This window comes from Ciona robusta, chromosome 2 (assembly GCF_009617815.1).
Source record: "Ciona robusta chromosome 2, ASM961781v2".
Lineage (NCBI taxonomy): Eukaryota > Metazoa > Chordata > Ascidiacea > Phlebobranchia > Cionidae > Ciona > Ciona robusta.
In genome coordinates, this window is record NC_143236.1 from 7,504,140 (window position 1) to 7,747,932 (window position 243,793).

General features: G+C 36.6%; 31 protein-coding genes, 3 long non-coding RNA genes and 1 pseudogene across 51 annotated transcripts in view; 18 read left to right on the top strand and 17 right to left on the bottom strand.

Annotated features, from left to right (window-relative positions):
* Nucleotides 1–2,241, top strand: part of LOC149740768 (peptidyl-prolyl cis-trans isomerase-like 4) — a 4,315-nt gene extending 2,074 nt beyond the window's left edge. The window contains exons 6-9 of the mRNA XM_089871541.1: nucleotides 184–302; nucleotides 779–986; nucleotides 1,237–1,690; nucleotides 1,914–2,241. Of these exons, the coding sequence (XP_089727667.1) occupies nucleotides 184–302; nucleotides 779–986; nucleotides 1,237–1,690; nucleotides 1,914–2,035 (903 nt within the window). The 3' untranslated portion in view covers nucleotides 2,036–2,241. The remainder of the gene's footprint in view (nucleotides 1–183; nucleotides 303–778; nucleotides 987–1,236; nucleotides 1,691–1,913) is intronic.
* LOC149740769 (CCN family member 2-like) lies at nucleotides 2,109–11,873 on the bottom strand. Its single transcript, XM_089871546.1, has 6 exons — nucleotides 11,087–11,873; nucleotides 7,522–7,720; nucleotides 6,917–7,079; nucleotides 5,880–5,971; nucleotides 3,091–3,290; nucleotides 2,109–2,958 (listed from the first exon to the last, which is right to left on the bottom strand). The coding sequence occupies exons 1-6, from the start codon at nucleotides 11,339–11,341 to the stop codon at nucleotides 2,662–2,664; spliced, it is 1,206 nt and encodes a 401-aa protein (XP_089727672.1). The 5' UTR covers nucleotides 11,342–11,873; the 3' UTR covers nucleotides 2,109–2,661.
* Nucleotides 11,874–18,694: 6,821 nt separating this feature from the next.
* LOC149740770 (uncharacterized) lies at nucleotides 18,695–20,131 on the top strand. 3 transcript variants are annotated; one of them, XM_089871547.1, is made up of 3 exons: nucleotides 18,695–19,067; nucleotides 19,268–19,335; nucleotides 19,716–20,131. In XM_089871547.1, exons 1-3 carry the CDS (start codon nucleotides 18,863–18,865, stop codon nucleotides 19,872–19,874), a joined length of 432 nt encoding a protein of 143 aa, XP_089727673.1. In that variant the 5' UTR covers nucleotides 18,695–18,862; the 3' UTR covers nucleotides 19,875–20,131. The 3 variants fall into 3 exon arrangements, with proteins under 3 accessions (XP_089727673.1, XP_089727674.1, XP_089727675.1); XM_089871548.1 differs by having other exon boundaries at nucleotides 18,696–19,067; nucleotides 19,268–19,341; nucleotides 19,728–20,131; XM_089871549.1 differs by having other exon boundaries at nucleotides 18,708–19,067; nucleotides 19,728–20,131.
* Nucleotides 20,132–21,110: 979 nt separating this feature from the next.
* LOC149740771 (protein O-mannosyl-transferase TMTC2-like) lies at nucleotides 21,111–44,806 on the top strand. Its single transcript, XM_089871538.1, has 14 exons — nucleotides 21,111–22,045; nucleotides 26,698–26,835; nucleotides 26,893–27,032; nucleotides 27,112–27,204; nucleotides 27,605–28,287; nucleotides 29,236–29,701; nucleotides 29,781–29,991; nucleotides 30,264–30,371; nucleotides 30,552–30,695; nucleotides 32,275–32,422; nucleotides 42,717–42,918; nucleotides 43,284–43,487; nucleotides 43,696–43,880; nucleotides 44,298–44,806. The coding sequence occupies exons 1-14, from the start codon at nucleotides 21,957–21,959 to the stop codon at nucleotides 44,460–44,462; spliced, it is 2,976 nt and encodes a 991-aa protein (XP_089727664.1). The 5' UTR covers nucleotides 21,111–21,956; the 3' UTR covers nucleotides 44,463–44,806.
* Nucleotides 32,616–40,523, bottom strand: LOC149740772 (uncharacterized). 2 transcript variants are annotated; one of them, XM_089871537.1, is made up of 8 exons: nucleotides 40,239–40,521; nucleotides 40,003–40,181; nucleotides 39,470–39,633; nucleotides 38,350–38,441; nucleotides 36,913–37,057; nucleotides 35,367–35,644; nucleotides 35,028–35,171; nucleotides 32,617–34,797 (listed from the first exon to the last, which is right to left on the bottom strand). In XM_089871537.1, the coding sequence occupies exons 1-8, from the start codon at nucleotides 40,345–40,347 to the stop codon at nucleotides 32,810–32,812; spliced, it is 3,099 nt and encodes a 1,032-aa protein (XP_089727663.1). In that variant the 5' UTR covers nucleotides 40,348–40,521; the 3' UTR covers nucleotides 32,617–32,809. The 2 variants fall into 2 exon arrangements, with proteins under 2 accessions (XP_089727662.1, XP_089727663.1); XM_089871536.1 differs by having other exon boundaries at nucleotides 32,616–34,797; nucleotides 40,003–40,523.
* A 13,872-nt stretch (nucleotides 44,807–58,678) lies between the features above and the next one.
* On the top strand, nucleotides 58,679–65,335 carry LOC149740773 (EF-hand domain-containing protein 1-like). Its single transcript, XM_089872723.1, has 11 exons — nucleotides 58,679–58,864; nucleotides 59,730–59,951; nucleotides 60,455–60,604; nucleotides 61,084–61,221; nucleotides 61,643–61,792; nucleotides 61,997–62,189; nucleotides 62,537–62,678; nucleotides 63,028–63,106; nucleotides 63,589–63,729; nucleotides 64,291–64,504; nucleotides 65,006–65,335. Exons 1-11 carry the CDS (start codon nucleotides 58,802–58,804, stop codon nucleotides 65,149–65,151), a joined length of 1,638 nt encoding a protein of 545 aa, XP_089728849.1. The 5' UTR covers nucleotides 58,679–58,801; the 3' UTR covers nucleotides 65,152–65,335.
* On the bottom strand, nucleotides 60,511–64,410 carry LOC149740774 (uncharacterized). 5 transcript variants are annotated; one of them, XR_016384432.1, is made up of 7 exons: nucleotides 64,271–64,410; nucleotides 63,565–63,664; nucleotides 62,761–62,897; nucleotides 62,507–62,671; nucleotides 61,640–62,187; nucleotides 60,895–60,987; nucleotides 60,511–60,651 (listed from the first exon to the last, which is right to left on the bottom strand). It is a non-coding gene; the product is annotated as an uncharacterized LOC149740774 (long non-coding RNA). The 5 variants fall into 5 exon arrangements; XR_016384431.1 differs by having other exon boundaries at nucleotides 61,618–62,187; XR_016384430.1 differs by lacking the exon at nucleotides 60,511–60,651 and having other exon boundaries at nucleotides 60,756–60,987.
* A 2,908-nt stretch (nucleotides 65,336–68,243) lies between the features above and the next one.
* On the top strand, nucleotides 68,244–75,747 carry LOC149740775 (sodium- and chloride-dependent GABA transporter 2-like). The gene is made up of 14 exons (XM_089872722.1): nucleotides 68,244–68,437; nucleotides 68,665–68,771; nucleotides 68,963–69,093; nucleotides 69,920–70,046; nucleotides 70,746–70,854; nucleotides 71,292–71,427; nucleotides 71,752–71,886; nucleotides 72,885–72,988; nucleotides 73,396–73,520; nucleotides 73,752–73,864; nucleotides 74,075–74,203; nucleotides 74,521–74,724; nucleotides 74,936–75,103; nucleotides 75,493–75,747. Exons 1-14 carry the CDS (start codon nucleotides 68,319–68,321, stop codon nucleotides 75,598–75,600), a joined length of 1,815 nt encoding a protein of 604 aa, XP_089728848.1. The 5' UTR covers nucleotides 68,244–68,318; the 3' UTR covers nucleotides 75,601–75,747.
* On the bottom strand, nucleotides 75,613–82,590 carry LOC149740776 (kelch-like protein 9). Its single transcript, XM_089872721.1, has 12 exons — nucleotides 82,432–82,590; nucleotides 81,876–82,099; nucleotides 81,639–81,811; nucleotides 80,498–80,637; nucleotides 80,003–80,149; nucleotides 79,485–79,608; nucleotides 78,936–79,071; nucleotides 78,337–78,493; nucleotides 77,554–77,746; nucleotides 77,136–77,317; nucleotides 76,610–76,748; nucleotides 75,613–76,416 (listed from the first exon to the last, which is right to left on the bottom strand). The coding sequence occupies exons 1-12, from the start codon at nucleotides 82,494–82,496 to the stop codon at nucleotides 76,240–76,242; spliced, it is 1,857 nt and encodes a 618-aa protein (XP_089728847.1). The 5' UTR covers nucleotides 82,497–82,590; the 3' UTR covers nucleotides 75,613–76,239.
* Nucleotides 82,591–83,170: 580 nt separating this feature from the next.
* LOC149740777 (uncharacterized) lies at nucleotides 83,171–85,828 on the bottom strand. Its single transcript, XM_089872739.1, has 4 exons — nucleotides 84,995–85,828; nucleotides 84,858–84,920; nucleotides 84,662–84,796; nucleotides 83,171–84,439 (listed from the first exon to the last, which is right to left on the bottom strand). The coding sequence occupies exons 1-4, from the start codon at nucleotides 85,371–85,373 to the stop codon at nucleotides 84,003–84,005; spliced, it is 1,014 nt and encodes a 337-aa protein (XP_089728865.1). The 5' UTR covers nucleotides 85,374–85,828; the 3' UTR covers nucleotides 83,171–84,002.
* Nucleotides 85,829–86,117: 289 nt separating this feature from the next.
* On the bottom strand, nucleotides 86,118–96,566 carry LOC149740778 (phosphatidylinositol 3,4,5-trisphosphate-dependent Rac exchanger 1 protein-like). Its single transcript, XM_089872738.1, has 9 exons — nucleotides 96,428–96,566; nucleotides 91,756–91,990; nucleotides 91,153–91,359; nucleotides 90,270–90,374; nucleotides 90,023–90,133; nucleotides 89,667–89,885; nucleotides 89,465–89,527; nucleotides 88,332–88,417; nucleotides 86,118–86,854 (listed from the first exon to the last, which is right to left on the bottom strand). The coding sequence occupies exons 2-9, from the start codon at nucleotides 91,909–91,911 to the stop codon at nucleotides 86,665–86,667; spliced, it is 1,137 nt and encodes a 378-aa protein (XP_089728864.1). The 5' UTR covers nucleotides 91,912–91,990; nucleotides 96,428–96,566; the 3' UTR covers nucleotides 86,118–86,664.
* On the top strand, nucleotides 93,976–111,233 carry LOC149740779 (large ribosomal subunit protein uL3-like). The gene is made up of 9 exons (XM_089872735.1): nucleotides 93,976–93,984; nucleotides 108,171–108,194; nucleotides 108,368–108,560; nucleotides 108,972–109,140; nucleotides 109,552–109,687; nucleotides 109,872–110,058; nucleotides 110,255–110,374; nucleotides 110,572–110,714; nucleotides 110,890–111,233. The coding sequence occupies exons 2-9, from the start codon at nucleotides 108,192–108,194 to the stop codon at nucleotides 111,166–111,168; spliced, it is 1,230 nt and encodes a 409-aa protein (XP_089728861.1). The 5' UTR covers nucleotides 93,976–93,984; nucleotides 108,171–108,191; the 3' UTR covers nucleotides 111,169–111,233.
* LOC149740780 (uncharacterized) lies at nucleotides 94,781–97,728 on the top strand. Its single transcript, XM_089872740.1, has 4 exons — nucleotides 94,781–95,314; nucleotides 96,029–96,105; nucleotides 96,453–96,585; nucleotides 97,075–97,728. The coding sequence occupies exons 1-4, from the start codon at nucleotides 95,078–95,080 to the stop codon at nucleotides 97,264–97,266; spliced, it is 639 nt and encodes a 212-aa protein (XP_089728866.1). The 5' UTR covers nucleotides 94,781–95,077; the 3' UTR covers nucleotides 97,267–97,728.
* LOC149740781 (solute carrier family 22 member 15-like) lies at nucleotides 102,469–107,876 on the top strand. Its single transcript, XM_089872728.1, has 12 exons — nucleotides 102,469–102,680; nucleotides 103,082–103,192; nucleotides 103,506–103,635; nucleotides 103,698–103,862; nucleotides 104,122–104,251; nucleotides 104,458–104,564; nucleotides 104,900–105,023; nucleotides 105,085–105,225; nucleotides 105,655–105,743; nucleotides 105,958–106,139; nucleotides 106,488–106,667; nucleotides 107,052–107,876. The coding sequence occupies exons 1-12, from the start codon at nucleotides 102,597–102,599 to the stop codon at nucleotides 107,085–107,087; spliced, it is 1,479 nt and encodes a 492-aa protein (XP_089728854.1). The 5' UTR covers nucleotides 102,469–102,596; the 3' UTR covers nucleotides 107,088–107,876.
* Nucleotides 111,234–111,385: 152 nt separating the features above from the next.
* LOC149740782 (uncharacterized) lies at nucleotides 111,386–119,850 on the top strand. Of its 2 annotated transcripts, XM_089872736.1 has the most exons (10): nucleotides 111,386–112,132; nucleotides 112,187–112,282; nucleotides 114,414–114,504; nucleotides 114,804–114,871; nucleotides 115,309–115,453; nucleotides 115,931–116,093; nucleotides 116,791–116,890; nucleotides 117,394–117,566; nucleotides 118,128–118,299; nucleotides 118,723–119,850. In XM_089872736.1, the coding sequence occupies exons 1-10, from the start codon at nucleotides 111,998–112,000 to the stop codon at nucleotides 118,768–118,770; spliced, it is 1,191 nt and encodes a 396-aa protein (XP_089728862.1). In that variant the 5' UTR covers nucleotides 111,386–111,997; the 3' UTR covers nucleotides 118,771–119,850. The 2 variants fall into 2 exon arrangements, with proteins under 2 accessions (XP_089728862.1, XP_089728863.1); XM_089872737.1 differs by lacking the exon at nucleotides 118,723–119,850 and having other exon boundaries at nucleotides 117,394–117,620; nucleotides 118,128–118,265.
* Nucleotides 117,170–118,250, bottom strand: LOC149740783 (uncharacterized). The gene is made up of 2 exons (XR_016384434.1): nucleotides 118,125–118,250; nucleotides 117,170–117,584 (listed from the first exon to the last, which is right to left on the bottom strand). It is a non-coding gene; the product is annotated as an uncharacterized LOC149740783 (long non-coding RNA).
* A 1,624-nt stretch (nucleotides 119,851–121,474) lies between the features above and the next one.
* On the top strand, nucleotides 121,475–127,846 carry LOC149740784 (uncharacterized). 2 transcript variants are annotated; one of them, XM_089872720.1, is made up of 4 exons: nucleotides 121,475–123,161; nucleotides 125,757–125,856; nucleotides 126,391–126,499; nucleotides 126,971–127,151. In XM_089872720.1, coding segments are annotated over exons 1-4 (1,686 nt in total). In that variant the 5' UTR covers nucleotides 121,475–121,686; the 3' UTR covers nucleotides 126,973–127,151. The 2 variants fall into 2 exon arrangements, with proteins under 2 accessions (XP_089728846.1, XP_089728845.1); XM_089872719.1 differs by having other exon boundaries at nucleotides 121,476–123,161; nucleotides 126,391–126,503; nucleotides 126,971–127,846.
* Nucleotides 127,847–136,784: 8,938 nt separating this feature from the next.
* Nucleotides 136,785–142,198, top strand: LOC149740785 (sphingosine 1-phosphate receptor 3-like). Its single transcript, XM_089872726.1, has 5 exons — nucleotides 136,785–137,400; nucleotides 137,771–137,934; nucleotides 138,731–138,913; nucleotides 139,673–140,281; nucleotides 140,678–142,198. The coding sequence occupies exons 1-5, from the start codon at nucleotides 137,299–137,301 to the stop codon at nucleotides 141,207–141,209; spliced, it is 1,590 nt and encodes a 529-aa protein (XP_089728852.1). The 5' UTR covers nucleotides 136,785–137,298; the 3' UTR covers nucleotides 141,210–142,198.
* LOC149740786 (uncharacterized) lies at nucleotides 141,832–148,916 on the bottom strand. Its single transcript, XM_089872717.1, has 12 exons — nucleotides 148,604–148,916; nucleotides 147,648–148,145; nucleotides 147,345–147,595; nucleotides 146,907–147,077; nucleotides 146,416–146,445; nucleotides 146,050–146,127; nucleotides 145,860–145,960; nucleotides 145,445–145,637; nucleotides 144,740–144,889; nucleotides 144,179–144,343; nucleotides 143,196–143,364; nucleotides 141,832–142,878 (listed from the first exon to the last, which is right to left on the bottom strand). Exons 1-12 carry the CDS (start codon nucleotides 148,765–148,767, stop codon nucleotides 142,749–142,751), a joined length of 2,100 nt encoding a protein of 699 aa, XP_089728843.1. The 5' UTR covers nucleotides 148,768–148,916; the 3' UTR covers nucleotides 141,832–142,748.
* A 1,243-nt stretch (nucleotides 148,917–150,159) lies between these two features.
* On the top strand, nucleotides 150,160–158,350 carry LOC149740787 (hexokinase-2-like). 4 transcript variants are annotated; one of them, XM_089872729.1, is made up of 12 exons: nucleotides 150,160–150,318; nucleotides 150,546–150,708; nucleotides 151,025–151,185; nucleotides 151,389–151,508; nucleotides 152,077–152,172; nucleotides 152,623–152,722; nucleotides 153,268–153,451; nucleotides 153,858–154,013; nucleotides 154,399–154,440; nucleotides 154,672–154,808; nucleotides 157,280–157,530; nucleotides 157,659–158,350. In XM_089872729.1, the coding sequence occupies exons 1-11, from the start codon at nucleotides 150,268–150,270 to the stop codon at nucleotides 157,528–157,530; spliced, it is 1,461 nt and encodes a 486-aa protein (XP_089728855.1). In that variant the 5' UTR covers nucleotides 150,160–150,267; the 3' UTR covers nucleotides 157,659–158,350. The 4 variants fall into 4 exon arrangements, with proteins under 4 accessions (XP_089728855.1, XP_089728856.1, XP_089728857.1 ...); XM_089872730.1 differs by lacking the exon at nucleotides 152,623–152,722 and adding an exon at nucleotides 152,947–153,046; XM_089872731.1 differs by lacking the exon at nucleotides 154,399–154,440.
* A 1,060-nt stretch (nucleotides 158,351–159,410) lies between these two features.
* On the bottom strand, nucleotides 159,411–177,732 carry LOC149740788 (arf-GAP with SH3 domain, ANK repeat and PH domain-containing protein 1-like). Of its 3 annotated transcripts, none has more exons than XM_089872714.1 (27): nucleotides 177,321–177,732; nucleotides 177,070–177,142; nucleotides 176,520–176,674; nucleotides 175,427–175,501; nucleotides 175,229–175,278; nucleotides 174,162–174,237; nucleotides 173,570–173,623; nucleotides 173,038–173,123; nucleotides 169,803–169,878; nucleotides 169,143–169,277; nucleotides 168,558–168,683; nucleotides 167,855–167,942; nucleotides 167,473–167,521; nucleotides 166,855–167,033; nucleotides 166,386–166,519; nucleotides 166,115–166,203; nucleotides 165,412–165,595; nucleotides 164,730–164,946; nucleotides 164,343–164,482; nucleotides 163,824–163,913; nucleotides 163,351–163,588; nucleotides 162,963–163,050; nucleotides 162,629–162,660; nucleotides 161,675–162,217; nucleotides 161,438–161,555; nucleotides 160,936–161,077; nucleotides 159,411–160,035 (listed from the first exon to the last, which is right to left on the bottom strand). In XM_089872714.1, exons 1-27 carry the CDS (start codon nucleotides 177,444–177,446, stop codon nucleotides 159,952–159,954), a joined length of 3,447 nt encoding a protein of 1,148 aa, XP_089728840.1. In that variant the 5' UTR covers nucleotides 177,447–177,732; the 3' UTR covers nucleotides 159,411–159,951. The 3 variants fall into 3 exon arrangements, with proteins under 3 accessions (XP_089728840.1, XP_089728841.1, XP_089728842.1); XM_089872715.1 differs by lacking the exon at nucleotides 161,675–162,217 and adding an exon at nucleotides 162,347–162,415 and having other exon boundaries at nucleotides 177,321–177,726; XM_089872716.1 differs by lacking the exon at nucleotides 161,675–162,217 and having other exon boundaries at nucleotides 177,321–177,725.
* LOC149740789 (uncharacterized) lies at nucleotides 169,818–172,423 on the top strand. Of its 2 annotated transcripts, none has more exons than XM_089872741.1 (5): nucleotides 169,818–169,905; nucleotides 170,060–170,334; nucleotides 170,834–170,981; nucleotides 171,560–171,716; nucleotides 172,296–172,423. In XM_089872741.1, exons 2-5 carry the CDS (start codon nucleotides 170,088–170,090, stop codon nucleotides 172,344–172,346), a joined length of 603 nt encoding a protein of 200 aa, XP_089728867.1. In that variant the 5' UTR covers nucleotides 169,818–169,905; nucleotides 170,060–170,087; the 3' UTR covers nucleotides 172,347–172,423. The 2 variants fall into 2 exon arrangements, with proteins under 2 accessions (XP_089728867.1, XP_089728869.1); XM_089872743.1 differs by having other exon boundaries at nucleotides 170,070–170,334.
* Nucleotides 177,733–178,094: 362 nt separating the features above from the next.
* LOC149740790 (UBX domain-containing protein 11-like) lies at nucleotides 178,095–182,711 on the bottom strand. The gene is made up of 11 exons (XM_089872724.1): nucleotides 182,503–182,711; nucleotides 182,107–182,333; nucleotides 181,563–181,684; nucleotides 181,114–181,236; nucleotides 180,604–180,730; nucleotides 180,271–180,395; nucleotides 179,791–179,958; nucleotides 179,385–179,556; nucleotides 178,820–179,018; nucleotides 178,426–178,575; nucleotides 178,095–178,372 (listed from the first exon to the last, which is right to left on the bottom strand). The coding sequence occupies exons 1-11, from the start codon at nucleotides 182,568–182,570 to the stop codon at nucleotides 178,246–178,248; spliced, it is 1,608 nt and encodes a 535-aa protein (XP_089728850.1). The 5' UTR covers nucleotides 182,571–182,711; the 3' UTR covers nucleotides 178,095–178,245.
* Nucleotides 182,712–182,753: 42 nt separating this feature from the next.
* Nucleotides 182,754–185,196, top strand: LOC149740791 (cytochrome P450 4V2-like). The gene is made up of 4 exons (XM_089872727.1): nucleotides 182,754–182,973; nucleotides 183,267–183,924; nucleotides 184,068–184,239; nucleotides 184,299–185,196. Exons 2-4 carry the CDS (start codon nucleotides 183,278–183,280, stop codon nucleotides 184,989–184,991), a joined length of 1,512 nt encoding a protein of 503 aa, XP_089728853.1. The 5' UTR covers nucleotides 182,754–182,973; nucleotides 183,267–183,277; the 3' UTR covers nucleotides 184,992–185,196.
* On the bottom strand, nucleotides 185,150–189,964 carry LOC149740792 (KICSTOR complex protein ITFG2-like). Its single transcript, XM_089872733.1, has 9 exons — nucleotides 189,750–189,964; nucleotides 188,779–188,947; nucleotides 188,323–188,454; nucleotides 188,046–188,202; nucleotides 187,621–187,691; nucleotides 187,201–187,351; nucleotides 186,634–186,780; nucleotides 185,988–186,185; nucleotides 185,150–185,537 (listed from the first exon to the last, which is right to left on the bottom strand). Exons 1-9 carry the CDS (start codon nucleotides 189,871–189,873, stop codon nucleotides 185,424–185,426), a joined length of 1,263 nt encoding a protein of 420 aa, XP_089728859.1. The 5' UTR covers nucleotides 189,874–189,964; the 3' UTR covers nucleotides 185,150–185,423.
* Nucleotides 189,965–190,853: 889 nt separating this feature from the next.
* LOC149740793 (uncharacterized) lies at nucleotides 190,854–198,610 on the bottom strand. Its single transcript, XM_089872718.1, has 13 exons — nucleotides 198,310–198,610; nucleotides 197,574–197,803; nucleotides 196,929–197,044; nucleotides 196,248–196,432; nucleotides 194,980–195,133; nucleotides 194,450–194,592; nucleotides 193,862–194,046; nucleotides 193,206–193,463; nucleotides 192,100–192,336; nucleotides 191,817–191,982; nucleotides 191,319–191,424; nucleotides 191,177–191,262; nucleotides 190,854–191,106 (listed from the first exon to the last, which is right to left on the bottom strand). Exons 1-13 carry the CDS (start codon nucleotides 198,371–198,373, stop codon nucleotides 191,045–191,047), a joined length of 1,992 nt encoding a protein of 663 aa, XP_089728844.1. The 5' UTR covers nucleotides 198,374–198,610; the 3' UTR covers nucleotides 190,854–191,044.
* A 682-nt stretch (nucleotides 198,611–199,292) lies between these two features.
* On the bottom strand, nucleotides 199,293–207,614 carry LOC149740794 (cyclic nucleotide-binding domain-containing protein 2-like). 2 transcript variants are annotated; one of them, XM_089871846.1, is made up of 14 exons: nucleotides 207,388–207,518; nucleotides 206,257–206,441; nucleotides 205,120–205,301; nucleotides 204,770–204,840; nucleotides 204,287–204,390; nucleotides 203,603–203,745; nucleotides 203,186–203,348; nucleotides 202,725–202,879; nucleotides 202,152–202,296; nucleotides 201,476–201,673; nucleotides 201,095–201,201; nucleotides 200,450–200,575; nucleotides 199,950–200,090; nucleotides 199,293–199,574 (listed from the first exon to the last, which is right to left on the bottom strand). In XM_089871846.1, exons 2-14 carry the CDS (start codon nucleotides 206,411–206,413, stop codon nucleotides 199,446–199,448), a joined length of 1,821 nt encoding a protein of 606 aa, XP_089727972.1. In that variant the 5' UTR covers nucleotides 206,414–206,441; nucleotides 207,388–207,518; the 3' UTR covers nucleotides 199,293–199,445. The 2 variants fall into 2 exon arrangements, with proteins under 2 accessions (XP_089727972.1, XP_089727973.1); XM_089871847.1 differs by lacking the exon at nucleotides 206,257–206,441 and having other exon boundaries at nucleotides 207,388–207,614.
* A 3,499-nt stretch (nucleotides 207,615–211,113) lies between these two features.
* Nucleotides 211,114–214,308, bottom strand: LOC149740795 (peroxiredoxin-like 2C). Its single transcript, XM_089873349.1, has 5 exons — nucleotides 213,696–214,308; nucleotides 213,168–213,236; nucleotides 212,733–212,892; nucleotides 212,297–212,425; nucleotides 211,114–211,977 (listed from the first exon to the last, which is right to left on the bottom strand). The coding sequence occupies exons 1-5, from the start codon at nucleotides 213,849–213,851 to the stop codon at nucleotides 211,847–211,849; spliced, it is 645 nt and encodes a 214-aa protein (XP_089729475.1). The 5' UTR covers nucleotides 213,852–214,308; the 3' UTR covers nucleotides 211,114–211,846.
* Nucleotides 214,309–214,491: 183 nt separating this feature from the next.
* Nucleotides 214,492–216,245, top strand: LOC149740796 (uncharacterized). Its single transcript, XR_016384466.1, has 4 exons — nucleotides 214,492–215,674; nucleotides 215,804–215,866; nucleotides 215,924–215,957; nucleotides 216,201–216,245. It is a non-coding gene; the product is annotated as an uncharacterized LOC149740796 (long non-coding RNA).
* Nucleotides 216,246–217,883: 1,638 nt separating this feature from the next.
* LOC149740797 (sodium/potassium-transporting ATPase subunit beta-1-interacting protein 3-like) lies at nucleotides 217,884–220,878 on the bottom strand. Its single transcript, XM_089873350.1, has 7 exons — nucleotides 220,682–220,878; nucleotides 220,323–220,460; nucleotides 219,866–219,946; nucleotides 219,289–219,453; nucleotides 218,974–219,034; nucleotides 218,626–218,719; nucleotides 217,884–218,372 (listed from the first exon to the last, which is right to left on the bottom strand). The coding sequence occupies exons 1-7, from the start codon at nucleotides 220,736–220,738 to the stop codon at nucleotides 218,342–218,344; spliced, it is 627 nt and encodes a 208-aa protein (XP_089729476.1). The 5' UTR covers nucleotides 220,739–220,878; the 3' UTR covers nucleotides 217,884–218,341.
* Nucleotides 220,879–221,754: 876 nt separating this feature from the next.
* Nucleotides 221,755–227,220, top strand: LOC149740798 (uncharacterized). Of its 2 annotated transcripts, none has more exons than XM_089873346.1 (7): nucleotides 221,755–221,938; nucleotides 223,504–223,588; nucleotides 223,891–224,544; nucleotides 224,915–225,038; nucleotides 225,345–225,468; nucleotides 225,880–226,064; nucleotides 226,649–227,220. In XM_089873346.1, the coding sequence occupies exons 1-7, from the start codon at nucleotides 221,838–221,840 to the stop codon at nucleotides 226,822–226,824; spliced, it is 1,449 nt and encodes a 482-aa protein (XP_089729472.1). In that variant the 5' UTR covers nucleotides 221,755–221,837; the 3' UTR covers nucleotides 226,825–227,220. The 2 variants fall into 2 exon arrangements, with proteins under 2 accessions (XP_089729472.1, XP_089729473.1); XM_089873347.1 differs by having other exon boundaries at nucleotides 224,918–225,038.
* On the bottom strand, nucleotides 226,195–232,110 carry LOC149740799 (uncharacterized). Its single transcript, XM_089873348.1, has 7 exons — nucleotides 231,006–232,110; nucleotides 230,497–230,669; nucleotides 229,472–229,642; nucleotides 228,518–228,646; nucleotides 228,180–228,300; nucleotides 227,484–227,644; nucleotides 226,195–227,169 (listed from the first exon to the last, which is right to left on the bottom strand). Exons 1-7 carry the CDS (start codon nucleotides 231,096–231,098, stop codon nucleotides 227,016–227,018), a joined length of 1,002 nt encoding a protein of 333 aa, XP_089729474.1. The 5' UTR covers nucleotides 231,099–232,110; the 3' UTR covers nucleotides 226,195–227,015.
* A 2,104-nt stretch (nucleotides 232,111–234,214) lies between these two features.
* On the top strand, nucleotides 234,215–234,336 carry LOC149740800 (U4 spliceosomal RNA; annotated as a pseudogene).
* A 234-nt stretch (nucleotides 234,337–234,570) lies between these two features.
* On the bottom strand, nucleotides 234,571–238,238 carry LOC149740801 (cGMP-dependent protein kinase 1-like). The gene is made up of 7 exons (XM_089871623.1): nucleotides 237,840–238,238; nucleotides 237,343–237,468; nucleotides 236,334–236,566; nucleotides 236,057–236,141; nucleotides 235,638–235,795; nucleotides 234,931–235,022; nucleotides 234,571–234,817 (listed from the first exon to the last, which is right to left on the bottom strand). Exons 1-7 carry the CDS (start codon nucleotides 238,121–238,123, stop codon nucleotides 234,725–234,727), a joined length of 1,071 nt encoding a protein of 356 aa, XP_089727749.1. The 5' UTR covers nucleotides 238,124–238,238; the 3' UTR covers nucleotides 234,571–234,724.
* A 2,608-nt stretch (nucleotides 238,239–240,846) lies between these two features.
* On the top strand, nucleotides 240,847–243,396 carry LOC149740802 (uncharacterized). Its single transcript, XM_089872068.1, has 4 exons — nucleotides 240,847–241,129; nucleotides 241,613–241,715; nucleotides 242,539–242,668; nucleotides 243,011–243,396. Exons 1-4 carry the CDS (start codon nucleotides 240,974–240,976, stop codon nucleotides 243,249–243,251), a joined length of 630 nt encoding a protein of 209 aa, XP_089728194.1. The 5' UTR covers nucleotides 240,847–240,973; the 3' UTR covers nucleotides 243,252–243,396.
* Nucleotides 243,397–243,793: the final 397 nt, after the last annotated feature.

Here is a 243,793-nt window from a genome sequence, read left to right on the forward strand (position 1 = left end):
ATTTTTGGGGAATTAGGTTAATCTGCATATTAACAAGCAAAAAAACTGCTTATAGACTAGTTGTGAGGATACAGTTTTATAATTCTTTCAATGTTATTTGTTTACTACCAAATGGGACCGGGTAATAGAATGAAAAGGTGTCCTATCTTCCCCCACCATCCTTTATGAACTTTGTACACACAGGTTCTTGAAATCATTGGAGACATTCCAGACAAGGATGTTAAACCACCAGATAATGTTTTGTTCGTTTGTAAACTAAATGCAGTCACCACAGATGAAGATTTGGAAATTATTTTCTCCAGGTGAGTCCCAGTTACCAGAAGTTTCTTAACATTTGAAGTTTTTTTTGTTGGTATTTTAAGCATTTCTCGAGTATTATTTTTTTTTTTCTGAGGTTAATATTGCGTTACTTTCTGTTCTAACTTTTTACTTTCTTTTTCCGAATCAGCTAAATGTCTGGTTATAAATTATCACACATGTAACTTTGTGAGTGATTTTTGTTCTGTTTCATATTGCTCATTCCCACTTACAAGCTTCCATGTTGACATCGTTCAGTTATGATATGAGCGCATTTTTTATAAGCTACGGCCTTAAGATTACCATTATATTGAGCGTGCCAGAATTGTTATGTTACATTTTCATCACAAATACTAATTACAGGTTCGGATTTTGGCATAGTTTAGTTATGATATGAGCACCTTTTTACTAAGCCACGATTACTATTTTATTGAGCGGTGAGAATTTTAACGTTACATTTCCTTACAAATACTAATTACAGGTTTGGCACCATCATATCATGTGAGATCATACGAGATTACAAGACTGGTGATTCACTACAGTATGCTTTTGTTGAGTTTGAGACACCTGACATGTGTGAGAAAGCTTACCAGAAGATGGATAACGTTCTAATTGATGACAGGAGAATACATGTCGACTTCAGTCAGTCGGTTTCAAAACTTAACTTTCCCAGATTTAATGCCACCAAAGTAAGTAGATTGTTCTTTTGTGATAAAGCTCATTTTTCCAGGGTGTTCTCAGGAATAATTAGGCTAATGTAAAAAGTAAAACTGACTTGTACACCACCTTTTGGGTATAGTTGCCATGCTTTTTATTTAATAACTTGTTGAGTAGTTTTACCCTCATCGTATATTAACGAATGTCACTTTATTGTTAGTTTAATCTTTCCGCTATATTTGAAGAGCTGAATAAAGTTACGTTTTTTTTTTGTTTTTTTAGAAATCAAACGAAGAAATTTCCAACAAAAGCATTCGAAGACAGAAGACGCCAGATTCCCCCGACCAAAAGTACAAGCGACGTCATCGTGACGTCACGCCGCCAGTACGTCATAATCAAAACCGTCGTGACGTCCCGCCAAGAAATCGACCAAACGACCATTCGTTAAGAAGACGTCATCGTGAAGAAAGTTCTGTTTCACGTGACCGTGACGTGTCGCATCGACGTCACCGTGATGTAGAAGACAGACGTCATCAAAGGCCAGACTCACACAGTAACTCACGCGGCCGATATCCGAGTTCCAATAATTCCCGATCAGAACCAAATAGAAACACGCGGCGTTCGCGAACACCTGTCTCCTCCTCCTCCGAGAGCGAGGAGAAGGGGAGAAAAAAACGGGCAGAGAAGAAAAGAGTGAAAGAACAAAAGAGACGCAAACGTTACTCCACTTCTTCAGGTTGGTTTAATCTTCGTCTTTATTTAATCATTACTATTGCTCAACTCTAAAGAATTATAAAACTGTATCCTCACGACTCCAATAGATAGTTGGTAATCGTTAAAACACGACATTTGAATATTATGTGCTGAAGATGTCCGGTCTTCCCCCACCTTACTATATATCCAGGCTAGGCGTGTTTATATCCGAGGTTCTGTGTAATTCACCCTTGTTATCCTTACAGCTTCCGAGGCCGAGGATTTGTCCTCGGATAAAGAAGTAAGATGTGGGAAGCACCGGAAAAGGTCTGTTTCCAACCATAAAGACGAGAAAGCAAAAAAGAAGAAAAAGAAGCATAGGACATGACCAGGTGTTACACCAGTGGTTGCTTATTCCATTTTACCAACACTGAGTTGTTTTATTTTCATTGAAAACACAGTTTGAGACACTCGTTTTATTGGTTCGTTTTTTACCGTTAAACTGGCGAGCACTTCATCGAAAAATAGAGATAAATACGTTTCTATAAAAATAACCGCAACGACAATAAATGTTCGCTCAGACCGCGAAGTTCAGTCCACAGAGCACAACGCGTCGTATATACAAAGCAAGGATGCTACAATACAAATGTGTCGAGCGACGAAATTCAGTGAACGCTTTTTGGCGCAACTGTAATATAGCGGTTGAAGTGACGATACAATTCATGAATTTTGTGACACAGGCGTGTAAAAATGTGGAACCGTTTTAACTAAAGATCGTTTGTGTGCCTTTTATCGGCATACGAAGGTTTTTAGTGCAGATATACGTGTACAGATAACCAGTTTCCGTAACAAAACATGAAAAATATCAAGCGTTTATAGCAAAACCCGAGACTTACTGCAAGCACTGCATTATAATGGCAGCCATCCGTGTGCACAGTGTTTTGCAGTTGGTGCGCTTCAGCTGCGATATCAGTTTCTTACAGTGGTGAGAAATAGGTTTGGTTCAAAGTCGTTTCACGTCGAACGCACCATATCACCAACCATTGCTCTGTTGTATGTTGATAAGTTTAAGAAGTCATTAGGACAGCTGGAACACGAGCACTTCTTGATCATCATCATGTTTCGAGTGAAGTTCGTTCCACTTTCGCAGTTGAATTGAACCTTGATTGTTTTGCTCACTTTGGGTCCGCAACATTTACCGGTGCAGAATCCGCAATACTTTTGTCGGTAGGTGTCTCTGCTGAGGCAACCGCTCAGTGAGAACCGAACTCGACTGCTGTGGCGAATAGTCTTTCTGCACGATCGTCGTCTCTGTGAGATAAAGACAACAATCGTTATGAAACGTTTAAAACACAAAATATTATTGTATACGGACGTTATTACAAACTATTGCAGCTGGAAATACACTTTATTATGCAGCATTCAAACAGATGGCCTACTTACCGTTATAACGGTCGATTCCGTCATCGAGCAAGGACGAATGTTGCAAAGTCTCATCTCTTTCTTTAATTTGCAATCAGCGTTGTCGTTAGAGACTCGGTTCGAAACACCAAACCCGCATGACTTTGAACAATCGCTCCACTCTGTTGTCTGAACCATGCAATTCTCGCGGAAGACGACTGGTTGGACCGGTCTTTCTTTCACTGTAAAGGAACGAGGATTTTAAAGAGTGGAAATTACAAACGTTATCTAATACAGATATTAATATGAAACAGTACAACATAGATAACGTAATGTTGCCCTATCGTTATAATCTTAAGGATGTGGTTTATCATTCGGTTTGCCTGATGTGTTTCGCCTTAGAGAAAATTGCTGAACGTACCAATGTGAACAGTAACGTCATGGAAAAGTTGATATCCCTCGCGAGTAACTCGTGTCTATGCGAGTGTATTACGTCATTATTGCCCCGAGCCAAATGCTGCTTTTTGTTTACGAAATGTCGAGGAGCGAACCCAGATATATGCTCAATATAGATAAAAACCAAAGCAATCACACGACAAAGCATTGAATTTTAATAAAGCCACCACACAATTTTAATGCGGTTCACACAAGCAAATTAAGTCTCGGCAGTCGCATTTATGAACTATAGGGGGACTGACGCAATGTTTACTAAGCCTCGAAAACCGCACAACACCTATTGCTGGCTTCCTTCACCTGAATCAACATTATTCAAAGTATGTCCCGAGATGACCCGACTTTGTATTCCGTTATAACGTGCGTTTTGTCGAAAACTACTTGTGTACCAGTTCATATTTCAACACCTAACAGGTGTAAAGAGAACTTCGCATTCTTAACTTTAACTTTCTGCCAAAAAATCCGTTTAATTCACACTAAAGCACGTTTCGTCGAAGCATGATTATTAGAAAGCGCTTACAACCCAGCATGCCTTGTTTGAGCTATGTGCATGTAAGAATGCACTCAAATAAGATCTCGATCTTACCGTGTGCACATAGAACGAATATCATTTAGTATCTCGTAACAAATCTGTGACATGTACAAAACAATATATACGCTGTCACAGATAAGGCGTTGGCGCTTCGCCAGAATCGAAACTTTAATGCTGGCTTATTATAGCTTTGTGTCGGATCACAGGACCAACGTTAAGGTCACTTAAAATTATTGTTTTCGAAAATTCCACTTTCTCCAGATAGAATATTGGAGACAACAACATTTCCGCGTGTTTACGTGACCGGGGCACATCATCGTCGTGATGTATGTTGGCAAGTTTGGTGTATTATTGCGAATCGTTGACGCTCAAACCGCAACGTTTCGTTGCCGTATAATGCTATTGAGCAGTAAGTGCAATTACTGTGTTTAGCGCCACCGTTGAATGGTCCGGTATTAGAATGGCTGTTTCAAGCTGCTATTACTATCCGAATATACCTTAAACATGTTGTTTTGTGACACGGTGCCATTCGGCGCAGACTCCAGAACTGATATGTACGACCACATACCATCCGTCTAATCACCAGTCTGTGCTACGAACATTGCAAGGATACAAATGCGCTCGTGGCGGCAACAACTCATGAATTTCATGTTTATCATTTCGCGGGTTAAAGTGCTTTAAATAATCCACCTAAAAGACAGTGGTCCTCTCGAGACGTCACGCTGCGATGTCATAACGTTGCTGGATGATAAAATTAGATTCACTTCGCGCTTGGAACAAATACAGCTGTGTGACGAAGTAATCGCCATTCAAGTGTAATAACGGAAGATTTCGATCCAACCACGTGTTGGGGAAATCTTAACTTCTCCTTTAGTTTTGACAGCTTTGAATTTGGCCTCAAAATTGCGCGGTCGGGTGTGAGTCATATTTTAATTACAAAACTCGTTTGCGCCTTTCATTCTCCACAAGAGGAACAGCGGTATGAATCATCTATATTGAAATCTGCCTCCTAGTTACAGCTGATGCGAAATTTGTAATCCCCAGAAATAAATTAGGCGTGACATCTTGTTTAGGAACGGTGTGTGCAGGTTAAATATGGTTCAAGTGGCCGGCACCGGTATTGCTATTTTAATTTAATATTCACTGCTGCCACGCCTTTTTTTCTGACGTGTTCGGTGTAACCAGTCACCCTTCCGTGCCGGAAACCTGAATCACTTCGCGATAATGTTGTAGATTACCACCTTACCGCATGCTGAGAATCGTCAGCCATTTTCCTAACAACAGCGCCTACCTTTACGTATGGTACAGATTGCTGGAATGTCCCGAAATTTTCGGCATATTTAAATACGAGTTTAGTCTTATCGTTGGTTTAGCTTAGGTTTCATGCGTTACATCTACAAGCCGCCACTCTTTGCTTCGTTTCTATCCGTCACGGCCGATTAAAAGTTGCGAACTGCAAATAACCGGTTCAAACAGGAACAACAATACGGGTTATATAACCGTTGTCAGAATACCGCGGCTGCATTTCTTTAAAGTAACTGGAAACTGCCGAGTTTCCTTTCTTTTCCCGTGTTGGCTGTTACGCTACATCAACATTGTATAATCTATTAAGCGAAGTTTGTGGTTCACGGTTCATTTTCATTGGCTCGTTGATCCTTTCCTAATTACACAAGGCAAAGTCCTAATTACACAAGGCAACCGGATGTTTTAAAGTATTTCTAATAATGATGGACCGATATATCCACAGCGTAGTACCACAGCGCACCAGAAGTTCTTGCGTTCGTTAAACGCGTCAAAGAACAGTTTCAACAAAGATTAAAATAAAGAAAAAGTAAAACAGCTTTACCTTCGTGTTCTTGAAGTTCAATACCAGGATCCAGTCTTCCGTTTCTGGTGCAAACCCATTCCTCGCAGCATTCGCCTCTACGATGGATCAACCTACGGAAGCGTTATGTGGTTGTTAATAGCAATATTTAAACCCAATGTCCTGGCACCATGGTTACGACGACAAAGTATGACGTAACGGCAGTTTTGGGAAAGAGGTTTTAAGAACAATAGCGTTACCACAAATCGCCATTGTCTTTTACCACTGATCAAATTCTATTTTTAACTATTCGCCACAGAAGCCTTTGTTTCATTTACATGAAGCGTTGAAATGTCAAGTGCCTACAGGTGTCCGCACGGCGCGCTAGAGTGCCCGGTTAGGCTGAATAGAGAATTTCAGCATGGGAACCGATCATCTTATTTGCGCAATCTCAAATTTAAACTTAAACTACTTAGTTCGTCAAGTGTGTGTATATTATAATTTCCACATTCACCGACGTCTGCCGCAATACGATCGCATGGAAATGCCAGAAATTCCATTAAATTTTGATCGATATGAGACAGACGTGTCAACCCACTCGCAATAAACACGTCTCGTAAAAACACCAAACACCGCGCGACACTTTAGCTTGGGTTCACTACCAATGAATATTACACACTATGTGTTGTATATTTGTTTTGTGTCTTTATTTTAATTTCGCACAGTTGACAAAACAAAGTTGTTTCCGGCGTAATATTTCACACATGTGGTTAATCAATTGCGATATTTTAAACTATTTTATTTTATGTGGTTAATCAGTTGCGATATTTTAAACTATTTTACTTTGTGAACAACGTTGGACATATTTGAACAAATACGCTGAGAAGTTAGTTGGATAACGTTAGCACATAATTTCCCATATTTTCTAATCGTTTTAAAACCAACAATTTTAACACCCTTTTATAGGGTGGTGTAACGGTTATATATTTTTGAAAATATTTTTAAAAAAGGGGACGATAAAAACGATAAAAGAGAATGAAAGCATGTACCATCGTACCCCAACCCACTATATATCTCACCTTGGGTGTCGACATTCCCGTATGGATGGTTTATGCGGCAAGCAAGTCGGCATGCAGGCAATATCACCATCTATACATGAGCAAGTGACTTTACAGCTAAGTTGAAACGTATGTCCATTATCGTACCATGAACCTCCTACATAACATGCGACTCCAGGGCTTGCTGAAATGAAAACGCAAGTGTGATTTCATATTCTAAATAAGGCTATTTATGTGTAGGATGAATCAAAGAGAACCGTTTATTTTTGTAGGTTATCCGCAAATATTAAGCACATATTTACATCATATCGAGCGTATGATATGTAATCAGCGTTTTTCTCGCTCCACTTTTTCTACGGTATATATATAGTAGGATGGAAAAGACGAGACAAATCGCATTCTATTTTCTCGTCGCACTTGCTAGTAAATAAAAAACGCTCAAAGAATATAATTTGGTAGTAAACAAAGAACATTCAAATAAATATAAAACTGCATCCTCACGACTCCCATATACCGTTGTTAATTGTTTAAAACACGATCCCGATATTTGGATATTATGTGCCAAAGCTGTCCCGTTTTACCCCGCAGTACTTTATGAAATTTAACCGAAAGGGGCTATAAGATACCTTTGCATAAACCGGTGTTCATGTCGCAGTAAAGTCCTTTATGGTGGTCGCATCGCATACGAACATCACAAGGTTCATTCAATTGCTTGGCGCACATCTTACAACAGTCGCAGCCATCCATGATTCGACTTACACCTGGGGGGCAAGTTCCTGGGGTATCCGGGCAGGTACAATCTTGGCATTCCCGTGCCTCGCTTCTCTGTGTGAAAATGCATTGGTTAAACTTAAACCGTATGAAAGTGCCAGTCGGCAGATTATTAAGAATTGGTTAAACAAAAACAGATTATAATGAGAAAGATTATTGTTACAAATTGCTTGCTTTGGTGGAATAACAAATTAATATAAACCATTCAATGTTACTGGAAATGGTTACGTAATGTTTTATTTTGAAGCCGTGTTGTTGCAGGCGTGACCCGGCTGTATACCGGTTAAGCTGGTGCGTTATGACGACACCGGTGTGTCAACTTAAATCCTGCTTTGAGTACATGGTGTGATGTCATAAGCGCTACATGCATGGCAAAACAAGACGAACAATGGGTGCTTTGTGACGTATATGCAGCTTCCCACACCGCAAATGCTAACCGGGTTTTAGACGGGACTAGATCGGAGTTACTCTAATTTATCTGCGGCCCTATCTCCGACAGTAAAACACTCGCGTTATTCGACTGCAAAAATGCTGCCGCTCTTCCTATGACGTCACGAATGCTTGCGTCAATGTAGCAAACTCACGTGACCAATTTTCCCGCTTATCAAATCTCCGCATGTTTCTAGAGGCTTTACCGAGCATCGGATCAGAGTATCTAGATTATGTTCTGACGTCATAATCTTCGAAAATCCGTCATTTCAAGTACGCGATACGTTTGTAATCGAACACCGACGATATCAGACACGCAAAATTATTTTCGCCCGTTTGTGAGAAGCGTGCGAAGACGACTAAAACCAATTGAGAAATGCGTGCGCCATTTCGGACCGAGTGTTTAACGTGGAAAAATATTCGGTTTATCTTTTTGCGGTGGAGAGACATTGTTGGCTCTGCTGATAATCGGGTCTAAGTTCAAGAGTATTAGTTTACATCACGTAGCTACATATGGTGAATGAAATAAGATCGTGTATTGATCCACCATGTTCATGGGTGTGATGCCCATTCGACTATCCTACGTCAGTGTAAAATGATACCCTGAGCCCAGAAATCTTCCTCGTGCCGCGAACATTCTAAATGTATGTTGTAGCGTGTTATCTGATAAAGTAAAACCACAGAGACGCGCCAAACTCATACGCTCTGGCTTTAGTACAGCGAAGGCGCTCGAATTCTGATCCGTTAAAAGCCTACCATGGGCTGCGGAAACCAGCAGTAGACCTGGATTTTACTTGGTAGAAATACGACGCAGGTGTCGCTTAAGTCTTTCTGGATTGGGGGTAAATCGTGTGTGGTTTACATGTGGACCTCCGCGAATAATGTACTTAGCACTCTACACCAACGCAATCTCTGGTTCCCAGTCTCAACTGTGAAAATGCAGTGCGCGCAATCTTGTTCAAAAATTTTAAGCGGCAAGGAGAAAAACTTTATTCGGATTGTAAAATATAAACCATCTGCAATTTTGTTGTTAAACTGCAACGCAAGGCGCCGTCTGTAAAATTTGTTCATTGCTCAATTGAGCGCCCCACCCATCTATTTTGCGCAAGAGTAACTTCTCGTAGGAAAACGGCATTATTTGTGGCGGTACCGAAGCCGGCGCCTCGTCACCCCATTTAATCTCGCGCCTACACTTTCTAGTATTGACAGAGCGATGTTATGGAATTTTGCCGGGTTCGTCAGTGCGCTGCAGAACGGCGCAGTTATCAGTGTGATAATGTGCGCACAGACTAAGTACATATTTATAGACGTGTGACCCGCCAAGGCACGAGCGCATTCCGCCGTCAACGGATTGGACTCTTTGACCTATCGAAATTAAAGTTATATAGCAATCATCTTTAATCGCGACATAGCTTGAAATAATTACGTTTCGGAAATGTAACTGGCAGAATTAAAATCCGAATATATAATTGGAGACGAGAAGATAAATGAAACGGTTTAGAAAAATATCGTTTCCGCGTCGGTTATTTTCAGCGACATTCCACCGTTTATACAAAGATATATTCATGCAGTTTACACTGTTATTACGTTCCGCTAGCGGATAGTTCATTTCCTTTACCAGCGATAACAAGAACTATAATACGGTAACAGCACGTAACATCACGAAGTGTAAATACGCGACACATGATCCTAATTGGAAACGATGTTTGCGTAAAAAATGCACCAACTTTGCTACAAACCTAGTTGATAGATTATTTTGCGCAATTCTTGAAATTTGTTTATGAAACGTCATTGATTATGACGTAATTAAGTAACGTTAAAAAAAAACACGAAAAGTCCACGATCCGAAGTCGATAGGTTCGGCGGCGTTACAGTGATATCTAATTACAAATGAAGAATGGAAAGTAGCTTGTGGTAATCGCCCAAAACAGATCGCGCGAATTCCTTCGACTACTGTGACGTCATAAAGTCTTTATTTCGCCACAGAACAAGTGTTCGACAATGTTCTACAGTAAACGACACACTGCTTTTAGAAAATGATAATTATCTTCGTTTCCGAAAACCCTTTGTTTTCGAAAACGACCTTAGTCTAATTTTAACTTCGCTTCGGCTGGTACAGTGTTGTATTACACCTCTGACGTCACGCTTACGTCATACCAAAGATTATCGCCATGGTAATGGCGTTGGGTGGTCCTGAAAAACAACCTTCACCTAACATAATGTTTTGTTTGATCGCAACATATCTAAAAAAGGGAAATTCTTTCATCTGTTTTGTTTGAGACCAAAGCCAGTCTGGAATTTTCAAAATTGCTCACCCGTTTAAAATAACGTTGTGTGGGTTGGAGATTGAATTCTTTAAAAATACCGATTTGGCATATTCAATAGCAGCGGTTACCATTCCTGAGTCAATTTTCATTTTCCCAGGACACGAAATAACCCAGGCAGTGTACGATGGTGACTCGTGTACATTTCTCCCATCCGTCAAGTTCTATCATTCTGCTTATATCTATTCCCGCACGAACCGGCGTGAAAATGCAACGCATTGGCAACGATATTGCTGCAAGATATGTTTATTGTCTCCACCGAGTTCCAAAAAATGGTTTATCTGGCCTTAACGGGTTATTGGGCGCGTTACAGGGAAACTGCACACATTGCGGTTGCACGTTCAATTAGATAATTCGCAACGGTGGGAACCTCGTGTCGCCACTTAATACTTTTAGTGTTTGTATATCGTTTTTTCGTGGCTTCGCTTCTCGCTAGCTTGGGTGGTGTGAGTTAACTGTGCGGCAAGGATATGCGCAATTGTTTATCGTCAGTCGCATAATACGCCAAGACTTATTGCATTGAAATATTAGGGCGATATTCCAAGTTTCGTGTCTTCGCTTTTACCTAAATCGCAACATGCGGTCTGGTGCAAAGTGACTGAGCTCGTTTTGTATGGGTTTGTGGCGTAATAAACCTGTGATTCATACGTCATAATCAATCGCTTACCGCTGGATAGAAATCTCCTTCCGTCGATTGATTTGATCTTCTCAAATCAGAATTCGGCGTTGCCATGGAGAGATAGAATTGTGAAGTCACAATCATCATAACAATATACACGGAAAACAGCATTTTAATATTTTCAACAAAAAAAACAATTATCCACTTTTTAATTTCTGAGAAAGGAAAAACAACATAATTTGACGTAAAGCAAAATATATAAATAGTAGGATGGGACACCTTTAGCACAGAATATCCAAACATTCTAATCGTGTTTTAAACATTTAACAACGGTCCATGGGAAACGTGCGAGGATACAGTTTTATAACTATTTGAATTTTCTTTGTTTACTACCAAATGTGACGAGAAAATAGAATAATAAAGTGTCCCATTTCCCCCATCCTACTATATGATTTTTAGTTTTCGAAATAAATGCGATTGCACGCATCAGTTATTATTACCGACAGGAAAACTCGTACATTGTTATGGATGATTCATATCACCATAAAATTTCTATCTCTTATTGGAAGCCGGTTTATAAGTTTCACTACCTTTTGCGAAACCACTTCAAACTTTAACGACGGCTACATGATGTTATAAAAGAATTCAAAATCAACTTTGCCTTATTTTAAACTTTAGAATTTCGCCTTGGCTCTGGGTGATCTTAAAGTTTTCCTAGTCCTTTTACATCCGTGAAATCAGGAACTTAACCAAGATGTACCCACCGTAGAGCAATCCCAATCGTTGCGATAGTTAAACCTTAAGACCAACCAAAAGGTACACCTGTCACAATCGACTAACACCGTCGGCTGCGTCGGCTTATGTAGCCATCTCTGTCTTCTTCGCATTGGAAGAAGGGGTTCAGTTCAAGCAACCAGCACGCTCTCCCGGGTATCGTGTTGCCTTTTTCGTCATGATGAAAACATGTTTATCAAGTCTGAGGCAAGCAGATGGCGAAAGATCTTAAATTTGTTTTGCAAAACGTGCAGGAAAATGTGAAAAGTTTATTTGTTCCTAACTTTATTAAAATAAATTTGTTCGAGTATCTGAAAAACGATTAAATGCTTTTGAATCGCTCTCTGTTACGAGCAAGCGAACACTTTTTTCTACTGTGCGTGATAGTTGCAAAAAGCAGTTATATTTCATGCAACTTGTATTTACCTACCTCTATAATTTAACAAAGCATACCGACAAAATAATAAACCAAACTCTTTATTCATCGGTAAACTGAACGCTCTGTACGTGCTTAGTTGTCAAACGGAAGCTTAGGAGAAATTCCTTGCTTTAGTTGAGGAGTGTTGTTAATCTACATCTAATCCCTTAGGAGGTTTGGCTTGTTTGAACTACTGGTTCGAATTCTCCTAAACCTTCTGCTCTCCAGGGTCGAATTCAGACTTCGATATTGCTCGGCTCTGGATTACTGCGAGGCATTGTGACGTTGGTGTCGAATTGTGACATCAGAAGTCAATCGAAACCGTCTCAGGCCCGGTTTCCACAGATTACGTCACTAAGTACCGGAAGACGCAGATAAACAATTGTTTTTCATGGCTTTAATGCATTAAGACACGTAGATAAATCGGTGGAACCTTCATCTGCAGCAACTTTAGCAGCCACCACCTATCCGTGATCAGAGATTGCATTATGTGATTAAACTTTGCAAGGTATTGCGTGTAAGTTTCAAGGAACTCAACAGGTGATTCGAGTTATTGGATTAATGTTCTTTAGCAACACCACGCGGCAAATAATGCAGCTGTTTGCGACGTATATTCGTTCCTTTGAATTTTGTCACGCCTTTTGATTCTTGATTCTTTATATCAGTTTGTTAAAGTTTAATATAAAAAACTGAAGTCACTGAAGATTTATGATTAGTGTACAGATACAACTATATCCCAGATTTATCTACATTTTAATTTTTTTATTTAAAACGGTACTGTTTATTTTAGTTATCATCATGCAGTTATACTGGCACCGGTAACGTTAAGAAATTCTTCTCGCTTGTTTTATTTTACATATTCATATTACAAAACCGTATACAAACTATGAATGAAATGTATAAAAAGCACAATGGAATCACATACATAAACACAAAGGATTTTGTGGCAAAGTGGCCAAAGGGGATTTGGTTCAAGGCTCATCGCTGCTATTGTTGTGAGCATATGCGTTTGTGGGCAAGACACTTAACGGCAATTGGTCCAGCCCAGAGCCATAGAAATACAGAGTAGTCCAACCCATTGTTACGTAAAACACAAATTGAACGGCAATTTGGTTCCAAAATAACACAGTAGGTATAGGGAAAATGTATGTTTTTCGGTAAATTACAGAAAAACTTGGGCCTAAAAACAAATTTAAAGGTTGAAAAATGTAAAAAACATGTGTTATTTGTTTTCTGTGTCCAAAAAGTCAAAAATTAGAATTAGAAGCGGTTGATTTGCGACATTTTAGTCATCTAATGCGGCTAAATTTATACATTTTTTTAAAAAAATGTTTGGTAAGGTAAATAGAAGCTGTTTTACACCTTCCCACAAAAGGAAAACACAAACAAAACTTAACAAGTTCGTTTAAACCCATTGTTAAAGTCACCACTTTTGCTCTATTTTGGACACACATAGACGGCAGTTGGACTACTCGGTGTTTATACGACTCTGGTCCAGCCCAATGGCCACTAATGGGTTGTCCAAATTGTCAGCCATAAATAAAAACATGAAAAAATCTCCAAAAAACAAATACTCACAAAGTTAAGTTTGGGGTAACTCGTAAACTGGCAGAATGAGGTGCATGAAAAGGTACAACCGTGTTATACCATAGATACCTTACATGGATAGTCAACTCTTTAATTGTTTTAATATGACGTCATATTTTTGTTTCGGTTCAGTGAATCTGTTTGTTTGTAAACACAAATTTGAGTTATACGCGCCGTATCTGTATCTGTATTGTTATATTTTTTGTTAAAATCTAGAATGGCTCCGTCAAATTGCTCCGTTCCTGGCTGCCTCAATAGTTACTTAAAATCTAAAAGTAGTGGAAATGATAGTGTCTCCTTATTTACGGTTCGACGTCCGGATCTGGCAAAAACTGCAGATGAACGTTCACATCGAGAGTCGCTGACGAATTTTTTGTTGTCAGTTCGAGATGTGAAAAAAGGAGATGTTATAAAACAAATGTTATTGAAAGAGACGTAAGTTTGCTTTTTTCGTTTACTTTTTATTTAACTGTATCTATTAAAAAGTTGAATTTTAGCGCAGCTATATGTGAGAGGCACTTTTCGACCAAGGATGTAGTAATGAAAGGTTCTAGAAAACAGCTGAAGCTTGGTGCTAAACCATACAAAAATTTGCCAAAGTCCACAGTTCGCAGTCACTCACCCAGGAAAGAACCAGCCATTAGACAAGCAGTTTTAAAAATCAGGCATCAGTGCATACAGGATTTGCAGAAGTCACAAATGAAATTGTCAGAGAACATTAAAGGTAGTTTTTCAATTGTAATTAATTTTAAATTGTCTTGGCCACTCACTCAGTGTGTTATTATTATTTTTAGATTTGTTGCTTTATGCTTATTTGTGTTTGCTAGTTATACAAATAGCACATTACGTAAAGTTTCACAAATTTACTCCAATGAGCATACTATTATTGCATTTTAGATTCATGGATATTTTATACCTGGCGGTCCAAGTTTATAGCCGAATTCAAAGAACCAGATTTTTTGTTGCCCCGTATCAGGTTAGTTACTGTTAGTCTGTTACTGATGATTTATATGTTCGATATGGTCTGAATAAAGAAGATGCTTAAAACATTTTTGAAAGAATATTTCTATATAATGTACTTTCAGAATTGAATTTAATGCTGATGCTGCAGTATCCTCGCTAGCCCTCTGTGGATGGACTGTCCCTACAACTAAGTTTAGTATTGGAAATGGACAATATGACACACTGTGCAGCTTACTCCGTTAGTAGTTCTTGTATTCCTTAAACATGCTGCTAAAGACACAATTTAATACATTTAACCTAATTAGGTGAAGCAGAAAAACTTATTCTATGTTGTGGAATAAAAGAAGCCGATGAAAAATCCAAAATTCATCCTTACTTAAAATGGAATGGAAAAAAGATTGTTACCACCAATATTATACGATCACCTAACTGCAATATTATTGGTAGGCTACTCTGTGCTATTTTATTAATACTAAACTGCTTTTACATTTCGTTATATTAATATCAAACTCCTTTTTACATATCACAGTTGACCAACACTGTAATGAAGTTCCTGTCTGTCAGGGGTGTTTAAATTACAGTGGCTTCAGCAGAAACGATGCTGTGGAAGTAAACAAGGAAGTGCATGACACCATTAAAGTGGGTTTCATATTTGTTTGTTTCTAGACAATCTCCATAATTTACAATATCCCCTTTTTTTTTGCAGGTTGTTTTTGATAAAGAATTACACAATCTCGGTGAATGGCAAAAAATGTTTTACCAAAACCAAATTCAAAATGCCTCAGCTTCAGTCTATGCAAGGAGATATCATCCTGATGTGATTAGGTGGGCAATTGAACTGTTTTGTCGTTCACCAGCTGCTTATGAACACATCAGACAAAGCAATGTTTTAACTCTTCCTTCAGTGTCAACTATTAAAAGTTACAGGTATGAATGGCTGTATCGTATGAACATATGTAATTTGTTTGTATATGTATTTTGTTGTTCACAAGATATTTTCAAAATATTGCAGAAATTGTATTCCTGCTAAGACAGGTTTAAACCAAATGGCTATCACCGAAATAGAGCGTGTAGCAAAAGAATCTGATCAATTAATTGGGTTCATGACATTGGATGAAATGAAAAGTAAGTTCGTAACTAAATTATGGTGATTTTAAATTTAAAATAACGTTATATTATATTGTATACAGTTCGTGAGAATGTGGTCATACGAGATGGGAGATTGTTTGGGTTCGCTGAGCTTCAAAATATTGACAACTCTACGAATTCTAACCTTGCAACACACATTTTAGGTTAGTTTTGTTAACACTTTTTTATGTTGAAAAAGGGCCTTTTACTTTGAAGTAACATTAAATTTGTTATGTTCAGTCTTTTACATCAGGACGGTAAAGCGAGAAATTTCTCTACCCCTTGCTTGGTATCCGACGAAATGTGCCGCACCGTTCCAAATGGCATTAGTTTTTTGGGAACTGCTCTGCGAGTGTGAAAGCAGGGGATTGCAAATTCATGCTGTGATTGCTGATGGGCTGTCACTTAATCGAAGATTTTTTAAATTGATAAGTGGCCGTAATCAGGTTCCGTTGGATGGAACATTTACTGCTCCAAATCCAAATGCACCGCATCGGCCAATCTATTTATGTTCAGACCCATGTCATTTGTTAAAGGTAAACTATACTATTATCATATAGACAAGAAACTATGGCAACTAATATGACAAAATTACAGACTGTGCGCAACTCGCTGTTGTCATCGAAGCCTGGTGGCACAAGATACATGAATATGAATAACAAGGATATACTGTGGACAGACATTATTAAATTATACGAAATGGATGCAAAATCACCCATTCTTAATTCTTCAGGACTCACTGTGGATCATATAAATCTTACACCATATAGCAAAGTAACTACTGACTAACAAAAATAACTTCAACCTTATATTTCATGTAATCAAAATTTATACAGATGAAAGTTAATTTAGCGAAAGATGTTTTAAGTTGGCGTGTTGGACAATGTTTGAGCCGTATACCTGGAGCAAACGGAACATCTGACTTTGTTTTAATGTTTTCAAAGTAAGTGATTACACTTAGATTTTTGTTTTAGCATAGATGCGCTTTAATTTATTTTGGCGTGCAGATGGTTTGAAATTATTAACTGCAGCACAAGCTCTCCCATACGCGACTGCTCAGACACCAGGTTGAAATGGTTGGAGGAGATGTTTATCAACAAGTTGCTTGAGTGGAAGGTTTATTTTTTGTATAAAATATGTATTTTTTCCTTTATTTAAAAACTTCACTTTCAGAGTTATGTTGAATTAAATCACCCGGGAGAACATAAAAGATTATTGGCTAGACCAACACTAGAAGGATTACTGTTTACTACATGCAATTTCATTGGTTTATCTAAGAGATTGTTACAGCACCTTGATTATGTTTGTCTTCATTCCTTTAATCAAGACATTTTAGAAGCCTTTTTTGGAAATCTGGTAAGTTGAAAAACTTGGCAAAAGTGGAATAAATATCATTCATGAATAAGTGCTATGTAACAAATATTTTTATAGCGTCAGCTTGGAAGACGGTCCGAGAACCCTGATGCAGCTCAAGCTGCGTATGGTATACAACACCTTACTGTACGCAAAGTCATCAAAAAGATTAAAGGCTCAAATGCAAGCACAACTTATGGGAAAAATAATGCTTGGACCAATGTCTGTGATGTGCCAATGCCAAAACGAAAAAGAAAATAAACTTTGCTCAAAATGTTATTTTTTATTTTGCAATAGCGTAAACTAAAAACATATTAAAGGGTTTTAAGATTTTTTCTTAAACTATAACGTGATGTTTTCAATTGGATAGATAACTTCAAAAATAACTTTTTTGCAAAAGCATAACTCAGAGCTTTGACAAAAACTGTTACAGCATGTGTAAGAATATTCTCAACAGCATCACTATTGTCTGCCTCATTACTCACATGGTCTACTAAGTGTAAAAATGAGGAATCATTCAACACCTGATGCCGAAAGGCTGTGAAATCAATGCTGGCAGGACTCTTATTACACTCAATCGTCATTTTAGTGTAAATATGCTGTAGTAAAAACATGTAATTTTCAGATGGATACTCCAATTTAAAATCTTTTTCCAATAATTTAATTAGGCAACCAGAAGGTTTGTTCGAACATATTAAATTAACAACAGATAAATGGGAGGGAAATTTTATACGCACTTTTCTGATAGTGAAGCCAGCTATGTACTCCACAATGTCTAACTCAAATGAGGTTATTGGACTGCTTTCTGAAACCATTGTTTTATTAACAACAGGTGTAACTATTTTTTTCACTAACTGCAATAAAATTGTCGCTGCTGCTGCGTTATTAACAGCAGGCAAAATAAGAGAATCTGCCTTCAGACACAAATGAGGATACTGGCTCACTATATAGTCGGCTTTCCTATGTTTTCCATAGTGCTGCATTAGTTCTGTCACTGCCTTAAGTCCCTTTTCTGTAAAGGAATGCTCTTTGGAAATATCGTTCAGCATTTTATCCGGTTGCATGTTGTCACTATAGGGTTGCTCTTCCATTGAATATTCGTATTCGTTTAAATCATTTAAATCATTTAAAATTATTCCTTCCATCATATTCCGGGCGATATTTTGCCAATCCTCTGGTTGTTCCATTGCGTTTTTGTTGATTCTGAAAGCTAACTGACTAAACAAAACAAACAGATTCACTGAAGCGTAACGGAAACAATGGTATGCGGCAAGTTGACTATCCATGTAAGGTATCTATGGTTATACTGTCGTTTTCCGGCCACGCAAGAATAAAACAAGTTTCATTAATTCAATCATGATTTCTATGGCATTGTTCTAGAAATCTTCAATCAGGGAAATCCCCAACAACAAATTTTAATTTTTTTAAATTAATTCAGAAATTGTAACTTTCAATAGCTTTGCCTGTTATTAAAATAGCATGATTTATAGGTTGTGGTGACGTAACATCTCTTTGTTAGGCATCAGAGTGTAAACATTTATTTAGAAACTGTTAAATGTATATTCGTACCTTTAAAGGTGTTAACATTTATCATTACTAAAATGGAATCAACAAAACGTTTATTCAATCATCAACCTGCCATTAACGCGGAAGTTAAATTCATCGTAGGCGAATTTGAAAAGCTACCAGACAAACATTTACGGATTTTGGCCGAAATGGAAAGAAAATCAAAGCATCTAGCTGACGAAAGCTTACCGTCTGCAATTAACGTTATGAAAAACAACTTGGTGAAACTCCAAACACAAGGTACCAGACAATGCTTTATATATTTAGATTAAGTTTGATTGTAGTATAAAATCTTCTCAATAAACGAAGTATTTTACTTTACAACTGTTTAGCCTCAGTCCTTTACATTCAGATTCAGGTAGCACCAGATTTATAAGATTTAGTAATTTTGTTCCTGGTTATATATTTGTAAATTTAAAAAAAATGTGTTACTTTTTTAGTGCAAACAAGTTTTCAAATGAGTGAAAGAATCTTATCTTTAGAACAGGGACTAACACCTCAAGCGGAGGTACTGGTACATATAAATATTTCTTTGTATTTTTTGCATTAATATTTGTCTGACAGCTTATTTGACAGTACCATTATTATACCAGTTTATCTGTTCATGGTAATTTTACAAATACTTTTATTGTTGCGATACCTTTTAATTACACATTAAACTAAATAATTTGTTACAAAAAACACTTTTGTACTTTTAAGTTATCTTTCTGGCTTTTTGGTGGTAATATTGTAATTTGGTTGTACAAGTACAATATTTTAGATTAGCACGCCAAGTTTGTAAATTGGGCTATTTAAATGGATTAGTAGTTCATTATATTTCAATAACTGAGTAGGATAGTAAAAAAGTGGCATAAAATCAGATTTAAAATGCAGAAAATCTTAATCCAGTTACTACCACAGATGGAAAGAGATACTTCTTCTTTCTGGAAGTTATTTGAGCATCAGAAAGAAGAGATAATTACTGAGCATGAGGAAGAGAAAAGAATATTGGAGGAGGAATACAGAAACCTCTCAGAACAAATTGAAAGGGAAAACTCGATCTCATAAGTTTTAGATTTGAGATAAACGACAATATACTGCGATAAGTCATTAAATTGCAGTTAAATTTGTGTTAAATAGCGAATAATAAGGAAGTTTAATTTCACTCCATCCTTTTGTCTAAACTTTATGTAATATTAGCATAGCATTTCACCGCAGTGTTCGATTTCTATTCCATACTGGAATAAAACCAGAATGTAACTTGCTTTATACTCAGGTGGCTGGAAAATGACAGTCGTTATAGCATGGGTGTTCTGTTTCATACACCTCGTGCCAGCTTACGAGTTACCATGTATTTTTTTAAAGGGGGGAGAAACAATTTTCTATTTTTATTTAATTGTTTATTACCAAAAGCAAATCAGTGTTTGACATATATTATGATGTATCTAAACTGTTTTAATTACCTGTAATTGTTGTTACTATATAACTGTGATGAGAGTAAACCATAACAAACTTAAATCAGATATGTGTGCCTATAAATGCGGTATCAAGATCTGCATTTATCTTGTATGTAGGTTTCATATGTAAAAAATGAGCTTTAAAAGCTGCTATTGTGTCTTATTTCTAATTTATTTAACTTTTGACTACCAAATTTAAGATTGTGACAGTTAAAACAAATCTAGATATGTTGTTAATTCAAAATTACTCAATTGTATAGTAAGCACGTTACCTAATTCAGTGGCTTAGTTTTTCTATATTTTAAAACCGCACGGTGGCGATAGGGAGTAAATAGTTATGTCGAGAAAGACGTCCTATCGCACGATGGACTATTATATCGGTTTATGTAGAGTGGGGCGGGGGTAAACAGGACACCTTTAGCACATAATATCTAAATAAATAACTCGATCGTATTTTAGACAATTAACAACGGTCTATATGGTATTCGTGAGGATACGGTTTTATAATTCTTTAAATGTTCTTTGTTTAATACCAAATGAGACAAGAAAATAGAATGAAAAGGTGTCCCATTTCTTCATACCCTGCTATATATACCATACATTAGAAATCATGTCGCTTTTAGTTGAAAAGTATTGTATAAGGAAGTTAAGGAACAGTGAGGTGACGAAGGAAGCAGCGTTTCTCCCAGACGAAGTGATTATAGGATTCCCACTGGGACGATTTCCATTTCGCCCCTTGCGCCTTTTCGTGAGAAATGGTCAACGATAGCGACCGTAATGTGTTTATATAAATTGAAGGAGTCAGAAAACCTAAACGAATGCATAGAGAAGGTTTTAAAACCTTATTTTCGTATTTTAAATGAATAAAATTTATTTCGTCTCTACGGTCACGATAACGATAAACGGGAGAGTTTATAAACGCGAAAAGACGCGTAGTAATAGTAAAGCAACAGTTGTTAAAACACAACATGCTTATTAATAAAACATAAAAAGAAATATCTTGAACGTTATGTACGATCTTAGGTGATTAGACTTCAATTAGATAGGTATCTAGGTCTCGATTTGATTGATGGTCGAATATAAGTATGCATATTATATCGATTACTCGCGTTATTGTAAAATACGACGAAACAAAAGCACGGACGTCGATAAATCGAAAACCTCCTGCTACGCTTTTTCTTGAAACTTTACAAAGCAAGAAAGTGAGTAGTGCCCATCAAAGTGGGTGTCTCGAGCTTTCTTATCCATCAACGAATAATGTGCGTCCGGCCAGACGGGCAGCGAGCGAGCGTAGAAAAAATCATACAGTGACTGCCTCGAATGATTGAGGCGCTTCAAATGTGAGAGACGTAATCGTTTGCGTGCAGGAAATTATGATGTTGTCTCTTTTGAGTTTTCCCTTCTGTAGTTGATATGTAGGAGTTTAAATAATTGTAGTTGCTGGCGGCAGTGTATAAGTTGCTCTAAATTTTCAGCGATATTTCTTCTAGAGGCTAAAATAGTGTTCAGTAGAAAAGTCAACGTTTTATTAAAAACAAGCGTGACTTCAAGATAAGTTGTTGTTCAAGCTGTATCTAGCTAACTGGTCACGGCGCTCCCGTGATCAGTAATAATCACGCTTGAGAATTCCTTGAAGCAAGTTTCTTGCCTCGTATCTCAGCAGTCACTATTGCATCGATCGCCAGGATCAGCCATGATTCCTACTGAAGTAGTTGTTTGTGGACTTAGCGCCGTTTTGGTGTATTGGAACACTTTTCAAGCCGACTTTGTCTACGATGATCTGTAAGTGTTGTTGTTATGTATACTTTAACGTTTAGTACAATAAAACCTTTACCACATATCATTCAAATAATCTGATCGTGTTTTAAATAATTAACAACGGTCTATATGAGAATCGTGAGGATACGGTTTTATGATTCTTTGAATATTCTTTGCCTACTACCAACTGGAACGGGAAATAGAATGATTCAATGTCTCATCTTCCTCACCCTACTATATGTAGTTTATAGCCTATACATATATGTAAACTGTTTGTCCATTTTCCGTATCTCAGCTGCTTAGATGTCAAGTTGTGTAGATAGGATTAACCGTTTTTGTTTTAAAAGGAATCCTGGTAACCGAACGTTATGTTTGTTTTGGCTCACTTTCCATTAAAGCCGCGATCTGTGTTGTAACCGCCGCAACAACAAAGCTTGGTATTGAGTTACTTATAGTTGCGAACGACACTTGTAATGTTACGCTCGTGTTGAACTGAAAGCGAGGTTTCAGATCAAACTACTTTTAGGACAACTCGATATAAAATGTTATCTCGCGGTTAGAATTCGCAATTTCATCCGTGAAGATTGTGAAATCGAATCGTTGATCGTTTAACCATAACCTAAAAACGGTGTCAAAGCGTTAAAAAGTTTGATGTAAAATATCTGCGTTTTTTTGTGGCAACGGTGGCTTATACCAATGATCTAATCATGCGTATTAATCTCAAGAATTCACACCTATAGGCATATACTGTACAAAGTGATCGCTGTGTACAAGTAAACACGCTCAAAATCAATTACTGCTTCAGTATAGCATTGTTATCGACTGCGAGCATCTCATCTGTTCAATTTTAGGCGTAAAGGATTGAACCCAGCCTGTCAAAATGTAAAAACCGTATCGTCTGTGTTGACTTTTTATCATATAAATCTTTTGACAGGTGCGAGCGACAAACAGTTTTTATTTTGTAAAAACACAGTAACACGCATGGCTAAGCTTAGAACACTTTAAAACTATTGGTTTAGAATTAAGGGCACACTGTGGAAATTAGCATATGTATTACAATACACACGGTTTTAATACGGGTCGCTGCACAATGCTCGACAATCCCAGTAAAGTGGAATATAGTTTTGATCCCCGCTCGTCGTCGAAAGCCGCTCGTCGATCCCCTGGGACACAAGTTCGAAATCGATTCTCGAGGTTTCTTACGTCATAATGACGAAATAAAAACTAAGATTCAAGAAAGCGATGAAAGTTTTCTAATTGGAAGGAAAATAATTTTAAAACTTTGTACAACTGCGTCTCGTATTTAAAAACTCGGTTGGAACAAAATTAACTCAGTCACAAAAAATAACCCCCACTTACAGTAAAGATAAAAAGAATATCCTACTATTTTATCGATTCACGTATTTTAAATATGTCCCATCGTGTGCTGCTTGCCGTGCATTATAATTTGGTGACGCAAACGGTGACGTCATCGTATACCGGAATATCATTCACTTGGACATTTAGGTTTTTAGGTTCCTTAATTTTAAAAATGCTTAAATATTACTGAATCACATATTCCTATCGACGTAGTGTAAAAGTTATATGTGCATTTTTGTCTTGTCCTTTAGTTTTGCTGCGATTCTAATATAACTCGAATATAGTGGTCTCGAATATAATATAGTAGGGTAGGGGAAGTTGGGACACATTTTAACTCAATTTTCTCGTCCAATGTGGTAGTAAACAAGCAACTTTCAAAGAATTATAAAACTATATGCTCAAGACTCCCATAGACCGTTGTTAACTGTTTAAAACACGATCAGGATATTGGGATATTATGCGCCAAAGGCGTCCCGTCTTCCCCCATCCTACTATATAATAGTCCAAGTTTGAACCAAATATTTTAAAAGACAATATTTTTATCGAACTGGTTTTTTACGGCTATGATTGCAACCTATTTTATTAACATCTTGTTTTTTTATGTCATTGTTAAAACGAACCATGTTCTATCCACGGTATTAGACAAGCCTTTCTAAATGTAACTTTTCTTTTCAAAACCAACATAGCGTAGTCGCAGTTCAATCCTTTACACACCCACCTTAGTGGTCTGAAGTTAATCGTATCAGCATAATAGGAACACCCATGATTGTTACATGACATCGCTAAAAATTAACATCCGGTTCGGCGTGCTCAAACAAATAAGGCGTGTCACGAAGCGGACAGAGTGACAAGCTGGTCTCAAAGATCCACTGTCACGGTGTCGCACCTAAAAAATCCGGTGGGACGGTTAAACGATTCTGAAAGCATACGCGGCAGTGATTAGAGCTTTTTAGAGAAAGCAGCTTGCGTAACGTGATATGCTACGTGCTATGTTATACATACGGCAATCGATACAATAAAAACGCAAATTGGTTTATAATTTACTATAAAGGGTATAAAATTTTAACGCCGACATTAATGGAACGCAACAGATGCTCCTATTTTCGGCTTCTTTATTTGGGCTCGTCTATAAACCTATTGTACCGCACGGCAAAAGTGGCGCTCAGTTTCGGGCAAGATTTATAATGATTTAAATCCCAAGAGAGTCCGGCCGCGGCCTACAACGCAGCAAACCACGATAATCCACTCACGCATCGGAACCGAACGCTATTTTCGTATTAAGTTACCTTCTTATCAAACCCATCTCAAATATGTTATGCAGTAACAAAAGACGCCATTTACTCGAATCATACACGCGAAGGTAGTACTTTTCGCCAAATGGTATGCGGTCTTTTCCCGCTTAGAGATTGATTCGTAAATTGCCTTCTAACTCGCCGCAACACGCGCTTTATCCAACGTAATTTGCAATATCTTTGGCAGCAAAATGGAAAACACAGTGTGCGGGTGCTTTGATGTCATCCACATTAGCATTGTCTGCCATCCGTGTCAAAGGATCCGCTTTTAAGCCGCCCCGTTTCAAAACAACTTTCAATTTCTGCGCTCGCCTTTCAAATCGAGCAGTTGCCACAATCGATATTTTCTGAGACAGCGACAAGACAGAAATATGATTACAGTTGATTGTAAATGCGCGTCAAAACCCTAAGCAAAACCTTTTTTACCAATCTTGCATTATGTCTTGATTTTTACCCAAATATTGTGTATACTGTTAAATGAAAACGGACGTTTTCTGTTTTTAGGGATTTGTTCTGAGATTAACCTTGTAAATTTTACCACGGTCTCATACGTCATCACGTCATACGTCATTGGCGCATACATCATCACTTGATGTTCCCAGGCCGTATATTCGCCGATGCGTGTCGGGGTGCTGAATGAAGCCCCATTCACAAATGACATTGTGACGTACATAATTGATAGATGGGAGCTCGGATAATGACCATGGCGTTCTGCTTCACCAACGTTTAAAAACACGGGTCATGCCCGACAAATAAATCTCATAATTTCTCAAAAAAAACGATAGAATCACAGCATGAACTGATTTTCTAGCATTGTTTAGAACCTCGGAATTTAAGCCCCCTTTCTGTTACTTTTTTAATATTTTTGCTCGGAACCGTTTTAAATAATTTCGGACCATTTAAAATGTTGGATGGCTACGATTTCAGACCATTTTCACTTAGCCACGTCACATATCTGTGACGTAATAATCCCTTCGCGTAGCACTGTTGACACAACGATGCATTGAAGAAGACAGGCACCCGATCGCTAACACTGACTGAGCGAGGAATAAGGCGCCTCTCGAAGCACTTGTGTTCACTTCCCTACTCACGAGGGGTTTGATATCACCTGCTATTTCAACTTACCAGTATTGCCGAATAGTTCACGATTTGAAAGTACCTGGACCATATTATCGGCGCTGTGAAATATTGGTTCGGCAACACTGCTTATACCTCAAGATAACAATCTAAAACGACTGGATTTTAATAACTGCCACCTAAGTACACGACCGGTATCTCAAGACGTTTTGGTTGTTCCGAGGGTCCCATACGAGACCATTGTCGTTGAACGAAGTTGGAAATATTCGTTTATTTAGCTGGCCATTTACCCACGAGAGGGAATCTTTTTTGTTAACTTTTTGTTCGGAGTTACTTTTATAGTCAAAAAATTGGGTTAGAGCGCCTCAAAGTATAACTCGGTCGGTGGTCGCTTTACGTTCAAGTTTCTTCCACGTGGAGTTTGTTTATTTGTTCAAAAACCTTCAGTCTACACCCTCAAATCGATGGATGAATTTAAAAACGCGAATTCGGTTGTTTTTGCTACGCAACGCCAGCTTGAGTTTCGTAATTACTTCTGCCAGTCGACGGCCCGATTCAAAACAAGCCGTTCCCACCCTAGACTAGCTAATGTGCTCCAAGCCTTAAGTAAAATCCAGGATCTACCGTCGCAAACCGAGTGCTAAGTTGTTTGTACTTGGGCTTAGGTTTATGTGAGAAATGTATCAACCGAAGAAACTCTCCGGCAAAATGGCGCTATAGATTTAAGCTTGATCTACGCGTTAAAGTGTTTATCTACAGTATTACGTTCTAACCACCAATGTGATGTGACCACTAGTTAAAACTTCATTATTTACCTGGGTATACGTGTATGTCATGTTGCTATGTTATTATATAGTCTCTTATGATAACAATTTCTCTGATTGTGTATTTTTCTCCTATAACTGTATGTGGATGATAAAACTCCTTATTATTTTTTTTTTATTTCAGAAAAGCGATCGTAAACAATCCAGATGTTACCCAAGCCTCGCCGATCGCGAATATCTTCAAAAACGATTTCTGGGGAACCCCCTTAACACATACCGGTAGCCATAGATCGTATCGTCCAATAACCACTTTAACGTTTCGGTAAGTTGCACCGTATGGTGTTGTACCGTTGCCTTTCCTAATATCCTTTTTTTGTAGATTGAATCACTGTCTTTTTGGATTGAGTCCCGGACCCTACCACGTGACCAACGTCCTTCTTCACTGTGTCGTCACAATGCTGTTTTGTCACGTTATTAAAATCGTCCTAAATTTTACTTCACAAATGTCAATGCTGGCAGGTAGGCAAGACCCAATTTAAGTAACTGTGTACCAAAAATTTTGCAAATCGTAAATAACATACTAAATGATTTTCTGCAGGTCTTATGTTTTCGCTCCATCCTGTCCACACGGAGGCGGTAGCAGGAGTTGTCGGACGAGCTGACGTTCTTGCAACTTTGTTAACTTTATCAGGTATTCATTTTTACAAAACTTTTATTTTGTAGTGAAGCATATAACGTCGCATTAAATAAGGTAAGGTCAAACGAGAAAACACTCTGGACGATAACATACTTCAACTTTGTACAAATATTATACGTTTAACTTTATAGTAGGGTGGGGTAGACGGGACATCTTTTCATTCTGTTTTCTCGTCCCATTTAGTGGTAAACAAAGAATATTTAAAGAATTTTAAAACCATTTGCTCACGACTCCCATAGACCGCTGTTAATTGTTTAAACACGATCAGATCATTCAGATACTATGTGCCAAAAGTGTCCCATTTTACCCCACAAAATTATACATTCAACTTTATAAATATACAAAATACGTTTAACTTTATACATCACATAAGCTTTTAACCTTGTTTTTGTAGCACTGTGGATATACGCATGTGTAGTTGAGTCTCACGAAAGAAGCAACACTTTAGTTATTCATCAAAAAGTTTCATACACTCCGGGAACTTTGGTAAAGGAAGGTCGAGAACCCAAGAAGAAATCAAGAAGCAAACGTCGAAAATCAACTGCGTATAAAGGACAAGAGAAGTTTGAAACTTTTGTTGATAATTACTATGTCGAAGAATTTAAGTTTACGGGGTTAAAAAACGACGCATGTTCCAACAAAATATATACAATGGACAAGTCTGTGGATCCTGGATACGTCACCGATTCCTCCAGCGCAAGCTGCAGTGTTGCCAGCTCAGAAACGAGCAGTGTTACCGCAGCAGAACTTAACTCGGGGGGTATTTCGAACATGGGATTGCCTACGGTGTCATGCAGTTTACGCAGAAGACGAAAACTGTCAGCGGACAGTGGTATAAACCTTCCCTTGCAGCGACAGCATGCAGAGAACTCAGATATCCATTATCCTCCCATTGTTCCGCTTCAAACCAGTTTCAAGAAATTTTGCTTTTTATATTCGGCTTTAATTTTCCTCTCCGCGTGTGCCCTTCTATCTAAAGAGCAAGGCTACGTCACTCTCCCACTGTGTATCGCATTTGACGTATGGATTCGTCATCGTCTCGGAATTACCAGTGCGCTTTCGGCTTTATTTGGGCGGGTAAGAAGTTTCCAATTTTTTGTACTGTGGGCTAAGATGGGACACCTTAGCACATATTATCCAAACATCGCGATCGCGTCTTTAACAATTAACAACGCTTTATGGGAGTCGTGAGGTTATGGTTTTATAATTCTTTGAATGTTTACTACCAAATGGGACGAGTAAATAGAATGAAGTGGTGTCCCAGCTTACCAACCCTTTACCCTACTATATTTAAACCCTACTATAATATAAAATCGAGACTTATCACTTTAGCTTAGCAAAATCTACATAAACAGTGTAAATCGTATTTTACTGCCTTCTACAATGCTGATTGAATCTAACGGTCCAAGAGGTTTATAAAAATCTCAGCGGGTTGTCTATGAATCACCACGTTTCATTCTCAGTTTACGGCTTTTTAAATGAGAACTAAGTCAACTGTATAGGTCGTTAGTGACATTGATCATTTAGGCATGAAAATCGTATAGTTTCAACGCTTTGTTTTAGGATTGTGTTTTTTTTGTACGCTGAGATGACAGATCACTTATAGAATGCAGCGAAATCACGCAATATACAAAGATTGTCCCATTCTCGGTACAATTGTCCCTTCACTAAAACATTTTAACCCAATTGAGTTTCTGTAAATTGGATGTTTGCTAGATCAAACAAAATTGCAAGAAAAACTATATGCTTCTTTAAATCACTCGCACTCATGCTCCGGCCAATGCTTTATAAATGATCAGTGGTGGAATCATTGTGAAATTTGTATCGCACATTCTCTTTGATTTCGGGTGACTGCCCTATAGCGCATTGACGCGTTTAGCGAATTGAAACAAATGCATCTCTTTCAATACGATTAACATACCTTATTGTTGAGTAAATTGATAAACTTTTCCACGTTTCATATATAGTTTGATTTTTCCCTTTAAACTATATTTTTTTACTTTTTTGCATTCATTTTGCAATCAGGATCCGATGTATAAAACACTTCGACGTCGCGTGTGGAGCTTGGCATTCATCTTTCTTGTCTCGATGATTCTGCGACTTTCGCTACCCGTTTGGTTATCGGGCGATGGCGACATTTCTCCCGGGTTTTCGGCAAGTGATAACCCCGCGGCGGCAAGCGAGAGTTTCCGATGTCGTGCGCTCACATTTTCCTATCTGATGTTTTTCAATGTAAGAATGTTGCTTGTACCAACCACGCTTAGCTTTGATTGGAGCATGGGATCAATACAGCTTATAGAAGACTGGCTGGACCAGAGAAACCTTCAGACTGCTACATTTTATGCAATTTTGATAACATTGAGTTATCGGCTATGGACAAAACTTCGTCATCGAGATTTAAACCACAAAGTTTTCCCAAGTTCATCAAATGAACATGAATCTCAGGACTATTTCTACTCACAGTCGTATGAAACGAAACCTTACCATCGAGGTAATATTTATTTGCCAAAATATGATTCTGTATTCGTTTACTATTACGTAACTTACTACAATTTTTTATCCAATCACAGATCGCCTTTCGTCTCTCCTCCTGGGGTTTCTCCTACTCTTCCTCTCACTCCTCCCGGCATCTAACCTCTTCTTCTATGTGGGATTTGTGGTGGCGGAACGAGTCCTCTACCTCCCGAGCATCGGGATTTGCATCCTCATCACAGAAGGAGCGTTTTTTCTTTTATCTCTCTCCAGTCACTGTCGTTCCATTTACAAATCAAAACTTTCCAGGTATAACTTAACACTAACAAATAAATATATTGTAAAATGGGGGAAGATGGGACACCTTTGCATTATATTTGCTTGTCCTATTTGGTAGTAAACAAAGAAAACTTAAGGAATTATAAAACCATATCCTCATCATATACCGTTAATAACTGTTTGAAACACATTAAGGATATTTGTATTCTATCTGCTAGAGGTGTCCCGTCTTTCCACACCCTACTTTATATTTTTACATAACAAGTAGATCCGTTTGGACTTACCTTATTTGTTTTTACCAGGAACAGATCAATTGTGTTTTGGTCAATAGCTTGTTGTTTGCTTGTAAGTTACGCATTGAAAACATTCACCAGAAACGAAGATTGGAGAAACGAGTTTAATCTTTACAGGTATATTTATGTCTTTTCAAATAATTAACTTACTTCTTGTTTCTTTAAACATTGATGTACGACATAATCAGCGTTTTGTCTTTTACCACAAATATATTTTCGTGGTTCTATAAGTATTGTGATTTTCTGCCGTTATTTAAAATTTTGTGTTTCGTTTCTAACGTAAACTTCCCTACACAGCTCCGGAGTTTCAACAAATCCAGCAAAGGCCTATGGTAACCTTGGTAACGTGTTACGTAACCAGCAGAAGCTCGACCAAGCAGAGGTTGCTTACGTCACTGCATTACGTCATAGATCAAATATGGCGGACGTTCATTATAATCTGTAAGTATTGTGAACTTTAGCAAATATCATGTGTTATAGGTGTCCCGTCTTCCCTCCCCCTACTGTATATGTACGTTTTTGTTAAATGCAATGCCACCATTGGTAGATTGCGTGCCTTCTGTTTCATTTAGTGTAAAGAAAAAGTGTTACTGGGGATTGTAGTGGACGGAATTATATTAATTTAGATCGATCTAAACTAAAGCCTTTAAAGTTCATACAGATCATTTTGTGTTTGGTAAGAAAAGTGAGTCTGGAAAATGTTATATCAAAACTGCTTTCTTAGTTTAAACCGGGAGTTCGGTTAGCGTTTGATCTCAAACTTTCCAGATGCGCCGTTTAAAAGGTTCATAAAGCGTCTGCCTTGTGTCCCCACATAAAAGAGAAATCTGGCATGTGTCGAGGGCGTTGGGAAATGCGGTCGACAGTTATGGAAAGGTAGTAGCGGATCTTACGTACATGCTGGTTGCGAACGGTGAGGTTATAAAGATCCGACGAATTGGCAGCGATGTGGTTTTTAATGGAGCAGATAATTTTAAACTAATTTGAAAATAGAGCCCTGGCATAGTGGTTAGCGCGCCTGCCTGTAACCCAGAGGTAATGGGTTCAAGGCTTGTCGCTGCTACCATTGTGGGCGTATGTGTCCTTGGGCAAGACACTTAACGGCAATTGCTCCAACCCAGTGGTCACTAACGGGTTGTCCAAATTATCAGCCATACATAAAAAAATAATAAAAAAAAATCCAAAAAAAAAATAATAATCACCCACAAAGTAACAAACATGGTAACTCGTAAGCTGGCACGAGGTGTTAAACCCGTGTTATAACGACTGTCGTTTTCCGGCCACGCGAGGATAAAGTAAGATTCATTCATTCATTCATTCAAATACAATCCACGCATGATCTTTCGCGACATCTAGCGATGAAGGGTAGCACAATTAGAAAACCAATAAAAATAGGTTTTTGTTTAAACTCAACATAACATGCTGGGTTTCGTATAAATCAACTTGGAAACCGGAACGAACATTGCGAGCCCTATGACTGATGTTTACATCACAATCAACCCTTGTTACGTCACCACGGGAACGAAGTTCTTGAATGGGTAAACAATTCGAACTCGTAGAGGGTTTCAGCTTGAGCGAATAACTGTGTTGTCGGTTGTATCGGATTTCTACAGATCCCCAAACACTGCGCGTTCCAATCTAGTTTATACTTTATACTTCCCGCTTTTGGTTCTCAGCGTCCTAACGCATAGAATCAACAGGGTTCGGCAGTTCGTATATTGAGCTTGTGTTTTTTACATTTTGTAAGTTGTTAATGGTGCTACAATGCAGTGGTGTTTTACTTTTTTAACGAAGATGAATATCGGATTTACCCCAATATATAAAATGGTTCTTATTTATTAAAAAAACGAGAGTAACAAATTACAGCGTGTATTTAATGTGACTTGATTATGACAACTAGTTAATAGCATATTTGCCCCGGAAGACGAGGAAATTTATCCTAAGTTATGAAAGGCTGTTACATTGCAATGTTTATTCCTATAACTTACACACTTGCAACAAATTCCAATCTCTTATTTAGGGCGTTGCTGTACCAAGACACTGGCCGACTCCTACAAGCAGAACGAAGTTATAGAGATGCTATTTCTTATCGTCCACAGCTGGCGCTAGCGAGACTAAATCTTGGTGTCGTATTGTCCCAGCTTGGCAGAAACCAAGAAGCGAAAAGAGTGAGTAAATTGTTATATTGTAGTTCGATTAATTAAATTGTATGTTGGTATTCCACCTTGTATAGTTATTTTGAACTGGTTATGTGATATTAATTGAAGAAGGTAAAACGCGCGTTATTTAGAAAACTTTCTTCTAGTTAGGGGAGTTTATAGAGAACCAACACGAAAAGTCTAACAATAAAATTGACCTTTTCATTACTGTAAGACAAGTTTAATAAATAGGTACATAATAAATAAACAATAAAATAGTTAAACAAACACTGACAGTAAATAGTTTGGCGCAAATCTCAACGATAAGGAATGTCAACATACGCAGGAACGATGACAAAGTTTACACCCTAATTAAAAAATCAAAAAGAAACGAAAACTTTAAGCAGCGGATGTTTGTTATAAAATGTCACTTTGTCTGCTGCTACGACGCTCCCACCACGAAGCAGGGTGCCAAGATTTACTGGATTTGTTTACCGAGATTAAAGATCTTGCCACGTGACGTTTCCTCCCTCTACATGTGACGTCACGGAACATCCGCCGGAACTCGACCCGGTACTGTGGGTTCAGGAACCCGTACAACAACGGGTTCAAAATACAATGTATCCAAGATAGAACTGCAACACCGAACTTAATAGTGGCTGAGACTCGAATGCCGAAGCTTGACTGAATGACACCGATTATGGACGTTGGGAGAACACATACAGCGAACCCTAAGCAAATGACGATACCGCTGTACGCTAGATGGCGCTCTGCATCTCTCCGTCTGCGCCGACGTCGACTTTCGTTTGAGCAGTTGCTGTGAATGGACGAAAGCAGCGATTTCTTTCGACTGAAATACAGGGTTCTATTACGTTGAAGACCTCGACCCTTTCCGCCATCTTTCCCATTCGACCCGTTCATCAGTTCCCTTGAAGCAACTCTTTCCAATCCCATTCTTCTTGTAGTGTGGCCTTGTACGCAGCTTGAAAACGAACCCTGCCTTGACAAACAAGACTCTTCTGCTGCATATGAATACCTGTACAGCCGGCTATGCACGGATGAGAAACGATCTTCAGTAAACACCTCACTTGTTTCGGGCACGACTTCACTTTCAGCAAGTCGCGGAAAACCGGACTTGTAACCGCCAGTGGGCGACGTTGGGCTTTCTACCTTTAAGAAATCAGTCGTATCTACTCTTTGTGTGTTGTTACTGTCTCGTTTCATAGGTTCAGGCGTGTCTGGAAAGTTGTCTGTTTCCTTAACATTCTTTGGTGATATATTTGCTTCCACAAACTGTTCGTCGGCATCTTTACTTTTCCTTCTCTTACTGTTTCGAAGTATTTTATTCAGCAAACATTTGCAGCAATCTTGTTTCTTTACCGCATCCGAAACGTTAATTTCTTCTATTTTCTTTGGTGATGCGGTATTATTATTTGCATTAGGTTCCGAACAGTACTGTGGGTTAGCATCATCAGTTGTTACATGTTCAATAACAATCTCAATGTCTTGTTTAACTTTATGCTGAGAGCAATACCTCTTCCACGACTGTCTTGGATTCAACCAAGTATCAGATTTCGCCCTTCGTTTCTGGAACTCTACCCTGCTGGTCTTATTCCTTTCTACATTGCTTACCGTCCGAGTGGCTTTTCGTTTAGAGACGGGTATTACAATTCTTTTGATATTGGTGGCCCGTTTTTGTGGTGATGTAACGTTGTTTCCAATGGCGACACCACTCTTTAGGGTGCATGTTTCACATTTCGCACCTGCTTCATCTTTTTTTCTCTCTTCTTCAAGTATTTTGCCTTCAGTTGCTTCCAGATTATTATCATTGTTTGTTTCCAGTGATAAAATATCAGGTTTGGCTAGTTCGTCCTCTTCAGGCACCTCAAGTGTTGTTTCAATACATCTCACATCCTTTGAGGTACTAACGTTGCACTCGGAGTTGTTACATTCCTTTTTTATTACTGAAACTTGCCTTACGAGTCTCCTCTTCTCCGCTTTTTCTTCTTGCTCTTCCCTCTCCTCCTCTTCCGGGGACTCTTGTATTATGGATGGCTGCCTCCGGACCTGATTATTTGAACAAGCCAACTTTAGCTTCGGAATGAGTTGGGAAAGATTCACCTTCGTGTTTTCATCCATCTCGTTCATATTCTCATGTGCCACTTCTTTATTTGATGACTCCGATGTTTTTGATCCGTCTTTCTCCGACGATCCTTGCCGGGAAGTCTTTCGTTTCATGACGTCACGAGCGATTTCAAGTGTGACGTCATCGGTCGGTTCTGACTTGGAGTTTGGTTCCGATTCAATCGTGGATAAAATGGTAATTCCTCTGGAGGACCGAAATGATAATCTTCTTGCTTCGCTAGAGTAACTGAAGTTTTCGTCCTGACCCGAGTGTGGTTCGTCTGTTAAAACAATAACATGTTGTTGCCTTGGAATCAATAAACCAAAACAAATTCTTTTTGTATTTTTTTTTCTGGTAGACAAAACATACCTATATATTACTTCTGCTACCAGGCATAATGTAAAACATCTTTTAACGGCTCATCTGGTATCAAAATCTAACGTTTTTCGACGTTTCGTCTTCCACCCATACTTCAGACATTTGTTTGGTTCAAATGTTTCATTTTCTCACCTCCCCAGCTTTTACGTCGAATAGTTTCCGTTTCGCTTCGTATGCTACCCATGCTGTGCTTGCTTTCGTCATCTGATAAAAGATCGGGAGACGACTGGGTCACAATGGGGACCTTTGAGGAGGGCGATGACAAACGCCGTCCACCTATGTACAGCAATTGAGATTTAATTAGCCTTGTGAACTCTGTTGAATTCATTTATCTTTAAACAGAATGATTCAGTCAAATTGTCTTTAGTCTGGCAAAAAGAAAGTTATACTTTTTTGTCGACTTTTACAAAAAAAAAACTGCAAAAAGAAATTTACCAAGTTGGCAGTGGAAACTTATACGTTCTTGCTTACCTCGATCAAAGTTTAGACTGTTCCGTCGACCACTCAGCGAACCTTGTTGACTCAAAGGCACTTGCAGGTAGTTCATGCAAACTGCGTTATTCTGTTCCACTGGACTACTGCAGATTTGGCTGTGACTGCCATAAACGGGGGCGTGTGTCATACTGCCACGACGACGCATAGCGGCTCTGGTATTTTCGTCTTTTTCCACGCAAGAGGGCGATGCAGATACTGGTGCCGGGTACTTTTCCACTGTTCTTCGGCATTTCTTCACCTTACATAAAATCGCCCTTCAGAAATAAATATAAAGTTACATATACTATGCTCGTGACAAGTACATGTTCAAACCTCCTAAGGATCTTATGTTGTCTGCAAACTTACCCGGACCTCCTAAACTCATCGTTCTTCACTATTATCAATTATTAATATAGCCAGGGACAGGCAACGTCAGCGGAAAATAACTTGGCATAGAATTTTACACGAAACATGCCAACCTGATTTTCAATATGTTATTAAAAACCAACAGCGCTTGCCTACGTTGTCCTTTCAACGCCAGCATTACGTACAAAATGTTCCTTTTACGCCAGCAAATTTCTAAACCTACTACACATGCAAAGTAAAATTCAATAACGTTCTATTTCGAGCGAAAAATTAAAGTCGCTGTCAGAATTTGCGAATATTTAATTTATTCTTCCATTAAATTCAATGAGGGAAATGAAAAATTGATTCAAATCGAATTTTAATTCAAACTGCATTGGAATATTTTGAGTCATGCCAAAAAGGGGGCACTTAAGAAATACGTGTATGGATATAAAAGGCGAATGACCACTTGCTACGTAGACAAGCGGTAACCTTTAAACAGCATGGTTTTAAAACAAGGTACAATAGGGTGGGGGGGAAAGAACATTTTTTTTCATTATATTATTCCGCCTATTTGGTAGCAAACTAAGAACATTTTAAGAATTATAAAACCGTATCCTCACGACTCTCGTATAGACCATTGTTAATTATTTAAAACGCGTTCAAGATATTTGGATAATGTGTGCTCAAGTTGTCCCATCTCACCCCACAGTACTATATAGTGTTTCTTTTTCTAGGGTCGATACTTTATGAATTAAGTTTTGAAATCATTATCGATTTTTGTCAAAGAATATTGGGTAAGGTCGGTCAACCATTGTGCGCATGTGGCAGTTTCTATGTACATTAATACATATATTGATAATAAATATGATCATATAATGCAATGGATGCTTTCATCGTGTCAATGCAAGGGGTAAACATGACATTTAATCATTACATGAAATATATCAATATATGTCACCCGCCAACTCCAAACATATAAGCATCAACATATAGATTTAAAGTTGAAGTATAAAGTTAGGTGGCGAAAGATGGGACAGCTTTTCATTTTATTTTTCTTTAAATTTGGTAGGTAAAAATAAAGAGCATTTAAAGAATTATACAACCATACATCCTCACGACTGCCACAGACCGTTGTTAATTGTTTTTTATATATCAAGCAGGGCTTTTTGTTTTTCTCTAAAGTTTTATTACGTACCTGTAAAGTCCAATAAGGGCAACTGTGGGCACGAACTGTAGAACAACGTTGATGACTATTTGATAAAGTTTGAGCACTTTGGAGCCGAAGTGGCTTGTTGATAACGCGCATCTGTAGCTGGAAGACCTCCAGACGAACGTATCGGCTGAAAATCAGACGAGCAATTTACTAGATGCTACTGATTGCTTCCGCAAACTATATTCGTTGACGCTGCGGGTTCTAAAATCTACTTGTTGGGGTGGTGGCTTTTCCTTAAGGAAGTAAGCGGTCGCTGTGTCAAGATAACGCGCGAATATCACCGAGGTTGCTTGCTATTACCACATAGGGAACAATTTTGTATTATCTTGGTTATGAAAAAAACTCCGATCTAACACCTTTGTGGATTATTGAACATGGATGGTGTATAATGCAAATGATTCCAGATAATCCCCGAATAACGGAAAATGAATTTTATCTGTTTCGATTTATTCCTTTCAATTAAAAAATCGATCCCCATGCCATAACCACGCATGGTGGTTCAAAATGACGTATAACACGGATTTGCATACGTGCTTCAGTTGCCGCCAACACCTGTTTGCGTGGCATAAAATCCATCGCATTTTCGGATTGTTTTTTGTAATCAACGCCGGGCTGTTTTTCGTTTTCCAATTTCAAACGCTTCGCCATGCCAAATGTTTTTCCAATTTCAAACGCTTCGCCATGCCAGGTCTCTAAACACCAATCGATTCAGGTTTTGTTAAAAAAAGAACCAAATGGAATTTCAGATAATTTTGCAGCGCATTCTTCCAAATCGTTTAACGTGTTGTTGTTAAGTCTTGATTAGGAGAAATTGTCTGACCTTTGTGCATGTCATTTGCTTCTTTTACGTCATGAGGCGGATCTAGTAAATGCCCTAGACCGTGGGAGAACTTTATTGTCCAATTTTAAAACAAATTGAAGTCAGGGGTACCAAGGAAACTGAAACCGCAGATTAGGCTTAAATTTGTCGTTTTACTTCAACAAACGACTCGCATGGCGATAAAAATATCCACAACCGAACACAACATTTATCCAACTATAGCTTTAAGTACTTTACCCTAGACTTTAGCTTAAAGTTAATTGTAAGTCATTTTTGCCAAGAAAAATTACTAGTTTCCGTAAATTGCTGCGTCGCGGTTATGACACTGTATTTATGCCTTTACATTATTCATTACTTTATGCATCGCAAACTTCTGGTAACTTATAGTGGGGTGAGGGAAGATGGGACACCTTTGCATTCTTTTTCCCGACCCATTTGATAGCAAACAAAGAACATTGAAAGAATTATAAACCGTATCCTCACGACTCCCATATACCATTGTTAATTGTTTAAAACACGATCAGGATGTTTGAATATTATATGCTTAAGGTGTTCATCTTACCCCACCCTACTATATCACCAATATATGTCATACTTACTTAATACGAAGGGAAGATACAACGCCGGCGCTGAAAGCCAGATCCCAAGCAGCCACCATTTAATCATGTCTTTAGCGAATAGGACTCTGTATCTGTAACATTAAAATATGATCCAATGATCATAGGTTAAAAGTCTTGAAACAGCTAATTAGTAACATTTTTTAGTTAGCTAGTTATGCGATTCAGTTTGCGCATGACCTGTAAAATTGTGTTTTATACCTATAAAGAATTATTATTTTTTGCCCTTTTTCGCCGGCTATTCATGTGTCGGGTTTCTGGCAATTTTTTTTACTCCCAGAACTCGCTCAAAATTTTGCGGTTGTCAAAACGAATCGCAAACCCCAATGTTTACGATGCTCACTATCGTATCAAATCGCTGATAAAAGTGCCGACTTGCGCGTATGAATTATGTATTTTGCTTTTACTCGTATCCAAAGCTAAATTGCATGTTCCCCTCGGTTAATGGACATCTCGAGCGAAAAAAAGAACAGGTTTTGCTACCCGGGTTGCGACGTGCTTATCAGGGTAAATATTTAATGTGTGGCAGGCATCAATACTTCTACGTCTCTTACTTTCTTTCGGTATGTCAACAGTTTCGTATAAAGAACTGTTGACATTCGCGCGTGGAAATGTATATTCCTAACTTGACACAATACGCTTAAACGTTATAAATAATTCAAGCGATTACATCTAATTGCTAATTGTTTTTTTATAAAACATCAATTAAGAAAAAACTAAGTAGTTACAGTACGGTGGGGAAAACGGGACACATTTAGCACATAATAATCAAATATTCTGATCGTGTTTTAAATATAGTTGTCTATGAAAGGCGTTAGAATACGTTTTTTCGTTCTTTAAATGCTCTTTGTTTACTACCAAATAGGTTGGGAAAATAGAATGAAAAGGGTGTCCCATCTTCACCCACTCTACTGTATCATTTAAAACAACTGGGTTTTTATAACATAGGGAAAATAAAGGGCGCTATTTACGAACACTCTAGTATAAATTTCAGCCAAATGCAGCAAGTTTTATCTTATATACCCTAACCCCTATGGGCCTGCTGCCAAATTTGGTACAAATATAGAACTCATGGTTTTGATGAAAATGTTCCAAACCTCACCTGGACGAATGAACTATACCAATATATCGGTTGATGGCAATGCACACCAGGTTGATTACTGATGACGACATTAAGCTGTAGTAAATGAACGCCACAAAAGTGCAAACCTCCCGTGGGTATATGTCCCTGTGCGCCGAAATCAGAGGCAAAATCAGCGGGAGGGCCTACAAAAGAATTCAATATTATGTTGGTAAAATCGCATTTATTATTCGGTTGCTATAAAATATTTGTTTCGGTTCGGTATTTTGTAAAACAACTTCAGTCAACAATCAGATAATGTTGTGTACGTGTAAACACAGTTGCTTCACAATTACGTGAATATAGATTGTATAACCTCTGGTGACCTGTGTTACCACTGGTATATTATAAACTATGGCTTATGATATAACCTGGTGGGATCGTGCGAAAGCGCGCGGCTTCTGTGACGTCACGTTAGAGTGATTAAACAAACCGCGCACGAATCGTTATCCAAGCGCTAATTAAGAGCGGTTAGTCGTTCAAAACAATACTTATTTTAATTATTTTTTTCATACCACGACTGAGAATGTGAGATCCACTGCGCATAGATTTGTAATGAGATGATTAAACGAAGTTTGTAGTTTTCTGTTTCTGTGATAAGCTGCGATTGTTACGCCATTCCCGAAAAACCCCAACACTACTATAAAGACGCCCACCACCAAACCGAGCAGGACCATCCATTCCCCGGGGATATCTGCGATGAAAGACGCGTTAACAGATATTATAAACAACACCCCGCATGATGACAAACCTTCTATTTCGGATTCTGTGCCATTTTGCCAGTTAGATAAGTTCGTTGCCGCTTCTGCATTGCGGCCAGTTGCCGAAACGTCTGACTGGTTTCCATTTACGTCCATCATCGGGTTCAGGTTAAGCGCAACTGGCTACTTACGTTTGTCATCGTATTTTTCAAGAGCGTGCTTGAATATTTGAAAGAGTTTCGATGTCTCAGGTGCGTCCTTAAAACGAGAAAATCATTTTTTCTAGTGCACCTAATATAGCAATTCCTATAACTAACAAGGGGACAAGGGATTATTATTACAACTTCAAGTATCTTATCTGAAACACTTCTTCTGCCTTTGTAAAGCCCAAACCTCGAACTTTTCAAGTTCATCGCTCGTCCGAGTTTCCAAAATCCATATATGATTTCCAAATTAAATATTAATTATCGAATGTTACGTTACGCCGAGTGGCTACGACTTTTTTCTTGGCACGAGACCTCGGGACGCAAGATGTCTAATAACTACCGACAAATGAACTTGGATTCTCTGTCAATATATGTTATTACCACGAAGACGCCACACGTAAGAAAAAAAAAACTTCACCCAGCGTCAACCATGCTTGCTGTGTGTTGCTGCATGTCCAGCCACTAATAGACTTTAAATAAACATTGGTAATTTAAACTGACCGAAACAAAGAAACGTAAACCCTCCGTCCACCTGTCCCCCACGTGGGTATTGACAGACCCGTATTTCACTGTAACATGTCCTGTTTATAAGTTAAACACGACCACGAGCCCACTCATAAATTTTTTATTCCTTTTCCGAGCCGGGAAACGCAATTATCTGCGGGTCACCAGAAACTTTCGCTTCAGAGGATTAACGTTCCTTCAATTTCAACTCTAAGTCTTTCTAACAACACCATTTTACGGACACTGCTAAATTTCCACACGCACACGGTATACCAGTAATACAGCCAATATTCAACGGTAAGTACGGTACGAGCGCACCGTACATTGAGACTCGCATCTCGGTTTCTGCAAGAAAACAGCGACTTCTGTATTTTTTCCTCCCGCCGTATACTGACGTTCGTATACCCATTGAATCGATTACTTTTGAATGACTTGAATTATTAGTGTGGTTTAATCTATGTATGCGCAACGATAAAGAGGGACCACAGAGCCCTTGACTCAACCTTATATATTAATGTTAATCCCTCAATTGTAACATAAAGGAATTTAGACTTATGCACTTAATTCTTAATTTTCTTAATTATTTTTTCATTATTAAGCTGGCAGTTCAATCTTCCTACATTGCAAGCCTTAATCATCTCCGCTCACCTATGTAACAATATGGTCAAACAGAGATCGTATTTGACCACTTTGACTAATGTCTTGTGTGACGTTCTGTTTGCGCGCAAGAAAACTTTATCTCTAGTTTAAAAGTTACCTGTGATGCGTACACTACGAATGACGTAACCAAATTTTTACTTCTTCTTTAAAATAACGCTGATTAACGTTTGGCCACCAACCGTAAACTACCTCAGTACAAACAATGACCAAGGTCAACCTTGTTAAAAATCGCTCATTTGTGATGAATGTACGTCATTAATTAGTTCTCACACAATTTAAATACCTTCTTTTGTTTGTCCTTATTTTCTGCCTGCTCTAATCTGTTCGCTTAATGTGATCCATTGTCCAACCGCATGCAATAATAACATGCTTTAATAACAAGTATAGAGGCACCTTTTCATGTGTCCATAATGAACTCGACGCTGAGGGTTACGCGACCCGCTTCAATAATTCACGTGTTCTAATAACCGGCGTACCTTACTGTAATAAGCTGCAGCCGTGTTTAGCATTAGACTTTAAAAAGAAGCTAGAACTGTAGCAACCCTTGCGTTCGCACCCATTTTAAATATTTAGCGGGGTTAATGTAGTACGCGCGCGTTTGGAAGTCTAATTAGAATAAAGTAGCACACTGGCGTGTTTGTTTATCAACCCGCAGAATGCCTTGTTTAGTAAAGGTCACCATTAAGTGCTGGGAATGAAATTGATTTTAACAACAACAAAATTCCAATATTTCTTTTCATACATTAGGCTTCATTGTTTAGTTTTATTTAACTAACCGCCTTTAGTCAATACAACTCAGAATACTTATTTCGACGTCTTTTTGTAAGACATGATGTCAACAGTCTTTCTGTTTTAGGTTGAATAATAAGGCGTATTGGGAGATTTGCGCTGAAAACAACAGTTTGTTTTAAACTCACGAGTCATATTTGTATATTTTAGTGTTTTTGTTTTATAATAACACAAGGTACTGATCTCCAGTTCTTTACATTAAAACTGTTTTTAAGGGATTTTATTCAATTATTTATGCGTAAAGTGCGGTTGCGACGTTTCAATATGATTACATGTCACTAGATATATGCAAGTGCAGCTAATCCCTTGCAGCATATCGACGGCTGCATTGTACTTTACATTAGTGAATTACCCTTACTATGTATGCAGGTATACAGAGAAACTGCAAAGTTGGACGACCGGGGCCTCAAGGACCCGCGAAGTCATGCGCATGCGCAGATTTCTGCTTTGTACAACCTTGGATGCTTATTGGCGGAAGAAGGGAACCACGTGGCGGCAGTTTCAGCCTATCAGAAAGCAATCGGGAGGAAAGCAACCCACTATAAATACCATAGCGTTCTAAACATGTTAGGTAATCAGATTTTTCCCTGCAACTGTATTATTTAACATTGTTTTCACTTATCCTACAAATGGTCACTTTACCCCAATTGCCATTGAATGTCTTACGCTTGATATTTAGTAGGGTGGGGAAGATAGGAGACCTCTTTATTCTATTTTCTCGTCCCATTTGGTAATAATAAAATACCTTTAAAGGATTATTAATACTGTATCCTTATGACTCTCATCGACCGTTGTTAATTGTTTAAAACTCGATCAAAATAATTGGATATTTGGTGCTAAATATGTCCCATCTCCCCCAGCCTATACTATAAGTACCATATAATGTTTAAAAAATGTCAAGATAAACTGTCAATCAATTTGATCTATGATCTTCAGGTCAGTCGCTGTACCAGTTGGGTAGAATCGAAGAAGCGGAACGAAGTTTTAAGCTCTCATTGGCTGAGAAACCAGATCACGTGCCGTCACATTTAACTTACGCCCGACTTCTAGAAAAAGTTGGAAAAATCTCTCACGCCGAGAAATTGTACAAGAACGCAATTCAAATGGAGCCAAGTAACCCAGTGTCATATCAACATTACAGTAAGTTTGTTTTTACGTTTCACATGTTTTAGTCAGCTTAGTTTATCCCAATAGTCTATATTTAAAATACCGGTCAATAAAGACGTCGGTGGTAAACGGAATTTCGATTTTTAATCAATAGCTATGGCATATTTTTAGATCTCGATTAGGAGACCTAAAAAGGGTTGTACCTAAATAACGCAACACTCTATTTTTGCACCGTTTCCAGGTCGGCTACATATAAATAGAGGAATGTATACAGAAGCCAGTAAGCTACTTGATAAAGCCATTGAGGTCACTGAAGGCACACCGGATTACGAGCTGCTCTTTGCCGCCGCAAGCGCCCACAGGCACGCAAAATCTTACAGCACGTCTGAGAGATATTACAGATTGGCCGTGAAAGTAAAACCGAAGGTAATTGATATTCATTAGATTTAAATAAGTAGCAACCAGCAAATGCAATAAACAGTTTTACATCTAGAAATATGTAATTGATCTTAAATTGACGCGCTTCTTCTGAAAAGCAATAAAAACTAGGGATTTGGAAAGTATTTTTGCATTTGATAAGTTCACATATAATTTCTATGCTTATAATAATTTAAGTTTGTAAAATAAAAATAATAAAAAAACACTTCTCTCCTGGTAAACATAAACACACATCATTTATATGTGGGTTTTAAGTTTTACACAAATGTTATAATAAACCTGCAGAAAGCTACTTAGTGTCAAAAATTCAGAATAATCACTTCATAAGTATAATCTATTTTCGAACGTCATCAAATCTTAAATTTCAATTTTTTTAACTCTAATTTTTTTCTCCTTTTTTTGCAGCTGGCGTCCTCTCACATGAATCTCGGTGCCATTCTACATCTACAAGGAAAGCTCTCTGAAGCCAGGAAGTCTTACACGCAAGCCCTGAGTTTAAAACCTATGGATCCACTTGTGCTCGAAAACCTTGAAAAATTAGACGCAAGTTTAAATACCAAGAAGCGATGAAAACAAGCGTTTATAAATTAGTCCAATTTAATCAATTAAAGTTCATGGTGCTGTTGTTACCAATCTTGGATTGGTTAAGTAATTATGTATCAATTGTTTTTCACTGTAGTCGACACCCATGCTATATTCTATTGTTTGCTTTAAATTGAGCAAATAATTTCCAATTCTATGACGAACTTCAAACGTACAAATTTACAAATATAACATGAATTCGCAGTTTTCAATTATGTTGATAAAGTTTTGTCTTTTTAATTTTGTTTCTCGTTTCTTCTCTAAATCTTATCAGACCTGATTGTATACAAAGTGCAATAGTGAAATAAAACGTATATTCTCCGTTAAAAGTGTTTGCTGTGTGGATCTTTTTTCGTCTGACAGTATCTGCTTCCACCCAATGGTCACTGATGGGATGTCTAATACAGGCTTTCTTACATTAATATTCACACAGTCTGAAAGTATTAGCAAAGTTAAAGATCGTGATTTGAATACGAATTGAATAAGAATTCGTTTCAAATGGGCGATAAGCCATAGTTAGCGTACTACCTGCGGTATTTTGAGTATAATACAATACATAGTAAGGTATATAGGGGGGAGATGGGACACCATTCGCACATAAACATCTGATCGTGTTTTAAACAATTAACAACGGTCTATGGAAGTCATGAGCGCTACGGTTTTATAATTCGTTAAATGTTCCTTGTTTACTACCAAATGGGACGAGAAAATAGAATGAAAAGGTGTCCCAACTTCCCCCATCCTACTATACGTGTATTTAAGACTTGGTATACATACCCTATATCAGTTATTCTATTGTTCAACGGAGATACTATACAGTGCATGATGATACATTAAAGTGACATGAAGTATATTTGTTAACAAGTTTATGACTCAAGTTTACGTTATTAATAAAGTGACGTTAAATAAAAGTTTGGTAACATCATAGAATACGTTTCGTAGAGTCTGTAACGCGAATAACTACAACTGTATTATATTGTAACTTAAATGTTTACTACGTGTTCACACACGTCGCAGGAATTCCGTCAATTTAACTATTGCTGCAATCTTCACAAAACGCTGTTACTATAAATAGATTTCAGTGTTACTTAATACTACGTTACTGCTTATCAAATCTTATCTGGAAACTAAAAAACTCATATTTTTAAAGGCATCACTGGCCCTAGGAACTCGCGCGAATTACAATTTAGCATTGTTACATCGCGAATTTTTGACGTCACTCCTAGAAATTAACCAATCAGCTACCAGTTTTCCAAGTAAACACGTTTTTTTTTTTTGGTCGCGGCCATTCATTTAGTTTGCCATTTTGGAACAAGGTTTAAGATAATGGAAGTTATAATGTGGTTAAGTGAGGGCAGCTATAGATGATGATAATGGATTGCTTTAGTGTTTGCTATATATATGAGCATTATGTTTTGTTAAATTAATAATTAACATCTGTTTACAGCCAACTAATATCGAAATAATTTTTTTAAATGTTCGAACTATTTGAATTTGCACGAACAATACAGACCAAAGTCATGTGTTCAAATCACATCCATGCTATCTCGCTCACATATCAAGATGCCTGGAGTGGCAGCCGTCGATGCAACTTTGGGTTGGCAACGTTAAAAGTGAGTTTGCATTTCATTATAGAACCGAGTCCTATCTTATCACTGCTTGCAAAATATAGGCATTAAATTGCTCGTAGCTCGTATTATATTAAACATTTCGTTCGTTATGTAATATAGATGACGCGACTCAAAGTCAAAGCATAATACAGTAATGTTTTATATATGTTTGTATCTATATATTTTAAACTACGCTTTTTAAATGTTTTTCACTTTTTTAGTTTTCACTTTTTTGATGTTACACTTCAATCCACTATACACGGAGAAAGATATACTAACTTCGAAACGACATACCTACAAGTTCGTTACCGCACAGTTGACCTGCGTAACCGGTAAGTGCAAATATATATTAACATTCGTATATAATTTGTGTGTGTATTATTATAGTAGGATGTGGTAGGAAGAGACACGTTTTGCATTCTCCTTTTACGACTCTCGCTTACCGAAGAGTTACCTCATATTTAACTCTGTTTTTAATTAAAACATGATGGAAACATTGGGTTATGTTAACGTTACTTTTACTATTACAGAATTATGTTCAAAGCAGGAACAACTATGAAGTGCTTCATAGAACCAACGCATGTGAACCATGATGAGTGGGTGAGTAATTTTAGCTGCCATTTTAAGATCCGCGAATAAAATGATTTATTCCATTGATACCTGTAGCTCCTAATATTCCATATTTCCAATCCGGTTTTTGTAAGAAAAAAATGAATTAAAAATCGCATTAATATGCAGTTATTTAATTCTGTAAATATTCTTTGAGAATGAAAACCTGGGCCATTTTACACCAACATACTAATGTAGAATGTGCTTACAATACAAAATCTTTCAACTTTAAATTTTATGTCACAGATATGACGTCACACTTTACATGACGTAACTTGGCTGGTTCTATGAGCAAATAATGATGGAAGAATATTACGCGAAACGAAAGAACTGCGCGGAAGGAATCGACGAAGGTATAAACCACGTTTCACTATAGGCTTAATTTTATTTCACAAGTTACTGAATCTTTGAACGATTTAAAAGCAAAATACGTTTTTGTGTTCACACTTATGCATTTATTGTGTTAAATATGCGCTTACAATATTGAAATACAAAAATCACATTATACATATGTTTACACTTAAAGATATTAATAATCTTATATTAAGACAAGATTGCGCAAATATACAAATTCTTACGTTCATGTGGTAATTAACTTTATTTTTGTACTTGTTATAAAACAGCGGAATATAGGCAACAAATCTTACGTTTTATTATTCCTACAGAAAAGAGACATGAACGAAAAGCTCAAGAACGAAGATGGAGCCACAGCATACCAAGACTAAGATTTATTCTTAGTCGATGTAAATACTAACTTATGTGAGCTGTAGCATAAAAAGTCCCTTATATTTATTGAATGCTTGTTTAAAATTGAGCGTGCATGTGGTACACTGTGTGTGGTGGGGGGTGGGGAAGTATACGGAGATCAAATGATTAAAGTCCACCTTTGTACACGTTAGTAATGTAACGTGGTTGGGAATCTTGGGTTTTATTTCTTTATGTGTGTATGTGTGTGTAAACAACCTGCATAAGAACGGTGCGCGCAGGTCAGATTTCCCCAACTTTAACCCATACTCCTGGTGTCACTTACCAGCAAGGCCGGACAGTCGGCATCAGATAGATAGAAGTGACATCGCTATAACTAGGGATCGCTGTTAGGAAGTTTAAGTTAGACAGAACTGGGACACTGCACCGGGCCGACACAACACGTGTCATTGCACCCAGGCCTATACAGCAGACCGTCCTGGTTTGCGTAAACCCTTACACGCCGGTTGGTTAAAAGTCCGGTCAGCGAAAGCTGGTGGGTTCCAACTGCAAAACAATTAGGCGCCAAACCTGCGACTAGGGTGGGAATAAAAATTACAAAAAATGTAGCCCCCTGTTAGGCCCCCTAAAATACTAACCAATTAATTATTTTTTAAGGTGTCAATTTACGTTGTCATTCCTTTTTTGAATCGACATACAAGCGCGAATACGCGATGCTGTTGCGGCAGAAAGTGATACCTAAGATCACTCGGTTCACTCAATCTTGCGTTAAGCAAGATGTATCTCCCTAAATCCGTTCTTATGCAGTTTCCCCATTTGATAAACAAACTATAGTCTTGGCGACGCGAGGCGACGCGACGCGACGGTTGGCGGCGGCGAAATAAAAGCGGTTATTTATTATTATATTGGCCCATAGAGAATGCTGTGTTGCTGTGCTTATTGTATGGGGTGGGGTATGGTGGTGTTGGGGGATTGTGTTATGTTGTATGTATATGACACACACTACACTACACACGAAATGAACTGTCATATTCTGATAAATCCAAGGTGTGAACATTCTATATCTTTGGGAGCACAGTACGTCACAATGATTAAAAGATGACTGGATTTCAATATAGCTCTATATTGTTTAAATTGCTGGTGTTTGGGTCCTTTGAATGGGGTTGTCATTGCGGCGGATAAGAGGCTTGCATGGGATGTCGGGCGTTTTGTATACATTATATGTGCGTATTAATTCTCAATCATTGGCAATTTTGCGACCGGTACCGAATTTCACATTTATTGTCTTTCTTCACCCGCTGGCGCTTTTTGCTTTTAATACGTTGCGCGGAGCTCCTTTTTGTGTTTCCGTTTTTAATCTTTTTACTTGCAAAAATGCCAATGGGGAATTGATTTCGTACAGATGTTATGCGTGTTCGTAATCCCTATGCAACCTCTAATCCTATGATGTGGCAGTAACCCCGGGAGCCTGTACTATTTGTGCCCCCACTGGCAGCTTATCTATAAATATTGGGGCTCTTTACTGGTAGCCCATCTTACTATTGGGGCTCTTTAAAAATCTAACTTACGATAGGGCTCCCTGATGTCCAACCATGGTGACTCAGAATTTACAGTTCTACACTTCATTATACACAAATATGCACCCACAAACATTAAATTAACAAATGTGGTGTGAATGGTTAGGTGCTACAGCTCACCCCTTTTATATTTTATATCTAAAATCATTGGATCAGCCAATACCAGGTCAGAAGTGTGTGTCGTGTTCAATTTCTTGTGTCCTGTGTCAAATTTCTCAGTACACCCCTAACTCGATAAGCCACGTATAACGATGGTGTGTTGGGAGGTGTAAGTTCAGTTTATGAGACGGTCAGTCCAGGTTGCAGTTCTTGGTTGTGTGTGTATTGTGCGTTCTCGATCGCTACGCGCTTCCAAAACCGTTGGGTGGCGTCGATCGCTGCCTAGCGTGCCTTGATCAACTTGTTTCAGGAAGATCAAGGCCCAGGTATAACTAGGGCTACTGGCGAGAGGTCCTGGTAAAAAAAACCTCAACGACCACAAGCGAAGCAGCCTCCTGGGCGTGGTTGGAATCTTCGCTGTAAAATAGGAAACCAAATATTTAATGCACATCCCGGTAAAAACTTTATTGTACTGAGGTTTTCTTCCGTTAGACAGCAATATCATACCTTGATGTCTCGGCCTATGGAAGACGAAATGTTAGTACAATAAACTTTTTTATCACGATGTCGGTTTTTGGGGGGGATGCAACAACAGTTTATTATAAGGTTTGTTATAAGACGCAATGTAATGAGACACAGCAATGTAATGTATCAGTTGACCCCTCTTTAATACACAAACACTTTTGGAAAACACTGTGACTATATTTCATAAGCCTTATCGTCAGTTTACCTTTCTCCAAAAGTTCACATGTGTATATAGTCAATTGCACTATTATTTCGAAATACCTTCTATTGGGTTATTTTCCGTATTTATGAATGGCAATTTCGACTGGATTGGAGCAAATGCGATGAGTGTATTGCCGATTTATAGCCTACCTGCCCAAAATACAGTGACGTAAGCCCGTAGTGCCTAAATTCGAGACGAAACGGTGGACACCATACCTATTGTAATACAACTTTAATACCATTTAGTACTTTTGTACACATTGAAATTAAAAATCGCTCTAGGTGATAAGTTATCTGAATTATTAAAACAAGGGTGACAGAGGGTTTAAACATTTTAATTACACGCAAAAATCCCTGCTGTTAGATGTGTATACAAGCATGCAGAGCCGCAATATATTTGCATTTGGCACCATTTTCAGTAAGAATTACTTCACTAGGACTTTTGTATGACGACTAGTAGTATATAGCATTATAGTGGAACTTGCAACATCATTTTTGATAAAACAAAACAATCGCACATATATGATTTCTAGAATTAGGTTTGTAACTTATTAAATAAGGACCAAATATAAAAAGTTTACGATCTTAATATTGAAACAATTTCTGTGGAAAGTGAAAAACATCCTCTCACGTCAAGATAACAGACCCAAAAGTAAGTGAATGCTTTCCATTAATGTTTGGGTGAAATATGCCCGGTAGTTCTATGAATGGTGGAATTTTGTATGTTTGTGGTCGTGAGGTTTAGGCCCGTTGGGACACATTTTATGTCCGCTGGAGCATTTCTGCAAAATGTTTCTGATTTTAAAGCTGAGAATCTTTTTATGTCTGTTGGTAAAAAAAATTATGGATTAAATACGTTTCTTTTCCATTTTTGTCAATTTTTTTGTTTCTTTAACTTTATCACGGCCGAGGTGTACCGAAAATTTTTATTACAGTCGTGGTATAAAAATTTTAATTTTTTTTATCACGCTCGTGGTGTATCGATTTTTTTTAAAACAGTCGTGGTGTATCAAAATTTTTATCACAGTCGTGGTATAAAAATTTTAATTTTTTTTATCACGGTCGTGGTGTATCGATTTTTTTTTTATCACAGTCGTGGTGTATCAAACTTTTTTTCACAGTCGTGGTATGAAATTTTAATTTTTTTTTATCACGGTCGTGGTTTATCAAAATTTATTACAGTGGTGGTATAACAAATTATCTTTTTTTTATCACCGTCGTAGTATAATTTTTTTTTGACACTGTCGTGGTGTACCGACTTTTTTATCACAGTCGTGGTATAAATTTTTTTACCGCGGTCGTGGTATAATTTCTTTTTATTTTTTTATTACAGTCGTGGTATAATTTCTTTTTATTTTTTTATTACAGTCGTGGTATAAATTTTTTTATTTTTTTTATCACAGACGTGATGTACCGAATTTTTTATCACAGTCGTGGTATAAATTTTTTATCACAGTCGTGGTATAAATTTTTTTATCTATTTTTTATTACGGTCGTGGGGTATCAAAATTTTTATTACAGTCGTGGTATAAAAATTTTAATTTTTTTTATTACGGTCGTGGTGTACCGATTTTTTATCACAGTCGTGGTATAAATTTTTTTATCTTTTTTTTATTACGGTCGTGGTGTATCAAAATTTTTATTACAGTCGTGGTATAAAAATTTTAATTTTTTTATCACGGTCGTGGTGTATCAACATTTTTATCACAGTCGTGGTATAAAAATTTTAATTTTTTTTATTACGGTCGTGGTGTACCGATTTTTTATTACAGTCGTGGTATAATTTTTTTTTATCTTTTTTTTATTACGGTCGTGGTGTATCAAAATTTTTATAACAGTCGTGGTATAAAAATTTTAATTTTTTTTATTACGGTCGTGGTGTACCGATTTTTTATCACAGTCGTAGTATAAATTTTTTTAATTTTTTTATTACGGTCGTGGTAAACCGAAATTTTTATAACAGTCATGGTATAAAAATTTTAATTCTTTTATCACGGTCGTAGTGTATCAAAATTTTTATCACAGTCGTGGTGTACCAAAATTTTTATCACAGCCGTGGTATAAAAATTTTAATTTTTTTATTACGGTCGTAGTGTATCAAAATTTTTATCACGGTCGTGGTGTATTAAAATTTTTATCACAGTCGTGGTATAATTTTTTCTTATTACGGTTGTGGTGAACCGAATTTTTTTTAACAGTCATGGTAAAAAAATTTAAATTTTTTTATCACAGTCGTGGTGTAAATTTTTTTTTTATTACGGTCGTGGTGTATCAAAATTTTTATTACAGTCGTGGTATAAATTTTTTTTATTTTTTATTATTACGGTCGTGGTGTATCAAAATTTTTATTACAATCGTGGTATAAATTTTGTTATTTTTTTTATTACGGTCGTGGTGAACCGAAATTTTTATCACAGTCGTGGTATAAAAATTTTAATTTTTTTATTACAGTTATGGTGTATCAAAATTTTTATCACAGTCGTGGTATAAAAATTTTAATTTTTTTATCACGGTCGTGGTGTACTGATTTTTTATCACAGTCGTGGTATAAATGTTTATATTTTTATTTTTTATTACGGTCGTGGTGTATCGATTTTTTATCACAGTCGTGGATTACCAACATTTTTATCACAGTCGTGGTATAAAAATTTTAATTTTTTTATCACGGTCGTGGTGTATCAACATTTTTATCACAGTCGTGGTATAAAATTTTATTTTTTTTTATTACGGTCGTGGTGTACCGATTTTTATCACAGTCGTGGTATAAATTTTTTTATCTTTTTTGTTTTTTTATCACCAAAATTTTTATCACAGTCGTAGTATAAAAATTGTAATTTTTTTATCACGGTCGTGGTGTATCGATTTTTTATCACGGTCGTGGTGTACCGATTTTTTATCACAGTCGTAGTATAAATTTTTTTAATTTTATTTTATTACGGTCGTGTTGTATCAAAATTTTTATCACAGTCGTGATAAATTTTTTTATTTTTTTTTATTACGGTCGTGGTGTATCAAAATTTTTATTACAGTCGTGGTATAAAAATTTTAATTTTTTTTTATCACGGTCGTGGTGTACCAAAATTTTATCACGGTCGTGGTGTATCAAAATTTTTATCACAGTCGTGGTGTACCAAAATTTTTATCACAGCCGTGGTATAAAAATTTTAATTTTTTTATTACGGTCGTAGTGTATCAAAATTTTTATCACGGTCGTGGTGTATCAAAATTTTTATCTCAGTCGTGGTGTACCAAAATTTTTATCACAGCCGTGGTATAAAAATTTTAATTCTTTTATCACAGTCGTAGTGTATCAAAATTTTTATCACAGTCGTGGTGTACCAAAATTTTTATCACAGCCGTGGTATAAAAATTTTAATTTTTTTATTACGGTCGTAGTGTATCAAAATTTTTATCACGGTCGTGGTGTATTAAAATTTTTATCACAGTCGTGGTATAATTTTTTTTTTATTACGGTTGTGGTGAACCGAATTTTTTATAACAGTCATGGTAAAAAATTTTTAATTTTTATTATCACAGTCGTGGTATAAAAATTTTAATTTTTTTATCACGGTCGTGGTGTAAATTTTTTTTTTATTACGGTCGTGGTGTATCAAAATTTTTATTACAGTCGTGGTATAAATTTTTTTTATTTTTTATTATTACGGTCGTGGTGTATCAAAATTTTTATTACAATCGTGGTATAAATTTTTTTATTTTTTTTTATTACGGTCGTGGTGAACCGAAATTTTTATCACAGTCGTGGTATAAAAAATTTAATTTTTTTATCACAGTTGTGGTGTATCAAAATTTTTATCACAGTCGTGGTATAAAAATTTTAATTTTTTTATCACGGTCGTGGTGTAAATTTTTTTTTTATTACAGTCGTGGTGTATCAAAATTTTTATTACAGTCGTGGTATAAATTTTTTTTATTTTTTATTATTACGGTCGTGGTGGACCGAAATTTTTATCACAGTCGTGGTATAAAAATTTTAATTTTTTTATCACGGTCGTGGTGTAAATTTTTTTATTATTACGGTCGTGGTGTATCAAAATTTTTATCACAGTCGTGGTATAAAAAATTTAATTTTCTTATCACGGTCGTGGTGTAAATTTTTTTTTTATTACGGTCGTGGTGTTTCAAAATTTTTATTACAATCGTGGTATAAATTTTTTTATTTTTTTTATTACGGTCGTGGTGAACCGAAATTTTTATCACAGTCGTGGTATAAAAATTTTAATTTTTTTATTACAGTTGTGGTGTATCAACATTTTTATCACAGTCGTGGTATAAAAATTTTAATTTTTTTTATTACGGTCGTGGTGTACCGATTTTTTATCACAGTCGTGGTATAAATTTTTTTATCTTTTTTGTATTACGGTCGTGGTGTATCAACATTTTTATTACAGTCGTGGTATAAAAATTTTAATTTTTTTTATTACGGTCGTGGTGAACCAAAATTTTTATCACAGTCGTAGTATAAAAATTGTAATTTTTTTATCACGGTCGTGGTGTATCGATTTTTTATCACGGTCGTGGTGTACCGATTTTTTATCACAGTCGTAGTATAAATTTTTTTAATTTTATTTTATTACGGTCGTGTTGTATCAAAATTTTTATCACAGTCGTGATAAATTTTTTTAATTTTTTTTTATTACGGTCGTGGTGTATCAAAATTTTTATTACAGTCGTGGTATAAAAATTTTAATTTTTTTTATCACGGTCGTGGTGTACCAAAATTTTATCACGGTCGTGGTGTATCGATTTTTTTATCACAGTCGTGGTATAATTTTTTTTATTTATTTTTTTATTACGGTCGTGGTGTATCAAAATTTTTATTACAGTCGTGGTATAAATTTTTTTATTTTTTTTTATTACGGTCGTGGTGTATCAAAATTTTTATTACAATCGTGGTATAAAAATTGTATTTTTTTTATTACGGTCGTGGTGTACCGATTTTTTATTACAGTCGTGGTGTACCAAATTTTTTATTACAGTCGTGGTATAAATTTTTTTATTTTTTTTTATTACGGTCGTGGTGTATCAAAATTTTTATTACAATCGTGGTATAAATTTTTTTTATTTTTTTTATTACGGTCGTGGTGAACCGAATTTTTTATAACAGTCAGGGTGTAAAAATTTTAATTTTTTTATCACAGTTGTGGTGTATCAAAATTTTTATCACAGTCGTGGTATAAAAAACTTAATTTTTTTTGTTACAGTCGTAGTATAGAAATTTAAATTTTTTTATTACGGTCGTGGTGTATTAATTTTTATCACAGTCGTGGTATAAAAATTCTAATTTTTTTTATCACGGTCGTGGTGTATTCATTTTTATCACAGTCGTGGTATAAATTTTTTAATTTTTTTTTATTACGGTCGTGGTGAACCGAAATTTTCATAACAGTCATGGTATAAATTTTTTAATTTTTTTTTTATTACGGTTGTGGTGTATTAATTTTTATCACAGTCGTGGTATAAAAATTTTAATTTTTTTTATCACGGTCGTGGTGTATTAATTTTTATCACAGTCGTGGTATAAGAATTTTAAGTTTTTTTCTATCACGGTCGTGGTGTATTAAAATTTTTATCACAGTCGTAGTATAAAAATTTTAATTTTTTTATCGCAGTCGTGTAATTTTTTTTTATCACAGTCGTGGTGTACCGATCAATTTTTTTCACAGTCGTGATGTACCGATTTTTTTATCACGGTCGTGGTATACCAAAATTTTTATCACAGTCTTGATGTACCAATTTTTTTATTACAGTCGTAGTATAAAAAACTTAATTTTTTTTGTTACAGTCGTAGTATAAAAATTTTAATTTTTTTTATCACAGTCGTGGTGTATTAATTTTTATCACAGTCGTGGTATAAAAATTTTAAGTTTTTTTTATCACGGTCGTAGTGTATCAAAATTTTTATCACAGTCGTGGTGTACCAAAATTTTTATCACAGTCGTGGTATAAAAATTGTATTTTTTTTATCACGGTCGTGGTGTATCGATTTTTTATCACAGTCGTGGTATCAATTTTTTTATCTTTTTTATTACGGTCGTGGTGTATCAAAATTTTTATTACAGTCGTGGTATAAATTTTTTTATTTTTTTTTTATTACGGTCGTGGTGTATCAAAATTTTTATCACAGTCGTGGTGTACCAAATTTTTAATAACAGACGTGGTATAAAAATTGTAATTTTTTTATTACAGTCGTGGTGAACCAAAATTTTAATAACAGACGTGGTATAAAAATTGTAATTTTTTTATTACGGTCGTGGTGGATCGATTTTTTATCACAGTCGTGGTATAAATTTTTTTATTTTTTTTTATTACGGTCGTGGTGTACTGATTTTTTTATTACGGTCGTGGTGTATCAAAATTTTTATCACAGTCGTGGTGTACCAAAATTTTTATCACAGTCGTGGGATAAAAATTGTAATTTTTTTATTACGGTCGTGGTGTACCGATTTTTTATCACGGTCGTGGTGCAATTTTTTTATATTTTTATTACGGTCGTGGTGTATCAAAATTGTTATCACAGTCGTGATATAAATTTTTTTAATTTTTTTTATTACAGTCGTGGTGTACCAAAATTTTTATCACAATCGTGTTATAAAAAAATTTAACTTTTTTTATCACAGTCGTAATATAATTTTTTTAAATTTTTTTTATCACAGTCGTGGTATAAATTTTTTTTTATTGCAGTCGTGGTATAAATTTTTTTTATCACAGCATGGTGTACCAAAATTTTTATCGCAGTCGTGTTATAAAAAAATGTAACTTTTTTTATCACAGTCGTGGTATAAAAATTTTAATTTTATTATCACATTCGTGGTGTACCAAAATTTTCATCACAGTCGTGGTATAAATTTTTATATTTTTTTATTTTGGTCGTGGTGTACCAAAATTGTATCACAGTCGTGGTGTACCAAAAATTTTTTTTTCACAGTTGTAGTATAAAAAAAAATTTTTTTATCACGATCGTGGTGTTTCAAAATTTTTATCACAGTCGTGGTGTACTGATTTTTTTATCACAGACGTAGTATAACAGTTTTTTAATTTTTTTTATCACAGTCGTGGTGTACCAAAATTTTTTTTAACAGTCATGGTATAAAAATTTTAATTTTTTTATCACAGTCGTGGTGTACTGTTTTTTTTATCACAGTCGTAGTATAATTTTTTTTATTTTTTTTTATTACAGTCGTGGTATCATTTTTTTTATCACGGTCGTGGTGTACTGATTTTTTATCCCTGTCGTAGTACACATTTTTTTATTTTTTTTTTATCACGGTCGTAGTGTATGAATTTTTTATCACGGTCGTGGTGTACTGATTTTTTTTATCACAGTCGTGGTATATATATATATTTTTTTACAGTCATGGTGTACCAAAATTAAAGCAAGATCTAGTCAGCTCCCATATCCGTTCTTGTACAGTTTCCCCACTTCGTAAACAAATCGCTTAATGCGACACGATATTAATTCCTGACTAACCTTAAATTAAAACTAATCTTAAATTAAAAAAAAACACACACAAAAACAAATTTAAAAAAACACACACAAAAAAACAGCACTTTTTATCTTTGTTGCTGGTGTCATCTCTGGACCTGAAGATTCAACTTGCACAAATTGTGTATTCGTGGTAAAGATTGCTCATGCAAATGAGTTCAGAAGTAAGACGGTTGCCAGGTAAGCGTAAATTAATAATTTAAAATGTTTCGATAATTTTAAATTTGTACCTTCTGATAATTTTAATTGGGCAATAAGAGGCTTCTACTAGAATGTCCACCGACTAGTCTGTTGTGTCCCATGTTTTTTTACTGCTTTGCATTTTGTTCCTGTATTTGATTATGAATAAATGTAACTTATACTTTATCCTAAACGACTGTCGGCCGCAAAATGACATTCGTTATAACACCGGTGTTTAAACACCTCGTGTCAGCCTATACGAGTTACCATGTATGTTACTCTATAGGTGGTTATTTAAATATATATATATATATATTTTTAGTTTTTTAATGCATGACTAATAATTTTGGACAACCCATTAGTGACCACTGGGCTGGAGCAATTGCTGTTAACTTTGAATAAATGTAACTTACTTTATCCTAAACGACTGTCGGCCGCAAAACGACATTCGGTATAACACCGGTGTTCATACACTTGTGCCAGCCATGGCCTACTAAAAATTTTTTTGGCATGACTTATTTTTTAGTTTTTTATGCATGACTAATAATTTTAGACAACACATTAGTGACCACTGGGTTGGAGCAATTGCCAATAAGTGTTTTGTACAAGGACACAAACGCCCACATTATAGCAGCGACGAGTCTGGAACCCGTTACCTCTGGGTTACAAACAGGCGCACTTAACCACTTTGCCACGACGCCATAGCATTTTACTGGAATCTGAAATCGTATCTGTTTTTAAATTTCCATTAAGGTAAGATTATTTACGCACTATTTTTGAGTAAAAGAATATTTACATATCATATAACGGAATCTTTATAACGTTTAAACTGATACGAATGGTTAGGTGCTACAGCTCATTTCCATTAATAAAGTCTTAAACTATTGGAACAGCGACTGCCAATGCCATATCAAAAGTGTGTGTCGTGTCTATTTCTTTTGTCGCCTGTCCGATTTCTTGCACTACGCCTCTAGGACAAGTTTTACGTCTGTTATTTTCATCCGAATTGACATTTTTAATGGCCAAGTTGACAATTTTGACGTCTATATGGAAATTTGTTACTTAAAACATTTTGAACAGAACATGGTTAAATCTTGTACAAAACATGGAAAAAACATAGACTTTTGTTCAGAAGAAAATCAATAAGCCCCTAAAGTTTGTTTTAAAAATCCGCTAGACGACAACAAGAGTCATAGCAACGGTTGCCAAGGCAGCTCATTGTTGCTTTCTTGAAACCATCGCTTTTACCTTCTGGTTTTTGTGTTGGGTATTTTAATTAAATTTGTTTTGCTGGAATAGTTTGACTAGTTCTAAAGCATGGCAACGACAAGAGCGGAAGGTTTACCATTCCTTCCAGGAAATACTTTTGAAGATCCCACCGTAGGTTTTATACATACATACTGTCGTAACTAATAACTAATATGCCTGTGTTAAAATATTTTATGTTAAAATATACTGTTAAAATATTTTTAAATAGGTAAAATACCCTAATTACATGGGCAATCTGGGTAATCCTTTAGCTGGTGGCCACCTGAAATTTTTGTTTCAAAATGTTCCTTAGGTCTCCCTGATACCCACTGTATAATTTTGTTTTGAAAAAACTCGGGCGTTCGTGTCGAAAATTAACTTTGAAAGTGCACGAAATCGTGCTGCGTCACCGTATTTTCCACACCAGCAGTTATGAATTAAACCAAGGTTAGATTATTACGTCATAGAATGCGTATTGTTACGTTTGATTCCTACGTTAAAACAGTGGGAAAAAACAAGGCTGTAACGTATGTAATATACCACTATTGTGACGTAACAGACCGCGATTGTGACGTAATAAATCGTTAACCTTACGCAAATCAGACGAATTACGGTGACGAAGCATGTTTTCGCGCATTTTTAAAGTTAATTTTCGACACGAACGCCCGACTTTTTTGAAAAAAAAATTAGACAGCAGGTATCAGTGAGGGCTATGGAACATTTTGAAACCAAAATTTCAGGTGGCCACCAGCTAAAGGATTACCGGCAATCTGTTTTTTTTCTTGCTACTGAATAATTTCCTCTACATTATCTACTAACCACTCACCGTAACAACCAACTACTAACCAGTTAGCCCCTACCCCAAACCATTAACTCCTATCACCAACCTATAACACTTTCCACCAGCCTAATCTACAACGTGCTGAAGGATTCTTCACTAGTGCCTTTATTTTTCTTTTTATTGTGATGCACTGATTTCAGTGATTTGTTTTTGCAGAAATCACGTTTCCATGTGACCAACACTCTAAAGTTTAAGAATGGATACGCACAACAACATTCACCAAGTGTTGGTCTTGGAGGTGAGAGACTCACTTACAATCAACTCTCGGAGTCAGAACTCGATGAACTTGCAAATAAAATGCCGACTTTAACTTATGGCCAAGCTAAGCAAGCACCGCCTGAAACTTTCGTTCCAGCCCATCTTGCTTTTGACAAAAAGGTATTTGGCTTGTTGTGTTTTTACTGTTTTGCATTTTTCTAAGTTCTGTAAGATCTTTGAAAAAATCCTATATGTATATATGGTCTAACATCCACGTTCTTATTTTGACACTTTTACCCAGTAGTTTTTACCTGCAAATCTCGATGCGTGTGTATTACAACTGTCATTTTGTTGATAATTTCTTTCTCTTCTTGCATTAATTACCCTGATTTTCTGTACCCGAAGAGATAAATAATAGGTATATATATATATATATATGTTATAAATAACTGTAATAATTTAAGAGAATCTGACCCTGATCTGGTGCTTACAGAGTTGAACGATGCTTGTGTAAAGAAATACAGTCAGGATCAGATTTTGTAGCACCAGATCCTTACCCAAATATACACTACATATATATAGGGTATAAAATGAATGCTTTTAGGCCTCATATAATATGTTATGTTATCATACTAATCTTTTAATTAGTCAATGTCGTTGCTTTACATTACATTTCTGTATAGGTGTTAAAATTCACGGGCTACTTTAAAGAAACTGTCCACGAGTCACCACAGGAGTTCTACAGAGTACGTCCGGTAGAAATCTTCTATTATCTCGAAGACGACAGCATCTCTGTTGTGGAACCTCATGTTGAGAATTCGGGGATGCCCCAGGTATGAGAATAGTTTTGATGCTAACCGGATCCAGTTTGTCCTGGTTTCTGTTATTTAATGGTTACTATTACTGGAGTTTTGCTAAAACAAGTGCTTTGTATAATTTTTATTCAAGCATTTATACATGAATTTTTACGAATCTGTAGCAAAATGCAGCTGTAGAAGTCCTTTTATTTACTAGTAAGCATCAACAGTAAAGTTTGAAATAATAAAGTGAAGTTATTCTGGAAATACAATTAAATCAGATAACAAAGCGATTAAAATAGAAGCCTGTGTTCACAGTGTCTCACAATTACAATAAATGTTTGTTGAGCTCATGGAACAGCTTTGTGGTAAGTTCTGGTTGAAATTCAACTCTGATTGAAAGTTTTCCTTTGCGAGTTCTGCAATAAAATGCAAATATTCTAAATTGCAGTGAAAACCATTCTTCCTGCATCTGCAAAGTCTTGTTTTAAATAAAACAAACACTTTTTTTCCAGGGCAAGCTTATTAAGAGGCAACGTTTGCCAAAAGATGATCAGGGCAACCACTGGCATTGGAAAGACCTTAACCTTGGGATGAATGTTGTTTTCTATGGCAAGGCATTCCGTATCACCAACTGCGATCAATTTACCGCAGTAAGTCCCATTGACTTAGTTGAGGGAAGCATTTATTAAAGAGGATTTAACTAAAAAATAATACTAAGTTTCTGAAATTAAAAAAAATACATATATTATTTATTTTTTTACTAAAATGAAACTTTTTTGCACCTATTTTTACCCTTGTGCGCTTCAACTTTGTGTGTGATTTTTGTTTTTCACTTAAACTAAGCTGGGGTTCAATATACACATACACAAGCAATAGTAATGGACCTATACAAATTTACTACTGCAAGAAATATCAGGTTTCATATTTTGGATCTACTGGCACAAAGTTTTGCTAACCAACGTTTCAACATCCTATTCAGGTTATTTTCATCAGGGTAGATTCTACTTAATAAAAAGTGAAAAATGTTGACACTAAATAAACTTTACCGAACTTTTAACTTTCTATTACCAGAACTTCATGGAGAGTGAAGGTCTAATATTGAATCAACCAGAATCCGTCCCACAAGATCCTTACACTGAAAGTAGAAAGCAACCACTGCGTTCTTACACAACTAGGTCGGACTTCGACAAACTTAAGAAGTTTCTGGAACTTGATAGAAAGGTATGGGATAATGTCTTTACCTAACTACACCCCATATTTGTTGCTGTTTATATACATGTTAAATTGTGGTATGGCAGCACTTTTAGAAGATCCCTTTTTTTAATAAAAAAAATATTTTGTTACTTTTTCTAAATTAATAAACTTTGTTTAAAAAATGGGGATCGCCCTAAACTCCCTGGCTGAGCCACAACTTACACTTGACAGGTTCTCCGATTTTACTGTGTATGGGACGACCGTGACTCCATGTTTGGTGAGATGAGGCCGTACGTCCTCCATTATTTCCTCGTGGACGACACAGTTGAGATCAGGGAGGTTCACAAACCAAATGACGGACACGACCCATTTCCAGTCCTGCTAAGAAGACAAAGACTCCCGAAAAATCGAAATGATGTTCACTGTAAGGATAAATAAAACTTGGTTTTTCTCACTTGGTCAGAAAACGACAGTCGTTATGACACGGGTGTTTTGCTTCATACACCTTATACCAGCTTACGAGTTACCAAGTATGTTACTTTGTGGAGAATATGAATCATCACCCCTGTTATATCTGATATTAACCTGCCATGTATGGATAAAGAAGTTCCATTCAATCATTTAATACATTTATTGCTTTGTTATAAAAAAAATCAAATACAATAATTTTTTTAGCCCACAGTATAACTTTTTTTGCAACACTCAACACTTTCCTATGACTATATTTTCAACAGAAAATACTTTTTTCGTTCACTCCAATATTTTGTTTAGCATCTTTTCCAATGATTGTAATGGAGCTGACTGACCATGAAGTGAAGCAATGGTTCACTCCTCAAGATTTCGAACTTGGGAAAACCATCTTCATCAACGGGAGGCGTCTACTCATCTATGATTGTGATGATTTCACTAAGAAGTAAGAATAAATAATGTTTCAATAAAAAAACTAGCCATTTTTAGTACTCCTATGCATTACTGTAAAATTCCCTGTCGCCTACCTTTTGGAAAGCGGCAGGATTTAACTGATGAGGTGCAACCATGAAGTAGTACCCTAGGTGTCCACTGTCGGGATAATGGGTCAACTCAGGTTCCACAGTATTTAGGACCTCATTGTCGTAGAATGTCTTCTTTTAAGCTATGTGGTAAATTCACTTAAGGCAATCATAATATAAATGTTAAATTGAAACTATGACACCGGAGAAACAAAAGTGGTTTATAAAAGACAATAAATACTTGCTTAAACTTTAACTTCATCTTCTTTACAGCTACTACAGAGTAATGACGGGCCAGCAAACATTTCAACCAATACCAGTCACAGGGATGGCAAATGATCTTCCAAAAATGGTAAGTATCTCTAACATTCAATTTAGCAGTTCGAATCATGTTCCAAAATTTTTGTGTGACTTGTTTAAGGTAACTGAGAGTCTATTATATATAAAAAACAAACACTCTCCATAAAGCAGCCAGCAAAAATTAAGTTAAGTTTTTATCCTAAAAAAAGAGTCGTGACAATCAATACTTTTCCCCTGGACGAGTGACTGCATTTTTCCTGATCCATTTAAGGGGTCAGTTCTATACACTCTAGATTTAATCGAGTTATTTCTGCCTTTCAACAGCAAATCTGGTATGAAAAACGTAGTGTATTTCCAATGTTTCGCCTACCATCTGGCAAGACTTCATCAGGAAATGAAAGTCAAAAAAAGGGAAATACAGTACAATCTGTTTTTCATACCAGATGAGCCATTAAAAGACTAATTACATTATGCCTGGTAGCAAAAGTAACAGAATATTTCTCTACCCACCTATGATACACAAACTATCCATAGGAACTGCCACCCTACAATGGCTTTGGTTCATTGGAAGATTCCCTTCAAAACTGCTTGAGTTTGGTCCCCCAACCACCTAAGAAAGATTTCATTAAAATGTTGGAGAATGATCACAAGATACTGCGATACGAAGCAGCCATGGTAAAATTAAGATGATTCATTAAGTTCCTTTATACAATAACATAACATATATAATTTTTATTTATTTTCTAAAAAACGACACCGAAGGTCATATTATTTAAAGAACGAAGAGAAGGGAATTAATAGCAAAACAGGAGTGTTTTGCTGTTAAAGCACGCCATGGATAAAGAGTGTGGAAAAAATGTTATTAAAAAGTGTGGTTGCGACCCAAAATAATAATAATAATATCTTTTATTTACCTTCCATTATGGTAGCGAAGATTGTAAAATATTTAAAATTGAAAGACAGGATATAGGGATAAAACAACAGTTGTTAAAACATGTCTATTTTTTTGTCTCAACATAATACCTTTTACTCTGTCCCCATAAATTTCAACTTTGCATAATGTAACTTTAAAAAGTAGAGTCTATGAAAAACTTACATGTTAAAATATATATCTTAAAACTCACATATTAAAAATATGTTATATATACATGTAAAAAAAACATTTTAATGCATTTTAAAATATATATATGTTATATGTACTTGTCAAAAGTCATACCTAAATCGCCTCTATTCTAGGATTCTGTTCGACAAGAAGACAGGAACAGACGTTTCATCATCTCGTACCGTCTTTCAGATGACATGATCAGCATCTTTGAACCTCCGCAGAGAAACTCCGGAATAATTGGCGGAAAGTTTCTGGAGGCAACGAGGATATCTAAGCCCGGATCGGACGTGGAGAACCCGGAGTTTTATGGGCCTGGAGATTTTGCGATCGGTGCAACCATCCAAGGTAGTCAGAAATGCAGTGATAAATGTGAATGTGATTTGTTTTATAATAGGGGGGCGGACACTTGTTATAACATGGGTGTTCTGTTTCACACATCTCGTACTAGCTTATAAATTATCATATATCTGGCGCCGTGGCATATTGGTTAGCGCGCCTGCCTGTAACCAAGAGGTAATGAGTTCAAGGCTCGACGCTGCTACCATTGTGGGCGTATGTGTCCTCGGGCAAGACACTTAACGACAATTGCTCCAACCCAGTGGTCACTACTGGGTTGTCCAAATTATCAGCCATACATAAAAAATGAAAAAAATCCCCCAAAAAATGATCACCCTCAAAGTAACATACATGGTAATTCGTAAGCTGGCACGAGGTGTTAAACCCGTGTGATAACGACTGTCGTTTTCCGGCCACGTCAGGATAAATAAGTTACTGTTTTACTTAGCCGAATATACAAATGCTTACCATAGTAGCAACAATATGTAACTAACATGAAACCATCCTCAGTGTTCAAGCACCGTTTTGTGATCACTAACTGCGACGAGTATGTCCTCAAAGTATTGCAGCAGGACGCCGACCAATATCCAGTATCTACAATACAAAGTATACGAACCATCCATAATAAGACACCCCAAGAACCAAACAAAGAGTAACTCATCTAAAGTCTTATATTTGACCTAATTTTTCAGCACGGTTTGGCCCGATGTCGTTCGTTGCATTATTTTTTCGCCACCTATGTAATAATATATTATATATTTGCGTTCTTGATTTCGCGATTGTAAATTTAAATGAAATCTGTTGTAGCGCACGATGTCTATAAATGTAACCGTTTTAAAATAGATGCGTGTTTATGTTATATTGTTGCAGCAGAAAGTAGGTTGAACGAATGGATAGCATAGTACTGTGGGGTAAGATGGGTCACCTTTTTTTTCCAAATTCCGTAATCGTTTAAACAAAAGTTTTGAAGAAAGGTGTCCCATCTTCCCCGACCCTACTATATGTACTCTGCGAGACTCAATGTAGTGTCTTACTTACTGTAATATAAACTCAAGGGACACCGCGCGCGTACAAACATTAAAACAGCACAACAAAAAATACTCCTAAGTATAGCCTAGTCAGCGACTAGCGAACTAAACCGCAGCTTAGCCCTTTTATAGCACATTAACAGGACTTGTGGGCATGATATGGCCCATGCACGTCAAGCAAATATGTTAAAACAACTCAGCGCATTGTTACAAAGCTCGGTCTATGATCTAGTTTTACCAGCTGCCACCCCACGAGATTTCGGCCTGCCAGTTTGCTACCTTGGGTATCGTGATGGTCTAGTATGTATCTATACACGGAATTGGAGCCAAGAAATTTGGGTTTATACGCATTACACAGCATGCATCTATAAGCATATGTGTTTGAGTGTTTCTAGAATTTTTTACCTGCCACGCAAATTTTAAACCCAAAGCATCTAACTTTGGAGGGTTGAGAAGCAAAGCAGAAAGATTTGTAGCATATTCGTTACCTTAAGATAGGCGTGACCGTTAAACTATGATATTGCACCCCCAACAATAGTAAGGTGGGTGAAGACGGGACACCTTTAGTACAGAAAATCTGATTAATTAACAACGGAAATTTTGAGGATACACTTTTAAAATTATTTACTACCATTAAAAGAATCGAGGACAAAAAGGGACAAAAATAGAACGAAAAAGTGTCCAATCTTCCCCCGCCCTATTATATAGAATTTTAGATATCGGTTTTGTCGGTTTGATACGCGTATGGTATTGTTATAAGTGATACTTCATAACCACTTAATGTACCGGTCGGTAGACCTCATTTGCACGCGTAGTGCATATGACTTCTCCGACCATATGGTATAGGCATAGTATACTGAAGTAATAGTACGCTAACGAGACCACGTGACCACTTTTCACGCATGAGTGCACAGTTGCACTTCGCCCGACAGTTCAGTCAGACAGTGCAGTATAACAGTGCAAGGTCCGTATATAAGCATTTTTATATATATGTTTATATACGGAAAAAGATCGCGAAAATTAGTGTATAGTGTACAGTGACACATTTTTAGTAGTTTAGCGAATTTGACTGATCGTTTGCGTAAAGAAATTACATTTGTAGCCAGGTTGGAAATAATCACCATAGAGTAGCATATATACAATGGCCTCTGCTTAAACGAAAGTTTTCTGGACGACCTATTTGCTGATTCACTGACCACAGGTAGCACGAGATATGAAAGTCCGGCGCCGTGGCGTAGTGGTTAGCGCGCCTGCCTGTAACCATTAGGTAATGGGTTCAAGGCCTGTCGCTGCTACCATTGTGGGCGCATGTGTCCTTGGGCAAGGCACTTAACGACAATTGCTCCAACCCAGTGGTCACTAATGGGTTGTCCAAGTTATCAGCCAAAACATAAAAAAAAATAATAATAATCACTCACAAAGTAACATACATGGTAACTCGTAAGCTGGACTCGTAACATGGTAACTCGTAAGCTGGCACGAGGTGTTAAACCCGTGTGATAACGACTGTCGTTTTCCGAAAAGGGGTCACGTGGTCTCGTTAGCGTACATGTGTCTGCTACTGAATGAATGGTCACGGTAACGAAAACTCTTCGGTCACGGTAACGATAACCGAGAACAGGAGAGTTCACAGAAGCGAAAAGGCAGGTAGTAACGGTAAAACAACAGTTGTTAAAACACGCTTATTCGGATAAAAAGCGTGACCGTATAACTGAAAATGGTATCCCGCTAGTAATAATGCAAGTCTGTAGTTTATAGATCTCTTTTAAACCGTCATACGTATATATATATATATTGCAATTACTTCAGCATACTATGGTTAAACATAATCTTCGTTAAGTTAAATTTTATGTACGAAAGTATTTTGAACATCAGGTTAACAATTAAGTCATGGCGATGTTTTGGACTGAAAGAGAATGATATGATAGATCTATTTGAGAAAAAAACAGGGTTAAAACTATTTTTGTCGGCAGGCATACAACACGTTTATTTACTAGCAAGAGATGCATGGCCGACTAAGCAGGCCATGATGTGTCAGTTACCTAGGACACACAGAAAATAATGATACAGTTAAAAAGGTTTAGCAGCAAGCACGTATAGTAACTATAAGATGGGTTATGGGAATAATTCGAGATGCATGGCCTGCTAAATAGGTCGTGCATAAGTTTATGTATAACAGATAGAAAATAATGATAAATTTTGATTCAAGTAAAAAACATTTAGCAGAAATATATGCGATAGCACAGTATCTTTTTTTCCCTTAATGGGTGAGGTCCTTTCTTGAACACATATTGGTTATAGAGTTTGCCCCATTACCCCTGTTTCACGGTTTACGGTTTATTTCAATATTTACTCATCGCTTGTTTTTACGATGCGCAATAGAATCGCGATGAAAGACGTTTTGGAATGTTGTACAAAGTAAAAAACAAGGTTAACTAGGTTTAACATATCGTTTCATGCTTTGTCAGCGGTTATACAGGTCACGCGACTTTTAGTAGCGCCGTTCGGAAAGGTTGATCATGTGTTTGCAGTATATATGCAGCATTTGTAAGATGCATAGCCTGCAGGAGGTTTATCTTTTTCGATAATAAATCTTATTCCACTTACATATTATAGTACTGTGGTGTAAGATGGGATATCGTTAACACCAAAAATATTTCCGAATCGTGTTTGAAACAATTAATAACACTTCCTATTGTCGTTGGCTACAAATGTCCCATGCTACCCCACTCTACTATGCATTATGTTCTTTGCAGTTTATTAAGACTAACTTGAACAACGCAAAGTGAATTACCATGGCGAAAGAGCCAACCCAGAAGCCAGGTTACGAATTGAACGACGAATGCAACGCACAAGCCGAGAAGATGCCGCTGGCCGTGGAAGAGATACAAAATGGGGAAAAGAAAACTAAACGGTGAGGGACTTTTGACGTTTTTTAATGTACTATTTGGTCGTCGCATTTGGTATTAAAAATACTTACATAATTATATAACCGCATCCTCACGACTTAAAAAAGCATCGTTAATTGTTAATTGTTGTTGTGACATTTTAGGTGCTAACGTTATCGATTGCTACCCTAAAGTATTCAAATACTGTTAGTTTTAACAGCGTACACAAACAAACGATCTTGTTTCATTGCAGTGAGACATGGAGTAGCACGACAGAGTCTTTCTTATCGCATCTAGGAGCAGTGATTGGACTCGGGAACATTTGGAGATTCCCTTACATTACTTACACCTATGGTGGCGGTAAGAAAATGTGACGCACTTTCTTTCTGTTTTCTTGTCTCATTTAGTAGTAAAAAAATAATAGCCTACTAATGAATTATATAACAGTATCCCTGCGATAGACTGTTGTTAATTGTTTAAAGCACGCTCAAGATATTTAGATATTATGTGCTAAAGGTGTCCCGTCTTACCCCACAGTACTTTATTAACAGGGGCGTTTCTCATACCGTACATTATGTTCGCTGTGCTGTGCGGGTTTCCGATGCTTTTTCTTGAAGTGGCTTTGGGTCAATACACCCGAGAGGGAGCAGTTAATGCTTGGAACCTATCACCGTTAATGAAGGTGAGGAAATGAAACACCGTTGGTGTAACGAACTCGCAAAATATAGTTCAACAACCGATTTATGTTTAACTTGATATTGGTTTTTGCTTGTAAAGCGGTTCGATCAAACAGTTATGATAAAAGTAAGACCACACACCGGTATTGATTGCGTTGGTCGCTCTTTTTGGCCTTAAACGGTAAAGGATTGACCAAACTTTGTCCCCTTGCTATCTCTTAGTCGACAAAAACACGTAATAAGATACAGGCAGTACGCAACGAAGCATCGCAAAGGTGCAAAGGTGCGGCTTGTAAATCCTTTTTCCAAGAAATTAATCAACCGGAAGACTTTTAAAATAAAAGTTAAAATTAACAACACCTACACGTACAATCCGGAGTAACCGGTATTGTACTAATGTTATAGTAATTATCGCAAAGGTGCATGATCTTGTAAATCCCCTTTCCAAGAAATTAGTCAACCGAAGGATTTTTAAAATAAAAGCTAAATCTAACAACACCTACACGTAATCAAGAGTAATCAGTATTGTAGTAATATTATGGTGATTGAAATTTCTCGTTACGCAAGGATAATTAAATGGCATTAAAATGCCATATACCAACGAAAAATCAAATTTGTTTATAGATTGAAATGCTAAAATGTTATCTAAAAGTAACACACACAAAACAACCTATCAGTTTAAATAATCGCGAGAAATTGAACCGTTTGAAGTAAAAAGTATTGGCCGTGCGACAATGTACGAATTTCTACAAGTTAAAATGTCTCTCAATTTGACCGTTCCTAATTTATGGTTTGCCATTATAATTAATATTTTTTCTTATCTGTTTCTAGGGAATCGGTTTCGGCTGTGCAGCTATATGTCTCTACTCGTGTACCTACTACATTACAGTCATGGCTTGGGGAATCTTCTATTTGGTACATACTTTCACCACTCGCCCTCTACCTTGGATGCATTGCGGTAAGTCTAAAAGCGCGGCGTAACTGACTACTGTGTTGTTGTGTGCAGCAAAAGTTCGGCGAAGATCGCATCTCATCAGCCAATCAATCGCATGTACAGTAATTCAACCATATGGGTAACATTATGCTTAATTTATTATATTTATACGACTGGACCTCAACGTTGGTGCGAAAGGTACATAAAGATAAATAACTAACTGTTGCATATATTGTTGTCAATAGGTGTATACGTTAATTAAATCTGAAAGAGATCTTCTGACGTTTATTTTGTGACCTTTTTGTATTTCAAGATCACAAAACATTCGCCAGAAAATATTTTTCCCATTTAAAAAGCAATAAATATATGTAAAACATAACATTGAGAAAAAAGAAAACAAATTTTAGACTGATATATATTCGACTATATGCATAAAAGCAAAGACTTGTAATGAAACTCATATTGAAGCACGAAATCAAAATAAAAATTTCGTTCGTAACAATTCTTCATATCATTTTACACACTATATATTATGTAGTAGGGCTCAATATATTTTCTCCAATAAGATATCGAAATTGACAAATTATATCCAATATCGATTTTCTATAACTCATGAATAAAATTCACAATACTTTAATCTGAAGCAGAATTATATTATATAAAAAAAATGAAGCAGAATTATATTAAAAAAACAAGTTTTATTATTACGAACATACTATGCAGACAATTGGTGGAACACGAACTCGTGTATAACTTACGACACTCTTCTAAACGGTACAATGTCGGCGAACATAAGTTTACATAAAGAACTGCCTATCATTGAGTTTTGGGAGTAAGAATATTAATCATATTTGTATGTTGTTTTACGTTATCGTTGAAGGCCAGATTTTTAAGAATTTTTTCAACTGAAGCTGATAAAACAAATAACAATGTTCTGATAACAAAGCAAAACATGTTGAGTGCGAACTGAGTTAAAACTTTCCACAGCTTCTGGCCAAATTAAATATAGTAGGGTGGGAAAAGGTGGGACGCCGTTTTATTCTATTTTCTCGTCGCGTTTGGTAGTAAACAAAAAGTACTTAAAGAACTTTAAAACCGTATCCTCCCGAGACCGTTGTTAATCAGTTAAAACACGATCAGGGTATTTGAATATTATGTGCTACAGATGTCCCGTCTTGCCCCACCGTACTATATAGATCAAACGAAACGGTGTCCTGATGAAATCCAGCCAAAACCAAAGCCTGAGGTAATGCTTTATATTAATTGCAGTCGTTACGTCTTACGAAAGTCAGTTGGTTTGGAAACCATGGGCTCTATTGACAATTGGCAAATGGTGCTATCTTTAATTGCGGCATGGGTGCTCATCTATTTCTGCATCTTTAAAGGAGTAAAGTCGACTGGCAAGGTAAGACGAGTTATCGGCCACAGTGGGGCAGGTAAATACTAACTTGTATAAACGTGCGTGCTTGGGTAAAATACAGCACGCAAACCACAATACTAAATTCTCCCACTCAGTGACCAATATGTATTAGGTCGTATAGTGCGGTGATCACACAGAAAAAGCAACGACCTAAAACGTTTCAAAAGTAACTTGCATTGGCTCGTATATATGGTTATGCAAACTACGATAAAAGTTGCCACATGTTTGCCGCGACATTTAAACCCTGTTATAACTCCATGTGTGTATGAATAAGCGTCGTTATCAACTTACAAATAAATATCAACTAAGGTGGTCTACTTTTCTGCAACTTTTCCCTATGTTGTCCTGGCCATATTGTTAGTTCGTGGATGTACACTACCGGGCGCAGCAGAAGGTATTCGTTACTACCTCCAACCGAATCTAACCAAGCTTCAAGACCCAAACGTAAGAAAGACAAATCCCGTTTGTAATATATATATAGCACTTTGGGGAAAATGAGACACTTTTATATGACATAATGTTCAAATAGAATATCCTGATCGTGTTTTAAACAATAATATTCTTTGTTTACTAGTAAATGGTATGAGAAAACAGAATGAAAATGTGTCCCATGTTTCCCCATCCTAATATACGTTACAGTAAGAACTGCATTTAATGGCAACCAGCTTACCACCGCGAGGGAATCACTACATGGTTATCGTGTTCCCTATAAACATCGCAATCATTTTACGCATATATGTTACGTTACATTGGTCCGTTACAGTGCTTGCGGTAATCTTAGCGGTTTCTAACTGAAAGGGTAACTAAAACGCACGCATGCATGGTTTAATTAAATTGTTGCAAAACGACACACATATTTAAATAATAATAAAGATAAATCTAAACGTATGTACTCACGTGTTAGAACTTGACAAGGACTGTCCATAATCCCAATCTATACACCTCAGAATTAAAAAAATAACCAGTCAGCTGAAACAGGTACAGTATTGCAGTGAACTGTAAGTGCTTACTTAGATTCAAAACTGCATCCAAATGGTAAAGTTAAACAGAAAGCGCCGACGCCTCGATTGGGCCTGCGGCTCATGTCTATCAACGCGATGGTGATTATTGGATAGCGGCGAAAATAGTTTGTGCAGTAATAGTATAGTAGGGTGGGGAAAGATGGGACACTTTTTCATTCTATTTTCTCGTCTTATTTGGAAGCAAAAAAAGAACATTTAAAGAATATAAACCTTATCCCCACGGCTCCAATAAACCGTTGTTTCAAACACAATCAGGACATTTATATATTACGTGATACAGTTGTCCCACCTTACCCCACAGTACTATATAGCTCAAAACAACCAATAAAAACCTGCTTAACACTAAATACCACTTTCTATATATTAGAAATAAAGATGTAGATTTAAAACTCATTTGCTGTAACGATAAATGTTGTTTAGGTTTGGGTGCAAGCTGGGAGCCAGGTTTGTTACTCCTACGCTATTTGTTTCACCGTTCTTGTGGCGTTTGGAAGTTATAATGATTTTCACATCGACTGTTACAAGTAATTTACTGTATATAAATTTATAAACAAGTAGTCTTGGTATAACCATAGTATACTGCTTTGCAGTAGGACATTTCTTCTATTTCTTCTAATTACGTCTTACCTTGGTTTAATTATAAATACGACTCGCTATGAGTTAACTTACACTTTGATGCGGGTTTAATCAGCCACACTTTTATCTCATACTTTTATTCAAGTAGTTTTTACCTGCGGCGTGTGTATAACGACTGTCGTTTTGCTGCTAATTCCATTCTCTTTGCTGTTTTAATTTATCTGATATACTGTATCCGAAGAGATAAGTAAAAACTACGTTATGTTATTAGAGAACATCATGCTTATTATAATCCCCACAAATCTCTATGCTCAACGTTTCTCTCGACCTCTATATACTTAACTTTTCCATCCAGGCACACCATCATACTGACAACGTCATGCTCAATGACGTCATTCATAGCGGGATTCGCCATATTCAGCGTCTTAGGCAATTTAGCAGAGGTGACACACAAAAACGTATCGGATGTTGTTGCCTCAGGTATTTAACACAATTCGTATATATACTGTTACTTCTGCTGCCAGGCATAATATGAAAAAAATTTTTCAACGGCTCATCTGGTATGAAAAAAACGTAGTGTATTTCCGACAGTTCGATTGCCATCTATAGCAAGACCTATTATTTCTTGGTTAGATTAACTACATACTCCTAAACCTATGTATACATACTAATATTAGTAGCCTAGTTCTTGTTAATATTTTATACCTACAGGTCCCGGTTTGGCATTTCAAATTTATCCTTCTGGTTTATCATTGCTACCCCTACCTCACCTCTGGAATGCTTTGTTCTTCCTTATGATTATAACAGTAGCGATTGACAGTCAGGTAAGTTCAACTGCATACATGGGCTCGGAATCATTACCTTTTTATAAAACCCAAAGCCTATTTTCAATTTGTGGTTGGTATATATACCCAAAGTGGTGGTCCCAGTATTTTATAAGAGAGAATAAATAACACTTTAACGGCTTCTTGTTTTGTCGGAAGCCAGAAAATATATCCCATCTTACCCCACCCTACTACTCTATATTTCTTTAGTTCTGCTGCCTGGAAGGATTTGTTACCATAATATGCGGGTCGTGGAAGTGGGCAAACCGAAACAGAGAATTATTCAATGCTTGCCTTTGCTCTGTTCTCTTGGTATTTGGCTTGGTTTTCATGACAGAGGTAAAGTTGTATACTAAACTTGTAAATAATCTTTCAACGGCTCATCTGGTGTTAAAATATGTTGTGTATTTCCGACGTTTTGTCTTTTTTTGTCAGCTTGCAGGATTGTATGGTAGACGCAACTATATGGAAATACACTACTTTTTTTCATGGCGAACTAAAGATATCTAGGCCGTGTTTTTTTATACTATAGTTAAGCCGTTGAAGGATTATTTTCATTATGCCTGGTAGGAGAAATAACAGTACATTTGTACATGTCAATTCTGTACTGTATAAAACTAAAGCTAGGTAGAATATTTACTCTCGTTCTTTTGCAGGGCGGAATTTACGTTTTCGAGATATTTAACAACTACGCAGTCAGTGGCATTGCATTGTTGTTTCTAGCGACCATGCAATCCATCGCTATAGGTTGGATTTACGGAGCCGATAAGTTTTACGAGCACATAAAAGAAATGATCGGATATTATCCATCTGCGTTCTTAAAGTTTTGTTGGGTCATTGCCACTCCTACTTTAACAACGGTACAGTATATACAATGTAACTATTTAAACGTTTTTTTTTAGCAACAACGCCTTTTGTTTTTAACGTCTGTCGTTTTGCTGCTAATTCCTTTCTCTTCGTTGTTTCAATTAATTTGATCTCCACTATCTTATTCGAGGAGATAAATAAAAATTTCTGTCGTGTTTTCAATAGAAGTAGTTTTGTGACTTAATTTTCTATTTTCATTTTTAGGGAGTTTTTCTGTTCTTCCTCATAAAGTACAAACCGTTAAAAATTGGAGAATACGAGTACCCAGGCTGGGCGAATGCGATTGGTTGGTGCATGTGTTTATCCTCGTGTATCTGTGTGCCGGCATACGCGGTTTACCAGCTGTTACTTTACCCAGGCTCTTTGAGAGAGGTAAGCGCCATTGGGACTTTAACTTGGAACGGGTTCTTAACTTTTATCATATATTTCATCGCCTAGCTTGGTATGTTACAGCACGAACGGCATATATTGCGCAATATACGATGTAATACGTACATCAGAAAACTTGTTTGCGAGTCAACAAGTATGCAACTTGTTTGTTAACAATATACCTCCAGTGGTATAAGCATAAACAATAGTATACTGAAGTGATACTATGTCTAAACCATATAAAGTTTAAATACTAATCGTGACACTGGGCTGTAAAAAAGCGTAGACCAAAGTAACAGCTCAGTTTAAGCCGGTTAAAGTAGCTATATTATTAAGTTGAACAGTAAGTATACTGTTTTATCTAAATATTTTTACATAAACTTTATCGACAGAGATATAGAAAAGCTACGGCTTCGATTGGAAAATTTGAAAAACGTAACAGCATCCAGAAAGACACTCCTTCACTCATGGAAGAAGAGTATATTGTACAAAGTATTTAAAACAATGGGCGCTGCTGTTTTTTTGTGAAATGTATTATTCTAATAGTAAGCTTTGCTATAGGCACGATGCTGTTGTAAATATAAAAATCTAAAACACGAAGTTTGCGTAAAACAAATTTAACCAATAAAGTTCTGTCAGCTCCTTGATACTTAAGTGCACATTTTTTCAAGCTGTCGCATATGAAATAATAATCGCGGAGAACGCGCAAAACTCTAGATATAGTAGGTTTGGGGAAGATGGGACACCTTAAGCACATAATATCCCAATATCCTGATCGTGTTTTAAACACTTAACAACGGTCCATGGGAGTCGTGAGGATATGGTTTAATAATTCTTTGAATATTCTTTGTTTACTACCAAATGGGACGAGAAAATAGAATGTAAAGATGTCCCATCTTCTCCCACCCTACTATAGTACGGGGGGTAAGATGGGATACCGTTATCGCCTGTATATCCCATATTTATGGACTGTATTAACAACGGTATTTCCGAGTCGTGAGGATGCGAGTGTATTTTTCAGTAAAAATTCTTTATATACTACCGAATGGAAAGAGAAAAGTTGAATGAAAAGGTGTCCCATCTTTCCCCACCCTTTTATAGTAACTGCAGAAAACGCTATATACTATAAAAGTGGACCTCTAGCGCACCAAGTGGTGTGGCAACGTGAGAGTGCAGAGTCGAAGCCCAGCCAAGCCACGAGGAAGGTTACCAACCCTTTCCCATTCATCCTTTTCAGGGTCGTAGGTCTGAATCACCTTTATGCATCGTCGAGCTGACCAGCAATATCCACCAACCACAAAGATTTTGTTGTCAAGCTGTTACAATGAATAATGGGTTGTCTATAGAATGGCATGCTAAAGGTCCTGGGATTCGGGCCACGATTGACCCATTACCTTAGGTTTAAAAGGCATAAAAACACATGAGGTGTTCTAGCGGCTGTCCATTTCTGGCCATGCAAGGCCAAGGACAAAGGAAGTTACAAGTTACATTTAAGGGCCTCTTACTCACCAGGCATGCCCCTGCTTCACTTTGTCCCATAGAAATCGGTGTCACAGTTGTCCACTGGTCGAAATCTGGGCTGTAAACCTCAGTGTCAAGCACGTCAACTCGTTTGTTGATGCCTGTGTTTCCACCAATGATGTAAATCCTGAAGTATTGGTAAAATCTTATTAGTAAAACAAAACAGTAGCGATGAGTTTACACTTCACGTTGATCGGTTAAAAAAAGTTCTTGAATGATGTTAAAATATACTAAGAGTGCATTAAGTCAGTATACAGAAAATTTTAGACTTACTTAATACTTATCTTTCCCTGTTGCTCGACATTCTTTATTAAATAAATTTCTTAACAATTTCAAACTTATATAAAAAAATATAATTGCCCAGAAATACGTCAACTTTATTTCCTATTCTATATGGGTGAGGCTCTTGTCAGTTTGGGAAACATAAAAAATCATTTTATTTTGTTATACACAGGTGTCTTATGACACAACACACTAAGGTACATACAATATATCACATATATTCATTACTTACTTATCTTTTACTGTTATTTGACTGTGCCAGCCACGTGGAAACTGCAGAGGTGATCTACGCTCCCATATGTCATGTTTGGGGTTGTAACATAACATGGCATCGCTGAAGTGACCGTCACTGAAACCGCCACTTACATACAACTTGTCCCGATGTACGGAGCCATTGTGATCACACAAAGCATTCTGTGAAAGTTGGATAATAATTTTGACCTTTAAATTAAAATATGGATCCATAACTATGTAAGTGCCATTGACTAAACTGTTTTATCCTTACAGAACCAAAAACTGACAATCGTTATAACACAGGTGTTTTTTTAATACACCTTGTACCAGCTTACGAGTTACCACGTATGTAACTTTGTAATTATGTTCTTCCTGTATGGTCCTTTTATACAAACCTATTAGTGACCACTTCTTACCTGTGTTGATGCCACGTACTTCCATCTATCTTCTTCCACACAGTAACATTCCACTGAAGATAATCGACCAACTGAGTTAACTCCTCCCACAGCATACAGTCTGTTATAAGCAGGTATGGCACTTACATGGAATCCTGCTCTCTGCTCGTTCATGTTCGCTATTTTCATCCAGGTGTTAAACCGAGGGTCATACCTGCGATAAGGATGGTTGATTATAATAATATTAACTTTAATTGTCTCTACGATTACTGTAGCCAAAATTGAAACATATATAGATCGAAAAGACAGAATATAGCAACTAAACAACAGTCATTAAATCATTGCTTATGGTTAAAATATATTTACAAATAATTGGAAAATAAGCCTGCTCAGTACACCTAGCAGAAAAACAATCTGTGTGGGCCCACAACCCACAAAGAACCACTGGGATGGAACAACAGCCATAAACACATGAGTGTCTTGCCCAATTGGTAGCAGCATTGAGTATTAACCGGAGTGCCTCTGTGCCACTGGCTACCATCCACACGTTACCAAACTTACAATTTTGTTGATGTGTTTAAACTGCTTTTTAAAACAGTCGGCACAGTGGAAAATTGGTTAAGGCGGCAGACTTTAACCCAGAAGTAATGGGTTCTGGGGTTTGCTTGGTAATGAGGTTGCTGGCACCACGTGTATGAGCACGAGGTGTATGAGCACCAGTGTTATGACGACTGTTGTTTTCCGGCCACATGAAGATAGAGCAAGCTACATTCATTCATTTAAATAAACCAGATAAAAAGCAACCTTGTAACAGTAGGCACTGATGTTTTTCCTCTTTCTTCAAAATGATTCTGACCACCAAGAATGTAAAGAAAGTTGTTGAGAACAGCAACAGAATGAGAATGCACCCCAGTGTCCATGCTTGGTAGAAGCGTATATGCCGTCAACTCACGATTGAATACTGAAACATATTTAAGTTATTTTTATACTTTTGATTGATAAATTAAAAAATTATTAGTGCCATAGTTAGTTAAGACAATATGGATTCCATGCTGCTACTATTGTGGGTATATATATGTGTTCTTGTGCGTCTCTTAACAACTTTTGTTTTATCGTTATCATGATCAAAGAGAATAAAATAAATTTCTTAATTTATTCAAAATGCCCTAACAATAAACTTAGTACCCATTACAGTATTACAACCAATGTGAATAAATGATTCAAATCTATTTTTTCTCTTTGGTCACAATAACGAAGAACAGGAAAGCGACATAAGCTAAAAGACGCTTTGTAACGGTAAAACAACAGTTGGTTGGTAAAACATGCTTATTGATAATAAAGGAAAACAATAACATTTTGGGTAAAAGACATGACTGTTATGCCCAATATGTTGACCATTTTACCTTTCAGTTGGTTTGAGACTTCATCTGTATTGTCAGCTCCACCCAGTACAACAAGTCTCGTATCGCTTGATCTTATCTTTGTTCGTGATGACGGGACAATAGGTTGGGAATGAGGGAGCATGTGGTAACTGCTTGCCTGAACATGAAAAGGGTATTTGACTACATGATGCGGAATAATGTAAATTCAGGTGGATTCTATTTAAATAACAGACTAAGTCACTAAGTGATCATATCTCAACCGGTGTTTAAAAAAACTTGTACTAAATGTTACAACAGAATAAATATGATCGTGATAACTATTACATGATTATTTAACTAAAATTTTATTAATGCAATATTCCCCATTTAATCGTCATGTTTAATCTGTCCACCCATTTAATCGGACCAGTTTAGCTTGGTTGTGATGTGGTACAATTGACCTAGGTTGACTGTATTATTAAAACATATTGAAGTATTTTCAACTTCAAATTCTTCAGCATAGTAACATAGATAAACATGAAGTAGGAGATCCAGTTTAAACTAATGAAGATTTATATTAATAAAATTTACCTCAAGTAGAAGGTCATTGCATTTAGTTCTCATGAAGTCAACCACGTTAACATGAACCATTAAGTCACGTGGGGGCATCAAAGGAAAGCGAATTTTCTCCATCAGTTTGCGAATAAATGCTTGTCTAAAACATAGGACTGCTACTAAAATATATCTTCACCGTCATATGTGTGCTGTTGGGCAACTGGGAGTTGTATAGTTAATCCGTGATATATCATATTATACACATTATGTCATTTTATAATGTCTTTTTCTACCTGTCTAACAGTTTATACAAGTCAAGTGCCTACAAGATTAGACCAATTTCCATTTTCTGCTTTGCGTAATGATAGCAGCATTGAGTTAGTATTCTACAGTTACAAGGGAGGTATCCAATCAGGGGCACATCCAAAAAAATTAAAAAAGATTTATTTTCTTTTTAATCTTGTTTTGGGAGTAGGGGTTACAGCCTTCAAACCCCTTGGCAGAACCACTGGCTTCTATAATAATCTGCGTCTCTTGAACATTAGACAACATACCTTGAATGGTCGTACATAATCCACTTCAGTGTTGCAGCAAACACATCAAGTTCCGACATAACTTTCAAGTCATTGCTGTCAAGAAGATAACTCATGTTCTCAAAGGTGAGTTTTTGCAGTTGATTTGATTTTATGAAATCAGGAAACCTGCAAAGGAACAGAATGAATGAATGTAACTTGTTTTACCTAGGCATGGCCAGGAAATAACAATTATTATAACACGGATGTTCTGTTTCATACACCTTGAGCCAGCTTATGAGTTACCATAAATGTAACTTTGACTTTTTTCCGTATGGCTAACAGTTTGAATAACACAGTAGTGGCCACTGAGTTTGAGAAATTTTCGCTAAGTGTCTTGTCTAAAGACACATACGCCCACAATAGTACCGGCGACAATCCTTGAACCCACTACCTCTGGAGTAGAGGTAGGAACGCTATTCACTATGTTCTGGCCCCGGTGTATGAGAGCAATCACAGTAGCACAACAAGACCTACCTTTCCAGCATATATTTATAGGCATTTTCCTCCAATTGAGCCATACTAAACACCTCAGCAATATGAATAATGTCCACACATGTGTTAACATCGATTGCAGAAATCAGAAACTCCATGCAGAAGTCTAGCACAGGTTGAATCTGAAATTAAAAATGACACATATTATGCTTGGGGGTAAATCATGTCATTTATAACTTATTTCTAAAGTTTAAAAAACTCAATTTATTGAGCACAGTAGTGGTCATATAGATCCTTTTTCGTCGAACAGTTGTTCTTGGCTTTGTTGTTGTTGTTGCTGATAGGACGATTTTTTTCCGCACTTATCCTAATTCTCCATTCTAGCATTTTCTTTAATCCTTTATTGAAATCAAACCGTAATATATATTTATAATTTTTAGACTAAATTTTCAGATTTAAAACCGCACAATTAGCGTGTGTGCACCGAAGCATAGACGAGTGCCTTTTTTTATCGTTATCTTCGGTATAAACACCGCGTCTCTCGTTTCTTCGCTCTTTTAGTTTACTGCTCGCGATAAATCATTATGCAGGCGCCACATTATGAATAATATTAACTTCTAACATCACCTATAATACTGCGTGATTACGGTTTATCCAAATTCACAAAAGCAAACGTCTTTAAGCGACGACAAGGTTAACTAGTGTAAGTTTACATGTCAACATATGGTACAGGAGTTGTACAAAGCGAATTTACACATATTCTTTACCAAACTTTCATTCCTTATACGTCTTAAGTTTAATGAGTTTTAATACACGACTAAATGCATTCTATCTACTGCTCCACAGTCACCAATGGCGACTGAAACTCGCTTTGTTGGTTACTTTTGATTTGTTTTTGATCGATCTCAGTCGACCATTGTAGTGATAGGGGTAATTAATACTATGCTAATTAGTTTATACCGTGCTCATGCATTAGATCTATGTGATCTCTTGTAGTTTATCTTTTGCCAAACAATAGCGAAGGTTATGTTATTTAAAGAACGATAAAAAGGAAATTAACAGCAAAATAACAGTCGTTAAAACACGCTACGGATAAAAAGTGTTGAAAAATCTCAATTAAAAAGTGTGGATATTGTACTAAAAGTTAACAATGTTCCATAGTCTCTGTACATGTTAATCGTACCTGCATATGTCGTCCCACTGCAAGAATATTCTGCACTGATTTCATACTGATGGGCAGTTTACCAGTGTACATGAATTCCACAATATGTTTAAGGCCATCGCTGCTAATTCCGCGCAGTTCGATTGATTCTGAGAACCAGGTGTACTTTGTTCCTTCATTTCTACCGATCTGGGCTGTACATTTTGACCGATTTACAACATACCATAATCGGCGATATTGCTTTTAAGAGTAACATACCATTTTGGCTGTCTTTTGTAAACATGCTTTTGAAATACGGACTGCATGCTGCCAGCAAAGCACGGTGTACCGGGAAACGGGTATTCCCCGCGATGAGCGTGACGTCACACAGCAGGTTGTCAAACCTTAGGGCGTTGAAACCGCTCAAGAGAATGTTGTTATACGAGTTTGAGGTGTATACCGTCTCGGGGTATTCTCCTTTACGAACCGCCGGTTGAAGAAAGCTGTAAAGTGTGACGAGTTAGTTGTGCCAAATATTGGATCGAATAAATAAATGTAAACTGTTTATATATTCGCGTGTTGGGGCAACGGTAGTCGTTACAACACGGGTGTTCTTTTTTATACACCTTGTTTCCGCTTGATGAGTTAACCCACATACTTAACGTGTAGGTTATATTTTCTTCTTTTTTTGTAATGTATGTATGACACTTAAGACAACCCATAAGGAACAATAGAATTTGAGCAATCGCCGTTTAAGTGTCTTGCCCAGAGCCACATACGCATACTCATACAGTGCATCAATTCTTGCACCAGTAACATTTGAGCCTATATTTACCTGTCAGTTGACGTTTGAAAGCTTGAGACGGACAACGAGTCGACAGACGTCAGTTTGGCAGACATATTAAAATCCAAAATTAAAACACAAATTGATCCTTAAAAATTATAATCTCATTATTACGAAAAAAAAGGAACACAAAATAAAACACTGTACAAAACTTGCCGTAACTTAAAATACGCTATAGCGTCCACCTACACCTGTACGTAATGTGCTCGTCTAGATGGAAGAGCGGAGACGAACCACGTACTCCATATACTGCCCGAGGCGTACGACACAGACCAGATGACGTGTGATGTGCGTTGTACGAATGACAACATTTTCCCAACTTCAGTGCCAGTTTCTTAAAACCACGAGTTCAATGACGTAATGGATCAGCGTACCCTGCCCCGCAAGGTTGTGCAGTTTCGTGCAAACAGATCCAACATGTTGACACAAATTCTCTCAGTACCGCCATAAACAATTTTATGCAGTAATCAGTTTGTCACCTCGTACCGGGACCATCATGCCGGACCTGTCGGGTACAGAATGTAAAACTGGTTCGAGTTCCGGTACAGGAGCGAACGACATTAAACGCCAATAAATTCTTGCCTCCTGCAAAGTCGTGCTGTTACGCGCCGAGTAATCTTATTTTAGATACGAGTACGTTTCACCGCATCTCACTAAACGGGTTCGCAGCTTTCAGACTGTTTTCTCTTTCACAAAGGTGGTCATTACGTTTTACGTTAAACACTTATCGTTTCTGGTTTGTAGTAATTTATTATATTTTCCGCTGAAAGTTACAAAATTGCGTCAACAAATACGTCATCATATGACGCAATATATCGGAATAATCGAATGGCAACAGTTACGTAAGTACAGTGTAGGCGTAAACGGATGTGTATATACATGATTGAAAATTATGTACAAAAAAAATAAAAACAAACATTGTGTAAACAATACATGTGGGCAAAGTTACAGCGATGTCGATGACATTACCTTTAATGGAAACAAAAGTAAACCAAATGTTTGTGGCTATCGAAAATGCAGTTAAGCAAAATATATAAAGGAACCAGCGTGACTATAATACCGTGTTATTACATAGGCGCGTGGGGGTAATTGAAAACAGTGGATTATGTGAAACTTTACGTCAGAAGCTGAAATGACAAAAGCCGGCGATATGGAAGACAAACAATAGACGGAAGTGGGAAACTGACGTCATCAGAATATGCAATGCACGCATCGCGATATAGATCAATTAGAATGTTTCCTAACTTGGGTGAAATTTATATGGAAAAAAAATAGAGTAGGGTGGGGAAGACGGTACGTCTTTAGCTCAAATTATCCTGATTGTGTTTTACACAATTAACAAAGGTCTATAAGAGTCGTGAAGATACGGTTTTATAATACTTAGAGTGCTCCTTTAACTACCAAATGAGACGAAAAAATAGACTAAAAAGTTGTCCCATCTTCCTCAACCCTGCTTTACAACACACTGTCTCTTGCTGAAGCCAATACTGGTACATGAAGACGACTGGAGGAAGCAAGAAGACTTCAATAATATATTCGCAAAGTCGTATTGAGTTCCTTGATTAAGCGGTGGTGCTGGTGTTGGCAACTGTGGTTTGGTTGCTTGTCATTGGGAGAGTAGTGGGTCTTGTTGTTGATTGTGTAGCAGAAGGGAATGTTGTAAATGATGTGGCTCCGTTGGTATAACTGGCAGTGATATTTGGCATTGAAACAGTGCCATTTGGCTGCCGTGTTGGGATTACATTGCTGGTTGTTGTTGTCACAACACTGGCGTTCGTAGTTGCCGATGGCTGTGTTACTTGTACTGTAGTTGCTTGCTGGGTGGTCATAGATGGTGTGGTTGGTGTGGCTGCTATAGGAGTGGTGGCTGATACAACTGGTGCTGGTGTTGTTGTTGGTACAACTGCTGTTGTTGCTGGAGACTGTGTCGGTATCATTGGAACTTGAGTAGTAACCGAATCTGTGTTACCAGCGCTATTAGAGTTTCCTGCAGGCGTGGCTAAAATTGAGGGAAAACAGGAATGTTTAAAGTCACATTTTACCCACACCGATACCTGCCTCATTATAAAGCAATGATAAACAATTTTAATGACTTCCAAGGTAAAATAAATCAATTTTAACATTAAGAAAATGAATGAAACTTTCTTTATCCTTTCGTGACCGAATAACGACAGTTGCCTTTACACTGGTGTTCTTTTATACAAAAAAATAATCCACACACCTGCCAAAGTGCCAATCAGCACAAAAACGACGATCAGTAAAATAATTATGACGGTTCCTATGATCATCTCCAATTTGTAGCGTCGCCAGAGGTGTAAGAACCTATCCCAGCACGACTCGTGTACTTCTGAATCACCTGGGTTTAAATAACATTTGTTTTTACTAACATCTTGTGAAACATTTTCGAAATAACTTACAATCGTCTCTTGGTTCGACCAATACCTCACAGCTTTGGGCGTTATTCATGTTCGAGGATTGCTCTGAAATAGATGAAACAGATTTTAGTCCCCACAACACAGTTATATTAATTTAAAGTTTAACTTTTGCTCCCCACCCTTTTGATTGCTTTCTTCGTCATCTTTTTCTTCTTCGTCTTCCTCTTGTTCCTCATCATCGTCATCTTCTCCCTCCTCGTCTTCTTCCTCTTTGTCCTCTTCCTCTTCGTCTTCGTCTTCGTCTTTCTCTTTTTTCTTATCCCCTTCTCCATTTTTCTCTTCTCCATCCCTACCATCATCTTTATCATCTCCCGCATCCGAACCTTCTCCCTTCTTATCTTCAACGTCATCTTTTGCACCGCCTTCATCACTTTTCTGATTCATTTCTTCCTCCTTGCTCTCCTCTTTATTCTCGCCCCCACCATCCGCATTCATGTCAATCATCTCAATCTGAGTAACTTTCTGTTCGTTACTGTCGTCTCCTTTTTGTTCCGACATTTTAACTGAAGGTATTCAAACAACAAAACACTTAATTTAGCTCAATGAATATTAAAAGCGTCGCTACTTTTGCTGTGTCTAACGACGGCACCAAATAGCAAACAAAACAACGGCTTTAAAACGTTTAAGCTGTACCTATAGCCGAAAAAAAATAAATTTCTGATAAACAGACTCCCTAATTATGTTCAATCCCGAACTAAATCCTAACGGTTGCAAGTGATAGGGAGTAGTGACTAGCGCGACTAGAACAATAGACATGCCATCGCGGAAGTTACGTGCCTACGCTTTTTACAAGGAAGCATAGCCTAACAATGCTGCCAACGAGTTAAAAGAATATCACAACTAAATGTACTGCTTTCCGCCGTTATAGCTATGAACGCTATTGTCGTCTGGTGTGCAGATCAATTCAAATATAATTAGTCACATCTGTATTACTATTGTTTTGCAAGATACAAGTTTGTTTTAAAACAGCAAAGGCGTTTTAAAGAATATTTAATGAAATCTAGTTTCATTTTTATAATTTCTAAAAAACAGTATTAAATTAAAGGATTCTAAAAAAGTACCTTAAAATGCACTACGTTGTTAAATTAAGTACGTGATAACCGTTGTCTGCATCATCTCGCATGACTCAAATGTCTGACATGGTCATTATACTTAACACACGCCCAAAATACCCAGATACTACCTGTACATCTATTACACCACTTTGCCTTGCCTTTAATAAAACAACAAAACGAAACTAGGTTTGTTTAACTCGGACACCTTTATATTTGCACAAATACGCTTGCTAATCGTCATTAAGGTTACAGTAACATTAAGACTTTTCGTTTTTCCTTTTTCCTCAGTTTCGATTCCGATAAGTAATGTCAACAGAAACGGAAAGACGACAATTAAAACATAAAACAGTGCTTCGCAATATTGGCCGAATTAGGCCTCGATTTTATTTGGTACATAGAGCGCCACTACCGTTGTGTGACATTTCTTACTTATTAAAGTTTTATGTTATGGAGTTAAGAGTGCGTTGTAAAAAAGCCTTATTAAGGTCAACTTAATTCTAAAATATTTGGGGGCGATAATACACTTGAGAAGCACTGTTGTACAGATTGGAGAAACATTATTGCAGGCCTACAGCAGATTCAACGCAGTAAAAGATTTACAGTGTTAAAATACCACGAAAAGAAGGCGTATAAAATGGAACATACATAAATGTTATTGAAACAATACTAAGCTATATACACAATACAAATATTGCAAACTTGGACATAAAACTGCGACTTGAGGGAATGGAATGTCATGACGTTGATGTTTTGATAAGGTCAGATGATGATTTGATCACAGTAGCAGGAGCAGATAAAGCTAAGCGCGCCCTTTCAGCTGGTTGCACAAGTAAATACAACTTCCATGAAATAAGGTTCTTCCATTCCGACTTTTCTTCTGCAGTTACAGCATACATGTAGTATACACGATCCGAAAAGGCCAGTCTGTATAAAATGAACATACTAACACGTGGAAAATCATTACGATATTAGTGTTATATACGTAAACATTGCACGAATTCAGCAGTCCGGGGTAAGATGGTGCATATTGTAATACTTATTTCTCGTCCTATTTTGTAATAAACAAAAAAAAACATTGAAAGAACTAAAACTGTATCCTTACGACTTTAAAATAGGCTAATGTGTTAGAGGTAGTTATCTTACCCCACAGTACTATTGGGGTGGGGTAAAACGGGACACCTTTAGCACATAATATCTTAATTATGTTTTAAACAATTAACAATGGTCTATGGGAGCCGTGAGAATACGGCTATACAATTTTTCCAATGTTGTTTGTTCACTACCGAATGGGACGAAAAAAAAGAATGAAAATGTGTCCCATCTCCCCCCACCATACTATATAGAACACGTAGGAACCAAGTACTTCCTTTAACAATACTGACATGTTTCCGTGACCGCTAAACATAATTACATTGAAATACGTATGTTTAGAATGAAAATCCCGTTGCAGAATGTGATTTCTATGACTATGACTTAGTTACAAAGTGTGTATATGGGGACATATATACTATTACCTTTTTACGTTTAAATGCGGGTTTTGTAAAAATAATATGCGCAAATACGGTATTACAAATCTAGGATAATTTATTGGTGAAGGATCATGGGTGTGGACTGTTGGGAGTCATAAAAGGTTGACTTGGAATACTGGTATACTATGTGCTGTGATTTTACCACGCACGGTAATCATAGAAACGAAGGCGTGTTATTCCTGTTGATTTCTCAGCATTCAATCGACTAAAATCTCACACTGTTACAACCTTTCTATTTTGCAATACATTCTAACGCATATACCTGCATATGTTTTACCGCTGATACTTTCCAATGTAATTAAGGCTTCCAGTCGTGATGTACGTATGACAGACCGTAAACTCTCTCTCCCTCTTTCATCAAAACCACCGTTTAAAGCCGACAAAGAGGTTAACACCTCCCCCATACCGTACTATATTGCTGTCGTCACTTGCTCGTTTTTAATACTGCTTATTATTGCATTGAAGTTTAAAATCGTATAGACGGAGCTGTGTCTCATAAATGCCTTTGCAAATATTTGGCTGTGGTAAAATGGGACATGCTTGCTTTCATTCTGTTTTCTTGGCCCATTTGGTAGTAAACATAGCATTTTTTAAAAGAATAGCGCACATGGGTTTAACACCTCGTGTCAGCTTACGAGTTACCATGTATGTTACTTTGTAGGAGATTATTTTTTTGGATTTTTTTCATTTTTTATGTATGGCTGATAATTTGGACAACTTATTAGTGGCCATTGGGTTGAAGGAATTCCCGTTAAGTGTGTCTTGCCCAAGGACACATACGCCACAATACCCATTACTGATTGGTTACAAGCAGGCGCGCTAACCACTATGCCACGGCACCGGATTTGTATTATACATATTATGCCACTTACCCAAAACAGTGTGGTTTTGCCGGAAGGTCGTTTTCAAGAACTGACTTGCAATGACGTAGGTCGAGCGTAGTCAAGGCTTTTTCGTCCTAAAATTAAATGTTAACATTTAAATAAACGCATCTTGTAGCATATTTTAGCACAATGGTTCTTAATATTCAGTTTTCTTTTTGGTTCAAAAGCTAATCAATTAAAAGGGGAGAAAAATGAAGACCTTTCCATTTTACTATCTTATTCCAAATTACATAGTGTTTTGTAAGTGCAATCAAAATGCAAAGTGAAAAAAGTGTAAAACTTAAAATGTTTCAGGAAAGATGTCCTCGTGTATATTGGTTGTGGTAAAATAACATAATTTCATTCTTTTTTACCGTCTTCTTTGGTATATGGTAAACAATTTATATTTACAGAATACTATGCTAGCAAAATAAGTAATAAGAGAGTTGTTAATTCAAAAAAAAACAAGATTTGGAAATATTAGGAATTTCATCTAGATATCCCATATTACCCCACAGTATAGCATCCCATCTTACCCCACAGCTTGGTATCCCATTTTACCCCACAGTATGGTAGATATCCACTCTTACCCCACAGTTTAGTATCCCATCTTACCCCACAGTATGGTATCCCATATTACCCCACAGCTTGGTATCCCATTTTACCCCACAGTTTGGCATCCCATCTTACCCCACAGCTTGGTATCCCATTTTACCCCACAGTATGGTAGATATCCACTCTTACCCCACAGTTTAGTATCCCATCTTACCCCACAGTATGGTATCCCATATTACCCCACAGCTTGGTATCCCATTTTACCCCACAGTTTGGCATCCCATCTTACCCAACAGCATGGTATTCCATATTACCCCACAGCACAGTAAGATATCCCATCTTACCCCACAGTTTAGTATCCCATCTTACCCCCTACAGCATGGTATCCCATATTACCCCACAGCGTGGTATCCCATACTACCCCATAGTTTGGTATCCCATATTACCCCACAGTACGGTATTCTATCTTACCCCACAGTAAAGTAGCTCATCTTACCCCACAGTTTGGTATCCCATATTACCCCACAGTAAAGTATCTCATCTTACCCGACAGTATGATATCCCATATTACCCTCACTAACACTTACCACGGGTTCGTCAAAATATTTTAGTTCATATCCTCTCAAAGTGAACCACCGTATCTTCCAACTCTGAAAGGTAGGTGAGTCAATATATGAACTGGCGATTACCGATTATAATACATGGGACAGGTGTCTGGTATGTTTCTTATAAAGATCAATAACAAGATAACAATAATCGACCGGGATCATCTGATAAAGGATGAATCACCTTAACGCTTCCACCTCTTTTAGTAAGGAATCCCATTTTATTGCAAAGGGAACGGTCATCCCAAGTTTTCTGAAGAGTATCACATAATGCATAGGCTGCTTTAAGTGCAGATGATCGACGTCCTGCTTCAATCGACGTCAACGCTGCGTGCGCGATCTGATAAGCCGCTATGACGTCACAGAGGTCTTTGTGCGAGGGAGCAGTGAAAACAGCCAGTACCTGGAAATAATATCACGTAAAATTTAAAGAATCGTGTAACATGCCATACAGCATATTACTAGTAATCCTTCGTATTTAAGACCATAAAGACGTATACGCCAAGATAACGTTTTAAGAAGTCCAACTATGCTGTTCACCTTTAGCAATACGCTGAATCGGCAGATCTGCTGCAGAGGTTCTTTCAGAGAAAATTCCAGCACGCTACAGGTAATGGCAGTTTCAAGCTTCGGTATCTCTGCAAGCCAGTTCTGAAAAACAAAACGCGCGTCGGTCTGTTTATACTTATTATAGCGGGGGCGATATTCATATACGTGGGTATATAGGCACAAGGCGTAAGCATATATAGCTGTGTGATCTTATACATCGATTTCCTTATTTTCTTACCTCAAATGTTTTCTTTAGGCTTGCCATCTTCAAGACATTCGCAGCGACCTTTTCTGCTCGTTCGTAATTTGAACAGTAAATGTCATAAACTTGAAAATTGTCTTTCTGTTGAAATTGTCATTCAATAAAATTCGACTTTAATATATAGTAGAATGGGTAAAAATGGGACACCTTTTCATTATGTTTTCTCGACCCAATTGGTAGTAAACAAAGTTCATTCAAAGATTTATAAAACCGTATTCGCACGACTCCCATAGCCTGTTGTTAATTGTTTAAAACACGATCAGGATGTTTGGATCTTATGTGCTATAAAGGTGTCCCATCTCCCCCTACAATATGAATAAATAAGCTTATCGTTCTATGTTGTTATCAGTCATAAAATACATATTTTTAAGAAACCGTGTTTTGTGAAATATTACGTAGGTAACGTTTCGTGCAAGTCGACATGTAAAAACATTAGCAGAAGAGAAAATAGTTTATTTACGTTTTATTGGAAGAGCTATTAGTTATATATTACGTTTTGCCTGGGGGCAACCAGAGCAGATTTATATCGTCATCGGTTCGGTGGCGTGTTACATTCTACATGCAGCACATGACTGTAAACAATCTATAGAATACATGACAAGGCATTTTTCATATAGAGGCTAAACTTTCCCTATATTGGGGAAATGGGTACATCCTAACCTAAATCCTATAGGCCCGATAGCGTGCTACGTTGCGCAAGACCAAACTCACATAATTGACAATATTGACAATATAAACCACAACAACGGAGTAATGAACCGATTCTGGCATACATTCTGGAAAAATCATAGCGTTTCAAGGTACGGGTCCTCACCCACATAGAATAGAATAATCACTTGTACACTAAGACACAACTTACCAACTGTACAACAATATTTCCAATGCTGAAATCACTTTGCGGTTTCGTCAAATCAGCAGCGCTTTCGACATTGATTTTTAACTTTTCCAGAAGCATCTCATGAAGTTTCAGCAGGTCTGGCATGTTACCAAATAAAGCCCTGACATGACCGTCGTCGATTTCATATTCAATGTGATCTGCACATTTTTCGAGGTCTGTTTTCATTTTCTATAAAGGAAATGAACGTGTCTTAATCAAAGGGTTATAACGTAGAAAACAGCAACATAAAATATTTTATTATTCTACTTTTGATATAAATAAGCATTCGAACGTTTTATTTTGAAAAAGTAGTACATATAGTGGGGTTGGGGTAAAGTGGGACACCCCTTCAGCAGATCCACGTACCCTAAACGTGTTTTAAACAATTAACAGCGGTTCATGCGAGTCGTGAGCATACAGTTTTACAGCTCCTTGAATGTTTTTGTTTAGTACCAAATGAGAAAAATAGAACAAAAAGGTGTCCCATCTTCCCCACACGACTATATACACATAAGCCAGGTCATATTAAATTCCTTTTTATAATTTACAATAACTTAAAAAAATATGGGATTCAACATGTCTTACATCGACTGCGAATTTCAAAATCTTGACGTAATTTGTCTCTCTTTTCAGGATTTCCTCCATTATTCCAGCTCTGACTATTTTGATCTTATTTTCAGCAGTTAATTCTATTTCATCGTTCGTGATTGACGGCGAGCTTTGTCCATTGTTGTTTGACATACTTTTGGATCGATATACTTCAGCTTAGATTGTTTATATTGTGATATTACCAGCAGTCTCTATTTAAGCCTTCGAGATTCTATTATTAAACAATAAATGCAATAAAAAGAGTTAAAATTTATAAGTTAAGATGAAGAGCATATAATATTCTATAATATCTAATCTTATTTACAATCATTATTAGCGCCGTTTTAGACGAGGATGCGATTACGTAATTCTGTAAATATTCTTTGTTTACTACCGAATGGGACGAATAAGAAAATGAAAACATAAACCATCGTCCTCCAACCTATATAGCATGCATGCGAAAACAGTATTGTTAATCAGCCATACATCAAAACAAAGCCAAACGTAAAACGCCTTGGTAATTTAAACAAAAACTTTTCTTAACACTAACTGATTCAAACATAAACCGCAACCACATTGTAGCTCAACTGTGGTATACTTGACCACATAAGCGCTTGCGCTAAATCTATGAAGATATCATTTGCGTAAAGCATATTCAGTTCACAGCAACAAAGAGATCACGATATTACGTCATGAATATTTCCACTTAAAACGCTGTATGTATGACGTAACATATCGGCTTCTGTAAAACGAAAATTACGTAACTACTTTTCAGGTTTCGATCAGTACGTTTAACAATACGCTCGCATTTCCATTCAATCTATGTTCTCACTTCTATACCTCTATATTGTACTCAACTATACGCAAAATTTGATGAAACGGGCTGAATGAATGCGTGCTCTGCGAGAGTAAATAAACTGCAGCAGTGACTCATATTTTAAACAGTACCTGTGCGACACGGAACTAAGCATTGTTGTTATGGTATTATACAATATTGAATCGGCAAGCTTTCGAATTTGCGTGGACAAACATTGTGGCGATAAACCCGGTATATAAACATAATGGTCATATATTCCTAGATCCCATCTACCACTGAAATCTTTTGCTCGCAACAATTAAAGTAATTTCACTGATACTTGAAACTGTTGGCTGTAAACTGTTGTGCTGTAGTTTGACTGCTGTCACAACCGTTTCCCGCAAAGCGTAAACGCGCCGCCGGTCATGTTACTAATCATTGTAGGCGTGTTTGTAATCGATAAGCATGCTTACTTGCTGGTTTAGCCTGTAATGTGATGCATTTTAATGCAAGCGAAGCAGTCCACTTAGCATACGGAAGATCCAATCTAATGAAGTTGTTTATTGGCGTTTTCGCGTAACTACAAATAATACAGTAACGTAGATGATATCGGCACGACGATTGTGTGTTTCTTACTAACAAGAGCATATGAGTGTTAAAGAATTCTTGTACACGAACGACGGGCGTATCCACGTATAATATATAGCCAATAAGCTGACATTCTTTTGGCAGGAAGGTTTTGAAATAAACCCCATTTTTGGAAAAAGAGATTGGTGCGACGAAACGTATTATATACTACATGACCTGCATAATCATGCAACTATAGACAGGAGCCATTTTTCAATTCTTCCGATAGGAAAGGTCATTCCTTATTTGAAGTTGGAAGCCAAATGTTACCACAGATGGAAATGTTTATTTTAAGAATCTGCAACGGCCGTGGATGGTTCGATTTTATATTACTCGACCTTCTACCCGCATTTTCCTCCAGCGTGCCAACCTTCATGACTTTCTATGCCGCAGCAGACGATTTTTATCATTGGTCAAATTTAACGCGAAAATTCAGTTATAGCCAAGGCGCCGTTCTCCTTATCTGTATATCTAGATTTCGGGTGTATAAGAAGTGTGGATTTGAAAGAAATCACTGCATAAGGATACGAAAGCAGCTGTAGACGCCCGGCGAGTTCCAGTAGGGTTTTTAAAAAGGTAATTAATTCGCAAAGCCAGTTTATGCCGCGGTTGTAAACATTTTAAATTATTACGGTAGCTTCTATGTTGCTGGTCAAGTCGGTTCCGGGAGAAGTCGTAACAGTTAGTGGCGCTTGGTTCCTGCCGGTGTCGATAGGTGCCGCCGGTAAGAGATACAGACATCTGCTGACCCTTACCGGTCTTTCTCGTTACGAAACCGGTACCGCGATACCCAGAGTACGGGCAGGCACAAGAAGGCGGGTTGAACTAGTGCAGCAAATACGTAAATACAGGCGGAATCAAAGCTGTACGAAAACTAACTGCAAAACAGTCTTTAACTATATAGTAGTTTGGGGGAAGATGGGACACACTTATATTCTATTTTCTGGTCTTTTTTGGTAGTAAACAAAGAACATTTTAAAAAATTATAAAACCGTATCCCCACGACTCCCATATATTAATTGTTAAAAACGTAACAGGATGTTTGGATATTGTATGCGAAAAGGGTGTCCCATCTTACCCCAACCTACTATATCGAATCATATTAACTTCTTTCCGCTTTGTAATCTACCTTCTGGACGTAGTTCCATCATACGCTTGTAATTGGGTAAGCGCAGGTGATTAGCATCAAAACATAATCGTGCGTCACCCGTGGTTCATCTTACCCCCGGGTGGTTTTACGAATGCGACGACATGCGTGTTATTAATTAATACCAAACCTGCAGGCGATACATTTATGATGCAAAATCTGCATTTTTGGATTTTTGACGAAAAAACATTGCAACCGGTTAACCGAATAATTTGCGATTATATAAAGCAATAAAGCAAACCCTTTCAAAATAACTGTTGTTTTTGTCTCTGCTGTCCCGTAATTAGGTAATAATTTACAGATAGACCTCAATCTAAACGACCTAAATGCGACCTAGCAACAAAATATTGCTTCTGTTTAAGAGGGGAAGCCAGTTTTAAACTAACCGAACCGGCTGTCGAACCACATTCATCTAATTTTATCAGATTAAAAGTCACTATAACTTTTTTCGCGCTTCAAATTTGCGGCTATAAAGATGAGGCAATGAACGCCCATTCTGAGAAGTGCAGACAAGGACGCAACGGAACAGTATTTGTAAACTTTGGCGAGCAAAGTTTACAATATAATATATCGCCGCTTTGTTGTTTATGCGATGATAGGTCAGAGTCGCAGCGTACAGGCATAGTGCAGTAAGGCATATTTGCCACGGTGCCAAAACTGAACGGTTTTGTTTATTGCTCGGTTACATTTTCACGCAATTATTCTCCAGGTAAAAAACGTTTTAAACTTAATTATTAATCACCGCCGAGATGCAATTATCCGTTCTGCCTTCGGATCTCATGGTGCTGGTATACACCATTCTCGGACTCGTTTTGACCTACGAAGACGGGGGACGAGTCTCTGCGAATCCAACTATGGGGCATCATAGAACAAAGGGGCGGAACGACCACGGCCTACTAGGAGAACTGGCTTCATTTTCCAACGTATTGCGGTTAAGGAAAATCGGGAACATCTCAAACCGTCTTAACATAGTTACAAGCGTTCCGGTAAGTTCTCAAGTATTTCAAATATGTATTTTAGAAACCTACAATCACTTGTTTAATTAGCGGGTTGGAAAGTCTTTTTATGGGCAAAAATAAAATTGAGATCCCTTTAGCATGAGATATACTGACTGAGCCGCCAAATTAATACTGAATAAAATGACAAACAATTAAGAGTCGGCGGAGGAAGACGGTCAGTGTTTTTAATTTCTCATTTTTCATGGTAGTAAACAAAGAATATTATAATAGTACATATAACTGTGGCCCCAGCACGACTTTAACAACATGTTGGTAATTGTTAAAAATATACGACTAGTAAGTATGGGAATTTATGTGCTAACAGTGCTGTCTATCTTATCCCGCAGTGTTATAACATTTTTATTTAGTTACATTGCGTGTAATTTATACTTTGCTATTTTGCCCAATGCAAGCGTTAACGTGGACGTGCTTTTGAATATATTTTAACGCTCGCTTTGACACGAGTTTGCCCTATATATAAACATTTTGTCTGGATTACAATATCACGATTTTGACCTTTATTAAACGGAATCCGTCTGGTACAAGAATATTCCCGAATCGGGCGGCTCCGGTTGATACGTGAATCACCTTACAATGCGATGCATAGTTTTGGTTAGTTCTGTTTTTAAGAGTGGTTTCCCACGCCCCACTTTTCTAAGCTGCAAAATGTTTTCGCCATTTTGATAAGGATTATATTTGCAGACGAGAATGCCAACGCTTAAACGCCAACGCTGCATCGAAAGAAGGGACAACACTGAGAGTCTTATGGATTATTTACGGTGAGAAATACAGAAGAAAATTTTTACCCGCACCTTAAACTCGGTTTCCAAAAACGAAAGTTTTGGAGAGGTCAACGACTAAAATTAAAATTTGGAACTTTTGCGAGCCGTGCGACCCGTATATATGCTTTAAACGAGTAAAGGTGACTGTACACAGTATCCGGAATTCGTGAGTTTTTTTCGGTTTTGTCCGGATTTCGCTGCCGCATGCGGAACTCGGAAATGGGTTTGCATACGACTTAGCAAACAAATTCGCATGCCGGATACTGTGTACAGCCACCTTAGCGACTCTAAAACGTCATCATGTTTTCTTGATTCGTACCTTATAGTTCATGTTCTTTGCCCAGGGTGGCACAGGCGTTGATGAGCAACCATTTGGTGAGTAACACAGCGGATGCTTCCCGCAACAGTGTAACCGGAGTTGCCCATTCACTTTTTCTTGAAATGAGGAGCTTGACCAAACACATAAACCACCATCAGGTGAATATTACTGCAAAAACACGCGTTTAATATCATTTTTTAAATGGTATACCACAATAAATGCACAGGAACCAAATTTTTAACTGTCCCCATAAATTTACCGCCTAAATGCGGAAAATATTTGATTACAATACACTTTAAAATCCGGTTAGATAAGTTATTTTAAAGGACTAGAATATTTCTGATGCTACTTTTAAAGAAATAAATTTTTATGTTTATTATTTAAAGTTTAAGTTGGTTTAGCAAAACACTTTTCTTAAGTTTTCCCTTAAAATATTATCTAATTTCCACAGTAAATATATACACTGATTTTACTCCGATGCACAAGTTGTAGTTTTTGACTGAACATTTTTAAATCGCTTTAAGATACATATGTTATATAAAACATATATTTGTGTGAATCAAAAATGAGTTTTTGTCATTATTATTAAATTATTTAAACTCTAGCCATTCTACCGTTTTATTGTTAACCTGTTAATTCCTTTTTAGTCAAAGAAATATGAAGTGACAACAGCGAGTCGTTCACAGACTGGAACTTGTCTTAACGAACTTTCAGCTCATCTATATCGGTTGACGAAAGCCATGTTAGCATCGAGAAAAACTAAATGTCATTTCTACCCCATACAACATACGTGTAAAAAATTCCTACGGTCTTGCAACTGCACTGTACGACGCATTTAACGAAACTTAAAACTTGCAAAATAATCTTAAACCTGCAATTTTATTACTGTTGTCACGTATAGAGAATTTTATTGCGCAATTATATTAAAAAACGATGTGATTACAAAAGGGGTGGATTAGCAGACTGAAACCGGATGAGAATTTAGAAACATATATTTCAACTTATTATTTTGAACTCACTTTTGTGATTGCACCGGGCCACCCCCGGTAAAGTTCAGTACCCCATTTTTCTGTGAGTAAATCCCCTCGTAATTATCAGCTGTTCATGAGTTCATTATATTGCGAACGAATCTGTACAGTATTCTACATGTTATTTTATTCGTAAATTTAGTGAACTGTACATTTACTATATTCCTTATTTTTTGCCGTCTAGCTACATCGTATCACTGCCATCATCTTTGTTGTCGCGCGTTCCTATATTTATTTCAATATCCTGCTATTTTAATACATCTATTTCATTTATATGTTTTCATAATTAGTAGAAAAAATGAGATGCTTTTTCTGTAACAAACACATCAAAAGACGTACATATAAGTTTACTATACCCCAAAATATTGCACCCTTTTTGTTGTTCATTGCGCTCTGGGATAAAGTAACCAGAGTCATAAAAACACCGTATTTTCTGGGGATTTGGTCCAAACAGTCTATACACGTGAGCACATGATATATAGTAGGGTGGGGAAAGATGGGACAAATTTTCAATCTATTTGCACTTCCAATTTGGTATACTAAACAAACATTTAACGATTTCTAGTAAAACCATAGTATACTGAAGTGGTAAAACCGTATCCTTACGATTCCCATATGCCGTTTAACCTGTAAAAACACGATCAGAATATTTGGATATTATTGCCAGTATTAGTAGTTTGGGGTAAGATGGTCCCAGTTTTTATTCTATCGTTTAAATTGGCAGTAAACAATACTTTTATGGTTATAACCGTATTTTCACAATTCTATAAAGCGTTGTAATTATCAAAAACACGATTAGGAAATATAGGATAACGATCTTACGTCACCATCATCATAATTAATAATACACTTGATCACTTATGGGTTGTATTATACCAAACTATAAACGGAAATTTGGACGCGGTTATTCCATATTTGCGTTTAGAATGGTGCGACTTTTGTGTTAAACCCAAAATAATTAAAGGAGTCCGTATGTTAGTGCGTAAATCGCTGGTGAAAATAGGCCCCAAAATTTATCTGTACGGTCGAACGAAGTTCTTAAAATAAACCTTTAAAAGTGAAATCCATTTTTAACCTTTTATATAACTATGTATGAAATCGAATTTAAACTTCCTAAGTTGCACCCGGTGTGGAGGTGCGTAAAAATAGACCATCGACCCGCTGGTAATGCGTAACCATACGTTTGGTCCGATTCTCTCCTTACCCAGTAGCTTTGTCGTAGGTGGTGTCACTATTTTCACGCCCGTGTGCGCTAACTGTTTTTATAATTTAAAGTTCATGTAACTGCTTGACTCAAAGAAGTTTTTTCGCGTTTTGCAATTGAATCAGTGTTAACTAGTACTACACTAATTGCGCTAAAATATTTAAATCGCAGGTTCATAAAAACACCAAGAAATCAAATAGATTGTTTTGAAGGAAAATGGCGGAGTAATATTGCACGCACAAAAACCTGCTGAGCAAGTTCGAATAGTTTTGCACGCGAAAGCTTAAAGGATGTCAATCTCGCGGGCGGTATAGCACGCAGTTCTTATAATAAGACAAAGCTTTCTTAAAATACATGGTAGATTCGACGTCCGCGATTTTTCGATTATTCTGTAATCAGCGGATCGGTTCCGCCACAAAATTCTTAATCCAGTGTTGCTCAATGAATTTCCGTCCCGTTTGGTGGAAAAAAAGGGTGGGGGAACATGGTACACCTTTAGCTCGTAATATCCAAATATCTTAATCGTGTTTTGAACAATTAACGATCTATAGGAGTTGTGAGAATATAGTTTTATATTTGTTTGAATGTTATTTGTTTACTACTAAATGGAACGCGAAAATAGAGTTAAAAGGTGCCTCATCTTCCCACATTGTATAACAGTTTCCCCGCGATTCCGTTGTTAATTGTTCAAAACACAATCAGGGAACACGGGATATTATGTGCTATAATGGTATCCTATCTTAAACCACAGAAGTATATTCTACTTCGGTTTCCAGATCAATTTGACTAACATTGTAAAATTCCAGTAGATATTGAATCGCCAAAGCTTCGCTGTTAATATTGTTTTTTTTTGGAAACACTGTTTTAAACATTTTTTTATTTTTTTATAGCTTCACGTTGCCACGTAGGTGGCAGGAGGCCGCGTAACTATTTCACGGGTCCAGCGGAAAATTATGATTTCGTCGTAACAACACCAATATGGGGTGTTCAGATTTTAGCTTTTATAAACAGACAAAAAATTGAACTCTTTTTGTATTAATGTGGTATAGTAACTGTCACGCAGGTCGTTTTAGATCATGTGTCATGTAACTTAATGTTTATGCTACATAATAGTAAGGTGGGAAGACGGGACACCTTTAGCACAAAATACCCAATAAGTTGACCGTGTTTTAAACAATTAACAAAGGTCTATATGGGTGTCTTTTATGACCTTTCTTTGTTTGCTACCAAATGAGACATAAAAATAGAAAAAAAGGTGTCCCATTTTCCCACCCTTTTATACTAAAACTCACTTTTTTTCACCTGCGATATATTATGTCCTGCTGTATGAAGTTATGTCCTGCTGTATGACGTTTGTGTTCACTGTTTCCCTCCTCACAGCGAATCATAATTCCAATGTTTTTATATATTCCAATGAATTCAATAAATATTTTTGTTAGCATTTCTTTCCTGCAAACCAATTTTGTATAATTTTTAGCCCAAGAAACTTGTTCTGGTAAGGACCTGGGGGCATAAAAATACAAAAAATAAGATAATTCTGCGAATAACTGTTCAGAATGCAACTATAAATAAATAGCGTCATGCCGCCAAAGCGCTGTAATTTAAACAATATGTGTGAACTAGTTAATCTGGTGAACACGTTCATATTTTGTAGCAGCACTCAACTATTTGCGCATGTAAAAAAAAACAGTTTATTGCGCACGTTTTTTTGCGCATAAACCCCCCGTTTTATGCGCGTTTCTTCCTCATGTTTAAAAAACAGTTTCTTGTTCATGTGTTTTGCTCATGTAAAATACTCATTTTTGCGCATGTAAAATGCCCAGTTTTTTGCGCTAGTAAAATGCCCAGTTTTTGCGCAGATAAAACACCAGTTTATTTTGCGCAGGTAAAATACTTAGGTTTTGCGTATAAGTAAAACGAATAATTATAAAAAAAAACAATGAATGAATGTAACTTATACGCTTTATCCTCGCGTGGTCGGAAAACGACAGTCGTTATAACACGGGTGTTGATATACACCTCGTGCCAGCTTTATAGCTATGTTCAATTGAAAATTAAAACATAATAAAGTCTATATTTTACATTTTTTTATATAAGAAGAAGCATATATTATACTAAATCGGAAAGGAACTTTGAACTTTCTTTAGTATTTTAGAAACTAGAAACGATTGAAGTTGAGTGACTTTTTCTAATGGGAAGTCCCATGCATTGCGCCACGGCCCTTTTTACTCCAGCGGTCGAACTTGCGGTTTTGAAACTTATTTTTTTCAAAAGCTGTTTTGTACTTTAAAACTTTGATGGTACCTTAGAACACATTTAAGCCTATTTATCAAGACACAAATTCTGATTTTTCGTTGGAATGCCCCTTTTAACCCGACGCAATATAGTATGTTGTATAGCCTGCTAGGCCTTAACGGATGCATTTGTATAGCCTACAGCAAATTGGGATACGTAAATCTGTAATCGAATCAGTAGCAGCTGATGTTACATAACTACTGAAAATGCAATGCCTTTCTACAGTGAGGTATTTTAAAATCTGCGCTGGTGGGGAAACCTCACATTTGTGGTGAAGATATATACTCATGGTCGAAGTATATTTATTGCATTGGTCTCCCTGTAGACTTTTGTCAACTATCAGCTTATCTACACTACAGATATATAGCACGGTCGGTTAAGATGGAATACCTTCAGCACAAAACATCCAAATATCCTGATCGTGTTTTAAACAATCAACAAAGGCCTAGAAGAGTCGTGAAGATACGGTTTTATAATTCCTTGAATTCTCTTTGTTTACTGCCAAATATAGGACGTGAAAGTAGAATGAAAAGCTATCTTCCCCACCTAACTATTATACCACTCATATAAGAAGTAATATAAGATTTTAAAAAATGCTAATTCTACATATTTATTTTACAAGGGTTCTTTATAAAAGAAAAATCGACTGCGTCTCAACGTAAGCATAACTTTTTCACACTAATTTGATCGTTATATGCCTCTATAAAACTTTGCAGTTAACTGAACTTCAGCAAATGCGATTCATGGCCAATATACGCGCTGGACTCGACTTTATATATTTAAAGCAAAACCGGGAAATTCCACGCCTGATGCATTAAAATACTAAATCTTTAGAAATGACTAACCCCGAAAACCTTTTCAATTCTTGTGGTTCACGTTTTACAAGTCCAAAAAGTGAACCGACAAGTGTCTATTAATTGTTTCGGTTGTTTGGCATTAAATAATGCTGCATCTTGCGATTATGACGCAATGATCGAGTCACGCGCGTACCTTTCGCCGTCAGTTGATGTCATTATTTAAAATACCATAATCTCGGCAGTTGGCCAAAGGCTCCGATTTATAATGACGTTTTTACGATGAATCCTAACCAGTAAGACAGGATGTTACAGCCTATATTTAAGGATAAATGTAGGTATGTGTATATAATGATTATATAACGCATCATCGCTAAAACTATCATAAAGTTAAGATGGCAAGACAAAAAAGTCTTTATTTAACGAGCTGGAACTTGGAAAACCAGCTAGGTTGTTTACCCAGCTGTAATCTAACGCAGAGTTCGTATATAAACATGTTTATATATTCATATACGGACTCTGATCTAACGTTATACAGAAATATGTTAAAAAGACATAAAATATCGGTTATTGATTCAAGTTTTATAGTCTTTGCAACAAAACTATACTCCGAGAAACTTATATTATACCAGATTTTGAAAAATAAAACTTATTGTTCGTAAATATAGTAAAGTAAATTTTAAATTGTGTAACACGCAAGCCGCTCCCCATTAAAAATCGAAACTGATTTCGTGGCTACAACGGTCACGCATGAGCGGATGCAAATGTAAATTTTAGAAGCTGGAGCAAAAATAAATAGAAACAAATTCTGTTGGTATTGCTTTTTGTGCGTTATAAAGATTTGAACCATGGACGTTGAACAATCTTTTAGGGCTGTGGGAGCTTTTGGGAGATATCAAATCTTATGTTACACTTTACTTGCCTCCATGCACGTAAGTTACATTCTGCGACTTAGTAGCAATGCTTTTATCTGATACTCTATTCGAGTAGTGTATACCTACAGCGTGTGTGAACGACTGTCGTTTCCTTCCCATTTCCATTTCTTTGCTGTAATGTTAGTAGTGAAGAATCTCCCATTATCCCCAACTACTAACCACTACCCACCACTCTAATCTGTGATGCACCAAAGGATTCTTTACTAGTGCCGAAATTTCATATTTAAGGTGGCTGTACTGCCTGTACATAGTATCCGGCATGCAAATTCCCTTGCGAAGTCGTATGCAAACCCATTACCGAGTTCCGCATGCGGCAACGAAATTCGGACAAAACAGACAAAACGGACGAATGCCGGATACTGTGTACAGCCACCTTTATAAAATGCTTTGTTGTTTAGATTTACCTCGGCTTACAAATGTTTCTGATGGAATTTATTGCTCTTGCCCCAGAAAAGCTGGTAAATGGACAGAAAATACCAACAGATAAAGCTACAACTATTGTGGATCAAGTAAATAAGTTTTCGGAATCTCTTTTGTTAATGACCTGTGAAAATTTGGTTTCAAAATGTTTCTTATGTCTCACTGATTATTTTAAAGAAGGTTAACAAGCACAAGCTAAAGGTTTATCATATCTAATTTTCACCTTAAATATGATATGTTTTGTTTATTTATATAATAAATGCTTTACTTGGCTGCTTTTTCAACTGCTATTTTTTATGGAATGGTTAGACAAAACCAACAACCAACTTTGTAAAGAGTGCAATGTGTGAAATAACTTTATATTTTAATATAAAAAATTAAAATTGATTTGTGTTTTCACAGTGGAAGTTACAAGACCGCATGTGGATAGTAGGACTTATCAAATCTATTTATTTCTTGGGTGTTTTGCTAGGAAATCTGTTCATTGGTCAACTCTCTGACAAATTTGGCCGAAAAGCAGTTTTATATAAAGGTTAGATTCCTGTAGCATCTGTAACTAATAAACTATACGTTAATATTGTTCCCTTCATTCAGTGTACATTCTGCTCATCTGCTTCTCATTCTTCACATTATTTGCAAACAACTATCAGACTCTCGCAGTTATTCGGTTCTTTGTTGGCGTGTTTGTTGGTGGAACTGTTCTAGTTTCATTCGTTCTCATACAGGAACTGCTGGGTTCTTCAGTATGGACCATATCAGGTAATTTAAGTTAACTGCAACATTTCTTTACAAGCAAAATATCCAAGGGAGACCAGCTTCGATGCTAGATACGATAACCATATTTACCCTTGTGCAAATGATTGCTTCAGCCTATGGGTAACTAATTGGGTATAGCACCCTTGGTGTTAGGCCAGCAATCTAGCCCAAATCTCAGCCCATAGGTTTTATAACGTGTCATGCTGTAGGACCTTGCCCACATAGTAAGACTTATTATTCTTAATTCACTCTACCTTTCCAGGAAATATCTTGCCAGCATTATTTGCACTTGGTCTTGCTTTACTAGCAGGACTCGCTAGTGTCTTCAAAAACTGGCGTGATCTTTGTATTGTGACATCTCTACCTGGGATTATTTTGTGCATTGGTTCATTGTAAGTGATTACTTTTACTACTTATGTCAATCAGTTTGGCATCAGTGAAGAATTCTTCAATGGTAGTTCATATGGTAAAAGCAAATGACAATACATTTTGGCTTACCAGATAAAATAGCAGGATTCTTTACTGGCACCTAGTTTTTATATATCATATTCAACGACAGAATAAATAAATTGAAAACTATTAATTTCAATCTCAACAGCATTATACCAGAATCTCCACGATGGCTTTACTCTCAAGGAAGAATTGCAGAAGCTGAACAAACCATGCGTTACATGGCACAGAAGAATGGGGTTTCTTTCAAAGAATGTATGTAATGTATAAACATAGGTTTTGACAAGTTTGATGGTGTCTAGTATGTCAACCTAGTGGTCACGGTCACTAATGGACATAAAATCTAAAAAATAAGTAACATACTTGGTAACTCATAAGCTAGTACGATGTGAAACAAAACACCCTTGTTACAACAATTATCGTTTTCGTCCATGCGAAGGTACTGTTTACATATACTATTTTAATAACTATACCAGAAGGGTATATCACCTAAAATAAACTTGTTTCAAAAAATTTGGCATGCCGTAATTATTTGAAAAAAGAAAATATGAGCTTGTAATCTTGATGAATACAAACTTTTAAATACACAGGTAATAACATCATTTTAAAACCAAAAGCATCATCTGGAAAAACTAAATCTCAATCATACACAATAAAAGACCTCTTCATTACAAAACGGATGGTGGTTAGAACATTAGTTATGGGATATCTATGGTAGGATACGCATGTGTAATACTCTGACAATGTAACTTGTAGATATCAATGTCTTTTTCAGGTTTGTATGCAGTTTTTCATACTATGGGCTAACCATGAGTTCCGGGCATTTATCATCCAGTGTTTACACAAGTTTTGCTCTCTCTGGTTTGGTTGAATTGCCTTCTTATGTTATAGGGGCAATACTGATCAACAGACACTGGTAAGTAACTAAGTGTATAATATATACTAGTTTGCATCACCCCAAACATACAAGGTGTTCGTAAAGTGACTGTGCACTTACATATTTATTAACAGACATTTCGGTATAGTGTCCAGGACTCCATAACCCATAAGGTAAATAAATATGAGTGACAATTATAAATGATGTTGAAGTGACCCTGTTTGCATTATTACAGACTTCAACCCTTCTCATTTTGTTTCTAAACACCTTAATCAACTGCTGCCTTGGAATAAACTTAACTTTATTAAAACAGTCCACAGTGACTTTTCAAACACCCTGTATAATGGCATCTTGGAAAATGCAACGAAATGAAATAAAAGTCTGACTCTGTGGGATTTTCTAGCTGCTACTAGTATTTTATACATATATAAATCCATCTGGTTCTATAATATATGAATTTTTCTACAGGGCTGGTAGAAAGAGAACTTTGGTTGGAATGCTTCTTCTTGGTGGAATATTCTGTCTTTGTATCATGTTTATGCCTCCAACTACAAATGGTGATACCTATTTTCTACCATACCATAGCTCAAATGTTTCTAATACACTTAAACAAAAAAGTTCATAAATTGAAATTGAGTTAATAAAGTATTTTATATATTGGATACTTAGTTGGCTACCAATGTGGTACAAAAAAAGGTTAATAGCTACTACTATATTTAGTAGCAACAAACCACAACCACTGTTTAAAAAAACATTTTTTTGTGTTTTTAGGTTCATTTTCTGTTCGTATGGGTTTTGCATTGGGTGGCAAACTAGCAATGTCAGCAGCTTTTTCCATTGTTTACATCTATGCTACTGAGCTTTTTCCCACTGTTGTGCGTAATGTTGGAATGGGAACATCATCTGTATGTGCGAGGGTGGGGGGTATGTTGGCACCCCTGGTTATTTCACTGGTAAGTTTCTATTCTATGTGGGTGAGGCACCCAGCGCGGCACGCCATAGGTCTTATTTTGGTCAGAATTGGATTTCTTAAAAAATAAAAATGACTTCTTCTCCACCAGTAAAACTGTGTGCAATGCAAAATAGATGCAAAAAGGGCTTCCAGGCAATATGTAACTGACTGTTGCAACATGTTTAAACAATGCACTTATAAACACAGTAAGGATCTATTACTACAAAAATGTAACAGACAAAAATCGAGTACAACGCAAGTGTTTAATAAAATAGATACATTTCACCTAAATGGCATCGCCAGTCTCCTATTCAAATACAATGTAAACACTTACGTTTTCCCACAATAGACTCAGTTTGGAGCATCTTTGCCTTACATTGTGTTTGGTGTTGTAGCTGTGGTGGCCGGATTCATGACGTTACTTCTACCCGAAACTTTGAACCAACCAATTCCAGACAACCTGCAAGATGTAGAAGTAAACATGTCAAAAGCCGGAAGATATCAACATAATGATGTGCCTGAAGATAAGGTTTGTATGGATAACATTAATAAGACCAAAACGTTTTTCTGGTAAAAGTTCTATTTATACATTGTTTTGCAAAGTTCACAAGTATAAATAATTATACTTTAGGAAACATTTGTCTGTTGTGCATTATATATATATTATTTTTCCAAGTTGCAGTATTTTGATTTTTTAGTTGCATATTTTTCTTTTAGGTAGGTGTATAGGAACCTTTTTTCCCCAAAAATAAAAATTGTGCAAGAGCCAAACATTCTAGTGTTTTTACAAGTGGCAGTATTTTAATTTGTTGGTTGCATATTTTTAGGCAAATAGGGATCTTTTTAACATTAAAATCTTGCCTAATAGATTTTGGAGTTTTAGCGGTATAACTATAAGTTTGTTTTCCTCTAGATTCAATTGTTACAGCATGATGAAGAAACTGTGTAATGGGTGGACCAAACTTCAGCACAAGACAATTAAAATAGACAAATCATTTTTTATAAATTACAATTCCTATTAGTGTTGCAACGCAACACTAATATGCCTTTACATTTATAGTTTATACACACTTCTATTAATCATTTTAAAGTTTTTATTACCATTTGTTTCATTTGCACTGTATATTATTGTGCCTTACCTTATTCTTAAACCAAAGTGTTTCAGATATATACAAAGACTAAATATTTATGCACTTTTGTACAAGTTAGCACTAAATCCAAACCATTCCAATAACAAAGTAATATATTTTCATTTTTTTCATCAATTAACAACTCGTTTAAAACTTCTACCTTTAACACAAACCGTGCCTTAACCCGTTATTGAAACTCCTACTTTCACACAAATCGTTTTAAATATTGGTGTGTTTTGTTTGTCGAGGTGGGTGAAGAGGATTTTTTGAAGATGTAATTTGCTCGCATTATTTCTAACAGTAATTCCTAAACTTTTGGCAGTGGAACCATCCGACCCTACAATAAAACTTGTAATCGTTTTCTGTTGGTTATCAAGGCCGCACTAGCAAGGGTTTATAAAACCTATTGTAGTAAAAATAACCGTCGCCTATATAAGCATGCTTATATACTAACTCTTTATAACTTGTTGACTAAGGTTACACAATACATTATTTTATGTTGTTCGTTAATGCACATTTATTAATTAAATTGAGAAAGTTGCAATTATATATCTTTTTTGGCTTAATGATGTGGTAAAGAATAAATAAACTAATTATAAGCAAGCAAACAGGTTTGGCCGCCTTTTATCAAAAATAAGGGGATCCCAACTAAGAGAAAATGAAGGTTATATTTTGTAAACATTATTTAATTTTTTAACAAAATTCCCTAAAGGAATTTTATAAAGTTAACTTACACACCTTAAAAGTCCAATACCCTACGTACTTCCTCTATAGCCCAGGAAATTACATAAATGGTGCAACAAATGCACGATTTGTCCCCTAAGATCGTCTGAACGTCACGCATGAATATTGGTCACGTGGTTCGTAGATGTAATATAACGTGCGAGATTTTAGAAATCTTTCCTTTTCTCAGCGCTGTTGAAATGGTAGGTTGGTGTGTTTTTATCTACAGGAATCGGCTTGTATACATGCTGCATTTTGTTTAAATATTTGACTAGACATATTCGGAGCATGGTGCTTTAAGTTGGTTAGGTTAATATGGAGAACAAGTGCAATTACTGGTGTAATTACTAGCTTTTGAAAATGTTCTTACTTGCAGTCTCATCGAAAGTTTTCTGCGCCACGTCACGGCTCTTTGGGGTTCTTACCTCGTAAGCGGTCGTCCCGTCATCGTGGAAAAGTTAAGGCTTTTCCCAGAGATGACCCATCTAAACCATGCCATTTAACGGCTTTCATCAGCTACAAAGCTGGCATGACCCACGTTGTTCGTGAAGTTGACCGACCAGGGTCAAGTAAGTAGATTATCCATATTTTGTCTCCACTATAGTGAAAAACAATGCTGTTATATCGGTACTGTGGATATGCCTAATAACTTTAAGCAATACGTCCCGAAAAATATACTAAAATATTTTATCCTGAAAACCAATTGAATATTTTCCTTTGGCTGTGATTATGAAAAGTTATCCCTGTCTGATGACTATTGAGTCATGACGATAACAACCGCATCGCTATGAGCCAAACACTAATAAAATTTAATAAAAACAACTTGATTAAGATTACTTTTAATTGGTTTCGTTCTAAAGAGACATAAAAGTGAATTTTATTAAGAATTTAAAGGAAAAACTGTACCGTTTAAAGCTTTTTTATATTATAGTAAAGAATTTATGGTAATTAATAGTCCTAAAATGCTAATTCTCCTGCAGAGGTTAACAAGAAAGAAGTTGTGGATGCTGTAACCATCTTGGAAGCGCCACCCATGATAGTGGTTGGTGTGATCGGTTACATCGAAACCCCTCGTGGTCTACGAACTTTGAAAACCTTGTTCGCCGAACATCTGAGCGACGAATGCAAACGGCGATTCTACAAAAACTGGTGCGTTGTTTTTTCAGCTTAGGATTTAAAATGTGATGAAAACTTAGACGGGCGGTCTGATATAAAGTGCTGATTCGTCTTTTTTCTGATTTTACATTAGTTTACCAAAAGTTCTTTAAATTCTATGATATTTTGGAACTCGTCTGGTCTGTGGTTAATCATGTGTATACCATGTAGTTTTCGATCATGATTTCTAACCAAACTTTCCCATTCTGCTCCTCTCAGTAATTTATCTGATGAGCTTCCAATGCCTGGATGCGATAAGTGGATGTGCCATAGACAACCATGTCTGGTCGCGTAACCACTTCCATCCTCTCCCACTAGTCTCCTCTCAGTGTTAACTGATGAGCCGGTGTGGTTTCCCATCTCATCTGTCTTTTGTCTCCCTCCCTACCCCCCACCCCACCATAGGTACGCATGCAAAAAGAAGGCCTTCACCAAATCGTGCCGAAAATGGCAAGACGAAGAAGGCAAGCGTCAAATCGACCGCGATTTCAACCAGATGAAGAAATACTGCAAAGTGATCCGTGTTATCGCACACACCCAGGTTGGTGTGGTAATCTAAATGTCGCTTCTCAGCTACTGCAGTTGATGATTTGCTGGCACCTCTTGTATGAGAGTTCTTAAGAACCCATTGAACGGATTAAGCAAGCGTCTGATGTATAACATACACACAGCTAAATCCACTGTAATAAATCCTTCATTTTCTCTAAACTGAAGTATTTCCACAGATGAAACTTCTCCCAATCACCCAGAAGAAGTCCCACATCATGGAGATCCAAGTGAATGGTGGAACCATTCCAGAGAAGGTTGACTACGCACGAGACTTGCTGGAGAAACCAGTCCCAGTCTCAAACATTTTCGCCAAGGATGAAATGATTGATATCATTGGTGTGAACAAGGGGCATGGAGAGAAAGGTATATTTTCATTACAGACCCATTATTCCTTCATTACACCAAAGGTTTATGATGAAAGCATTGCTTTGCCCTTGCCGGGGCAACCTGAATAATACTGTAGATAACAACAATGCTGCCTTCCTTCTGAAACAGTTTTCTGCCACCCTTCATTTACAATAAAGTTTTAGACCCCTTTTTAAACTCATTCTTTACACAGGTGTTACTTCTCGTTGGCATACAAAGAAACTTCCACGAAAAACCCACAAGGGTTTGAGAAAGGTTGCTTGTATTGGTGCGTGGCATCCAGCCAGAGTTGCTTATTCTGTTGCAAGATCAGGTCAGTATATGTTACTTAAACATTATGCAAATGATGATTCTCTGGAAGTGCCGTCTGACCGATAGAATGACGTCTGATTCCTAATCTGATGCGAAAAAAATACTATTTTCAAATAAAATCAACAGAAAAAACATAATTTTCAAATCTGCGGAGTGCCAAAATTATCAAAAAATTAACCTCATTTTATTACCTTCTAGGTCAAAAGGGTTACCATCACCGAACTGAGGTGAACAAGAAGATCTACAGATTAGGAGCTGGTATCCATAAAGAGGGTGGCAAGCTCATTAAGAACAATGCTGCTACTGAGACTGATATCACAGATAAGAGCATCACCCCTATGGTAAGATTTCGTATCTTGGAATTATTAATTTAGTTCTTAATGGGTAACCACTTTGTATAAAGTTTGCAATGAAATCTGTATAAAGTTTGCAATGAAATCAATTAAGTTTCGCATCCTGGAATTCTCTACTCTTGGCTTGGTATTTGGTTTTACAATGTGAAGCTTATTTTTTCAGGGAGGTTTCCCCCATTATGGTGAGGTAAAGAACGACTTTGTGATGATCAAAGGTTGTTGTATTGGACCTAAAAAGCGAGTGCTTACCCTTCGGAAGTCACTGATCACACACACCAAACGTGCAGCTCTGGAGAAAATCAATTTGAAATGGATCGACACGTCATCAAAGTTCGGGCATGGTCGTTTCCAAACACACGAGGAGAAACGTGCCTTCATGGGACCGCTCAAGAAGGATCGTCTCGCCGCCGCTGCTGCTGCCGCTACCACAACCACCGCTTAAATTATTTTGCGGTCGAATGGTTTATCGTGCATTGCTCGACAATAAAATAAATATGAAAACCTTGAGTTCGCCCAGATTTATTTTTTTGTAGCCGTCGCACGAGGAGACCTATACCTGTGAACCAGAAGCACGTGTATCCAAATATCGGGGTCCCTCTGAAATGCGCGCGAAATATCTACACGTGTATCCAGAAGGGAAGCACGTGTATATCCAAATCCAAATATCGGGGTCCCTCTGAAATGCGCGCGAAATATCTACACGTGTATATCCAAATATTGGAGCAGAAGAAGCACTTTTATATCTATATCTCGAAAAGGCGCTTTTATATATTTAAATGTAAATATAATCGTGTCTCTAAAATGCGCGCGAAAAACTACACGCGGACAGCGCAAGGTTTTTACGGAAATTCATAGAGACGGATGCTGTTAGAAAATTCTAGCAGGTTGCCTCTTCTGCATTCCAGTTAGTTAAAAGTACCCAGCGTAAAGCCACGTTCGGCCTTTGAAATATTGCTCGCAAAGTAAGCGTCCCTCGTAGTCTTTACGTGTATTAAATACAGTAGACGAGAATTTGACTAAATGAATTAACAGTCGTGTAAACCTTACATAATATTTACTCATCCGCATATTTAAATAACACGTCCAAAAGCAATTTAAATCGTGTTACGCCAGTATATGTCAATTCCCATTCAAAAGTGATTGATAACTATATAGGTAGGGAAATCCCCAAATGAAAATCCCATTATGCGGTAATAATTATGTGTATTTAATACCCAAAATTCATCATTTTTAATTTTAAACTGAACATGGTGTTTAAATTTTATTAAAATATGGAAACCAATCGCGCTGTGAGCAAGCGCAAACAGTCTCTTTCTTGGGCCTCTCTTAACCCGGAGCAGAGGAACATTTTTACAGCTAACCAACTGAGCGTACAGAATCAAAAAGTAATTAAAGATCTTAACGTGGTAAGTACCATTATTCGTTTATTTTGCAACAAAAAGTAAGATTTCTGTTTTCAGATTAAAAAAGGAATCGAAGATGAAAAACGCTGCGAAAATGCGGCGCATGCTAAAGAAGAAATCATGTTACAGAATCGCTACAACCGTATTTCAAAGGTTTGAATTTACCCAGGCACTAGACTACACCACACGTGTTAAAAATGCTGTTTAAATTATCAGTGATACATTACTAAATAACAAAATATTTCTCCAAATTATTTAGCCATAAAGTTACATGCGTACTTATGGGGGCCCAACCTGGTCAAAATACAACACGAATTATGGCATTTTTTACATTAAGTTGTATTATTTTTATATCACAAGTTGTATTATTTTTAGATCTTAGTCTCACAAAAAAGTAATTTTAACCTACAACTTGAATTATTTTTACGCTACAACTTAAATTAATTTTATGTTACGACTTGAATTATTTTTACGTTACGAATTAAATTAATTTAACGTTACGACTTGAATTAATTTTATGTTACAACTTGAATTAATTTTACGTTACGACTTGAATTAATTTAACGTTACTACTTGAATTAATTTTACGCTACGACTTGAATTATTTTTACGTTACAACTTGAATTAATTTTACGTTACGACTTGAATTACTTTTACGCTACGACTTGAATTACTTTTACGTTACAACTTGAATCACGGCCTACTAGAGATATCTCTAGTAGGCCGTGCTTGAATTAATTTTACGCAACGACCTGAATTAATTTTACGTTACAACTTGAATTAATTTTACGCTACGACTTAAATTATTTTTACGTTACGACTTGAATTACTTTTACGTTACAACTTGAATTAGTTTTACGTTACGACTTGAATTACTTTTACGTTACAACTTGAATTAATTTTACGTTACAACTTGAATTACTTTTACGTTACAACTTGAATCACGGCCTATACTAGAGATATCTCTAGTAGGCCGTGCTTGAATTAATTTTACGCTACTACTTGAATTATTTTTACGCTACGACCTGAATTAATTTTACGCTACGACCTGAATTAATTTTACGTTACGACTTGAATTAATTTTATATCCGGTAAAATCGCTCATGTGTTTCAAAACTCCGAGCGTAAACTAAAAAAAACTACAGTTGTTTTTAAATCAAGGAGAGGACAAAATATAGTGGCTGAGTATTGTTTTCTCAATGTTACTTCGATATTAGGTAAATTTTTACAAAGATGTGGCCTACCGTATATGTTTCGTTGCCAGGAATACTTGCTAAGTTAAAGAGATAAAAAGTAAAATCACGCAATTTGCAAGCAAAACTGCAGCTAGCTATATATGTTATGCACCATATTTTAATGTTATGCATTTTTGTTTGTATTTTTATAGTTTAAACATGTTCCGTCTTGTTTTTGGTTGGTATACTTGATAGTTTCTGTTTTTTTATTCTTTTATCGGTCGAATGTTTAATAAAAGTTGATTATTTATGAAAGGTTTATTATTGTGCTAACATATAACGTAAGCAGAAAACCATTTTTAGGCGCAAAAGTGCTTAATTGGTTCCTGAAAAAATGCAATATTTTTAGACAAATGAACAGCATCCAGAATCAGATATGATAAAATTGTATTCATTGTGATCCGTAATAGCGGCGAATATGACGTCATTGATACGAGACAATGGAGTTTTTTAACGCATGAGTGATTTTACCCGATATAAAATTAATTTAAGTCGTAACGTAAAATTAATTCAAGTCGTAACGTAAAAATAATTCAAGTCGCAACGTAAAATTAATTCAAGTCGTTGCGTAAAATTAATTCAAGTCGTAAAGTAAAAATAGTTTAAGTCCTAGCCTAAAATTAATTCAATTCGTAACGTAAAAATAATTCAGGTCGTAGCGTAAAAATAATTCAAGTCGTAGCGTAAAATTAATTCAAGTCGTAGCGTAAAATTAATTCAAGTCGTAACGTAAAAATAATTCAAGTCGTAGCGTAAAAATAAGTCAAGTCGTATAAGGTAAAATTAATTCAAGTCGTAGCGTAAAATTAATTCAAGTTGTAACGTAAAAATATATTTTTGTGAGACTAAGATTTAAAAATAATACAACTTATTACATTAAATGCGATTTGTTCGTGTTGTATTTTGACCAGGTTGGGCCCCCATACGTACTGGTAACTTTTAAACGAGTAGGATGTGTATGAAACAGAGTACCCGTGTTATAACGACCGCCATTGCCCCACCGTGTGAAGACGAATAAATTACATTTATTAATTCTTAAATGGTTGCAGGCATCAGAAAGAATTGAACGCCGAACTAGAGCTTCTCTTACTTACCTGAACTCTAGCGAATCGCCTCTTTATAGAAGAGATTCAATCAACGGTAAAAGTTGAATTAAAGAGTATTTATACAGAATTATATAACCATATCTTTACGACCGTAAAATAATGTTAATATTTGTTAAAAACAGGGTAGGAGATATTGGACATTATGTCCTAACGGTATCCAGTTCACGACTTTAAAATAATGTCGTTAAGTATTAAAAAATAATATATTGGGTAGGAAATATAGGATGTTTATGCCCTAACGGTATAAATCTTATATGTCATGAAAAAGAAACTAAATTAAAACCTTCATGCTTGTGCTTACCAATATTTGATTTAAATTTCACGAATTTACAGATAATGTTCAAAACCGGAGCATTTCTGGTCGGAAATTTAGGTCGGAAACTTTCGAACCAAACTCGTCGGTAGGTGGTGCTGTAGAGAAAGAACGTATATATATTACTGCGCATAGTTAAAACATCTAACGTAAATGTTATTTTATCTTTGCTGCCACGTGACAGTTTAATGTTATAACACGATTTACTAACATTGCGTATAGTAGGATGAGTAAAAAATGGGACATCTTTAGCACATAATATTCAAATATTCTGATCGTGTTTTAAACAATTAACAACGGTCCATGGGAGTCGTGAGCACATGGTTTTATTATTCTTTGAATTTTCTTTGTTTACTACCAAATGGGACGAGAAAATAGAATTAAAAGGTGTCCCTTCTTCCCCCACCCTCTGCTGTTTAGGGGTTACAATCGTAATCATTTCGCGCATGGTGCCTTCCTGTTTAATACAACTTTGTTTGTTTTTTTTTCTTTATTTATTGTTTTAGCTTTGTTTTTTTGATATAGAACAAATCGTTGAATGAAAACAGCAGTCAACAGCGCCGCATGTCGGCCGCCAAATCTGAGACCGGGAGCCGAAAATCTGCTGACAAGAAAAAAGTTCGTTTCGACCAAAGCGAAGTGGATGGACCAGCCGATCGACCAACGGAAGGTTTTATCTAGGCCTACATTTATACAGAGTACATATACATATATATTATAGTAAACAGCAGGCTTTAAAATATGATTTAGTATTTCTTCTCTCTTATTGGTTGAAAAACATGTCAGCTATATTTGAACGATCGTAGAAATGACATGACACAAAGGGATCAATATTTTTTTCTATTTTACTGTATTGGTTTGGAAGTTTTACCAGTAATAATCTATATCTTACTCGGGTACCAAAAGAATGGGCAAGTTAGATTAAAGTTAAAGGGACAGATTAACGAAAAATCAAAACTTGTGTATTGAGAAACACTTTTTACGCTATTTTTTGTTTCGTATTTTAAGTTCGGCGGTACCTTAAGTTGTTTCGTATTTTAGGTTTGGCAGTACCTTTAAATGTAGATTCAGCATCTTTATCTAGATACATTTTTATTTTTCTCTGTTAGTGTAAGTTTCTTTAATATTAAAATGCACCCATTTCCAGGAAAGGATTTTACGAAATCTCGCAAATTGCTGGATTCCCCTGGAAGACAATCATCTACATTTAGCAACGAACAAATAATGGATCGCTCACTTAACAGCACAAGAGGGTCAACCGAGGATGGGGTGAATAAAATCGGCAAAGCGCCGTCTGCTCTTGATTACTAGTAAGAGTTGGACTGTTATTAACGAAAAAAACGAAAATTTAATCAGAGTTCAAAATGGAAGAGTGCAACTGTATCACATTTTATCATTTGATTAAAACGTCCTGGACTGTACATTTTGAGATTTAATCATGTTTTGCAGTTTTTATGTAAAATATTTGTTTAGCTCTATTTAAACTATGATTAGTTTTTCCTTTATTTTTTTGTTATCTGTTTAACTTTCCGAATAAATAAGTGCAATTTGCTTTATCCTCGTGTGGCCGAAAAACGACAGTCGCGACGAGCCTTAAACCCATTACCTCTGGGTTGTGTATACAACACGTTGGCTGGAATATAGCCATGCTTTACCAGTAAACTTGATTGTGTGCCTGCATTTTGTTGAACGTCTTTTACGGCATTTCTACGAATGAGTCTGGTTTCTAATTTTTAGCGGATACTCAAGTTTACTCCACCATTTTTTAGTTATAGCTTGTTTGAAATTGAACGACTCTCGTTTATTCTAAGTTCCGTTTCTTAATGTTTATATGATTAATTTGAATAAGTTTGATGTTACGTTAGGACATGTCTTATTTTATAAAACCCCCACTTTGTAAATGCATTAAATATTTAGAAAATATTTAAACTCAAAAGACAAAATATAGCGACCAAAATTGTAGTTAAAACACGCTTACGGGTAAAAAAAACTATTTACATTTACCAGCAATATGCCGCTAGTGGCGAAGTTGAATCGGAAATCTTCTATTGGTTTTTCCCACAACGCTGCAAGTTTCGCCACTCCCCAGCAAAGGAACCATCTGAACGTAAACCCTTAATTTAAATAGAGTTATTAATTATGTTGCTGAATATCCAAAAACGATCTGGTGTTTCGAAAATGTAACAGACACAAATCTGGTCTAACTAAATGTTGTATAAGAAATATATATTTCGCCTAAATGCCATCTTTAGTCTCTGCAAAAGAAATATCAAATACTACACAGAAACAATTGGTTGGATCTGATTTTCGTCTGTTACGTTTTCATAGGTCCAGATCCTTACTATATTTCTTTGCACAAGAATGGTTTAACTACATGGGCACCAAATCAGGTTTAGATTTAGGAATTTTATTACAAGTAAAGCCATAAAACATATAAAAAAACTACAAATAGTAAACAATTAGTATATTTTTATTATTGGTCGTGATATGGTCGATTTCTAACAAAATTTTCTACTCTTGTTTTCAATGCTGGCAACAGTGTATTAGTGAAAAGACAGGAATATGAACACTTAGGCGATGTATGAGTAATTTTAATTACTTTTTGGTCAGCATGCCTCTGGTCTTGAAGAGGAAATGCATCGTTGGCGTAAATTTCATCACAATAGAGCTCTGAATGCTAGACTCAAAGCAGTCCGGCTGCCTGGTCGACGTCATCACTCGACCTTCACATTACGTGAAGCGATGGATTTTGCTGCCCGCATTCGTAAAGATACGGCCTTCAGGTTAGAGCAGAAGGTTACCTGTAATGAGATGTAAATTATAACAAGTATAAGAAGGTATGTTAGTGAACACAAGTTGTATAGGCCCAAACCTATAAAGCAATGGGTTGTTTTATTTTGATGGATTTACAAAACAAAAACGGAATACGTCTAAAAAGAACACCACGCAATACGCATAATGTTGTATTTACAGTGTAAATACCTACGTTGTAACTCTTTACGCAGTGGTACACTGTTGTTTTCCAACGTTTTAACAGGTATAGTAGGTTGGGGTTAGATGACACATGTTTCCACTCTCATTTACCGTTCCATTTGGTAGTATACAAAGAACAATTATCTGTTAACCGTATACTCCCGACTATTGTACAGCGTTCTTAATTGTTAAAAACATAATAAAAAATGTGGGACTTTATGTTAACGGTATCTATATTACCCTACCGCAGTATACTATGTGCCATGAAACGTTAGGTTCTCAGTTCAAGTAAAATGGCGTCTCCTTTGGCTCTGGTATTTCCCCAATGCTTAACCAGTACAAAAAACTTTAACTATGTAAACAATTACCAGAACTCAGTCTTTTACATCGGATCGAGCATGGGAGTTGTTGAACTGTAGATATCTTCGGTTGACACAAAACAACGTGAAGACTTTGGAAGACGTTTGCCAGGAGGGCGGGTATGATGTGGACTTCCATCCTCATGTGAACGACCAAACCATGGAACTACAGGCTGTGTTTAAAGTAAGCGTTATATTAGAAATACACATATTAGGAAATGTTTATAAAGTATAGTACTTTTGGGTAAGATGGAATATCGTTACAAAACTATATACAATATTTTCTGATCGTGTTTTTAACAATTAACAAAGGTGTTTTAGAGTCGTGAGAAAAAGTTCTATAGTTTGTAATTTTTTTGTTGTTTCTTACCAGTTAGGGTGGTAAAGGGAATAAAAACATGTACTATCTTACCCTTACCTATTGTGGGATACAGTTTAACAAATGTGAAATATGTAAATAACACAAAAATAGGTAACAAGAAATTCAAGTTGCCTTTTTAGGTAAACTTCGCCTTGTGATATGTTTCGCCCCTAAACAAACATAAATTAGGTAGCAATGTAGAACTGCTGGAAATCGTGATTTAAACAACACCACTCTTTATTTCAGGATACCAGGAGACCGCTGGACGCTTTACAGCATCGATCTATTAACTGAAACGTGCTTTGTGTAATAGAGATCATATACAGAAAACTAAACATTTTGCTAATATTGTCCAATATCGTGTTTCGCAAACGTAAAACAAATTCCAAGCTGCTTGTGCAAAACACGGATCCGTGTGCGAGATACGATCACTAAGATGCGACCCTTGAAACGTTGCTGTGTAAATGAACACGATTGTGGGGGAAACATTATCGCGGCATTTTGTTTATTGCGTCTCCCGTTTCTCAATAAATTCAACAGTTCAAAACATTCACACTTGCGGTAGAAGCGGGACTATAGTGAATTACAAATCCGTATATTGTTTAATTTCATATTTTTTCTATTTCTTTATAAAATTATTTTTAAAAAGTCTTTTAAAAGAACGACAAATCGAAACATTTATTTTCCTTTTTGTTTTAAATTCGGAGATATACAATCGGAAGCTATGGCATTAATTATTGTTTTAAATAAGCTAACAAAACGTCTTAATACGAATATTTTATGATTTTATTTATTAAAGACCAATTGCTAATAAAAGAAGATATTTGTGAAAATTATCGTCACATATTTTTATATTACTTCCCCCCAAAAATGTCGTATACTTTATTTGTTTATATATGATATTTCTATCAGTATGAAAACAATACATCATAATATTAAAATATTATTGCCCCTAGATGGCGGAAAAGAGCAGACGAATTAAGCTGGGCAGAGCTACGTCGAACCAGAGTCGCTGTCAACATACCGTGAAATAAAAACATTGTCTACATAATTTCAAGGGTTCTGTTTCAAGACTTTCTTCGCGTTCTCTCCTATTTTAGTCGAGCCTACGAGCAGCGTAATAATATAACACCATCATTCTCGAGGCGAAAGCGACCGGTCACAATGTTGGACGGGAGACAATGATATAGCTGTGGGGGAATGTAAATGATGGCCCTTGATGTTGAAAGTAGTTTAACATTTGACGCTAACAGCCATGACTGATGCTTTCGTTTTACAGCTTCGGTCTGCGCGTTAGTCTGGTTGTAAAGGCAGAAGTGATATCAATATAAATAATTAATGATAATGCAAATTGTGGCATGACTGGCGAGTCCGGAGCAGCGGAGGTTTAGGTCAATTTAAGGATGATAAACCCTTGCTGGAGCAGAAGCGTATACTGCGGGCGGAATCCAATACGGTAAAGTAGCAATACACGAATTGCTACCGAATTCGATACCCACGCGGTGAACGTAAGAAGCTTTTGAGATTACATATGTCGCAGATGAACGTCGCTTCTTATAGATCGAAGTGTCTGATTTCATCACATGCTCTTCTTGAGTTGCAACCAACTGCGCTTAGACGCATTGCTATTGGGCCGAGGTACCGCTGCAAATCGCGTAAGTGCGCATTTGGACTAGCGCCCGCTGTTCACAATTGGTAGTGTTTTCGCAATTTAATACGACACGCCGACAGAACTGTTGCGATTATGGCCTACCCTCCACCGCAAACTAGACTCTCGAACCGTCTCCCGATCGCCGCATTTTTACACTTAACCTCCGTGAGTGCCAATTGCGAATGTCACTTCAATATATCTTGATGCCGAATCGAACCCATCGCTACCGATCAAGGTTACGTGTTTTACCCTTACCTAGCTGTCAATCAACCTCATTTGCCGAGACTGAGAAGTGGTTGGCTGTCGCACAACTTTCGTCCCGCCTCCGCTACATTTCGAAACCGATCGCAACGCAAAGGTGATTAGCCACGTGATAAGCCTTAAGTTTGCATTAAAAATCCACAACCAACGCCCCAATTCAGTTGTTTTGATTTAAATTTATATGTCCACACGTCTGAACCTTTCGCATGCAGACATACAACATTACACGGCGTGTCTTGCACACATGTATATTTGCTATTCCGTCGTAACGGGCGTTGTTGGATGCTTGGTCGCACGATGCACACACCGCACTGAGGATGACTGCAATTTTCATGGGATGACGCCCACACCATTATAGGGTCATATACTGCAGCTTATTGTTGCGACTGCGTGATGTTTGCTTAAATCGACGGCGACGGTGGGCGGCACGCATTCGGTATTAATCGAAATCATGTGGGTTCGACGTGACCGAGGACTGGGCGAGATTCTCCGGGCCCTGCCTCTTCGTGCTGCTATTATCAGTGGCGGGCGAAGGCGTCTTGGACTCCGACGACCTTCCGGCAAATTGTTAGCAGTGACTTAATCTCAATTCCGTGTTTGGCATCGTCGGTTGCCAGCCGCATTTCGTGTGGACGACAAATAGGATGCTAGTAAATACGCCTCTTGTTCAAAACAAGCCGGATTCGTGAAGTCCAATCGCAACCATATATGTCCTCGTGTTGAGCGTTTCTCGTATACGAGGACCGAGGTCGTCAACATCTACGGAATACGAAACCTCCAGTATCAGTTTAGCTTTGACCACCAGTAGTTGTGTCGCAGAAGACGAAGGTATAGCGATAAACGGAACTTTTATACAGTGTATTATATTTTGTAATAAAAGTTTTTTTTTTGCACAGGTATATAAATAGAGGCATAAGCATCTGCAATATTATTTTTCGTTGTATTTAAATTCACATTCGCGGATTAAGCTTTCGTGAGAAATTAAGAGTTTAATGTCTCACGCTAAGAAATTAACCACAGGGCGGTTTAAGTATACACGGCTGACGGAATTTCAAAGGGCGTTGTAACTTGAATGTCAAGGCATAAGGTGAAATATCTGCGCGTCCGAGAGAAGCGCTACCGGTAAGCACTTTAAGTTTAGGTGGCCCGCGAGAAAAAGGGCGAAAAAAGGCGTGAAGGTGAACCAAAAGGCGCAACCTGTCGCAATATTAAGCCTGTAGACGGCTACTGCACTACAAGACAACACTCCTATTTGGCTTCTGCGGTTTTGCAAGGGATTATTAAGCCAGTTACACCAAATGCGAATGTTATTCAGCAATCGAGCTATCGGTGAAACAGTGGCCATTAAGGCGCATGGGCATGTAGCACTGGACGAGTATACGAGACCTTGGATTGACTTAGATGAATCGAATAGCAGCGACAGTGAAGCAAAGATGGACCTAACAATAAGGAAGAGCGAAGTCGAAGGCAACAAGTTGAGGAGAGAGATAAGTGAAGAGTCGGGCAACGGCAGCGGCCCGCCAAGTTCTGCCTGGGAGGACCACAAAGTACCGGAGAAGACAGAAGATGTTCGTTACGAGATGAAACTTAGTTCGCCGGCTTCCCACCGAAGATCTAAATCGCCAAGTCAACAGAAGCAAGAAATTAAAAAGTCGTTTAGATCGGCGAAGATTTTTCCGACACGTCGGCAAACCATAGACGCATGTCAAGCCGTGCCGTGTAATTCATTGTCCGTACCTACAACGCCAATGCTTGACTTTCAGCAACAGAAGTTTTACAAATCGTTGAGCGCTCCGCCGTGGCCGAAAGTACAAAGAGCATCGCCTTATTTTCGTCCCACAACAGTTCCGAGAACACATACGACGACAAACCCTCTGGCGATACCAATGCCAATGTATTCGGGTTTTAATCCTTGGCTACCTTTCGACTCGAGCCGTATCGCAACACAGAACTACCAGTTTCATCCATTTGCACAACCGTGGAATTTCGACACTCACGCGGATCCTACACAGCATACACCACTGATGAGTATGAACCAACTAACTGCGTACTGCAACGCATACAACGGTGTAATACGCGAGCTCGTAACCACCATGAACAAACTGAGCGCCTCTGTAAAAATGGCGGACGCTCGGGTCCCAGACTTTCCGCTACGCAGGGACGAGGCGGGCGATGTCTCGTGCTCGGATTCTGTGCCACGTTTCTCGGCTTCGTTGCCCAACGTGAACCAAAAGCTTGAGAGCCAAAGAAAACGTTCCGTGCAATATTCAGACGTACCATCGTCATCGTATATGTTCCCCAGCACCTCTTATCAACACGAACAACTCGCAGAAAACTTTCCGAACATGAGAGAAGACAGGTTCGTGAGTCTAATGGAAACTTACTTGAAAAACGAACAATCAAACAAAACAAACCAAGAGCGTCGCAGCGATCACTTCTTTACCGCTTTCCCCAACCAAAAACAAATTACAAAATTACCGCAGCTTGAAAAACATCTTGACAAATCGGACGCTAACTTTGTACCCGAACAGCACAAGCCTCGAGCCTCGGTCCAGGTACCAATTGCACCGATTCCTGTGCCAACAATACCGGTGAAAACAGCAGGTCGTTCTTCTCGTCCAAAGAAGCGCTATATTTGCAAGTATTGTGGCCGAGAGTTCACTAAATCTTACAACCTTCTGATTCATGAGAGAACCCACACGGATGAACGTCCTTACACATGCGAGGTTTGCAACAAGGCATTCAGGAGGCAGGACCACCTCAGAGACCACAGGTATTAACCAAAAACTTATTTTTACAGAAAAAATCAAGAATATTTTTTATGTTTAGTGTTTTTTATCGTTACTGCCAAGTATGTGTTTCGGACTAAGGCGGGGCTCTTTGTCACTAATATAAACTATGTAGTTTTGAAATAAAACTACAAAGTGTAGTAATGTTTAAACAACATTGCGGCAATGGACCTTTCATAAAATATTTATTACATAATTAATGGATAAGTTTTGCTTAATCAAAAACCAGTTTGCCCCATTTACAAAATGTTATATTTTCACAATTTACAAAATGGGACATATCTTTTTGTAAATTAACACATATACAAGTCTTTCGGTGTTTAATGGATGTGCAATTTATAAAAAGCGACGCATAGAAATTGACATCAACACCCGGGATTTGGAATTTGCAGGGTGGGATAAGACGGGACATGTATACCTTCTCTTATCTCGCCCCATTTGGTAGTAATTAAAAAATATTTATACACAATTATAAAAACCGTAGCCTCGTCACCCTAAAAATCGTTGGTAGTTGTTCAAACAACGATCAGAGAAAATAGGATTTAGGTGCTAACGATACCCCATCTTACCCCACGCTACTATATTATAAAAAATAAAACAGACTTATTATAAAATGTTCTACAATGCCAAACTTGGCCTCGGGGAAAATTCTAAAGATTGATATTATGATTGTAATCAATTAGACTGTCATTCGTAAACTTATGGAACTCAACATTTTGCAATATGTTGCCTGTCTGCAAATTATTCAATCATAGCAGTGACACACCGAAACGCATCTATGCATGTTAAAAAGCTAATGATATTGTTATAAGCTATTTAGCCTGCAATTTATGCATACGCGTGACATTTGCGGTGCATGAATGTCATAATTCTAAGCGGGCAACTGATTAAGGTTTAATTATGAATTTTTCGGCATGCGTTCTATAGCTTTTTTATTTTAATGGCGCGAAGTTGTAAGAAAATAAAAATGGTACGCGGATTAGAACAGTTGGAAAATTACTGATAATGTTTTTTTGTGAGTAAAATTCGTATTCTATGTTGCGCTTTATAAATAATGACTTCAATTAAAAAGAAAATCAATATCAACATGCTGGAGTCGCTATGGTATATTTTGCACGTCATATACAATGCATTAATTGCATCAAGCATATAAGGACTTATTTTTTGTTCGTGCTATGAAATGCGCATTAGTCGCATCTTGAGTTTTTAATATAAACTTAATTATAATTAACACACGAAAGAAACAATATTAGTAGTCTTGATTCATAAACTTACACGCAAATACACCACTATACTGAGGTAACGTTTTGCTGTCACGAGTTTCTGCTATCTTTGATTGCAGAAGTCATTAAATAATATAAAACATAACAACTAACGGCGTGATTAAAATTGTTTTTTTTGTGAACAAATACTAAAAACAGTTTGGTTTATAGTAGTTATTGTGTCTGCTTGGGAAAGATGTGTACACAGCTTAATCGTATTCTATATTATAAAAAAAATATTACAGGCCTAAGAATAATAGTGCCGGTGTGGGGAAAGACGGGACACGTTTGGGACATAATATCCCAATATCCGGATCATGTTTTAAACAATTAACAGCGGTCTATAGAAGTTTTATAATCCTTTAATTTTCTTTGCTTTCTGCCAAATGGGGAGAGAAAATAAAATGATAAGGTGTTGTGTCCGGGTCGAGTATAAAGTAAGTTACATTCATTCACTGTATTGGCACTCGCTGAATGTTTGCCAAACACAGACAGCATATACAGTGATAAACGCAACATGCGCTTTACCTCATATATATGCTAATTTAAAACATGCCGCGCGTGTAATTAGGAATACAGAAGTCATATAGTACTGCGGGGTGAGATGAATGCCGCGTTGACACCTAATCACATATTATTTAATCGTGTTTAAACAATTAACAACGCTTTTTTATAGTCGCAAGGATTTTATATTTAAGTAAACATTTTTTTGTTAATTATCAAAGAGAACGAGAAAAGAGAAACCTGTCCCACCTTCCCCTCACCTACTATTTATCGACAGCACGCGCGACATTTTCTAGAAACGCTATACTGTGGAGCCTATTTATATTACTATATAGTCCGGCGTGCGGTATATTTTTACTAAATTATTACCAGTATACATTTAAATAACTGAATTAATTAATTCACATATATTATTTATTTATGGCTTTGAATTGGGGATTGCAATAAATGTATAAAAAGTATTTCTGTTCACCGAATATACGAAAATCTAGTATTTACATTTCTGTAGGAGACTTCTTATTAAATGCAAAAATATAAGAATATATACAAAATATAAAATTACAAATTACAAGAAGAATAGAAAAAGGCGGAAAATGTTACAGCTGTTGTGTCGTCATCACGCGTACACCAAGCGCCATTTTGACTGGGCGCGTATAGCGACATTGCATTATGTACATATACATAAAACAGTATACAGTCTTTCAGTCTTCTATATTCTGGCAGTTATTTTGTGGGTGATTTTTTTTTATATTTCACATTTATTACATATATTTAACTTTAAAAAACTTAGTAAATAATCGGTTTATTTTGCAGGTATATTCACAGCAAAGAGAAACCGTTTCGCTGCGGCCACTGCGGTAAAGGTTTTTGCCAGTCGAGGACACTAGCTGTGCATAAGACCCTGCATTTAAAGGTAACAGGTGTACATTATAACATAAGTAAACGTTATACCCTAAAATTATACCCAGTTGGCGGTACTATATAGTACTGTGGGGGAAGATGGGACACTTTAGCTCGTAATATCGAAATATCCTGATTGTGTTTTAAACAATTAACAACGGTCTATGGAAGTCGTGAGGTGACGGTTTTAGAATTCTTTGTTTACTACCAAATGGGACGAAAAAATGAAATAAAAAGGTGTCCCATCCCCCCCAACCCTACTGTATATGAACTTATGCGACTGAATACTTATGTTCAATATTTTAAATGGTGCAAATGTTTTATTTGTGATTGTGGATGGGGCAATTATGACAAAATCATATTACAGTCTATTTAAAATATGTTGCAAATAGTTTTACCGAAAGTTATATAAAAACTGACGATTGCAAGATCTTACAAACTATTTTAAATATTTTAAACATTTAACAAAAGTTTTATTAGGAGTTAAACGTGGTTACAACACCTTACAGTGTATATTTAAATATTTTAATTAAATTTGTTTTATTAGGAGTCACCCTTTCAATGTACAACATGTGGCCGAAGTTTCAACCAACGCAGTAATCTGAAAACGCATTCGATGACCCACACGACGATCAAGCCGTTTAACTGCACTCAATGTAGGTATGTAATCGGCTACTTAAACGTACTGTGCATAATGTGACCGAAATCTTACCGGTATTATTGAATGTTTACCGTCGAACAGTTCGCAGATGTACCTATGCGATAGCAATCGGCCTTGCCACTGGCTTTAGGCTATATGTGCGCTTTTATAAGCGTTTTGATATTTAAATGAGTTGGATAAGCCGAACTGACGAGCTATGGTTACGTTCATAAAGAGCAGATAAAGCGGCCGCCACTCATTAAATCGACGCTCATGTTTATTTACACAGAGTATATAAGCTTTTCTGACATTTTATATTCACCAGTTTCGACTAAGGATGATCATGCATCCGCTCTGAACATACTTGGCCTTTGAAAATATTCTACCTTTGCAGTCCCATAAGTGCAACTTTTTTCAAAACCCCATTTCGTTTACGAATGCCGCATATGATATATTTGCACATTTTATAATTTGCTTTATTATATAGGAAAGTGTTCAGAAGGAACTGCGACCTGAAGCGGCATATGGCCACACATTGCCAGCAGGATTTCATTCCCCAAGAGGTCGAAAGCGACCCTAAAATTGCGACTTCGCCGGTTCAAGATAACGCCAGTAGTTCACAGCAGCAACTCAGTAAAACACTGCCTTCATCAGAGCAAGCATGTTGCTCTGCAGATAACGAAGTTCACTCTGCTACCGAGAGCGACGGAAAAAGTATTGCAGCCACGCCTAACTTGCTCTCGCCGAATCCGGTTTCCGAAACGGAATGTGAAGATTAGACTCCTGGGTCAAATACAAGGACATACATAATCCTTATACACCAGAATGCATAAAACGTCCTTACATACAATAATATACAAGTCCCTATATACAAGGACATTATATAGCTTTTATATACGAGGACCCTCACATTTCTTATATACAAGAACCTACACCTCATAGAGTAGTCATAAACTTGGCTGTTAAAATAAATTAAACCGCTAAGAAACCAACATTGTTCGCATGCATAACAGTGGGGCCGTGTTATTTTAGTTTTCGTTATGTATATATTTATTTGAAAATACACATGTGGTTTTCAAACCCGGTAATAACATTTAGTTTGCTGCTTCTATATAACCGCGGCAACACATATTTATACGAGTTGTTTATTAGAATATTATATAAGGCGTATGTATACAACAAAGTATAGTATTAAAATTGTTGTTTCATTGTTACTTTTTATTTTATTGGTGCGCAAATTTGCTTTATAAAATACACTACTTTCACGTTTACAAAGTTGTCAGAAAAAGATTGAATGTAACTTGTTTTATCCTGGCGTGCACGGAAAACGACGGTCGGTATAACATGGATGTTCTGTTTCATAAACCTCGTGATTAAACAAGTGTAGCGATTTTGATCGAATTCTATTCTGTTCTAAATGAACAGGTATAAAGCCAACACTGGCCGCATTGCAAGGAAGACATAGGAAACTTGCCATAATGCTGTCTTATAACCAGCACAGCTAATTTTATTATGCTTTTTCTAGACACAATTTGACTTCTTCTTAAGGGCGTTAACACTGTTACTTGTTAATGTGACACATAACTAAAATATATATAGTAGGGTGGGGGAAGATGGGACACCTTTTCATTCTATTTTCTAAACAAAGAAAATTCAAAGAATTATGAAACCGTATCTTCACGACTCCCATAGGCCATTGTTAATTGTTTAAAACACAATCAGGATATTTAGATATTCTGTGCTAAAGGTGTCCCATCTTCCCTCATCCTACTATACTATATAATTCGTCAAACATTATAACTAATAAATATGACACATAACTTAAACATGTGCTAGATCCAATATTACCAATTACTGCAATAAGACATACCAGACATAATGTAACACAGCAGAAACAACAGAATGTCTTACACAAACATTGGATACTAAACTTTAAAACTTGTTAAAAACTGTAACTTGTAACTATGACACATAGTTTAAAAATATAATGCTGTTCCATTACCCCCGCTAATTTTGCTCTGTCTCTTATACAAACATTACATACATTAAAAAGCGACAAATAATCTTACAGCATGTTAATGTGACACATAACTAAAAATGTGTTTTAAGCTTGGGTTTTGTTTTGCGGTCTGGTTTAACCAATACTCATATACAGTCGAAGCGGTTTTTCAGGTTTGTGTAATAAATCATATACAAGTGTTTCGGTTTACCATTTGTTTCAACGACATTAGCCGACGGTTATTCATCATATGTTAACACAATGTTTAACTTACATAACGATTCATACCGAACAAGCATGAATCAGCAAAAACATGTCGTGTAGTCTGGTTTACACATTATAATATCGCTAAAAACTAAATATCAAAACTTTTAAACAATATTCTAAATTTAACACGCGAAAATGAGTAAATCTAAAATCATCACAATTGACTATAATTTTTTACAGGAGTTCAAATTTTAAAACAAGTTTTTCAGCAAATTGCGCGTACGCTGTGTGCAACGAGGCGCAACGAAACATAAACACTCATAAGACAAACGTCTTGAAATTCGGTTCAACTGTGAACATTAGGAACTAAGTTTGTCAGCTGTTTAATATGGTGAAATGTCAAAAAGAAAATACATTTTTTCTGTGTTGCATAATATTTATTGTTGCTGTACTTTTTGGGCGTTGGTTTCGACAACAACGTTTACATAAGTTTAGATTTAACATTTAACATAAATAAATAGTAATTTGGTTATTCACATTCTTACCTGCAATGTATGCAGCATCTTTATGTTAATCTTTATGTTAATGTAATATTTCAACATTTGAAACATTTGCTATACGTAATCCTACATCACTGTCTTCTTTCATTGCTTTCAAACCGCTGACATTCAGATCTCACAACTGACTGTACAGTTTGCACTTTATTACAGTAAGCTTAGTAATAGAGTAATCAACGCAGGGCATGGGAAGGGGAATGCAAGAGAGGCAATTCCCGTACAGGCACACACTTAACGTAGAAATGTATCACCTAATGCACAGTTCTTGTAATACAGCTAATATTATTAAACTATAATCATTTTTATTGCAGAGATTTGACATAAAGTTATAGCCAATAAATATTATATTTATGGGGGAAGATGAGACAACTTTTAATTAATTTTCTCGTCCCATTTGGTAGTAAACAAAGAACATTCAAAGAATAATAAAACCGTGTGCTCACGACTCCCATGGACCGTTGACCAGGATATTTGGATATTATGTGCTAAAGGTGTCCCATCTTCCCCCACTCTACTATATATATCAACTGACTTTCGGTCGTTAAACTCGTCCAAGTTCAAACATGAACATTATAACAGCTGGCGTGATTTAACTGCGATAAGAGGGGATTATAAAACACCAAAATGTATAAACGTCGTGAATGGTAATAGGGGTTCAGTGGTTACGGGTTGCTCATAGCAATGGAAGCAACGTGGCATATACGTATTCTGCTTGATTGCAGCGGATTGACAGCAACTTAAATTTGGCTCACCTTGCAAAAGTCCTCGGTGTTCGCAAGCTTGATATAAACTGATCTATAAACACATCGTTATCAGTGCTAAATATAGAACGGATTTAAGCGACCGTCTGTCAAATCAGAACGGAACAGAGAGTTCGTGGTTTATGCAGTTCAAACTTTCGATGTTTATCATTTCGAAAGCGCTTGGCTGCAGCAGAATAAGTGAAAGTCTTTCGATCTTAAACCGGTTATGGGACTCGAAACAGCAATCGTACCACCTATAGGTGAATGTCTTATTGTCAAGACACTCTACCTTGTATGTTTAAAAATTTTGGTTTTCCGGTTTTTCTCAGAAATCTAATTTTAAATCCTTCGTGAACAGGTTCACTTGCATAGAAAGCATATTTGGTGCGTGTTAATGCGAACCGGCATTTTACCACATTGGATAAACAATGTATAGCAATACACCATCAGAGCTTATTGCTGTTAAGCTTATAATATACGGAACTATTTGAACTGAGAACTTGAATTATAGACATTATATAGTACTGTGGGGTAAGATGGGATAAGTACAAAATGTCCCATATTTCCTATTCGTGTTTTAACAATTAACAACGGTCTTTCAGAGTCGTAAGGTTACGGTTATATATTTATTTTAATTTTTCTTGTTTACTCCGATGGAACTTATGAGGCGAGAAAAGAGAATAAAACGTGTCCAATCTGACCCCATCTCACTGCATACATAGTAGGGTGGGGGGTGATTAGACGCCTTTTCATTCTATTTTCTCGTCCTGTTTAGTAGTAAACGAAGAACATTCAAAGAATTCTAAAATCGTGTCCTTACCACTCCCATAGACCGTTGTTAATTGTTTAAAACATGATCATGGTATTTGGATATTATATGTGATAAAAGTGACCCATGTTACCCCACCCTACTATATAAAACTATCACACTGAATATTAATTATGATTTATAAATTTACTTCTGAGCAACTCTCTATGCACGTTTAGGGTAAATTTGCCGCCAAGTGCCGACTCTAACTCCATACGCCCCTGTCTTGTGGGTGTCCTTTACAATCACCGTCTGCAAGATATTCCCGGCTTGACTTTTATATTAAGGTTAAGCATTATATAACGTGTTGTTGGGTGGGTCGTTACGCAACCGCTCGCTGCGTTACGCAAGTATTGAGTTGCGTAACAGCTAGAGATTAGTGCAGGTTTACATGGAGATAACCTTTGGCCATCTATAATATTAAGCGTAGCATCGGGCAACCGTTGAAAAGTTTAATTTAAACTTGAAGTGACGTGCAATGTCACCTACGTCTTAGGCTTACATAATCGACTTTATCGCAAATCTTTTAGCCCCTATGTTTAGAAGAAAATTTGGTTTTCCAAGTTCTTGCGTTTCGTGTTATTTTCATATTTGCAGCCAGGTTCGGTTGACCTAAAAACGATAAACCTAACACGTACATGTAGTTCCTGGCAGTGGTATGTTTGATATTTTGAAACTAACCGTGGTATAATGCCAGTTAAACCTCAAGTTTAACACACTACCGTTGGTTGTATAACCAGTGACGCTCATCGCTCGCTTATCGTTCAATCGCTTTTTCTGCAAACACTAATCGACGTGGAGGCGAAAAAAGATTTCAGACATGCGGTTGCCTTAGTCGCTAAAACTGGGACTTCGAGTCTGGATCAGATTTCTCTCTCATGATCGATAACACAGGGCGCAAGAGCGACGTTAATTAGACGATATGTTCACACCTTCAAAGTCCCCACCTGCAACAATATTGACCAGTCCGTTGGATCTTAAAACCCGGTGTTTGGTTGGGCTTTAACCTATCAAGCGAGCATGCGCATGTGCGTGGCCACAGTAGCATAAAATCCCGGTGGCAAGTCGGTATGTGAACAATTTTAAACCGAGGTAAACTGGCAAAGTAATCCCCACATTCGTTCACGAATGGCTTTGATCACACGTGTGAAGATCCGCTTGAAAGGGTATTCAAGACAGGGGCGTGGAAAGAGATTTGGCCAATAAAACTTCGCGGTATTATCGCAAATGGTGGTCACAGTGGCAAACTGTAAAATTTCCCGGTTTTATTTCTGGCAGGTGATCCAAGGGGAAATTGTGCGATTCGAGGTTATGTACTTTTCCATAGTGACGTTTCCGAACATTTTGTTCTCCCAAAATAAATAGTTTGACGTTAAGCGATTATAACCTCGCGTGTTTTTATTTTTGCATCGGTTGTAATGTCGTACGTTGTTTACACGTTCACGTATATGATTCGCTGCACTAAAATACGCATGACGCCGCCTCGGTTAAGTATAGGTCACATATAGAGCTCTCTGTAGAGCATTAGTGAAGGATTTGTCCTCTAAACAGGAGCATTTGCGCTGCTGTACGTTAAGAACTATTTTATCTCACTTAAGCTCTTCCAGGCTAAGTTTATCCCATCGCGGCAACTGCGCGCCTTGACGTACGTCCTACGTCAATAGCATTTCGTGCGTGGGACAGACGCCGCGCAAGCGATAAACAAATATGTGACTGATCGTAAATCCGTTTATGTTCGTCAGTGAGTTTCTATTTTAATCAGTGGTTGCAGCGAACAACGAGACATTTTAAAACCGGTTTTCGGACCAAGATTAGTTGACGTCGCGTTTTTTCGGAATGCTTTTTTTTGCCAAAAACGCAACCGCTGTATATACGTAACAGACGCTGGCGCATCTGCGTTGGCCCATTTTTAACTTTGGAGTTTTTTTATGAGCTGTAAACGCTTTGTATATCCGTCTGAAGGTCAAATGAGTTTCTGAACTGATATAAAATGAAACTTGTTCTGGCGCATGCATGACCTCAGCATTAAACCTTCATACAATACGTTTGTATAGATAGGCGCAATAGCCATGCATTTTAACTTTTTATCCATAACGTGTTTTAACAACTGCCGTTTCGCTGTTAACTTCACTCTCCTCGTTTTAAATAAATCCCTTTTCTTAGTCGGGAAGACGGGACACTATTAGCACAAACATCCAAATATCTTGATCGTGTTTTAAACAATTAACGGTCTGTGGAAATCGTGAGGATACAGCTTTATATTTATTTAAATGTTCTTTGTTTGCTACCAAATGGAACGTGAGAATATCCCGAAAATATGTCTCATTTCGCCACTCTATATAAAAATAGGTTATTTTATATTTAAGGAACTTATATTTACAACATGAAAACGGGGGGCTATGGCGACTTGAAAAAATAATGTTGTTAACTTTCGTAACATAGAATTCGTTTCACATAATACGATTTATATGCTGCATTGTATGCAATGCACTCTGCAAAACATCAGCAGCTTGAGAGGTAGCAATGTCCGGTTTTATGCCGCAGGCTGTTGCTTCGCTGTGTCCCTTATGACAATACAACAAACGTAAGCCATCCGACCGAAGCATCATTTGCCAAAGTTGAATATAAACAATACTTTTCACGAGAATTCGTTATAGAGTAAGGCCTCTTTTTAAAAGGTAGAGGTGAATCGCAACAATGGGCTTTATTAACACTGTTAGAATTTTTAACCCAAAATTCAGTGGTAGCACATTTACGTAAAACAAAACAGTAAAACTGACTGTTAAATTTATCGAATAATGAAAGTGTCGATCATAATTACCACAGAACTCACTACTCAGTTTCAAAGGTAAACATCTAAACCAATATGAAACTTTACCAATGACGATGTTATATAGTAGGATGGAGGAAGATGGAATATCTTTTCATTCTATTTTCTTGCCCCATTTTGTGGTGAACAAAAGTATTCAATGAATTATAAAACCGTACCCTCACGACACCCATAGACCGTTGCTAATTGTTGAAAACAAGATCAGAACATTTGGACATAATGTGCTAATGTGTCCCATCTTCTCCCACTCTACTACATCGGGCATGTTACATGGCTTAAGCTCTATAATAGACAATCACAGTACACAGTTGGGTATATATATAGTTAAAGTCGAAGTTAATGGGCCTTTTGTTACTTTGATTCGCACTGCTAACGCTGCCCCGGTAAAACAGTAACGAGTTCTAATGTGTTTTCGTTACAACATACCGTGCGTGTAAGGTCGCCCTGGTAGTTGAACCTGAAGCTGAGTGTTTGTTTGCGGAAGAAACACACATCCTAGCTATCTATTGAGGTCATTGTACCGGGTTGGAGCATCCGCGCTGGTATATAAGGTACCATCGGCCCGACTTTCTTGCTTTATAAATTGGGATGAGAAAGTGAAAACAAAACCTAGCGAAATACGATCGCGTGAGTGGCAAGCATGTTTATTTTGTGCGAAATCACTTAGCCACGTACGTCAGTTTCGATCGAGACGCAACAACGAAGATGAAGGCGTATTTTGCCGAACACTGGGGCGCAGTCCGTGTCGTGTAATCGCAGGCAGTTACACATCGCGCCACCCACCCCGCAGCAGCTTCTGCCCCCGCCGTATTTACATTAACCGGTCTAATCACCCGTATGACGTAACAGTACAACAGCCCCCCTTTAAGTATGGAAGCGGCGGGTTATTTTTGAAACGTCGACGCTTTTAACGGCGTGTTGTCATTCGGTGGGAATCAAAGCGTATCATGTCATTCCGTCGCTTCAAAGACTAAAAACATCGACTAAGGTCTGTTTACTTGCTACCGCTGGTAAGCTCTAGTCGAAAGTGACGCCTTGGCACGAAGAGGCTAAACAAAACTCGAGCACTTGGCTACTATGCGGCCGCAGTAAGTGTGGGGCATACCAGTCGAGCAGAAATGGCAACCTACGTAAAGGTCCTGCGCATTTTTAGACTCTCGCGCGGGACGTGACGCAAAAGAAAGTGTTTGTAACCAAACAGAAAGCAGTAAATCAAGTATTGAAAACAAGCAGCAACTAATCATTGTCCGACTGGCAGCAAAACGCCATAACTTGTACCACGGGTCCATCTCACTCACTTAAGAGTCCATTACACACCGATTTCTGGCCGAACCAAACCTTTATATCGCCGCTAACGATTATTTTGATCGCACTTTGACGGTTGTAATTTGTTGTCAATGACAACGCAGTCACGTGAGAGACGACCAGAAAAATCCAATTAATTCACTTAAACGACCTCCCGTTCATAAGTGCTGGTTTCACTTGTTATAAAAAAGCTTTAACAATGGTGTAGACCCGCAAAGGTGTTTGCCACGTACGCGAGTTCTATATCTTCACTTCGCTATTCGCTACGAAGATATTCGACAAATGCGATTATAGGAGTTGATTAAATAATTATGTTTATACTTCTTCGAATCGGAATGTACCACACCGCGGACATTGACATATTAGGGCTCGGGGAATTCAGTGAACCGCCGCCGGAGTTCGGGATCCTTAATCCCCGGAAGAAAATTTGATAACCCGAAGGTTTACCTTACGCTCCAACATATTTGAGTAATGGCTGCAACATAACCCCAATGATCATGGTTTGCAAACAAAAATAAAACAACGCTGTTTTGCGGCGGGAAAAAGCGGTCGGTACTTGACATTATGATTTGTGTATTGAAAGCAAACCACCGAGCGCTCGAGGCAGCTCTAATTGAAAGAGACAACAGTAAAAACCATTAGCTCCTGTCGGCCTGCAGTCTCGACAGCACTTTCAACGGAGTGGCGACAAAAGATTACTTCAATTCACAGTCGGAGCGGCTGCCCGCCAACTCTTGAAGTGTAACACACGGGGTTCGGTAATTGATAGATATAACTTAACTTGGGCCGAGTAGTCTGCCACCCTGGGCAGTCATCAGTGAAGCGATATGTGTGGTAGATCTTCTGTGCTCAGTTGAAGATTCCATACCGTTCATATAATTGTCGCAATATGGGAATTGAGCTCCAATGGCGCCGCACGGCCAAATACACTGTTTGCATTTAGGATAAATACACATTGGAGAGGCTGTTCCCGAAACCCGCGCTTATTCGATATAATTCGATACCTCTTGGCAGGGATCGGTTTTAAATGTTAAGACGTAAGCAGGAGTAAACAGCAGGCATTGCGTTGGTTTCGTTATGTTATTTCACCTGTTCACGTTTAAAACCTACGGAGTCTGGTTTCGAACACTGGCTTCCTATGTGTTATGAGACGCTTAAGCGGAAAAGATTAGTCTGGAATTTCAAACTGCGATACACAGAGGGTTATATTTCGTTAGATCATTTAAAAAGAAGCGAGTTCATTGTTGAATAAACATATATCGAAGCAATAATATTTTGCCATAATTGTTTATGTTTACTATATCGACAAAGTGCTTCTCCGTTTATAAAATACAACTCTATTATAAAGTAATATGTCTCAGCAGCGTCGTCTAGCGGTTGTAAACATTTTGTTCTTTCGCACAGAAACCAACTTCCGCTAAAAAACTATTTAAACACATATAGACAACGTAAACAAAACACAAACAGGTAATTAACAGTATTTAATAAGCGTTTAGTTTTCTTCACATGCGGCTCCACAACGCCGTCTAGCGGGTGCAAACTCAGTTTCGTCTTGACAGGCTTTTATGAAGAACTCAACGCACAAAGAATAGACGGGCGATTTCGACAAAAAAATCAGAAGCAATATGGTAACTTACAAAACACAACGATTTAGCAACCATCAAAAAATCAACAGATCTGTGGCAGCCGAGTTGTTTTCGCGGTGACGGTGTGCTTTGCAGCTTTTAGCATGACAGGATGCAAGGGTGTCGCGATATCCGGCCACAGTGCGTACGCAAGTGCGCGCAAAGTAAGACGACACTGCAGGAGCAGGAGCGAAGCCTTTTTCTATATACATTGAGCAACAGCAGCGCCGGAGTTGGTTCGAGAGTTGACGCTGTGTTTATGTTATTGCCATCACCTGTTATATGGCTCGTATGTTAAAGTAGAGTGACGGTCAGCGGTTCCTGGCAAAAGTGGCGAAGTAAAGTAGTTCTAGAAAAACAAGACTTGTTTTGCTTGTGATGTCAAGTGAAACAAGGCCGTTGTAGATTAAACCAGAAGTCTTTAAAAGCCTGTACATCATCAGAGAGCGCTTTATCTTATTTATGACAAGAGAAATTGAAGCAAACCACCCGTGCGGTGGCCGATTTGCATTTGGTGTCAACTGACTTTAAAACCGGTTCATTCTTTAGGGAGATTGTCAATAGTATTACGTTGATTGCGGGTTTGAGTGGTGAAGAAAATCCAGGAATTTGTAAATTGAAACATAATTATAAACAAATCATTACCACAGCGACGACCAAATACCTAATGCTGTTGTTCGTCGTTATATTTAGTGATAAACCACCGTGTGTTGCAGATGCAATAAACAATAGAGTTGCGCAATGTCTATACAGGGTGTACAGGACGTGTTAAATCAAAGCGGATATACATTGGAAAGGATATATGCAACCGACGATGTTTCTACTACCAGCCAAATACACCAGGTATGTTTACTCAGTATATAAAGTATCGAAAACCGTACTATCTTTAATAATTAAATGTAACTTATTTTAGTTTTTTTTTTTGTAAAACAGGTATTGTACATCTCGTGCCCACTTTGATCTTAAATCGTCTAATATAGCAGTTTCTTTCGTAAACTATTTTATAGTACTGTGGGGTAAGGTGGGACACCTTTAGCACGAAATATTACATATGTTGTTCTTGTTTTAAACAATTAACAACTGTATATGGGATCGTGAGGTTACGGTGCTATATTTCTTTAAATGTTCTGTGTTTACTACCAAATAGAACGAGAAATTTGATTAAAAGTGCACCATTTCCGCACCCTACTAAACTTAGTATCTATACACACAGGTAGTCAACCAGAGTGCATCAAACATGGAGAACGCCACATTCATCGGTTTAGAACCAAGATCAACCTCTCCCGTTGAAATTGCGACATCAATCGCTTGTATATTGGCAATATTCGTCAATTTCTGCGTGTTGTTGGTAATTTATATCGGCCCACGAGCTTTTAGGTCAGTGGCGTTATCATATTGTTTGTTTTTGTTTACTGTTGGCGTCATTTTTTGACGTTCATATAACTAGAGATCGGCCCTGTGTACATAATAGTACTGTGGGGAAAGATAGGACACCTTTAGCACATAATATCCAAATATCCTGATTGTGTTTTAAACAACAATGGTATATGGGAGCCGTGAGAGTACGGTTTTACAATTCTTTGAATGTTATTCGTTTACTACCAAATAGGACGAAAAAAGTTAAATGAACAGGTGTCCCATCTTTCCTACACTACTATATTATGTAAGGCATATCTGTAGTTGTGTTGCGAAGAGTAAAAATGTTGTCATACAAAACATAAAAACAAAACGTAAATGGATGTTCATACTACAGCCTAGTTGTCAAATTTGTTTAGTAATCCGAAAGTCAAAGGGAAGCGAAGGCTTTGCTTTAATAAGCGGAAGTAGGCATATATGTACGTGACATGTATATTTGCAACAATTTTCCTGTGTAAAGTGACCAGTAAAATTATTAAACATAAATTTTAACTTTTGATGAATCGTTTCCCATAAGCTTTAAAAGGTATAGTAGGGTGGGGGAAGATTGGATACATTTTCATTCTATTTTCTCGTTTCGTTTTGTAGTAAACAAAGAATCATAAAACTGTATTCTCACGACTCCCATAGACCGTTGTTGATTGTTTAAAACACGATCAAGATATTTGTATACTATGTGCTAAAGATGTCCCGCCTCCCCCCACTCTACTATAAGTGGCAACACACTAACAAATAACACCCTTTCATTTTCATCCAGGACACCAACATTCTTCTTCATAAGTAGTTTAGCAACGGCTGATCTTCTGACTGGCATCACAATCTTACTGGCGATATTTCTGCCAGTGAGTGACCACTCATGGGAAAGAATTGTCTTGAAAGGTTTAGCAGTAGTGTGTTTCAGCGCTTCGGTCAATAATCTTATGGTTATAGCGGGAGACAGGTAATTTTCCGAACTCTAAGCTTATAACCGATTAGTTTTTATTGAAACATGACGCCTATATTTATAATACGATTTTATTACAAACGTGTCATATACATGTAAAGCTGTCGCAATTATATTAAAACTGACCGTTAAACCAGTGTTTTAAAAATCGAATCGATTAAATTTAGATTTAAAATTAGATTAATGCCATTATGGATACTCTTTGATCATTAAAATTAATGTTCGTTACCAAGTACAGCGTCGGTTTTATTCCGTGTATTACCTGGAATAGAGTAGGAAGGCAAAAAAAACCCGGATTTAACTTGCATTACGCGGTCTATTCTTTGTTTGAGGAACTTTCGTACGTCATAGCGGTGCGCGGACTTCCATATCCGTTAAGCATAGTATATAGTAGGCTACTCTTGCCATTCAACGTGCAATGAATCAATGGTAGAGTAACAGTTCACGGTATGATCTGACCGTGACGAAACTCATGTTGATTTCGGTTACATTTAACGGCCTTTTGGGGTCATGGGCCAATTCTTCAGCTTTTTTCCCCTTCCATGCCTCGCTCTAGGATAAAGCTATTTTATAGATATGTATTACCATCACGCAGAAAGTTATATACATGATAAGCTGGCACGAGTTGTATGAAACAGAACACCCGTGTTTTAACGACTGTCGTTGCCCCACCAACCAAAGATAAAGCCAGTTATATACATTCAGTCATTTGTTCTTTCAATTCTACGTTTATACTAAATGTGTCCCGTTTTGCAGATACTTAAAAATTAACGACGATCGACGATATGGAACGGTATTCACCAATCGGTCGGCGGCGATACTCATAGTTCTAACTTGGATTTGCGCAATTTCCTTGTTCCTAGTTGCCCCCTTAGTGGGCTGGTCATGCGGTGAGGATTTCTGCACATGCCCACGTGATGCGATGTGTGTGTGTGACAAAAACTATTGTTCGCAAAGCTTCACACCGTTCAGCAAGAGCTATTTGATCGTTGGCGTCTCCTACTTCGTAGTCAGCCTTATCGCAATGGTTGGACTCTACTGGGCGATTTTCGCCTCTGTGCGGCGTCGAGCAGGATCTAAGCGGCATCGAAACGGGAGCGTGGTGGGCCCTGTTGCGAGTCGCGGCCCCTTCGTTATGATACATAGGCGACGAGAAATCCGTCTTGCCAAGACCCTTGTTATCGTGATGGGAGTTTTCTTCATTTGCTGGTTGCCGGTGGTAACGCTGTTCGTGTATGACGTCATAGTGGATGACAAACGACTCATTGTTTGGTTCGATTATTGTCTCGCTTCCGCTGTGATCCACCCGCTCGCAAACCCGATTATATATTCACTTCGACTTCCGCGGATGTGGTGTACTTTTAAGTAAGTAAGCTTTCAACCTACGGATTATCATATATAGTAGGGTGGGGGAGATGGGACACATTTTCTTTCTATTTTCTCGTCCCATTTGGTAATAAACAAAGAATATTCAAAGAAATATAAAACCGTATCCTTACGACTCCCATGGACCGTTGTTAATTGTTTAAAACACCCATCTTCCCCACTCTACTATAGCAACAATATTAACGTTTTGCTTGGCTTTTCGACCACGGTAGCGAAGATAAAAGAATAGCTAAAACGTTACTGCAAGATACAGCGACAAACTGAATCATCAAGCCTGACATTTAAATATAGAATTCAAATCTATGGAGTGATACGTTTTGCATACGTGCATATTCAAATCCACAGCTGTGTATTTAACTATATGACCTTCTACAGGTACCTTGCTTACGCCGTATGGCGTCGTTTAATCATGAAATCGTCTCCGCCGCGCCCTCACCCGGGCAAACTTTATCGCTGCTCGTCGTCTTCTGTTCGCAGGCAAGGCAGTGGGGCGGCCTCGCTATCCTCGCAGTACAGTATACGACACCGTGCAGAAAAAGCTAGAAGAACGCCGAATTTGTCAGTTGCAACTCAGATGTCAAACACAGGCCCAGAAAGAACATCGTCAGACGGAAGTGATGTGTTCTTACACGGTAGCGAGCCACGCGTGTGCTCGACCGTGCATCGCAGCTCGTCAGCTAAAGTGGTCACGAAACGAGACGACGTAGAACCTCCAGCGAAACGAAGTCTCACCTTGTGCGGGAGAGAGGCGAAAAAACGGGAAGGTTTCGGCTGGAATTATAGAAGAGACCGAAGCAAGAGAGGAACCAGTAAAACTGTGCTGCTGTCAGATGGTAGCGTGGTTCCTCGGGACAGCGTTAGTATATCACCCCCACTACAACCGGAGTACAAGCTTGCATGGAACTAGAACTAATACAACACCGAACTTTTATCTTTCACTTCGAAAACGATAGCCATGGTCATGTTATTTAAAGAACGAAGAGAAGGGAATCATCAACAAAACACCAGTTGTTAAAACACGCTATGGATAAAAGGTGTGGAAAGGGTGTCAGTTAATAAGCGTGGCTATTGCACCCAACTAATGTATACCTGGACCGCTACCGTTAACAATACATGGTGTGGTGATTATCGTTGCGGCATCTGTACTGAGCGTAGTAGGCCTATAGCTTATTTTGTGCCGAAACGAATCTTATACTGAATTTCCTACACAAATTTGTAAGCATTTTTCGAGCCGAATACGAATCAAACTTTTAATTCAGTCAATATGTGAAATTAGAGCGGCGGTTTTCAATGGGTTGTAACGCACGCATATTTTTTACGCGTCTGAGTGTGATGCGGTGTCGCGGCACCGGTCGCACAAAGGACTTAATGGGTTTTCCGGGTGTTGGGGTAATGGACCAAATCTGGCCTAAATCCCAGGTCCTTGTCAAAGACCTCACCCATAAAGAATAAAAAAATAATAAAGTCACGCATAGCTGATTTGTTGCTTACCGTTTGTACAGTTCATTCCGTGGCAATATGTTACAATATAAAGTTGATATATATTTTATTATACAGTAAAAGTTAGCTACAACATAATACAGTCACTTTAAATCTACTACAAAAGTATTTAAGTGTTTAAAACTGGATTTTTTCAAAACTTTATTCGTTTTAGTTTCGATTTTGAAGAAAAATAGCTTGGAACTTGGCGAACACGACAAAATGCAAAACTAAAAAAGACTGCATCTAGCTTTACTATTAAAAACGAGGGAGCCATAAACATGCTACAGAAATAAGGATCTATAAATTTTCACATACTGGTCAAATATGTACAGATATATTCGTTTTGTGTGTGAGATGCGTTGTGAAAAATCACGTTTTGATATAAAAATAAATAACAATTTTGAACTGTAAAAATTTTGAACAGATTTTAAAAATCATTCAATTTTGAAGCAAATTGTTTTGTTTGGAACTTACAGTGATATATAACTACAAATTGCAGCTACTTTGAATAAAACGAAAAAAAAATGAAACCGCTTCTAAATAATGTTGAGAAATAGTCAGATATAGAAATTAGTGTTAGCAGTTATGCCCAAAAGATTTTGGAGCGTTTAACAGCAAACAGCAAGGGTGACCAACAATATTTGTTGGTGTGTGTATCCTTGGGTACTTAATGGACATTGCCCATTAATGGACATTGATCCAACCCATTGGTAACTAATAGCTTATCGAAATTGTCACCCATGCAGCAAAAAAGCAGTTACCAACAAAGTTATATATACGTGGTAACTCCTAAGCTTGTATGAAATAGACTCCTACGTTATAAGGACTTTCGTTGCCCCGCTATGTGAGAATAACTAAGTGTCATTGATTGGAAAGTACAATCCAGTTATATAAAAGTGCATGCAGATTATAATCATGGTTTATGTTTTATGCATAATCATGATTAGATTAATCCAAGATAGCTTTAAGCAACAACTGTATGACCAGATAAGTTGTAATCTACCATCATATCTACTTCCCACTTGACCTTGTTTTTACTCAAGTCCAATTTTTCAATTGAACGCAGTGAACTTCGCTGCGTGTTTTCTCCAAAACTAAACACAGTGTATTGTGTGAGGCAGGTATACATGAACTTCAGTGTAGCAAAGAAAAATATGGAAAGGTTTTTCACATTTTAAAGTTTTTTTTTTTGAACAATTTTGAACGGTGTATTATTTTTTATTATATATTTATCAAATTATTACTTTTATCGCATTGAGTTGTTTTCTGTTTATTTAGGCCTACACATTGTATGTTAGATTTTTATTAATCGGTTGCTTTTAATTAATTCTATTGTAATTTTTGGTAGAATATTCATTTTGTGCGTATTTTAACCAACAGTTACATAAAAAAATAAAACATTTCTACTCACCCCCCAATTGCATATACAGTGTTATCAATAACACCAGCAGAAAATGAACATCTTTGGTATTCCATTGAGCTGTGGGTGTCCCATTTCTGTTCTTTTAAGTTAAACGATAAAACTGTGTTCGTAATCTTCATCACTTTTAACTTTCCTTCACCAGTGGATACAATACCCCCTGTGGTATATATACATATGAATGAATGAATGAAACTTACTTTATCCTCGCGTGGCTGGAAAACGACAGTCGTTATCACACGGGTTTAACACCTCGTGCCAGCTTACGAGTTACCATGTATGTTACTTTGTGGGTGATTATTTTTTGGGGGGATTTTTTCATTTTTTTTATGTATGGCTGATAATTTGGACAACCCATTAGTGACCACTGGGTTGGAGCAATTGCCGTTAAGTGTCTTGCCCAAGGACACATACGCCCACAATGGTAGCAGCGACGAGCCTTGAACCCATTACCTAATGGTTACAGGCAGGCGCGCTAACCACTACGCCACGGCGCGGGGTGAATATTCTGTTACTACTGCTACCAGGCATAATGTAAATAATCTTTTAACGGCTCATCTGGTATGAAAAAGCGCAGTGTATTTTAAGACGCTTGTCATTCCCTGACAAAGTCTTGCCGGATGACATTTTTTCATACCAGATGAGCCGTTGAAGATTATTTAAATGTACCTATTTTTTTGGCCTTATTACCTGAATGGATACAAGACTTGTTAAGGTGGTTAGAGGGTATTGGGTTAAAAACCAGAGGTCAGAAGATACTGGGTTCACATTTAATTGCTTCTACTACGTTTAGGTGAATAAGACTTGGTTATTACTTCAACCCAGTGGTTCACTAATGGCCTAATGGGTTATACAAATTGGGTATTATTGGAAAAAAATCCTACAAAACTGTATGATGATGTAGAGTCCTTTGAATTGCCTACTGTGTGAGTAAAATGATACAACAACTAATCATATTGTTTAAAACTACTAACCTAAAAGTAGGACATGTTCATCTAAACAGACCAAAGCCATTTCACTGCGTTTTTCTGGCATAGGTTTGTCATAAGGTGTCACAGTTTTGTTTCCAGGATGGAAGAGGTCTGCAGTGTCTAGTGGTTCTCCTTTGTAGTTTTTGCCACCAAAGCAAGCAATGAATTCTGTTTCAAGAATTATAATAAGCAATTAAACAAAATTATCCATTTCATCATTTAAAAAATTATCCATTTAATCATTTAAGAAATTATCCAGGAATGTGCAACTTTGGTTAGAGTGCACAACTCTGACCAGAAGATACAGGTTCAAGGCTTGAAACAACCACCATTGTGTGCGTGTATGTTCTTTGGCAAAACAACAATTGCTCCAACGCAGAAGCCCATAATGGGTTGTCTTAATCCCCATACATAAAAATTACCCACAAAGTTGCATACATGGTAACTCATGATTGGGCACGAGGTGTATGAAACAGAACACCTGTGTTATAACCACTGTCCGTACAATTTCATGTGCGCAAAATAATCTATAGTATTCATTCAATCCCGTAATAGTGTAAGCCCCTTCATGAAGAGAAAACACAACATGTCCATATCTTCTTTCAGTCAACTTTTGTTTCAACATCGTCCACTCGTTGGTGAGTACATCGTAAACCTCAATTGAGTTCAATATTTCATCTTTTTCATTCTTTCCACCAAACATGTAAACTTTTCCTGTAAAAAAAAACATGGAAAATTAGATTCAAACTAACATGTTTGGCAACGGCAGTCATTGTAACACTGTGTTATACTTTATACACCTTGTGCCCTCTTACGAGTTACCACAGATGTATTTTACCTTAAATGTGATGAGTTTTGGCCTATAAAGTGTCTTGCCCGACCACACATCCACAACATGGTAGCAGTATTCAGCATTGAATGTGTGCCATTAGGGCAAGCACTCTCAGCACCATAAATAAAATAAAAGAGGGGCCAGAAATAAAATAAAACATAAAATAACATGAATTTATTTGAGAGTATTAGGGGTTAGGGTTTTCGAATATAAAGTGTCTGTTCCAAGCATACTCATACATCCATAAATAGTAGCAGCATTGGGCATTAAACATGGTACCTTGTAGTTAAGATGCAAACACTCTAACTAAGCACCTTACCATGATGCCAATCTGTATCATGGTCCAGGTATGGTGCAAAAAATAAAATAAAAAAGATAAAACATAATATATAAAAAGATAAATATCAAAAATAAAATAAATATAAAAGATAGATCACCCTTCAATACAGTTGCAGCTGCCTGATATCTGCACTCAAGCATGGGAGCAAGACTTTCCCAAGAAGAATTGCTCACACTAAGATCAAGACACTCGACTGTGTTAAGTGCGTGAGCACCCATCACACCACCAAACACACACAGTTTACTTCCAAGTTGCAGGGCAACACACTCACATCGTTTCTGTGTTAATTTCTGACAACAAGAAATTTAGACTTTATATTATGAATGAACGTATCTTACTTTATGCTTGCAGGGTAGGAAACGACAGTTGTTATAACAAGGGTGTTATGACAGTCGTTATAACAAGGGGGCTGTTAAACTAAGTTGGTCACCACATCCTATCCATACCCACTATAGCTTGGTGTGTTACCAACTGTAATATGAAACCAACTTTATTAAAGTCTTATGCTTCACCGTAAATTCTTTCAGCCGCCTGAGGTTAGGTGTAAATTTGAACACTTGTTTTATCACATTAGATGCGTGACCACCAACCATGAAAAGTGAGCTCTTTAGTTCTGCACAAAAAAATAAAATTCTAAAGTACACAAGGAGTAGGCTATTGATATAAATACAAAAAAAAACAGAAAACAACTGCTGTAAATACCTGATATTTGTGAGTCTGTAAGTTTTCTCTGTGGTCCAGAGCTGGCTGTGGTTGGCGTTGGTGGTACAAACGGCGCATCTAAGAATGCTTTAATTATTACTTTAAACATGTTTATAATTTATTGGTGGCCTTAAAAAGGATTGTTAGGTTTTCGAATAAGGTTAACTCATTTTTGAACTAAACTGCAACAGATTTATGTTCCACGCAATTAAAAATTACCGAAGCACTTTTCTATTTTCTAATAATAAAAATCTAAAAACAAAACATATAATTTGACACTTCTTTGTTCCTAACTTATGCATTTATATGAAAACAAACAGATAAAAATTAACATGAAACACAAAATAACAAACAACAAAAACAAACCTTCTTGGTATCTGGGCGGAAGGTTATCATCTATAAAAAGAAACATAGTTTTTAGAATAATAAAAATACTAAAATTTGAAACATAACGCCAAGTTGTCGGTAACAGTTTGCTACAAATATTTGTAATTGCAGTTCTGGTTATAGTACAAAAATTGTAATTTATTTTACCAGATTACTTTTTTACATCATATTCATAACATTATGTTTTGTTTATCTTTTCTATTAGAAGAACAAGAATTAAATTTATTCAAGAGAGCAAAGTGATTAGAATTAACAGCAGCAAAACAACAGTCATTATAACACTTTATGGAAAATAATGGAAAAGCATTGGTTAAAAAGCATAGGTGTTACATAGCAATTCGTTTTATTTAAATATTTGTTAAAAAGCACGGCTGTTGGGTTTACGGCTGTGCAAATATTTATTTATTTGGGAAAAAAATAATTGAGACTATGCAGCAACATTAGTGTTAATGCTTAAAATTTAACCTTACCAATAACAGTATCATAAGGATAGCTGAACAACTTTAATGGTATTTGATGTGCTTTCTTCGTAGGAACAGACATAGATTTTTTTTTCTCTTCAATTATTTCTTTAACGTGGCAAGCAATATCAACCTCATTTTCACCACTAAGTTGAATAAGGTTTTCCACAGCTGCTAATGCTAAACAGTAAAGTATGTTAGACATTATATGGTATAGGCTACTCATTGAAATAAAAACGTATTTTAAAATGTTCAAACTTGTTCTTTTCTATTTGCAAACTGTTAAATGTATGACCTTGTTAGCAAAAAAGTGATCAACTTTCTAGATAACACACATTTGTTAATGTTATTAAACAACTGCAGTTTACACTGTCTTCAAATACCATTTTACAAAATGACTAAACTTGGAATTTGATCAAGCATCAAATGTTAATAATGTTAATATACCTTGCTTGGAAGTGATTCTATCTTTGGGTTTCTGATAACAACACTTCTCCAACACTTTCGTTAATTCCTCTAAAATTTCTGGTTCCTTGGCTGTAAAGTCTTCTTCATGGTCTTCTAGGTAATTTTTGAATTTATCCATTGGTGTGTAGTGTGCTCCATCTCGGATAAGTTGAGTTATTATTTTAGGATCCACATTAGAGCCTTCCCAAGGATTTTCACGAGTTGCAACTTCATAAGCTAGACTTCCAAAGCTAAAATTGATATAAATTAATGACAGCAACTTGGCAAGACTTGTAAAAATACCTGAACATGTCATGGGATGGTTTTATCTTGAAGCCTCGTACTGCTTCTGGTGCAGCATATGCAAGAGTGTATGCAAAACCTTGGCCTTGTGGATTACTGTTGGAGGTCGAATGACAACTTGCTTGAGTAGACAGTATAAACCGTGCTGTGCCAAAATCAGCAATCTTGGCATGAAGTTGTTCATCCAGAAGAATATTTTCAGGCTTGATGTCTCCATGACAACAACCCTTTCCATAACCGTGCAAATAAACAAGGCCCTTGCATATCTCATGCAAGATTCTTAGCCTTAAGCCCCACTTCAATTCCCTTTTCTCTATTTCTTCTGCAGCATTAGTCCTGAGTTCACTTTCCAACAAACCTTGTAGGTTACCATGCTCCATGTACTCGACCACCAAACCCAAATTAATTTTTTCCTCTGTAGGCCAGCGAACTAACTCAAGAAACTTGATAATATTCTTATGATCAAATTTTTTTAGGAAATCAGCTTCTCTTTCAATTCTGTTTGTTTAAAAAGGATATTAATTTATATTTTCGAATGTATAAATAAAAGTTATGATATACCCTCATGGGTGGGAATATGTAATACGGTGGATACTCTGTTTCATACACCTTGTGTCCGCTTAAGGGCTATAACTTTGCTAGTAATTGTTTTTCAATATGGCTGACAATGTAGACAACTCATAAGTGACCACTGGTTTAGAGCAATTGTGTTAAGTATCTTGTTGAAGGACACAGACAGCAATAATGGCAGCGACGAGCATTAAACCGCTTAACCCTTGGGGCTATTTCTTAGAGGTCAGGCGTGGTTATTGAATATAGAGGTTAGTAGTTGTTTCCTGTTGGCTAGTGGTTAGCAGACAACGTAGGGGGGATTTTTACTGGCAGTAGTACTCATGCTAAAAGTATAATATTTAGAAACTAAAGTAAACCAATTTATGCGCATGCTGAACACCTACCTTTTAAGCGAATCTTGAGAAGGGCGGATCTTAACATCGACCAATGTACATTTCACGGCAACCTTGCCACGAGTTTTATGATGACAAAGTCGAACGACTCCGTATCCACCGCTGCCGATTCTGCTCTCATGACGGTTTGAAGTATATTTATCAATAGCATCCATACCGCGCTATTTTTTAACAGGTAATCTTGATGTAGTATCACTAGCTTGCTAGATCATCCAAGCTTTTAAACAACACCCACAAGTTAAATCAAATACCGGAAACTCCTAGTCTCCTACGAATACGAAACTCGACTTTTCAGCAAGGGTACTTCCCTTATTTAAATCGAATATTAATTTGATAGGGGTCGCTAGAGCATGTTGAAGTTTATACCTTTTTTTGGAAACAAAATAGGTAAAAATTGTAATGCATGTATGGGTATAATTCTTAAAACTTTCTATGTACACATCATTATATCGATTAATAAATGACGTATGTGAACTGTGAAGGCTTTTAAATTATGATTAGTACAGTAGCAAAGATTGCATTTATGTGCCTATACCTATTTTAATAGCTTATACAATTGTACATAAAATTTTAAGAAATCATAGATCTTACACTTTTCGTTTGCCTGCGATTTTGAAGGCATTATTTGTTAACCGTGAGGTGGGGTTAAAGAGCCACGCAAATAAAACAGCTATTTCGTGTAATATGAAGCAGCCAAAGAGATAAAATGGTTTTAATCTCTTTGGAAGCAGCGGTACATACATCTATATCAGAGCCATAGATGTGTTTCTAGGACTCTGATTTATACTACTAACACAATACTATTTAAACGTTGCCATATAAATAAAAACAATAGGAAAACGACATATCTAAATTATTGTCGTAACGTGTTTTATAACGATTTCCGTTTGGTTGCAAATTTCTTTATTGTTTTTGTTATTTTATGGGTACCTTTAAACACCACGGTTTCTAATCATATTGGTATTCTACTTTTTACAAAGCAATAATCAAGTACGCCTTCGTACTTTGCTGTGTATAACGCGGTTACTTACGCCGGAAATTAGGATGTAGTTATTGCATGTCTCGATAACGGGTATAATGTTTTACCGTGCAGAACGGGTAGTATAGTAATGACGTAACTGTATCGCTTGCTATGGCCTCTTACAGAGGTCATTTTCTGAATTAAAATGTATGTTACTACGTCAGAGGCATATACCCTCGGGGATACACTTTGGTCTTGTTATATAAAGTAACAGGGAGAAAGATATAGAAAGAGAAAAGCAAGAGGAGGCGGGGCCGTACAAGTTGCTGATTGGTTGAATTACTCAACACACCCACAGTGACGTTACACATATATAAAGGCCCGGGTATACGCCTACCATGTCATAGTAGTTTTACTGTCACGTAGTTTGTAGTTTAATTTGTTTGCGAGTTCGAGGTGTACTATGCTGTTAACGCACGTACTTTGTTTCAGTAATCAGTATGTTTGCTTTCGGCAAGTTATAGTATTTTTCAATTAGCGTATGTCGAAGTCTGTGTAATATTAGTAAATGGCTCGGCGAATTTCTTCAGTTAAAATATTATTTTAATGTATTTCGGCAGTATAAGATATATAAGCGAACGTAAACTAAGTACTTGCGACTTTACTATTTATTATTACCAAGACAACAACAAAAATGCCTTGCTCAAGCACACTCGATCTTTCTACGGCCACCGTTGACCAAAAGGTGAGAATTAAAACTTCACAAATAATAAACCTTTAAAGTTTTCCTAACAAAATAATGTACATTTCAACGTTTTGATGTTGGCGTTGGTACTCAAATTTGCCTGATGGGTTTCATACATATAAAATATGCCTGGCAACAACAGTAGGTATTAAAACTTACTTTTGTTAAAACTATATAATGAACTTATAGTTTCTACTTGTATTCATTTGAAAACAAAAAACTTTCAGGTCAAACTCACACTTGATGAACTCAACCTGTCTAATCAACAACTGACCAAGATCATGGAAAAAATGATCAAAGAAATGGTGAAGGGGTTGGGCAAAGACACAAATGAGGATGCCACAGTTAAAATGATCCCATCCTATGTTAAATCATTGCCAGATGGAACAGGTTGGTAGATTGAATTAAACTGTTTATTAGGTTGAATCAGATGCTGCTCAAGGATGGAGTTACAAATGAAGCCATATAACTATAAGTACAAGAATCATATGAGAAACTATTGGTTGAATAAATGAATGTAACTTGCTTTATCCTCGTGTGGCTGGAAAACTACAGTTGTTTTTCCCACGGGTGTTCTGTTTCATACACCTCGTAATAGCTTACAAGTTACCAAATAGTTTGGATTTTAGTTGAGCTAAATGGATTTAAATGCTTTCTTTTTTCTTATTGCTCTTGTGGTTTCCACTAAACATTTATGTTTTGACAGAACGTGGTCAATTTTTGGCTCTCGATCTTGGAGGAACCAACTTTCGTGTCCTCCTGGTAAAAATCAGAGAAGCCGATGAAATTAACGGCCAACCCAAAATAGAAATGGACAGCCAGATCTACCGCATGCCTGAGAATGTTATCACTGGGAAAGGAGATGAGGTATGCACAGTTTAGTTTATTTTTCAATCAACTTGATTTATTTACTCAAATAACACAAAAGTATTGGAATAATAGCCCTGGCCTAAAATCCTAGGACCCACGTTTACCGGTATAGAGAACAAAACACAAATATATTCTAAAGAGTGGACGCTGTCTTATTAATATAAACCTTATAAAAACTAATAACAATTTTTGTGCTTCAGCTTTTTGACCACATTGCGTTATGTATGGCTGACTTCTTGAAGAAACTTGACCTCCTGGACCACAAACTACCTGTTGGTTTCACATTTTCATTTCCTTGCAAGCAAGATGGTCTTGACCATGTAAGTGCCTCTACCTAAATATCTAACAGTTATATCTCAAATTTAAGACATTATTACAGTACATAATGTCTTAAAAAATTATCAAGTAACATCATAGGCGCCGAGTTCAAAAAAATCGTCGAGGTGCGGATCGAAAACTATGACGTCACGGCCCGTTTACGTCATTCGAATAGTAAATTTTATGCGCAGTAAAACGCGTTATTTTTATTCTTCACCAATTGATTCTTACATAAGTTTCGCGGGAGGAATATTATTTCGTAATTCTATGCAGTTTATACGCAATCAAAGACGCTTTCTCTTCCGTTTAATTTACTGTCCAACAAAAGAACTTTTTAGTGCGTACTCATGTCTGGCTTCTTGTTTATACATTTATTTAACTTCTACACAACGGTGCAAACAAAAAGATAAAAGAAAATAACAGGAACTATGTTACTGTAACATACATGGTTACTTGTGGCACGTTTTCCGGCCACGCAAGGAGAAAGCAATTTGCATTCATTCATACTTTTTATTTAACTCTTCCAAAACATTATCGAAGATGGTGTATAATGGAAATATTCTTTTCCAGGCAACACTTATAACTTGGACAAAAGGTTTTAGTGCATCTAATGTTGTTGGAAAAGACATTGTCAAAATGTTGAAGACTGCTATCGATAAAAGAGGGGTAAGATTTTGAACTGTTTTGGGTTGTTTTAAGGCTGATAATTGTTTTTAGTGTATACTATGGGCTATATCAATAATAATTTTGTTATCTGTATTTTAGTTTCAACTATATATACATTGTAAAACTAGCCATAATAATGTATATGTTACCACAACAATTAAGTATGTTTAGTATATGTTTTAACCCCATGTTTCCCAGGGTTCATTGCCTTTACAAAATTTAAATTTCAAAATACCCAAGCACTCAATGGAATGCATGTGTGTATTTGTATAGAGTACAACACAGTAATATTAATCATACAACTGTGGTCAGTTAAATATGAAACCACTCGTATTCATGTGATTTGTCGTCTATGTTATTGTGAATGCATGTAAATACATGCAATACATAGCTTGACATACAGGTTTAGTGTAGTAAACAGCAAAGTCACCACCTTTCACACCTTTGTAGGATTTCAAATGCAACCTTGTGGCTGTTGTAAATGACACTGTTGGAACATTGATGTCTTGTGCACACGCACATAAAGATACACAGATTGGACTAATTGTTGGTACGGCATAGTTGCGGCTTATGTGCATGTTGTAGCTTGTGGATTTTTTCATCCTTTCTAATCACTAACATACTAAACCTGCATGACAAATCATTTGCATGTTAGCAATGTTAACATGGGAGTAAACAGGAAAATTTTAAATGAAAGGGGGGGGGGCAAGAACGCTGGGAAACATGGGTTGTAGATTTTTATTGAAAACTTAATTTTGGTTTTCGGGTTTAAAGGATTTGGATGTGGACATCATTGCTGTAGTAAATGATACAGTTGGGACAATGACTTCATGTGCTTTTGATGACCAAGAGTGTATGATTGGCCTCATTGTTGGTAATAATCTATTCTAACTGCTAATTCTGTTTCTGCATGCGTTTTATTTTTGGTGATTTAGTTTTTTTCTTAGGTATGTAGCCAAGTGTTTTTTGTTTTTTTTTGTTTTAAAGTGTACGGTACTACGCATGAATACGTTTCTTTTCATTGGTGTAGAATTTAAGAAAAATGAGCACAAGTTTATTGTCTTCATGTTTGTAGTTACACTCTGCTTTCTATAGGAACTGGTTCCAATGCTTGTTACATGGAGAAGATGTCTAACATTGAAAGGTTGGACAGTAACAAAGGGGATATGTGCATTAACATGGAATGGGGGGCATTTGGGGACGATGGCGCACTTTCAGATTATAGAAACGAATACGATGTCCATGTTGATGAAAACTCACTCAACAGTGGAAAACAACTGTAAGTATCTGTTGTTGAAGCGGTAATGTGCCAATCCTGGCATAAATCCTAGGACGCATTGTATGCCAAGCTGCGTTTTCTTACCCACAAGGATTAGATTGTGTTGTTAAAATAATGCTATTAATGTATGCGCACAAAGCCAGCCGAATGAAGCATTGAACCCGACATCTCTTATAATGCACCTAGCCACTTAGGCACTTGGTCTAGACATGCACAGGCAGACCTTACTCAAAAACATGACTGATTAACTTTAGCACAAACAGCCAGACTCTGGTCACGACATAATTATAAAACCGCCCATCTTTGTTTTTAATTAAATAAAAAAAATTATATAGTGTTAACAACTTTTACTTTGTACCCTTTGAATTATATTTTGTGAATTAATATTTTAATGTTTTTGTTGCAGGTATGAGAAAATGATCAGCGGAATGTACATGGGTGAAATAGTGAGACTTGTGTTAGTTAAATTAACTGAAGACGGCCTTCTGTTTGGCGGTGAAACATCAGAAGCTTTAAAAACACCCGGAACCTTCCAAACTTCTTATGTTTCCCAAATTGAAAGGTGAATTTTAAATCTAATACTAAAGTTTAAATTTTATTTTGTTTAAATTTGATAAGTTGCACTTATATCTAAATTTTAAGGTTAAATTATAAGATTTATGAAAGTAGCAATCAGTGTTGATTGTTGCATGAAATTACTTACTGTAGTTGTTTGAATACATATTTAACTTATCTAACTTCACCTGGTCAAAAGTAACTGTGACAGTTTGCATGCGTGTTTAAGTTGTAGTTGTATCTATTTCATTTGTTATGCTTGTCACGGCAAAGCTACCTAGGTTGCTTAAGTGGCTGTCAGTGTGCTCTTGTAGGCTGCACAGTTGCATATAACGTGGAACATATGTTTATATCTCTTTCTAATTTGTTTATGTTGTATGTTTTTCATAAAGTGTCTCAAAGAATGCTTTTCCCAAAAAGGAGCACATATTAGAGTAAGTGGCATGCCTTTCTGGGTGACATCAATTAATAAAGCATGCTGTATAATGGTGTATTTATGTATCATCATGCATTTAATTACATAACGCCGTCCACCAGCGTTTTGCTGGCAATATGCTCTAATATTAACCTCACTGCATTCAATTTCGCCACCCATTTATTGCATGGTTAGACGTAACCGGATAATAAAGCGTGTAAAGTGTTTCTAATCCTTACTGTTTCACCAGTGCAATACCAAGCGGCATGACAGCAGTTCAAAACATTCTTGCCAACCTTGGCATTGGAGCCATGAGAGCCGACTGTGAAGTTGTCATTCAAGTTTGTAAAGCTGTCTCACGGAGAGCGGCGCACCTTTGTGCGGCAGGTAAACAATTATTTCTGCTTTACATATAATAGGTTGGGGTGAGATGGGACATGTATTCATTCTCTTGTATCGTTTTATTTGGTAGTAAACAAATATTATTTATTATTTAAAATTATATACTCGTGACTCTAAAAGAGTGTTGTGAACTGTTTAAAACACGATATAAAAATATGGGGTGTTACGTGCTAACTGTACGCTACCATCTCGCCTCACAGTACTATATCAATTTTCAGCCAATAGTGTAGGTCTTTCGCTTATTACGGCACATTACACGTAACGCATATAACCACGTATCTACTCGTCATAAAATGAACGAACCGTTCTACGAAAAAGAGTATTTAATTACACCTGCATAGTGCATACCTGGGACTGCTTATGAACACGTCACCCTGCGCGTCAAGTTTTGCATTAAACCAGTTGCGTGTAAGTTAATTAGGCGACCTTCATCAAAATAGTATAAGGTTTCGCGAAAGAAATCCTTTTCATAGAAGATTTGTAAGGCTTTTAACTTTAAACGAATTGTACAATTAAAATACAAAAGAGTGGAAATGGAAAAATCCGATGGTTTTTAATTTTACAATAAAACGTAGAAGTTAAAAACGGAAAGGAAACCAAGTTGAAACTTCCTGTAACTGCTAATGTTGCCCACCGCCCGAGGTAAAAAGTATGCAACCAGTCAAACCACTACGTTTCTTAATATTGGCATGTTAAACAGCTATTCGCCACAGCCTAAATCTTTTATAAACTGAAAACACCCAAGAACCACTCCCATGAATTCAGCCAATCGGGTCGCAGCCCGAACTCGCATCCGCTTTGCCACGCCCCTTTTTTCTCGGGAACTAAATGGAAAAGGCGGGCACTTATCGAAACACGCTTCTTTTATCTATTTTCGCTGTAGCAGCCGCGCGGTCGATTAACATTCTCACGTTCGATGTTTGCGACGCGGTTTGAACCGACACACTGCTGCAGTTTTCGCTGAAACGATACGTTGTCTTTATCCCGAGGGCAAAGTATGAACTTCGACTTGATAAGAAAACTTTACCGTACTAATTACAAGCCTCTGCCGGAGGAATGATCTCTGCTTTAAAAGATCAAAGTCTTATCTAATATTTGCCAAGCAATAGCTTATAACGACAAAGCATCGTGGTTTGACAATATGGGCGCCACCAATGGCAAACGCATGCCAAAGTTTCCCGTAACTTTCCACTTCGTCAAACGTCATCGCTCGCTTCACTGAACACGCGCCATCTTTAGCAAAGTCTCCCAAAACCACCAAATTCGACCAAACGCCAATCAGGCCAACCCCTTACTATTGTGTCATGCTTCTACGAAGTACTGCTCCGGCTGTTAGTTCACCGCTATCTTCCTATTGGCTAGCGGCAGGAGTCGCCCTCCTAATCTCGCTCTACGATTGGTCCACGCAGGTCCGCCCATTTTCGTTAACACAACTCTCGCAAAGCGACCGGAGGCGCTTTAAACAAGTCTGTTTCACCGGTTTTTCCGGTATGTTCGTATCGGAATTAGTCACCACGTATCCACTGAGACTGCGGTTCGTCATCCGTATTTAATTTGTTGTCTCGCAAGCCTAAATATATTGTTATGATGTTTTTCGTTCAGATTTAAGCTGATTTTAATTGCACCATCCAATTATACGTCATATTCGCATCGTCATAGTTACGTCACGATTCCATCACGTTTTCTATTGTGACGTCACCAAAGTCACCTTGCTTACGTGCGCGATTGAAATTCACCGCGTGACCGTCCCATTGTGACGTCAAAAATAGCGAACGCGAATAGATCGTTTTTGCCTTTCTCTTTACGTCCAGTTAGACAGCAGTGTTTCCAAATGCAAAAAATATCGCCGTCTATCGCGCATGGTCTATGTAGACGGTTTAAAATTCGGTAACACTGCAAACGAACTCCGATACATCACGCGTCCGTTTTACGTGACTTAGGTGACTACAAACAGTTATAGTAATTGTGACGTAACAGTTACATCATAAACCCGGGACCGTCGTAACAAACAAATTATAAATACTGTTCGTCCTTCGAACCTTATCCTGCCGTAATGGAAAGGCCCATTTACAAATCGCTTCCTGTTTTTGTACTTTGGAATTTCCCACGCTATTGGATGCTATAGTCTCACCACAATACTTATAAAGCAAACAACATTAATACTTGAGACACATAAGCAAATATGTGCAGTACGATAACGGTTGGACTTGAATGCAAAATATTTGCTACGAATAATACATACCGTTGTATCGTAATTCGTGGAATGTGTTTTGTGACGTGGCGATTTTAATTGTTAGACAATATTGATTCATGTGAAAGTAAAACAGTAAACAGATTAATCATTAAACAGTTCTCGTTATTTTTTAAATAAGCCCATACTGTTACCTTTAATGCAGTTCCGTATTTAAATAAATGTATTTCGTATGCGCAGTACGGTGACCATTTTTGTTTTGTAGGAATTGCAGCGGTTGCACGAAAAATCAAGGCGAATCATCCTGACAGGGAAACCCTTAGAATGACTGTGGGTGTGGACGGTACAGTGTATAAGAAGCATCCGACTTTTAGTCAAATGATGTCCGAAAAAGTGGACGAACTCTGCGCCGGCGCTGGAGTCGATGTACATTTTGCTCTGTCTTATGACGGTAGTGGCAAAGGTGCCGCGCTTATTACCGCTGTTGCGCAACGAAAGATTGGATCAGACGAATAGGTGAGCTCATAAAATTATCACTTTGCTTGTAAAATTACTGCTAGGCAATAAATATTTAAGCACGTGCACTTGTGGCATAAAGATAGAACCTTCATTTCTTATTTATAACAAAATCTCTTGTTCTACAGGTTATTATTTTTGCAAGGAGAACCGGCGTACGTCGCGTTCCAAGTTTAATTGCGACGATTTCGCGTTTTGAGGGCCTTCTATACAATAACGATCATAAAACAGCACGAAGTTCCAACTCGAATAAACAATTCCGTCACCTAAGTTATTATTCTTAAAAATCTTTGCAGTTATCTCTTCTTACCTTAACTGCACTTCTTTTAAAACAGGTTCAAATCACCTAAATTAACCAATCTGTACCAGAGCAATGGTACCACCCGTTTCACTGTCAAGATAAAATGTTGTACTTTAAAAATTGTTCGTGTCTTCGGTATCGACTGTGTTGCTATAAATGTGTCTCACTTGTGCACCAAAACACTTTATTTATTTATTATTATTACACATATGTACACACCGTTTACGCGTGACATACTAACTTTATTTTTTGTATATATAAAATTTTAATAAATCTTATCAAACAGCAACTTTTCCTAGCCCACTTTATTCTTCTTCTTATAATGTTTTATACGCTTGGCCTACTCCCCTATAACATGTGTTATAGTTTTTAACTTACAGTTTTTAACTGGTAGTTCAATTAATTATAAATCTGTATACACACGATAATACCACGACAAGTTTTACATTTCTACATGCTGTGCTTCTTTTTACGTGTTGTGTGTATTAATAAAGCAATACAACAGTACAATAATGTAAATGCTGATCGTGACTTCGTTCATAAACAATTCAGTTACCTTCAACAATATAAATGACTTTTAACGAAAGTCTTTTGAAAGCAAACTGATTGAAGTTTAGAAGATATGAAATGACGATGTATAGCCTACGTGATATTGTACATTGTCGGTGACGCACATTATATAGGTGAGAGACACAAAGTAGCACGTACACATTATATTGTTACTCCAAGAAACTAAGCCATAAGAGAGATAATAGATACATAGTAGGGTGGGGTGAGATGGGACACATTTTCACTTATTTTCTCGTTCAATTTGGTAAAAAACAAAGAATTATAAAACAAATGTTTAAAACACGATTTTTGTTTATGTGCTAAAGTTGTCTCGTCTTTCTCCATCCTACTATATCAAACAAAGGCAAATTACAATCACAACAAATATTCCACGCCATAAGGAATGACAACAATGGGCGTTGCCTCTTATGATTCACGCCTACAAACTTCACAAGCACAACAATCTTGAATTACCATGTACAAAAATACCGGACCATGCACGGTTACTCGTATATCATACAATCAGACTGTTTACATCTATTTTTTACCACAGAACCTTCATGATTATTGTAAAAGTGCCCCCCGCCAAGTGTTATGTAACTTATAGTCTATTGTTCAAGGTATACATTACTATTGTATGCGCATTCCAGGTCGTTGCCGTGCAAATCACACTAACCGCCACGCACATACACAATATCCAGTTACGTTAATTTTAGACTCGGCTTTGTGTCCCAACGTATTATTTACACGCACTACAAAGTTACTGCCGTTTTTGAGAGCCAAAACACAGATTTAAGCAGAAACTGCTCCATTCCGCCACCCAGCGGAAAGGGAATACCAGTTAGCGTATGTGTGCATCGGGCTTCGCTACTTTCTGTTATTCTAAAATTGTTCTACTTTCTGTAAAACCATGTTTTTGAACAACAGATGTGAGAATTGAGATGTTTAAAAATAATATCCGAAAAAGTACAAGAACAACTGTTTGGCCGAAAAGGGTCTATAAGAGCTCACACGTGTCAAAAAATAAAAATTCTTTTTTTTTTGCATTTATTTCTTCTGGTTGTTAATAAAGGTTATTTGCACTTGACAGCGACATGGTTTGGCCGGTAGAGCGCGCCAGAGAGAAAATGAGTTTATGTTGCCTTCGGGTGTGTTTGGCACAATGCTTCTCATATGAACGTGGCTGGCGCTTGGTCTTCCTTTTTTCACAATACAAGAGATATGCAGGTTGACGGTTAAACACGAATACAAGTTGACGGTTAAACACGGATACAAAGATACGGTATCAGTAAAATGTGAACGAGGGGGAGTGTCTTGGCGCAAGAACTGGTTACGGGAACTCATAACATACAAGCGTTGGTCAGATTCACTTTAAACGCGGGGTCTTCAACAAGAGTGCAGCAAAAGTATGAACACGTGGTATATACGGGTAAATATGATATATACGAGCATATATGGGGAATATACAGGTTAAGTGTGACGTCACAGAGACGGGCTTTCGTGAAGTCATTTTCTATAAATTGCAAAATTATTTTGTTCACTTGAAAAGTAACTCATAGAAGCTGTTTTCGCTAGGGGGCGCCGTCACTAAGAATATGAACGAAACTGACGGGGAATACCCCGACCCGGTGGGGCTGATGCTCCACGTGACCAACCTTGAAATAAAATATGGTTAACATATTTATTTAAAATCCTTTATTACTAGTATCGTGCATCACGGTAATGCAAATTAGGAAATCATCAACAAAATATTGAGGAAATAATATAATAATAATAAAAACTTCTTTCTGTCTCTCCTATTACGTTAAATACATTTTTTGCTACATTCTGTCATCTCGTATTTCCGTTTCCTAATCTTTGCTATTGTAATCGAATAGACTTAATAAAGTTATTACTAATATATAAAAATATCTCCGGAAATTGCTTTGGATAATCTATTAGAATTGGTTGGGTAATGTAAATAAATCAAATAATACCCATAAAGGTTCCTGAATTAACACCCTTAATAGTTTAGATGTTATTGGATGATATAATTAAATGTAACTTGTTTTATCCTCGCGTGACAGGGCAACGACAGTTTTTATAACAAGAGTGTTTCAAACACCTCTTACACGAGTTACCACGTAACTTTGTGGGTAATTATTTTTTGTTGTATGGCTGATAACGCCCACAATAATAGCTGCGACAAGCCTTAAACCCGCCACCTTTGGGTTGGATGCAGACGTGCTAACCATGGCGCTAACGAATAAAGAGCGTTATCACTAACACTGTGATGATACTCAAAATAGTTTGACACCCACGAAGTTACATACGCGGTAACTCGTAAAGATGTAAGAGCGAGGTATATAAAACAGAACATACGTTTCATAACGACTGTAGGTTTCCCGCCCCGCGAGCGTAAGATAATTACATTCACTTATATTACCCAATAACATATAAAGAACTATTAAAGCTGCTAATTCACGTGGGGGTAAAACAAGATACATTAATTGACATTCAATCTAATTTCCTTGGTTACATATTCCCTAGTCGTTTCATCCTGGAACGACACTCACCCACCAATCCTGGTCCTCCACCCCAGTAACTACAATTATCTCGTTTTCCACGAATGTTAGCTCGTCTTGGTTGTCAGCCTCGCAGTCATAAATGGCGCGCACACGTTTAGGTCTTGGTGTTGGTGGTGGGATTTGTGAAGATCTAAAACAATGAAGGGATTATACAGCTTTACATTGAGAATACTGGTATTGTCCTTTAGTATTGCTGGCAGATGTGCAACGTTTGTACTCGCATGGTGGGGACACAGTAGTCGTTATGTTTCATACACCCCGTGTCTGCCTTACAGTAACCACATGTGTAACTTTGTGGGTAAAATTTGTTTTTTTATTCATATATTTTATGTAGACAAACCATTAGTGACCAGTGGAGCAATTTGTGTTAAGTTTCTTACACAAGTACACATATGCCCACAATGGTAGCAGAAATGAGCATACACACTATCTGTTACATTAGAATGCTGCCCCATACATCAAAACATTTGCAAATTTCTAATGTTGTAACCTTGGCAACGGTACTGGGGCATCGCTTCTATTTGGATCTGGACGTAAATCTGAAGGGCTCGAGTTTCGTGGGAGAGACCGAGATTTCTCTATAGAACCTGGCTGTCCCGGCTTTAAACCTATATAACAATGCGTTATTATGACGTGTATGCGTGACGTAGTGGACGCACCGACACCATGCATGCAGATTACCATGCAGGAAAATTAGGTGAACAAAGAAAATGAAATCAAAGCATGCCTGGTGTTTCTAAAGTGAATTGCTGGCTATTGGATGGTACTCGTGGCTGCTCTTGGCGATCGCCCCTGTAACCGTTGTTGGTGCAGTTGGGAGGGGAAGAGAAGGTCAAATTTTGCCGAGAGTGAGGGGTGATTTCGTGGTTGATATTTTGGTGGTTCGTCTTTGGAAGTGGGGCAGTTGTGTTGAGGTTAGTGGAGGTTCGGCCACTTAAGCGGTCAACGGAAGGGTTGGGTTTTAGAATTGACCTTGGTTGAGTAGAAGCGTTGGTCGGTGAAGGTTTGGATTTTCCACTGACAACTTGAAAGGTTCGGAAAGTTGTTTGTGTTCGTGAGGAAGGTGACAGAAGAGGTGGCTGGGTGGAGCGTTTCGTGGACAGGGAATGCTTGAGGGCGAATGAAGGCCGGGATTTGACGACTTTCCGCGGGCTTACAAGGTCCGAAAGCTGGCTGATAATGTCGATGTGGCTCGGGGTGTTGAAGTTTGGGTATGGAGTGGTACGGTTGGGGGTGTAGTGTATTGGCTGAGATTTTCTGCACGGTGATTCTGAAAGCAAAGTGTCATGCAGATTGCCATGCAATATAAAGATCATGCATTTGAACATAAAAAATCGGGCGTTGGCTGATGCTTCGAAATTATGATTTTAAATGAAAATTCGTGAAATAAAAACTTTACCCGAGATCTGTTTCGATTTGCGCCGTTTGCCGCCAAAGGAGGCAAATCTAGTGTTTCGCAGACTAGTGACTGTAAATAGATGGTAGTGCCACAAAGTTAGTGAGAAGTTACTTCTGTTAGTAGAGGTTGAATGTATATATGTGAATTACAATGGTGGATTACAAGGTGCTTATCATGCCATAGTGTTGTTAACGTCGTGTATTAGGATACCATGCAAGGATAGACAACTAGGATCTTGTATAATAAACATACAATGGTGTATTTAATGGTTAAAGTACTAACCTGATTTTAAGGGGATTTCAGGAGTGCTTTCCCTGAAATAAATATTATTTAACATAATTTTTCGTTATTTGTTCGAATCTGACGGCAAACACCAAAACGACAGTCGTTAAAACACGGTTTGGGGAAAAAGTAAATGTTAAAAACGTGATTGTTAATGCCAAATTTTTGATGGGGAACTTTACTTTTTAATAATACAACGAGGAAGTCAGTGTGTCTCTCTCTATATGTGTATATATATAGGTAATAAAAATAACGTTTCAAACAAAAAATATGTCCTTTATTATACTAGTAACTTAGTAAGCCTATAGTTTACATCAAAGAACTTGAAAATTACCTTCTTATATCATTAGTAGGAACTTGTAGTGGGTAAACATTAGCAGTAACCAACGATGATGAACGAGGTGTGGATTTTAATGGAAGGTCTGGGTAATGGTAAGAGTTAATATGAAGTGTTATTTGACAGCCTCCAAAAACTGGTGAAGTCTATGGGGTGACAGGGAGTTGGGGTAATAGGCCAATCCTGGCCTAAGCCCTAGGACTCCCGGCATGCTACGCTGTTGTTAAAGAAAAACTATCTCTAACTATTTAATAATTTGTTGGTATAGTGGTGCTTCTGAACAGATATCCCCAAAATGTGGGGTATTTATAAATTTATGACGATACTGTCCACTCGAGTTACGATACAGTACACACATCTACCCATCCATAGCGTTTATACACACCTGGTTTGTTTGGTATGGCTGGTGCGGGCGGCCGACCCTCGATCCCTGATTTCCTGGGGTCTATGCTCCCTGGTGCAGCCGTGTGGCTCCGAGCGCGTGGCACAGCAGCTGATGCGTGTTGTGGCACGGCGGGCGGAGGGCCACGTGGCGGCGGGGGTGGCACGTCAGGTAAAGGCCTTGTTCGCTCTTTAAATGAAGTAGGACGGTGTCGATGCGAGTCACCGCTATTGTTGTTTGTCTGTATGGATTGAATGAATGCAACCTATTTACTCCCAGGTGGTGCGAAACGTCAGTCGTTATAAAACGGGTGTTTTATTTTATAAAACTCGTGCCACCACATATGTAACTTTGTGGGTCATTGTTTTTTTTTTGGGGGGGGGTCCGATATCTGCTTTTTTCAGACCTAGTACATCTATACTCTCTATGAAAAGCAAACTATAGGTATTTCAAGTATATTTGATTCGAAACATCACCTTGGCAGGAGACATTCCTATAAATTGTTGAGGCAATGATAGCAATGCCTTGTCGTCCAAATCATCGTCGCTTATAAAGTCGTCCTCATCCTTAATAACAGTGAGTGTATTATGAAACATATGTAAGCTCCAATTAGTTGCTGCCGCCCATATAAGTTGGAAAAACGTCAATCAGTTACCACATTTGCCACATTAATAGTGGGTAAGCTGCTATAACTATCGTTCAGCATAAAGTATTGGAATGGGCTAACGCGATACTTTAATCAAAGAAACGCCAAACTTACGGCATTTGCGGTCTGCAAACCACCACTTACATTAAATTTAAGTTAAATTAAAGCATACCTTATGGAAGAACTGCTTTACCATTGGGATATACAAGATAAACCACACAAAACGTTGCAAACCACGACTTACATTAAAAGTGAGGTTCCAATCTATATTAATATCTATTTCTGCTCAAGAACACATAAGTCCACAGTGGTAGCAGCGACAAGCCTTTAACCCAGAACCACGACTTACATTAAAAGTGAGATTCCAATCTATATTAATATGTACGATGGATCTAAACTTTCCGGATGCTGCTTGCTCCAAGATCTCCTCGCATCCGGGATGATCCATTCTCCTAGTGATCTGGAGAGCTGTTTCACCTCGAGCGTTTTCTGTTATGATGTCATAAATGCGAAATTTTAGAACAAAGGTAGCATGAAATGATGCGCCAACTCGGTACTCTCGGCTATTTTTAAATGCAAAAATAAACGTTTGATACACAAAAAAATTACATGTATTTAAAACTGTGTACAATCCAAGCACATAATAATCCTTGAGCATGTAATAAACATTGGGCACTAAGTTTGGGGTCAGAGTTGGCTCAACACCTGAAATATTATACCACTTACGGTGACTTACCAATATCTGGGCTCGCTTTGCTTCTAAGCAGCAGCTTCATGCATTCTGTCTGGTTCATCTCTGCACAGATGTGCAGTGCAGTGTTGCCAGATATAGTTTTCTTGTTCATGCCACTCCCTATGTTCTGTGCAAGGAAATCGACCAGCGGCAACACTGTACCAGAGCAATCATGGTTGGGCATCGAGACAGCAACATGTAGGGCAGTTTCAGCGTCATCCTAAACCCAAAAACCCAAAATTAAAATTAAACCCAAAATTAAATTAAACCAAAGTTCATTGTACGTATAAAAAAATGTTATCGTAATGTGAGATTTCAACAAATAACTTACCATAAAAAATGTTATCATTCATGAAAAATATTTGACATCCTGTTTCAATGTGAGATTATAACCAAAAAGTTTACCATAGTTAATGTTATCATTATTAAAACATTTATTTTATGTTTCTGCCAAAATATACTGAATTTTTTAAATTTTCTACAATGAAGAAACTACAAGTAAAAATGAAACAGAACATTTCAAACTTCATCTGTAAATGAACCTTCCAAACAAATCAAATGATCAATACACAAACTTAAAACAAGTTGGAAAATAAAATAAGAAAATCTCACTGTATCAACTTAAACTGTAAATTTTAGGCAAACAAACTGATAAAAAAAAACAGATAAAAAATGATAAGCTTACATATCCAGGTAATGGAGCACACATGTCTGCTCCTTCTGCCCACAGTTGTAGCAATGAGAATACATCACATGATCGAATAGCTTGTCCCAATTCATCAGTAAGAGCATCTGGATCATCAGCACATGTATGGACAACGTATTTACGAGAGATGTATTTCCCACGAATGAAAGACTTTCGCTCCTCCCTAAACAACAGTTGAATTTAGCATTTTGTGGTAATTTTTTGTTTTTTGTGGCTTATCCATTAATATATAAATTTGCCACGAATGAAAGACTTTCGCTCCTGCCTAAATAACAGTTGAATTTAGCATTTTGTGGTAATTTTTGTTTTTTGTGGCTTATCCATTAATATATAAATTTCCCCAGAATGAAAGACTTTTGCTCCTGCCTAAATAAATATACCAGTCATTGCAACAAGTTTACCCCAACCAGGAGCAGTATTGCACTCGCATGAGACATTTGAACAAATATTTTTATATCAGCGCTATGGAAACACTGTGTAGTCCAATGCAGATAAGCAGGTACAATTAGTTCACTATCCCACCAGTAGTAGTATTGCAGACTATATGCCGTACTGCCCCAACTGGTACCTAATTAACAGACTACTTGCACTGCTGTTTCAAACTTCCAAATATACAGCTATGAAATAGTCTTAACTAATTGCAACTAGTTTACTTTCTAACCAGTGGTAGTATTGCACTTACATGTTACTGCTTGGTGTCGGTTTCATCTCGCTTTCAAGTTTGTCCTCCATGATGTCATTGAAGTTATCATTGCCAACAGAACGAGCAAGCTGGAATAGAGGCAGATGTAAAAAAATAGTAGTATAGAAATAGTATATTACTGATTAATTTGTTAGTGTGTATACAGGTTGGACTGTAGTTTGACCAAAGTTTTGTAAAAAAAAACTTGCTTAAAAAAATCTCCCCAAACTTTGGTAAAAAGTTTTTATCCAACCATGAACCAATATATTACCAGCAATTCTGATGTTCCTAAATCATCCAATGTAATAGATTGAATACGAGATACATGAACTCCCATGTCCCTATGAATGCCACTGCATTCAATGCAAAGTAAAACTCCAAGGTTTGTAGATAGCCATGTTGGTTCTAAAGGTAAATAACACAAAGTAATAATACTCATGTAAGTTTTAATGCTATTAAATAGTTTCAGTTTTTAAATCGAAAGGTTTAAAAAGGAAGAGTATTGTTGGGTATATACAGCATAGGCTGTTACGTTGGTTCATATTGTATTTAAAGAACTATATAATGTGTGTTTGCTAACTTGAAACTTTCACAGAACTTTTGTAAACTTCTTTTTAACAGAATTTTAAAGGTGTATTTAAACAGTCTTAATTTTATAGTATGTGATACAGAATGCGATATAAACAACTGAAAATACAAAAATTAATCAGTTGGATATAAGAAAACACATCAGTCAATACCTGGTGCATTGCAGTCACAGCACCTGTCATTACCGGGTAGTCTCCTAACTTCATCAATAACTGACTGTGTGAGTTCACGTAAGCCAGGGTTTTGTTCGTTTCCATCTTTCCCCGCAGCAGCATCACCAAATACTCGGTTCAATGCATCTTCCTTGCTGTTTGTAATCACTGATACCCACCTGTGTTTGTGTTGTATAACTGGTGTTATTTTATTATGCACAAATATCCGTTCAACCTGCCGTGGCGTGGCACAGGGGGGGTTCCCTCTGTAGGCACAGTGGAAGATCGTCTTATAAACAGGCTGCAGGCACTTACTTACCCAGTACCTCTGGGTACGGGGGGCTGGTTTTCAGCACACTGTACATGTTGGCCAATTTTATTTATTATATTTTATCCGCGTCTTGGTGTTTGCGTGGATGCATTAATAAAAGATGTATTTATTTTTTTCTGAGGGTTAAATATCTTTTTCATATTTCATATTATATATGATGCCTCCCTCCTCTTTAAAATGAGACTAAATTAGGAAAGAGTAATGAGAAACGACCACCCAGCTGCTATTTAAGTAACGTATGGCAAGAAGGTCTACCACTAACGTATAAAATATGAAAATCAACTTACGCAACAGCATCATTATCATCTTCTGCCATGAACCTGTACGTGCGGTTGTCTAAAATGGAAATGGTTTGTGTAAGAGTAAGGTTTAAGAAGCAATGCTCAGGTTCCAAAAATTATTGTTGGATCAATTTGTTATGTATAATGTCTCTCTCCACCTGGACATAAATATTATATTTCTATATTTTAATTTTTTTATTGAACAAAGAATTATAAGCTAATGATTGTATTTGCAAAAAAAAGCGTTAATAACTATCTAAGGATGAAGTTATTGATTAGATATGGAACTTACTAATTACTCTGTTAGAAAAAGTTACTTAGTGTTAGTTACATACTATATAATAATGTATCTGTCTATCTGAAAATTTTCTTAGAAAATGTAACTTACGAGCCACTAAGTCAAATTGTTTCTTGTCCTCTGACACCAACTTGAGTTGACTTGTCAATAAATTTAACTTCACTGGAGCTTTGTTCATCTGTGGTGAATATATCAATATAACAATAAACAATAACAACTGATATACAATATTGCTGCCAGGCATATTACACTATTATTTCGCTCTTCAAGGATTTTGCTAACCAAAGTTCAAAACGCCCTATTCAGGTTGTCTTTATTAGGGTGAACCTTTTTATCTGACGTCAACTTTGGTTAGCAAAATTTTTGCTGGAAGGGCCAAAGTATAAGAACACCAATATTATAAATATTATTTTAATTTAACATGAGTTTTGCTTCTTTGTAATAAATGATAAATATATCAATAATTGAATATACAAAATAATTAGTTTTCACCCAACAAATATTATAATATTATTTAATTTCAGCACTCCAAAGTCAACTACATAATATTCGTGGTAAGGATTTAATGGAATAAGTAGAGTTGGTGAACTGACATAGAGGTCAAACTGTTTATAATGTAGAGGAGGCAGGGATAGTTATACACGCAGTTCAGTGAACAGAAACTAACTTTATATTTAATGTTATTGGTTAATGAATTGCAAAAACTTCCAGGGTTGGCCTGCCTACCCTGCCACCCCAGGTTCGGCGCCTATTAGCACCAACTACAAATCCACACACATTCTCATTCACTTACATTATTATGCGATATAGTTAGAAATCCACCAGCTACAATACACTTTCGTTTCTGCCAAGCTTTTCTCAAGCCCTCACTCCTTTTCATTAAATATCCAGCCTTCTCTGTGCCAAGCTCTTTGTTGCCCTGTGTTATGTCATGATGGTTATTATGACAATTCAAAAAAAAAGGAAACGAAAAAACTGGACAATACATTGTCACATTTAAGTGGACACTATGGTTCTAAGCCTTGGGTTATGAACACCTCTTTATTTGGGTCATCAGGAAAAAGGTCAAAGAGGCACTGCCAAAGTCATATACTGTACATATACCTATTACCATAACTGTTGAAAACTAATACCAATTACATATAGTAGGGTGGGGGAAGATGAGGAGCGTTTTTTATTTTATTTTCTTGTCCCATTTGGTAGTAAAAAAATTCTTGTCCTTTTTGGTAATAAACAGTTATTTGTTTAAAACAAGATTGGGATATTTAGATATTATGTACTACAGGTGTCCCGTCTTATCCCACAGGACCTAAAAGCCACATATTACGGAACAATGACTTGTGTGACATCACAATAAGCATTGTTAACACACACGCACCTGCAGTTGATGTAAGTTGTAAACATTTGCTTGACTTTTTCCACCGGGTGTATTATCAGGATCACTCACAGAAGTTTTTAAAATTGTTTTTAATTCAACCAATTGCCTTCTTTCTTCATCCTGGGCTTGACGCAGCTGATGGTAGAAAAATTATTGGATGAGAATTTGGCTTTGTTTAAATATGAAAAATATTTTTTAGCGGCTTATCTGGTATAAAATCGTAGTGTAATACTTGACAATTGATCTGCCCTTTTCCTAATTCCTATTAAAGTCTTGCCAAACGAGAATACACCTTGTTTTGAAGATACACCAGTCGGAAAGACAGGTTTTTATTCGGACAAGCCACTAAAATATTATTTACATTATGCTTGGTAGAAGGAGACAAAATATTAATTTTTTTGCTGGTATATAAATTTCTATGGAAACTGATGGCATTTGGATTTTATGTTAAATTTTATAAAAAGAAAACTTTGCTACAAATACAAGAGGCTAAAGCAGATTTTCATCAATTGCTCTTGTTGTAAAAATTTTTAGAAATAGTGGATAACCTATATCTTATAATGGTACAGTTTAATATTAACTCAGACTTATTACAAAACTATGCCCATTGTTACGTAATAGTAACAATTGAAATTACTAAAAAGATTATTTTTGTCTTACTGAATGCAAATTTGAGGTCAAATCTTCTGCATAGGCACGGAAATGCTCAATCACTTTGTATCCATCAGTGAAAAAGCTGGAAAAATGAAATAAATAACTTTAGGTAAGATTTGTATGGATTTAAAAAAATATAGTAAAATAGTAACTAGTTAAACACGTTTGTTGTTTTTTTAAGTAGGAGATTTGCATTGTTATTTTAGAAGTAATATAATATAATCTAATGTAAAAAGAAAGAAACTGCAAACGATATTTGTTAGAGCATTTTAGAAAGAAAAAAAAGAAAAAATGGGAAGATACAGAAAAGTGTTGCATCCCAGAGCTGGTCAGCCTAATGAGGAAACGGAAAAATATGAGAGAAAAAAGAAGAAAAAAAGGGAAGATGCTGGAGGAGTAGATGATGGGAAGAAGGAAGAGAAAAAGAAAGAAGGGAGTAAGAAGAAAAAGGAAAAAGTTATATCTTCCAAGAAAAGTGGCACGAAATTGAGCGAGAACAGAAGCAAAAGGAAGATGAGGTCAAAAGAAGAATACAGAGGTTAGGATCTGGTATATTAAATATAACTATGACCTACAACCAAAAATCTCCTGGCAAACCATAAGACACCATTCATATAAAACAGTATTTGGTATATTTTAACCCATTATAGGGCAGATTGGTAGAAACGGATAATTTTTAAAGAAATATTTAAATGCTATGGAAGTCAAATGTGCAACCGACATAACAATTTTTAGTATAGGCTTGTTTTATCTGCATCTTTATTTTGCTGACATGAATAAAAATACATTGGTCCACTTTTATCTAAATGTCCTGATCCTGTTTTAAACAACTAACAATTGTCTGAGAGTCACGAGGATACAGTTTTATAATTCATAGAATTTTTCTTGTCAAAATGGACGGGAAATTTACTGTTAAAATGGGACGGGAAAATAAAATGTCACCAAATTAATTTGTATCCAATTTTAATCATTTTTTATTAAATGTTGTTGACATATTTCAAGTGACATCCATTAAAAAGAAACATTACTTTTTCCAGTGGAGTCAGGAGATAGCATTAATTTATATGGAGACAACAAACAACCTGCAACAACAAGTCAATCTGACTCTCAACGAAGATTGTCACGTGACCCGCAACAAACCTCAAGTGTGTTCGGACACATTCAACAATCTTATTTCAGAAACAAGTAAATTGCCATTACTTTACATACAAATGAAGAGATTATTATTAAAGTAAAGTCCTTAAAAATGTTGCTTTACCTACAATTAGGCTTGTGGAAAATGTTGGGGTTTGGTAAATAGGGGCTATTAGTTAGGGGTAATAGTGGGTTAGGAGTTAGTAGTTAGGGGTTTGTAGTTGGAGGTCGTCAATGGTTAATTAGGTTAGTGGCCAGCAGATAACACAGGGGGGGTTCACCAAATTTTGCTCTTATTATTTTTATAAAATGATCAACTCTAAGCGTGTTCGGACATATTCAACAATCCTATTTCAGAAACAAGTGAATACCCAATTATTGCAGAAGAACTGATTTAAAGCCTTTGCAATAGGCAATCAAGCAAATGTTGCTCAAATTATTTTATATAACAGCATAGGCGCCAAACCCGGGGGTGGAAAGTTGCGCAAGTCTGCCCTAGATTTTTTTGCGATGTATTATTAAGTAAACATTAAAACCAATAAAATAGATTCTATTTTATGGAAATATACATCTAACATTTATTCCAAATAACCCTGCCACCCCTGCATTAACTGCCATATTTCCTTCAGAAATATAAACCTTGAGCAAGATGAGGGTTACAGAGTGGTGTTGATACCGGGAGATAACCCCGGAGTTAAATGGGTGACTGCAGTCGGGTTACTGGGAGCCACCATACTTCTGTTCACAGTATGGGGACTAGCTTTGAATTACATTCTAACACCAGTGGTAAGTCTAAGTATTATATATATATATATATGTAAATAATAGGGTGGGAAAAGATGGAACACCTTTTATTCTATTTACTCATTCCAATTGGTAGTAAATAAAGAATATTTAAAAATTATAAAACCATATGCTCAGACTGCTGTTTAAAAACACGATCAGGATATTTTGATATGTGCTAAAGGTGTCACGTCTACCCCATCCTAATATACTTAAAAATGAATGATCAATAAAGTTACTGGTAGGCTAACACTTTTCTGCACTATGTGTTGAATTAGATCATGTACAAATATACATTGATTCTACTAATCCTATTAGTATTCTACATATGGAGCTTCCAGACTTGGAATTTACGCCAGATTTAGCCTTTTACCCCTGACACTATTAATATAAATACTAATAGGCGCCTAAGTTTTGATTATCTGGGTTAAGCAAACTCTTAGTACAAATATCAACGACTTATTATATGTTAACATACTGCTTTAAATATATACTGCATACATTAGGTTTTGCTCTCTGATAACTGTCTGATATATATTTTCATTGTACATAGCATAAGTTTACAAAATATACCCTTTATAGGCACCAGATGATACTAACACAGAAACAATGAGCACCACAGCAGGATACTGAGAGCTACATGTCATTAACAATAGTCAAGCAAACACCAATATGTGTTTAAAACATATCAAAATTTTAAAAGCATGAATTTACTGTCATACAGTTATAAAATTAAATACATACATATCTAAAAATTCAATTTTAGGTAACGGAAAGTCAAATTTGCTTGACTATAGTTTTATCATAAGGGTTTAAAACACAGGATTCACCTTAAATATATTACACAATGATAAGTTATATAAGTAAAATTTATATAGTAGGGTGAGGGAAGTTGGGACACCTTTGTCACGTAATAGCCAAATATACTGATCTTGTTTTTTAACAACGGTCTATGGAAGCTTTAAACAATTAACAACGGTCTATGGAAGTCGTAAGTATACAGTTTTATAATTCTTTGAATGTTCTTTGTTTATCACCAAACGCGACGAGAAAATAAAATGAAAGTGCGTCCCATTTTCCTTGACCCTTCTATATTTACAAAAGCGGACACAATTTATTTACTTCCAGTCTATAATACTTTCATAAAATCGTGAAGAAAAAAAATATCTAAGAATTTTAGTTTTAGAATTCGGGTTATTATTGATTCAGCTTATTTATAACTTGGTTATAAGTGTATAAAACAGGATTTCTCACATAGAATATAATGCACAATATACGGCAGGATATGTGCTTAAGTGACTATTGTGTTTAATGATAAACTCACGTGTTTTGTGCGTGGTAAAACTCAACCAAATGCTGCAGCAGGTCAACTCCTTTCTTTGTTTTTATTTCATTTGCTTTAATCAGGTACTGAAAAAAAATTACTGATTAAATTCATAAATAACAGAATTTCAGACATTTAAGTGTTTTCTATTAGAATAAGAGACGGATGATGCAATTTAAGGGAAATATATTATGGAATTAATTGGACTTGATTTTTGTCTTTAATGTTTTCGTATTAACATATCATTACTGTATCTCTTTATAAAAAAGATCAGGGTTAAAGTTTCAATGTTTTAAATTTAAATCTGTGTTTTTTTTACCCTTTTGTAATTGTCAGATGAGTAAAAAAAAAACAATGAACGGAATTAGGTAAAAAAATACTTAAAGAGCTCAGACTTACAAAAAAGACATAATTATTTCCAAATTAGACAATAATGATTAAGCCGTAAATATGCCCCCCAAAAACGATGAAAAAAGTAGAATTTTAGAGCAAACTGAAAAAATGCAGCTAACTTTTATTTGAAAGGACTTACATCACACATTTGCAGCTGAAACATTCTCCTTTCCTTTTCCATTTCCTCCGCAATCTGTGATGTCATAAAGGGAATTATTAAACAGGCCTCATTTCAAGCAGGGTAGGGACAAAGTTAATTGTGATGTAAAGCAAACTTAATGAACACAGCAGTGGGGATACGAACAAATGAAACAATCAATGAAAGAAACAACATTTAAAATAGGGAGCAATATCCACTTGTGGTTTCTGAGGGCAAAGAAATCAATACCCAATCAACATACAGTTCCAGCTGGAGAATTTAAAAATGGATTTATTTGAAACACAACTATATGCACTTATTGGCAGACTAAACGAATTTAAATAAAATAATAATTATTTTAAAGCTGTGTGTTGGCAACTGAGATTTTGTATTTGTGCAGAGCCCTACAGCAAATCTGCGACAGATGCGTAGAAAATATAACCTGATCAAATTAGCATTGAATTCATTTTGCATTGAAACTAAAACATTGTTTAAGATTCAATGGTGAGGTAACAATAGAAATTCATGACAATGAATGCATGAGTGTGTGTAAACAAGCAATGAACAATATGTTGGATAAGGATAAACAAACCTCCGCCCCCGTTATTTCGTTACGAATCATCCCCGCATCTTTAGCAAGCTGTCTCTTCTCTCTTTCCACTTGTTTCCTGCATATATTAGAACCACAGTGAAATGTGAAAGGTAATCAATTGTTGTGCGATTGAAGGGGACAAGGAAACGTTTGCACTGAATTGGCGGCACGCAAGACACGTGCTAAAAAACGAATAAATTGATCGAGTTTTCACAAAATGGTCGAGACAGGAAATGTGACGTCACTGTGCAACCAACCACTCATATCCTATAACTCTAGATACTGTATTTCATTCAACAAGGAAATAAGCAATGGTACAGATCCGAAACATGCATTGCTTCGTTTGTGGGATATAAATGTAACACAAATAACTTGATAATAAAGTAAAAGAGATTAGAAACTTTATAAGGTTTATTCGACAAAGCAATGTTTTCATAGTTCCTATTTTTGTTTATCAAGTAATGCATTTTAATTTAATAGGGTTTCAACATTTTTTTCCTTAAGTGTATGTGATATATAGCGCATAAACCAATGTACACATTAAGAAATATCAAATTTACTTGCTTGATTAGGCTATTTATATATGATTTACAGTATTCAAACAATTATCATGTTAACAAATGTATTTTACACCTAAGCATATTATAGTTCATACTAGTGTGGTAGATACATGATACATAAGGAAGATACAATGTGGTAATATTTATGTGACTAATCGCATGTAATGCTTCACCATCATTAAACTAATACAGGAATTGAGAACCAGGTTTGTTTTTCTTTACTCACAACAAAGTAATACACTGGATAAGAACTAGATTAAAACATGAAGAAATTTGCACTCATTTCATAACTAATATTTCAGCACAGATTTGTTAAGCACTATAAGAGGCAAGACACAACTCACTCAATGCATCTGTAAAACTTTATTTTAAAGTAAATAATAAAAATTTGTAAGACACACTTTGTATGAGAGCAATTAGCTGTTCATACACATTTTTAAATTGGTTCAAGTTGCCTATATATTAACAGATGTGGAGATATGAAATAAAACAAACGAGCATGCTTACACTTTTGTGTCGTAATCCTTCCAAGATTTATCAAAGGGTCGTTTCATATCCTGAAAAGATCAAAATGTTTAAAATATTGTACCAACCACTATACCTTCCTATATTACCCTAATTAACTATTATGATGTAATAAGTGAGTTACATGCCCCGCTTGAGAATTAAGAATACAAGAACATTGTAGCAGAACACACTACCTACCCCCTTTATGCCTTTCAAGTCACCCTTGAGAAGCGATTCCAATGGAAACATAATGATGTTACTGATGTTGGATACCTGGATAAAACATATGTTTGACATTGTTTAAACAACTAAATTACTGTATTTTTAGCTGCATATGTTTGCAGTATACACTATTATACAGCTCTGGTGTTTTCCTCTATTGTATAGAGGCAACAAATTACACACGAATTATAATTACATTTAATACAGGTTAATACAAATACTAAATTAAACATCGGTTTGAGATTATTGTTTAAACAACTAAATTACTGTGTTTTTAGCAGCATGTCTTTGCAGTATACATAATACATTTTATGTTTTTTTCCTCTATTGTGAAGATGCAACGCATTACACACCAAATATAATTACATTTAATACTTTAATAAAAGTTTCTGACACATACTGAATTTAACATCAGTTTGAGATCATTGTTCATCCAAGTTAAGTAAAATACTCTATTTGTAGCAGATGTGATTGCAGTATTTATATACATTCTATGGTGTTTTCCTCTAGTGTATAGATTCAACACAGTAAACGCCAATTATAACTAAATTTATTACAAGTTTGGGAGACATACTGAATTAAACATCCTTTGACATCATTGTTTGAACAACTTAAGTATATTTATTTTGCTTGCGCAATTAATGCTCAAACATCAGGATTGTCATGAATGATACATTTAATAGCCTACTCTACTGACTATAGTTAAAACATTAAAGCAAGCATAGTGACCACAAGTTAGACCTACTCTGGAATTGTCTACATTGCATAAATCAGTAAACATTACAACTAGTATATGACAATTGTTTTTCAGGAATGTTTTACTATCACTATCCAAGCCTTCCTTGTATTTAAAAGTTTGGCACTAACCACCACATGCATTGATAGATTTACTAAAGTATCTCAAGATAACTCAGCAAAAATGACATAGAATTGAAATGATTTAATATAGAAATTAACACTAAATAACTGATTTAAACAAAACACACTGAAAAAAACACACAGCAAAATCTAATGACATAGAATTAATATGAATAAAGACCACATTACTAAATAATTTAAACAAACAAACCAGATTTTTGAACAAGGAACTCAATTCTTTAGTGAACACTGCAAGTTTTAGAAATGCTGATCCAATGTCAGGTTCCGGTTCCTTTGCATTGTACAACGCACCAGCTCCTAGTTTCTCAAGGTTTTCAATGAAGTTTGCCTCATTGCTTACTTGCGCTGTAAAGTAGAAACACCAACTAAGTTTTCGTTTCAATACTAACATGACAGCCCATATGTAATGTGTATGATTCGATTTTCAAATTAAACAATTCAGATATTAAAACCATATTAAGAGATGTCAGTAATCAAAAATCATGTTTGTATTAAAACTGACCAGAAAATCCCTGTTTCATGCGCACAATGATGGTAATTATATAGGCAACACAATATAAGTTTCTACATTTTACGATACAATCGTCCAGTATTGTATATTTAAATTTTGCGCAGGGCGCTAAGTAGGCTACTATTCAATGAATGAATTAAATTGGTTAGAGCATAACCAATTCTTCTTTTTCCACAAATGTGTTTTTATTCCTCTGTATAACTAAGAAATTGCAAGATAATCTCCTCACCAAGTCCAGAGTTATACATAGCTTTGGTGCTGTTCTTCATTTTCTTTAGTGCAGATCTGTCGGCATCCAAGCTCTGTAACATATTACGTATATAAGTATTTTTAAAAACTTTAATATATTACCTATGACTTCAAAATATGACCCATGAAAAGGTAGTAACTTTTATTTAAATGAAATTACAGATTTTCATGTATTTTTTCCATTTTTTTTTTTTAATTTCAGAGTTTAGAGAAAAAGAAAATATGACTTGCCTCTTCCAATGCTGCTATAGTAGCACGACATAGTGACATCTTTGACGTAAAAGTTGAGGTGGTTGGTGAATTAACATCATCTTTTGTTTCTGCAAGGAACTCTATAACAGAGATTCTATCCGACATTTTGGCAATTATTTGGCAACCTACACCACAAGTGTGCCTAGATTAAGGTTGCAATTGCTGTAAAAAGTTATTAGTACAGCGAAATCCAATCGAAAATCCTGCTGCACGTTTTTAGACCTTCCCGTTTTCTGTTTTGCCTGCTGTGTTAAAATGTTACGGCTAGTGTTTTTACTGTCTTGCAAAGAAAACTAACGTAACTGATTATGCAACATGATCTGCCTTTAGTTGTCGAAATCTAGGTGAAACGACACGGAAAGTATTTAGGTTAAAGTACATTCACTACAAAACCAGACGAACGTCAAATATCCGGAAAGTGGCAACCCAAACCGCCGGTGACGTCACCGGTAGGTAACGTCTGGTTGATTTCTATGGAAGAATGCGTTTTGTTCACGTGCAGTATTGGGTTGCAATGAAAAAACACAGTTTCAGCACACTGTAAACTATTCTTCTTATAGACATTTTAAATCGACCCTCAAACATACATACATACTTTGATGGAAGTACAAGTTCTAAGCTACCTATTAATTATAGCTTGCTTCAGTTCACCCACTTTAAAAGGGTTTATTTTACCCTTGTAACAATAGGAAATCATAGAATATACCCTTTGAAAAAAATTCCTTGTTTGTACTTTTGTGCAAGCCCTCTACATTTGTTATACAGTGATTGCACCTTTTATTACAGAATGTGACAATACTACGAAAGTACCAGGTAAACCATCATAAATGAATACGTAAAAATAACAAAATAGTTGGTAGTAATTTCCCCAAAACACATGGGATAACCAACTTAAAAAGAGATGCTACTTTCGTTTTAAAAACAGGGTTGCATTTGGAACAAGACCAGAGTCTTGCATTGTCTTCTTCAAGTCAGAGTGCTTTTTGTTCGGAAAAGTTGATAATATATCATAGGGTTCTCTGTGTCGAGGTCTGTAAAAAAACAAGTGTTACACAAATAAAAAAAAAAACTTTTTAATTCAAACCTCTGCTTTTTTATGTAGTTTCGCAGGTCTTGAATTGTGTCCGAAAATTTCAGTTTTAAAATGAATATTTTTGAACCATCTTCTGATTTTACACGGATGGTGGTGACGTCTCTAGCACTAACTGGCCTTTCTTGCTGTGGAATCTCCATTCTGAAATAAATATTTAATATCAATACTTACTTATGGCGTGCTTTGATAGTAAATTACACAGAGAGATTTATATTCATTGTTAACTATTAAGCTTTTACCAATGCCATTTGCAACAATTCTTAGAGTTGATTTTCATAAAAAAGGGACGATAGGACCATAAGTCTACAACTTGAAAAACAGGAAAACTGATTAGCAGGTATATTTTAGGCAGCACATTCAAATATACTTAAGTGAAAAACCCAACCTGTGCTGCATGTTTTTAACAGCTTCTGTTTCCACTATCTCAGTAGTTACTTTTCCCTTTGTACTGTCAGTCAAACTCTCCTTCAGTGAGGACCTTATATCCACTACCTTACCACCACGAATAACACTTTTGGGAACTTTATCAAGAAATTGTTCAACGGACATTCTTAAACCAGGTAGTTCACTTGATTCTTCTAGATCTGTGTTAATATACATTATATTAATAAAATACTTATCTTTATATTGTAAACTAAATACATTCTTAAATACATTATATTTAAATGATAATAATTTATATATCCTAATATTAACTAATATTATCCGTGCAAGTATATACTAATATTAATTATTATAGATCTGTAATATACATTATATTTACACGTTAATGGGCATATGCTAATCTGCTAATATTAACTATTATCATCACTGTTATTCAACTAAAAAAATAGGGTAATAGGCATTTAGGCAACATAATGTATCACTTGGTTCGAATATTTTTCAAAAAAAATGTTCTTTTTTAGTTTTTTATTAATATTATTATTTTTTATTAAATATTCATGTCTAACCATCAGGTGAGGACGTTCCAGTATTAGTTTGTTTAGAAACCAAATCTTCTTTATGAAGAATTTGTGTTGATGTCTTTGCAATGTTATCCTTGTCCAATAAAGATCGACCGATGCCAGGAAATATCTGAGCTTTTCTTGCATCTTTGAATTTTATATGACGTTTATCAGTAACCTGAAGGAGAACATGTTTTGAATAATTTTTAATGGCACATCTGGTATAAAAAACAGAATGTATTTTGGACATTTTGTCCGCCATCCAGGAAGATGTCATCCCATTCCCTGATGAATTTATATACAGTCAGCCCGCTAATCAGACCACCTGGTTAAACCAACAATTTTTTTTCACCAGACCTTAAGCTAAATTGTATTCTTTTCAATTAAATGCAACACAACAACAGTGGTTCACCTGTATAGGAACTCCATCAGGATATCTTTCCTGTAGTTCACTTGGGAAATACCCATCTGTGATGTCACATAAGCACCTTTGTGTTGTAACATCAGACAGTGGGCGAAATGGCCCATTAAACAACATGATACCATTCGCGTAAAGTATAAGTGGTACAGTCTTCTGGGCCTACAATATATCTCAATTTATTCTGTGACTTAACAATTAAAAAAATTATATCAAATAACAGGTACAATTTTAAATAGGTATAAATAAAAAATTATTAGGATATTTAAACCTGTAGTTTTACCAGTTTATTATTTTGCAGCACAATTCTTTAAAATTTCTTAATTTATTCCATGACCTAAAAAATTATTTATAATAGATACCATTTTGAACATGTCTAAAAAATCATTATAGAATTTAAACCTGTAGTTTTACCTATATTGTAATTTTGCAGCACTAGGTCCAATAATTTAAATTTCAATAGTGGAAACAAACCTGCAGTTTTGCACCACCTTTTGTTTTAACAATATCAGCTTGACCATCTCCAGCAATGATGTTTAATTCTTGTATATTTCTTAAAACTAAATCGTACTCCACTTTAAAGTTTTCAGGAGGTGGGTCTACAAAGAAAGATATATCTACAGTATAGCTTAACAGACATTTTTTCTGTTTTTACAAATTTGATATTTAAATCATATTCATCAAAAATGGATAAAGGACATAAAATAGGCAAAAACGGAGGTCAATACAAAGAATGAATGAATGAATGTAACCACAAGATGCAAACAGGAAAAACTATGTATTCAAACAACCTAAAAATAGTTTTACCTTGTGCCCATGAACCATCAGTCACCGTGGCAACAGGAACGCTATCGTCATCATTTTCTAAATATTCCTTGGAATTTGGATTTGATTTTTCACCAACCCAGATCATTCCATAGTCCGCCAAAAATGCCTAAATTATAACATAAGAATTATTTATAAAGCATGAAAAGCTAGGGAAGTGCAAAGCTAGTAAGCTACAAGTCACTGTGCCAAAAACAAATTCCACTTCATTAGGTTTAAAATCTCATTATCCCAACTAGCACAGGCTAATTGAAATAAAACTTGAAACACAACATGTTACTCAATAAGTTGTACCATGGATGACAATAGATGACATATTATTACATCTCTTGCACTGTGCAACTTTGTAGGTGATTGTTTTGTATTTTTCCTGTATGGCAGACAATTTGCACAACTCAGTAGTTACTGTTAAGTGCCAAGCCGAAAAACACATGCCCTTAATGATCATATTAAGAAAGCAATACAGTAAGAAATTGAGACAAATAAAAAAACCTCCATCTCATAGATTTCCTGTTGCAGTTGAAGGCACTTCATCTCTAGTTGTGCAACTTTGCCAGGTTCATCACTTTCCTTTGATTCTTTGTTTTTAAACAGAGCTAGTTTATCTTCAAGTATCTACCAAACAACAACTGTTAATTTAAGGGAATTTTTGCCGGTGATGTGAAAACAATGGTAGTTCTTAATCTATATTTTGCACTAGGCCAGACTGAAAAGAAACAGATTTTTTTCTGCCATTACTTCCACACCTTTGTTTACATGCAGATAATGTAAAAAGTTATCCTAACCCTTAGTAGTACAGAATCACAGCGTAAACTAACATTCTACTTTTTATTATTGTCCAGATTTAAACATTCTATTTTTTGTTGTCCAATTATGCTGTGAGAAATCACAGCCTAGGTATTTTTAGTGTTCTCATTTTCCATTATTGTTTAGGTAGTTACCTTAATTCTTGTGTCTTTTTCCACAACCTCCTTGCTGTAGAAAGCCACTTGTTTTTCCAGCTGTGTGATTCGTTTCATCATAGTGGACAACAACTCCATATCATTTGGTGCTTGTGGCATAGCTAGTAAAATTGTAATCAAATCCTTGCCTTTCAATATTATTGCATATCTTTTATGACAAAACAAAGTAATAAGTCATAATATAAAAAAAAAGAATTCTACTTTTAATTATAATATATATACATGGGACTATACAAAGACGGATTTTTTTTTTTGTTTGACGAGTTGGGGGTTAGAGGTTAGGGGTTTATATCTTATGTGTATAAACCGTGAAACTAACTGCTCCCCATAGAATAGAGAAACGAATTTGTCATCGCCTCCTAGCAGAAAAAATTTTCCGTATTCTCTGTATAGCTCCATGTAATATATATATATATGGTTGCATAAAGCCTAAAGAGCATGGTTTACATTTTTCATTTCTACAGTCTACAAATAAACAAAAATGTAACAGAAGAACAAATAAAGAAAATAAAGAGCCAAAAACCTTTCTTATTTGAATGGCCAACATTTCCGAGTGGATTTAGCATTGGTGATGCTCTCTGCGAAGCCTGTAGTAATTTTCTTGGGGTTATTCCTTCAACAGTTGAGTCATATGATGATGTAACTGAACTAAAACTATTCAAGTAACTGTTTGGTGACACCATGCTTGATGTTACATCATTTAATAAGGAATCTTCAAGGTCTGGTGTACGAAATGGCATTGGCCGTTTTCTATGATAAAAATATTATTGGTTTGGTGATGCGTCCGTGCTGTTGTTGTTTATAGGTATATAGACAAAATAAACGTTATTTATATATAAAAAAACTTAAAGTTATTATATATATAGATAGATCGATGTTACAGCGTCTTATAAAGTAAAAAATAAATGCACATACTCACCCAAAGTTTCTTGCGTTGTTTAAACCATGTTTCTTGTGCTTACTAAGACTATTTAATGGAGAACTCATGCTTAAACATACGCAAAACAAATGCACTTGCAAGTTTGTAGAAATTGTTTACTGTAGTCGCCATGGATTTACTAACACAGGGTGGCGGGCTATATCATAAATATATGATAACATACGCTAAATTTTGTGCTTAGTAAAATACGAGGCAGTTACTTACAAAAGAATTACTAAATGCCAATTACGTTTCAGGAGTCAGACACGACACTCATAAACGTTTTGCAAAACGTTTTTTCATCTTGTAAACGTGCGGTCGACACTTTCTGACCGCAATCCGACCCGTGCGACTCCGATCACCTGCGCGACGCCTGTAAACAGCCATGGACCAAAGTCCGTTGAATTTGCAGCGAACGGTGTCGACCCGGAAACTCATTTCCTTGCAAATATTGACGTGACTGCACGGCAGGTAAGTGAGTGTTGTTTTTCTGCTGTTTAATAGAACTGTAAGCATTAGAAATCGTCATGTCTTGTGAGTCACGAGCGGTGACGATTACATACGCATGTATTACTCTTTTCAACCGTTTAAATAACATGAAATATAATCACGTTATACAATAAACGTAGAGGTAATTGTCACGTACATTATTATACAACCAGAGATTGTTGTTCTTATATTATTCTGTTATATAGACGGAAAGTGTTGTTCTTATATATGTATATAGGAGGAAAGTATAGTTCTTATATTATTTCCTATTACAGAGCAAACGAAGATGGCGTTAACGTTGTTTATATTGATCGGTGCCCTAGCAGTTACCATTGCGGTTTATTGGAAGAAAATCAAAGAGCAATTTCGGAAACGGCAACTAATCAACAAGCTTCCAACCATTATGGAAACTGCGTATCCTCTTGTTGGTCATAGCTACCTGTTTCCTAAAAGTGCAGAAGAGCTGTTTGTGTTTATTACTGGAACGCTAAATTGGGTTATGACAGAGGCTGTAGAAAAGATAGCAGTTTTGTGGCTTGGGCCAATTCCTCTTATAGGTGTGGTACACCCAGAAGCTGCAGAGGTGATTTTACGAAGTTCAAAACACATAGAAAAGTCATTTGTGTACACCTTTGTTCACCCATGGCTTGGGACTGGTTTGCTTACTTCTGGCGGGGAAAAATGGAAACAAAGAAGAAGACTGATCACTCCCAGCTTCCATTTTAACATCCTACAGGAGTTCTTAGAAGTTATGAATGAACAGTCCAAGAAAATGGTAGACAAGCTGGATGCCAGTATAGCATCTGGGTCTAAAATTTATGTTGGAAAAGCAATAACAATGTGTGCGCTTGACATCATTTGTGAAACAGCAATGGGACAATCAGTCAACGCACAGGACCATCAAGATTCTGAATATGTTAAAGCATTATACAGGTTGGTTAATAGACATGCTAGTAATGATTGCCTAGAAAACATTGATTCAGTATGAAAATTGTAACTTGGTTTCCCACTATTGATAAGATGGTAAAAACTAACAGAAGTTCACAGAAAAATATAAATAAACCCATGTTTTGCAGAATATCTGATTTGGTCCAGTTTCGCCAGAGGACACCAGCATTGTGGTGGGACGCTGTGTTTTCAAGATCAAAGCTCGGCATAGAGCATGACACCATTCTCCGCACACTGCACGGTTTTACAAGAAATGTGATAACTGAACGAGCTCAGGGGAAAGGAAAGAAAGAAATAGAGGTACTGTGTATAAAAATGGCAGTGAGGCTTGTGTAATTCTTCCATGTATTTAATCACAGAACCCACGAAGATTGGCATTTCTTGATGTTCTTTTACACGCCGAAACAGAAGACGGAAAAAGTCTTTCGCTCAACGATATCCAAGAGGAAGTGGATACTTTTATGTTTGAAGGTCATGACACAACTGCTGCTGCTATGACATGGACTGTTTATCTCATCGGTCGTTATCCAGATATACAAGAAAAACTCCATGAAGAAATCGATTCTGTGTTTCATGATGATAAGGAAGGAGTGATCAGCAATTCACAGCTTCAGAAGCTTTCCTACTTGGAAAGAGTCATTAAGGAGTCATTGAGGTTATATCCATCTGTTCCATTTATTGGCAGAGTGACCACAGAGGAATGCGTTATTGCCGACCATGTCATACCTGTTGGCACACAAGTGGCTTTGTTCATTGAAAGCATGCACCGCAATCCTGCTGTGTGGCCAGATGCAGAAAAATTTGATCCGGATCGCTTTACAGCTGAAAATTGTGTCGGTCGTCACCCTTATGCTTACATTCCGTTCTCTGCAGGCCCTCGCAACTGTGTTGGGCAAAAGTTTGCAATGATGGAGGAAAAAGTTATCTTGGCCCAGATCTTACGGAGGTTCTCCTTGGTTTCTCATGAAAAGGAAGAGGACCTCAAGAAGCAAGCGGATCTCATCCTTCGATCTTCAAAACCTCTGAACATCACTTTAACACCACGGGTTTAAATCATTATTTTTCTTCAATTATAAATCACCATGTAATTTATGTGCTTTGTCATTTATGCGGTTACAATGTCCTAGTTTTAATTCAATTTTAACACTTCACTAAACTAATCACTGTATAGTTTCTAATATGTACATTTCTTCAATAAAAATAATTAGACCCCCTTGCAAAATGTAATCAATACAAAAACAATCAAGACTTCAAAAATCATTGAATATTAACTAAAGGGCAAAACTGATAAAACTCATTCAATAAATGTAAGATTTACTTTAGCATGGAGCGAAAGAAATGAATAATATTATACAGAATCCTAGAAAAAAAACTACTAACATGGTTTTTTATACATATTATCATAGAAGCATACCATAAGAACCAAGACTCAGCCAGGGTTGATCCATCACCCAAATAAAATGGGTCCATATTGGGCAAATTATTTATAACCATGTATCTTTACTATATTGGGAATTTAAATCCTTGTCATTATTTGAATTTAGTTTTACTTGATCCAAGATGGTTGAGCCACACTTCTTTAGCAATGACCGTTTCTCCTTAAGATATATTTAACAACATTTAAGTTTACCATAACCATTATTAGTTACCAAGCGCTGAACAAATCTTAATCTATTGCGTGGTAAATTCAATTCATTTTACTACTTCTACATTTTAATAATAAGGGAAAACTTTGTGTTTTCGCCGCTGCTAACAGTCTGGGTATCACTTTAGTTAGTTACTATAAAAGGGGGAGATTTAATCTTGTAAGTTTACCATAATAATTATTAAATTGCCCTGATCCAGAAGTGGACAAATCCAAAGTTATTCTGGGGGAGGGGAAGTAAAACTGATTTTCATCCTTGTCTACTCGTTTTAAAACCGCATGCTTTTTTAAACTCAATGATATTTGAATAACGATTTTTTAATAAAGATAAAGGGGGGGGGGGCATTTTTCAATATAGGGCTTAGAACCTACATAACATCTACCTTAAGTACCAAATGCCCACCTCTATAGTAGTTGCTCCTAGTTTTAAGAATAACCGACTCATCTCCTGGTCTGATTCAGCAAAAGTAAGAAGATCAGTAGCTTTAAGGAACGGCAGTTTAACATCATAATACAACCACACATGATTGTGGAAATCAGAGTAAACGAAACATGGCCGATTTTGCTTGGAATCAATGGAGAAGCTTCCGGCACAGAATGCCTGTGAAAGAAATTTATCAAAGTAAAATTCTATAACTTTGGCTTCTTGATCATTAGAATTAAAGCAGTTATCAGCAGAATTAGATAAATTGATACTTAAGTTGCTGGGCAATCTAAAAATATAATTCAAAAAGTTGTAAAAACTGTCCATTCTTAATTTAAAATGGTTTCTTAATTTGCAAGTATCAAATAAATAACAACAGGAATTTTTAATATATTGCTGACAGCTTCTGAGCAATCGCCCGTTTCGAGCAATTTCCATTAGATGTCTTCCCACGGACATACAGATACACCCCTACATGGTAGCTTCAAGCCTTAAACCAGTATCATCTAGGCTACAAGCAGGTGTGCTAACCAAAGGCCATAGACCATGGGGACAAGGGGTCACACAGAAACACTGCAGTAGCTAAATCTCAATTTTTATAATTCATCATGAAACTATGACACACCTGTACATTGTCCAGGAATTGATATCGAACGACATTTCTGTCGTGATCTACAATATAAGTTTGTCCATCCCATGCGCATACAATAACTTCTTCTCTATTATCGCCAAGAATATCGAGTTTGTATAATGCAAACAACTGATGGTCTACCTGTTAAGTGGGAAAAATGGTAAACTGAACAATAGATAGGCAATATATATGATTAAAAACAACACCTAAATGGTAAACAGATTTTTAACCTATTAACAATAACATGAAAAATAGGGTAAGTTGGAATTTAAAAAAAAAAAGAAAAAACAGGACGAACTTATTTAAACATTACCGTTTACAATAAGTCTTAAGTTACACATGCGAAGTATATATAAATATTAAATAAAGTTAAAAAGACTTTTAATAAGCAAAGTAGCATGAATGTAACACGGGTGTTCTAATTCAAACACCTTGTGCCCGCTTACAAGTCACCATGTGTTACGTATGGCTGATAATTTAGACAACCCAATAGTGACCCTGCATTAAAGCAATAGTCATTAAGTGTCTCCACTTTGCCACGGCGCCGCTCGTATTACCAACCTGTAAAGACCAGAGTATCTTATCTTCCTCCATTAGCTTCAGTGTGCCATCTAGTGTACATAAAGCGAAATAACCAGCAGGGCTTGATGAAGATTTGGTGATGTCACCAAGAATTTGACACGTGATGGTTGGGTTTTGTGATCGAGACTGACTTGACAACACAAAAAATATATAAATTGATTCAATTTGAATAAGAGACTGACAATGCCATTCAGGCGAAATATATTTTTTTATTATACATTTGGTTGGACTTGATTTTTGTCTTCTATGCTTTTATTGCACCAGATCCTAACTATATTTCCTTACACAAGAATCAACAGGTACACTTACAGTTGGAAAAAAATTGGAATAAGCTTATACATTTCAGTCATTACATAATTATTATAACGTTATGAACATGGAACATCTATATGTACAAACCTTGACAGTGGAGTATATGTTACGGTGCTCTCTGATATATTGGGACCAGTTTTAACTGCCTCAGACTGGTTCTGTAAATGACATTATATTACATTAGGAGAAAAGGCACATGCAAGTTGTATTGTATTCTGTATAGGTAAGCAGAATAAGGTCCTATAGAAATGCCCTTGAACCAGAGATTTAGACCCAAAGATGGCCTATTATCTCAACACACAGGGTGTTCTACCTCATGACGCTCACCAGATGCGGAATCCTGTTGCTTTCCCAAAGCGGAGCCACAGTAGTGATTAATACTAGCCTTTCTATTCTATGTGAGTGGGGTCTTGCAGTAAGTGAGTGAGACATGCCATGGATCCTATGTTTGGGCCAGAATTGGCCCAATATCCAAAAGGAACATTATAAGTTCGAAGCAAACATGCTTTTACCCAGTTTATGGAAAGTACAGCGTATGAGCAGCCAGGTTGGGAAACAATTATAGAGGGAACTCCTTCATCAGAACTAACATGTATACTGATGTTGCCAACTAATTGACGCAGTGTCCACCTTTGAAGGATTGTGAAGCGTTTATGTTTTGAATTCCACCTAAAAATGCATAGTAAAGAATAATTACAAAATGCAAGGTATGTTGGGGAACTCTTAAAGGGGCATACTAACGAAAAATATATATTTGAATATGAATAGTGAATACAGTAGTGTATTTACCTGTATGCAGATACACAGTGGTCACTATGGCAAGCTATTAGCTCATTTAATTGATCACTATCCAAATCTGATACAAGCACATTCATTATGTTTGGTATGACATGATCAGAGTGAATAATAGGTGCATCAAGCCTGTGGTATGAGAGAATAAAAACAATATATTAGAATAAACATAGCACAGGCAGGGTGTAGTTTTTATAACTCTGTTACTCTTTAAAAATGCGCAAACAGCCTTTGAGTTAAGTCAGTTTTATATTCAATTTGTCAAGTATTTTTACATGCTGAACTAACTACACAATTTAGAACAACTATTTTAAATTTAAAATGTGTTTTGCATTTTAAATTTTGTATAAAAAACACAAAACCAGTTTAAAAATGAACAAAACATTGAACATACACAACAAAAAAGCCATACTTTATTCAAATTACATGTACCAAGAAAACGGATATAATTACGATTTGTTGAAATCAAGTATTGAAAAGGCTCCATCAATGGTAAACACAGCAACACAATTCTTCCCTTCGTTACATAAATCTGCTATTGTCAAGCACGTAATGTCACCGAAATCAGACGACTCCCAACATGGCTTTGTGGAATCACCCTTAAAAACTTGCACATGACCCCCTATAAAAATAAAATAATAACTTTACTTGTTTCTTTGATTACAGTAGCGAAGATATGAAAATAAACAATATAAGATGTGGTATGTAATATTATGTATTTATATAAAACAGGTACCGATAAATAAATGACACTAACTTATTTTAATTTTGTTGGGCAACAATAGTTGTTACAAATTAATACCACAGCTGTGATCTGTTTCACACATATTGTGACCACTTACAAGTTACCATGCATGTAAATTTGTGGGCAATTGTTTCTGTAAAGCTGACAATGACTCTATTAGACACTAATCAAGAATTCTCCCATTCATCATAGATTAGGTTGTCCGGCGCCATGGTATAGTGGTTAGCGCGCCTGCCAGTAACCCAGAGGTAATGGGTTCAAGGCTCGACGCTGCTACTATTGTGGGCGTATGTGTCCTTGGGCAAGACATTTAACGGCAATTGCTCCAACCCAGTGGTCCCTAATGGGTTGTCTAAAATATCAGACATAAATAAAAAATAAAAAAAATCCAAAAAAATAATTACCCACAAAGTAACATACATGATAACTTATAAGCTGGCACGAGGTGTTAAACCCGTGTGATAAAGACTGTCGTTTTCCGGCCACGCGAGGATAAAGTAAGTTACATTCATTCATTCATTCATTCAGGTTGGTGGAAATTGTTAGATGTTGCCATGTTGGTAGTTTTGGGTTTGGTGGTTATATGGGTTAGTAGTTACGATTAGCGGTCAGATAACGTATTGGAGTTCTTTACCAGCACCATAATACAAACTATAAAATAAAAAAACAAGCAAAATACCGTCATCTGCAACAACAAGTTCACTGCAACCATCTCCGTCAACGTCACCGAGTGCGATACATCCTTGCCCCACCTTACCATTGACTTTTATTTTAAGATGGTCAACGAAAGACACAGATCTCATTTTAAGGACATTATAACCTATATAAAAGCTATTGGATTAATAAAACCGCATGACGAAACACCTAACTCACTGGAATTTTTGGTAAACAACTTTGCTTTGCCGCGAAATTACGTGTACGAATATTTTGTTTATTTTCGGGGACTCTGGAGATTAAAATTAATGGGAATCCGAATTTAAAATCAAAAAACCTTTATTTTTCGCGGAACTCGGATATGAACATTTATATTTTGCATAAAAAATTATGCTTGTTGGCCCAGCTGTAATTTATGTTTATTTTTTAGTCTGCGTTGTGGGGATATCCCATTAAAGTATGGATATTGAACTTGAAATGTTGCGCAATCCAAAAGTTGAAACTGCGCAATTAACCGATGCGCAGGGTGCACGTGCATTAGGAGTTACACTGGCATTCAAGCTTCCATTTAGGCCTTGCAGTTTTGAAACAAGTGCTGACATTTGAGACCCCTGTTGCCCTGAGGAAGAGCTAGAACTTCCAGCAGGTAAATATTTAAATAACACAGTAAGTATACAGAATGTATTACAGCATACTGTACTACTTTTTATTTCGATTACTACCGCCATATTTGAAAATTGCATTAGACTTTGCTACCGCAATTATAAGCCTTGTCCGTATAATATGATATAATATGTTAACTGCTATAGTTATAACGGTACTTCGTATTTCTATATATAGCTTTTACTTTAGTACGGTTTGGCGAGAGTATATGATGTTGGTAGTCAGTCACAGACAGCCTTTTGAATATAGATAGTCAGTTTAAATTTAAATTGATAGACTAGAAACTAATAGACTATAAAGATAGTACTGAAATGGTCATCCATTTAAAATACCTAAAAGCTATGGAACAAGAAATTATAGAACAGGTAAGTTTGGATATCGGTTATCATTTACTGTGATATGTAATTACCAAAACCCTTGTCCTTACAGATCTAAACTCGACGGAAAATGGAAATATCATCACACGTTTTTAATTACTTATACGTGTATTCCGATTACATGACGATTCTTTGTGACTATTGCTAAACAAGACCTAAAGGCCAGATCCGTTTTGGAGACTTTTAATTATTCATGCTGTTGTAGTAAAGGCACTTGACGGTCCATTAACTTAGTTGCTATGTACAAATCAGCTTTTTTGGTAAGAACTACGAGTTAGAATCACTCTTTACTGAGGTCAACCTTCTCTTCATTCGGTTGTAACACCACCTCTTCTGTAAGAGCTAAAGAAATGGTTAGAGGTATAGGCCTACTGCAGTAGCGTGTATGAAGCATTTTGCTCTATATATTTACCTATTTTAGTTTCCTTCATTTTCTGGAGCTTTGAACGTCGAACACGAATTACCTCTATCACGAAAACAGCGAAAATTGCCATCATCCTAAATACATAGCATAATTAAATGCTGCTACAAACGAAATATGTGTACAAACTTACAGGAGTGTTACGTTGTTCAAATACCCGTGGTTGATCTGCCCACGCCTGATCAAAACGTGTGTAGGGCTGAAGTTCTCATTCAATGGCCCTTGCTTGTTGCTTCCAACTAAAGTGCAATGAAGTATTAACACGTAGCCTATATAATATATATTATAGTATACACCGAATGTAAAATGGGACCTTCAATTTATATCCCTTGTTTCCTAATCGTGTTTTAAACAGTTTGACGACGCTGTTTTACAGTCGCAATATTATATGCTTACAGAGGTTGGGGGAAGACGGTACACCTTGACATTCAAGCATCCTGATCCTGTTTTAAACAATCAACAACAGCGGTCTGTGGGAGTCTTGAGAATACTTTGGATGTTTTTTTTGCTTACAACAAGCAAATTTAGACCGATAACATGGACCATCCTACCTCACCCACAGCGTAGGCTACTAGAGATATCTCTACTACGCCGTGCCTCACCCAGATACTTGGTTAGATTACAATCGTACCTTTAAATGGTCCAAGAGTCTTCACTCGGGATACTTTTACGTCTGCAAGTGAACGCTTGCGACGACCAGGCTGCTGTGTACAAGTTTGTGTGCACGCGGCACTCGTATCGTTCACCACACACAGGCTAAAAGATAGGTGAAGATAAACCGGTAACTTGTTGGCGTTCTATTGAAATAAATCGGGGTTACTTTGTGAGTGATTATTTTGAGAGTTTTTTTATGTGTGGTTGATAATTTGGACTACCCATTTATGGTGACCACAGGGTTGAAGCAGTATACTCACCGATGCGGTCGCTGTTGAAGAAAACTCAAACATGTTGTATTTGATCTTCACTTCGTTGCTTGCACTCGGTAGGATAACCACCGAACTATCCACTGCGCACCCGGCAGTTATCATGGGGTAAGATTGAGCATCATTCTCATTTGCTGATGGCGTTGCGTGCATGCTCCATACTTTAAGCGTTAACACCGATGATAGGGCAGCTGATGCTCGCAAATAAACGCTCGTGTCTACGGGTATCTAAACCAAAGCATTACGTTAGGATAAGATTTAAAAAATTCCCTACTGTTGTCCCATTAGGCATAGTAAGATAGGTGGCTTTTCTAGCAGCGTTGTTAATTGTTCAAACGATGAAACCAGAAAACAGACACTAAAGTTATATCCCATCTTACTCCACAGTATTATATAGTAGGCTAGGGGAAGATGGGACACCTTTTCGTTTAGTTTTCTCTTTCTATTTCGTAGTAAACAAAGAACATTCAAAGAATTATAAAACCGTATCCTCACGACTTCCACAGACCGTTGTTAATTGTTTAAAACACGATCAGGCTATTTGGATATTATGTATTAAAGGTGTCCCATCTTCCCCCACCCTACTATATTATAATTTATGTTGTTACTCGTAAGCGGTTTGAGTAAGATCAACCTTTTTTAAATATAGCGACATTCATTCTTGTCTCACGTTAGCTAATACAGTATAATCGCCGGTTTTTGCTTTAAAATCAAATAGTAAGGTGGGGAAAGATGGGTCACTTTTAAATATCCAAATATATTGATCGTGTTTAACACAATTAACAACGGTCCATTGGAGTTGTAAGAATACGGTTTTATAATAGCTACTTTGATTGTTCTTTGTTTTCTACCAAATGAGACGAGAAAATAGAATAATAAGGTGTCCCATCTCCCCTCCCCCCTCACTGTATAATAATTGAGGTAAGATTGTGTCATTTGGTAACAAACAAAGAATATCTACACAAGTATTAACCGCGTCCTCACGACTCTAAAGGAGCTTTGTTAAAAATATGAATAGGCCATATCTAAGGCTACTCCTCACTATATACGTAAAATGCAACCACTCTTAAGTTGATCAAATTGAAATACAGACTTACACAGTCTGTTGACATGTAACGTGTTGTGTATGAGCTGTCTTTAAATGCTAATGTTTCAAGTTGGAAAGTGCTCCCCGAGGCTGCTGTCCCGTTGAAGCTTTTGTTTAATGTCACGACGGCTGGAGGTTCCACGTAAGCCGCGTAGTGGCATTGTACTTTTGTACTGAAACTAGGTAATACTTGGTTGGCAGAGATGTTTCGGGTTTGGATAATTTGTGTGAAATTGGTCTTAGGATTTCCGCTGCTGTCAACAAACGCCTGAAAGATAAATTACTGGTTAGCTAAAACTTCGCTAGTAGAGTTGGGTAAGACGGTATAGTAGGGTGGGGGGAGATGGGACACCTATTCGTTCTATTTTCTCGTTCCATTTGGTAGTAAACACGAAACATTCAAAGAATTACAAAACCGTATCCCCACGACTTCCATAGACCGTTGTTAATTGTTTAAAACACGATCCGGATATTTAGATATTATGAGTGCTAAAATTGTCCCATCTTCCCCCACCCTACTATATATATTTACAGAGTTAAACAACCCTATATCACCGCGACCCTAAAATAGCTTTGTTAAAAAACGATCAGAAAATGTGAGATATTTTCTGCTAACGGTGTCCCATGTAACCCACAGCCTTGACGTTTCAATAATAATGCAATTACCGATGTTGTTATGCCGCAACCGATGAACGGGATGCTAACAATGTAGTTGCTTCCGGACTCAACGCCGGTAATTGTACACAAAGGGTCCGATAAAGAGAGGTCCGAGAGGGTAAGACCGTTGAGTAGGCACTTCGGTATGGTGGCTGTAAACGTCTGCCCACAGTCGGTAGTAACAACAGGAGTGGCTGGCGAAAAATAAAATGATTTAGATAGGCTTACGTAAGATGGGATGTAACGATAAAGCGCATGTAGTAATAACACGTAAGAACAAGTTCACAAAATATCGAAGAATAACACGACCGTTACGCTCTCTGGTTCAGAAGTCTATTTCGATCAAAGATAAAATGTAATGATTAATTAGGCTGTGATAACGCGTCACTGCAAAGCGGTTATAGATGTCTGCCTCTGGGGCTGACTTATAATGGGTTCGAGGCTCGACGTGAGTCCTATTGTGGGTATGTGCATACGTCACATAAAATTGTCAAAACATCTGTCCAATATAAAAACGCATTTTTTATAGGCCGTAACTATGGAACAGAACACCCGTGTTATAACAGGAATTTATTGCAGTTTGTTAGGTTTACTTACCGCCTCCCCGCCTTGCCAAACACGCGCTTGTGTTCATCTTTGACTTAAGGTTTGCTCCACTGACTGCCAGGCCATCAGAGTTAGGGGAGTCAAAATAAAACACATCGCCACAAGCGGCAGCAGTGCTCCCACACGCAGCAAGCCTGAAAATCTCATCGGTCATACATAACATTTATAACTTAAATGATACAGTAGGGTGGGGAAGATTGGACACCTTTTAACCCTATTTTCTCGTCTCGTTCAGTTGTAAACAAAGAACATTCGAAGAACAGGATATTTGGATATTATGTGCAAAAGGTGTTTCATCTTTCTCCCACCCTACCATGTTAGGTTATACGAGTACGGTAATAAAGATCCAACTGGTTAAAGCTAAGCACAGAAGGGAATTGGCAACAAAACGACGGCCGTGTAGCTGTTAAAAAAGTGTAGCTGTTAAACCCAGTTTACAATAACATACAATAAGTTGTGGAAGTTAATGAAATATTAAAGAACATACAAGCTTTATTGTCGCATTGAAATGCAATATGAACCTGCTAATATCTTCGTTTAATGCAGATTGAGTGTTATCGGCAATGTTTTTCGAAGTTACAACCAAAATATCATCCATCTGAGACATGATTGTCGGTAAACGGGCACTTATCGCAGCTACGTTAGTACCCCCGGGTCCAGCATTTAAAACCATTGCTGTTTTAAATAGTTAAAGATTAGTTACTTATTATTTACCTGTAAAATAGAGGTATTCGTACGTATCCAAACAGCAAGTAACGAAAAATGTCAAATACGTTAAATACGCTGCATAATACACAGCTTATTTCTTGAATGAATGGATCTAACTTACTTTATTCTCGCGAGGCCGGAAAACGACAGTCGTTATCACACGGGTTTAACACCTCGTGCCAGCTTACGAGTTACCATATATGTTACTTTGTGAGTGAATATTTTTTTTGATTTTTTTATGTATGGATTATCTGGACAACCCATTAGTGACCACTGGGTTGGAGCAATTATCGTTAAGTGTCTTGCCCAAGGACACATACGCCCACAATAGTAGCAGCGTCGAGCCTTGAACTCATTACCTCTGGGTTACAGGCAGGCGCGCTATAACCACTATGCCACTGCGCCGGGTTCTTATTCTACAAAATCAGTGGTTTTCTGTTTGTGTGGTGATAACGATATTCCTTGGATTTTATTATAATAAGGTTACTTTATTGGTGTCTGATTTGCATCTACACAGTTAATATCGTAAGTGTAACGTTGGATATATAGTAGGGTGGGGGAAGATGAGACACTCTTTCATTTTATTTTCTCGTCCCATTTGATAGTAGACAAAGAACGCTCAAAGAATTATAAACCGCATCTCGCGACTTCCATAGAACGTTGTTAATTGTTCAAAACACGATCAGGATAGTAAGAATATTATGTGATAAAGGTGTCCTATCTTTCCCCACAGTATATACTAACTTTTGACATAATTTTGAATATTTTTTTAAGGACTTTTGAAACAATTTTGTTTTAAATAAACTGTACGCTTTTACATTTAAGCCTCATTTAGAATTGCTTGCAGCGGACTATTTAGACCTGCGTTATGCGTAATAGAATAGATATAGTAGGGTGGGAGAAGATGGGACTACTTTAGAACATAATACCCAAATATCCTGATCGTGTTTTAAACAATTACCAAAGGTCAATAGAAGTCATGATGATACAGTTTTATATTTTTTCTTCCTTTACTACCAAATGGGACGAGAACAAAATTGAAAGTCGTCCCAGCTTTCCCAATCCTACTGCATTAGCTCACCGATACGAGATGTTGTCATGGGGTCTCTTCGTACACCAGGACCTCTGTATTGGAAATTTGTGAGTGATGGAAAACTCTCGACCGCAAACGTGATTTGGCTGATAAACTCTCCTAGAGCTGTACACGTTGGGGTTGCTGTGGTACTTAATGTAGTTATGGCTGGCTGAAGGTTCGTATCGTTGTACCTGAGAAATACCGCTGGTAAATTCCTGGCTGTAGTAAGATAAGGGGTGGTTTTAATTAAATATAAATTATGTTACATCTGCTACCATACACAATATAAATAATCTTCCAACGTCTCATCTGGTATGAAAAAACATAGTGTATTTCGGTCGCTTTGTTTGCTATCAGGCGAGACTTAACGTCGGAAATAGACTACTTTTTTATAGTAGATTGAAAGAATATTTATATTATGCATGGTAGCAGGTGGCTCGTAGTTTGTATGCTATGTGTAGCGACGACGCTCCTTTCGTCCAATTAAATTTAAATCTGTTTTACCCATATTAGACTGTTTTAGAAACTCTCGTTTTATCGCTATATGGTAGGATGGGGAAAATACGGGACATGGGGTATCGTGTCGTTTCGTTTACGGTTTCTGAATCGTCGCTACCGTAATCGAAGACACAAATAACGTTATTATTATTATATTATCAAAGCATTTCATAGACTAAAAATAATTACAGATTAATGGTGGTTGGGAAGCCTGAAGAAAAAGTTTGTACTCCGACTTGGTACGTCGAGCCCGCATCGTCAGCTACAAATGAATTTAGTACACCGACAACGTTGTTTCGCCAAGTCTGTAACAAAAGAAAGCTGTTTAAAATTTCCATTTGTATAACTTTTATCCCGGCCGAAGGCAGGATAACATAATAGCTAGTTTACGTATAGTAGGGTGGATGAAGATCGGATACCTTTAGCACATAATATCTAAATATCCTGATCGTGTTTTAAGCAATTAACAACGGTCCAAGGGAGTCGTGAGGATACGGTTTTATAATTCTTTCAATGTTCCTTGTTTACTACCAAATGACACAGAAAATAGGTTTGAGAAATATAAGATTTAGATGCTATAGTACTTTGCCCCATACTAATATATACCCCCGAGGTACCCTGGAATAAAACCTCCCACGCATACAAGCTACATCGTATGTTACTTCTGCTACCGAGCCTAATGTAAGTATTTTTTAGCGGCTCATCTGGTACAAAACTTTACTACTGTATTTTCATGATTACCTGATGAAGTCTTCCCGGATAGCGGACAAAACACCTTTAATAAACTACGTTTTTATATACCACTTGCGGCGCTAAACATTATTTATAACTTACAAGCCAGTTTGTGAATGCGGTATTAAGAATACAGGCAATAGGATCGGTGTTCATTGAGACATCGATGAGAATATACAGATCCACGTTGCATGGGTTGCTGGGTACACAGTTAGTCAAACTAGAGTCCAGAGCCAAGCCACACGGACAACCACACGTTCGGTTTCCAGTTCCACGGAATAGACAAGTGTGTGAACAACCCCCATTATTAGGGGCACAAGTGATTTGCTGTGCTGTAAACAAATTTGCTCTCGTTAAAAAGGATAACGGCGTGTTGCGTAAAGTGTGTCTCTTATATACCATCACTTATATTTATAACAATAACAAATTAGATTTGTTTTTTTAATTACGGTAGCGAAGATTGAAAAATATTTTAAACAAATGAGCAAATTAACATTTGTCATTTTATGAATTAAATGAAATGTTGTAAGAAAATAAAATATTAAAACTAGCCTAAAGACAGCTAAAAATAAAATACGTTCTGAATAAACGACGCTACTTATATAGTAGAGTGGGGAAGGACGGGACACCTTCAGCACATATTATCCAAGTATCCTGATCCTGTTTTAAGCAACAATTAACAACGATCCTATATATGGAAGTTGCGAGGATACGTTTTTATAATTCTTTGAATGTTTTTTGTTTACTACTGAATAGGACGAGGAAGTAAAATGAAAAGGTGTCCCGTCTTTCCCCACCCAGCATTATATTAGGCTTTATCTCATAAAGGTATACTCACCTTCGATTTGGTAAGCCGCAAATACCAGCACAAGGCAGGCAAGGCTGATCCACCTTACATTCATTATACAAGTGAAAACAACCCTTATTTAAACCTGAGTCTAATAACGACCGACGGAATCTAAACTTAATAAAGATAGGTTGCAATGCTAAACTGAAAGTTTCCCCTGCTTTTATCAAAACTTCTACATTCTAAGTTAAATTTAACCCCTTTGTAAAAATATCCTGCTGTCCAGTTTTGTTAATTTTTTGCGAGTTTAAATAAATTGGCGATTTTACAGTTATAACAATTTCATTCAAATCTTTCTTAGCGATGATATAAAATGCCTAAGACTATGCTTGCAATATACGAACCAACGCACCTGATTACGCAGCACACACACTCTGTATTCTATGTACTACGTTCCACGCTTCGCACACACAATACTTGTATTGTTTCGGATCGTCGCTGAAGCTCCGCGACTCCGGGCTGAGTCATTAGCTCGCATCGGAAACCCACAGCGGAAGCATGTAACTGGGTTGTTTCGATTGTTTAACCGACAGCGCATTGCTTATACTGAACAACACGAATAAATGCGTGGATGCGCACATTAGCGATGTTATATTATATAGTATTTTGTGGTAAGATGGGACAATTTTGGCACATAATATCGAAATATCCTGATCGTGTTTTAAACAATTGAAACCGTCTACGAAAATCGTAATACGGTTTTATAATTGTTTTTACTTTACTATAAAAGTTAAACGATATAATAAAATGGGAATGTGTCCCATGTTTTCTCACCCTACTATACTTTCACATTTGGCAGATAATAGTGCTCGGATAAACTGAATTATGTAACTTATTTATCCTCGTGTAACGGAGCAACGACAAGTTATAACACGGGCGCGTTCCGAAAAAAAGTTGTTACCACAGATCACATCTTGGCACTAAAGCTATCTATAGCGGTAAACGCAGAGGTTTTCAAATTAAAATAAACCCAGAACTGCTGTGTGCGTTTATTTATCATTTTTGTATTTGTCAATAAAAGAAATCGTATAGTTTGTAATAAAATAGGCTCAGTAAATAAACGAATAAAAGTTCTAAAAGCGGTCAATCATATTTGCAACAAGGCACTTGCTCCACCATGCGGTAGGTTATGGTTTAACAAGCGGCCGGTAGAGGCGATGTAGGGCATCTCCGATAGTTTTCCTCTTGTAGTCTTCCCATTCGAAAGATTGTTTCAAATTCTTGAGAATGTCGTATTGTTTTGGAAACGGAGGAAACTGTAAATATTAATGATAAATATGGTAAGGTGAGGACTGGGGAAGACGAGATAACTTTAGCACATAATATCCGAAAATCCGGATCTAAACAATTAACAACAGCAGTCTATGGGAGTCGTGAGAAAACAAATACTTGAAAAGACTTAAAACGTCGAAAATGCATTATGTTTTTTATCGCAGCTATGGGCCGCTAAACGATCATTTGCATTATGCCTGTTACAGTTGGCTGTACACAGTATGTGGAATTTGTCTGTTTTGTCTTGATGTCGCTGCCGCATGCGGAACTCGGTAATGGGTTTGCATACAACTTCGCAAGGCGAATTTGCATGCCCAATACTGTGTACAGCCTTAAGAGAAGTAACATTATATTGGTACCTTCATGTTTATCAAACTATAAACGGTTTCATCAGCATGTCTTTGGAAGAACTTCTTGTTGATTTGAATAACCTCAGCCCCGCAACTGACCAAACTCACACTCGAACCTCGTTGTTCCTTAGGCAGCACAGCAAGAAACCCCTATACACGAAAAGGTTTTTAACTGAAACACCTTTTGCGATAAACACACAGTGGTTAATGCGTCGCTAAAACCATTGTAAAAGTATATGTGCGCTTGAGAAAGACAACGAAAAATAATCCAACAAAGTAGTCACTTACAGGTTGCCTAAATAATACGCTATCCATTAAAAAAGGATATGGGCGACCCATATTGCCCCGTGTGCTATAAAGCCCCCCTTCCTTTATCAGCGTTTCAGTATATGTTCCATGTTTTTTGTTCTTCCATTCTGTATGGGCGAGGTGCCAGCGTAGCACGCTATGGGTCCTAGGATTTCGGCCAGGATCGGCCCATTACCCAAACTTTAGTTTTATGTACTTACAAAGCTGTCTCCTGTGGCAAGAACCTCCAAAGCAACGTAAGCCACATTCTCCAGCTTTTCACCGTACAGTGAAGACAGGAATGGATAATTTGCCGAAGTCGGAACATTCTGGAACCTTGAAGCTTCCTGTTTTTTCATGCAAGGATAGAAACATTAAAACCATGTATAGTAGTATATCATAATATTAGGATTAGGGGAGATGGGACACTTTTTCATTCTATTCTCTCTTCCAGTTTGGTAGTAAACAAAGAACATCCAAAGAAAAATAAAACCGTATCCTCACAACTTCTATAGACCGTTGTTAATTGTTTAAAACGGAACCAGGATGTTTGAATATTACGTGCTAAAAGTGTCCTGTCTTCCCCCTCCCTACTATATACCATATGGGGGAAGATGGGATACTTCTTGATTCTTTTTTTTCGTCTCATTCGGTAGTAAACAAAGAACGTTTAAAGAATAATAAAACCGTTTCTTTACGGCTCCCGTGGACCGTTGTTAATTGTTTAAAACACGATCAGATGATTTAGATATTATGTGCTGAAGGTGTCCCACTTTACCCCACTCTATCATACACAGTTGATCAATGTTATTGTAAAAAACATTTGAAATGTTAAACTAATTATTCGAAACCCAATAATCTCTTACCCTGATAGCTGCTTGAACCGCTGGGTCAGGGTTGTCGAAGGTTTGGGGTCGGGACAAGGGGGTGGTAAAGAAGGTTGAAGATGGAGCTAAATCCACACCCCCTCCAGCTGATAATGAGTTAAATATGTTAATTTGTATTCTGTCATTTTTTACCAGGCATATAGTGTAAAATCTTCTAACGGTAAATAATCTTCTAACGGTTTATCTGGTATGAAAAAAACGTATAGCCTATTTCCAACACTTCGTATGCCACCCGGCAAGACTTTATCGGGAAATGACAAACGTCGGAAATATATAACGTTTTTTTATACCGAAAGAGCCGTTGAAAGAGTTTTCTAATCTCTATATGCGTTATATACGAGTATAAAGATAAGTCCACACCTTTTGTCGTAGACTGAACATTATTTGCATCAATTTCTCTCACAAGACGATCCCGTGCTTGCTTAGCGAGAATGCGACGGATCCTTGCAGGGTCTTGTTCTGGTTCCTTCGGCTTCAAACACTTAACTACTTTACATTGGCCGGACTTTATAACATAAACCCATTCGCATCTTGAACTGTCTTCCACGATGAGAGAGCCTAAAAAAATCGGTTTCATAAATTGAGCAAGTCTTTCTATACATATATTTCAGAAAAACTCTTAATTGCTTGGCCATTCTGTGAGCGTCATAATTTCTATTCCAGTATTTATAAAAATCGTAGGTCAATTAAAGCAGCGGTTATATTAATGAACAGTACGGTATACTTGTTTCATATTATAAGTTTTAACGCCTTTTCTTTGTTCAGTCTTTAAGAGCCACATTGGACTAAAAAAACGAGTAAGTGGGTAAAGGGTTATACAGTCTATGCAGCTAAACATGATTTTATGTCCCCTGCTTAAGTTCCTCGTTATAGGACCTCACAAAGTAGGATTACAAAATCTGACATACGTACGCCTTTACCTTTACACTGACGATTGGCTCTAGGTACACATATGGTAAAACAACGATCTTAAATAAAAACAAGTTCTCTATTTCTATCATTTAACTGTTAAATGTTAAATTTTAACATAAAGTACCTGGTTTATAATTCTGCATCGTCCATGCGCCCGGATTTTCAATTAACTTAGTAATAGGCCAATGGTTGAAAACTGGGTTCTTTTTACATATTTCAAGATTTTCAATGTCGTTATCTTCTTTAGCGAGGCAGATATCTTTGTATTCCTATAGTAAAGATATTGCATTGTAACTAATTGTACATATTCACATGGTGTATAGTACTGTGGGGTAAAATAGGACATCTTTAACACATAATATCAAAATATCCTGATCATGTTTTAAACAATTAACAATGCTAAATCAAAGTCGTGATGATAAGGTTTTATAAGTCTTTGAAATTCAAATCTTCTTTGTTACCAAGTGGAACGAGAAAGAGGAATGAAAACATTTAGGCTATCCATTTACCCAATAGGACTATATATTATAATTCGCAACTATTATAACAGTTTAAGTAAAATAGTTGTTTTTTTTATTATCTATTCCTGTATGCAAAATATTTCTACACCACTTTAGGTACAGAAAATGAAACAAAGGGCTCCAAAAAATGTGTCAAAAAATTGCCTTGTTAAAAAAATCTTTCCAATTCTGCTTACGTCAGCATGAACAACAAAAAGCTCTACGTCATCCTGACTCATCACAGTTGCTCTTCGTTTATCTCCTGTAGCGAGCTCATCCTCCCCAAACTTGTCTCCTCTCTTTAATAAAGTTGTGACTGTGTGGCCATTCTCTTCCTCTTCGTTCGCAACAACTATGGTGGTAGAAATGGAATGATAATGCTTTGTTTACAAATTCTTAGTAAAAACACAAATTCTTAGTAAAACAAACAAAAATATTTTAATAACTCCTATAATTCCTTACGTCTGCCGGAAATGACGAAATAGAAATGATGAACTAAACGAGCAACCGCAGTCGTTATAACACGTGTACTCTGTTTCATACACCTCGTGTCCGCTTTTAGGTTACCACGTATACAACTTTGTGGTGAGTTATTCATATACGGTTGCCACAGCAACGGACGTGGAAAACTATTTTAATAATTCCCATAATTCTTTACGTCTGCCGGAAATGACGAAATAGAAGCAAGATGGTTGATGGCCTTCCCTCAAAACAACTCGGTTCGCTTCAAAACTTTCCAACCATGCCTTGGAACATAACCTCCGCTGTACGCTGAGGGGGTAGCGAGCAAACAGTTCAACTTTTTGCATGCTTCGCATGATCTAGTAGAATGCAATGTATATCATAAGAATACGGCTTTATAATTCTTTGAATTTCCTTTGTTTACTATACCAAAAAGAACGAGAAAATAGAATAAAAAAGTGTCCCATATTTCCCCACCCTACTATGGAATAATAATGCTTATATTCAATCGAACACGTTTTTATACTTTGTCCGCAAGTTTTGGATTTTGCAATTACTAAACAGGCTTAACTAACTCTTAAAGAGGGCCAATTTTTTTATGTGCTTTCTTTACGTTTGAATTTTCTTCTTGAGTTCTGGTGTGAGGTTTCTTCCTCAGTAATTCCTTTATTTTGATTGGCATCTCATCGTGGTCCTTCGACGCTCGTCTGAACTTGCTAAGGTCAAAGGTCAACTCGGGGTCATCCGTGGTTAACCCTATAAAGTCAAGCCAAAGGTCAGATAGAGGTTATTGGGCGGTAACTCTACATAGTTGTATCCATGCGTATAGTAAGTACATTGGGGTAAGATGGGGCAAGTTTCCATTTTTTTTTATTTTCTCCTTTGGTATTAAATGTTGTTACAGAATTATTATTCGTCTCTACATATAGTTGTAATACAGCACGTGTAGGTTGGGGTAAGCATCTTACTCTAGTAAAAAGAACCGAAAATCCCATCTTTCCCACCCAACTATATGTTTTGTGTATAGTAAGTTCGGATGGGATGATTCATGTCTCATTCTATTTTGTCGTCCCGTTTGGTATCAACCAAATGATATTTACTAAGTTATTTAATCGTATCCTATAAAACCGTTGTTAATTATTAAAAACTCGATTACCAAATATGGGATATTCTGCGCTAAAGATATCCATCGTACCACACAGCAGTACTATATAATTGTCAGAAGCCTTTAGGGGCACATATTTGTTGCGCTGATTCTATTGTAAAATATCGTATTCATTAATTTGTTACATTTTACCTTTTTGTTTGTCTTTATCTGTATCCTTACTGACGTCACTTTCACGTAGCAAAGCTTCCTTCAATGCCACCCAACTGTTCTGGGACACGGAGAAAGTTAAGCTCCTGGAAAGGTACATCTTATTTATTTTACTATAGCATTGGGCAAGTTTGGAACATAATATTCAAGTATCCTGATCTTATTTTAAACAATTAACAACGGTCTATAGGAGCCGTTAGAACACAGTTGTATATTTCTTTGAATGTTCTTTGTTTACAAAAAAATAGGACAAGAAATATAATGAAAATATTTCCCATCTTCCCCTACCCTACTATATAATATACTGCTGCGATGATACTGATTTACAACACAGAACTGGGTACATACAATTATATACACTATGACTGTATAGTGTGACTTTTAGACAATGGGTAAAAATTCCCAGTATATGAAATCGTTTCTTCTTCGTTGAAAACGTGATACAAAATTCACTCTCATACTTACTTCTTACAAGCTAAACAAACCATGCAGAGCATTCGTACGATTCGAGCAGCTCTTCGGAAGCGAACGATCGCCTAAAATGGAGTAGTTAGACGCTGTTTTAATGTTTATTATACTGATGTGGGGCAAGATGGATACTGATAGCACATAGTATTTTAAACGCGGCTTTGAAAAATAAAATCACTCTTATAAAACCGTATCCTCACGACCCTCATATAGACCGTTGTTAATTGTTTAAAACGCGAACGGAATATTTGGATATTATGAGTACTAAAGGTGTCCCATCGCTCCTACTATAAAGGTTACGAAGCGATCTGACATGTTTTAATCTTTGTGTAATACATAGTTCTTACCGGGATACAAGTAACCAGTGGTTTGTCGTTGTTTAACGTAGGGTGGTAGTTCCGTGCGAACATGGAAGCTCTGCGGATCCCGGTTGCGGCAGCTGCGAACGACCTCCTGTTATTTGAGGTAGAAGGAGGGCCAGTGGCTGGGGGTGCATGAACGTTGGGTACCGACCGACGGGACGGATCCTCTGGAAATGTTAAGTGTGTTATCCTGATGTAAACAAATTAGACAAACTTGAAAACTTTTGAAACTTTAAGTGTCATCATCGTAAGTAAAACGGGTTTATTGGCTGTTAACGCTATAGGTACTGACTGGTGAGTCGGGCCCTCTGAACAAATTAAAAGAGTTATTATGATGCCATCAAAAAACAGTAATAGTGAATATAGCGGAGTGTATTCTAGCATGATTCGAACCGGTAAATATTCTGCGTTTTATCAAGAACAAGTGTTTTCTATGCGGGTAATGGGGGCACGCCAAGGCACCAGAGGATAAATCACACATAGTTTAAACATAGTTTTAACCAAGCAAAAAATCTTAAATCGGATAACTGATGATGCGAACGAATCTCAAAAATGAACAGTTTACACGTTTAATTATTTCATTGCGACTTTAAAGTTATGGCTGCGTTCTTAGATCAGCTGGCGTACAAAGTAATCGTTTGCTGTGGTAACTATACGTGGAAAACGATTGATGTACAAGATACCAGTTACCAGCTCGTACTTGCCCCAATTATACCAGCACCATGCAACATATCATTTCCGTGTTTATGGTTTATTACAGTCACGGCCTACTAGAGATATTTCTAAAAGGTCGTGTTATAGTTGATATTGAAGACTACTACTGCCTTGTTATGACAACGGCCAACTGTGAGCAAAAGTCGATGAAATACTTTCACCGCCAAGTGCACACATTTAAGTGTGAGTTTGAAACGGTGGGCACTTGAAATAAAAGCGGGGATAAGTGGCTCTTCAAATAGCTTAAATCTGAAACTTTTGTCCAAACCGCCGGCTAAAGAGGATTAGCGTTGCTGAGACAGACTTTCACGTAAACGTGCTGGAAATGTAAATGGCTGAATAGCCGACTAAATGGCGAGCTCGAAAAGCATCGCTTATTTTGCTTCGGGTGTCCCCGCCTTGTTTTACCTGGTATTACATCTCTGTCTACTGGAGTTTTTCGCAGGTCATCCGAGGACATGGAAGGAGCAAATTTAACCCTACGCACCCTCTCTACCGCTTCCGGGGTGGCGCATTGAGGAGGGTTAGATCCACTTTCAGCAGGGGATACACGATGTTTTAACATGGCCGTTAGTCGTGTGCTGTACTTTTAGCTGTACAAATATATGGGTGGTGGTCGCAAAGCGAAACTTAAAGTGCCGTCTTTTAAAAATACAACGTAGTCAAGTTTAAACAAACGCCTTCGTCTCTCTCTCTAAAACAGTATCGACTATAGTGCTATACTATAGAAATATCACATTTCACCATGTATTTTATTATGACCATATAATGCGCTTTTGAGATTCATTTATGCTTTGCAGTTTATTGTAAAATATTTTTTTATTTGGGTTCGCCGAATCATGTTTCGTCACGTTTCAGGGTCTCGTGTAACAGGTGGTATCATCGGTGACCTCTTTGTGATTCCACAAGACGAGTTATCATAATAATCGTGGGATGTTATTAAACCGGCTAGTCTTCTTATGGTATAAGCGACGACATTAAAAGACACCGGCGTTATAAGGCTGCCGTCCAGGAATAACATGCTTACAGGCAGTGGCTTAACAAATTCAATATCATTGCGAACCGCAGTGCGATAAAAGACGTGCGTCCGCGTACGGTAATCGGATTACCCCCGGGATCTTTTTTATTAGCTTTAATATAGAACGGAGTTTTAGGGCTATATATTTGCCCGTTACGGTTGTTTTTAAACTCAATATTGGTTGGGTTTGTGTTTTAACTAGAAAGGATATAGGCCGTTTGAATGGGCTTTCGCTTATTTTAAATCTAACGGTTATGTATAACTCTAGTTTTGTAGCTAAAGACGGCACAAACGAAAAATCTGCCTGCTTCGGTATTTAAAACTTAGCGATACCTTTGAATCACATTTGAGCAATATTGATCAATACACAGATTTTAATTTTTCGTTAGTATCTCTTTGATGTACGCTTTTCATTTTATAATGAACGTGATATTTTGAGTTTTTCCAATTTAGGTTTGTCATGCTTTAAACATGGAGTTTTACTTTTACCGCTTGTAATAAGTGACCATGTAGTTACTTACCCATTAAACTAAGCAACGAATGTTTCCGTTTCGAGTTCGATCTTACAAGAAGCTTTGACATGTTAGAGGTTGATGTTATCTGTTTGTTACTCATGTTTGAGATACTAAACTATCTGCGTGAAGATAACGAACAAGATGCTTTTCATGTTGATCAACCTAGAACTATACTGTCTTTTTATGAAATATTTTTTTTGCTAATTCTAAATATCATAAATTTAACACTGATTAAATGTGCTGACTTGCTTTGTCCTTGCGTGGCTGGAAAGCGAAAGCAGTATAGTTCTAACACGGGTGTTCTGTTTCATACACCTCGTACCGGCTTAACGAGTTACGACGTAAGTAACTTTGCGGATGATTGTTACTATTTTCTGTATGTCTGACAATTTAGACAATATACTAATTTCTACAGTCTGTTTATATAGATTATAGACTTTGGTTGATTTTGTTCTGTTCTCTTTGAAGACTAGTGCAGACTTGGTTTGCTCATTAACGCTTGAAACAAATACGTCAATATATGAACTAAGCGTGAAACAGGCACTTGAAGATTTTGAGCAAATAGTTGACATCGCTCTCTCTGTACCTTAAACAGAAGCTGTAGGCGCTCACTTCATCATTCAGTCTATTTTTAATATTGCCAAAACGGCACAACCAATCACTCTTGTAAAATATACTGCTTTGCTGGAATATGCAATTCTACTTCGAATACTGTGACACTCTCCGCTCAAGGAACTTTGAAATAAACTTAATACGACCCGCTGGCTCGCCAATACCCCTGTCACTCAACGTGTATATAAAAGTCGGTTTTGATCAATAGCGCTAGATTTACTTAGATGGCTCTTCATCTCTGACTGTTATTCCATACACCGCGTTTTGCAGTGTTGCCTCATCTAACTCGAAATACCAAAACTAATTATGTTGGAACTGAAGGTAACCTAAACCGGGAAACACTGGTCGCCGCTGGTAGAAATAGTGAATACACACCACGAAACAATAGCTTCACTTATTGTTGCCCCGCCTTTCATTAATAATCGTGCGTGTACACTTTATAAACAACTCGCTTGGCATCTGGTATTTTAATTTCTTATGTTTTGTAAACCATACAGACTTGAATGGGCGGTATGCCCGCCTCTTAAAGCTGTTGTTTTGGCATTTTTAACCTCGGCAAAAGAACGTTGGTTTACTTTATGATATGCTGCGTTACGTTTAATTTATTGAAACATATTCTTATGTGTAATTTCAAGTTATGTTGAAGTAGCATTCTTGTTTAATAGTATCGCTATTTGTATATGCCACAAACTGGATTAAAACTTCTCGTTTTTTTTATGATTGCTTTAATATAGTAGGCTGGGGTAAAACGGGACTCCTTTTAATTCTATTTTCTCGTCCCATTTAATGGTAAACAAAAAAAATTCAATGAATTGTAAAACCGTATCCTTACGACTTCCATAGACCGTTGTTAATTACGTAAAACACGATCGATATGTTTGGATATTATGTGCTAAAGGTGTCCCATCTGTCCTCACCATACTATATATACAGTAGAGGGGGGAAGATGGGACACTTTTAACACATAATATCCAAATATCCTGATCGTGTTTTAAACAATTAACAACGGTCTGTGGAAGTCGTAAAGATACGGTTTCATAATTCATTAAATGTTCTTTGTTTACTACCAAATGATAAGAGAAAACAAAATAAAAAGGTGTCCCATCTTTCCCCACCCTACTATACATTCTTTTTATTACGAGAGTGACATGTATTGTATTTTTAAGCGTTAAAAGGGAATCGCTACAGCACCCCGCGATCGCTTCACACCTAAGACCAATATCGAAGCTGAACGTTGTCGGCGATTACGTACCCATACTGCCACCTCACGACTGTGTATTTCGGTAACGGGTTTTTTGAAAAACACCAATGGGTTAAACGCGTACAGTTACTCAGAACAAAGTTAAGCTCGCTGGCGACCACCACGATACAGTTAGTTACAATTATAACGTTGCCTTGGTTACTCGCTTTACATATTCAGTATGCGAAACCACAACATTATATTCATCAAACGCTAGACTGCTTATACTTTCCTACTACATCTGTAAGGAATAGATGGTGAAAGCAGCGTCGTTATAATAATGTTAAACCTTAACATGCTTTTTTAAAACGACTCTCATTTTAAGAAAACAATAGCCTACAGTGTGTCTGGTAACAGAAGTTACAGAATATTTGTTCTGTTGTTTATATAGAGTAGTGTGGGGGAAGATGGGACACCTTTCAACTCTATTTTCTCGTCTCATTTAGTAGTAAACAAAGAACATTCAATGAATTATAAAACTATATCCTCACGACTTCCATAGACCGTTGTTAATTGGTTAAAACACGATCAGGATATTTGGATATTAAGTGCTAAAGGTGTCCCATTTTCCCCCACCCTACTATATATCATACCTATCCATACGACTAAACTGTGACCGTTTACATTGGTCGTAAGCTGCTGAAACTTTTTTCTCGGTCACCTTTTTCATAGCACTTGGACTTAACTGTTATTTACGAGAATCGGCCCATTCAATGAACACTAAATCGGGGCCAAATTTAAGGAATTTATCGCAATCTTTCTAAAACTAATACCAATTATTCTACACAGCATCACAGAGAAAAAAAGTCGGTGCTTAAAAAATCATAATTAAGTATACAACTCTCTTAAACTGTAACCGTTTACGTTGGTCGTAAGCATCTGGTGTACTCCACCTTATCCAAACCAAGCGAGTCGTTACAGAGTAACATAACCAAGATATGGTTTCATCAAGACAATTAGGCGAGCTAATGTTTCCAAGAGACGCTTGTAAAGTGCGCGATTTTAAAAGCGCTTTTAAGGTTTAAGGTTCGGGTTTCGTTGGCTGTGTTGTTTTAAAGATGTAGTACATGAGGTGTATATAGGTTTCGAATGCTGCATCGTTAGCACAACAATGTGTGATTTTATCTGTGTTGATAATAGGTTGGGGTAAGATGGAATATACAGTAGGGTGGGGGAGATGGAACACCCCTAACACATATGATCCAGATTTCCTGATCATGTTTTCCACAATTAACAACGGTCTATGAGAGTCATGAGGACATAGTTTCATATTTCTTTGAATGCTCTTTGTTTACTACTAAATGGGACGAGAAAATAGAGTTAAAAAGTGTCCCATCTTCCCCCATCCTACTGTAGTTTATTTTATCGTCCAATTTTAGTAAGCAAAGAATATTTACAGAATTATAGAGAACCGTATCCGTACGACTGTAAAGGACCGATGTTAGTTGTTTAAAATACGTTTAGTAAATAGGGGATATTATGTGCTACAGAGTCCATTTTTCCCTCACAATACTAATGAAATTTGGGTGCTAGTGAAGAGTCTCTCCCCCCTCTACCTTATTTTCTAACCACTAACCCCTAACCCCTATAACCACTAACCCCCTAACCTAGCGGTTAGTGGTTAGCAAATAAGGTTGGGGAAAAGCACCGAAATTTGCAGGTCCAACACTCATTTTGAAGCAGCTGTTTAATCTGTATCGTGTTTGAATGTCTAACGTTTTGCTCTTTACTTTTTTGGTAAGTTCAAATCTTAGTTGTCATGTTTATGGATAAATATAATGATGCACGTCATCTCTTCTAAGTCCGCATGTTGCAATGACTTTAATTTGTTTATGATAACCAAGCATAATTCGAGTTCACGACTGCATAATAATCTAATATTATGATACCAACATTGTTTATTGCTATTAAAGAACAAAATTAGGAAAATTTTGAAGCATGTTAGACTGCACTGTAGCATGAAAAATGTTCAACTTAATTTAAAAAATCGCATGAAGTATAACTCACAGCGCATACAGTGTTGCAAAATTACACAATGTATGTTCAAAGTACTTTTAACTAAAAACAGTGATGCATTACAGTATAAAAGAGTATGTGTTTGTGTAGGTAGACTAAGGCTACAAAGCAGTAGAAAAAAATAAACAATAATTGCGAAATGCGTTTGCAATACAAATTACAGTAAGTTGTGCAAATAAAGGATTTCATCCAAACATATGTGCTTTTGTATGGGTTTAGTGATAGACATAGGTAATGATATTATACAAATATCATGACATTTTAGGGGCTGAAATATATTTCTTTTAGCGATTTTTTTCTAACACTTTTCCAAAAAGTATAAAATCCGTTTTAAGGTTACCAATTGCATGTAAAATAACTGCAACCCTTAATTTGGACCAAGGTGATCCAAGAATACAGAAAGTATAATGTTCATTTTCAATACCTTCTCCGGATGAAGCTAAAATAAAATTTAAACATCGGTACCGCTTGGATCTAGTTAGTACAGTGTCCAAATTTTAGATTAGTGGAACCAGTAAAAGGTATTGAAAATGGCCGAAATAATATCTGTATTCTCAGATCACCTAAGTTTAATTTAGCTTTTGTGTAGATCTTGTTCTATGAAACATCTTTGATGGGAAAATTACACAGAAAATCGATCCTTGGCAGATTGGCAGCGTGCAGAAGGTCGTTTATAGGTGTGTGGTCAAGTGGGTGGGAGTCGCGATGGAAAAATAATATTTTGCCGTCTAAAAAAAGGAACTAAAATTAAAACGCAATTAAATAAAACTGACATAAATAGAATATAACTCCTTAACCAATATTTAATTTACATGTTCGTTCAACACCTAATATATTAAAGTTTACCAGTGAGAGTGATTGTGAATAAATGTGACTTATTTATCCTGGGCGGACAACGACATTCGTTATACGTAACGTGGGAATTCTGTTGACACATTTATTAAAGCATATTACAGATAATCTAACAGTCAATAACTAGCATTTCAAAATAAATTACCAAGATCCCATTAACTGAAACCATGTATTTAGACAGTGATGTGTTTTTACCTTGGTCGATAATAAGTTGTCCCCCTTGTTGTAAAGAATCTCCCTGTTCAACCTGACTTTTTATTCCTCTCCAAACGGTTCGGAAAAAGCCAGAAAATGCGGTTGATTTTACATGGGGACTAACCTCATCTGTAAATAAAGATAAATTGCACAACTGTCAATTTAATAATTTAATGACACTTATTCATCATTAAGTGGCAGGCCAAATACATTTAAAACATACGTGGTTATAAAATATGTAATTAGGCAAAACATTGTCACGAAGCTTAGTTCATAACACAATGGGTGTTGCGGATGGGGTCCGAACTATATTGTAAACTTAATAAAGTATGTAAATGTGGACCTGGTAAAAATCGCGCACATGTTAAACATGCTTAGATGTGAACTTTGCAAACGAATAGAAAAGCCGCGTAAGCCATCACACAGTTAAACTTACTGGACAATGAGTTTTGTGGATAATCGTAAAGTCCAAGACATTTATGGATGATCCGTTTGGAATCACAAAACATTGAATGTTCAAAGTTGGTTTCATCACAGAAAGGAGCAATGAAGCGCGACGGAGCACAACCAATCACAATGATTTTTACATTGCTGCCCTAAAATTTAATATAAAAAGAGTTTTAATTTATCAGCAATGTATAGCAACTGACAGCTACTGTTTGTATAGGCAGCAATTTTTTAAAATGCGCAGGAAACAGGGATAGTTAGACGTGCATGCCTATGGGACAAATTTGGTTTCTATTGTGTAGTGAATAATGCAATGCAACTCTAGAGTACCTCTGCCCACCCTGCCACCCCAGGTTTGCCGCCTACGATTACTGCTTGTATAGTATTATACAGGCAATACTTATACATAAGTTATTTAACTTACTTCTAAGTGACGCGGGAATATTTTGGAAAAATCTTCAACATATTCTTTGGCAACATAATCAATGAAGTGCTGAATAGAAATATGATATATTACTTTTGAATCTACCTCATTTAAAATATAGAAATAGCGATAAAACAACCAATAAGGGTTTTGCGACTGATTTTTTACAGTTTTTCATATACCTTAAAGAAAAAACGGTGCTAGTGAAGAATCTTCCCCCCCACCTTATTTGCTAACCACTAACCCCTATAACCACTAACTACTAATTCCTATAACCACTAACCCCCTAACCATCAACACCTAAACCTATTCCCCAACAACACCTAAACCTAAAGGGTTAGTGGTTAGCATATAAGGTGGGGGGGTAGATTCTTCACTAGCACCAGTTTTTCATTTGCCTTAAAGAAAAAACTGCATGTTTCTTAATAGAAAAACTTAAAAAAGAAACAACATGCTTTTACATTGAAAAAAAAACAGCATACTTACACTCCAAGAAAAAAATTAAATAAATACAGACTAGTTACTTACCCTAATAAACACTATAATGCAGGTAGAACCCTCTCTTGCAGATTTAAAAGTCGTTGGCTGTCCATTCCGGTCACGTAGAATGCACTGATCAACTGCATTCAAATCAAATAAATTTTCTGGTAGACGTTGTATTTCTACTTCTTCTGGTGGCTCCATTTTAAAAGTTCAGAAACCAAATTATACAGACATTGTATAGCGCATAAGAATCTGTACACACAATACGTATAGATATTTAAAAGTGTGTGTACATAGTCGATTCGCCAACGGTAAAATATTTCATTCGTTCATTCATTATTTGGATTGCCCATGAAAAAAGGTTTTTGCATTCAATATTTTTACTACAACACAGGACATACACACCACATATATAGCATATCCAGATCCTATACGTACAGTAATCACAAAGCATGTTAATATGATACAAACACAATTGTTTTGCAAAAATGCGCACATGCAATTGTAAAGTAAAGATCTGTATACTGTATCCATGAAATAGGTCAGGGGTTCGTTTTGTGATTCATTTTGTCAATCAGGGTAATGAAGTAGAGAATCGTTTTAAAAAACGGTTATTTTTAACCGAATCGTTTCCGCATCCTAACCATGTAACGCCGCATGCTAATTTGACAATTGATCATCTTGCTTCGGTCGTTACCATGGAAACAGTGTTCACATAGTTGCCTTGGTAACAGTGTTCACGAATGATGACGTAGTGAAATATTTGTTGGGGAGAAAAGCTTTGAGAAATAAACAAAGTTTCGGAACCACTTCAAATTCCAATGCACGCGGAATTAATAATTATTTCTTGCCGCTTTTGATTGGTTGGCGGTTAACACTAGCCGTCTTTGCCGCCTCAGTTTTAACTTAGTATTCACTTTAGAATTTAGAATCTTAGATGGTGATAGTTCTGCACCTAAATGGATTATTCTTGCTTCTACTACAAGAATTGACGAGTTAAGTACTATTGGTTAAGGTCTAGCATTGTATTCCTCTTTCTATTAAGAGTATTTATACTATTAATGTATTATTCGTCCAGTGATATTATTATTCCTAATATTATATTACTACTACCGTAATTTTAACATTATTATTTCACTTTCGGGAATTGCGCGACGGTTCTTTATTGCGTCACAGTATACACGTCACTCGCGTCGCCACATTGATTTGCACGAATGTCTATTACGTCACCAGCGCTGCGTTCCAATACGTCACAAATGCTGCGTCCCTATACGTCACAATCGCCGTCGCAAATATGCTTCCTGACATCGTGTCCTAACGCGTCGCATTCGCTCTCGCTTACAACAATCACGTCATAGTTACGTCATCGCTTTACCACGTTTGCTTATGACGTCACAACGTAGGTTTTTTTATTTGTTAGTATTTTTCCATAGGGCCGCATAATCGTTTATCACTTTAACTTGTAAGCGTAAGTTATATTTTGCTTAAACATGTTAATTTAATACGTATATATTTTATGTTAAAACCTACACATTTTTATTTAATTTTATACTTTATACGAAGTAATTTATTATTTATTTTATATTTTAATTACGTTATTTTAGTTATTTTAATACACATTTTAAGATATATTTACATTCTAACTTTAGATATAGTAGGATGGAGAAGGTGGATTTAGCACATGATATACAAATACTCTGATCGTGTTTTGAAAAATAACAGCGGTGTATTTAAGCCGTGGGTATACGGTTTTATATTTCCTTGAATGTTCTTTCTTTACGATACCAAATGGGACGAGAAAATAGAATGAAATAATGTCCCATCTTTCCCCACTCTACCCTAATTTACTCATTTAATATATTAATTTAATAACATTCGTGCTATAAGCATATATAAAGAAAGAAGATCAAAGAATTGGTAAGTTAATTCACAATAGGCATTGTTACGTACACCAGTTATTGTTTAGATGACGACATGAATGTGACGTTACAAAGTGGTGATGCCGCGACAGAAGAACCCACTTCGTAAGTTGTTTATATTAATGGTTTGCGGTGGTGTCTTTGCCAATATATCTTAATTTGTTTAATAAATACAACTGAATATGAGTTAATTTATTATGTATTTTAATAATTTAAAATTGTTGGATATTTTAGAAAATGGTACGTGACGTCACAGAGGATCAAGCGTCCAGCCGCACAATATACGTAAGAATAAAGGTATTTATGACGTAAGATACTGCCAAAATCAATTTTTAAAGATTAGAATTGTTGCAGAAAAGTCTTTAAAGCTGCAGAAGAAAAGCACAAGGTATATACATTATCATTGCTAGTAGGTTGGGGTAAAATGAGATATATGTTTTCACTGTATTTTATCCTTCCAGCACTTGATAGTAAACAAACAGTTTTTACAAAATTATAGAACCGCATTCCCACGACTTTTAAAAATAGCGTTGTTTAAAATATAAGAAGCATTATGTCCTAACATTTGCTGGATCTAATTATGCAGGTTGTTATTTTTTCAATCTATATTGTTTAATGTTTTGTATTGCAGACGAAGAACAAAGAACAAAGATAAAGACGACGAATAAGGATGCCGGTTTGAGATTTTGATTATAGGCTTAAGAGTTGTGTGTTGTTGGGGTGTGGTTGCTGGAGCACTCTTACAGTGTTGCCGGATTTGTGTTTGTGTCTCATTTTTGCTGGACCTAACGTTGCCAGCCTTTTTGTCAGTCACTACTTTGGTGCATTTTGCATGTCACTGAAATATATGCAATGAAACTATGGCGAACGTCTTGCTGGATCGGATTTTGCTGTCGTACACTCTATTGAGTACTTCTTCTGCAATCGATTCCTTTAGCGGTTCTGTATTGTCCTAATCGCTTGGTATGAACGACATGTTGGTACACAACTACTCGAATAATATTAACACGCAGTATAATATTCGGATAAAAGTAGTTTATATAATTCCAATAAACAATTTAACATTTAACGCAATAAATCTAGCCATGTGATGTAACTTCTATTTGGCATGTATAGCGTAATTGGGACGATGGCCACGTCTCAAGTATGCTATACAGTCGTCGATACGGTGGGTCAGTATTGTCATGACCTGCGTTCGGTGCGGTTACGTCAGTTTTGATTGAGTTACGTCACGGTAAGGTTGGTGCGTGGACGTCGCCGCCAGTGATGCTACGCTCGGTCATTTAGGTCACTGTCAATGCGGTTCGTAACAACCGGACGCAGTTTCGTAACGGTCGAAGCGGTGCGTAACATCCGAACGATATTATATTGTGTGAAGATAAGATGAGAGTATCGCGGTACCAACATGGCGACTTGTCAGGTGATTTGGGACGTGCGGAGCCGTTATTGGCTTCGACTCCTTGTTGTCGAACATTTAATATGGTGTACACTACAGATGATTATCTTTCGGGATTTGAACCATATTTTCCTTGAAGATGTTTCAATAATGCTGTCCGCTTTATAGTTTATTTATAACCGTCCATTTTTGGTTATGATTGAGCTGTTGTGTTCATTGCATGTTTTGTTGCACCTTTTTGTATTTGCACCTCGTTTTATTATTTTTGTCTTTTTGTCGTCGTTGTCGTGCACATGTGTATGTGCATTCGTTGTATCATTCTTGTCTTTTGGGTTTCTTTAACCTGCGTGGACAGTAACATCCCGCAAGGGTTTCTCACCAGAGTAGAAACCCACTACCATTGGCTGGGGACTTGTCGTGCCGTAGTGGCTTTCCACCAACGCCAGCCACATAAATTATGAAGGTATTTTAATCCTATTTTCATTTTTCAGACATTTTTCAGAAGCAATATATTCAGGAGGGAAATATAAACTGAAATGCAGTTGGCATATTGCTTGCGTTATTCTAGCTGAAGTTTTGGGTTAAGATAGCTAAATTAAGACGTTCGCATAAGCATATTGGTTCTTAGTCGGTATAACACGGGTGGTGTTGTGTATCATACACCTCGTGCACAACAAGATATTAAGACATCCAGCAATTGCCGTAAACTGTATGGCCCAAAGACACATACCCCCACAACGGTAGCAGCGGCGAGCCTTGGATCAATTACCTCGGCGTTAGCGGAAGACACACTGATCATTACACCACAGTGCCGGACACCGATCATTACACCACAGTGCCGGACATAACTATGCACTGCAATCCTGACCCTTTTATCTAAAACCTTAGAATTACAATCAAACTACGCAATAAAGCAAATCAAATGAAATTGTGTTTATTTGTGCACGGAATTCGATTACAAATGAAAGTATAAAAAATAACAAAATACTTGTTTACTACAATGACCAAACATAGCTTTGACATGACCAATAACTCGAACACAATGAATAGGTAATAATACTTGATAGTAAACAAAGTCACAAGGGGTAATTCAAATGTACCAAAGTTCACATTGAAAAGTAGGCACCGCTAGAAAGTAACAAATATATAAAGGCACTTAGTATTGTACCGTATACAGAACATAATTCTCACAATGGGAAACAATTATTTGAAAATGAAACACAATTTTTCGGCACTTCATTAAACAAAATCGAAAATACTGAAAAAGTAAAAAGAAACAAATAGACATCAACTTGAGTTACTGCGATGATGTGAATCTCAACGTGAAGATGTGCAACAAATGAGGTGTGTTCATATGATTGTGATTAGTGAGTCTATCATACAGTTGATGAAGTATTCAAAGTTGACCTGAAAGGATTTAAAACACTCTAGTTTAGAATATTGTTGTTGTTGTTGAACATAATACTTTTTCTATTTTACTTCTTTTTTTAACAGTTCATCTGGTATAAAAACATAGTGTATTTCTGATTTTTTGTCCGCCATCCAGCAAGACTTCACCAGAGGAATAATATATCTTCGCATGTGATGAGATTTCAGCAAGATATATGGACCCATACAGCAGACGAATCATTGGTGTCAAAAAAAACACTGACTAACTTACCCTACTAGGGGTTGAACAACCTTTTGATTTGAATTCACATCTGATTTTCTTGCTTTGTTGTCGATAGTGCTACGATAACCAACTTGGTAATCAACTGTGGATAAAAAAACAGATTTATTTGTCTGTAGAGTAGAGTGTATAGTCACCCCTTTTATCTAAAACGATATTTTTTTTGTTTTATCAATAAGCTAGTTTTAACAACTGTTGTTTTACTGTTACTACCCGTTTTTTTCGCATTTGTAAACTCTCAAGCTCTTCATTATCATGACCAAACGGCGAACAGACAAAATAAGTTTCATTTATTTGTTGAGCAGCTAAAGTAGCAAATAATTAGTGATTCAAACTTACACGTCCTTTCATCCTCTTTCATTATCCCAACAGAGTAACTTGCAAAACTGAATCCAATCACCTATATATGACAGCAAAGTTACTTAGCAAGCATTTACAACAAAGGTTACAATAAAATAGCAGAGACAAAAATGCCGAAGAGAACAATGTAGACTGTTTGAAATTGAATGGCAACTGATTTTAAATCTGTTCTTAAGTAACTTGACTACACTAATAGGTAAAAAAAATGATGCTGTTTTTACGTTTTTTTATTACTGTCTTTTGTTCTATACAAGGTAGCCATAACATTAATATATACATAACAACTTGACTTACTGCAAGAAGTAGCTGAACACCCGATTGTAGAATCTCAATATATTCGAACCGATATATACAGAACTTATCTTTTGAGACTGCCTCTGCTGCACAGCCAACTGGGTGGGTTTTGAACCAGGTGTAGTTGTCATTCAAACCCAAGTTTAAACTTACCATATATTCTGCCTGAAATAAATACCAATGTGTTAGTTTTCCTCTGCATGGACGACAAACCTACCTTGGATTTAGTTCACAGGATTAATCAGTGAACATTATAATCAATAAATTAGACTTGTTTGTTTCACTGGATTGTGGGTTTAGTTATCCCTGCCTTTCCTAACACAAAAATTTAATGCCTGTGTTCATGTATTATGACAAGGAGCCGAAATAAATATCTTTTATTATACAATTGGTTGGACTTGATTTTTGTCTGTATGTTTTCGTAGCAGACTTTACAGTATTTCTTTACATAAGGATCGTTCAACTCTATTAGCATCAGGGTCAGATTCACTCAGAATTTATTATAGTCATAAAACCAGGAGATTCATGCCGAAGATCAAATATACCTAGGAGATTTATGTAAACAATAATTACCTACCAAGCTTAAGTTCCCAACCCCAAAGTAAAGCAGGATAATGTAAAGATTCCAACCCAACCAAATAAGGGACCATGCAGCATACTGTGGGAAATAATTTAAACTGTGAATATTTTTCAAAACATTTTACACCAAAACATTCGCACATAAATTGACAATGTATATTTTTAGGTTAACCTATAAAGAACTTTATTTTTAAACTTGTGTTGATATAATACATAGGGCAGTTGTGCAACTTATAAGTGTACCATATGTTTGAAGTCACCACAAATTCTGCACAATTTAGCTTTACTTGGCACTAGTAAAGAATCCTTCGGTACGTCACAGAATAGGCTGGTGGAAAGTGTTAGTGGTTGGTAGCTTGAAATTATTACTTACAGAGTTATATTGGGTTAGGCAGATAACATAGGAAGAGGATTCTTCAGTAGCAACGTTTGCTTTGGTATTTAGTTCAACTTACCACAGCTATAATTCTTCGTTTCTGCCGGTACGCCCCGAAAAGTCCAATAATCCCTCCAGCAATTTGACAAAAGTTCACCACAATCGCTCCCCATTGTAAAGCAAGGAAATCAAACGTTTGGCGAACAGAAATGGTCAACTAAAAGTAAGAAATGTGAAAAATATTATATAAAGTGGGACATTATTATTGTGATCATATGCTAAATGATGCCAATATTTATAAAAAGGAAGTTTACAGAAACATTGTAACAGTAAAAAGAAACATTGTAACAGTAAAAAGAAACATTGTAACAGTAAAAAAACAGCGAATGTAAAGGACAAGATTATATACAGCACTTAACACTTTTATGAATTACTTACCAACTGAATAACACATATAGTGATTAAACTACAGGCGGCAGAGGCATGGCATCCCATAACGGCAAGTAATATTCGTAGTTGTAAAATCCTTGATCACACTTTCTCCGTTTGCATCAACAGTCTCTCTGAATGGTGTAAGAACTGCGACGTTACCCTGCCATTCAGTGATAGTGGCCGCCGAAATGGTTTTTCGACCAATTACCAATATACAAATCCCTAAAGTTTGCCTTTTTTTGTTATTTTTTACTGTTATAAATTATTTTCTTTGTTTTCAAATATTTTGTTGTGAAATAAGAGTAATAATTGTCTATTGGATCTACGGCTCCCCAAATCGTTTCTATATTTTCAGGTTTCTATGTTATGAAGAAAAGGGAGATCCCCGTAAATAATTTTGTATTTGTAAAATGTGTATAAGATTTACATGGAGCTATACAGAGAAGACGGAAAAATTTTTCCGCTAGGAGGCGATGACAAATTCGTTTCTCTATTTTATGGGGAGCAGTTAGTTTCACGGTTTATACACATAAGATATAAACCCCTAACCCCTAACACTAACCCCTAACCCCTAACCACTAACCCCTAACCCCTAACACTAACCCCTAACCCCTAACCCCTAACCCCTAACCCCTAACCCCTAACCCCTAACCCTTAACACTAACCCCTAACACTAACCCCTAACTCCTAACCCCTAACACCTAACACTAACCCCTAACCCCAAACTCGTCAAACAAAAAAAACTTGAAAAAAAATATAAAAAAAGTATTCCACTGTGCGGGACTCGAACCCGGTAAAAATGAAACAAAGAGAGTTTACGACCGCACACAAACCGCTACACCACAGACTCGACAACAGTAAACACAACGAAAGAGCGTATATAACCGACCTAATGTGGGAAATATGTTCTTACTAGTGTTTTATGTATTTAGAAAGGTATTTTTATTATTTAATTAATTTGTTTTACACTTATTAACACTTTGTAGTGCTGTTTTGTTCGTTTTTCCGTATTTTTTAATTTAAATAATTACCGCCTCTAGCGGAAAACATTTTCCGTCTTCTTTGTATAGTCCCATGTATAAGATTTACATTAATTGTTTTGTTATATATTTCTTGATTTTAGTTCATATTACTGATTACAGATATTGTAGACACAACCAAGATGTCTTCTTTAAGCAAAGAAGAATATTTAAAACGGTATTTGTCGCCGGCAGACGCAGGAGAAAAGCCCAAGAAAAAGAGAAAGAAAAAAGTGAAAACCATGTGAGTTTCATTGAATAAATACCCTTTATTTGATTTTATATAACTTAGAACTGTTGTTGTCAAGTGTAATATAAATTTAAAACCGATCTTTCAGGATTTTTATTATTCCACTGAAGTTTCACTGTTCTGTTCTTTGTGTAACGTATTTCTTGTAGTGTAACGTATTCGTTGTTGTAACGTATATTCGTTGTTGTAAGGTATTCTTTGTTGTGTCTGTGTGCGGTTTGAGTTGCATCCGGGTTCTATATAGTCTGGAATCTGAATAACCTTAGTTTTCTCGGTCATTATATTTTGGACACGCTAGCGAGCGGTCCGTTGTAAACCGCTGCCTAGAATACCGCCATAATAAAAGCTCTGATTGTGACAAGTTTGTTACATTGGTGACCACAGAGGGATTTTGGACCGCTCGCTAGCGTGTCCAAAATATAATGACCGAGAAAACTAAGGTTATTCAGATTCCAGACTATATAGAACCCGGATGCAACTCAAACCGCACACAGACACAACAAAGAATACCTTACAACAACGAATATACGTTACAACAACGAATACGTTACACTACAAGAAATACGTTACACTACCCCCCTCCCTCAAAAAATGTTTTTCCGACCTCGGAAAGTAGATAAAAATAAGAAGGGAGCATACATAAAAAAAAAACAAAAAAATACACACGGGCATGGTACAGCATACACAATTAAGAGAAAAGTATGACGGCATTCAGCCGACCACATAGTCGTCGAGGCGTACTGGAGGTCGCCGAATCCGCCTAAATCGAGACAAGTTTGGTTGTGTCGCGTTTGCGACAATGGACGGCGTTTGTGCTGGCGCTTCGTTCATCGCGTCATGTAACTGTCCAAATTGCGATCCACGTGTCCAATCTGCCGGCATATACTCCGCTTCGTATGGTCGGAGATGATCAACATGTACCACACGCGAGGGGTGATCGGCCGATTTCTGTACCCGGTAAAGATTGTCTGACATTTTTTGGATCACCAGGAACGGTCCAACCCAGCCTTTTCCTAATTTCTTTTTTCCGTAGGGTGGATAGTAATACCATACCCAGGACCCGGACATAAACGATAGCGGTGCAGCGCTGCGGTCATAATTTCGCTTTTGTCGAACGGCAGCCTGGCGTAAACTCATACGAACTCGTGTGTACCCGTGTGAGGGGGGTAGTGTAACGTATTTCTTGTAGTGTAACGTATTCGTTGTTGTAACGTATATTCGTTGTTGTAAGGTATTCTTTGTTGTGTCTGTGTGCGGTTTGAGTTGCATCCGGGTTCTATATAGTCTGGAATCTGAATAACCTTAGTTTTCTCGGTCATTATATTTTGGACACGCTAGCGAGCGGTCCGTTGTAAACCGCTGCCTAGAATACCGCCATAATAAAAGCTCTGATTGTGACAAGTTTGTTACATTCCACTGAAGTTTCACTGTTCTGTTCTTTGCATACATTAACGAAACTCTGAATAAATCAATATAACTTGTTTTATTCTTGCTTGTCCAGAAAATGTTGGTCGTTATAAATTTTAATTGTGTCTTACTATTCTGTAACTATTTTCCAGCCAAGGAAAAGGATTCAAGATAGTTGATGATGATGCAATGTTGGAAGAACCAGTGGATAATGATGAGCTGGAAATGAAATTTCTGGTCAGTAGCATCAGCCTGCTAGCTTTGAACGTTTAAACATAGCTAATTATGTGTTGATTCAATTATTATTAAACAAGTAATAATATTATCATCCGTCAAGTAAAATAAAGTTTTTGGTTTCCTTATACAATAATTATACAAAGTATACTAATATGGTGAAAACATGTAAAAATTGTTTACATATTTAAAAAAAGTAATTTAAATAGGCCAGTAAAAAATAACTTATTTAGATATTCCCAGAATATTTTAATGGCATCTAAATAAGAAAACTTTTTTACATTTAAAACTTTGTAATTTTGCAGACAGAGGAGGAAAAACCAGTGATTGAAAACTTGGATGTGAGGACGGAAGAAGAGAAAGAACTTGATCGTTACCGAAGAAGTAAGATGTGGAAAGCCATGGGAGCTTCAGAGGAAGATGATGATGAAGATGGTGTTGTCAGTCTTGCTTCCGTTAAAAAGGAAAGAAAGAAAGAGAAGAAGAAGCGATATGATTCGGATAGTGATATAGACGTACCACGTAAGAAAGTTAATGAAAGTGACAGCGATCTTGATGTTCCACGGGGAAATACAATGAACAAAGTCAGACATGATTCGGACAGTGATTTAGATTTACCTCGTGGTGGGGATTCACGAAAGAAAAGTAATAGACACGATTCGGATAGCGATATTGATGTGCCTCGTAATAAAACTACAAGACAGCGAAGGGATAATGATGACAGTGACCTAGATCTGCCACGAAATGGCCGACGAAATAAAAATGATTCCGATAGCGACCTTGAGGTTACTAGAAGGACTAAATCAAGTCGTGACAATAATGATCAACGAAGTAAAAGAAACAATGAAGCATCGAAGAAACATTCAAAACACTCACGATCACGACACGACAGCGATTCAGATATAAGTGTGGAGAGAAACACACGACACAACAATGAAAAATCTATCGACAAAAAGAAGGTATTTTCTAAACTCCTACCCCTGTTGTCCCAACCCGAAGGCATTTACCTTTTTTTAGATTTTTTGGTTAAGATTCTATAAATCAATTGGTATTCCTCTAAGTGATTGCTGGACGGAATACTGTTATTATAAATCATTTTGTATCTTTTGCTTGTTGACGTACCAGATATTCCATATTATTTAACATTTTTATAAATGATTTTATAACGAAACATCGGAACATGACTATATGCAGTCATAGGCCGCATTAATCAATGAAGTTCACTATTTTTTTCAACTAAGATTATGTCGGTATTTTAGCAATGTCACCCCAGATTTAGGGCAAAATTAAAAGTTTTGTTTATATGTGCATTAATTTTAATTTTTATAGAAGGGTATGATTGGTGGGGGAGCTGGTGGTCTTACAAGTGTAACTGATCTTCGTAAAGAAATGGAGGAAAGAAAGAAACAAGAATCTGAGCTCGACAAACTTGCTACTGAATATAAAAACGCAAGTATGTGACAAAATCTTAAACTGTTGATGTTAATATGTCTCTTCTATATTAATATTCTAATTTTATCACTTTATATAACCTTACTACATATCATATGGGGTTACTAGGGGTCACTTGGGGTTACAAGGGGTCATATGTTACACAGGGTCAGGGTTACTTTATTAAAGCTTCCAGTTTCCATGTAGAGTAACTGTAGCGGGAATTATTATTTTTTAGCATTTTTTTTTTTTAATTTTAAGGTAGATAATTTTTTACCACTTCAGTATCCATTAGGTAATGTGTTTATTTTAAAGAATTTTTTTTTAGAGGCTGTTTATCGAGAGAAGGGCACTGGTAAACGTATCGACAAAGAGAAAGAACAAAAAGAAAAAGACGAGAAGGCGGAAAAGAGGAGACAAAAAGAAGAAAAATATAGCAGATGGGGTGGCGGGTAAGATGTAGTTAGGAAATTTTTTTTTAACTTACTGTTTAAGTAACTGTTGAAATAACACTAATATGATCCCAATGAAGAAAGACAAGCAATTTACACAGAAATTTTAGCTGACAATGTTGAAATGTACTTACAGGGTGTATTTAACTTTCTGCACCCGGTGCAACTATGAGGTGTAAGTGACACCCATAGTTTTAACTTTCAATCATCAGTTTATGCAAAATAACACTTTTTGGAGGTCTGCTAGTGTGGGGTAAGATACTGCTATGTATAGACACCTAACAGCAAGTTAAAATCTGGTTAAAATGGAAATCTAACATTCTAAAACCTATGATGTGACTGCTGTTTCAAAGTCACTCTGGACACACATAACATTACTTCTGCCTCTGCATAACCATCTACTTGTTTTAGGGTGAAGCAAGCTGAGTTGAAAGCATCGGCTGTCGCCGACACGATCCATGAGTCCAACAAACCTCTCGCTCGTTACAACGATGACGAAGATCTTGAAACGATGCGTCGAGCTGAGATGCGAGCCGAGGACCCCATGGCCGAGTACTTTGCTCGGAAGAAGAAAAAAGAATCCGGGAATAAACCAGGTCAGTTTTCACTATCAGTACAAATCCTGAATTTTTGGTGTAATGTGCCAATCCTGGCTTAAATCCTAGGACCCATAGTGGGCCATCCTGTGGGACCTCACTCACATAACATAGAATAAAATAATGTGTATGCAACTTTGTGGGTGATTTTTATTCTAAGAGAACAACGGTGTACAAATGTGTAAGAAGTACAACGAGTTTAACTACCTTGCTATAAATACTTATGTTGTAACGACTTATGTGTTTTTCTGTTAATTCTATTCCTAAAACATAACATTTTTTCCCTTCTGTTTCAATCACAATGGTGATATCGAATTAAAAATAGTGTAGAGATTATAATTAACAGCTAAACGACATTCCTTATAAGGATAAATAAATTTATACTTAATAAGTATGTAACTGTGTGGCAAGATTGATTCTGTTAGGTAAGCACATAATGTCCCATATTTCCTAAAAAACGACAGTCGATATAACACGGGTGTTTCATACACCCCATTACTTTGTGGGTGATTGTTTTTTTACTGAACGTTTCCCATCTTACTGTATTATATATGTAACTCAATCATTACTATACGTCACTTCAGATCTCCCTAAATACCGAGGACCCGCGCCCGCCCCCAACAGATTTAACATCATGCCAGGTTATAGATGGGACGGCCTGGATAGGTCAAACGGCTTTGAAAAGAAATATTATGAAAATATCTCCAACAAACAAGCGCTAAAAGACGAGTTTTATAAATGGAGCGTGGGTGACATGTGATGGAAAGTCAGAAATATCCTTGGCTATGTACTTCCTCTGAATTATGCATGTGTTGTACAATCATGGCGTTATCAAAACAACTGTCGTTGTTTTTAGAAGAATTCCTTGTTAAGAAGTCCAACCGAACATGAATGTCTGCATCTCAGCTATTGTTTGCTTGCCCACAGTGATGTCATAGTGGTCCTTTGTCGTCATAATTGCTTCCACCAAGCACAAGGAGTGTCTTTCCAAACGTTAATCATCTTAGAAAGTTTGTTTGGCAAATTCTTCTGGCAAAATTTGAGATCCACGTTTATTCTTTTCAGCGATTGACTTCTCCCAAGTTTGCTTGATATGTGGATTCCCCTAAAAAATTTTAAAACCTCATAAAATTAATAAATCTATTCTAACACGGCATCCAAGGACCAAGATCAGAGTAATTAAAACAGCGAAGAAAAGGGAATTACTGTTTCTGGTTTAATATTCAACTAAGATAAAAATCGGAACCCGGTGTTTCGGAATAAGTAACAGACAAAAAAGTCCAGCAAATTGTATAACATAAAAGATATATGTATTTCGCCTAAATGGCGTTGTCAGTTTGTTATTCAAATGGAATCTTAGAATAAAAGTCATAATACAAAATATGGGGAAAAGGACCAGTTGCTAAGTGTATTTCCTACCTGTTTCCATATATACTCAGTACTTGCAGATTTTCAAGGGTGTTTAATGTAGCCGAGATATGGGAAATTTGATTTTGTTCTACAGCAATAAACATAAGCTGTGGTAAACAACGCAAGGAATGCGGCAGCTCGGTCAAATTACAATTTCTCATCAGTAAAACCTGGGAACATTGTTTTGTTGAGTAGAAATGAATGTAAACTTACTATATTGCGTGGCCGGAACGACCTATGAGTTACCACATATGGAATTTATTTATCTTCGTGTAGCCGGAAAACGACAACAGTCGTTACAAGACGGATGTTTTGTTTCACACATCTCATGTCAGCTTAAAAATTACCAGTATCACGTATGTAACTTTGTAGACATTTTTTGTATGGCCGACAATTTAGACAGCTCTTTAGTGACTACATGGTAGATTGAAGAAACTGCAGTTAATGTCTCGCTCAAGTACACGTATACGTTCACAATGGTAGCAGCGACAAGCCTTGAACCTTGTGGCCCAGGGGATATAACTTCGACGCTTCCATCACTGTGTATCCAAAGACAAAATAAAAAGATTTTTCCCAAAAAATAATCACTTACAAATTTACATACGTGGTAAAGGTGCATAAAACGGAACATGTTATAACAACTGTCATTTTCGGCCGCGCGATGACATTCAGTTCCTAATCAAGAGTCTATCGATTTTAACTTACTTGTAGTTTATCTAAAGGCGACAAATCAGTTATCGGTTCTAGTAAAGGGTTATCGTCTAGCACCAACACCCTCAATCGTTTTAATTCGAACAATTCATTTGGCAAAATTTCAATATTGCAACTAGAAAACACATTTTTAGTTTAAATATTGTAAAATACAGCAAGAATGGGTTTACTGTGTGGTAAACTGAGCTATTATGTTATGTAGTTTTCCGACGGCATGCAGATATTTTAGTATGGTGGGGTAACATGGAACATGTTTTCACTTTAACACTATCAAAATATTTGGATATTATGTGCTAAAGGTGTCCCGTCTTTTCCCACTCTATAATACATACCTGCCGATGTTAAGATGCTGTAGCTTTGATAATCGACCAAGATCCGAGAAATCAGCCAAGTAAGGATTATTGTAAACCTCCAGCGCACGTAGTTGAATGTATTCCAGCATGTCGGATGGAAAGCTAAGACTGAAAATATTTTCAATTTAATCTGAAAGTTTCGATGCAAAATTTTATCGTTTTTTTATCCTCACGTGATGGGAATACTTTTCAGGTTATAACATAAGTGTTATGTCGCGTACTATATTAGGGCTATGGGGTATGATGGATATTTTCTAATCATGTTTTTTTAACAATGCTGTATAAGAGTCGTGAGAATACGGTTATATAGTTCTGTAAATATTCTTTGTTTACTATCAATTAAGACTGTAATATAGAGAATGCAAAAATGAACTATTAACCCGATTTACTAGATATAGTATAGTACGCTTAATATCTATACTTAAGTTGTCAAGTTTGAAACGTATTTTTGTGTGTGAACGTAAATATGCGCATCGGGCACTTCTGGTTTCGAACTTTTACCGTCAAGGATAATGTCTGTAACGAGTCAGGTACATCGGTGTCAAGTTTTCTTTATTTATAAATATTAACCGCTGGCGTTTTATATTTACCGAATTTCGATCTTCCTAAATAACTTGACGAGCCGTGATTTTCGTTCCTCATTAACTGGTGTCAGGAACAGAATCATGAAAGAGTTTCCTTGTCAGGCAAGACCACGGTTTATTAAACACAAACCGTGTCACAGACTGTATTCAGTGCACCGGTGTCGTAAAAAATGTTCCGGCATGATATTTGGTCCGACCTTTAGCGCATATATGTATGTGTATATTGGCGCGTTGCGGGCAAATACGCAATAATTGCAACCGGACCATATTTTACCGTATACTCGGAACAAAAATCTTGGAAACTTTCTTTAATCAAATCTTCTGATCTTAGGTGTTGTTTTTTTTTCACCTTGTAAGTTGGCAGTTCTTCATCGCTGCCACTCTCAAGAGAGGGATTTTCCCCAGAAACTTGACGTCATCTAGCCGTTCATTCCCATCAAGCCTTACTGCTTGTAGTAATTCCAAACGAGTCGCATTTTCTGGCACATTCTCTAGTTTTGATTTTCTTAAATCCAGTGTCCTAAATTTCGAAAACAGTTTTAACGCCTTGGTAAAGAAGAATTAATATCTGTCATTCGCCATTCGCCGTGGCAGCCGAGTGGTCGGTATTCTTGTATAAGACATTTTATGAAAAATGCGCCGAACAGAGGTTCCTATATTGGTTGTCTAAATTATCAGCTATACAGTACAACAACCAAAAAGAAAAAAAAGTCTTAAATTAATCATTTACAAAGTTACATACATGGTAACTCGTAAGCTGGCACGAGATGAATGTACCAGAACACACGTCCCCTAACGACCATCGTTGTCCCCCGAATAAATAAGTTACATTCATTCGGCATTCATTCTAATGCATTGAATTTTGACTGCACAAAAATTTATCGTCCCCGCATTCCTCTCACCACACATCCACGCCTTAATAACAACGGTGCGGAATATTACGGATTAAAAATCGATTATTGCAACGAAATGAAACCACAAACAGTTTCCCACGAGGGAGGATACGTGACCAATATACGATAAATCATATCATACTGTTTGCTTAATATAATGAAGATAAATTCGTAATTTTAGATATGATTTAACAAACAAATATAGAATTATTCATCCACGCGCGGCCAAAAAAAACGACGGTCGTTATGACATGGATGTTTTGTTTCATTCACCGCATGCCCGCTTACAAGTAACCACGTATATGTAACTTTGTGGGTAATTATTTTTGGGACCATTTTTTAATTTATGGGATAATTTATGGTTTAAGCAATTTTCGCTATGTCTCTTGCGCAAGTACACGTACATAACACTATTTCGAAAATACAATAGTAATCCCAGACGATTTAAATATTCTAACCTATGACGCGAGACTTTACTTACTGATACGTGAACTTGGTATCCGGCGAAATGACCCACGTTCTCTTTGACATGAGCGACCGCAAAACTTTCAAGGTGAACCTCATTTTAACCGAGTGACGTACATCGTCTTGCCGTTTGCATTCTGCGGTAAGTGAGCGAGCGGGAGACGGGGAGAGGTGAGATCCCGACGTAACCTAAAACGGCGCATATAACGGTTTAAGTTACTTTTGGATTTATATTACTGTGGGGTAAGATGGATACATATAATATCCCATTTTGAAAAAAAGGTCCACCTTACTCGAACATAAAATACCCTAAATCCATTTTTAAAAGAAATATAGTAATTTGTTTATATTAAAGCATTACTTTTTTTCATTTTTTCTTTGGCCACGACAACGAAAAAGATCGTATTATTTAAAAAAAATTGAGTTTGCCAGAAAAGCGACAGTCGTTAACCTCGCACACTATAAACACGTGTGTGAAAAACGCCGAGTTAAAGCTTGGCTGTTAAAGTCATCTGTTAAACCTACCTGTAAATTTTCACTTATGCACTGCTGACAGGCAGAGTTGAATTTCGTCCCAGATTTTGTAGATTGGCGATCGACTTCTTTTAACAACGTCATTTAGAACAATACAAGTAATTCTCAGCCTACAGATCTGTCATCACTAACACTTACATTGGTTCACGCCTCTTAACAGTCAAGTACCTCACTTATCGCTCAATCCCTGAAGCGTAAAAACAAAATCGTCTCTTTCATTATTTCTTTCATGTATAAAATACCCTTCGCCATCTGCGTGCAAAAGCATAACCACAACAAGCCATAATGTTTCCGAAACTCTCACCGAAAAGCGGCCGCCTCACACCCGAGTGTGGGCTCGAGTTACTCATATTTGATGTGAACATGATATACCAGCAACTGTAATACCTTCTATATTTAATGAGACTCTTCGCCCGTGTATGTCAAACACAAGATTAAATCAAAACCGTTCAATAATTAATGCGTCAGATTTACAAGGCAATAGTTAACGTTTTGGCCAATACACGTTGTCAGCAATGAATCAGCAGTTCTGTGCCCCACTGACCTTTTGCACATATTCCTTCAGTCATTGTTCCAGCCATCCTTTATTGGCATACGGTCCAATTTACAGTTAATAATGAAAATTTGCATTTATAGTAGGCCGAAGTAAGATGGTTAATAAACTTCTACACGCATTCCCAGAGTCATTGTTTCCCAGCGAAGTCCATTTTAGATTGACACGATGCTTTTTTCGATTCACATATTATGAAATTTTACATTTATCAGGTTGGGGTAAGACGGTCCATTTTTTTATTTTTTTATCATCCTATTTGGTAGCAAACAAAGATATTTGACCGATTATGTAACCGGTTTCTCACATGTATAAAATACGATTAGGAAATATTATATACAAACAGTATCCATCTTACGCAACAGTACTATACATACATACGAACTTACCAACTCGTTTAAAATCATAAACCGTACTGTATATACAACACACAGCGTGTTTAATATATAGGTACATAGAGCGCATTATGGCCAAGGGCAACAAATTTATAATTTGTACTTTAAAATTACCGCCATTAACAGTACCGTGTTGCTAAATGCCGCTTTTGTTCCGTATTATAATTTTACGTAATAGAATGCTCGTTAATTTGTATTTTCTCAGTGTACCACTGCGGTTTAAATCTTATAAGCTATAACGAAAAGAAGAAAAAACGACAACTCCTTAATCGTACCATATATGAACCACATATATTGTTATAGTAAACAAAAAACATTCCAAGAATTATAGAACCGTTTTCTCACGACTCCCATAGACCTTTGTTAATTGTTTAAAACACGATCAGGATGTTTGGATATTTTGTGCTAAAGTTGTCCCATCTCCCTCGTCCTATTATACCACAAAATGATATACGATAAAAAGTCATAAAACAGGCAATATCTAACTCAAGCTATATAGTCCTGATGCTTACTCAAATCTTAACCATCTACTAAAACAATCCACTTCGTCCTTTTAAAGCAATCAATGTAAATCTCACCACGTAGTAATTTAACCGTCAAGTAATCACCCGTTAGAGCGCAATCAATAATAGGGAACATGCGGAGAGCATCAAATTAAAATAAAAGCCGTTGTTGAAATGGCTGTTGTTACGGCACCTGGATTAGAAAAACACTTCATTAATTTAAGTAATTCGTCAATTTAACTAAACCTTTTATTTCATTTTTTAACTTAATTTATACCATTTTTTTCTTTTTTTAAAAAGTAATTTCACACTTTAATTAAACCGTTTTCTTTTATTTGTTTCTAGTTTAGGCCTTTTTTTTCTTAATTAGTTCCTTACTTTAATTTAACGTTTTTTTGTTTAAAATATTCACATTGTAAGTTTCTTTTTGTTGACACCATATTTATAGTTGGGTGGGGGAAGATGGGACGCGTGTTTATTTTCTCGTCCCAGTTGGTGGTAAACAAAAAAAAACATTCAAAGAATTATAAAAACGTGTTGGGGAGGGAGTGTGACACATTTAGCACATACTATCCAAATATCCTGATATTGTTTTAAACAATTAACAATGGTCCGTGGGAGTTGTGAAGATATGGTTTTATAACTCTTTGTATGTTCTTTGTATACCGCCAAATTTGATGAGAATACAGACTAAACAGAAGTCCGATCTTCCTTCACCCTATACTGTTCATATTGTTATAGATAGAGTAGCGTTATAAACTACTATTCCATATATTCATAATTGAGCTTGTTTTTATTTTTCTGATTACTCTTTTGCTTTTGCCTAAAAGAATTAGCTCTTTACGTTTAGATAAAACAAACAAATCTCTTCTTAACTTTTCAATGCTGTCAAAACATCTTTTCTGCTTGGCTATTCCACTTTTATTCTTTCCCACAAAACTTTAAACTGCTGTCTCGTAAAATATTCAATTATATTTCAAACCAATTCAAGCACATCGATAGCGGGTGAGCAATTTAAGTCTCTTATGTGATTGACTGTTATAACTGAACAAAACACCACGGAGCTGCATTTCATATATAAGACACGATTTCAATCTTTTGCATTTCGTTTCCCATATACGCGTCGCCTTCAACTCGTTTTTATATTTTTGAACATGCATAATTTAAAAGTGATTATTACTTCTCGATCGTTGGCCAAATTATGCAGAGAAAACACCCCGGCACTTGATAGCAATCATCAAGATAATAAATTAATTGAATTGAATTAGCCGCACATATTAGCAGTGAAGCCGCCAATCAAATATTTTGTAAAAGCAAAGATTTTTTTTATTTTCTGCCAAAAAAATATAAAACAACTAAAATATTAAATTGTTGGTAATGTTTCATTATCTTAACCATGTTATTATATGGTAATATATGAAGAAAAAGTTTAATGCTCATACCCACTAGAAAGAATGAAATAGTAAACATTTTTTGAAATGCAATCCGCATTAAATACATACTGCCCCATAATCTCCTTTATTAACCAGTGAGCTTAAAATACTGTTTTTACCCAACAATGATTTCAATTTCGTTTGAGTCTAATTTTTTTATATATCATTTACCTAAATAAGTCTGGGATGGAATTTTAATCGTGTATATAATTTTACATGGCCACCTGGTGGTAAGTAATATACCCATTGTTTACCGCTAGGTGGAGATTCTATCGCGAATTGGTTCTGATGGTTCTGACGATTGATGATATTTATCATTAGCTTTGCGTGGTGGCGGTATCGTAGCTAATTCGGTTTATCCGAGGCGCGATTATTGCTAGTTAATAAATATTTTTAAAAAAGTAAAATTTATCCCTATTGTTCAAAGCTTTTTCACTAAAGATTTCCTGGAGTCGTAGTACTTTTTACGTCTCATGTTGTTAATATTTAAAAAATATTGACCATTGTTCACTAGACTCAGTATGTAGGACATTTGAAAACGCCTTTCAGAGTCGTGAGGATTCGATCAGTGTTTAGTTTTGTAAGAGTTCTTTGCTTATTCCCAATTAGGACGAGAGAAAAGAGAAAAACTTGAACTGTATTATCCCACCCTACTATACGAACTTTAACATAGAATTGTGCATATGTAAAATTTATTCGGTGCAATGTATATATGGGCAACAGGTATACCAAAGAAACGACTGATACAAACAGGTAGAAACATGCAAGCAAGGTAAATAGTTATGCAGATAATTAGAAGAATGATTATCATGAAGTACTTCAGCCAACTTTACGTTCGCGTCGTTAATTTTAAAGGAGACATCATTCTTCCAGAACGTAAGTCGTTCCAGTTAAATCCGTAAAACCAATCGTGGTGTGGAATCTGCAAACAAAGGAACGCTGATTATTACGTCAAAACTTGCGCGATTTATAATTATGACGTCACAGACGTGCAGCGTGAAAACGCGAAATAATCAACACTGAAAATGCACTCACGTCTGCCCCAAGTCGTCGCTCAGGTTCTCTGTAGCAGAGTGCTCGTATAAAAGTACACGTGATGAAATCTAAGGTGCTTGGGAAGGCTATTTCTGTAACGAAGTTTAAATGTAAAGTTGTAGTTTTAAGTAAGGTGATATTGACAGCTGTATAAAGTTTAATAACTTAATTGGTAGTGTAAGGCCCACAATTTATGTGTTAATATAAGCGATTGCGCCAGCATAGCAACCTTAAAGGCCATTATTTTAAATTAAACCTTAAAAAGGGAGTATAGCGCAACATGTAATTTGTGTCTTTGAATACAGTAACGAAGATCAAATTAATAAAAAAAAACAGCGAAAAGAATGGAATTAACAGCAAAACTACAGTCGTTAAAACACGTTGTTGGTAAAACTATACATGTGTTAAAAAATGTGGCTGCTAAACCCCTAACAACATAGGCACTACGCAGAAGTATTCCAAAAGAAATACTGCGTAGATAATAGGGTGGGGGAAGATGGGACACCTGTAGCACATAATATCCATGTATATCCCGATCGTGTTTTAAACAATTAATAACGGTCTTTTATGGGAGTTGTGAGGATATGGTTTCATAATTCTTTGAATGTTCTTCGTTCACAACCAAACTGGACGAGGAAATAGAATGAACAGGTGTCCCATCTTTCCCCCCCTAACTGTATAGGATGTCTACATACGCGTGGTCAAACCTGTTATGCCTCGTAGGGTAGCTTTGTGCGTGTCAATCACAGCATTCCGTCTGAACGGCGAGCGGCAGGTTAAAAGTTCGTATGTTACTACACCAAGTGAAAAGAAATCAGCGCTGTACGTGTGGCCAGTATGTAGTATTACTTCTGGGGCGATGTACCTAAAGAATTGTTATATAGTCTAATTAGTATCAAGTGTAATGAGAAAATGAATGCATGGTGGGACAATGGAAGTCGGTATGACACAGGTGGTCTCCTTTATACACCTTATGCCCACTTATAGGAGTTGCCACGTATGCAATTTGTTAAATGATTAGTTTTTAGTATTTTTGTTAACCTATTAGTGACCACTGGTAAATATTTCTAATCTTTTTTCTTATTTATATATTCTACCAAGTATAGGTTGATCAAATTTTATTTACCCTGGTGTTCCACAAAAGGTATAAGTTGGTTTGGTTGGCTGGTCCAAGGTTTTACAGAATCCAAGATCTGCCAGTTTCAAAATACCTAGAAAAGAGACAAGTTTATTAAAGAGAGTCTTCTAAACTTGAAGACCTGCTGCCATACTAATGTTGTAGCTTTCCTTGCTCTTATAACGTAACAGGTATTTGAATAGTATGTGTTAAATGTGTCCCGTCTCCCCCCATCCTACTTTAATAATGCTGCATTTTATTGTGTTATAAATGTCAAATTTCGAACCTCCTTCTCCTATTAGCAAGTTCTCGGTTTTGACGTCACGATGTATGACGTGTAACACTCGATGGAGATAATCCAAAGCTTCAGTGATGCAAGCAACCACGAAGCGGGCCACTGCTACCCCCATTACACCATGATGTTCCAAATATGAGAATAAGTCACCCCCAAGACACGCTTCAGTGACCAGGAACACGTGGTTCGAGGTTCGGAAGGTTCGGTATAGCCGAGGAATGAATCTGAATATATAAAGGTAAGTTCAGTTCCTGTCATATAGGCGCCTATCTTTTGGAACATCAGGGTGCTCTTTTAGCCATTTGCTCAAGTTATTAATTATCGCGTTATTACCAATTACGTGTTACTATATTTACCCCTATAATTTACATGGAGCATCATATTTTGGCATGTTTGCGTTCCCATGGAGGAGCCTGTAGTGTAATCGTAACGTCATCGTGAACTTTTGGTTATTAGTCAAAGGAGAAAGGCATTACGTTTTCAGTAAATCGACTTATGCATGCTATAGTTCCGCTTGGCTTTTCGTAAATATAAAATACGTGAAACGAACTCATTTAGGGATCTTTTTGACATAAATTGTGGTTGTCGGACGTACTATCAACTTAAAAGGTCTTGTATTGCCAAGTTAACTTTTCGTGGGACCAAAACTTATTAAGGTTTTAGGAAATGCGATAAGAGGGTTTGTTTTAAATAAAAACTGGTGCTATAAACTGTTGGTATAATACTATATTACAATTAGAAATAATAAGTGTACATAAATGCTCTTATTCGTTCGCCCATTTCAAAAAAACATATACCCTCTATTATATTTTATATGGGTGAGGTCGTGCATTAAACCTGAGATTTGACCAAAGTTGGTCTGTTATCTCAATTTACCCTTTAGTGTTTTGTTACTCCTACTAGCACCAAATTAGGATAATCCACAGTTTCACGAATGTTCCGTATCTCCCTTTAGAATCACACACGCTTGTAAACAACTTATTAGCTTGCGGCTATTTACCTTGATTCCGCCATCTTCAAAACTTCCTTTTCAGCTTCTAACTGCGATTCTTGTTTTGCTTCAATTAAAGACTTTTTACTGATTTTCTTCAACGCGAAATATTCCTTTTTATGCTTGGTCTGGGAACTGAAAAATAGGGAAACAAATAAGACGTTATGTGAAATGTTATTATGCTTACATTTACAACTGAAAAAAGGGGTAACATTTTTAAACCTCGCTTCGTAAACTTAATGCGCGGTGAGAGTATAAGCATATAAACATACAAGTTTAAATTATTTTACATCGTATGTTTTAGAAACTAGTTTTTAATCTTGGAAAGTAGGATGACAGGTGTTGTGTTAAATATATTTAAAACCATTATCCGAAATCGCTATTACATCCATACATTACAAACGTAGCTTTACGTTCTTTAATAATTGGCCCATCTTCTATGCAAGTATGCAATGCATTGTACAGACTTACGTCATTAATGACGTCGTAAAAACGTCACAACCCACCTTTTAAACTTTACGAGGTCGACTCTTGCGTAACCCCCACCACCTAAGTAGCGCACGTGATCAAAATCGTCCAATCCGATGTCGTTCCACTTGAATTGGCTTTTGCTTCTCAAATTACTTGGAAGAGATTTTGAATTGTCTCTAGCTTGCTTGCTGATGCACGGCGGGGATTTCCCGGATGACGTAGGAAGGTGACGATTCGAAACATCTGAACCGAACCCACTATCTGTAGAAGCTTGGTCCCATTGAATGGCAGATTTCTTTGCCTTGTTTAAGCTTGTCATATTAATGTGTCTCTACAGTCTATACACACATATAGAACTGTGAAGGAAGATGGATGTGTGGTCAACTGTATCGTCACGGCCTATTTAATCTAGTAAGGGGGATAGAACACTTTTAGCACATAATATCCAAACATCCTGATCGTGTTCTAAACAATTAAGAATAGTCTATGGGAGTCGCAAGGGTAAGGTTTTATAATTCTTTGAGTGTTCTTTGTTTGCTACTAAATGGGCCGAGAAAATAGAATGAAAAGGTCCCATTTTACCCCACCCTACTAGATTAAGTAGGCCGTGACTACTATACAAATGTGGCATGTACTTAATGCATTGAGTAGCCATGCATGGTACCAAACCACTTTACATTCATCCAACCATTAGCCAATATATGCTTTCCTCCTACATTGTGGTCTAACATACGAGATTGGCGAGCAATTAATCACTCACTCTATCGCCTAAATATGTATTTAGCTCGCGCAAGTGGTGTAATTTACACAACTAAACATTATAAGACTGATACCTAATCTACTGCGGTTCATATTAGTTGGGTTAGTTATACACTTAATAAAACTCAGATACAAAATTAGATACAAAATTAATTTACACAACTAGACAATATAGGGTGGAAGAAGATGGGACATCTTTTCATTCTGTTTAATAGTCTCATTTAGTAGAAAACATTGAACATTCAAACAATTATAAAACTGTATTCTTACTCCCACAGACCATTAATTGTTTAAAACACGATATTTAAATTTGAATATAGTATGGCTTAATAAGATGTCCCGCCTTCCCCCATCCTTCAGTATAACACAGATTCCCAACTAACTTCGTCAAAACGCTTTCAAAACGAATATGACTGTCCTACACCGTCTAAAACTTTTACACAATTATTTCGAAACCAAAATTAGCATCACGTAACCTAACATGCGTCTGAAATGTTCTACCACGCGTGTGCGCACAACAATCGTCCTCTGCTATCACGTGAGACGTTTTACAATCCCAACCAAATGTATGATGCCCCGGGCCATCGCAGAACTGTCGCAACCCTCTTTTTACTATCAGCCAGGAAGTCAGAATTCTGTTTTCGAGCTTTCTAAATATTTCTCTATTCGACACTTTGTCTTGATAATTCTGGAGAATCGCACTTTTGTTTTGCTTGGACTTTTCGCCATAAAACGAAAATTTTCTCGCGTGGTGAAAAACTCCAGCGGTTTTACGAAGCGTTATCATTACGTGCACGAACTGTCGATCACAGATGTGGCTTTGTAATAAGTTGTAAATACTCCTGCGCTAACTATGCACGGCAAATAAACGTAAACACGTAATATTTACTATGACTACTAAACACATCGTCAATACTTCGTCATTTTAACTATATACTTCTAATGCTGCACCCATGTAAACTTGTACTGCATTTACTGGATGTTAAAATATTTAACTGCGTTAAATAAAACATTTCCAGTGACCTTTTAATCCGGCCCAACATTATTCACAAATTGATAACAAAGCTATATAGTATATATAGTCAAAACTACACTTCCCACAACTGTTACAAACATACGATCAAAACTTAACTTTACAAATCACACCATAAATCTCTAAACTATACTGTATATAGGGTGAGGAAAGATGGGACAGTTTTTTATATCATTTTTCTAGTCCCATTTAATAATAAACAAATAACATCCAAAGAATTATAAAACCGTATTCTCAGGACTTTCATACACCGTTGTTAATTCTTTAAAACACGACCGTAATGTTAGAAATATAGGTGCTGTAGGTGTCCCGTTTTTCCCCACTGTACTATATATTAAGTTATGACAAGGAAGTCAGTTGGTGACTTATTTTGCGCTTTTCTGCTTTAAAATAATGCTTTCTATCCGAATATACATCCGCTTGCAACACGGTCTGTAAATTAAGACTACCAAATAATTATTTTAAAAAAGATCGAGCGCCCGAACCGTCTCCTATATTTCTTGGGAAATAAATAATTCATACACGCGACAGCTGGGTGCGTGGCTTGAACATGAACTTATACAAAGTGTTAGCTTCATATGATTATCTTCTAATTTCTTTTAGAAGTACCATTATCATGATAGCATTGAATTAACACAAAAATGCCAACTCGCTCATACGTTATACTGATATACGTATTAAGCCGTTTAAACAAGGCCTTTCTGATACATTTATTGTGTCTGAGGTGTATTTATACAATACAACCATAGACTCAAGATATTTTAAAAGGTAGAAGTTCAATCCTAGTCTTTAAAAAAGGGTTCTAGAAGCTAATAACTGTGAGTATACTGCATTTATATATCCTAAGCCAGCAAGTTGTCATGCATTACCTTTAAAATCACGTATTGTATTTTACACGTAAATACTTTCTATGTCGCACAAACGAGGCAAACACATAATTACGTATCTTTGCACACGACACGTAAATAATCAACTTGGTATTATTTACCAAGTTACCAAGGGTACTTCCCCTTACGCATTACTTCAGTTTCTAGTCATTCGATTCCGTTCAATGAAACGTTTGTTTTCGCTGTTTCCACGGCAATCTTTGTTTAATATCAGACCAGTAGTAGCCTTGTTTTATATACAGAACATTTCAATAAAAGTACGGATAGGTTAAGTTAGTGATTGCAAAATTCTGTGTAATTGCTTATCCGTATAAACACCATTAAGACACATGTTTATTGTGTTATTTATATAGGGCTGTTTAAACAGACTATTTTACAGAACAGAGCTAGGATTAATTGATTAAACGAATAAAAGTAATTTTTTGGGCGTACAGATCAACAAATTGTGGTTACGCGAGTATTTCAGTTTTATAAGATTTTATATTGAGAAATGAAGTCAGTTCTAATATCAGGCGCCCACTCCACCGGTAAAACTACATTGCTTAACCATCTGCAACAAGTTCAACCGAAAAAGTTGTCGAAAACACCTTTAATGTTTTCACCCGAAGTCGCAAGAAAATTTATGGCGGAAAGTGGTTTCAATACTGTATGTATAGATAGATCAATATAGGTACATTGTATATGTATAACATGTTGGAGCAAGATGGCCCATCTTTTTCTGTCCCTTGTAAGAATATTCTCACGACTCCAGAAGAGCGTTGTTAATTGTTATATGGGATACTATGTGCTTTCATCTTGCCCCCACAGTATTATATGGCATGACGAACGTTTTTGTGGTACAGCAATATGCGACAATTACTTTTTATAAAGGGTGTTCTGTTTCATACGCCTCGTGCCGGCTTAGGGGTTACAAAATGTGTGATTTTTCGTTTTTTTGTGATTTTGATATATGGCTGAATTTCGACAACAAATAAGGGACCACCGCCGGGTTGGACCAATCGTCGTCTCTTGCCCAAACATGCGCCCATAATAATAGCAGCGTCGAGCCTCGAACCCAGCATCACTATAAAAAGAGGAAGGCATACTAAACATTATATCGGTTGTTATACACTGTGTTGTTCATCAACAGGAAACCCAACAATGCAAACAAATGATGAAAAAAATCAACTTTCTGATCTTGGATAAACAATACGAAAGGGAGCAAGAGATGGAAATAAAAATGAAAGATTTAGGTAAGAGCCATTTAATTAAACAACAAGCGATATGCGCTTCAAGCTTTTATTCATTTTTATATTTAGCATACTTATATATAACCACGGCCTACTAGAGATACTAGAGATAAAAGACTACCTGTAGGTTATCTTACAGTTAATTTTAAACACTTTATTAATACAAAACAATCCTAATACTCTCTTTGCGACTAGTATACACCTTTTTTAAATGAATATTCAAATTAAACTGTATACTATGCTGATATGTTTACACCCAAACAATGGATAACAATGGGATAATAATGATGGCTGTGACGTATAATAGGCCTTCTAATTTCAAACGTAAAATGTGAATTATCAGGCCGTATCTCTAGTAGGCCGTGTATATAACCTAATAGCTAAACTTCCTTTTCTTAACTGATGCTTAAAACTGCAACTATATGCTGGTGTGTGCAGTAATTAACCACCAAGTACATTGTACCGCTTTTGCGGAGATAAACTAACGAAAAACAAACTGTAACTAAGTTTGATCATGGCCTACTAGAGATTAAAATTTAAAATTTACCTTTTACATTCGAAATTGGAAAATCTATTGCACGTAACAAACAGCTTTCACGGTTAAAGGGTAAATTCCTGCCACCATGCAACTTGAAGTACCACAATACATAGGAGGGGGAAGACGGGACACCTTAAGCCGTTAATAATAGAATATTCTTATCGCATTTTAAACAATTAACAACGGTATTTTTGAATGTTCTATGTTTACAACATCATGCGACGAGAAAATAAAATGAAAGGGTGTCCCATCTTCCCCCGCCACCCTACCATAACAACAATACAACAGGTTACAACGAAGCGATATGCATCTATGATCGTGGTGTCATCGATCCAATTTGTTACTTGGATATGTACGTAGGAGAAGAAGCAGCCAACAAAGCTCTTTCTTTATCGAAAGTGAAAGAAATGATCACGAGGTATGCTGCGGTGGTTGCGATAAAACGGTGCGACGAAAAATAACACATTTACCGACATTTTCCCGCTTTTTTCAACTCCTTCCGACCTATTTCCCTACTTTTTCCGACCCCTTGTCGACCTTTTTTTTCGACCTCCCCGTCTGAGTTGGGTACAGTAATTTAATTGTAGGAGGGAGTCGGGGCAAGAGATCGAGACGTGTTGCAATTTTAACATTTCTTGGTTAAATCTTTCGGAATATAGAGTTAAGTGTTCTATGCCTTTTTTAATTATAACTTTTGAACAAGTTTATGATACATTTTTAACTACTTTTGGTTTAATAATTCAAAGTCGTTCTGCTCCAGAATGCGTGACGAAACACAATGCATTGTCTTCGTCATAATGCCGCAGGAAAAGTTTATTGAAGACGACGGAATTCGCGTCGAAACTTCCGGTATCAAAGAATTGTTCAACTATGACGACATTATGACATCATACTTGGATAGAATGGGCGTTTACTATCACAGAATTTTGGAAGAAGATTTAATTGACAGGTCAGAGTTCGTCCAGCAAAAAATAATTGAAAGGTGGCCGCAGTTATTTTAAATTTTGTTTGTAATGAATATATGATACTTATTTTTCTTGCTTTCTTACTGTGACTGACAACTATCGTTAAATATCCACACTGTTAGCAGCATTGAGCATCGAATATGGTTCTGTATTTGACTATACGAGTACCTGACCACTAAACCACAAAAATGGACAATTTTATGCTGTTAGATATTTCGGCAAAGCCAGATTCCAAATTTTTTATGTTTATATACAAAAAAATAAAAAGTAACAAGGCAGACACTGGAATGGAAAAATAAAAATAATTGTTATGGCACAAATACCTATATTATTTTGGCGTAAAAAGTGTGTTCGAAAATTAAAATTTTATGTATCCCTCTGTAGCTTTGGTATGTTGACGCTTTGTATTTTTTTTGTATTTTTTGAGCATGTACATTGTAGCTGGAACATAGTTTATTTTATTTTCTAAATGACCACATTTAGCTTTAATTTCAAATTACGAAATCTTAGTAAGGTTTCCTAAGCTTTGCTAAAAAAATACCAAAAAACTATTATCATGCTTTTTGTTTTTTACCGCT

Bases quoted from the DNA above. Each gene is read 5' to 3' on its own strand.
- LOC149740769 (XM_089871546.1), bottom strand. From the start codon at position 11,341: ATGTTTGGATATTCTGTGCTAAAGGTGTCCCATCCTACTATTTATATA. The intron at 7,721-11,086 runs GTAAGCGATTGA...ATTTTCACACAG, and splicing joins AAGGAGATTTCTATCCAGCG to AGAAGCGAGGCACGGGAATG. The intron at 7,080-7,521 runs GTATCTTATAGC...TTTTCATTTCAG, and splicing joins GAACACCGGTTTATGCAAAG to CAAGCCCTGGAGTCGCATGT.
- LOC149740770 (XM_089871547.1), top strand. From the start codon at position 18,863: ATGGAATCAACAAAACGTTTATTCAATCATCAACCTGCCATTAACGCG. The intron at 19,068-19,267 runs GTACCAGACAAT...TTACTTTTTTAG, and splicing joins GGTGAAACTCCAAACACAAG to TGCAAACAAGTTTTCAAATG. The intron at 19,336-19,715 runs GTACTGGTACAT...ATCTTAATCCAG, and splicing joins GACTAACACCTCAAGCGGAG to TTACTACCACAGATGGAAAG.
- LOC149740771 (XM_089871538.1), top strand. From the start codon at position 21,957: ATGATTCCTACTGAAGTAGTTGTTTGTGGACTTAGCGCCGTTTTGGTG. The intron at 27,205-27,604 runs GTATTCATTTTT...TTGTTTTTGTAG, and splicing joins AACTTTGTTAACTTTATCAG to CACTGTGGATATACGCATGT. The intron at 28,288-29,235 runs GTAAGAAGTTTC...TTTTGCAATCAG, and splicing joins TTTCGGCTTTATTTGGGCGG to GATCCGATGTATAAAACACT.
- LOC149740772 (XM_089871536.1), bottom strand. From the start codon at position 40,347: ATGATGGACGTAAATGGAAACCAGTCAGACGTTTCGGCAACTGGCCGC. The intron at 37,058-38,349 runs GTAAGTATGACA...TCTGATTTTCAG, and splicing joins GTATCTTCCCTTCGTATTAA to CCGATACGTTCGTCTGGAGG. The intron at 35,645-36,912 runs GTACGTAATAAA...TTATTTCTGAAG, and splicing joins GCCCTTATTGGACTTTACAG to GGCGATTTTATGTAAGGTGA.
- LOC149740773 (XM_089872723.1), top strand. From the start codon at position 58,802: ATGGCAACGACAAGAGCGGAAGGTTTACCATTCCTTCCAGGAAATACT. The intron at 60,605-61,083 runs GTATGAGAATAG...CTTTTTTTCCAG, and splicing joins AGAATTCGGGGATGCCCCAG to GGCAAGCTTATTAAGAGGCA. The intron at 61,793-61,996 runs GTATGGGATAAT...TACACTTGACAG, and splicing joins TTCTGGAACTTGATAGAAAG to GTTCTCCGATTTTACTGTGT.
- LOC149740775 (XM_089872722.1), top strand. From the start codon at position 68,319: ATGGCGAAAGAGCCAACCCAGAAGCCAGGTTACGAATTGAACGACGAA. The intron at 70,047-70,745 runs GTAAGTCTAAAA...CATACTATGCAG, and splicing joins TCTACCTTGGATGCATTGCG to ACAATTGGTGGAACACGAAC. The intron at 73,865-74,074 runs GTAAGTTCAACT...ATATTTCTTTAG, and splicing joins CAGTAGCGATTGACAGTCAG to TTCTGCTGCCTGGAAGGATT.
- LOC149740776 (XM_089872721.1), bottom strand. From the start codon at position 82,496: ATGTCTGCCAAACTGACGTCTGTCGACTCGTTGTCCGTCTCAAGCTTT. The intron at 80,638-81,638 runs GTACGATTAACA...TTTTAATTTCAG, and splicing joins CAGTGGGACGACATATGCAG to ATTCAACCTGTGCTAGACTT. The intron at 79,072-79,484 runs GTAAATTTTATT...TTTCATGTTCAG, and splicing joins GCAATGACCTTCTACTTGAG to GCAAGCAGTTACCACATGCT.
- LOC149740777 (XM_089872739.1), bottom strand. From the start codon at position 85,373: ATGTCGGAACAAAAAGGAGACGACAGTAACGAACAGAAAGTTACTCAG. The intron at 84,921-84,994 runs GTGGGGAGCAAA...CATCTATTTCAG, and splicing joins CGAAGAAAGCAATCAAAAGG to AGCAATCCTCGAACATGAAT. The intron at 84,440-84,661 runs GTGTGTGGATTA...CCTCAATTTTAG, and splicing joins GCTGATTGGCACTTTGGCAG to CCACGCCTGCAGGAAACTCT.
- LOC149740778 (XM_089872738.1), bottom strand. From the start codon at position 91,911: ATGTCAAACAACAATGGACAAAGCTCGCCGTCAATCACGAACGATGAA. The intron at 89,886-90,022 runs GTGAACAGCATA...TATTATTTCCAG, and splicing joins GATTCAGCGTATTGCTAAAG to GTACTGGCTGTTTTCACTGC. The intron at 86,855-88,331 runs GTAAGTGGCATA...CATTTTATACAG, and splicing joins GCAAAACCACACTGTTTTGG to ACTGGCCTTTTCGGATCGTG.
- LOC149740780 (XM_089872740.1), top strand. From the start codon at position 95,078: ATGCAATTATCCGTTCTGCCTTCGGATCTCATGGTGCTGGTATACACC. The intron at 96,106-96,452 runs GTGAGAAATACA...TTCTTTGCCCAG, and splicing joins AGTCTTATGGATTATTTACG to GGTGGCACAGGCGTTGATGA. The intron at 96,586-97,074 runs GTGAATATTACT...ATTCCTTTTTAG, and splicing joins AACACATAAACCACCATCAG to TCAAAGAAATATGAAGTGAC.
- LOC149740781 (XM_089872728.1), top strand. From the start codon at position 102,597: ATGGACGTTGAACAATCTTTTAGGGCTGTGGGAGCTTTTGGGAGATAT. The intron at 103,863-104,121 runs GTAATTTAAGTT...CTACCTTTCCAG, and splicing joins TTCAGTATGGACCATATCAG to GAAATATCTTGCCAGCATTA. The intron at 104,565-104,899 runs GTATGTAATGTA...TTAAATACACAG, and splicing joins TGGGGTTTCTTTCAAAGAAT to GTAATAACATCATTTTAAAA.
- LOC149740779 (XM_089872735.1), top strand. The intron at 108,561-108,971 runs GTAAGTAGATTA...ATTCTCCTGCAG, and splicing joins AGTTGACCGACCAGGGTCAA to AGGTTAACAAGAAAGAAGTT. The intron at 110,059-110,254 runs GTATATTTTCAT...TTCTTTACACAG, and splicing joins CAAGGGGCATGGAGAGAAAG to GTGTTACTTCTCGTTGGCAT.
- LOC149740782 (XM_089872736.1), top strand. From the start codon at position 111,998: ATGGAAACCAATCGCGCTGTGAGCAAGCGCAAACAGTCTCTTTCTTGG. The intron at 115,454-115,930 runs GTTTTATCTAGG...ACCCATTTCCAG, and splicing joins AGCCGATCGACCAACGGAAG to GAAAGGATTTTACGAAATCT. The intron at 116,891-117,393 runs GTAAACCCTTAA...CTTTTTGGTCAG, and splicing joins AGCAAAGGAACCATCTGAAC to CATGCCTCTGGTCTTGAAGA.
- LOC149740784 (XM_089872719.1), top strand. From the start codon at position 121,687: ATGCGAATGTTATTCAGCAATCGAGCTATCGGTGAAACAGTGGCCATT. The intron at 123,162-125,756 runs GTATTAACCAAA...TTTATTTTGCAG, and splicing joins GACCACCTCAGAGACCACAG to GTATATTCACAGCAAAGAGA. The intron at 125,857-126,390 runs GTAACAGGTGTA...TTGTTTTATTAG, and splicing joins ATAAGACCCTGCATTTAAAG to GAGTCACCCTTTCAATGTAC.
- LOC149740785 (XM_089872726.1), top strand. From the start codon at position 137,299: ATGTCTATACAGGGTGTACAGGACGTGTTAAATCAAAGCGGATATACA. The intron at 137,401-137,770 runs GTATGTTTACTC...CTATACACACAG, and splicing joins CTACCAGCCAAATACACCAG to GTAGTCAACCAGAGTGCATC. The intron at 140,282-140,677 runs GTAAGTAAGCTT...GACCTTCTACAG, and splicing joins CGGATGTGGTGTACTTTTAA to GTACCTTGCTTACGCCGTAT.
- LOC149740786 (XM_089872717.1), bottom strand. From the start codon at position 148,767: ATGGATGCTATTGATAAATATACTTCAAACCGTCATGAGAGCAGAATC. The intron at 148,146-148,603 runs GTAGGTGTTCAG...TTAAACAAACAG, and splicing joins TCTCAAGATTCGCTTAAAAG to AATTGAAAGAGAAGCTGATT. The intron at 144,344-144,739 runs GGGCTTACACTA...TTCTTGAAACAG, and splicing joins TGTGTTTTCTCTTCATGAAG to AATTCATTGCTTGCTTTGGT.
- LOC149740787 (XM_089872729.1), top strand. From the start codon at position 150,268: ATGCCTTGCTCAAGCACACTCGATCTTTCTACGGCCACCGTTGACCAA. The intron at 151,186-151,388 runs GTATGCACAGTT...TTTGTGCTTCAG, and splicing joins TCACTGGGAAAGGAGATGAG to CTTTTTGACCACATTGCGTT. The intron at 153,452-153,857 runs GTAAGTATCTGT...TTTTTGTTGCAG, and splicing joins CTCAACAGTGGAAAACAACT to GTATGAGAAAATGATCAGCG.
- LOC149740789 (XM_089872741.1), top strand. From the start codon at position 170,088: ATGGGAAGATACAGAAAAGTGTTGCATCCCAGAGCTGGTCAGCCTAAT. The intron at 170,982-171,559 runs GTAAATTGCCAT...TATTTCCTTCAG, and splicing joins CAATCTTATTTCAGAAACAA to AAATATAAACCTTGAGCAAG. The intron at 171,717-172,295 runs GTAAGTCTAAGT...TACCCTTTATAG, and splicing joins ATTACATTCTAACACCAGTG to GCACCAGATGATACTAACAC.
- LOC149740788 (XM_089872714.1), bottom strand. From the start codon at position 177,446: ATGTCGGATAGAATCTCTGTTATAGAGTTCCTTGCAGAAACAAAAGAT. The intron at 175,502-176,519 runs GTTTGTTTGTTT...TGTTTTATCCAG, and splicing joins GTTCCTTGTTCAAAAATCTG to GTATCCAACATCAGTAACAT. The intron at 174,238-175,228 runs GTAAGCATGCTC...TAATATATGCAG, and splicing joins AAGGATTACGACACAAAAGT to GAAACAAGTGGAAAGAGAGA.
- LOC149740790 (XM_089872724.1), bottom strand. From the start codon at position 182,570: ATGAGTTCTCCATTAAATAGTCTTAGTAAGCACAAGAAACATGGTTTA. The intron at 181,685-182,106 runs GTTTTTGGCTCT...CAATTTTACTAG, and splicing joins TGGCCATTCAAATAAGAAAG to CTATGCCACAAGCACCAAAT. The intron at 180,396-180,603 runs GTAAAACTATTT...CTTTCTTTGTAG, and splicing joins TGATGGTTCATGGGCACAAG to ACCCACCTCCTGAAAACTTT.
- LOC149740791 (XM_089872727.1), top strand. From the start codon at position 183,278: ATGGCGTTAACGTTGTTTATATTGATCGGTGCCCTAGCAGTTACCATT. The intron at 183,925-184,067 runs GTTGGTTAATAG...CATGTTTTGCAG, and splicing joins TATGTTAAAGCATTATACAG to AATATCTGATTTGGTCCAGT. The intron at 184,240-184,298 runs GTACTGTGTATA...ATTTAATCACAG, and splicing joins AAGGAAAGAAAGAAATAGAG to AACCCACGAAGATTGGCATT.
- LOC149740792 (XM_089872733.1), bottom strand. From the start codon at position 189,873: ATGAGATCTGTGTCTTTCGTTGACCATCTTAAAATAAAAGTCAATGGT. The intron at 188,948-189,749 runs GTATTTTGCTTG...TTATTTTTATAG, and splicing joins ACTTGTTGTTGCAGATGACG to GGGGTCATGTGCAAGTTTTT. The intron at 188,203-188,322 runs GTAAATACACTA...ATGCATTTTTAG, and splicing joins CACTGTGTATCTGCATACAG to GTGGAATTCAAAACATAAAC.
- LOC149740793 (XM_089872718.1), bottom strand. From the start codon at position 198,373: ATGAATGTAAGGTGGATCAGCCTTGCCTGCCTTGTGCTGGTATTTGCG. The intron at 197,045-197,573 runs GTAAGTTATAAA...CTTTTGTTACAG, and splicing joins CCGCATTCACAAACTGGCTT to ACTTGGCGAAACAACGTTGT. The intron at 193,464-193,861 runs GTAATTGCATTA...TTTATCTTTCAG, and splicing joins GTTGCGGCATAACAACATCG to GCGTTTGTTGACAGCAGCGG.
- LOC149740794 (XM_089871846.1), bottom strand. From the start codon at position 206,413: ATGTTAAAACATCGTGTATCCCCTGCTGAAAGTGGATCTAACCCTCCT. The intron at 205,302-206,256 runs GTAAAACAAGGC...TAACATTTCCAG, and splicing joins AGACAGAGATGTAATACCAG to AGGATCCGTCCCGTCGGTCG. The intron at 199,575-199,949 runs GTACCAATATAA...TAATATTTACAG, and splicing joins ATAGTTTGATAAACATGAAG to TTTCCTCCGTTTCCAAAACA.
- LOC149740795 (XM_089873349.1), bottom strand. From the start codon at position 213,851: ATGGAGCCACCAGAAGAAGTAGAAATACAACGTCTACCAGAAAATTTA. The intron at 213,237-213,695 runs GTAAGTAACTAG...ATTTCTATTCAG, and splicing joins GCATTATAGTGTTTATTAGG to CACTTCATTGATTATGTTGC. The intron at 212,893-213,167 runs GTAAGTTAAATA...ATTAAATTTTAG, and splicing joins TATTCCCGCGTCACTTAGAA to GGCAGCAATGTAAAAATCAT.
- LOC149740797 (XM_089873350.1), bottom strand. From the start codon at position 220,738: ATGGGATGCCATGCCTCTGCCGCCTGTAGTTTAATCACTATATGTGTT. The intron at 218,720-218,973 runs GTAAGTTTGAAT...TTTTATCCACAG, and splicing joins GAAAGAGGATGAAAGGACGT to TTGATTACCAAGTTGGTTAT. The intron at 218,373-218,625 runs GTAAGTTAGTCA...AAATCCTTTCAG, and splicing joins GTTGTTCAACCCCTAGTAGG to GTCAACTTTGAATACTTCAT.
- LOC149740798 (XM_089873346.1), top strand. From the start codon at position 221,838: ATGTCTTCTTTAAGCAAAGAAGAATATTTAAAACGGTATTTGTCGCCG. The intron at 223,589-223,890 runs GTCAGTAGCATC...GTAATTTTGCAG, and splicing joins AGCTGGAAATGAAATTTCTG to ACAGAGGAGGAAAAACCAGT. The intron at 225,039-225,344 runs GTATGTGACAAA...ATTTTTTTTTAG, and splicing joins TACTGAATATAAAAACGCAA to AGGCTGTTTATCGAGAGAAG.
- LOC149740799 (XM_089873348.1), bottom strand. From the start codon at position 231,098: ATGACGTTGTTAAAAGAAGTCGATCGCCAATCTACAAAATCTGGGACG. The intron at 229,643-230,496 runs GTAAGTAAAGTC...TTCGAAATTTAG, and splicing joins GATACCAAGTTCACGTATCA to GACACTGGATTTAAGAAAAT. The intron at 228,301-228,517 runs GTATGTATTATA...TGTGTTTTCTAG, and splicing joins CAGCATCTTAACATCGGCAG to TTGCAATATTGAAATTTTGC.
- LOC149740801 (XM_089871623.1), bottom strand. From the start codon at position 238,123: ATGACAAGCTTAAACAAGGCAAAGAAATCTGCCATTCAATGGGACCAA. The intron at 237,469-237,839 runs GTGGGTTGTGAC...CCTATTTTTCAG, and splicing joins GACCTCGTAAAGTTTAAAAG to TTCCCAGACCAAGCATAAAA. The intron at 235,796-236,056 runs GTAAATAAAATT...ACAATTCTTTAG, and splicing joins ACCTTTTGTGGAACACCAGG to GTACATCGCCCCAGAAGTAA.
- LOC149740802 (XM_089872068.1), top strand. From the start codon at position 240,974: ATGAAGTCAGTTCTAATATCAGGCGCCCACTCCACCGGTAAAACTACA. The intron at 241,130-241,612 runs GTATGTATAGAT...GTTCATCAACAG, and splicing joins CGGAAAGTGGTTTCAATACT to GAAACCCAACAATGCAAACA. The intron at 241,716-242,538 runs GTAAGAGCCATT...ACAATACAACAG, and splicing joins AATAAAAATGAAAGATTTAG to GTTACAACGAAGCGATATGC.